This window comes from Nothobranchius furzeri, chromosome 15 (assembly GCF_043380555.1).
Source record: "Nothobranchius furzeri strain GRZ-AD chromosome 15, NfurGRZ-RIMD1, whole genome shotgun sequence".
Lineage (NCBI taxonomy): Eukaryota > Metazoa > Chordata > Actinopteri > Cyprinodontiformes > Nothobranchiidae > Nothobranchius > Nothobranchius furzeri.
Genome location: NC_091755.1, coordinates 58832728 through 59072484, shown reverse-complemented (window position 1 = coordinate 59072484; position 239757 = coordinate 58832728). Strand labels below are relative to the sequence as shown.

Sequence of the window (239757 nt, the reverse complement as noted above, 5' to 3'; positions counted from 1 at the left end):
AGAACAGCCTGCCAGCCCATCCCCATCATCAAGCTGGAGTGGCACTCTCCTTGGGCGGTAATCCCCGTCTTCCTGGCCATGCTTGGCATCATTGCCACCATCTTTGTGATGGCAACCTTTGTTCGCTACAATGACACACCGATAGTGCGTGCATCCGGAAGAGAGCTGAGCTACGTGCTGCTGACTGGTATCTTCCTCTGCTACATCATCACCTTTCTCATGATTGCCAAGCCCGATGTAGCTGTGTGTGCATTCAGGAGAATCTTCCTGGGCCTAGGCATGTGCATCAGCTATGCCGCTCTGCTCACCAAGACCAACCGGATCTATCGGATTTTTGAGCAGGGGAAGCAGACAGTCACAGCACCTCGTTTCATTAGCCCCACTTCCCAGATTGCAATTACGTCCAGTCTAATCTCTGTGCAGCTGCTGGGAGTGCTGGTGTGGTTTGCAGTTGACCCACCAAACACAATCATTGACTATGATGAGCAAAAGACCATAAACCCTAAGTTGGCCCGCGGTGTGCTGAAGTGTGACATCACAGACCTCCAAATAATCTGCTCGCTGGGCTATAGCATCCTGCTGATGGTGACCTGCACCATCTACGCTATCAAGACAAGGGACGTACCAGAAGACTTCAATGAAGCCAAACCCATTGGCTTCACCATGTACACCACCTGTATAGTGTGGCTGGCCTTCATCCCGATTTTCTTTGGCACAGCCCAGTCGGCGGAGAAGGTGAGTCATTTTGTTCTCTTGTGCTTTCTCACTTTGTCACCACCCCTTTCTTTGTCTGCCTCTCTCCTTCCTTTCACAAATTTTCTTTTCAGGTCTACTGCTCCAGTTTTATCTTGTCCAAACACATGAGCACACACAATACAAGAATGGAACACACACACACACACACACATATCAAGTGGCTACCTGAATGATGAGTCTAGATGGGTCTGACCTGCGTAGCAACCTGCCATGGGGTTTGTGACAGTGAGAAATAGGGATGTAAAGGTGGAGGAGGAGTTGTCAAGCAGCAAAAATCCTGAAATGCCCGAGGTGCCATTAGCTTCGCACCCATACCCAGGAGGACTTTATATGTGCCTTTATAACTTTTTTCTTGGAGAGGCAGACAAGCCAGTGGAGATGGAGGGAAAGGGTGATGGGGACCAGGAAGAGACAGAATGGGTGGAGGAAAAGGTGGGGGGTAAACACACTCCATCTTTTGACAACTGCACCCAACGAAGCATTTGACATTTTGTGCTGCTGGAGTTGATTGAGAGAACGACATTCTGACCTTCTGTGTTAGTTACTGCTTATCAGGCCGGCACCGAGCAGAATACAGATGCATTCATTTGACTCGCGTGCTGCTTGGCAGGCCCGTGTGTAGCATGACGGGGCCGAGGGGAAGTTTTCCACTGACAGAACATCAGTGCTGACAGGAAAGTGTTACTTCTAACCTTTTGAGAGACACACCGCTCAATATCCTTCCTGCTAAGCTCTCGCATGAGATAGATCAGAAACTGATTTTCCTCATCTCAATTTGCAGCTGATTTCATAGATGAATTACACCCTCAGCAGCGATTAGGAGTTCATTATGTTACTTGCGGCAACTAGCAAAGCAGTAATCTGTTTATATTTCCCCTTTATGCAGTTAACTCTTTCTCCACACTGGATTCTGCATTACACACTTGTCTCCTTCACACATTGGCATCATAGTTTAATGTCTTCTGCGGATGAGTTTCTGCCTGATCCCTAGACACTGGTAGTGAGAAGTGCCTCAGCGCGTTTTGGTATAACAGCCACTGTAAAAACTACACCAAAGACAAGGTTATTTGAGACCATCTTGCTCGTCAGCTCAATTTTTTCAATGCTTAAATAAATATTCAACATGCATTTCTCAACCAGTATCTGTTCAGTCAATTTCCACTGGTGCAAAAGAAGTGAATTCATTTCAACTCACAAATTACTGTTAGCATAAAGAATTTGTGTTAATTAAAACTGTATTAGATTTCACATGAGCGAGTTAAGATGCAATCTTCATTCACCCCGATGTTCTTAAATGAAAGGAAAACTTTAAAATAGTTCTGCAAATTTCATTCCATGTTTGAGGTGATTGAAAATGAGGTTTTTACATTTTGAGTGTGTAAATATAAAGGTTTAGGACTTAAAATGAGCCTAAACCTGTCTGTGAGGCAAGAACAAAACTACACATTAATATGACATATTTTCAGTTTAAAAAGTGAAAAACTATATTTGAATCTAGCATATTTTTATGCTATCAAATATTTGATCACAATTATAGTTTGAACTGCAGAGAGGAATGGAGAGTGTGACCCCCAAATCACCCCAAAAGTGATAAAAACCAAAAGTCACTCCTGATTTAAATATTTATTTCTCATATTTAAATAGATGAAAACACTGGATATGAATTTAGACCCCGTTTAAGGGGACACAGTCCTAGCTCTGCTGTTACTTTAACCTCCCTCCTTCAGTCAAGATTTGTTGTGATGATAAATGAATCTCCTGAGTTCTTGCTGATGTCAGCCTTCCAGCAGCGAGCCAAGTAGGCACATAGACATTAGTAATTATTACATTTTCTAATGAATTAACTTTTCAGTTTTCCTCCTAAAGCTTTTGGATTCTGTGACATGTCTTAGGGTTGATGCTAATCCTAGTAACATTAGTCTGAAATTACAGTGAACAGATAAATATTTTGACTAATGTTAGAATATGATTAGACAAGTGGGCAGTTGTTGAATAATCTTCTTGCAGACAATGCTGCACTTACTACATTTAAAACTAAAAAATGATTAAGTTCCCACAAAATATTAATTTGCTGCCTCTTTAAACAAAAATTGTATAATTAAAAATAATGTATTACCTTGTATTATTTGTTAAAATTAAAAAATGGGCATCGTTGCTTGAAAAGTGACCAAATTTAAAAAAAATCTTTGTTGTGTTCAGAATTGCAGAAAAGTGGATGAAAATGAAAGAGTTGTTATAAGGAACACCTCCATCCTCTGTAAATATTAGACAACTGAACAAACTCATGTTTGAGCATTTAGCTTTCATTTGGCCTGAGCAGTTTTCTGTCTGGCCCATAGCAGGGCTCTACATTTGTTAGGCAGGCTTAGCACCAGAGATGTGATGGAAGAAAACTACAAAGATGGCATCTGGCTCAGGAACAGCACATGTCATGAAACAACTTTGGTTTCAAATTAGGACAATTTAGACCTGAGCTTTTCTTAAGACATGAGCAGATGGAGGTACTTAAGTCATATTATTATTATTTAAAAAAAGATGCATTTGCTTTGGTGTATGGTGGACTGTGCCGTTTCACGGACATCCATAGTGAAGTATGTCATGTTCTTTGTTGCTCTCATTGGTCCCAGAGCTGTCCAATTGTGTGCAGAGACAGCTTGAAAGAAAACTGTAGATTCTGCCCTATGACTGTGTTGTTTCAATGGCTCATGGCCAGACTATATAATTACATATAGGATGGCTTTCTAAGCTACTATAAATGCTGTTTCTGTAGAAACATTTCGAAACATTTCCCATTTTATCTTATTGATGCTTAGATGCAGAACAGAGTGTAGGTCTTGTTTACTTGGATGTTTAAGCTCGATTTAGCTTGAACGTTGGCTCCAGGGTGTGTCTTTTAATTAGAAGTTAAGTGAATGTGATGGTATGCATTTAATCTGCATCTACAGAATCAATGGCACACATTATAATAATAATGAAGCTAATTTTCATTTTAAAGATCCCACCTGAAGCATGTGCCTCCATTGGTTTTACATGAACACAACCAGATTGCAAGAACCAGTTTACAGAAGGTTTATTAGACATGAGTGAGTGAGTGAGTGAGTGAGTGAGTGAGTGAGTGAGTGAGTGAGTGAGTGAGTGAGTGAGTGAGTGAGTGAGTGAGTGAGTGAGTGAGTGAGTGAGTGAGTGAGTGAGTGAGTGAGTGAGTGAGAGTTAGTTTTATTTAAAGAAGTAGCAGAAAAATAAATTGCAAATTCTACTTAAGTGATCTGTCTGGAAGAATACTCTCCACAATTCAATAAGTGGCATATTTATTATTTAACTCTATTTGGGAGACCAGAAACATAATAAAAACCAGCCCTGAGTTGTTTATGCCCACCTGGCTTTACGTTTGATGACTAGTAATGTTGAGTCTGTGGCTTTATCTTCAATCAATCAATCAATCAATCAATCAATCAATCACTCAGTCAGTCAGTCAGTCAGTCAGTCAGTCAATCAATCAATCAATCAATCAATCAATGCTTTATTAATCCCAGAGGGAAATTAGGGTTTCAGTACACACAATTCAAAGATAAGACATCTGCATTCCTTCGTGGGGGTTTGTTGCTCGCCGGTCAGGACTACCAGGGCGTCAGATTCAGATAACAAGAACGTGTTTGGGTCAGGCTGAGATAATTTTCCTCTCAGCCTTCAGTCTTTATACTGATCATTCCAGTCCTTCAGTGAAGCCAATTTTGAGTTTTTAAACTTGCCCATACAGTCCGGTAACTCTCTCCGAGATGACATCCATTTTGCGCACTAATACTGGTATCGCAGGTAGAACATTGTCCAGCTTACGATTCACCTCAAGTAACGTCCCAGTCTGAGAAGTCTCCACACGGACGATGCTTTCCATGGGTGCGGGTCACCCTCCAATCGCTCCCGTCTTCCCAAATTTCCAGAAAACCAGATATCCTTCCACTCCAATCAGGAGAAATCCAGTGATCATCAGGCCGAATAACCAACACGTCTTCGATATCCTCAATGGACAGCTGGCTGAGGCATATGATCTTCCACTCCTTCCAGGAATCCAGCATATATCCCACCGGGTGTGTCCCCTGTGGACATGTGGGAGCCCCCTGCTCAGTTCTCATTGTTGAAAAAATATTATCAATCGCATTGAATGACCAATTTATCAAATCCATGGTTAGTAAAAATAGGGGTTTTCGGAAGAAATGCAGAGAAGCACTGTGTGGGCAGACGGGACAAAGAGCCTTGGGAAAAAAAGATAAGGGAGCGAAAGAGAGAAGCGTCTGTACTCCGCGAGTGCCTTGAAGAAAGGGATCAGTACCATCTCAAATAGGAATTTTCTGACTTGCATCTAAAATCAAATGATTTTTAACAACTTACTATATCAGCGGTAACTGATGGATCCTGTTTGACCCATCATCATCATCATCATCTCCTTGCAGCAATTAACCACACTGAGTGTGATATATTTTAAACTCAACTCTGTGTAGATATCCTTATGCTCCATGCTTGTGATTTCCTCCCTCTTTTTCCTGGTTGCCTGTTCAGATTCATTTTGAAGAAATTTATGTGAAAACAAGATCACACCGCGGTCCCGCTGTCTCCTGCACACCGGCACAAATTCAATCAGCTCCTCAGAGCATCACCAGCTTCAGCATTACCTGCCACCGATCCCAGAGATTGTCTATCTCCCGGGAACAAATTTTACTTAAGCGTGTGACAGTTTTAAAAGACTGACTTTAACTCCTCTGAATAAACATCAACGTATGCTAATTAGCTCTTAAAGCATCAGTGAAACTGACCACATAACAGTTCTCACTTTTGGGAATAAAGCTAAAATTGAATTGTTTATTAAAACGTTTGTGTGATGCATAAGGAAAAATTATGATTATAATTTAATATATCATTCTTAAAAGTAAAAAAAATCTGAGAAGTTAGCAGACACCATAGTGTAAAAGCATGGGAACGTCTGTCTTTATGCTCAACAACTGTGTTGATGTCCAGTTCTTAATATCCAGGGTGTATTATGGACTTTAACCACCTTCTGCAGATCCAGCCCAGAAGGCTTTCCACAAGGTTTAGTGTGTTTGTGGGAATTTTTGACCATTCTCTCAAAAGTGCAATGGTGAGGTCAGGCATGGACTGAAGGAGAAGTTCTAGCTCAAAGCCTATCCTCTAAACCATCCCATAGGTGTTCTATCAGGTTGAGATCAGGACCCTCTGCAGACCATTCACGTTCCTCAACACTGGACTTGTTTAGTCATTGGAATACCTGAATCAGTAACTTGATGGAATTTCTCATTTTCTGGATTAATAAACATATTTATTTATGTTTAAAACCACTTAATGGATTTTTAGACCATTTGAAGTGTTTTTATGTAACATTTATAAATAATGACTGTTTTACCCATTGCACAGTACATACCTTTCTGAATGCTTCCAGTTTGGAGAAATAGATCAGGAACAGATAAACTGGGCTAGTTCAAGAACATCAAAGACTGTCTGGTGCTGCCACTTTAAAAAGGCTCCAATAGCTAAAATTTCATAATACAGGTAAATCTCCAAAGAATGGAATATGGTGCAAAAGTTCATTTATGTCAGTAATTTCATGGTAAAACTTATACATGAGATATACTTGTGACGTGCAAAGATATGTGAAGCCTTTATTTGTTATAATTGGGATGATTATAGTTTACAGCTTATGAAAACTTCACTTGTATAATCTCAGACCTGTGTTCCTTGTCCCTGCAGTCCATTACATGTTTTCTCCCTCCTACTGGGCCTCCCTGTTCCTTCCATACCCCGTCTCCCTAGTTACGGTATTTATCTAGCCACTTCCCACCCCCTGCCTTAGTGGTGATTTATTTCTCTCTAGGTTTCCCTTCTCATTTTTATTTTACTCTTATTGTCAGGTTCCTGCATTGTGCCCGAATGTGTTCATTGAACGATCATTCGTGAATTTGTTCTTTTTTTTTTTTTTTTTGTGAATGTGAACTGAACTACGAATGTAAAAGTGAGTGCGTTCGTCCTGGCATGCGTGAACGGGTTTGTGAACGCGTTCTTTCGCCATTCTAGCTCCAGATCTCCACAGAGCTTTTCCAGAGCTAAAGTCTAGCTAAAACATCCTGTTAACCATAGAGTTTATAAAAAGTAGAACCCGCAAATGTGGCCAAACATAGGCAGTAGCGGTTGGTGCGGCGTCTACTCTTCTACGTCCATGATGTGTGCAGGAGTCAACGTTGAGTCAAAGTTCATTCAGAAAAATTGAAAAGGGACTTAAGTAAAAGATTATACATTTTTTTATGTTTTGCACTTTTAATATTGCACTTTGAGTTTGCTACCTCAGCCTGCTTCCTAAGATTGTTTAATAATTTCCCATTAAAATTATGTTTTCCTCGTGTTATTGAGAATATACTGTAGGGTAAAAACTGCAGCTGGGTATGAGTGTGGACTGAACAGGTTTTTTAAATAAACTTTCCCAACACTGGGTTCCTGTTTGTTTAGCCTTCTGAGTCTCTCACCTTTGATCCCTGTTGTGCCTCTAGCACCATTTTCTAATTTTATAAGTTTCACCTATAGTTTTACATCTTCTTCACTTGATTATTACAGTTATTTGCATGAAGTTCTGGTTATTCACATGAATCAATATAACTTGGTTCAGAACAAATTATTGGCACTTCTGCTGGCTCCAAGGGTCAAGCCTGGAATTGCAGTTCATGCAGATATTATTTCACCATGGTTAAATTAGTATTTGGTTATTTTGACAGACATTACACCAGGGTGCACTGGAAAAGCTGCATTTTGCTGCTGCTGGTGATTTCCACTATTGTAAACAACCCAAATTGTATAATTGTGGTTAAAAAAAGTTTGAACCACTGATTGTTTTATTGCTAATTAAGAAAGCAGCCATGCACTTTGACCTTGGTTGCACTCACAACCATTTACTGGCTTTTTGTTCTTGTAGGATGTAAAGCTAATTTTCCAAACGGAGTCGGTTCAGAAAGATGTGTAAAGATGCAGATAGCAATTATTTACAACTCTTGCACAGAAACATGCTTCAGAATGACTGAAAAGGCCCTTTAAGTAAGATGTTCCTTGTTCCTGCAAATAGTTCCTAAGGACACATTGTTCTGACAAGTATCGTTAGCAATGACTAACTGAACACTTTTTTACTCAAGCTTTCAGCTCGTGAGATGGAAAGTGCAACTTGTAATCTGTCCATTTCCCCGTAAACAACTGCACTTAACAGGAGCAGGACTTGACACTTATTGAGGAGATGTGGAGTCTTTTAAAACGAATGAGTGAAATTCCCCCATCACTTGTTTTATGCATGAAACCGTGAGCAGACTGCCCCAGCAGCAGGCTGAACAGGTCAAGTGTAATGGAGAAAAAGAAAGGTTGTAGTTGTGATTTCAACCTGGGCCCATATTTATTTATTCAGGAAAGGAAAGTGTGACATCGGTTTTACAGTACTCTGAGCTGCAAAGCTGAAATTCTGATGACCCCACAGTTTTGTTACCGCTCCGTCGTGGTACGAACTAAAATGCAGAGAACAGCAATACTTTTTTAGTCGGTTGTTAAGTATTAGGTAGTAGAAATACCTGATGGTCAGCTCTAAGCATAAACTTTCAAATGTAACTTTTACATTTATTTTATGTATTTATTTTTATACATAAAAATGATGATAATAATAATAATAATAGGTCTAAAATGCTTTTTTCTATAAGGGGGATACTTGAGAAAGGTTTAGATTGATGTTCTTACCTTCTTTTTTGAGATCTTTGCTGCTTGAAATTGATCAAACTGATTGATTGTCCGGGATGTTGGATCCGACACAGTCCTCCGTGCTGGAATGCTGCTCATTTCTCTTTTCAGGTTGAGAGGTGTCTGCAGAGACAAAGTGTCCAAACACAAGACAAAATCAAAAATAGCATAAACATGTTTTGCTTTTCTCCAAATCAGTGTATTTTTAACCAACTAATTGTCTTCAAATATCCACTGCCGTCTCACCCAGACTATCCCTGGTTAGAACACCTCTAACCATTCATTTTCCAGTGTTTTCTTTCATTTTGCTCCAAGTACACAAACTGAGACCCAATCTGTCCATTTAAATTTGTTAAATAAAGATGGGATGCACTAACTAGATTACAACAAAGGCTGTCTTTTTGTATTGTCTTAAGTGCTCAGAGTCAAAAGTGAGTTCCTTAGTTTGTCGGAGAGGTTAGGGAACCACTTCAACATGCAGGGTGAGTTACACAAGTCACAACCTCTCTAATGTGATCCTCCTGTGCTGAGTCAAAAGGCAGGCGGTATGTAAAAGTGCTTCGCAGCACAAAGTCTTCATGACTTGAGCCGGTTTGGAAAAGTAGGCCACCCAAAACACAGAGAGACATCCAGGTAGCTGAGAGGAGAGTGCAAATCCCCTGGATTCATTATTTAAGGTGTGCTCCAGCGGGAGAGAGAGCATCCTAATTGTCACTTACTGAATCAAGTCCTTATCACTGTGTGCCTTTATAGTACTAAACCATACTCTGTTAAATTGCCTTTGCAGTGAGTGTATCCCAGGTGGGTATAATTATGAGAAATGCTCTCATCAGCTTTTTGGAGCAGATTGAAGGAGCTGGTGCTGTTGTGGCTGCTGGTTGGCATTTCATTCATCAATGAGTTGTTAAAATTTTAAAGCAAACTTTTTTTTTCTCTGATGAGGACTTAAATAAATCATAGCCGTGGCTATAAATAGAGAGTTGCTAAGCAGTTGTGAAAATGACTTCATGTAATTATTTATGTTAAAGCAAAAGGAATTAATTATGAATGCCCTGTGACAAGCTAAACATTCGGGTGGTTGCTGAAAGGGGCGATGAATTTGGGTCAAGCTCACAGAGAGGCACAATGAGAGAAAAAAAAAACCTACCCTGTCTCTGTGATTAGAGACGGTGAGGAAAAGGATTCGATGCGGTATGTTTACGTGTGAGTGTTTGTGCGCATGTGTGTCAGTATCACTGGGGTTGGAAGCCCACATACCACCACATACATGGATAACGTGGTCCTCGTGTGAGGATAAGAACATGTTAACTCACATCCTTAATCAACTCACCTCCGTATTCACATACCCAGTTCAGATTTGATCTGCAAGACTGAAAGACTCAACGTATAACAATCTCATCTTCTTTCAGCCGTGTTTAGTTGCTTGCACCAAACTCTGTGGTGTTGCTATGGATACCAGACAGGTTACTAACCACCAAACATGAAAACAGAGCACAGGGGTGAGGATCATCCACAGTCCTTGATTGGAGACTTCAAAAATCTTGCCAAAAAATAAAGCTAGTTCAGCAGCAGGAGGAAACCTTCGCCTAACTGAGAGTGCCACAGAAGAGAGTGCGCTGTGATATTTATACAGTTATTAATGCATGGTGTAGCCGCCAGATCACTGCCTCTGAAGGCTGCTGCACAGCCAAGCAAGAGGCGGTGGAAGGTGATGGGGAGCAATTTATTGCGCTGGCATGTTGATGTCAAGCAACCAAGTGACTTTTATTTTATTTTATTTTACTTGTGTGTGTGTGTGTGTGTGTGTGTGTGTGTGTGTGTGTGTGTGTGTGTGTGTGTGTGTGTGTGTGTGTGTGTGTGTGTGTGTGTGTGTGTGTGTGTGTGTGTGTGTGTGGATGAAAAGACAAAAACATGCCTCAGATGTAAATGAGACTAGTTTAATCGAAATTACCATTAATGATATTTACCAAGAAAGATTGCATGCAAATGGTGATATTTCTTCCCCTCGCTGATTTGATGAGCATCTCTCCCCTCTGCACATACTCTGAGCAGGATAATGTGTTTACAGCTGGCTCCGCACGCCGTCCACATTTAGCTGCTGACTGACGGCGAGGCGGTGAATAAGTGATATTGGACGCCTTCAAGTGCAGTAGATTAGCGAGGAAGCTCTTGAAACAAAAAGGCTCCTTCTCGATTCCATCTCCTTCAGGACACTTAATGAAACAAGAGGCTCTCACATGACTGCTGATTGACTGACTTCACCAGTCTTCTGTGAATTCACTACATTTTAATGAAGCTGATGTTTAACATTCAGAATCCAGCCTCTATCTGCTCACAGTCACAGCTCATCAATGGAAAAAAAAGTGTCATGTAACCACTGAAAATGGATGTTGTGCAGGGAGCATTTCATGTTGCATAAGTGGCAACCTTATAAATAATCTGTTTATGAGTGTGAGAAACAAGAGCTGCTTCCCACTGCAATCAAAGCTGCAGAAAAACCTAACGCTACTCTATTTGCTGCAGACGCACTTTCCTCAGGTTGTGCTTTTGTCTTTTGCTGTACTTTACTAGAACCTACATTAAAATGCAACCTGGAGCAGGAGCTGCTTGTGGAGGGGGAAAAGCACGGATGCTTGAGAGGAGAAAGAAAACATGTACATGGAAACGGGAGAAGAATGTTAGCTTTTTGATCCCTTTCTGACAGTTAAGCCCATCCATCTCTTTTGAAGGAGGGGGTTTGGAGAGGTCATGAGGATGATTCAGCTTTCATCTTTAAAACACCTCTAATGTCTTTGTCTTGCTGCAGGTCAGGCTTTAATAAAGGCTACAGGATTCTGTTACTTTGCCAAGTTCCTCACATGCAAATGCCAACTATGAGAAGTTAATAAAACCTAAAGCTTTATCTGCATAATAGTCATCTGACAAAGAAAAAACAGAGTAATAAGATTAGTAATAGTAATAAGAGCAAAGCAAACCCCTAAGGATTGAAGCTTTTACAGGACATTTTGCTGCAGGACTAAAGAAAAGGACAAAAAGTTAATTTTTTTTTTACTGCAAGCTCATATTTAGTTAGGGGGAAATGCTAATGTTAGAATATGTTTCATCAGCTGGCTCACAAGTATTTCTGCTATTAAACTGGCCAGAAATGCATAGGAATCATTATTTAATTTATTTTAATTCATAAACAGTATTGTTACTCTTGTATTCTATGTATTCTCCTGCAGAAGAATAACGGTGCTTCACCACACAAACAACTTTTCTCTTTACATTTCGCTCCAGTTCCTCTGTATTGAAATACTGTTTTCATTTTTCCTGTGATTCCTTCTAGCTGTATATCCAGACAACCACCCTGACCATCTCCATGAACCTCAGTGCCTCGGTAGCACTGGGCATGCTCTACATGCCCAAGGTGTACATCATTATCTTCCACCCTGAGATGAACGTGCAGAAGAGGAAGCGTAGCTTCAAGGCTGTGGTCACCGCTGCCACAATGTCATCCCGTCTGTCCCAGAAGCCCAGCGAGAGACCCAATGGCGAGGCAAAGACGGAGCTGTGTGAGAACCCTGCTGCTGACCCCATGAGTGAGTGCCACAGTGTGAGAACACGTAATAAAGCTACACACACACACACACACACACACACACACACACACACACACACACACACACACACACACACACACCCTGGACTACTCAGGTTGAAATAGCAACATAAACACAGATATTGTCAAATAAATGTTGATTTATTAGCAAAATAATATGATATTGATTTGAAATTGTACTAATTGTAACATGCAGACATAACTTTTTTAACTGCTTGCTCAAGGGCAGCAGTAGTAGGTTGTCGGATCAATCCCGGCTCCAATGGATGTAGTTTTCACTTTAGAAGTGGGGGGACACAACCGGCATGAGGTGTGTGTGTGTGTGTGTGTGTGTGTGTGTGTGTGTGTGTGTGTGTGTGTGTGTGTGTGTGTGTGTGTGTGTGTGTGTGTGTGTGTGTGTGTGTGTGTGTGTGTGTGTGTGTGTGTGTGTGTCTTTACAGTATGTTCTAATGGGAAACAGGCTTCAACACAAACGGCTGTTATCCACTTGGTCCTAGAGCTCAACCAGTGTCTATTTACCATAGCGTAATATTGTTTTTGGATGGTAAAAAGTGCAGGGGTCAACATTTGACTTTGGAAAAAGTGAAGGGGACATATCCCCCCCATCCCCAAATTACATACATGCCGGCTCCCAACAGAGAATGCTGCTGTTGTGTCCTTGGGAAAGACACGTAACCCACCTTTCCTGCTGGTGGGGGTCAAAGTGACCGATGGCGCTTGTGCTCGGCAGTCTCACTTCTGTCCAAGAAATGACACAAACAGTTCAGATCAGAGTCAAAGATGTGTGTTAGAAGTTCCCATGACTCAAGAATGGATGCCTTTTTATTATTTCTCATATTTCCTTTTTTTACCGGAAAATCAATTTCACTGATTAAACTAGGCAGCTGGAATTATATGTCACATCCTCAGCAGAAGGCCGAGTTATCTTGTGTCCTGATTAGGTGCGACCTTTAGCTCAGGTTCAGGCTCATTTTAGTGAGCTGGAGGGGAAGTGGGGAACTTTCTATGAGGAGAGGGTTTAAGAAGCAGGGCTTTGTTGCAAAGAATTTAGGAAGATAATCTGTCTCTGATGCCGTGTGTGTTACTCATAGCACCCTTCATCTGAAACAGTAAGCATGATCCTGTTAGGAATGATAATACTGGGTATTAGTACGCGTGTGAAGGAGCCCACATATTCCCACAGTTAGAGGATACAGCATTTGTTTTTGTTTCAGGATCAGAAACAAATGCTAGAAAGAGTTTCACCAAGGAAAAACTACAAACTCTGCATTTCAAACGCGCGTAGCCTCGGAAGCTCTTTGCTCATCTTTAACTGTCAGGATGAAGACAGAAAAGATTGACAGTTCATGCAAATCACACATCACAGCTCCCTCACACTCATCTCCCACAACACCTCTAATCATGTTCAGCAATCATCGCACAGGTGCCCCATCCCCTCAAACCTCTCTGAGTTTATGCCTCTGGGGTAACAGATTTCCCAGGGATTTTCTCCCAACACCAAATACACTGAGAAACAGTTGTCACACTCATCTGTCACGGGTGCTAAAAGCTTCTACATGCAACTGTGATTTGTGCGTGCTCCTGGTGAAACTGAATGTGTGAGGTGCACACATGTCAGACTCTGAAAGATGGGGTGAATGTATCCTTGCCCGTCACACATGTGGCTCATTGACTGAACACACACGCTGAATCCAGAGCAAAATCCTAACATATGTTGCAGCAGCACGGAAAAAGATCCCCGAGCAGGAGACCCGACCTCTGGACGGAACTCCCAGTAGTCCACAAAGGCATCTGTTCCATGTGTCTCTCACCTTCTGTCTCTCCCTACATGAATATCTTCTCGCCTCAACCCTCCACAATGCACAGTCTCCTCCTCCTTTAGTCTGGCCCTTCTTTCTTAGCGACAGTGGAAGTGACATTTATTAATGGCGAATTTATGTGCATGACCGCCCTGAAACCTGAACTATGGCTCCACCATCCCTGGAGAATGTCCGTCAATTCGTGTAACCATCAGAGCGCCAACCACCTCCCTTGCAGGGCTCGTCAGCCCTGCGGGAGATGACTGCGAGTGATTTATAGAATTTAGAGCATTAGCATTTCTGCAGATTTACATTAGTTTTGATATGGTGTAATATCTTCATGATTACGCCTCTCAGACAAGAGCGTTTGCCCTGTAATTCTGCAGAATTGATTCAATGTCTGGGACAATTCATCTCAGTGGGCATGTGTGTGGATGCCTTTATTCTTCCAAGATTGAATTTATTTTAATAACCGTCTCGATTGTTGAATGAAAACCTAAGAAACGCCACACATGTGAGGAAAGGTGCTGGGTGAGATTGCATAATCTGTTTCCAGTATGAAATATTTAAAGAATGGTAGAGTTAAATGAATCAGTCTCAGACTGGTAAACACGCACAAAAACACATCTCTCTCAGAAATCTTCCGGAAGACTGTTTCCAGCTAGAATCTGCTGTGCACTTACTGATGTTTTATTCATCGTACTTGTGAGCCGAGACCACAGAATGCAGCTGTAAAGAAATGGTGCGACTTTAATTGCATAGCCCATGGGAGCCGGTTGCCATGGCAACATTAAAGCAGCAGAGTGAGAATTAAGAGCAGCATCTGTGATTAAAAAAGATGTACATCGACCTCGTCCAGTGCACAAACATTACATTACACGGGCAGATACACAAGTCTTCCCACTCTGTGTCAGCGTGTTTCTTCACTCTGACTTTTACAAATGTCACCCCTGTCCAAATACTTATCAGAGCTTTGATATTAACCTTTAACCATGAAATAGTCTTCTTACAACAGTCAAAATGAGCAAAATGACCTGAGTTTGCAAAAATAAAAACGCTTTCACTCAGAAGATTTGAAACTCAAACTGGTTCTCATTATGAAAGCGACACAGCAGGACACACAAACACAAACGCCAGCTAGGCACTCGGCCACATTCTCATACGTTTCCATGGTAATCTAGACCGGGATCACATTGCATGCCCCAGCATTTGTTTGGTGCCTGTTTTTTGTGCTGTTTGTGATTTTTATCACTAGTTAACGTCTGAAAATAGAAACCGAGGCTTTGCACGGTGGCCGTGAAAGCTGAAGTGATACACAAGTTCAGAAAGTATTGCTGCTGATTGCACACAGCTGGTGATAAGAATTCACAGCACAGCAGAAACGACTTTGCCAAAGTGGATGATGTCTATTTACCTCTGCAGGCAGCTTTCTTTTCCACTTTCACTTTGATCTCTGCTCAAACAAAATCATTTTACTTTTTTTACTTTGTTCCACAGGTCAAGCAACCAAGAAAACATATGTGAGCTACAACAATCTCAGGATCTGATGTGCTTGGAAACAAATGCTTTGTTTATCTTTTTTTTTCTTTTTTTTTTTTTTTTTGTGATTGAAAAAGTGAAGGAAGCTGAAGGATCAGACAAAAACAAACAGACAGAAATGCATTCCAGCACCACCTGCAGTATCTATGCACTCCAGGACTGTGGACTGCATCCAGCCCTCATCGAGACATGATGCATGAGTCCTAGCAGATACTAGCAGAGCTCCAGGCCTGTGTGGCTGGGTCGACCCTCAGAAACAAACTGCGGGTCGTAAACTCATGTTGTGGCTCCCTTCATTGCCTCTGACGGAGGACAACTTGCCTGCTAAAAGGGGTCACTGTGAGGATGAACACAAAGCCGGACAGTGGATTTGCTTCAAGATATTTTCTTTTGAAATGCCATTAAAGCCATATTCTCTTGGGGGTGTCCATTATCAGATTTCTGTTCTGTATCGTTTGGGTGATTTTCTTCTGTGCCTCTTTTTCTCTCTTGGACTTGATTTAATTACCTTGAACAGCGACTCTCTGCCACACACAGTATTATTGTTATTTTTTATTTTTCGTTTTTGTTAAGCAAATTCAGATTGGTCCCAGATGACTTTTGCGTTGGAGATGGGCATTGTGAGTATATTTTTTTGTAAATATTTGAGAGTATTTTCATGTTTGGAGAACACAAACTATCCAGTCTTTGTTCAGTTGGATTTGGATGAAAAGCACCACAAAGTGTCCACTTTGCATGTGCCAATGTATGTCTGTTCTATTTGATGTCAACTCAAATAAAAAGAGAAAAAAGAGAAGAAAAATAAATCCAGAAAACGATAATGAGCTTGTGCATCCTTCTGCGGTTTGTTTCCTTTATCAGGTGTGAACTTTGTTAAGTTATGGAATAAGACTCTAAAGTGTATTTGGAAGCATGTTTGTTTTCTATGGTTTTGTACCGGGTCTAAATAAGGGAAGAACTCGCATCAGCAGTCATGCAAGTATGTTGTGATGTCTGTCCAATTATGAAATGTAATAAAAACATTTTGTTATTGTTTATACAATGAAACTGGACACCTTATCATGGTGATTTCTGTGCACAGGTGTTTGTCTGAGTGAGACTGAAGCAGTGTGTGGATACGCGCAATCAAAAGCTGCTGTGTGTGTTGGAAACGGCTTCTGGAGGCTGATGGAAAATGCCGTGTGCTCGCTGGTTTACGGTCTCCTGCCTTGGCGGAGCACATTAATGAGCTCACTGAGCAGTGATGGAGCCTGTGGAGAGGACGAGGTGTCCACCAGCTGAATCCTTCACCCACCCTCTGCTCTTTCGATTTCACCCTTTGTTTCTCTTTCTCACCATTGCTCTTTCCAAGTTTCACCACCAATCACCAGCAAGACTGATACAATATGTCAGGTCGATTTGTAATGCTGATGACCAGGCCGTTACGCGCTAACTGCTCTTTATTCCTCCCCCTGCCTACAAGCATTACGTTAATACTTTCAGTATTGATCGTTATTTAAAATTATGAATCGGCCACGCATGAGAAACTTCAGTGTCTCCAGCATGTAAGCCTCTCCCTCCAGGCTGTTACACGAGTGATATATGACCAACAGATGACAACTCAGTTGTGTGTGTATGTGTGTGTGTGTGTTTGTGTCAAAGGGAATAATCATGGAGGAGGACAGGGGGAATGATGTCCTTCTACACACAGGTTTTCTGTTGTTTCTTTTTCTATTTGTCTGGCATCCCTTTCAGCTCCTGTGGGACCAGATGGTCTTCACTTCTCATACGCGCAGTCTGTCATTTTTTTGTAGCACACAGCCAAGAAAAATCCCACTTATACCCAATTAAGACTAGCCTCTCCCCTGGCAAATTAATTGCCCATGTCAGAGTCTGTGTGCAAGTAATCAGTAGAGGCTGAACAGAGTTTAGATTTGCAGCTCAGCAAAATAATAAAACTAAAAAAAAAAAGAAAAGAAATGTTAAATAGCTCAAGCAGTAGATCTTTGCACCTTAGTGTAATAAAACAAAAGCTGAAGAATCTTTTAAAAGCCAGGCAGAATGGGTTTTATCTGCCTAAAATAGCACGAGGCACGGACTCCTCCTATCTCTCAAGGCTCCTACGTAATGGCCCACCTGCTCAGTGTGCACCTGCTCTGTAGGCAGCAGTTTCCTGAGAGAATCAAACAGGAAATACATCAAAGGAAGGAAACCAATCATAGACGACTGTGGAAGGCAAACTGCTCTGGGAGAACTTGTGTTTCTAACTTAAATAACTGTCAATAATGCCGTTTGCACATTACATACATCCATCTGTGTGTGTGTGTGTGTGTGTGTGTGTGTGTGTGTGTGTGTGTGTGTGTGTGTGTGTGTGTGTGTGTGTGTGTGTGTGTGTGTGTGTGTGTGTGTGTGTGTGTCCTGTTTCAAATCAGGCGTGAGGCATTTGAACCTCAATGGTTTATTTTACAAACTCCTTTAAAAATTTGAGCAGCCTCACCAAAAGTTCTAGCTCCTAAGAGCCGTTGAGTCCCACTGTTGTCAAAAGTGTCCTCGCTGTCAAAAGAATTAGAAGACTGCATGACACAGTTAGGATGACAAGGTGACACTGCTGCTCAGAGAAAAGCACATTTCAGTGAGCGTCTCATGTGACATGTAAAAGTCCCAGCACCAAAAGGCTCGGGCTTTTCTTCTGTCTGAGTTTTTGTGTCACTTTGGTCCAGCTCCGCCTTTGAGGGAAGCCTTCTTTATCTTGTCAGGGCTCCTGATGCGCTCTTTCACAGACAATTTACTGATGCTGAGGCTAGATTAGCTCTGTTTCATGGCTCCTGGGCCTTAGGCTCTCCCATCTCTCCATAAATGTCCAATTATCCAAGTGCAGCCAGAGTGAAACCTTATCTGCTTCCCGTCAGTGACCAAGTGAAGCCTTATATAACACAAGGTGCATAAAGACACTCTTCAGTCTTCTGATTTTCTCCCTGCTGCATCCTCTACTTGACTTTTTGTTCTCACCGCGTGTTTTCTGTTCTTTGGATTTTTTTCTGATTCTAGGACGTCAGATGAGCTAACGTTAGCATCACACACTGGCTTCATGCCTTCATAATTACCGATACAATAGGATAGCCATCAGTTACATGTGACTCACCTAAGTCTCCTTACAGCCCTTAGTTAGCATCTGAAAGAAGCTCAAGAGTAAATTATGTATGATTGTCATGCTGTTTGTTCAAAAGTGCCTGTAGAACTGTTCTGAAATGCTTCTCAATGTGGCAGTCTGGGGTCCAGCTCTCATCAGGTTGTCCACAAAGCTGCACCTCCTTACACGCCTGGGCTTGCACATTACATCCCGTGTGTGTGTGTGTGTGTGTGTGTGTGTGTGTGTGTGTGTGTGTGTGTGCGTGTGGGAGAAAGAAAGAGAGAGTGTGTGTTTCTAATAGTGTTACTGCATTTTTAATCAGCGGAAGAGACCAGGCATCATTCTCGTCACATTAGTGTCTCCTGGTATTTATTCGTATCTCTCACCACGTTCACCCCGGGGGGAGGGAGTCGGGTGGGTGGAGAGAATACATCTGAAATTTGCTCATTTGACAGTCATTAGAGATATGGATTCTGACAGTTCACAATTAGCTCAGTCACCTCCTTTATCTTCACTCATCTGAGGGATCACCGGCTGAGAGACTTTTACTCCTCACTCTGAAAGCCTCTCTGTCTCATTGTCCAATCTCCTTTCCGTCCAGAGTTTTTTTTTACAGTTATTATCAAGAAATCAAAGATCCAGCTTTATGGATTTAATCAACTGCTGTGTAATTAACATGACCGAATGAGATTGATGCTCTTGAGATGGTTTCCAAATTTCCCCTGCCGATGAAAAAAGCTTAATTGTGATTCTGTTAAATATTGGTTTTGACCTGCCTGCATGTAAAATCAGAAACTTGTGTTTGGATTAGATAGAATACCAATTTTTATTGTCTGCCACCTATAGGTGACAGCTGAGTGTGTGAGTTCATGTGTTAGCGTTACCACTGGATGGACTGAAATGAAATTACCAAAATGTAACCTTTGGAAACTGATTAAATTTCAGAGTCATATTTAAGATGGCTAACACAGCTAATCAACCCAAGCCGATGCAAGATTGGCTATAATCAAGGGCGTCAGTTTGTTTTCAGAATTGCTGGGGACAATAAAGTAGGCTAGCACAGGGGTTGGCGGCTCTGTAGCCGCATGCGGCTCTTCCATCCATCTGATGCGGCTCTCTGTGCTTGTAAAATAATGAATGGATATTTAAATAAAATGCTTTATATTTTACTGCATTAATTTTACACCTGTAAGCTAATTCTAAATGTAAAGATTGTCTGCGTAAACCTGAACAGTTCCAACCCGGTCTTACTGTGAGACCGGGTTGACGCGTCACGCTTGTGCGTAATCATAGGCGCTTCTGAGCTGCTTTCTGACCTTCCCCACCTACAAAGTTTAATTACAACAATCAAATGTGACAGAGCCTGGATTTGTATTCTGAACAGTCTAAACATGTTTTAAAAAGAAACGTATGACAAAAGTGGCACCTGCTCAGTAAAACCACCAACAGGGTGAAAAATATCAAAATATTGTAGGCAGAGACAGGCTACAACTTCTGGATCCACTTTATAGAAATCGTTTTATTGATTATCGTCTTATGAAAGATAACTTTGACGTACACGAGCGACCAGGCGCGTTGCAAACTTTTCAAAAATGTGGGGGATGTCGTCTGTGCCTAAAATAAGTTCATGTTATTCATCTTGTTAGTTTAATTTCCATAATAGCAGAGCAGGTGCGAATTTTAGACGTGTCACGCATGTCTCCGTTTTAAACATGTTTAAACTGTTCAGAATACAAATCCAGGCTCTGTCTCGTTAGATTGGTGCAACTAAAGTTTGTACTGAATGAAACTTTACATTAAACCATGTTGAAAAGAAAAGGATCCGATTAAATCGTTTCCCCCTCATTTACAGTGATGCGTGGCTCTGGGGTTAATCAAGTTTAATTGTTTCTCTTTGCAACAATCTTCACAATAAGGCAAAACAGTTAAATGACAGGTTACAGATATTTCCATTTGACTGTTTATTTTGACGGATAAACTCAAGGATGCTGGTTGATTTCCTCCCACTGAAGCGGTCTGGAAACCCGGTCTCTCTGAGGGATGTGTCACTTGGAAAAATGTTATTTTTATGAAATTATGAAACTTTGGCTGAACAGTGCTTGTTCCCGTCTCTAATATGGAGACGCATGACGCATCCAGTCGCCTCTTCAGCTCAGAAAGCACCTGTAGAGACATTTGATCACGCACAAAGTTTATGTGGAGCAGAAGCAGTCGGGCCACGGCAGGTGAAATGTTCCTAGCCTACATGAAGACACACACACACACACACACACACACACCAATTAAAATAATGCTGATAGCGTGGACTAGAAGACAGGTGATGGTTTACGTATTTAAATGATGATCAGGCTGCTGTAAAATGTAATCTCCATCCACATCCAGACAGAATTATCCTCTATTCTTTCTCTGTTTGCTCTGCTCTTGTCTGGGCTGACGTAGCTGACGGTGCGCGCGGCGCGCCTAACTAGCGGCTGATGCACATTTTACGCATTTGGAGAGGTGGGCTGGATGCTCTGCGTTTACTGGAAGATGGTCCACTTAACGCACGGCTGTAGACTACATATGAATGACAAATGAATGAAAATTAAATTGTGAGTTTTTACTTCATATTTTAGAAATAAAAATGACGGGGGAAAACATTTATGACGTCTTTTTAAACGAAATTTTCTAGCACGACCTGCCTGCTTCACTTAAGTCACTGCTTATTAAGGTCTGTCCAGAATTACCGTGGCCCACCCAAAAATGAAAACCTGGCGCTGCGCCTGTTATAACCTCTGCAAATTGTTGTTCTTCACTTTATCAAACTCAGACTTTGTACAGCTAATGTCAAGATGTAAAATTATGAATTCAGTCGAGCTCTTCCGTCCCTCCCTCTCCTGCTCTCCTGGAAACCCGACATCAGCTGTCAGAAGCGGGAAGTGAAGAAGGAGATGAGGCAAACAGAGTGAGTGCGACATAAAGAAACCAGACTGGTGTGGAGGTGAGCAAAACAGCTGGAAAAGTGTGGGTGTTGTATCCCCCACGGGTGTGATGCCCATGCGAGCGACCAGTACCAGCTGCTGTCACCTGGTTGTGAGCAGCTCTCTGCTGTCTGAGGCTAGGCCCCGCCCACAACGCTGCGGCTGCTGCGGTGTTTTCTTTACTGTGGGAAATGGGTAATAATGGCTCTTTGATGGGAACAGGTTGCCGACCCCTGGTATAAGATCTGAGCTGGTAAAACAAAAATCCTCATCAGCAGGCTTTTTTGAAAGTGGGGGGGACACAGCTGTCCCCGGTTAAAATGACGCCTATGGCTATAATATTGCCAGTTCCAATACAAATGTTGCTGAGATTCATTCACAACACAAACTCTATCCCAAAAACATGATTTTACCAGATTTTTGTTCTAAATTTTGTTACTCAAGTGTTTTAGTCAGCCTGTCACTGCAAAATATGTGAATAAACCTCTACAAAACTACTCATTAAATGTATATCTATACCTGTTTACCTTTTAGGGTCAGCCCATTTCAAGATGGCCGCCACAGCCGATCAGCATTACTTACTTACGTAGCTTACTACTGAGCTACAGTTGGCTGAGAGTCTTTGTAACAGATAACACAAAATCCTGCAGTCATGGTGTCCAAATGTTGAGCAGAACAGATTTAACTTTTTTTCATTTTCTGCCTAAAGATGATCTTAGCTTAAAACCAGGATGAATGGTGGCAGACGATGCGCATTCCTGCATAGAACACTAGGTTTTTAATTCTAAACCATCAAATCAAAGAGGACACATACAAAAGCCAACAGTATTTAAACCAAGTGGCAATGACATCTAAGTGGTGGCTGGTTTTGAAATGCAACCCTGGAGCTGAGGTTTTTATTTCAAGCAGCAGCATTAAAAGTGTAATTCCCCATCCAACATCTCTGCTGTTATTTCAAAGCAAAGTTAATTCTTTAGGGGAACAAAATGCAGAGATTTGGCCAAGTGTGACAAAATTACATATCAAACGAGGATCAAACAAAAACAGAGTCTAAAAAAAGACACACTTTCAAGGGAGCAGGTTGCTAAAACACACACGTGTTGATGTAGCATGTGTGTGCTTTACTTTCTTCTAAAATCGATCCCAGTCCGGCTGCATGCTGCAGCTCCTCCACTCAAATCCCCCTTCCAAAGCTGAAATATTGCAAGATTTTCTTTGGACATTATGCAGGAAGTACAAAGTCAAATGATGATAAATCAATTCAAAGTGTGAATTATGGTCTTACCACCCAAAGTACATTGCGGTGGATTGTGGTTCTCATTTTTCAGATGGCGGTGGAGTGTGGAGCACTCTCCATTTGATTAAACTCTACCCAAAGGCTGCATCAATTATGTATCTTCACAATGGAGTTAATGGACTGCAATAGCAGCTGAAGATGACTTGACTAAATTTCCACATGACATGGCAAGAAAAATACCACTTCAATAATGTAACCCTCTCTAACAGCTTGTCTGGAATGATAAAAGATCAGGTCTGCCTGCAGCTTATTAAAGAGATTTACAATAGCTTTTGTTAATTTTCCTGTTAATCGCTAAAGTATCAGGCTGACAGATCTGTCTTCGCCGAATGTAACACATGCAGGTACAGCTCTCTGATGTCATGCATGATTTGGTGCTGAATGAATCTGACATCATGCCTGATTTCTTTGTATTTTGCTTCAAATGAGCCAGACTTTCTTGTATTTTCAAGTTATTTTACATTTTTATGGATTGAGAAATAGTGCTCCAGGCTTTATGAAGGTCTTTGGGTGGTGGTTGCTTTTGGACACATCCAGTCTTTTGTACATGTCTTCTTGTGAGAGCATGCTTTTTCAAGCCACCTTTCACTGTTCTATTACTCATTTAACCATAAAAAGACTTTTTTACTAGCAGCCTGATGCTAAATCTATAGAGTGTTTGACTTATTTGCCACAGAAAACAGTTTGAGCGAGTGGAAATGTCTTTGCTGAATTGAGAGTGCATTTACCATCCTCCTATAGGTGATCAACTAAAAGCTGATGCAACTCTCAGGTCTTGTTTTGGGTCTCTCTTCCGTATTTCTTAAATAAATCTGCTGTAGAAAGTTTTTAGGCCTGAGACTTTTTATTTTGACCTTTACATGTCTTCCTTTCTTGTAGGTTGTCAAAATCCACTAAGTGTTTTTTTTTCTTTTTTGAAAAGGGTAAGGAAAAATGGAAGGAAGCAAGTAAAAAGCTGCAAAAATTGGAGAGAAAAACTTTCGAAGTGTGAGAATGAATCATTCCGACTCAATTGTGAGATGATTTAAAAGACTCAACCCTAGAGCACTCTGCCTGTGTTTGCTCATAGAGCAACTGTGGACACGAGTGAATGTCTGCAATCCGTGCACCTTGTGAAACTGCAGTTTTTATGATTCTCTCTGAGGTTTTAATCCCATGAGTGGGTCACACTGAGAACAGAAGGGGCCCTCCAAGCTGCAACCACACAATCACTGACCCATCTGGTCGTAGGGGCAGCAGGGACAGCGAAGGATGCAGAGACCCAAGCTCTCCACAAACATCCAGCTCTATGAGAGCCTGACAGATCACAGAATGTCTGCTAAAGCCGGAAATGGCATGCAGCAGCATCATATCGGGCAGCCGTCACAATTTATTGTGAGATGTTGTCTTGAATGAACATAATGATAGAGGGCACATGGTCTCCAGCTAAATGCACACACAGAGAGGAGAGTGAGTGGTGGTTTTCCTGCTGCTGTGTTGTACATCATTTAGAGCCTAAACATGTTGATTCAGACATAAGAGTGAGAGGGGAGTTTGTTCAACTTGATATTACAAGTGAAGAAGGGGGTCTGACCCTGGTGTTGCTCTGTCTACTCTGCTCTCACATGCACATCCATGTAAATGCTGCTAATGACCTCTCACATGGCAAGTGTCTGCTGCTGCTGCTGTGGCTGCTCTGAGCCTCAGCTAGAAACGCTGCTCACCCTGTTAATGTCTGCATGAGGCTAAACCTGCCATGTTTTCCTCCTTAGCGTGAAAATTAACTAACTTCTTAGCTTCCTTTGAAGCTCCTCAGCTCCTCACTCCTCAGCTTCCACGTCATCAGGCTCCTTCCTATGTCTGAAGTTTCTGCATCAACTCCAGAGTGGATCTAATTCATGAGATAAGATGCAAAATATATTTATTTTACACTTTCTACATCTGTGACAAACAGAGCATCAGAGTTGTTCTACCTTCTTTCTTTTGTGATTAAATTGTGACCTAGGATGAAAGTGAAGTGATTGAAGATCTCTGCCTTTGACACACAGCCTGACATGCATCAGTGACACCTAGATTGAATCACATGTTATATTCAGATAATCCACACTCTGGAGGCGACGAACTGAAATACACACAAATAAGCAGTAATAAGATCTTGTTAACTCTCCACACAGACTCTGATAAATGATGTTTGCAGTTTTGTATTTTCACCATGACTCAAGGCTATTTATTAATCCTATGATCTCCCGCAAAGGGTATTAATATTGCTTCTGCAGTAGTGTGATTCTACTGCCATCTATTGATAACAACAAAATATCTGCTTTGCGTTCATGTATTCAAGCCATGCACTTCACTGTCCTGTCTCATAATGTTCCACAACCAAAACTGACATTTGACAAAGTGTAACTCTGAATATAGCTCCTGTTTAAATGGTCATCTTTGTTCTAAAACGCTCAGACTGGCTTAGAGGAACCTTCACAAGATGGTGCAGCAGATGTTGTTCCAGGGACACGCTGACTTTCCATTTCTCACATTTATATCAGTTGAACTCTAATAAATTCAAACATCAAACTCTAATTCTTGTTTTCCGATCATTAAAATATGGCATACAGATGCCAGGATCACAAAAGAGGAGCAGTGTGGGACAGCGAGGGCGTTTGTGATGGATGATGTAGGGCGTGCTAAATGCTAAAAAGTTGTCAAAATGTCAACATTAAACTGACAATAAAGGTTTTCTATCAGCCACTGAGCCAAACCTGCATTAATCACGTTCTATGGTTAAGTTTAAAGAGACAATGTGTAGTTTTTAACCATTAATTTCTGGAAATATCCATCAAAATGTTGTTGAAAATAAATGAGTTGATGCCCAGTTATTGAAAAGTATTGGTGGCTTTGTAACATTTAACCATAAAAATAAGGTCTAAAATACACAGGAGCGGGTCTGTCTCTGGGTGTTGCCATATTAGACGCCATGTTTCCTTCTACAGGAGCCCATGAGGACAAAATGCATTGACTGATTTGCAACAAATGGTTGCAAAACTTTCGTCATTCTTAAATGTTGTTGTTTTACACATTTACCTCTTCACTTGTTGCCAGTGATGAAAGGGAGTCTTATGTGTTTGTTATTTTGCTAAAGTTTGCACTCCCCAGCACTTTTTTACCCTAATGGGCATGCATTGGTAAGACCTTGCTCCAACACAAAAACACTGCTTGCTTGCAACTATTTAGGTATCTACTACCTCCTATCGTCAGGAAAAAATACACACTGTCACATTAAAGGTGTGGAACACTGAAAAATCATTTCTTTCTTATTATCATTAGTCATTATGGGTTTTTCATGCAGGCTGAACATAAAAATATTCTTCTACGCATATCTACTGCATTAGCTTCTGATAGAAAAAAGATAATGAAACTCTAGGACTTGAAAAGCGTAATCGCTGTACCCCAAGCGGTCGCTTGGACTCACTCATCTTGGCTCACGACAAGGATAGGCTGTTGTTTTAAACATAAAACATCCGTGTTGCAGAGCAAACTGGGTAAAGGGCAGAGTTGTGTCGTTGTTATCCGATTCAAGGCCAGACCAATCAATCAATCAATCAATCAATCAAACTTTATTTGTATTGCGCCTTCCACTGTCTTTACAGAAGCCCAAGGCGCTTAACATAAAAACAGTAAAAGAGCAAAAAGACAAAAAGACAGATTGAAAACTGCATTTAAAAAATGACTAAAATGATAAGACAGATATGATAAAAGACAGATATGACAAAAGACTAAAAATCTAAAAATCCATATTATATAAAAGCCAAACGATAAAAATGAATCTTCAGTCGACTCTTGTAGGAGCATGTGGGGGCATGCATCTGTAACAACCCAGTCAGATATGGTGGGGCACCACTGTGAAGGGCCCGGAAGACAAACAACAGAACTTTCAACTTTGCCCGGTAAGCCACCGGAAGCCAGTGTAGGGAATCTAGGACAGGAGTAATATGTGTTGTCCAAATACCAGGAAATAAGACTCTGCTGCAGCAGACTTGTCCATGCTGACCATAGACTGTAAATACTGGACAAACGGATTCCATTGGCTTCAATAACACGTTTGTTGTCTATAATGGGAGGTGGCCACCACCGCCATTTTGACCGTGTCACAGGTTCTGTCCAGCCCAGACAATTCCATAAAAGGGAAGAGAGGAGGCGCTGAGGGTGTGGCTGTAAGGCTGGGCTCGAGTGACGACACCCAGGCGAACTAGCTACGAGCTAACCTGAAGCTAACCCTGGCTAACCCAAAGCTAAAGCGGAGGTGGGAGCCGAGCTAACGGATGTAGCCACCTAGCTTCAACCCAACCGGAGCTAACTGGAACACCCATTGACCTGAACCTCACACGGAGTTTAGGTGGAGGTTTTCTGCGCCTGTTCGTGAGAAGTACCTGTATTAAAAAAGTTTTAAATCGGTAAGTTTATAATTTATTTCCGTAATGAATACATTTTGCTTTGAGCAAGTTTTCAGTACAGTTTTTTTCGGCGCTATCACTCCTGAGTCGCACCAGCCATTAAATGTATCATGAAGAAGAGAAAATATATTTAAGTCGTATTTTGGGGGGATATTTTATTATCTTTCTTACAAAATCTGAGACCAAGCGTTTCACATTGCAACACAAGCACCGGTAACCATAACAGAATGAACAGCCAGCAGAGGAGAGGATGGCGGTGTTTGAAACCCTCCCGGCCAGCGTGTAGAGCTCATTCCTGGGCTGGAGCCGGCCCTCAGCACCCCGCCACAGGCTCTAACAGATGCTGGCGGTGTTTCATATATTTCCAAAACGTAATACTTGTTTGTATCTTGTACAGCCAACTAGTCTTTATTCTGGACTCAGTACAATTTACCAAAAGTAAAGAGACATTATACAGATGAAGTAAGCACAAGATAACTTACTGGAAGACAGAGTTATCATCAGAACCAGAACAAGAGAGCCTGATAACAGTCATGTGAAAATAACAGTTAAAAAGTATGTATGTATAATAGAAATAAAAATATATTAGAATTAGTGTAACTCACTGTGATCCAAACAAATCAGCCATAGCTGATTAGTAAATATGACATGAGGTCTGGGAGTTTTTAAGTTTCATTCTTTTATTACATTTTTTTCTTAGATCTATTAAAAGGTCACCATGGCAGCCTGTGTGTCAACGTCAGCTACACAAAGCAGCAAGTGTAAGTACCAAGTACTTGTCTTGACCACTTCATGAATGGTTTTGTACTTTAAACAGCTAGGCCAAACCTGTTATTTTTTCCTCCATAGCCATTTGGATCATTGGAGACAGCTGAGTGAGGCGTGGTGCCCAGAGAGCTGCAGAGACAACCTTGGCCTCCCTGACGTCTGTGTCTCTTGGTTTGGTTGGGGCGGACCATCGACATACATACATGTGCCGACACTTTGCGCCCTGTTTTATAAACTGTAGTGTTAAAAATAAATGTTTTTGCTCAATTACTGGAATTTCTTTGGTTAAGACAAAAGTGAGGAATAATCATTTACAAGTTATTTGTACAACAGGCCCATTTTAAATCCCAACAGTTTCTTAACAGACAATAGAAATGTGTTCTTTACTAACTTTACTTGGTTTGAAAATCTTACTAAAATAAACTTGAGTGCCGTATTGCAAAACCCAATCATACTTGTTATGTAAACATTAGCTTTGTAGATATTTTTTACAGATATATATTTGTGTGCAACAAAAACCAAACTTAAATAATTTGTCATTCTTTATTGAAAAACAAAAAAATACAGGTATACAGAAGTGTGGGAAAATGATAATGTGAAAGTATTGCACTATAAATGAAGTGAGATGAGATGAAGGTGGACGCCAGCGGGCTGGACGCCGGACGAAGAAACCTGGAGACGGATCGCTCAGACCTTCCTCTTACCTTGATGGAATTAAAGTTAGCCGTCGTCTGAACGCCCAACCGTACGGTCTGAGGTCAAAGGTCACAGGAAACACACACCAGTCAGCAGTCATACAGATGCATAAAGATAACTGTAGCCATGGCAACCAGCTGACATGTCCCCACTTTCACCAGCACCTGGTGCCTGCCGGGTCACCTGAATTCCTGTGTGATGTCAGCACGGTCGGCCGTGACTGCTGCCATCAGAGGTGACCTCTGATCAGCTGAATGAACTCACCTTCCAGGGTGACGCCGTGTTAGAGTCGGCTTCATCCTGTAAACAAACAAACAAACAAATGAGTGGTAACATAAACACCACGTCTGGTTCTGGTGGAGGCGGAGGACAACATGCACCTTTCCAGGAGCAGAACCCAGATGTTTTTGTTGCTACAAACAGAGACGAGCAGAGTTAAACCAGGAAGTGAGAGGGACCAGCTGCTGCAGACAGGTGACGCTCACCTGAGCCTGAACCATAGGAGCCTCCTCAGTAGGGCTGCAACAAACGATTATTTGGATAATCGATTAATCGGATGGGGTCTCGACACGATTAATCGATTAATCGGATTACATAGGGACATTTTTAAAAACTGCCAGGGAAACGTTATTTTTCTCCTTCCTTCACTTTATTAAACACAACATTATTAGAAAACTGTTCAATAGCAGAAAAACAACATGCCATCACCTAAATTGTCTTATAAGGTGTATAGACAGAGACCCTAAGCTACATCTATCTGTGACCTAAAATGCTTGGTCCAAATTAAACAGCTTAAAGAGCAAGTCAACCCCTACCAGAGTCTAACTCCACTCCCGCTTCATGTTTGAAAAATGCAACACATGCTGTTGCCTGGCAGACCGAGAGGGCGGAGCCGCTAACAAATACACACACACTCAGGCTCACGACAGCATTGTGACATCATAATGTACCAGTTTACATCATAGCATACTTCTTAGCCAATAGCGGTGGCAGATTTAAATTAAAATACAGTGCAGAGTTTTTACCTGACAACGGCACAACACTGCCAGTTTTAGGCAGAATATTTAAATTTTAACTAAGATGCACTGAAGTGCCAAATTATTGACGACACGTGTCTGCAGCACGATTAGACACTCGTTTATTTAGTTTATCAGCAAAAAAAAGTTTATTTGGGGGTGACTTGCTCTTTAAGGGCAATTCTCATCTGTTTTGTTTGATCTCATCTGTAGACATTTATTATAATTGGGGATGTCAAACAACTAATTTTTAAATGTAATTAAACATAGGCTGTGAATTAATCAAAATTAATCACTATTTCCAAAAATGACTGAAAAATACCAAATAAAACAAAAGTAAAGGAATGCCATCCTCCTTGCGATGATGCCCTGGGCAACTGCCATAAAGTCACATCAAGAGATGCTGCTGATCATTCCAATGATCCCAAATAGACTTACATTAGGCCACATGAAAGCAACTGAACCCAAAAATATATTAACCAGTATATAACTGCACTCTCACACAACACGCCTGCAGCAACAGTTAGGACTCCTCCCTCCCTTTTAAAAGCGTTTTTGCTTCTGAGGACATTGTGGTTGAAAAACCACATGCTAGTAGTCTGGCCCCGGTGTGATCAACCAGTTTCTGCGGGAATGTGACGGCGGAACCGGTTCGCAGCGGCGCGAGTCCCCCCCCCCCCCCCCCCCCCCCCCCGACTATCAAATAGCGTCGCGCTTACAATTTTATAGAGTTTTTTTAAGAGCTTAGGGCATGTCTAGCCTGTGTAATAATCTGGGGCTTGGGTGAATCACTTTTGAAAAGTTTTTAACTTACCCGGACACCGAGCTCTCTCCTTCCTCGCTGATGATTCTGACATGCTTGCGTTTAAGACACTGCATCATCACCGTAGTATCCCCGTGCCATGCTAAGTCTGACCTACAAACGTTGCATGTCTTCGCCTGATTTAACTGAAAATGCTCCCAAACTTTAGAAGTTTTAACTTTTTTGGGGTCTCGCTGCTTCTGCCATGTTCCTCTTACAAACACCTGCCGGCTCTCCACCGATCTGCGCGCAACGGCGGGCGGGAGGGGAGGGGGCTTTTGGAAGAGTTGCGCAACACAACGAATCGATGACGCAATTCGTTGCCAACGCTTTTAGTAATCGATTTTCATCGAATTCATCGATTCGTTGTTGCAGCCCTACTCCTCAGCCATCAGACCTTCTGACTCCAGTTCAGATGCCACCTTGTTGATGTCCCTCAGGCGGGACTCGTTGGCCTTCAGGTCCTGCAGGACAAAAGCACCTGCTGATTACCTTGTTGCGTTCGGGTTAACAGGTCTGGTGTTAGAACGTGGTGGATAAGAATGTTCTGACGGGCCGAGGGTTCTGAACTCACCCTGCAGGACTGGGCCTGCTCCTTCAGGGCCTGGATGCTGCTGCCGTAAGCCGACAGGTCCGACATCAGGGCCTCGTGCTTCTTCAGGAGAGCCTGTGGAGCAGAACATCAGAACCTTCAGCTCGTCTGACACAAGTGGAGCTTTCTCGCAGCGATGGTCCAATCGGATCCGCCACCGTAAAACAAACCCTGCTCAGTTCACTGCAGACGCAGCTCTGCGGGTGTTTAGTGGAAAAGCGTGAGCCTTCTGCCGGCTGCCACGTGTCATGGCTGCTCTGCAGCGGGAACACACATCACAGCTTGTAAACCGTTTGAAATAAGAGCGACGGGAACACGTTTGTCATCACTTCCTGTGCGAGGCCAGCACTTCTACCCCTAACCCATGAGACGCTCAAACGAGCAACGACGTCTGGTTGACAACCGAAGGAAATGACAAATACAGAAACACTAATTATGAAGGACTGGAAAGAGAGCAAAGAAAAGCGATTGGAGTTTCTCAGGAAGGGACTTCCATACCTCGGCCAAGTCCTCGTCTTTCCCTTAGTCTGGACTTCCAACGATGGGCTCCTTCTCCCTCATCCAGGACTCGGCCTCATTAGCATCCGCAAAGTACTGCTGGGCCTGCAGAGAGTCCTCCAGGTCCTGCCTCCTCTGGGACGCCTTGGCCTTCAGCGTGTCCCAACGTCCATGAAGCTCCCACAGTTTAGTCTTCACTTCCTCACCAGCGAAGTGACCTGGACCCAAAAAAAGTGAGCCAGAACCTGCAGACACCTCAGAAACATGTCAGGACCAGACCTGCTCTACCTTCTTCCACCATGGTCTCTCCTTTCTGGGTGACAGCCTTGATGCGAGGTTCATGACCTGTGATCTCAGCCTGCAGAGCCTGGTGCTTCTTCAGCAGGTTCTGGACACCAATCAGGTCCTTCCCTGAGGACACATGTTAGAGTTCAGCATTATGCAGTAGACAGACCAGTTTAACCCAGGGGTTTCTTTCTTCTACAATCTGCTCTTTAACTGTATTATTTCCTGCTATTTCAGCTGTTAACTTTATTTTTTCTCTAAGTGTTTTTCTCCCCAGAAGAAGCTACAACGACGTTCTGCTGAGCTGTGGTGGCCTCATGGAGGGGGCCATCGGCTAGCACACTGCTGCTAACCACTTAAACATTCTCCCTCTCCTGATAGTAACATTTTACTTTCTTTGATGTTGGATGTGGTGCTACTAGTTTACCCGTTTAATTATAGATTCACTAGGATAAATACAATAAAGTTTATCTCTCGCCAAATAGAATATTTACTGTGGCGAGCCCGTGAAGAGGTGTAGGAGAATGCGACAAATTTGTCTGTTAAAAAGTCTGTTATGTACAAAAAACACAATATCATCACACTATTTTGGACCGATACATGACGGTCAGGTCCGGCTTGGGGAGAAAATATGACACGTCTTTCAGGATGGACTTCATCTTTGGAAGCTGGCAAAGCCGGGAAAAGCAGGATCTAACCACCTGGCTAATGTGGGAGTCCATCCGCATCTCTGGGTCCAAAACCACCCCCAGGTTAGTGATGGTTGGCTTCACTAAGCTGCAAAAACAGGGTTGCAGGACAGGACTAACTGCAGTGGGAGAGGGAGGAACAAATATTCCAGTTATAAATATTAAATATTTGAACAAATAAATATTTGTTAAAAGGAAGAAACTGATGATGACTTTAAGATTAGAGGAATGTTCTAGAACGGGTCTGGAACCAACGATGGCCCTTTGGATCAAATTTGGATTAAAAAAATAGCTCATGATTTTATTTATGGATGGAATAAAAATACAGGTTGTAAGCATCTTCTCAGTATCTTCATGTTGCACGACTTTCCACAGCAGAAGGACACAAAAACTGCCAGAATTATGATAAGAAAGATTTACGTTTTAATCTCAGAATCCCAACTTTTCCCAGAATCTTCACATTATTCTATGAATTCAGAGAAAATTTACATTTTTCAGAGGTCTCGCTCCCCTGTTGTGGATATTTCTCAAAATTCAACCATTTTTTCTTTTCAAAAGCTTTAGTAAGAGTTTGGACTCTAAACAAGTTTTACTTTGTAGACTGCTTGTCTACACCTTCATCAGATCTGCTCATAATAAAACATTTGGGTTATATTTAATGTCTAGAGAAGATGCTCTTCCTGGGCATTAAGTTATCAAAAACAGATAAAAGTATTTTTTACCATAATTTTAACTGCTATCAGCTGATAAAAATAATAAAAAACAGCCTGATCATTAAAGGGGTGTAAGTGAAACCGCGCGGATCACACAAACCATCATGCTGTCTATATGACTTTGAAAATATATAGTTTAATTACAGTTTGATTTATTTGACATCTGTATAATGTTTATTATTTTGTTTTTTCCCCCTAAATGCCTAACGTTTTAGTTTTACATGAATATTAGTCATTCATCACAATACATAAAGTTACACATTTTAAATTTTAATAGGGGAAGACTGCAGGAGGGAGCGGTAAAATACAGAAATCCCCAGCAAAAACAAGAAACTTTACGAGTCTGATGAAACCCGCTGGAGTTCCTTCAGCAGGCCTGGTGGCAGCTACAACGGCCCAGTGGCTGTGCTTGGTCAATGTTATCGAGCTCAGTCCGGCTCGGCCGTGAACGAGCCGAGGCGACATCCTGCTCTGCTTAAGAAGAGGTGTTATTTTCCGCTTCAGAAGAAGCATCCGTGTTTTACGCTTTCTCAGAGACATGTCACGTTGCTAAGTTGTTAGCGCCGCGCGCTAACACGTCAATAGTGCAGCATAGCCTGCTGGAGGTTTTAAGGGTTTAGATGAAAACACCCTACCACTCAGGCTGCTTACACATCGATATTAAGTTGTCGCTGTTGCGCTCACGCCGTAACACAGTATTAGATGCGGTTAAAGTCAGACATGAAAAACTCCACGAGCGGTCAGACCGCGCAGCAGCTAGGCGCCGGATCGGTCAGGCTGCCCGGCCTGACCGCTGGGGATTACCGGATGGAAGATTGGACACAGAAGTCTCCCTCTTAGCGCTCCGTCATATTTCAACCCATTTTTATCTTAAATGCACTGGGTTTTACCCTATTACCCATCTAAATATGCCCTATTAATTATTTTACCGTATTTTACATTTAAATTTCATGGTTAAACAGTACATGCTACATGTTAAACTGATAGTTAGCTAGCTACTTCGGTAAACTCAGCTAGTTTAAAGGTGGCAGTGACATAAAATACGAATATAGATTTTAACTTACCGAAAAAAATGAAGTGGAGACTCCTTGGACGCTCTATTAGTGCAATTAATACCACTGCAAGTCATTTTGTCCAACAATTGCACCAATAATATCCAAAGAAGAATACACAAACACAGAGACTCAAAATGCCGGAGCAGTTTCCAAGCCAGACCGAGGCTGTACTGAGGCCTTTCCACGGAGCTAGCTCTGTGGTCACGTGGGTCTGAGGCGGCGGTCACGTGTGTCGGATGCTCATTAATTATACAGAATTTTAGGCTTTCAATACACTTAAACAGAAGAGTGAGAAAAAAATTCACCCCCCTCAGAGTTGTCATGAGTATAAACTAGATAATTTAGACAAAAAACATGTTTTGGTACCAGGCTGTAAACATGTTTATTTCTGCTGTGAAATCGGCATTTTTAACATGGGAGTCAATGAGGATTTGCTCGCTTCTGGCACCAGCCCCCAGCGGATGAGGGTGGAACTGCAATTTTTCTTACTTCCGGGATGGGACCATTTTTAGAGCGGCATTGTGGGGGCTTGATGCTGACCCAGGAGCTTCTGGGCTTTTTTCCCCCTGAGTATGACTTGCAAGGCAATCATGCGCACCAAAGACCACTGCAAATGTATTGATTAAATGAATGATCAACACCTTTAACATTCTGATCTAAATCCAACTATTCCACTAAAACACAAATAAAGGTTATGGAGTTGGGGAGCAGCAAAACTCAAACTAATAAAACTGCCTCTGGTTTCTTCTCTATCACTTCAGAACCAAAGTAGAACCCACCTGACCTCAAAATCCAACGTAAGAAGTCGATGACGTCAAACACTAAACTAATAACACTACACAACAAATAAAGGGCAGGAATTTGTGGGAATCATGTAAAATTTCCAGCTCTGAAATTCTGAAGCACGCTGGAGGCCATGCTGGCTCATGTCAGTACCCTCTCTCTCCTCCACCAGAAAACCAAATCCAACCAAATCACTGATCTCACACCAGAATGTGTTCTTTGTTCAACGTCTCTACATACAGTTTATGTCATCTAGCTAACATCATGTGACCTTAAACAAGATGTTTCATATACAAACAAAAGTTTTTACTAACATCAGTTTTTATATTGACACAGAAAAACTAAGCGCAAACTATTTAGTCAATCAGTCAGCTCGATCATCACTTCCTTTACTTATCTGACTTTGTTCTTGAACATTTGCAGCTTTATCTGCTGCATCAATCACTGTTTTGATATCTTTATGCTTCTGAATGTATCATTTCAGCAGCCAAAGGAAAACAAGGTTGATGTAGTCTTCACTTGTGAAGATATAAAGGTGTTCAGCTTCAGCACATCACTTGGAGATTTTCAAAACAATACGCAGACAGTTTTGATTCTTTTTACAGCTGTTGTTTACACTCCTATTTCCCAGCAGGAGGCATGGTGCTGGAGATGACCTCCCTCAGCTGGAACCAAAAGGAAAAGAGGTAAAAGCAGGAACATCAGGATAGAGTACGCAGAGGAAAGTATTAGGAGATATAGCTGTGTATTTTTTTGTTACAACATGCTGAGAAGTCTCTTTGTCATGTTAATACCGGATGTATCTGGCTGTGTTCCCAGTAGGAATGAACCACAGGTCAGCAGAAAAGAGGAAGAAACAACTCGTGTCTGTAAACGCGCTGAAGAAAATGCTGCAGAAGATGTGCTGTTAAATTCACTCAGCCTGCTAAGCTTCTGAATATATTTCCAAAGAGGATGGAAGAAATTTTCTACAACTAAGTCTGAAGTGAACTCTGCAAACATCTGAGGTCATGTGTTGCATCTACATCTGCAGGGCAGCTCAAACAGGAGGTATTATTGTCCAACAGACATGTTCACTTTAGCAGTTGTACAACACGAAAATGCTCCTGCCCATTTGCATCACAGTGCCAGAGGCTTCGTGTTTCTTTAAACAGTCATCGGTTTGACTTTGTGCATATTTGATTTGCTTTTAATTTTTTATGAAGTTCCCTGATGGATGAGACCAGGCATTAGCTTGGGAATGCAGTCAAAAAGTAGCCCAAACATGTTCAACCTTTTCATTTAGTTTATTTTATGACACATGTTTATGTATATATTATTTTTGAGATATTCTGTGGTGCATTGTTTCCCTGCAGCAGGAAGGTTGCTGGTTCGACTTCAGGCTGGTTCCTGTCTGTGCGAAGTTTGCATGTTTACATTTGGCTTGCATTGTTTTGTTTTTAAGGCTTTCCTCCCACATATGGGCGGATTTAGGACTGAAGAAGATCCGGGGCTTAACACACACACGCACGCACGCACGCGCACACTCACGCGCACACACACGTGACACGCACTAGTCAACATCATATATGTTTGTCTTGTACCACATAATTTTTAATCTGAAGCTACATATTAAGCATTTTCAGGGCAGAGTATTGTTCCTGTTAGTGTTTAGTGTGAGATGATAGTAAATATTCTCTTTCTTTCTCCAACAACTTTACCTGATAGTAAGCTAACTTTAGGCAAACCAGCAGCACAACAAATATTTTCAAATAAGACTCACAAACCTGAGTCAACACCAGTCTCATCAAAGCTGGGGTTCTGTCGTTGTACTTTTTGTCTAAAAAACGTCCTTATGTCCATCTTCACCAGATCTTCACTCATTCGTTTCAGGCAGAGAGTGTAGAAGAAGCCGGCTGCTGAAGGGCTTCTTTTTCAGTGGTGGAGGCTCAGGCAGGCTGTATACAGACTAATGCCAGCTGCTCCCTCTCTGTTGGATTTTGGTACTGCATGTTACTTCCGCGATTTAGATCCGGGGCTTTTCATAAAACATCCGGGGCTTCAGCCCAAGTAGCCGGGCCTAACGCCGCCCCTGCTCCCAGACTAAAAACATGCTTGTCAGGCTAATCAGCAGCTCTGAAATGGCCATGTTCCTTTAGCTGTTGTTTATGGCCCTGTGATGGACCTGTCCAGGGAGTAACCTGCCTCCTGTCATCCTGAACTTAAGTGGATAAAAAATGGATGATTTGTTTTTGTCTCAAATATATTTCTTTTATTTTATCTTTCTGTTTTTAGTTCATAAATTATATTCTTTTTCAATCTTTCATGAGTGCTAAACGTGCATTTACACCTAGTCTCATGCATGAGACTGTGTTTCCCTGAAGTACACTAAAGATCAGCGCACTCATCTCTTCTCTGCACTGGCTGAATGTTTCATCCCTCAAAAGCGCTAACTCACACCTATACTTTGCAGGGGGAGTTATTATGTTCCTGTTTCTTAGACTCTCCAGCTTCACACACACCGATGTTGTCTCCATGCATGTTTTAGTTTTATCTTTTATTTTTATTAGATTTTAGGTTTCCTCTCTAATTTCACTGGGAAATTATGTGAGTTTCTGTTGATAAGTGGGTTTTTTTTACTAACGAGTATCTGTCTCTATGCAGTCTGAAAAAAATGTTGGTTTTCCTCTCTTATACTTGAGCTGTTCCACTTTCTTAAGTCTTCAGTCTATTTTATCTCATCTGAACTGTAAGGCTCTGAGACTCTGTGTACTGTTTAAGGTACAAATACTCATTGGGAGCTGCTGCTACGCCGTGTACAAGAGCAGAAACAACTCGTGCTTTCAGAGCGACCAGGTTTGTTCAAACTGACCCTAATCCTGTCACGTCTCCTCTTCTCTCACATGCAGATACTTGTAAATATTTCTGATGACTTTTTATGTAACAAGTGTCTGCTGCTGTTTTAGCTTCAGTTTAAAATGCTGCTCACACCACCGATGCTGCTGCCAGACTAAATATGCCGCTATTCTTTTTGTCCTTTGTGAAACTCTCTGAATTTCTCAGCGTTGACGTGCAACATACAATCCACGACTTTGACGTTGACAGGTCCCTTCATGACTCAGATGCAGGACTGACAATGGCAACTCTGAAGTGAATCCATTTGTGAGATAAAAATGCAAAATGCATCTATTCTCCTAAATCTGCGAGTGAGGATTTTCAGCTGTTATTACCTATCTCTATCTCTGTTTGATTCAGCTGAGCTGACAGGTTTTATCTTCTAGGGGAATTGAATGGGATCATGTCGCTGCTGTGTTTAATGAATAGCATGACATGCATCAGCGACACTACTGCTGAGTCAGCTTTCCTAGAAGATCAGTAAAATAAAATTACATCTTTTTACCAAAATCATATTATATGTAGATTATTGCTGACACACACACAAACTTCATAACTATTTCAATGGCCTGATGATTATTACACACAGCAGTTACATGAAAGTCTGTATTTGAATCATATCACACTGCCCTCCTCTGTTGATTTAGCAATGTTTAAATTCCTCAGAACCTTATCTCTCATTATCCTGTCCCAGGGTGTCAGGTCAGCCCTATCAGTACTGACATATGACAGAATGTACTTCTGAATACATTTCCTGTTCATCACAGAGAGCTGAAAAAGCTCTCCGTTTGATTTAAAGCAATGCTTTACCTCTTTTCTTCACAAGATGGCGCTGCAAACATTGTTGATTGAGGGATGAGCTGCTGCTTGGGGTGAAATAAGGACTCTTATGATTTTTTTTTCCAATCTTGTGAACTCATGCAGTGTAGACTGATTTTATAAAGCACAAATCATGTTTAATTTATTACATTTTATTCCTAATTGTCTCACATCATATTAAAGTAGTCATGTTGCACATGACATTGCAAAATAAACTATTATCTTTATTATTCACGACTGAAGCTCCACTCCTACCTAGAACCCAATGTTCTAGAAGTGATTCAAATAATAATTCACTCAACCGCAGTGATTAACTGAGCCCTTACCTGGAAGGTAACTACAGCTCAACATTAAATCACAGCATTAGCTAAAAGTTAATGACAAGAGATGTCTCACGTCATTTTCACACTGCTGACTTCTGATAAAGCTGTTTTAAAATATGGGAGCAGTTAGTTGAACTATTTGGTGGTTTAACACCCCAAACCAACCCCTAAAGCAGAGTGCCAAGCAAAGAGCCATTGGTTCCTATTTTTTCTTTGGTATGAACCAATCAGGATTTGAACCCCAGTCACCTGGTCCCAAGGTGGACAATCTACCACAAGGTCACTGAGAAGGTTGTGTTACCTCGTTTATTTTGTACTCTGTTCCTCTTGTGTCCCGTCTCGACCACCAACCAGTGTTTTCACGCTCTGTCCGGGGCGTCGGGGAGGTTCTTATGTTGTTGAAAAGGCCCGTTTTTCATCCAGGAGCAGGGATCGAATTACGGGAGAGCTGGATATCCTACACATCCAGGGAGAGCCGGAAAAAAGGTTTCTACCTATATTACATCATTTATGGACTCAGCGTACCGGGGGTTCTTTTGGGCGGAGAACAGAGAGCGGCAGAGCGCTGACCGTTGGTGCGCTCCAGGCAGCTGCGTCCAGCGCACGGTCCATTCTCAAAGTGGCGCAACCAAATAACTATAATTAACACACGATCGGTCATGTCCGCTCATATTCTCTACTTTCTGTTGTGCCAGAAGAGCTCTGCTACTGCGGAGCTCATCACCTGTGCTGAAGTGATTTCAAGGCCTCAAAGCAGCATGAAACGCGCACTCTGCTTTGCGGTCAGGAGATCCTTTTGAACTGCGTAGTTCAAAAGTAACTGACGAGGTGAAAAAGTAAGAATCCAAGCAGCAGTTTTTTCTGGAGAGTTTAAAGGAGATGAGTGACAGACAGGACAGGAAAATAGTTAAATCAAAACAAGAAAACAAAACAAAGTGTTGAAAAGTAAAATTTAGTGAAAATTGTGAATTTCAACTAGTGAATTTTCAAAAGTAAAATTAGCGTAACGTGATAGACTTTTTTTCTTGGCCGGAAATAATAACTGGTAATATTATGAATGACATGATATTGCCCACCCCTTGATGGAATTTAAAACATTTACATTAATTATAACTAAAAGTTCCTGTGCGGGTGTGGGGCTGGCTGGCTGGCTGTGTGTGTGTGTGTGTGTGTGTGTGTGTGTGTGTGTGTGTGTGTGTGTGTGTGTGTGTGTGTGTGTGTGTGTGTGTGTGTGGCTGGCTGGGTGTGTGTGTGTGTGTGTGTGTGTGTGGCTGGCTGGGTGTGTGTGTGTGTGTGTGTGTGTGTGTGGCTGGCTGGCTGGGTGTGTGTGTGTGTTTGTGTGTCTGTCTGGGTGTGTGTGTGTGGCTCATCACTCTGAAGCATGGTGGAGGTAGCATCATGCTGTAGCTTTTCTACTGTGGCGGATTAGAATTTTCAGCCATAACTGGAAACTCTGGAGGAGCACTTACCACCGGCAGAACTTTTTCAACTGAAAAGAACGGGAATGGACAAAAATCCTCAGCGGGGTTGACGTGTCTAACATAGTGAGAACAAAACCGCTCGGTATAGCTAAAGGACATTCTGTACATGGTAATGAAAATTACTTTAATGGGGTTTCTGTGATATATTTAATATATACTTCATGTTAGCCAGATAATTACCCTCATTATTATTTTTATTATCGTGCTTCAAGCCAAATGGAAGACAAAGTGTCAAATATACATATTAATTTCTTTCTTTGCTTTGAATGAGTCACATTACAAAGAACCCCTCATTATAAGGTGCCCCCCATCATCATTAGATATCTTCTCAATTTCCATTGCTAAGTAGCAGATCACCTTCCTACCTCCTTAAGCACTGAATTACATAGTATGACTGATTAATGTTCTAACTTTAATCAAAGGAGTGTGTGGCAATTAAGGTTGCAATTATTAACCCCCCGTCTGCCATAAGTTTGTTCTGACACTACAGGTCTAATTAGAATGTGTTTGGACCACAGGAAGTACAAACACACTGAGAGGACACTGGTTTTGATTAGTGCTCTGGCATTGTTTGACATTTCAGAAATACTGCTGGTGTTAAATAGAAGCAAAAGCATCACAGATCTTTCTTTTACTTAGTGTGATCTTATTCAATAAATGAGAAGTTCTGTGAAACATACAAGACTGGAGGTTTAGTGCAGCACTGCAAAGCAGGTTTTCAAGTGTGGGGCACCAGCTAAAAGGTCAGGCCTCAGAGGTTTTGCAGGTTCGGAAGGTTGCAAGTTCGATCCTGGCCCCCAACAGGAGCTCTGTCAGTGTGTCCCAGGACAGCTGTGGCAACATGACTCATGAAGCACCAAGGGGGGTTGTAGAACCCTAAAAAGACACTATAAAAATGCAGGCCATTTATCTCCCCAGCAACCTCCGATCCTCTAGGGAGTCCCCGAAGCATCCCCAGGCCCCCTTAGTGACATTCATCCTCCAGCATTTCCAGGTCTTCTGCTGGCAAGACACAACAGAAACTCATCCTCCAAATGTTCTAACCAAATGCCCGATCCAACCCTACCAGGACCACCACAAATCCCACAGACTGAAAGTGATTCCATGCAAGTAGTTAGAAACTCATTGAACAGTGAGTACTCATTAGCAATGATGAACAGTGACAATTTGTTTCAAATGATATTACACAACAATAGTTCATCATTTTAATTAGGTGAAAATCATAATTCACATTTGAAACTAGGAGTATAGCAGTGTAGTAGTTAGTATGTTCATTAACAAAACACATTGGATCTCATCACAGAATCAGTGGGCGACTGATTCGTTTACATAAGTCACTCGCCCACCGGTATTTGCTTGTTAGCCAACTGATAAATTTTTATTGCCTTCAATTTGTAATATACCCCACCTCTTAGTTCAATTATGAGTCGGAGGAGGGTGGCAACTACCACTGCAGCGCTGAGGGAAATCATAAACGTCTCTTCAGTTTTATGGACTGTCTATGTGAACATAGACTTACTGCAAACTCGACGCTGGTATGGAGTGGATAAAGCTATAGGACATGACTCAGCACCGTCGATCTGCAATAATACTGATTTAGGATTATGGCGGCACATTTCATTTCAGTTCACAAGGAAGAATCAACAAAGAATTCTCATTAGCATGCATTAAAGACAAAACAGTTTCTGCAATAGTTTTATTTTTCCATCTGTGCCGTTTTCTCTCCCAACTGATCCCTTTTTCTGTAATCAGAACAGCGTGTCTGAACAAACATGTTTTCTGTCTCTAATCAGCAAAGCACAAAGACTGTGTTCCTTACAATTCCACAACAACAGATGTGCAATTTTCTCAAATATTTAGAATGAGTGCAATCTCTCCAACCTCTGCCCTTAAAGATAACACGAGAACAAGTCTAAACTTGGATAAATATTTTACACACAAGATTTTTTCCTGTTGTTCTGAAACTGAGGAGTTTTAAATACACGACCCAGTTACAACCAGATTTTGGGGTGTATGTAGAACGAGTGGAATATTTAGCAAGATGTATTATTTATAATAAAAGAGAATTATTCAGCAAATGCAAAATTCTTTAAATCAACATTTTTTGAAAAAACGAAACGTTGCCATCATGATCTGAGTTTTTAGTTGTGAATTTAAAATGTTTAAAAGCAGGTGGGCAAGGGACAGGTTAACATAAACCATTTGTTTATTAATCTATTTTTAATGAGTCTTTGCTTAATGGCTTTGTTGACTTGTTTGGGGAAGAAAATATAGGCAAACAGAAGTCTTAGCACAGACTTCCAATCACATGATAAAAAACACCAAGTCTGCTTTATTTATGCTAAAAATGGCTTCAACAAGACCCAGGACACCCTGGAGGGACTATGTGTCTCGGCTGGCCAGGGAACACCTTGGGAATGCCCTGGAGGAGTTGGCTCAAGTGGCTAGGGCGAAGAAAGTCTGGGCCTCTCTGCTTAGGCTGCTGCCCCCAGGACCCGACCCTAGGTAAGCAGCCAAAGATGAATAAATGGATGGATGGAAAAAAAAGGCTTAAGCATAAACAGACACATTTTTATGCATTCTTTTCTTTTTTTTTTTTTTTTTTTTGCACTTCATAATGCTCCCTCAGCAGACTCCATTTAGATACCAAAGTTTTCTGTCCAATTAAGTTCGACTTGATTATTGAAATTAGGCTGTAGGGTTCCCACCTTTCTGCTGGTGTAGGGTGCTCAGGTTTGGGAATCAATTAGAAAGTGTTTATCCTCAAAGTAGAAAAAAGTGTCTTTATTAATTCAATCATGCTAGCTCTCCAACTAGATGGTGTAAGTGAATCTATGCTAATGATATACCAAACTGCAAGCATGAAATTAATAACTCAGGGAATGGAATTGATTTGCAATTCATTCCTAAAGTAAAACTAAGTGCAGGGATTTCTCGGGCCTAAATTTTTGTCTATGCCTAAATCTTGCCAGGTTGTCTAAAGAACTTCATTGTTGACCCGTTACATTTGGTTTGCAGGCAGCTGTGGTCCATGTCAGCGGTTACTAAATATAAAGTTAGTCTCATTAGCCATCATCACACATTGGTTAAATAACATCTCCATACTTGACCCATCCCCGTGGGAAGCTGTTAGCCGCAGCAGTGAACTGCAGTTGTGGCTGCACTCGGGAACCATTTGGTGGTTTAACCCCCCAATGAGCATCAAGCAGAGAACAGGCCCGACCAGCATTTGAACTCCAATCTCCCAGTCCCAGGGTGGACACTGTACCACAAGGCCACAAGAAGATGCAGAAAACATCCTGGAGAAACCGGTCCGATTTTAAATCATTTTGAACCATGTAAGAAAATCAGAAAATCCAGAAGAACCCATCCAGGGATGTCTTCAGAATGTTTAAAAAGTCTGATTTTAGAAATTGTGAAGCCAAGAACAATAATCAGATTTTCAATTTTGGGTGATTGGCTTTCAGAAAAATGTGCTCACTGATGAGATTAGCAGCTTTTAAAACAAGGTTGAAGACCCACTTTTATGGTTTGGCTCTTAACTCTCTGGGTTAGATGTTGCTACTTGTACATGATTTTACTCTATTTTTACTTGCTGGTTTTAATTTGTAACTGTGCAGCATTTTGGTGGCATGCCTCATACCTGTAAGGGGCTCTATAAAAAAAAGATGATGATGATGACATTTTAACTTTTTTAAGTCGACATGATTTGGAAAAGCAGTAAAAATCTGTTTCTGTGGTTTAACAAAACAAAGTAAAATGGCGCATATGATGTCATAACGAATGTCAGAACATGTGCTGTAAACAAGTTATCAACCTCTGTAAATGTTGCTCACCAAACCCAAAATGTTGGTCCAATGCGTTTGTTTTGCTCTGTTGTATTTATGCATCATGGTTACATTTTCTATGAATTTGTGTTGCATGTCAATAGAAAATGAGTTGCTTTGCTGTAAAATTGTGCAATATAAATACATTTATTGACATTTGTCTAAGAGATGTAGTGGCACTGAGCCAGAAAGAATTGATGCCCTTTAGGTGAACACTTAACATATCCGTCTCACTGCAGCTGCCAGTAACATAAGCCGATTTATGATGAGACCACCACTTATGCTTCTGCCAGACCCAACCAACCATTAGGGACAAACATTTTGATCTTAACTGAAAATTATCTGATGGACAGCCAAATATATTCTTTAAGTAAAGTTGCAGCTGGTTTAAAAATGGTGACTGCTTTGAACCATGTAGATGGAATGCCATTTCATTTTATTTGGCTTTATAGGTCTCATCCAAACTACTCTGAATTTTTTCAAAAAGCTGTAACAGCTGCATTTGCACCAGTGGACAATAAGGTATTTTTAAATATCAACTGAATTTTTTTTTTTTTTCAAAATAAGCCGTTTTATACATACCCACCATTTAGTGAGTTTCAAAAACAACCACTACTGTAAAAAATAAAAATTACCTTTTTTGTATCCTACTACTGTTGGAATTGAAAACAAATACTATTTTGAGACCGTTTAGCCAACCTGTGAATCTTTGCTCCTTTATTTTTGCTGCTAAAAATAACTTTACCAGAAATTGATGCAGCTAAATTAAAGGTATTTTTTAAACAAACACTCTAAAAGGATCAGTATTGCAGAAGTGGCCTCAGATTCTTCAGGTTAAACCAGCTTCAGTCCAATAAAAACATGGATTCCCTCACACACCATTAAATTAAAACAGACTACAGACAATATCAGGTTTACAAATAGTATTACATTTTATTAATATATTTTCATAAAACAAGTTTAAGACTGTATCAAAACTCAGTAAAAACATTAGATTTTTTAACCATTTTTTCCTAATGGTGATTTCAGATATGAAATGTACATAATTCACATAATGTTGTGGATCGTTGTTCCCATCACAGATATGCTTTTCTGTGTGTGTGATGGGTACGTAAACAATCTTTTCTACGCTCACAAACTATAAAGTTATATTTTTTTCCCATGGTAGTGATCATAAATCTAGACATACAATTAAAAAATAAAAGCATTTCCCACTCAGGTCCCTCCCTCCAGATTCCCAACTAGATTTACTGATAAAACATCAACATAATGGAGTTGTTTCATTTCACAGGCACACAATTATGTACATCCCCCTTTTACTCAATGCTTCACCCAAACTGACAGCAGGCAGTGCACTAAAACTAGTAGTGCAGGCCAGTGGTAATAGAACACTATACGCCCACCCACCCCTCACACCAATAAAAACTAACTGAACACAAGACAATGGACCCACCTTATTGACAGATTCTCAGCCTGCTGTGAACCACAGCATTCCAATGGCCCCCATGCTATCGTTGTAGCAACCCCATAGTATTCGTCTTGTGACCTTGGCAACTGCAAAACCAGTCATCTCACAGGCAGCTTCAGTGGCACACATTTACAAAGAAAAATATATAAATCATATTTAAGCTACATCTACAACAGGCATGATCAGAGTAATGTCCTTGTGATCACGTACCAGAGAAATGTCAGTGGCATGGCGAGTTCAAGGATATAAAATTAGATGGGTTTTTTTTCTTCTTGTTGGTCTACCAGTCAATGCTTTCAATTTCACGCAAGACACATAGTGCAAGGTTTAACAAGAATTTGCATAAGTGCAAGGACTGCGTGTTATTATCAAGAGGGAGCAAAATAAAAGAACAGAGGTTGATCAATATCTGATAAACGAAACAATTTGAGTAAATTAAACATTTCATGTGTTCAGTTTGCCATTTTGTATTTCATCCCCTCTGGAAATAACAAGTGCAAAATCTTAATAAACCTAGCTGAAGAGCAGAGAAGAATGATTTAGAACTCAAAGATTAACGTTGTGGGAGAGAGCCTCAAGTCTGTTGTCATTTTGACATTTGCACAAAGGCCCAAAGGATCTCAGTCTTTCCTGTTTTTTTTTAATCATTTTCTATACAATAGAAATAGGAGATCATCGCAGATAAAATTGACTCGTCTTGGCAAAAACAGATGAAAAATAAATGTAAGAAGTCAAAAGCAGAAGTGAAGGACGGGAAAAGATGGTGGAATTAAAAATTGTTCTCCATCCATTTGTCCTGTGATAGTTTTAAAGTTTTACGTTACAGAATCTGATCCATGATGGTCAAATATATATGGTTGCTTGCTCCTCTACAAGGCCAAAGCCATTTCATTGATAACAAGTAAAATTATCCTTGTTGTAGTTACTGAGAAGCACCCCTACAGCACACCTGGTGAATCGCAGGTGAGGGTTAAGGAGGCACGTAGGGAGGTGGTGACCTGTATGCCGTCATGTTCTTGGGTCGTGAGCCTTTTCCTTCAATAGGAACTGTGAATGGTGGTGGGGGCTGGTAAGGTGGAGCATTTGGATCATCATCTTGATAAATGGAATACTCCTCCATTAAATCCTGGCTCAGTAGGGTGCAATGGGGGCCAGCCATGTTGGGATACTCTGGAGGAGGAAGTGGAGGCTTTTCTTCCTGAAGGATAAGTGGAATGCTAGATGATGGTGGTGACTTGGAGTCATCCAACTCATCAGCAAATATTATAGGAACTCCCTTCTTGATGAAAGTTGCCTGTTCCTCTATAGTCATTTTCCCTTTACGCTTCTTGCGATAGCAGACCATGGCAATGATCCCAGCTATGAGCAGCAGGGCAGCTACCACTACAGCAGGAATTACAGTGTGCAGGTAGACGTCATCACTGCTCCTACGACCTGTCCCAGGAGACGGCGTGGCGGTAGGTAGAACGGGCATTGGCACCTCACCCGGTGGAACAAATGAGTAGCTCTGGCATACGTTCTTACCACGAACAGAGATGTTAATTGGTTTAAATTCAGGCTCCATGGCTTTGACAAAGGCCGGTTTAGGTGTACCATGGGGATCTGAGATCCTGTCACTGAGAACTTTGATTTGCTCTTTAGGACAAGAACTCTGCTGCAGACTGTTAATGGTCCATTCAACCACAATGGATCCCTTTGTGATGTTCCTCAGGGTCACTGTGCTGCTGTTTCGATCACCGAGGGCATAAGACAACTTCTTAGTCAACAGAATCTTTTTGTGAACATCATTGGTTAAAGTTTGAGGGTCACCGTGAAAACGAGCCGCAAATACAACTGATGGCTTGTCATTGTGAGACCAGCGGTTGACACGAACCTCAAACGCATCCATAATGCTCTTCCCTCCCTTATCAGTGGCCAGCATGAAGTACTCGTGTTTCCCAACATTCTTCTCTTCTGGAAGACCATACAAAAGCTGGATAGTACTATTGAATTGAATCCATGATGTTTCATTTACTGGTTCTTTGGGAGCCCTGTTCAAAGTCAAACGGAGCTTATCAGTAGTGCCATCCTCTTGGTCATAATATGCATCAGAAGCAATTTTGACCTCAAAGTACGTGCCAACCCATGCTGTCACCTGATCAATAGGGTTGTGGATCTTTGGGTTCTCATTTAAATCTGGGGCTAGAGAAAGAGGTGTTGTACGCTTCGGTGGTTTAGCAGTGGTGAATTTTGGTTCCCGGGGAACTGGGGTGGAGCTTTTTGTTTTCTTGGGTTTCCTCGTGGCAGGCGGTTTGGGTTTTTTGGTGGTGCTTGGTGGCGTTGGAATGGCAGTGGGCTCTGGAATTGTAGATCTTGTCATACTGGGCTGAATGGAGATGGTGCTTGTAGTTCCTAGCACTCTGGTAGGTTGTGGAGGTCCAAAGACAGGTGTATGGGCTATTTGATCTCTGATTCTCATTGTAGGCTTGACTGGTAGAGGCAAAGGGCCTCTGACTGGTGAAACAGAATTGTCTGTTGCTGGAGCAATAGATGGTGAAGTTGGGGTAGGAACAACACGTGAAAAGGGTTCTTGGTGAATAGTAGGAGGAAGCAAAGATGGCACTGGAGTTGGAGTATTGTACAACTGCCTCCTGACTCGTTTCACACCAAGGGGCTTTTTATTCACAATGTGCCAGCCAACCACTGGATAACCCAGCCTGGCTGACATTGTCCCCTCTTTTGCTGAGGACTGGACACTGCTAATGTCAGGGACACTGCCCTGATCAAGGGCACATCCGACTTTCCACGATAGCAGAGCCCCATTCTCAACCACTTTCTTAGCATTTCCTGGTCCAGCCATGAAAGCAGACATGTCAAATAAGCGGTTGTTGACAACAGGGACCACTCGCATGTGCTCCAAAGGCACATGAGAAAATTTCCTCATAACTTCCATTAAAATCACCCTCTGTTCAGCAAACATCTTTGTCAAGTCGGCATCCAAAATGACAGTGAGGACTGTAACAGGCTCTTCAGAGCCACAGGTGAAAGGCTGGAGGCCACTGATTTCAGACTGGAGAGTGAGCAGGGCAGGTTCAGTGTCTGCTCGTTCTTCTGGGTATACTTCAATAGTAAATACTGTACTGAGGTGTTCTGGGCTGCTTGTTTTTCCACTTATCTGCTCCCCTGACACTAAGATATGATAAACACCTTTATCTTGTTCCAGAGCCAAACCTCTCAGAGTGCAGCTTTCTTTGTCCCAGTATAGCCAAGAGGGTAAGGTCTTTTTACCCATTTCTGTGAGCTTCAGGACAGAAGGGAAGAAAAACAATTAGTATTTTGTACAACATGGACATTACAGAGGTCAAAAACTAAATGAAAGGTCACTGTTAACTTTTGATACATACTTTATCTATGTCAAAAAATGTTGCACAAAGAATTATTAAATAAAAATAAATATGAAGAGCATTTTAATGTTGCATCAGATGTTCATGTTTTCCTTTAACTTTACTAAATTCTAATACATTTAACACTGTATTTAACCATTGTTAAAAAAGAAAGTAGAGCTAGACAACCCGGAAAGTCACGCTGCATTGAAATGAATGTATAGTATTATGGAATAAATACTCTGAATCTCTTCCAAAAACCTGCTTGCTGATTTCATTCAGTTTATCAAATCCTGGCAAATATGAACAGGAAGCAGAGTGAGCTTCTATTCATAATAACCATGTGAGTCATTGCTCATTATTTTGAGTTATTACCCTGTGACAGGATATCATTCTGTAACGGCATTCAGACCAATAATAATCTCATCTCACTCATATGTCTAACTGGAACAAATTGCTACACAGTGAGCTTCAATCAGCACAGATACAGTGATCATAACTGAAAGGATAAATATTATATAGTACATTACATGTTTCAGTGATGATGATAAATTCTGGTCACTGTGCCAACTGTAGCTCAGAGAGAAAATATAATAATAATAATAATAATAATAATAATTTTACACTACCAGCCAGATTAAAGAACACATTTATTGTTTTTTTATAATGAAACCTCTTTCACACAAATTTATTCCCATAAAAAAATGCTTTTCCTAAAGTAAATATTAAAGTGTTATCCTCTAGTAGCTTCCGTAATAAATTCTATACACTGCATATTTGTTAATTTATAAATTGATTTAGTCTCATCAAGTCTTACATCACTTACATGGACACTGCAGCTTTCATGAGTAGGTCTTAGAGGAACCTTTAACTGGAACACCTGGCCCACGATCGCTGAAGAATCGGGGATATTTGTGTGCACTTCACTGTTCTTTGCAGGAGAATCAGGGATAGCTGTTGGCGGAACTTCACCTACAGAAGATGCTACAGCCTGGAGCTCAGAGAGCACAGAGGACTGCATAGAGGCCTCTAGTTCCACAGATATCATGTCCACCAATGTGTCTTGCTGCTCTGGCAGAGAGCCATGGGCCAGGGTTGCCAGAAGTCCTATTACAAGAGGGAGAGTCCTACACCAAAGAAACGTACTCCTCCTTGCAATCCCACAGCTCATGGCTCTCAGTGTATAGTGCATAGTAATAGGCCTTTGGGCTGCCCAGCAGATGTCCATGAACAACTGAAAAGGCCACATGCACTTAAGTCACTGTGATGATATGCTTGTGGGTCAGAATCTCTAGTGATTGGTTATGCTCACAAATGCAGCGGTTTCTCTTTCTTGTCCTCTACGATCCATGAAGAGATCTTTGACAGCCTGTCAGATGGCCATGTCAGTCCGCTATGGGAGATAAAAAAAATAAAACAAACATGAAAATGAAGCAGCAAACACATAAACCACCAAAATAGCAGAATTCTTACAGCTCAACAGTGATGTGTCGGTCGCGAACGAACCGGCTCTAAGAGCCGGCTCTTTGAAGTGAGCGACGGGAGCCGGCTCGTCATTGGGTGCCGTCCCCTCCCCTCCCCCCTCCCTTCTTGCTTTGGTGAAAGCTACAGGTTACTGGTCAACATGTGTAACTGAGTGTCCAGACTGTCCACACACAGAGCAGTAGGGGCAGGGAAGAGGGAGGATCAGACTCAGACACACAGCAGAGCACATGCAGGTGGAGGGAGACAAGAGGGAATGAGGAAGAGGAAAAAGGCAAGCGAGAGAGAGGAGAGTGCGACGAAGACGGTGAGAAAATGAGCGCCAGCAGTCGGAAAGTGGAGATTTCTTAAAGTGTTCAGTTATTAAATCCATAGAAATGATAAATATTTGATATATTGCATTTTTTTGCATTAGTAAATCAAATAGTTTTGCACTATTTTGGTTTTAAATGTACTCTACGCAACAGAAAGCCACTTGAGAGCCGAAAGAGCTGGCTCTTTTTGGTGAGCTGAGCCAAAAGAACCGGTTCTCAAAAAAGAGTCGGAATTCCTATCACTAGTAGTGATTCACTACAGCTCAAAGGGTAATTTTTAGGAACCTATTCTACATATTAATTGCATAAAATAAAAGTTGTTGGAATAAAACATGTATTTTGTTTCAAGCAACATTTCATAAACATAACAATCATAAAAAAAGCTAAACTAATACATTAACAACTGTTTCACGTTGCATAATTCCTGTATACGAGTACAGAACAGATTCAAGTTTGTACGCACCATACCTGAAGAAATAATACACCATATTGTGAACGAGTAAACATTTTAAACACAAGAGAGATGACTGAGACTGGTGTGTAAAAAAGCCACGTGAGGGAGTCTGTGTGAATCTCTCGCTCAGTCCGACTTTCTCTCTCCTCTGCTGCTTTACCCCCAAATTCCACTACCTCCGCTCCGCTCCGGTCCGCCCCCGCCTTCCGCAGCCGCTCGCTTCCAAACTCAATTTTTACTGGTACCCACTCTACAACGGCTCCGCTCCGGTGCGGAGACCTGAGGGGGGCAAACAAGCATGCGCGGGATTTTCGAGATCTTGCGATACAGTCCGAGCAATAAACGCAGAAGTTAGATCCAAACACCCGTTGTGTGGGAGAAGCATCGGCATGAACTGTTTAATCTGCCCATCATTTGTGTTGAGAGATCAGCAGTGTTTGGATCAACAAAGTGTGACTACTTTGATAGTAGAAACTGTATTTATGGCTTACTTTTGTGCATTTAAACTTCAGCTGCCATTGATAGTTGTTAAACCTGTGCATATGAAACAAAAAACGCCTTTTGTTTATCGATTTATTGTGAAAAACGGAAATTGTGCTTGCTCCTTTTCCTGTTGGGCCGTTGTGATTTTTGTCCATTGACTGCGGAGGTGCTCCGGCGTCCGGCAAAAATAGGATCGATTCTATTTTTGCCGGACGCCGGAACAGAGGGCGGCGCACGGCACCGCACTGCCGGAGCACGGCCGCAGTAGTGGAATTGCTCTGATTGACTACAACGGGACCGATTTTGCTCCGGCGTTCGTGTTGGAGCGAAGCGGAGCGGAGGTAGTGGAATTTGGGGGTTAGTTTGGTGACTAGAGTCATTTTAAGGTCAGAATGTACAGATTAGCCTAGCCGAGGCTAGCAATGGCCTATTTACTTCTGAAAAAGGAAAATTGTTCAAATTACTCTAAATATGCCAATATTTATTTAATGATGATAAATTATTGGAAGCTTAGAAATTTTGGGTCATTCCGTTATTTTCCTTTATATATAATAAAACTGCAGATTGCCAGACTCTAATTTCTTTCTCGTGGCATTTTGAGTTACAGCTATTCTCCTGAGATGCAGCCATGTCAAAGGCTGTTTCTCTTGGTTGTAAATTGTAATTAGGGAAACCTGGGGGTTGGAATTAGCTTTCACTGTACTGACCCAGCCAACTTGAATTCTGCAGCACTCAACGGGATGGAGGAGGGTCAGCCATTTGCCTGGAATCCCCATGCCTGCGTGGCACAAGACTGTGACATCAACTAATGCTCTTAATTCCTTTTCTTCACAAAACCGTAACAAAATACCTGCAGTTCATTGTGCTTACTAGTATAGAACGAACCTGGCAAATAAAACCTGAATCTTTGTTCGAAAACAGTCTGTCCTAAGAATGCCCTCTTCCATTTTAGTTAGCCCTCATTATTTTTTAAAGGGGTTCATTAGGAGAGATAATTAAATGGCAGGAAGATGCCTAATGTATTTACTCTACATAGGTAGAAGAACACTCAGCTTGGAATGAGCTATTAAGTGTGTTAAACATCAAGTGAAGGAGTAATTACTGAAAACAACCATGCATGAAAATGGGGGGTTGGGATAAAAAATAAAAACGGTTGGGGTAAAAAATAAAAACGGTGAGACCCCAAATGCAACATATGTCTCAGATAAGGTTGTTGTCTCTTTTACCAACACATTTTACACAAACATCTATGCTGCAGTCTCTCAAAACACATCCACCCCAGAAGACATGGTTCAAAATATTATCCACATCCCGCCTGCTCTCCGCCACATGGCTGCTTTACTCGTGCATATATTTATGCCTCATACTCGGTTTTTTATCATCACTGAATTTATCAAAAGTAATTTTAGAGACATTTTCTGCTTCTGTTATCAGTCAACACAACAAGTCTAAAATACAGTTATGAGAGACAACAGATTAACCAGCCATCACTGATTTCTCAAGCGTGACTTTGTCAAATAAAATCATTACAGAGAATAGCTATGCTTCGATTTAGGCTGCATTAAAATAATCTGTCAACGTTAGTCTGCGTGCACAAGAGAACAAACTAACTGGGGTAGGAGGTGAGAGATAAAGCAGGGCTTCAAACTCGTGTTTTGATAACAAAGAGAAGTAGCAGCCTTCCAAAGAGTTGCTAGTTTTATTATAAAAATGATACTGACAGATAATAACAAGGGAATTTCAAACTTGCATATATTGCAACTGCTTCATTTACAAACGTGCAGCTCCTTTCATTTCTACAAATGTTCGCGATTTTTCTGCGACGCATTTTATCTACAAGGACGTTTACACATGAATGTATTTTCTATAATTTGGCGTGATGGTTCTGAAATGCAGCAGAGCACGTTTGCTACAAAAGTTGGACCAAAATTCAAAACAAGCGCCAACATGTTTTACATAAAGTATTAAAAATGAGGTAAATGCATCTGAGTCCTGGGGCCTAAAGAGCCCCGTCTGTACTTGGACTAGTTCCTTCAAAACAATGAAATCATCTTTTTAACACGTTGATTTGTGCTTTAGTTATAACTTCAAGGCTTGAAGTATGAAGATGGTCAGATTTGGAATATTGAAACTTAAAGATCAAGCTGACAGGAAAACTGTTTACTTGTAATTTAGTAAATATGATCGGTTGCTCAGAGTTTCAGGTGTAGGCTGAACGTAAAAACTGTCTTCTACCCCTATTTCCTGCACCAGCCATCGATAGGAAATAGACGGGGAAACGCTCGGATTAGAAAAAACAGTGACAATTGCACATCACATTGTGAGCCAATCAGAGGAGAGTTGTCAGATTACATAAGACTCACAATCCTGCTGTCTTCTGCTCACTTCTAATGTGGCTCACTTCTAGTTCCTGAAACAGGAGCCCCAGAGCTTTTCCCCAACAGAGATTGACTCAAGGCATTCATTTATACTATGGCCACTGCACATGGTCTTTTATCATCAGGGTTCCCCTACCCCATTGTTCATGTAGCTTTAAAAAAGAATATGGACAAAAAAAACTTTTTAAATGTATGTGACTCAAAACAAAGAAATCAGCATCAAACTAACAAGGAGCGATCCATTTGCCGCCTACTCACAGATACAAAGAGGTAAGACTGAGTCACAACTCGTCTAACTCACTGACCAAGCTGAAACAAGCACTTTATCCCAGATTTTCATCTTTGGAAAGTTCAGTGCTCTCAACCCCCACCTCTCCTGCATCCCAAACACCATGTCCTAGTATTATCTTTACAGCAAAAGAGCCACAGACTGCTATTAGCAAGCTGAACAAAACACACAATCCACAATTAATTCATTGCTTTAATAGTGACAAATACCAAAAATATAAAACTACACAAAATATTTCAGAGTATGCATGACACGCCACCCTCGGGCTGCTGCCACGCAGAATAGTGGGGTGAGGGGCGGATAATGGGGGAGGAGGGAGCTACTTCTGAGCTTCAAAGATCGCTTTCCCCAATGTGGCCTAGATTTGATCCCGTTCAAGTTTCACAGAGTGTGAGTAATTCAGAAGCTAAAATCAAACATCTTATTACAAGACAGGAAATGTTTTAACACAACAGAGGGAAGTGTTCAAATGCATTGCTCAAAGGTACTATGTCAATGACCAGACATGAGCTCAGCTGCATCTTTTAACCTCAAAGATAATTAGATTTCATTTGAGGAAACACCGAACAATCAAAATGTGGCTCAACTAACTAGTGCAAAGCTTGGTGTCTTTACATAAGTGGTTATTATGCCTTGAATTTCATTTTTGGGAACAAAAGAAATTTATTTTCAATTCATCAGACTTGTCGTTTTGCATTTAGCCTAATAAATCAAACATACTTTCCTCAACGTCAGGTATTTTTAAAATGTGTAAACTGTACATTAAAACCTTTTAATTTTGTAGCTCACAATAAACAAAAACTTAAGACAAAACAATTTGAGAGAGCGATGTGTTTTAAGATATTAGAGTTTTAGAAGTCATTTAAAGGGGTCCTAGAAATATAAATCCCATTTACCCTGTTGTTGTACAGTATAAGCAGTCTGGAGTTCCTAATGTCCCACACCAAAAAGTCTGTACTGTCTCCGATCTGCTTTCTAAGCAACTAAGTAGTTTTTAATTAGCCTGGCCTGCCAGACTCCTCCTCTGTTTAATTCTGCACAGAGAAAGGGTCTGGGAACTCTCCTATTCAAATAACCCCACGCCCTAAGAATTTTAACTGAGCCAATCAGCGCTGAGTAGCGTACGTCACACACCACAACGCCGAGTTTGTCATAAACATGGCGACTGAAGCTGCAGCTCCTTCCTCTGTTCTAATTGACTTGGACACATCTTTAAAACAAGTAGAAGCGCTAAAAGCATTTCTTCTAAAAAAAAAAAAAAAAAAGATGTTTGCGCCGTTGCCAGTCGCCTTTTTTTTACTACAGCATCGCGCGGTACAGTCAGCATTTCCGTCTTTTTTCTGATTGGTTATTTTTGAGCTGCCTAGTCCCGCCCCTCTGCCTGTGAGTTTCCAGACGCTTTCTCTGTGCAGAATTAAACAGAGGACGAGTCTGGCAGGCCAGGCTAGTTTTAATGGCAAAGGAGAAATGTTTCATTCTGAGAAAAGCTGGTTTACCACATCATATCCTCAGACATCACTTTAACTTTCCATGTTCCAACCCGCTTCAACTAGCCTAGAAGCTAGAAAATAATTTTCCGAAGCAAAATGATTTTGCTACGCATGTCGGTCTAGTCATGTTGCATTGGAACCTCCGCAGCCCCAGCCAGTATTGTGGATGGCCAATCACAGCGAGTTTACGTAGAAAAACAATGTATGTGTTATATGTTTCTTTGTGTTATATTTTTTCCAATGATATAACAGCAGACTGTTCTACTGACTCACATCTGTAGCAGTCCAATCACAGCACTCCATTGGTTTGCTGGGTGAATCACAGTGCTCCATCAGCCACATGGGCGAGATGTTACTGCAACTGAGTGAAACTAAGATGACGACGGTTCCGTATTGGTCCAATCACAACGCTCTATTGGTTTAGTGGGCCTGACATCTATAGCGGCAAGTTGTTTGTTATCCAATAGCAAGCGGAGACAGTTTGAAAGACAATCACAGATCCCACCCCACAACTGACAGCCATCAATGGACTGTGGCCAGAATATATATTCACATATTTAGGATGAATTGGCAGGCTACGCTACAACAGCAGCAATATTCAAATGGTGGTAGTAGAGATGATAACCACAGAACAACTCTAACCAGAGCTGCTGCTAGCCTGAGTCACCGTGAACGTCCTTGATGGATGAGAGGAAAACAAGAATGTCGGAGCACATCTGTAATATTCCAGGATGTACTGGGAATATGGAGACCATGAATGACTCCTGGTTATCATAGCTTCTCTACTGAGTTATCCAGATACTTAACAAGGCTCTACACAGAAATTCAAGCATCAGGCTGATTCATAGACTCATCGTGGTAAACCGGCCAATCAGCATGCAGTTTATTTTTTATTCATGTCCAAGCTGAGTAGGAGAGGTCTTTTTATTTTAAGGCTTTATTATGGGGTTGTGGTTGACCATTTATCAAGGCTCCTAGGACATTTTGAGACCCAACCAAGTTTCCTAAGCTAAATAGAAAATAAAACAACAGTTTATAGCTTTAATACTAGGACCCCTTTAAAGGAATACTCATGGAAAAACAAGTTTTAAAAGTAAAAGTTCACTTTTGCCACACTAAGCTTAAAGTCTCTTTCCGGAGTATTTCTCTTATCCGATGGCACCATCTAGTGGCTGACAAGCATATCACACAAAAACTCTTGTCGCTCCATTTTTTTAAGATGGCGACTTCACGTTTCTTGTTTATAAATGTGCTTCTGTAGCCGACAAACAGAGGTAGAACACGCTGTTTTACAAGTATTCTCATGTCATGCTGTGTTTTCATACGTTTATATTTTAAAGACTTTCTTGTCCATGAAAAGTTCATCAACTCTGCATCAGCCGAGGTATTCCTTAAATATGAAGCATCCAAGCGGTAGTTTAACACTAATGGTTGGTTCTGGTCGGCGCTCAGTTTCCTACTGCTCTGCGGGACAGGGGGTGTGCTTAGAAAAACAAATTAAATGTATTGCTTACATTATATCACAGTACATACGATGATCACTTTTACGTATTTCTGAAAAACCATGCACAATTTCTGAAAGTATAAAACTCCGGAAAGCTACTTTAAGTGAATTAAAATATGGACGAGCAGTGTTTTTGCATCAGATTCCAACCAAATCAATGTCACAAATGTTTATTAGGACACATTTAACAAAATCCTGGATAACAGGAATATAAACATCTTGTTTACATCAAGTCTTCATACACGTGAAAATAATCCACGGCTGAATAGAAGTCAAACCTCCTGCTGTATGAAACAAAGTCTAAATATTAATGAAATAATGACGCCTCTTGAAGTTTCATCCAGCTAAGTTAGAGGCAGCAGTTGTAACAATTATATAAAATGACAGCAGTCAACTCTAATAATCAAGAGCAACCCAGTGGGTATGAGTGTGACGGGCCCATACAGCTCTCTGGTGAAATATTTAAGAAATATACTTTTAACAAAGCCACGGGAATAAATGGGCTTCTCTAATATGAGCACTTACAAAGAACACAAGCTGTTCCTTTAGCCGGAATTACAGATTTTACACTCAAGTCTTTCTACGCATGGGGAGCTGTGCAATGATACAGGTTTTGGTGTTCAAGAGACCATCGTATTGGATGGAACAAAAACGTTTTATAACTATCCACACAGCCTGCAGTTCTACAGTAGTTAAAACTTGGAAAACATCAAAAATAATTAGGTCTCCGTACACAGTGGCACTCAGGGCCAATTGAATTGACGTAGCACATGCAGCAGCATCTAGATAGAGCATGAGCTGAATAACAAACATATTCACAAGACAAGGTTGCTTTGCAGTCGGATGTTTCCCTTGTGTTGCCCTCTACTTCATTCAACAAAGTAATGAAATATGTGGTGGGCACAACAACCGTTCCCCCTCCTCCAAGGAAAAATCTGCCTGAGTGAAAGTTTAACACAGCATGGTGATCTCAGAGCTACTCGCTCCACACTGCAGGAAGATTCCTGTGTGCTTTCAAACCCCCAGGGCCGCAAGTAAACAAATCATCTATAATTTATTTTTATATAAATTCTGAGTTTTCTAATGGAAAAAGCAGAGCTAAATAACGACAGCACTCTGAATTTCCTATCAGAAAATTAACGAGCATGCTGTGGGTTTTAGGTCCTATTTTGTGAATTTCCAAAACAACTGCAACCAGTAATGATGATGATGAAAAACCATGAAGGTTTTAAGTGAACATATAATAAATAGCTGCATATTCAATTCAGTAGGAATAAATAGGTCAAAGGATTGCTACTATAGACGCCATGAAGGACTTGACATTTCTTACCAAACAAAATGTCACAAAACTAACACAATAGGAAAATTACTTGCAAAGGGTTTATGAAAATTAAAAGCAGCAACAACTAGATTACAGATGTATAATAAAAATCTATATTAAGAGAGCTATAAAACTCATAATAAAACAATCAAAACAACTTCAAAACGTCAGTGGATTTGTATAAACCACTGCAAAACATGTGAGTGTGTCTTGAGTGTTTTTGCCTCAGTAGGACTGTGTGGGAGGCTTTTTTTTTCCTTTTACAAGACTGTGCGTCTCAATTATAACCTCAGCTAATCAATCCTTCCCACTGACGGTGGCAACATCCGCAGCGACACCGCTTCTCCGGTTCGTGACAACAAATGTCGTCCCAGGCATGTGATAAAACAAAAGCACCGGATTGAACACAATAAGCAGGTGTTTTAGTGTTTGTTGCATTAAAAGCCGGTTAGTGTGTTAAAGCTGCACACCGAGGCTACAGGGCCCGTTTATACTAGACTCGGTGGAGAGGAGGCCTAATAAATCACAACGCCGCCTACAACGTTCAACCTTGATTCATCATTTTGCAGCCTACACCTAGGTAGACTCGCTGTTAGCAGAAAACTACTATCCAGATCGGTGCAAAACCGAAAAAGGCTGCAGATTCTGCTCGTGGTTTGATGCGATCTCTTTTTGTTTATTCCAGGCGCAAAGGTGCACCTGTTTTATTCTAGGCGGAAACGAGTTGCTGCTGCTGCTGGGACATTTCGCCACATAAATGAAAAGCTCACTCTCTAAACACTGCAACTCTCCTTAAACGAGTTCGAGTTCACAGCGAGGACAGCTACTGGCTAATACTGGCCTCGTTAATACAGCGTTAAAGAGAGCCAGCTTACTTTTAAACACTAAAGTCGGATAAGAAGCCACCGACCGAGGAGAGCTAACAAGCTAACGCAGAGAGAGTAGGAGCAGCTTTTCGTGTGCCTTCTCAGCGGACTGGAGACCGCTTTAGTTTAGCACAGCAGTTCAGCGTGTTAGCATAAAGAGTGTGGCATCTTAAATAACGACACACGGACAAAAGCAAACAAAACCTCAAACCCAAACTGACCTTGTTAGCGAGCTAACGTCAGCTAACTCGCACCGTGATGTCTCCTCTGCGCGAGAGCGGCGAAGACTTCTCAAATGCCATTAAACATCAGCTCCCCCCGAACGCCTCACGGAAACAGCCTAGCATTTACTATGCAGATGAAAAGCACGGTTGTCCCTCCGACTGGCTCGGTCTCCAGCGCGTCCCCAGCTCTAATGTTGTGGTGCTGACGGTAGCTACCCCGCCCTTTGCTCCGCTCCGCGCCGACGCCGCCTCACATCCAGGTTTACAGGTTGAAGCCAGTCCTGATCCCGGAGTGTCCCACTGGGAAATCTAGAGACAAGCAGGTAAAAACATAAACTCGGAAGTATTTTCTTAATTACATGTCACTTGATGACCTAATTAAGGTCGTCCCGCATCGTAGAATGAGGCATTTACACTGAAGCCTTGAAAAGAAAGAAGTCCTGAAAAGCCAAAACTCCTCCCTAGAGAGCTTCACACATCAAACTTTCAAACTAAAAGCTGTATATTCAGATGGCAGGAGTATAATAGTTGAGAATGCACACATATGCAACTTTTTTACGTTTACTTGTTTTAAAAACTGAGCCCTCATGAGTCTTGTCTGTCGGCGACGTAAAGAAAATGGATTAAAATTGAATACAACATTGAAGACATGTTGTGTTAGAAGAATAAAAGTTGTTGCATCAAAATCCTACAGATTGTCTTGCAAATACTAAAGCCAGTGGAGATAGGAACATGTGGTGCTGACTTAAAACGCAAGACAGAAACACTGGTGTTCTCATAATATAGTGGCAACATGGGAAATTCCTGCAGGGATTTTCCTTATCCTCTATTTGTGCTTCTTAACATTCCCACAGGACGCATTATAACAAATTACAACGTCTAGGTTTATGTGTTGCATGTTCACTAAGTCCAAGAAACGTTTTTCAGAATGGTAGAGGATCGCTCACAGTCTAAAGGCTGTATTTGTTTAAGGAGGGGTAGTGAAAAAGGTAAACACAGCTGAATCATTTGTTATTCACACATAAAAGTATGTCTCATCTGACCTCCAACCTACACCCACAGAAACAGGGTGATCAAAAGAAATAGATTTGTCAATTATACGGATTTAGGTTTCTGCATCATGCCTGAGGCAAACATTTCTGAGATCAGCAGCTTGATGGAGGATGTTGCACTCGACTTGCAGCAATGTGCATGTGCATCAGTGCCTTACTTCAATGAAAACCACCTGTTTGAGAAGCGAGGGAGTCATGAGGTGAAACGTTTGTTTAAGGGTTTCAAATGCTAAAAGATGAGGTCATGTCAGGTGACTTGTTTTAGGTAAAGTCACCATAGAGTCCTCATGTGACTTGCAGCTATTTGCTGATGATGTTATCCAGTTGTGCTAAAGTCAGTACTGGTTTCTGTGCATGAATATGTTGCAGACCTTCAAGCAGCAAAAGATTCCTTGTCATTCCTTTTCCCTCCTTTGACAACTTTCTACGTTCGCCTTTAAAGCTGGAACACAAAGAAGGTAGCTTGTCTTTGAGCCAGTATGAACAATTGGTGACATTAGCCTGCAGTATTATGGTTTTAAATAGGGCACAAGCTCTTCTGGGAAATTTACTTGAAAGAAAAAGAGACAGTTTATGCAGAGCATCTTTCAGACAGACAGCCACTGACAGGCAGCCAGCGTTAAAGTAAAATCTAGCAGCACAGTTAAAAAAAAGTCTGAGTAATTCAGCCATCACAGATGTATACTGAATGATGAAATTGGTAAATAAAAATCTGTAAATTGGCATCCTTCTCATTGTCTTTGCCAGCTAATAAAGTTGTTTCTATCTTTGCAAGCCACCAAAGAGAAATATATGGTGCCAATTATAAAATGCATCATCATACATAAACATAAACAATGCACTTTGTAAATACATTGTAGGAAAGAATGGACCCGATGTTGGTGCCAGACGAAAAAAAGGCTCTCATATTCTAATAACGGGCTTGGCAGGCATGAGTGGGATTTTAAGATATAGAAATCGAGCCTGTCAGTAATAGTTCACAAAGCTGTCAATCACTGAATCCCTCTGACTCTGTTCACCCCTGCGGGGTATCGATGTGAAATAAAAAAGGACATTCGTGGCAAATGTTTATGTAGAACAAATCAGTTCCAAATATCTTCAAAGATTTTATTTTAAAATCAATATAAAATTCATATGTACATCAAAAACATTTAAATATTTTTTAAAACAAATGTCATTGTATATATAAATTCTATATAATTTTAATATGTTTTTCTAATAACTTTAAACTTGATTTATCTCTAAATCGAACAAGCCGTCATATATAAATTGTATCAGTACCAGCAGTTGTTGCACTCTCATCCTGTTGTTTACACTGAAGACAGATGATGGATTTCCGTCGCAAATGCATCTCTCAACTCCTGTTTTACTAAAGCGCTCACACACTCACACACACAACACTTGAAGGCCTACTAGACCATGATCGCCCCACCACAGAGGGGCTTTCATGTGATTGCACATATCAGTCTGACTCTTGATGTGTGAGCACAGAGAAAGGGAGAGGATTAGGAATCAGCTGACTCCCCACATTTTCTTCCAAGTGACTTATTATGAGGGTTATTCTGAGCGGTGTGCTGAACCGAGGAGGGGGTTGTACGAGTTGCGAGAACCTCAATGGAGCCAATTTCTTCCACAATAGTAGATTATTTAGACGATCCTTCTTAGCCTTCCTGCATAACAAATGGAAGATTCTTCTCCAGTTTGTTGTTTGGGACTTATTCGTTTATTTGCACCAAGATCAACACTGAAATCCTTGCATGAATGTTATAGGAACATATGTAAGCACAGTAAACTTTTGTCTGGGTCTCCATCACTTATTTGGCAGAGATTAAAATGTTTCTTCTACCACATCTCTTTGTGTCTCCCTGGTTATCAATCCTCAGTGCTGAGAACAAACAGAACATTTCAAAAAGCACCGCTGCCTTTTGTGTGTTTACACTAAAACAGATTGTTTGTGAGCTGCTGCTCTGTGAAAACACCCTTTTTACATGTAAAAGTAAGAACGGATGTTTTAGTAAATAGTTTGTCTTGTTCAAAAGCAATTAGGGACTTGTAGTTTCAGCTTGTCATATTTACACGTATCTCAGTGATAATTAATCCCATCCCTGCTTCGCTGAGGCAAGTTAGATGATAATTTGCAAATCACACTGCATAGTTAATCCACCGTCAGAGACCCCAAAGGCAATTACAAGATATTGGACAGTTCTCTACGTTTGACCAGTAGAAAATCAGTCTGCTCCTTAAAATCCTATACAGCTCTGGAAGGGACTAGATGCTTAGTGAGCTTCTGAGAAAAAGCCCCTAATGACCAGTGTGACAGAGGTAATAGTGTTGTTATTAGCGACAAAAAAGGCTAATTTGGCTCTGAAACACATCAACAGGACATCAGCACCCACACAAGTCACCAAATGAAGTGGCCACAGGGTGACCCCAATAAAGAGCCCAAGACAAATGGAAACCAAACGACTGAATGGGTCTTCAATGGACCATTATTGCACTGAAACCAGCATTTGACTGAAAGGACCTTACTGCGATCCAACATTGCTGGAACAAGATTTCTTCGCTCCACACAGGAAGCTTAAACACTGTATGAGCACACTGAGTAGATTATAATTATGATGACGCAGTCACCCACAAAGTCTTGTTTGTTTCTTTGTGTACTAGTTTAGCAATTAAAGAGGTCAATAAGAAAACACCAAGTTTATTTAAGTATTTATTCTAGTGATTTGCTCCATGACTTCAAACCTAACAATCCTCTTAACCCTCCCAGTCCTAATGGGTGTGACCCCATGAGGAAAGTTGACCATTGAGCAGGATGGATGGTTTATCCCTTGGGTCCACTTGGCAGGGGTGAGGAGTGAGCACCACCTCAAACCCTGCCACATGGACCTCAAGGGATAAACCATCAATCCTGCTCAATGGTCAACTTTCCTCACAGGGTCACCCATAAAGACAGTGGGAGGGTTAAAACAAAGTCATGAGATCTGTATCATGACCAAAACAAAGAGATCCTGCAGCATCATAATGTCTGAAATAAGTTTTTCAATAGGGTAGCTGGGCTCAGCCTTGGAGACATGTTTAGAGGTTCTATCGTGCAGTGGAAGCATGGCGTGGAGCCACTGCACCGTACCATTTAAATGAATTGTCTGGGGTGGTTCAGGCATAATAGGATGCCTCTCAGTCAACTCTGTCCAAGGATATTCCATCATGCATATCCCACTAGAAGGACCAAGGCAGAGGAGAACTTGAGGAATTTTTTATCCTCTCTGGTTCAAGAACGTTTTGGGATCCCCCAAAAGGACCTGGAAATCCTGGATCTGCTACCTCAACACCCTACCCTAGAAAAACTGCAAAAATGAATGGATGGTCTGATTGGCAGATATTTGTTTATTTTTTAAAAGATATTCATCACTTAAAATCACAACATCATGCCATCAGTAATCTTGACATACATATAGAGTAGATGAACTCCTTATGAAGGCTGCAAGGTAAAGCAGTGATTTGCACTGTCCAGATTTAGCCATTGGTTATCAGTTTGTAGTTTAGGGCTTCACTCCTGGTCCGCTATCAGTTCTCCAGATATACGGTTACTGTTAGCACCTGCTAAATAAAACACTTGGATAAAAACTGGCCATGAGCATGTTTGTTTCCAGATCATGCCAGCATGGTTTCATCTCAGACATATCTAAGAAGATACAAGAAGGTCACTTTTAAATGATTGTATTGGTACCATTGTTCAGTCTAAGACACTGTTTATATTTACGTTTTTAGGGAACATTCTTGCACCTTTATTTCTTTGTTTGTGTAAACATGAGAGAGAGCCTTTATTTTGTGAGTGTGACAAGCCTCAATTCTGTAACCTGACTGCATGCTCTCCCCTGTTACTTCTGTGCTTTAGATAATCATCAACCCCTTGCTTTTCCTGTTCTCAGTGGACTAAGAGATTTATTAACTATAGTGAAAACATGTAAGGTCTCAGGAATGTACTCTGAATTTGTCCATTGGACCTGACGGTGACTGGCACACACACCTAGCGTGGCAGGCAGCTATGTCTCAGTAATTCAACACGAGCTGCCAAGTGTGCTGCAGTCCTGCCTAATATGTTTCTGAGGCCCTGAGCTTAGAGGGGGAAGGGAATGGGGGGAAAGTAAGGATTTGGGTCTCAGGTGTGAACTTAATGCCACCCATCATCTAAGGCTCTGGGTTAGAGGGAGACTACAAACCAGATCAAATCATGAGTCAGAGTTGGGGGATGCGTTTCAGCCAGCCCTTTTGCCTCCTAGTCACATGGAAACCACTTAGTCTGAGATGGAATGAGTCAAAGGCTACAAGAAACAAAGTCACAGATACACCCAGGTGATGCAGTGGGAGAGTGAGAATTGAATAGTCTCTCTGGAGTATTCCTCTAAATGCCATGTAGTAGTCATGCTCACACACACACACACATATATACAGTGTGTGTGTGTGTGTGTGTGTGTGTGTGTGTGTGTGTGTGTGTGTGTGTGTGTGTGTGTGTGTGTGTGTGTGTGTGTGTGTGTGTGTGTGTGTGTGTGTGTGTGTGTGTGTGTGTGTGTGTATGTGTGTGTGCGTGTGTGTGTGTGTGTATTAGGTATGCTCGATATTGGCTTTTTTGCCGATATCCGATATTGTCTAACTCCTAATTTCTAATACAGATATAAACCGATACCAGTATATGCGAGGTCCCCCCAATAAAAAAATAAATAACTACATAATTCACTGAGGTTGCTATCATCACATATCTCTTATCATGCTTAAGCTTTAAAAATTATCTGTGCAAAATGACATCTACTTCAGTTTAAGTTAGCATTCTGAAAAGGTGTTATGTTTTACGTTTCTCCAAAAGCATCTAAATAACATTCTCCTCTAGATAAACCTGACTAGTGCTCTGTGACGCTTTTAGGCCAAAGATAATTATTAAGTGCATGATAGGAAACAGTTTGATTAATAAGTTAATAATTAGTACAGGTGAATTAATGATAAAAAGGTTAAAATGTTTTATGTTTTGAAAATGGATCAAAGTGGAACATCAGTTTTACCAACAATCTTTGTTATGTTTCTGTGCAAAAAGCAACAGAGTGAGCATTCACAACGCAGACCTATCACTGACGTAGGTTCCCGGTGTTTACATGAAGCGAGAATATAAATGGCTCACGAACACAGTAATTGTGCTTTATACGTTTGTGCCTCATAAAACGTCTGTGTAACTATCAATGTGTTTATTGAATGTTTGGGCGTGTGTTAAAGAGCAAGTCACCTCCTACCAGAGTTTAACTCCACTCCCATTTTCTATTTGAAAAATACGCCACAAGGAGGCATTGTAGGGCAGACTGAGAGGGCGGAGCCACTAACAAATATACACACACAGGTTTACAGCGACATTGTGACATCATATGGTACCAGCTAACGTCATAGGGTACCTCTTACCCAATAGCGATGGCAGATTTAAATTAAATTCATGTAGTGCAGAGTTTTTACCAGAAGAGGGCTTAGCACTGACAATTTTAGGCAGAATGTTTAAATTTAAAGGTGCACTAAGTCCCAAATCATTGACTACATGTGTCTACAGCACGATTAGACACTCATTTATTTAGTTTAAAGTTGATTTGGGGGTGACTTGCTCTTTAAAGTTACTTATTTGATCAAATGTAAGCAGCGTGAGTGTGCACATGCAAAGCAAGGCTAATTGCTAGGTGTGACGCTAAGATGTGTGCAATAGTCAGTAATGTATTTCTTTCTTTTTCAGTATTTTTTGGTTAAAGTGATAAAACATTTATAAAGATCTTCATTTAAGAAAAGCAAGCCTTGGGTGAAGATTATTGTGTTTGTTTTAGTGGCTCGCTAGCAACACATAAATACATGTAGTTAGGGACAGCAGGTCCTCACTACATAGAGCAAATTCCTAATTATTCACACGTTATGCCAAATTAAACTAAAATATCTGAAAATCTAAACCTCAGATCTGTTTTATTTTGACATTTTGAGAAAGAGGAGATAAAGCCGAAGAGGTTGATGCATAATATGTGCATGGTTTGTAAAAGGTGGGTCATTAAAGAAGTAAAAACCGATATAATATATTCCGATATTACATTTTAAGAGCAGCATCGGCTGATAATATCGACATATCAGACATCCCTAGAGTATATCCATCCTTCTGATCATCCTTAAGACAGGATGTTTTGTAGGAGGAAAAAGTAAACACAGCCCTCTCAGCAAAAACTTTGAAAGTTATCCTCTTTTCATATCATGATTGCACTTTTACTTTTTGCTATAAACACAGATAAAGTTGGGGTATCCTGTCAAGTTAAAAGTTAATAAGCCATTCGGAAGACATCGCAGCTTTCTACTTTCCTCTCGAGTTATAAATCTTCACCCACGCTATCTTACAGATAACTTCAGCAAATATTTTTAGACTGTCTTCCAGGTACTGTATGTTTTGTGTGTGTGTGTGTGTGTGTGTGTGTGTGTGTGTGTGTGTGTGTGTGTGTGTGTGTGTGTGTGTGTGTGTGTGTGTGTGTGTGTGTGTGTGTGTGTGTGTGTGTGTGTGTGTGTGTGTTTGATCTGCCCACAGATTTTCTGTGATGCTCATGTCAGCTAAATATGAGCCTCTCTCTGCTTCCTGTTGCTTGACTGACTGCATCACAAGTATAGCTGCAATTTGACAATTTAGTTTTTTATGGAATCTTTTCTTCCCTTCCTTCAAACATCCTCCCTTTGGATGCCACTCCTGCAGCAAAGTGGTAACATTTTACTCTGTATTTTTAAGAAGCACCTTTTTTAAATGAAAATTTACGTCATTTGTCTCTTTGCACTTTGGTGAAAACATTCCTTTTGACAAAATTTGTTAAAAAATTGGTGCTTTGCCAGTTTTTTAAATGGAACTTAGAAGAAGACGAGTTGCACATCCTCTGGTTATTTGCTTAGACCGTTAAAATTAAGACAATGTGGGGTTTTTTTTGTTATATTTTTTTATAAAAGATTTAGTGTAGCTTTCCTGACCGACATACTTTTTTCACTTGAGCTTTATGGTCTTGTACTGGCATTGTAAGATAAGTTAACAAAGATCTTTAGATATTCAACAAGTTAATCATTGTTAGATGTTAACATCTTGTGAATAATGTTCAGCAGTTTCTTAAACTGCTGACCTGTTTTCAGCTGAGGAATTAGTGATAAGGCAATGGATTTTGTTCTTGTTAGGAAAATATTGAAGAGCACAAAAACTTTGCTCTCTTACTGGTCAAACACGAGCCAGGAATGTCTCTGAGTTCTCTCTGAAAGTCCTATGGAAATAATAATAATAATAATAATAATAATAATAATAATAATAATAATAATAATAATAATAATAATAAACAGTAAGAAATCATTTGCTCTAACTAAATGAGCCCTCAAGAGAAAAATGAAGGATGTTTTTTTATTATTATTTTTATATCTCTTAGTAACTGAGATATTTTATCAGATGTGGAAAATTCTGTAACACTTGTTTACTTTTTCTTTTTGGCTTTAGTTTATACTATTGGGATTGTTTCTGATTTTCTTTGTTTTTGTGGAAAATATGGATTTGAATTCCCTCGTGCTTTTAGTTCAGAGCTCCATATATAATATTGATGCAAAGGATACAGACTTATTCAGAACCGTCATCAAACTTGTGCTGAAACCATTTGTGTGGATTCTGATTGGGTCAAAACTACATTTTCCATTTGAAAGCACTGTTTCTGAAATAAAAACAATCCAATTTGAATCTTCTTCACTTAAACAGCAATCTGTTGCTTCTCTCATCCGCCTTCCTTTACTTTTTGCAATCAGAGTTTCTATGAATATATGAAATAAGCATTCCCTTGTGTGATTGTGCTGCAGCTGCTCTGGTGTTTTCACTTAGTATCGACGGGTTTGAAAGGATTTTTGAGCCTACCGATAAATTACAAGGTGAAAAATACATAAATTCTACCTTAAGCCCTGCTGTTGAAGATAAAGAATTGATTCAATGGTTTTTTTTTTGTTTGTTTGTTTTTTGTTGCACTATTTCTTTAAGTTTGCATAAAACAGGATCAAATTAGGATAAACTGCCCATAGTGCTGAAGCGGGAGAAATGGCAGCATCTGAAGCTGCCTATTACACATCTCATATCCACCCACCGCTTGGTCCAAGGCTGTCTGTGCTGCTGTGCTGTTGCACAGGGACTCTCCAAGATGCAGCAGAGCTCTCAGTGCAGGGGAGCATGGTGCTGATGCCAAAGTCCCATTCTCCAAATCCGTCTGCACCATCTCATTTAACAGATAAGAAGCTAATCTACTGGTTGGGCAGTAGATAGAAAAATACAAAGCTCCTCTTGTCACTTGCTTGCCATTCTCCACATTCTTGGAATCTGTATAAACGTGCAGGCAAACAAAACCTTGCTTGAGGATCTTTTTAGTTTATCCCCTCCAGGCTCAGACAGGCTGTGTAAATCCCAATATGCTCCACTTTTCTGTCTGAATTCTGTTTTTGTTGAATTCTCTTGGAGCTGTCAGAGTGGTTTTCTTTTCTATAGCAGTATCTTGGAGAGCGTATAATACTGGTTCATAGATTAAACCTAATGTGACCTAATTATGACCGAAGATGGCTGAGCTGTAGAGAAATTCAGTCTGTGTGATAAATTAGTGCTCTTTCATGACTCAGCAGCCTCTACTATTGTACTGTTTTAAGGTTTTGTCTATAGACTCCCTAAAATGTTCCATTTTTTTCTTAAATAAAGATGCAAGTTCTGACATTTTTGATATGAGGTGGTCTTGTGGGTTTATACTTAACCATTACCAGGAACCCCTTTGTGCTGTGCCACTTAGCTCCATGTGAGAATGTCTTCAACTGAGTATGTGCTTTGTTAAAAACTGATGAATAAACAAAAATTTACAACTTCATTATTTTTGGGATACTTTACAACTTTTTCATTGTTTTTAAATAATATTCTTGCTAAAACAACCAGTTACAGGGTTAATGAAAGGCCACCCAGCCCCTATCGCCCCCTGGGGCCAGAATATTCCACTTGCAACTTCAGACTGGCGTGCCACTCTTTTGGGACTTTAAAATTTTTGAGTTGACCTACCTGGCGCTGCAGCCTAATTTAAGCGCTTTTCCTGCTTGTTTTAGACATTTTAGCTATTAGATTAAGGTGTTAAAAGACAAACGCACAGTGGGTTGATAGATTTTGCTTTCGGTTCTACAAACGGACACTGGGGGTGCTAAAAGTGAGCCAAAACTGCCTAGTTCCCCTAGTAGCACAGAAACTACTAGGGAAACACAGAAGTAGCACAGAAACAGGCACCAACTGGCACACTAAACAGACTTTCAACAGTTTCCCTCCAGGTTGATTTTTTATTTGCTAGATTCTCACTTGCAAAAGTTTAAACTTATTTTAATTCATCAGACCTTTATCTCTAGAATATATCTTCCCAAAAAAAAAGGAATTGCATGGAGAAATAACTTTAGACCATCAGTAAATATGAGACTAATGTGTGCTTTTGTTGTGCAGCATCCTGTGGGGGCAGACACAACAGTCATTACATGCCGGTGTGCATATCCTCATAATAACAGCGTGTCACAGTCTTAGATGATGACTTTCACAATAGTGGGTGCTGCCACTCTGCTGTGGCATGGTGTCTCATTACCAGCTTCTCTACCTTGGTGCAATTTAAAGATCAAAAGCTGCTTGAAGGTGCTCAGCTCATGTGACATGTGGCTTTCTCTGTGAAGTCATTGTTGAACGGTTTGGGCCATGAAACTGGTAGAAAGCTGTGTGAAATCTTTTCTTCACGCTTTGCTTCAAAGGAAATAAAAGAAACAACATTTAATAAATAGCCTGTTTAATTTATTGTAAAATATTTTAGAAATTCATTACATTTCTTCAAAATTTGCACGCTCTAAATTTGCTTCCCTCGTTTGCATCGGTTTGAAACGAGCCCCAGACCTTCCTACATACTTATCAGATCAAGTTCCTGCCTACAGGCTGTTTCCAACCACAACACTGGAAACTGTACCATCACAACGTTGCCTACATAGCACATTTGTGCACCTGCGGATGACACTTTGGTCTGTTTGAGACGGTGCCTGGAGGGACATTTCCTCTCACATCTGCCATGATGTCATCTTACTTTCTTTGATTTTCTTTACAGATGCTAAATTAGGAAGCATGTGACCCAGGGCTTTGTCTCTGATCTAATGGCATTAAAACATTTTTTTAAATCCTGGAAGCAATATTCATCAGCCACCACCTTTCACAACAGAGTTTTAGTCTAAGATACTTTTTTGTTGAAAAATGATGGAGTCATAGATTTGTACATGATTTTATGCTATATGGCTCTCATAGATGGCTCTCTTTACCTCTCTCTCAAACCATCTATCTTCTCTGTCCAAATCTTCACTGACAAAGTAGACATTCTGGACAGAGAAGATAGAAGGTAAAAGACACTATCTATGTTAAACATGAAAAACCTACTTTAAATAGGGTAGGAGGGCTTAGGTTTCAGCTTTCCAGTACCTTTAATGCAGCTTTGAATCTCATTCTTAAGCAGTTTCAGCCTAGGTCACACCTTCCTGCATGAAAGCAACCAGTCCAACACAATAGGGCCTGACGACACCAATGACTCCCCTGGGAGTAGGGGTATTCATAGGTAGGTTCTGCTCATTAAGCAACAACAGACAGTCACCGTTTATAAGCTTGACTCTTCTATTTTCTTGTCAGAATTGACAAAACGTCTTCAAGAAACCAAAGTAGTCCAGTTGCCTTCATTTGAACCTTTTTGGATTACCATGACCTGGATGACTGAGAACCTTCACCCGCATGTTCACTGACCACCGTCTGAGAGTTTCCATAAAACCAGTTTGCTTCATGAGATAGTATGCAAACGCTAAGAATAGATCACATTTACTGATACTGGAACATTTTCATTTATGACATTTTTACAGAATGATAAATGACCCACACTTGTATAGCACCTTTCAGAGTCAGAGGACTCCAAAGCACTTTGCACTACAGTGTACCATTCATCCATTCACACACTGGTGGTGATGAGTTACGAGGTAGCCACAGCTGCCCTGGGGCGCACTGACAGAGGCGAGGCAGCTAAACGCAGGCGCCACCGGTTCCTCCGACCACCACCAGCAGACTAGGTGGGTTAAGTGTCTTGCCCAAGAACACAACAGCAGATTTCTCTGTCTGGAGCCAGGATCAAACCTGCAACCTTCTGATATCTGGACAACCCGCTCAACCTCTTGAGCTACTGCTGCCCCATAAAAGTAGCTACTCTCCATTGTTGCATTCATTTGGACATTTTTGCATCAACAAAGCACTGAAACAGTCTCTGCAAGTCCCTCTTTAAATCTGTTTTTGGACAAAGTGGTGTCATGGTAAACTACCGTATTCATTTTCTTTACCAGATTTTACTAAGATTTTGGCTGTGTTTTTTTCTCCTGTTTACAAGTTTATTTTGCTTGTCAGGTCACATCTTTCGGCTTGTCATTTACCTTGTGCTTAAAGTAAATAGCAGGGTTTCTTTGTGCCGAGTGGTGTAGATACACCTTTAAGCTGCCTGCATACACTCACAGGCTTTATTCAAGGACACAGAGATGATGACGAGCTGAGGTTAAATCCTGCACGCGACCTGCATAACTGCCAAAGTCACAGCAAAATAATATATAATGCTGCTCTGAAAATAGATACTGTTAATATTAAAGGAGATGAACACATTTTTATTTCGGTTTTCAATAGTAAAACTAATAGTTTGGTTTCCACTCAGCAGCCTTTTAGCTCAGATCAACACGTTAAACAGCCTCTCATCACAGCTACATTTTTATTCATTTGTGTCAAATAAGTCTGACGTTCAGTGTTTTTCTCTGACAGCTCCTGTGGAAAATAACTGGATATTTAGCTGATGAACGCTCCCTCTGCTTACCAGTGAGTCTCTGACTCTGTGTACTTGTTGTCATGACAGCTAAAATAAAGCCTGTCACTCCAGCTGCTGATTCACTGATTCATCTTGTTACTTTATTTCACATGAGATCTAAAAAGCATTGGTGCTGAAAAATGTTTTATTTAGTTTGACTGTTGTTTTTATTGGGCTGTGCAGTGGCGCAGTGGTTAGAGCTGTTGCCTTGCAGCGAGAAGGTCCTGGGTTTGCCTCCCGGCCTGGGATCTTTCTGCTTGGAGTTTGCATGTTCTCCCTGTGCATGCATGGGTCCCCCCTCCCCACACACACACACACACACACACACACACACACCCAACCCTACATGGACAAGTGGGTTCAGTAAATGGATGGATGTTGTTTTTTGTCTAGCAAATAAAATCATGAATCAGCTGGAACGTTGTTTTAAAACATTTCCCTAAAAGCTGCATTCATTTTTTATTTGAGCTCATTAGTCTTTTCATTATTTTATCTTTTAATTCTGCCCAGCTTTTGCAACTTTATTCCTTTTCGTGTTTTCTCTCTAACTTTGGATTTTAGTTGTATATGGATGATATGTAAAAATTAGGTCATTAATAAAACAGACGTAGCACACGTGATGAATGGTGTCACATCATTGACCTTCACACAAAGTAAACATCAATATGGAAACATGCTTTTAAATGCAAAACAGCTTTTTCCTGTTTTTGTATATCAGCGGTGCCCTTTTGGATCACTATCCTGCATGCTTTAGTGGATTTCTTTTCTCTAACACAACTGATTTGATGCTTAAATAACCTCGTTGGGAAGCTCTCAAATTCTGCAGAAGCCTGTTAGCCACCTGCTGATTCAAATTAGATGTGTTGAAGCAGAGAAATGTTGAAAACATGCAGGATAGTGGCCCTTGAAAATCAGGGAACATCACTGGTGTTGATAAAAACAAGCAAAAAAACAAATACTTGTGGGTAACAGCAGTGATGTAAGCCTGTATATCATTTCTGTTGGTTATACATGTTGCCTAATGCCTTTCTTGCAGGAATTGTGGCCTGAGATCATCTTATGTTGAGAAACTATGGAGTTATAGATAGATATAGATAATTAATGGTGAGATGGACACAAGATTGCAGGTGGTTTAGAGCAGCAAGCAGGCATAATCCAAACAAAGTGGGGAAGATGGTTACTGAATGAAAGCAGTTGAGATAGTTAGATACAGATTTTGGGTATTATCTACAGCCTAAAACAAGTTTTCTGATATTTTTTCAAAGTATTTTCCAACATCGATTGGCCAGACTAGTCCTGAGTGTCTCCTGTGAAAAAACTCAAGGAATCAGCGATCTGTACATCTGTGACTTAACAGATTCCAACCACATTCAGATCATCATTTTACTTTTTATACTTTATTTTATTGTTTATTAAGGGACAAATGATGCAGTTTATCAGCAATCTAAAACGCTGCTTGGAATCAGACGCATACGAAATTTTCTTTTGGCTTTCATCTGTCCCACCAGCCCTGATGCAGAACATTCAAAACCCCCTAACTGTGAAAAAAGCTGTTTACCCCTCCCACTTTGCAAGGACATTAATATGCTAATAAGCTGCTTGCTGATAGGTTGGTTTAAACCAGAAGGCCTCAGACACTGGAAACTGCAGATTGGAGGAGGAAGGGCTCCACATTGTGACGTTTTTATGAGAGGTTTCTTAGAAAATGTTTTTCTTTTGCATTTTTAAACTTTCTAATTTACATAAAAAGTAGGTCACACACGGTTTTGACTTTTTGGCATGCTACGTTTGACCACCCAAGCTGTCTTTATTCACAAACAATAAGAAAATGTGGGATTAGATTATTTGTCCCCTTTAAATGCAATCATTTATATGACTTTTTTCACCCTAAAGAACTTGCGACTGACTCAGACTAATTATTGCTAATGCAATTAAAGGAATTAACACTGTAAACACTGTAGGAATTTTTTATTTTTATGCATGCATGTGTGTGTGTGTGTGTGTGTGTGTGTGTGTGTGTGTGTGTGTGTGTGTGTGTATGCATGGATGCATGCATGCATGTCTACATGAATTTGTGTGTCTGTGTGTGTGTAAGCATGCAAGCGTGGATGAATGCATGCATGTGTGTGTGTGCATGCATGACAGAGCAGTCACAATGAAACTGAGGGAACATAATTGCTATGCAGAGGGGATGCAAACATGACTAAAACCAGTAACTGAGACAGCTCGTCAAACCTTGTGCAAACAACAGTGAAGTCAACTTCTAGTGACATCGCCAGAGATTGTGTGATTTGTTAATTCTAAGAGTTTGTGTTGAGAAAGACTCAGCAAGAGGCCAACCACATCAGATTTAACTTCAGTAGCTATAAAACTGAGTTAAAGCCACATTTTTTATAATGTTAATCAGCTGTGGGCAACTTTAAATCAGGTTGCCTTCTAAAGTTAATGAGTTTAAATGTACTTTAAGCTAATATTTTCTCAGGGTCTTCGGCCAGTTAATGGGATGTTTAGCTAATGAACTTATAAATGCATTCACACAGACAAACATTATCACCCAAACGTTAAAATCTGTTACATGTCTGCTTTGCCTGTAATGTACAAATCATAACATGTCCTGTGGAGTAAAGCAATGCACTTTCAAAGAAACCTAAATAAATGAATGTATTGTGAAATGCATCGTATCTGTGCATCTAGAAGTTGATGCTGTGCATATAACTACTTATGCATGTGCAGCTGTGTGCAATTTAACCCTCTCAGGCTCAAAATAAATTTGGATGAAAGGATGAACAACTAAGTCCTTCAGGGGTACTTATGGGTTAAAAAATGCTCATGCAATGTGTATGTAGAGTAACCAGGTAGGTAGGTTTTAACTGTTGCAAATCTGCAACACCTGCCTCCAGAGTGTTAAAAAGACACGATCAGGCCTGCATCAATTTGCATTGTTGCGTTATCATAACGGTTTGTCCATGTCCATTCCAGGGACACACGGGGACCGTCCAGTCACAAATTCACACACCTAAGGACAAGAGCCTTCAGTTAACGTAACAGGCATGTTGAACCGAAGTACCCAGAGGAAACCCATGCAACAGTGCCACCATGCAGCTCCAGTCTCTTCATATTGAAATAATAAATGTGTGCTGTGTGATGAGACAAAGGTGAGGAAACGCTGATCAATTCAGTGCACAGATTGTTTGCACCCCAGAAAAGAGGAAGAGATGTTGCACAGCTGTGAGATGGTGGTTGTTGCCCTCTTGACACCTCTTGTTGTTTTACCACCTTTCTTCCCCGAGTAGTTTTTGTTAAGCCTGAATGCTTTCACACAAGCAGGAAAGATGCACACTGTGCTCTGCAAAGCAAATGGGTGTCTGTATACCAGGCCTGATCACAGCTCGAGCAGAGCTTTTGTGAATTGTGATTACCGTCTCATTTCCAGCTCGACTCGATTACAGATATTATGATGTAACAAAGAAAGCACATGTGAGCCGTTCAGCCTTAACCAATGCTAATTAGAAAGCATCCAAAACAAAGATGTGTATCTCCTGAGTGTTAGGCTGAATGTCTAAAAATAAAACCAGTAGCTAGGAAATTCTATTAAATTCGACTCAAAAACTCTCCTTCCTCCCCACGATGAACTCTAGCAGAAATCCACCTACACACACACACACACACACACACACACAGAGGGTATTTTGATTCATTCTTGGGGCAGCTGGCTGTGTTCATACCACTGGATTGTTTGTGACACTTGTATTAAGGCAATCAGGCTTCCTTCAGCTCTGATGGTGCTGTCATTTCCTACAGTGCACCTCAGCTTCATCAGGTTGACTGATGGCTGGCAGTGGTCCGACCCACACACAGCTACAGGCAGTTCAAACTCCCTAAACAAGATGGATTTGGAATCACGCAGCACCTCCTGCTGTTTGACAAATAACATCTGACCTGTTCAGACGGACTGCAGCGAGTTTTCTGCTAAGCTTTTATACGGATAAGTGCTTGTTTTAAATGGTGTAACTGTGAACAAACCTCTTTGGTGTTCCTTTGTGAGGCATTCTGTTTTCCTGTTTATAGCTTTTTAGAAATAATTCAACATGTCTTTATTTTTCCAAAGTCTGAAATGGATTCACTTGCTCGGGTGCACTACACCGATTGTTTTCTTTATGTCCTTTTTGTCTTGTTATTCTTGTCAAAATAAAATTCAGGCCCTGAAGTTTCTATGCTTGCATTGTTCAATAAAACAGTGTAATGAGAACATGAACAAATTTGAGGTCGGAAAAGATCCTGGCACCATGCTCTGCAGGTGGAGAGCTGAACATGTGCACTGACTCAATGAATGCAAAACAGGAGCATTATGGGAAATCTGAAGCAGAAAATGTCATGGTCTGTGTCTGCATCTCCCCTCATGTGTCTCCTTGTGTCCTCCATTCGTTCTCTAGGTGCTCCTTTTGTGTCCTAGTGCCCTCATGTGTCATGTCTGCGTCTTCCTCATGTGTCTTCTGGTTTTCCCCATTTGCCCCTAGATCTCCAGCTCTCTAGGTTTCTCAAGTCATTTCCTTTCGTTACAGCCTTTCATGATTTAGTATGTTTTTTCCCATCAGTGTTTATTATTTTTCTCCCCCCTCCCTTTGAATTGGAGTTATGTTTCCTGCTCTTTTGAATTAGGTTTTATTCTTAGATCAAGTTAGTTTCTCCCCTGATTAGTCATTGCCTTCACCTGGTCCTCCTCCCACACCCCACACACCTGCAGCTCATCTCCCTCTCATCCTCCCTGTGTATTTAAGCCCTGTCTTGTCTCAGGCCCTGTCCACACGTAGCCGGGGATCTGCCAAAACGTAGATATTTTTCTACGTTTTGGCCTGTCATCCACACGAAAACAGAGTTTTTTCACACGAAAACGGATCTTTTTAAAAACTCCGGCCAAAGTGAAGATCTGCGTTTTCTCCGTTTTGGGTGTCTGCGTGTGGACAGACAAAACCGGAGTTTTAAGGTCCGCAACATCACTTTCCGCGACAAAAAAATGCTGACATCACATGTGCGACCTGTGTTTACACTAGCCAACAGAATGGATGCCCTCAGAGCTGCGCTCACTTGATCAATTGTCCAAGCGCTTTTTGCTTGTTTGTTTTTTGCAAGTGGAATTACTGCTCCTTGCGGAAGACCACAGACGAAGGACGAGGTTAAGAACGGGGGAAGTACTGCTGCCTACAGGTCTGGCATGTCCTTAACAACATATTTATCTGGGTACGTGTGGACAGTTTTTTTTTTTTAAGCGAGATGGAGTGGATGCAAGTTTTTGGAGGGGCGGATATTCCCCCGGCTACGTGTGGACTAGGCCTCAGTGTCTTGTCGGTCCATTGTTTGTATTCTGTCTGCGTTTGTTCATGCTCTTTATGAGCTTTTTGTCTCGTCCCCAGACTGTGTGCTCTAGGTGAGCTTCTGTTTCAAAGTCTTTGGTCTGCGTGCTCTTTGAGAGCTGTGTCCTGTGCTCCAGGACTTTGGACTTTAGGCTCGTTGCCTTGGATTTATTTTTGTTCATCCTCTAATAAAAGGATTTTTTCCTTTATATCTACTCCTGCCTCGTGTCCTCCTGGGTATCTGCATATTTGGGTCCTAAACATCCCCGAAACGTGACAGAAAATGGATTATGAAAGGATCCGTCTCATTAATGAAACGGGGACTATTTTCAGTAACGTACCTTAATTAACTTGTTTCAGGAGGATATTTAGATTTGTATGTGAAAACGTGTCTTGATGAGTGATGTGTTTCTTTTCTTGCTCACGTTTTAAGATCATTTGACTGAAACTATGATTAATGGAGGCATTTTATTTGTTGTCTTCACCCCAGTGAGTTTTATTGAATAATCACAAACACGTTTCTCTCAAAAGGATTGATCCTACCAAAGATGGTTGAAGCATTAATGATAAAGTGGAATATAACAGAAGTGTGCAACGTTTTTATTTTTGATTTCTCCCTTCTGTCATTTTTTTAAACACGCCACATTCTTCTGACTTTCCACACCATGTCTCACTCATCCACCTACTCACCTGGAATCTATTCCCTAAGTGTAGGAGGGATTCATATTCCCTACCCTAATAAAAACACCAGAATCACACTGTGAAGGATATTTACTAGTATTGCTAAAAATAAAATCCTCATTAGAATAAGATAAAATTTAGAAATCGTTCCCAGCTTCACCATATTTTATGTGTGAAAACAGAATTTTCCATGGATTTCTTTGGCAGTTACTCTCTGATTTTGATTATTTATTTGAAATTTATCACAAAACTGAAATGACATGCTAGCTGTAAAATTCCTATCAGATGACTTACGTGGGAAACGCGCAGCATGTCTGTGTGCAAAAGGCAAAAAATGTAAATGTAGATTGTTTACGAAGTATAGGTATTATTATAAGAGTTCCACCATCACACAGGAGCACTGGAGATGCCAGTGTTTAGAGAAATAAGACATTCAGTGACATTTAGAAATTGTTCCCTGCTTCACCATATTTTATTATGTGTGAAAACAGACATTCAGTGAACAAATAAGAATAATAACAATTATATATATATTGGGGGTAAAAAAATTACTATTTAAGTTGTACACTAATAAATGCACATATGGTGCTCATTCTAAAATTAAATACCACATAGGCTAAATGTGACAAAAAGGCTACAAACAAGAAAGCAAAAAAAAAAACATCTTGTAAATTTAAATTGTTGAGTGATAAGAGTTTATGTGCTGATTTAAATTACATTTAAAATGTATTCAACTTCACATTCAGTTTTTATAGAAAAACTAATATTATGGGTGTTTTTTCAGCAACATTGATAAAGAACTGACTCAATTTTTTCCCATTTGAACATTTGCCTGATTTTGACTTTTTAATGGAAAATTGCAATATGTTGTGATGAACACAAGATGGCACCATGTGCAAGTCAGTCAGTGATCAAACAAGCCATAAACCTCTAAGGAAAAGATACAGACCTATTTGCTCCACTCACATTTATTGTGTATCTGCATTCTGCATACTTATTAATAATAATAATAATAATGACGATGATGATGATGGTTGGAAAATGGTGGTTTAACTTGACATTTGTATCTCTTTGATAGAAAACTGACAACCTTGTAAAGATACAGACGTTATTTGCGCATTTCTGATTTAGTTGATTGACTGATCAGATGTATAAATCCTCCCTGTAATGCTCTTAATTACTGACAGTTCCTTTCTGTCAGGATTTCACGCCGAGATTATGGATGCTATGAGATCCTGCGCGGAGCGACGTTGCGACGAAGCGCGTCGCTCCCCGCTGGTGTTCCTGCACGAACTGGAGGAGTCACAACTCAGATACAAACACGCAAAGCAGCTAAGCCCAGAAACCTGAGTTTATTTTTATTTTTCGGCTAAAGTTGGTGTGAGCGGCGCAGTCACCGCCTGCATCGTTCATTGTGTACGTGAGTCCGTGCGTCCGTGCGTCCGTGCGTGTGTGTGTGTGTGTGTGTGTGTGTGTGTGTGTGTGTGTGTGTGTGTGTGTGTGTGTGTGTGTGTGTGTGTGTGTGTGTGTGTGTGTGTGTGTGTCTCAGCGCACAGCCGCTCTGCACTCCAGTCTGCTGACACCCCGGGAGGACAGTCCGCTCTACACCTCCAACTCACAGGACTATATGTGGACACAAGAACCGGTGAACGCACATCCATGGAGCTGGTTTAGAGGAAACTAAAGCCTGAGACGTTTTACATGAAAAAAGGTAAGTGTCCGAGGCTGCTCTTTTTTCTTCTTTCTGCAATTATTATATCAACAACTTCTATCATTATTATTCAATTAACACTTTCTCTGTTTGCACAAAACAAAGGTGACATTTTTTAGCAATTTAGTAAATGTACTCGTCTTAATCCTGGAGTTAAACCTGGTTTACCAGACAAATGTTTATTTGTTCCTGTAATCACGTCACTGATGTTTTTACATTGACGCAGTCTTACAAAATACATTTTTTCTCTCTGTGTGTGTGTGTGTGTGTGTGTGTGTGTGTGTGTGTGTGTGTGTGTGTGTGTGTGTGTGTGTGTGTGTGTGTGTGTGTGTGTGTTGATGAAGCCATAAACTGTGTGGGTCATTAAATCCAGCATAAATGGCTCAACGTGTCCAGATGGGACAAGGGACACCAGTGTGAAGACAATTGATCTTTTGTGTGTGTGTGTGTGTGTGTGTGTGTGTGTGTGTGTGTTTGTGTGTGTGTGGCTTTATGGTAATAAAAGTGGACCCCGCTGAGGACAAGCCCGTCCTGAACACAGAGATTCTTTCTCAACAAGTCCAGTACAGTGGGCGCCTGCCTGGTGCTGAGGCAGCGAGTCTGGGTGACAGCACCATTATTCACCAGGACGCCTAATTGCACCAGCATTTCACTGGACAGGGACAAAAAAAAGTCCGTCTCGATAAGGAGAAAAGAATTAAAGCCAGAATTATGTCATCTAGTGGTACACCTGTTTTTTAAATTTAGTTTCAGACCGAAGATTCATGTGAGGAGATGTGGAGCTGTCGAGTTCATTAGCAGAACAATAGATTCTTCCCACTCAGATTTTGTTAGTTTAGATGAAATATCCTAATCTGGTCCTTTAACAACCCGACAGGCTCGTGTTTTCTCCAGTCAAGTCAGAGAAAACAATAAAAACATCAGAGCTGTGAGTGAATCTGGGTTTGTTGGGTCTCTTTCCCTTAAATGTTTGATGAATTTTTGCCATACAGGGTCATGCTAAATCCTCAGTTACAGTGTCTTAAAACAATTTCAATCAATCTACGCTAATTTATAACATTCATTTATAACATCATATTAACACATTTTACACTTAGAATAATTCTGGGAGAATAATTATGAAATCTCGGCCAGGCGTGCTACAGCTGCTAGCTCCACAGTCACTTCCTACCACAGAAGTCTTTGTGATCATGTAATGGAACGTGTTAATAAGTCATGGTTTACCAGCAAAAGTCATCTGATCAGAATCATCCATTCTGCCTGATTGTTTCAATCGGAAATCGGCCAGTTTTTAGCTAAAAAAATAGTTTGTAATGAATGCACTCTGGTCTAATAAAAATATGTTCAAATACTATCAACACTGCTGCATCTTTATTAAAACTGAAAAAACCCACATATCCATGTGGAGATTTTTTTTTTGTAACTCGTAGTCAGAGCTAGAGCTCTCTGTTTCCTCAAACTGAGGTTGTTCCTAATGCAGTATTGACTGGCCATATATATTTATTTTTATTTTTTCAAAGAATCAGAGTTGAAAATAATCAAAACCAATTTTCATTGACATTGATGACATTTTAGACAACAAAAATTGATTTTAACTTAAGCAAGAAAGCTCTAATATGTATTAATCTGGATTATCAAAGAGCCTACATTATGATCTATGGTCACTTGAACAAAACTAAAAACATTTACAAATTGCATCAAGGTGTTGTTTAGAGGAGAAATTAGTCAAATGAATCTGATTTTGTGCAGACTCTTCCCAAAGACGATGATTTAGATTCATCTTTCATAGCAGGGACAGAATTATTATTTGTTATTCATTTTTCTCTGTGTGTGTGTGTGTGTGTGTGTGTGTGTGTGTGCGTGCGTGCGTGCGTGCGTGTGTGTGTGTGTGTGTGTGTGTGTGTGTGTGTGTGTGTGTGTGTGTGTGTGTGTGTGTGGTTATGGGGGCGTGAGTGCAAACACACGCCATAGCCTATTCCTGGAAGCTGAATAGAACAAACAATTTGGTTGATGTGATGCAGACCTATATTTCAGAGCAACTCCAGGGGGTAGAATGTCAGGCCATCATGTGCTGCTGTTGCTTTGTCCAGATTTAATTCCTTAATGCACTCTGAGAGTCAGAGATCTAATAAGAATTGGAAGAACATCTTCAATAATGAAAGCCCACCTGCATCTGTGCTGCTGAGTGGAGGGCTGGGCCTGAGAGGCTTCATAAATAACAGAAGCCAGACCTGACATGTGCTGCTCCAACGTCTGCCAATAATCCCTCTCATCTGGTGAGATGCAGCTCTCACAGAGTAAAAGGAGAAACTGTTTCAGTTTGCAGCAATAAAGCAAACACAGCCCAAAACAGAGTTTGTTCACGGAAAGGTCACAGAGATGGAGTCATCTTTACAAGAGGAGACCCAGAGGGGCGTTCTTTGATTAAAATAAAACAGAGATATTTTTCTGAAAGAATTTTTTCTGATTAATTTTTCTTGCAAAATAATGGCTGCAGAAAATTCCTTTTTTTTAAACATGCTGTTGAGCCGTACCTTGTTGTTGTTGTTGTAAACCCAGACCTTGATTTCTATGCTGTTGCCACACGAGCGTTGTTGCGATACAAATTAATTTCCTCTACAGGATTTCAGCTTAATCTCCTGTTTCTATCAGCCTGCTTTGGAACAATTAACTTGTGCGTGTCACTACCTAGACCCTCGAGGCTCATCTACACCTTTTCTCTGCGTTATTAGTTCTGCTTTGGGTTCATTTCAACAACATTTCACTGTGACAACTTGTTGATGTGTCAAGCCAGTGTTGATTGTTTTGCTGTTGTTCCTGTAGAAAGAGATCCTTTTTCCCTGGAAACATAGCGTGACCCCCGTCCAAAGATGAACCCAGTAGCTGACAAAGCCTCAGACTGTCCCCGCTATGAAAAGACGGCACTGTTTTGGGCTCTGCGGATTGATTAAGCAACGCCTCGTGACTCCCCCATCGTGTCTTGCATCTAGTCTCATGAGCACGATTTATTTAGTTCAGAAGTTTCCAGCATAGAGATGCTTTCTTTCCATCTGTTCTACACTGAGAATGAACAAGGAAGCATCGGTAGGTGTACACTAAGTACACCACTCTGCGAGCAAGTCCTTTACATCAAGTGAGAAAGCTAAAAGACTGCCTTGGTGACAGTAATCCACTTTGCTCTGCAGTGCACTAAATGGAGGGTTTTTTCTTTCATTTGGCCATCTGCATGTCTCTGTGTGTGTTTTTCTGTTGCAACTGAGAGGGAATAAGGGCTTTTTATCCCCCTTCAGCTGGTGAGCGCCTGAAATATTTAACAGGGGCTGCACTATTTTTGGGTTTGTGCTCAGTTTGTTGTGGAGCTTATGTAATATGTAGTTTCAGCTCAGCACGCTTGGTGTTGTTTTATACCAAGCAACACGCCATCAACTCTGCCTCTTAAGCATAATAATGCTTGAAATAGTCACATTCTGATGCCAAATAAAGAACAATGTACAGCTGAGATTTGTGATTAAAAAGGGGGAGGACTCCAGCGCCATCTGTTCTCTGACAAATTCAATTGCCACGTTTGATACTGTATCTTCCATGTCAAAGGAAGCAGAGCCAGACCGGATCGTCTTGGGTTCCTTGTTTCTAAGAGATATCGATCAGTTCGTCCATCCCTCCCACTTTGCCTCTCAATTTGCCTCCCTTCTCCCCCGATACTGCGCTCCTCCATCTCCTCTGAGGTGTCAGATTCTCTGACTCATGCCCTGCTGTGGAGGATGGGAGAAGAGCAGGATGAAAGGGAGGAGAGAAAAGTCATTTTGCAGATATCGGGAGTGACCTTCATCTAGTAAGAGGGATGGGATAAAAGCTTGAGTTAATACCCTGCCAACGAGTATTCTTCAATGTGTAGGAAAAACACATTGAGCGTGATGTGAAGCTAATCGAGGCTCTCTCATAAAAAGAGGCGTGCCTTTATGAGGAAAATGCAAATGATCTGAAAATTCCAGAAAAGTTGGACCAACACTGGAGCGTCAGAGGTTTTCACACGTTTGCAGATAAATTGTTAGCTGGGCTAATTGAGAGCTGCACATCGTATAGAGCAGGTCTCATTCCACCTACGCTTTACTAAAACTAGAGTAAACAACAGCTCAGATGGAGCCACAGCATATCTGGACCCAACAACCTGGAAAAACTAGCCTAGCGAACACGGCCAAATTCTTGCTTTGCTAACTTTGGTCTATTGACGCTCCACTGGAACCTCTGCGGCCCCTGTAGCATTCTGGCTGGCCAATCACAGCTCTCTATCTGGGTTTCAAACCAATGGAGTGCTGTGTTTGGTCCAATGGTGAGCCACAAAGGTGTCACAGTGCTCTATCAGCTTTGTGGGCCAGTCAAGGCGCTCTATTGATTTGGTAGGCAGGATGATGCGACTGAGTGGAACAAGATGGCGACAGCTTGTCTGAAACGGCTTTCATATAAATTCTGGACTATTTGGACTTTGGCTTTATTTGAACCAGGAGCAGATAGATGTAATTAGGTCCTTTATTCTGAAAAAGGATATTTGTTCGCCTTCTTCAACTGTGAACTGCCTCATTGACTGACATCCATTGCGGTGAGTACGTCACATTTGTTGTCCAGTAGCATGCGGAGATTGTTTGAAAGACAACAGCAGAACCCGCCCCACGAACGAGAACCGTCAATGGAGTGTTGCCAGACTAAACAATACATTTATTCAGTCTGGCTTGGTGGGCTACGGAAATACATCTCTGTAGGACTCTTTAACTGTTTGTGTTATTTTTCTGCTTTTGAGAAGATGGAAACACCACAGACTAATGCTCTTGAATGCTCTTAAAGTTGTGTTTGACTTCCTGTCTGGCCTGATCTAAACTGCAGAGTTTGACGTGTTTTGGAAGTGTAGCAAAATAGACTTCATACGTAATGATAGTGTTCCTTTGCTCATGGGGCACGTCCAAACGCCACACTTGGCTGCAATATAATGGCGGCTGATTGCCATAGTACGCTTTGCCGTGGTTTTGCAATGCTTTCACATGGAAAGAAGTAGAAGGTCTCTGGGCTACACTACATACTGTCTTTAAAATGCATTTACTGGTTTTAACAAGCTTTCTCCATTCATAAACGTTGTTTTACACATTTACCTCTTCACTCGTTGCCAGTGATGGAAAGGAGACTGGTGTGCTTGTTGTTTTGCTGGAGGATGAACAATCTGACCAAGTACTTCTATGAAAATTGCCCTCCCAGGGATTTTTGACCCTAATGGCCATCCATCGGTAAGGTCTTACACAAAAATACTGCTTGCTTGCATTGATTTAGGTACGTGCTGCCTCCTATCGGCGGGGAAAATACACACCGTCTCTTTAAGGGGAAGTTAGCTAAAACTGTCCTGATGTCATCCGCATCCCGCCCGAAGCTGCAGGGGGTCTGTGTTCACGTTACAGGCACCTTGGCACGACTTTAACCTGCTAGGACAAGGAGTCTCAACTATTGATTCCAGCCACTTTAACGTTTTAAGGACTTTGCAATTGAAGCCTTTTCTGAAGTCAATATGTCTTTCCAAGTTACTGTAGCTCTGGGACCTCGTGTCTGTAGGAGGAAGTCGACCAGGAGAAATAAAAGGTTGTGCTGGGTGGTAAAAGAAACAATTAGCTTAGGAAACTGATTACTATTTTTAAAATGAGATTTTTCACGAGGGAAGTTTGAAATTTAAATTAAACTAATGTAAAAAAAGTTGGTTTTTAAACACAAAAAAATCTCCTTTTATCAGGAATTATTAATACAGCTTATTTATTAAATAAATAAATAATATTTTTATACTTGCTCGTACATTTTTGGCAGGTAGTAATGAAGTCTGGAATTTTACAACCAATGATGAGTTTTCTTATGTGTGATGAAATCTTATGCACCAGTAGTTTTTATTTGCTGTGGGTCCTTTTAGAGGCTTTTTTATGACGATGAATATAAAGCCAGTTTTTTTCTATTTATTTGTTTAACTTATAGGCCAATAACTGTAACAGTTTGTAATTTACACCAGCTACAGTCAATTAGGTTTTAAAAAATAAAACTGGGCAAATGTTTACGTTAGAGGTAGAAGCAGTTTAATGCAGAGCTCAAAGTCTACTTTTACCAACATCTGGGATGATTTTAAATGAAATCATTAGCATATAACTGTTTCTGTGAAGGATTCTCTTAATATTCCAATCGAAAACTTCTGGGAGTCTGCAGGAGAGGTGTCAGAAATCACCGGGTGGTACAATATTTGGCTTTTAAGTTTAATTTGAGTGTTTTGTGGGTTTTTATTCATGTAAATATTTAAGTTCTTGTTATAATAAAGCTGGATTTTTCTGTTCTATATTACTTTTGTTGTTTTTTTTACTTTACCACACCTGCATTCATTTAGTCGGAATCTCCCTCCGTTCCTCCGACTTTCTGCCTGTTTAAGTTTAGGTTCTGAGCCAGTTCTAGTTGTTAACCTCTTGTATTGATGTTTGTTGTTTCTGTCCTGCAGAAACATTTGAACTAGCATGAAGAGATAAACACATGTGCCCATTTACAGTCAGACTTACGGTAGGTGGCTTTTATTGATGACTTCATGGAGAAAGAAGCTGCTGCAGAACCAATGGGACCCGTTTTTACTTTCAACCTATCAGAGATTAGAAAAACTGCAACATTAATCTTAAAAATGTTGGTGAATATAAACTTTCCGTCTGATCTAATTTTCTTCTCTTCATTCTTAATTCCCCTCCAAAGCATTACAACTCTTGGGTTAAAAACTCCTGATGCAGATCAGCTTTGTCAGCGTAAACCCACGTTTAGATGCAGCTGCAGCTGTGAACACAAGGGTGGAGCCGGAGAAGCTGATCCTGCTCCAGGAGCAGAAGGCATAGGGGTCTGACTGCCCTCTCTGGGGCCTTGTGGCTGACAGGCGACTCGGACTGCAGGCTGACATGGTTATGCTTTAACAACAGATGAAGCCGAGGGCTGATAGCAGAGCACAGTCCCCTCTGTGCCGAGGGCCGACCCGTCTCATTATACGTGACAGAGCTGAGACAGACACGCCGAGAGATGAAACACTGCTCTTTAATTTCAAGCCTCTCCTGTTTCACAACTTCAGCCTTCTTCTTCTGTCCACTTCTCTTTGTCTCTTCTCCGTAGAAACAAGAAATCACAGCCACATCCTAGTAAGTGGTTCGTGGTTAAATCAAGCACTCAGTAGTAGTAAAGTTGTAATTTTGTCATAACTGATATCTACTGAATAGAAGCCATATTTTTGAAGACAGGTGTTTTTTTGAAGGGTTTATGCTTCACGTTTCCTCTCACCAATCAGATTAAAGCAACATTTGAGTGAAAACTAAAACTGAGAATTGAATTCTGTTGAGATGTGGTTTCTTATTCCGCTTCATTTTTCTGTGTTGACATCACTCTGTGGCACAGCTCATAAAGTTATATTAGAGATGACTTCCCGTATGTCCCGTGGTTGTGATGCGATGGGAACATACAGCCTCTCCTATAAATATTGTATTCACAAGGTTGTTATTTAATCAGAAAGCAAGAGGATGTACCTCAGCAGAAATGTGATCTATCATGTAGTGGGTTTGCTATTAAGAGTTTGGTGTGAGTTCAGAGTCACGGATAGAAACAACAACTGGTTGTGTTTTGTTTTTTCTTTTATTCCAGCATCTAGTTTACGTTTGGGAGAAACTGTCTAATGTGAGGATTCGATTTTTCTCCTCTTGTATTTTTCATGACTGTGTGAGGATATATTACTTCTTCTATGTGTCATCTCCTGCTCTCGAGCTTTGCTGCAGTTTGAATTGGTTCATGACAGATTGGTGCAAAAAGTCTTCCTGTGGAACTTCTCAGCAGATCAAAGCCGCTTGTGTTTCAGCTTGACATTTTGCCTGTGTGTGTGTGTGTGTGTGTGTGTGTGCGTGTGCGTGTGCGTGTGCGTGTGCGTGTGTGTGTGTGTGTGTGTGTGTGTGTGTGTGTGTGCGTGTGTGTGTGTGTGCGTGCGTGTGTGTGTGTGTGTGTGTGTGTGTGTGTAAATGGATGGCTCCTCTTATCCCAGCAGCTGTATGTGAGTTTATTTACGTTTTGTTTTGCTGCACACGGCCTCATGAATGTTGTGGTTTGTATATATGATGGTATGGAGTAAGGGGGGTGAATAGTGTCGACCCTCCCCCTGCATCCTCTCTGTGCGTGCGTACACACATTGACACCCTCTCACTTATTGCTCTGTGTGAGTGGGGGGGACACCCTATCCTCTCTGACTGTGTACCATCACTCATGTACTGAATGCAGACAGGAAACCCTGTTTCTGTCGTGCACCATGGAGACGAGGCGTGTCCTCGTGCCTTCTGCGTGCCTTGATCCGTCTGTGAGAGGGGACGTGATTGTCTCTGAACAGGTGTCCAGTTCTCCAGACGAGGATAAGTAGGATGGGCAACCTCCTTTTAATCTCAACAGTCACTCTGGAAGTTTTTATGGCAAATGAATCTTGCTGGTGGCTGTAGAGAGATGCTAGTTGCTTTTATCCGTGACGTCTTTGAAGTACGGCGGCTGGAGACAGAAATAGCAGCTCTGCTTTCTTTGACTGATGGCAGGAGAGGAGATTATTTTTAGATGTGGCTGTTTGTTTGGTGTTTGTTTAGCATTTGTTTCATTTATGGTACCACGATGTCATGACTCCCAGGCTGACACCCTCCTCTGCCTCTGCTGCCTCCTCAATCAAGCCCTCAGCCACTTAATTACCATCACCTGCACCCTGTCATCAGCTCATCTCACTCACCTGCTCCCCCTGCTATATAACACCCAGCCTGCCAGAGTATTGAACACTTTTGCTAGTAGATCTTCCAGCCTGCCTGCCAGCCAGCCAGATCACAGTCCCTTGACATCGTTTTCCATGCCTGACCATCTCCAAGGACTCGTCCTGTCACCACGACCCTTGCCTGTCTACTACCACGTCTCCAGCCTGCTCCCTGTACCTGCTTAGTCCCGATCTGGCTTCGACCCGCGCATGTCTTTGTCTCTGCTCTTACCTGAGTATTTTCCCCGGAAACACCTCCACATCTTAGCTCCAAAGTGCTTACTGTGTTTGGTGTCATCACGGATCCTCCAAGTTCTGAACGTGACACACAAATTACACTCACAGGCCACTTATTGGGTACACCTTCCTAGTGCTAACCCCTTTCATTGAACCACCTTAGATCTTTGTGGAATAGATTCAAGAGAGTTAAACAATCCTTAGAGCTTTTTGGTGCATGTTGACATGATGCAGTTGTTAGTGATGTTATGAGTCTGGTCAAGTCAGAACTCAAATGGTCTGAGCTTTGTGACATGGTGCATTATCCTGCTGCGTTCAGAAGATGGGTCCACTGTGGTCATTAAATGGTGAAGGTCTGCAACAAATCTCAGGTAGGCTGTGGTGGTTAAATGATCCTTAATTGGTGCTAAGGGGTCCAAAATTGGACAAGACCACACCGTTAAACCACCAGCAGCAGGCTGAAACAATACAAGGCAGGATGGATCCATGCCTTCTGAATGTTGCAGCTGAAATCCAGGCTCATCTGGTCAGGAAAGGTTTTTCCAGCCTCTTCTGGTTCAGTTCTGGTGATCCTCTGTGGTTTATAGTCTCAGTTTCCTGTTCTAAGCAGATAGACACCTGGTGTGTTGTTCTGCTGCTGGAGCCCATCTGCTTCAACATGCTGTGGTTCTCCTCTGACCTCCGACAACAACAAAACACGCTCATCCATTGATAGATGTCATTCTTTCAGCTTCAGTTGTGAACTCTCTACACTCTGTGAACTGTATGTAATATTCCTTTGCTTCAAACAGCAAAATCAAATCATTGAAAAAACAGCGCTAACAAAATAATGACATAACACAGAGTCCACTCATTACACCAGAGGGAGCGTTCTCCCTGAAAAAGATTGGCATGTTGAATCATGAACATCTGTCTCTTCCTCAGACTCTCCAAATGTTCCTGATAATTAGTTCTGTGCCTACGGATTTGTGGAGTGTGATCTCCACCCGAAAATCTCTAACAAATCTCCCAAACTGAGGAATGTTTAGGAAAATATTTTCATTAGTCTTTTTACAAACATTCTTTTGAGATTTTTGAAAAGAAAGATCTTTACAGATGTGACCTAAGCCTTTGTTTTGGTTTGTGCCATTTTACATTTTCTTTTAATTTGTCACCTTTTTTTTTTTTTTTTTTGAATGAATAAGTGGATTGGCTTTGTTGTATTTAATGTATAGTCTATTGCAGGGGTCACCAACCTGAGGCCCATGGGAACCATATAAGGTGCTCACAGGAACCATATAAGGTGCTCACAGGCCATTCTCCAAATTGCACAAAGCTCTAAAATAAAATTAAATTAAAAACCCTGGTGCCACCTTTTTACAAATGCATTCATTTGTATAGAAAAAAACTACTAATTCATTTTAAAAACATTAAAATGTGTTTATTACACTTGAGGTTAGTTTAACTTTGATCAATTCCAGTTCAAAGGTCAGTATTGTGTCATCCTGGTTGTCCTTCATGTGGCTCAGTACCGGTGAAGTAGCTTTCAGCTTCACACAGTTTGATGAACTCTGGTCTAACATGTTGGTTCATCTTCCATCCTGACATATCTACACACTAATATCTATGTCATGTCTTACATTCAACTTATACCCTACTATTCTAAAGGCCTTTTGTCCAATATTAGACTCCTTTTGTGTCAAAATAGTGAAAATGAGGTCCAGTTAGCAGCAAATAGAAATGCTGCATTGATGTCATATAAAGTTTCAGTCCAGCGGTGTTAATCCCCTAAAACCCCAACTAGGTTTCTCACAGTTTTACGTTTAAAGGTTTTTGCCGCAAGAAACAATCTCAAGGTCTCATTCAGCCTATGTGACTCCATGAATATGCTAATGTATTTCTGCCCACATCTTTGCCTACCAGCAGATCTGCATTCTTGGTCCAGCAGTTATTTATTTTATACAACTTTAGTATTTGGGTAAATAAAACTTGAATGTTTGAATAATATTGATTCTCATTGAGAACGTTACATTGCACACAGTGCTACATGATAGGGAAAAAATCAGAAAACCAATGACTTCACTTCCTATTGCTTTTTCGACTGCAGGTCTGAAAACACAACAGATGCATCAGCCACTCAGTAAGGGCAGATTAACTCCATAATGTTATAAGGATGATTCAGGCAACCTGTAATTCATTGAAAAATCCCTCTTTGCTATAAAAATAAACTTAATCCTAAAAAGTTTATCCAGTTGCAGATTTGGGGCGCCACCAGTGACAGACCAGTGCATCTGTACACACGATGAAGAAAATACTTTCGGAGCTTTGGTCTGGTGTTTAGAAGGGCAGCAAAGAAGCCCATTCTCTACGACAAAAGCATCAAAGACAGGTTAATATTCTGCTGAAACAGGGGTTGAAGAGCTGTTTCTGTTTCTGTGATGAGATTTGGTGCATCCTCCTTAAAGGTTGTCACTAGAATAAAATGTGAGCTCTATGTGTGGAGCTGCTTCTCAGACAATTCTCGTAACGTCTCATCCCAACCACCTTCTTTGGTGACAAACGTGACTTTTCCAGCAGGAGCATTGTACCAAAAGGATACCAAAACACCAAGCATCACCTCAATAATCAGGAGATTCCCCGGGCTTTAGTAACATTGGGAACATGTGATTAATCCTCATCAGGTGAATGAATAAACATATTCCTACACATTTTTACAAACTCCCACCATTTATTATACAAGAAGGGATGCAATCAGTCAGGATTTGGCTCACAAACGGATTGACAGCATGCCAGACAGAGACAGAGAGATGTGAATATTGACTCTTTGCATAAACTTAATGTAATTGTCAATGAAGCAGTTAAAACTTGTAATTATACTTCAGCAACCATAGAAACAGATAACAAAAATAGCTAAAAACAGCAAACCGAGTGAAAACCAGTATGCTTCCCCCTCAAAACATTTGACCATGACTGTGCAAGCTCGGTAACCAAGAGCTAGTGATGGAGCAGCAAAAAGTTCAACCTGGAAGAGCCTGTGGAAGGTTGCAGACTTCCTACAGGGAGGAAGAGCAGCAGCAAACTGCTGAAGAAGCAGCCATCTGATCAGGCAGTTTGCTAGGAGAAGGAACTGGGACAAAAGAGTCATTAGCCATGCACGGTTTAAAGCTAATCAGCACAGAACAACTGCACCATCACCTTTCAGCGCCATTTTCTCTGTTGAAGGCAGTTTTGTTTCAATACATTGTTAATATATAGAAATGACAAATAAAATGACTTGTAACAAGAAATGGTGAGATTAAAAAAAACTAGCAGACATAGCTGTTCTGGGCCTGCCAGACATTCTTAGCTATCAGAATATCAGAGGTGCATTTCCGATTTTCCTGGGAGCAATAGAAAGTGAATGCATTACCAGTTGTCTAAAACTTTCATTGCTGTAGCAGCTGCAGCTTCATCATTTCCACCTAGCTCATGCATTTTTAGCAGTGAAGTTTTACCCAAAGGCAGACTAAATTTGTTTCTTCAACACTTGATGATGTCTGACCGCGACTTTCTGATGCTGTTAGAAACTGTCACTGCAGGTCTGTCAAACTGACACATTTAAAGCAGAAATCTAGAGTCAGAGTATTGATTTATGCTTTTTCTCTGAAAATGTTTTGTAACACATAAAAATCATTGAGGTTTCAAGCGTAATATTTAGCCAAGAGTGTTTCTTAGTCAGCAGAAGATTGAATGAGTTCTACTTGTGATGATTTGTTGTGCAGCCTGTCATTTAAGTTCCCAGTTCAGTGTACTGAAGATGGCTACAAGCAGTGAGTCATCTGGATATGTTCAGTCAGACAGAACGAGACCAAGTGTGTGTAGTCGGTGACAGAGGTGCAGGACCGTGGCTCTCTGACCCTTTCTCCTTGTCCGTCTGGGTTGTAGCAGCCCGGTTTTGCGGTCTGATTTTTGCTAATTCTCTGTTCTGAGTTACCGGGTCTAATTTAGAACAGAGGAGCTCTGTTCATCCTGGAACGCTGCTGCTTGGGATTCTGGAAATGAGGAGTTCAGAGGCCCACCACCCTCTTAGAGACACAAAGCACATGCCTTGTTATCAACCCACAGAGAAGAACATAATGATCCCTCCAACCATTAACTCCTAATGCAATAAAGCGCTAACATTTTAGCCATGCCTTTCAGTGTCTAGTGTAATCTAGTTAGACCGTGGGCTGCGCAGATCTGCTCTGTAATAACACGAGTTCAGGGGGCATCGATCAAGCTTAAGCATGGTCGCCCAGACCTGCATCGACCCCATGTAGAACACGTTCCAGTTGTTGTCTCTCTTCATTCTCCAGGAGGATTGTATGATATTTATAGAGATGTGTTTCAAATTGATACTTCGTAAAACAAACCAAAGGGCATCGCCTTCGACAAAGCAGTGCAACATTTATTCACTGCAATTTCTCTGAGTGAGATTACAGCAAAGAAATGTGCTGTGGAGCCACATTTGGACGGGGCTGGCAGCACGTCTCTCTGCATCACAGCCGTGGTGGGAATATAAAACTCATAGAATATGTCAAGCTTGGTGACGTCTTAAGAAATATGCTTGTACATAAAATAAATAAATCAGCCAAGCGGTGTTGGCCTTGTGCACTAAGTAAAAACAATAAACCTGCCTACACAGGTCTCTTAGGAACTGGATCTCATATCTACAATAACAGCTTTCAATGAAAACGATGTGAGTTACCAGACAGCACACAGGTTTATATAAAAACACATTCATCAAGCTGTGGTAGTAGGTTGTTGCTCTATCTGCTGAACTGAAAGCTGGTCGGAATGCACTCAGCAGACAGTGGTCTCAATAACACTGAGAGAAACCAATTATTTGTTAGTGTTGAGTACAATAAGACAGCATCATCAGAAAGATTACTATTGTGAGCTCCCGCAGGGGTGTGGTTATGGGAGGGCTATATTGCTCACTCCTTGATAAGATTCTAGAGGTTTATATATATATATATATATATAACCTCCAGAATATTATTATTCTCTATTATATATATATATATATATATATATATATATATATATATATATATATATAACCTCCAGAATATTATTATTCTCTATTATATATATATATATATATATTTATTTATTTATTTATTTATTTATTTATTTATTTATTCTTTTTAGGTGATAAAATACAATTTTATGTATCAGTTTTTTCTTTATCTTTTTCAAAAATTCAGCCAACAAGAGGAGGGGAAATTGGTTCTTTGAAATGGTATGATGAAATTATAAAATTTATATTTATTTATTTATTTATTTATTTATTTATTTATTTATTTATTTATTTATTATATAACTACGGGGAATTTTGTTTAACAAACAACAGATATGTTTATATTTTTGTATATTGTTTATATTTTACAGACCATGACTGGATGGTTCCATTTTTAGGTGCATCAGTGATAGCCTAACTCAAGATTTAATCTACCAAGGCTTCTTGTTGCACCTTGATTTTAATTTGAAGTCTGAATTAATAGGTTACAAGTCAGAAAACAATCAATTCAAAATCGGAATTCCAACTTGAAAGTCCGATATTCCCGACCAACCCTGAAAAATCCAGTATTGCGACCTCATGCATGAAGAGCTGTGAAAGCTGCAAGAATAAACGTAAATTTCACTGCTGTTGGTTTGTATCTCATGAAATTAGTTGCATGAAATGCAGAGAAATGCATGGTCATCAGCTTGTGTTTCTGCTGGTGGTGAGCCTGGTCACAACAATCAGTGAAGTCTACTGATATTCTGACTAGCTGATTGAAGACAGCATGACATATAAATCCTGTCTGACACCTCAAGCTACAAGGGAAGACTGACATCACTAACAACAAATGAAAGACACTGTTTACACTAGTTGATTAGTCGAATCCCGCTCTTTGTTTTACTGATTAGCTGTTGGCAGTCAATTAGCAGATAAATGTTACAATGAGATGACTAATTGGCTGGCATTTGCATCAATATAGGTTAAAAAACTTGAATAAATTACCTCCTTCATACAAATTAGTTAGCTTTACAACCCTTTCACGTGCACAGAAAATCATTAGACAGCAGTGTCAGTCATGGTTTGTGTTTTTACCTATTGGACAAAAATAATAAAATGTGTTACCATCAGTCAAATCGGTCTCAAACTCAGATTAGGTAATGGTAGGGTCCCAGGGCTGCTGTGGCCACATTGTGGCTCATCACCACCAGCATGTGAATGCGTGGGTAACGTAGTGAATGACAGGTGTGCTGTAAAGTGCTTTGGGGGTTCAGGGACCCTAGAGGGCACTAAATAAATACAGGCAGTTTGCCATTTATTTTTATGAATAAACACCAACGGAGCAGGCTCAGAATGCATCACATTTAAACTAATCAGATAGAAACGAACAATTATGTCATTGCTTTGCTTTGGTAGATTGGTTTTCTGAAAGTTTTCCAAACATTTTCATTTGAACGTTTACTTTTGTTTATTATATTTACACATTTTCAGCTTAGAGCCAAATACATTCCAGGCTATTGCTTTTATTTGTCAACTTTTGCAACTGAAAAAGTCTTCTAAACAGCAAATCATACAGCTTGGCAAGTTTTAAATCATCATACCATTTCAAAGAACCAACTTCCCTCCTCTTGTTGGCTGAATTTATGAAAAAGATAAAGAAAAAACTGACACATAAACTTGTATTTTATCACCGAAAAATAAATAAAATCAACAACAAGTCATTGAGATGATCAGCTGGAAAATAATGTTCTCTGGGGTCCTGTTCTAGTTCCTAATGGATGTTTTTGTCTCTATTTATTAAAGAAGACTTTCAGTTTCTGTTTTTTTCTGCAGTGAATTTTTTCTGTTGTAAAAACCCTAAAAAAAAATTTTTTTTTGTAGGACAGCAAAGTGATTTCTTTAGCTGCAGAAGAGACGAATCATATTTCCGTAACTGGATCTATTTTTTATGTTTTAACTTTAAAGTGTATATATATGCATACAGAACGATTTTTGTGGGGACATGACTGCAAAAGGAAATGTTTGGTTCATAGCATGCTGATTAGTAGAATTACAACAATATGAAGTCTGGAGATTCTTTGGTTTCAGTTGTTGCTGCAGCACTCATCCTACAGTTACGTCCCACATTACTGTTGACAAATGTAAGCAAATATAAATCAAGTGGAACATGAGTGATTCTTTGAACTAATTATACGCATCACGCTGAGGCTGCGAGCAGCCAGGTGACTCTCACATTAATCATCTGAGTGTCACGTGGCTGACATGAACGAAGCGGCTGCTACATTGTCTTTCTGGGATCAGTACAGATGCTTCTCATTTGGTGCCTGCATATACAGTCAGCTCCATCGTCTCATCATTTTGTCTTTTCCCCCTCTCTGGCTGACTTAGATGAAGCAGATAACACAATATCTCCAATGAAACTGTTACAAATTGAATTCGATTAGCTTTGCATGCTTTTCATGTCACTTTTGTCTTAGAGGGAAACAAGATTTTTTTTAATGTTCTATTCAATTTTCTAAAGTCGCCACTCCCACTTTGAGAGAAACTGCTCTGCAGGTAATGAAGACACAGAAAGCATGTTAGTCGTCACAGCCGCCCACAGCCGGTTTGGATCCCAATGCTCTGATGAGATGCAACACTGCTGACTCTGCTGGTGCCTCTGGTCAATATCCCTCACACGCAATACTGTTCATTAGGATTTGACTGCGAATATCACCATTATTATTACATCGACTTCAGCTAATGAATATGTTCCACGTAGAGATACTCCAAACTCCTGCCTGAAAACCATTTTTTTAGTTTTGAGTTGCTCTCTGTAAATCTTAGAGGGTTGTTTCTGTGTAAAAGTTATAATTAATAAATGATAACTGTACTCAACATTATGGACAACATCCAAATATTTACATTATTTAGAATGGATGAGCTAATGGCTAGTCATAGTGCAGCCAGGATTAAAACAGCTAAAAAAAACAAATGAATAGCAGCCCATGCAACTTTGCTTTCTAAACTTTTCTTACACCATCGGTTTAACATTATGTGGTTATTCACGGGGTCTCCTAAAGGTGTAAATGTCACAAGCAGCAGCAAATATTCTACTTCTGGTGCATCCAGGGGTCTATGCTGGGAAGATTCTCAGTCATCCAGAGCGTGGTAATCCAAAGGAGTTTGGATGAAGGCAACTGGACTTCTTTTGTTTCTTGAAGACATTTTGCATCTTATCCAAGGGTCTTTGTCAATTCTGACTGAATATGGGACTATGTCTGTTGTTGCTTAACAAGCAGAAACTACATATGAATACCCCTCCTCCCTACTCCCTATAGTCATTGATGTTGTTAGACCCTATTGTGTTGGACTGGTTGTTTACATGCAAGAGGATGTGACCTAGACCGAAGCTGTTTTGGAATTAGGTTTAGGAGTGGCTTTGTTCATCTAGTTAAGCAACAACAGTTGGTTAAAGTATATAAGCTTGAATATTTCAGTCAGAATTGACAAAAGTTGTTGAATGAGAAGTAAAACGTCTCCAAAAAATCCAAAGGAAGTCTTGTTGCCTTCATTCAAACTCCTTTAGACGGTCAGGGGTCAAGTCTGGGGAAACGTTTAAAAAATTTTAATTTCTTTCTTTATTGAACATGTAAATCAATAGACAAATTAAAGTATTCAAAGAGAAACCCATACATATGTATATGCACATATATATGTATACGTAGAACATGTTCAATAGGAAGGGAAAGAAGCACTGGTAGTCCCCCCCCCCCCCCCCCCCCCCATCAAATTTCAAGGAAGATAAAAACAAAAAAATCCTTTTCCCTACATTGAGTGTCATAACCATTTTCTTATAACATGTTTTATCCTCAATCAGACAAACAACATTTCTTCTTAAATTGCCACAAAATGCCAACTTGACAGCCATGTAAAGGTTTACAGTGGTCCCTCGTTAATCTAGGGAGTTGTAGAACCCATGATAGGCTAAGTCTGTGATGTGGTCAGCTTCATTTTTTTACAATTATTATAGATGCTTGTAGCATTTGCAGCTGCCATTGGGGTCGCACACACACACACGTAAACACACCAGGATGACTGTTTCTCAACAGTTTTATTTCCTTTATGCGTGCATGGGCAAATAGTTTATTTGCACAGACTCACTCCGGTGTTTCAGTCTCTTGTCATCACGTTGTAGATACTCACGTCTCCTCCTGTATTTTAAGACGTGGGAGCGCTGATTACTAATGCGCTCCCGCTGACACAGAAACTCTCCTCTCCTCCGTAGACGTGCTCACACAACCTCAAAGTTTTAAGGCTGCAAAACCCCTCTCCACACTTTATTCTCCTTTCTCAGACAGACATTAACATTTTCCTCTGTTGAACACTCTCAAAGTTCAAACCTTTGTACCTTTGGACAATAACAAAGTGCTGTAAAAAATAATAAAAAAGTGTACAAAACATCACACAAAAATCTGTTAAACTGCAAGATTACAAAAGGTGAACCGTGTTATAGAGAGGGACCACAGTACAGAATAGCATCTGCTTCGACCACTGTAACTCTTCTGGAGGCTGAAGCTCTTTCGAGGTGTTAGCAATCCACTTTGATCTGGGCTGTACTCAGACTGTCAGCTCATCTGTTCTGAAAAACTGCATTTCTCTGAACAGAGGCCATTCAGGAAGCTATGCAACAGGTGAGATAACTATTTATAACGTTTACACAGAAACAAACTCCAAATGTCCCTTTAACTCCTCTAATCCCCCTGACATTATGGCTCACCCACAGACGCAGCACATGGGCATGCAACTTTTAGATTTAACAGTGTGCCCTCTATTCAAGAATTGATAATCTAAACATTTATGAATCCTAAGGTTGATTTCTGGAGTGTATATGTGAGCATACTAAGCACAAGAGCCTGTTGGTTCCATGTTTTTCTTTTTCTCTCTTTCAGATCAGCACTGAAGGACCTTGGAGAGCCAAAGAACGAGTCCTGGCCTTGGCTCACCAGCGTGACCAGCGAATGAGCCTTGTTCATGCGTCTCCCTGCGTGCCACTCCCACACCACTATGAACTGTGAGCAGGACTTTGGAGACGGGGGCTTGGGAGTGACCCTCACACTGCGACTGCTCATGCATGGAAAGGTTGTTTATGAAAACATGTGCATGCATGCCCCAGGGCATTTTTTAAGCAAAAGATTCCAGGATTCACAGCATTGGGTTGTTTTACTGCTTTTCCTGTTTTATTAAAGTAATCATCTTTTTCTCATTGCATACAGGAAGTTGGCAGCATCATAGGAAAGGTGAGAATGGTTCTGTTTAATATTTAAAAAAAGTTTTTTACTACATATTTATTTAATGACAATCACATATTAAAAGGCCACAATTGTGACAAATCAGAAGTGAAAATGAGTTTTGAAAATGTCTTAAAATATTTGTAAGACTTCTCAATTTTCTTTCATGCACTGCCGTGCCTTGTCGTCCTACTGTTAGAATTTTATATAAAAAAAACAATTTCCTTACGAATGAGCAGCAGGAAACCAGTTCATGATTTCAATTTTATGAGGCTGCAAAATCAAACAACTTTGGGAAGGGTTGGAGACCAAATTGCGACTCAAATGAGGGTATATGTATCGATGGGGTCAACTGAGAAGCTGTGACTAAATTGGGTCATTTGCAGGACAATCACATTTGGTTTTCTATTGTTACTTGCCCCCTGTTGCCCAGCTACACATGAAACCTGTCCCGTGTGTCATAAATTCCAATTCAGCGTGATTCCGATTGTAAATGTGCAGATTTTGTGTCTCCCACTAGTCACCAACAATCATGATCCTGTGAGAAGCTGACTTTACTCACAGCTTCAGTTCAGTGTGGATTCATAAATCATGGCAGGGAAATATTCCTCTCCGTCTCAATTTATTTTCACTATTTATCAGAACCCAATCACATCAAACAAACCGCACTTATTTTGAATACCCCCCTCCAATATATAATTGCCCCAAACCAACCCTCTTGAGGTCTCAGCACCACCCCCACCTGCCATAAAGCAGCATGGTCATCCATCAAACAAAACCATTAGTGCATTGACTGCAAACCTCTTGTTGAAATCGAGCTCCAAAGACATATTACCGTCAGCCCCTTGTGGGCACTTTTAGTGTCTGCTAGGAAAGGTAGCCCGTTGCTTCAGCAGCCTCAGCGATCAAACCTAAAAGACCTCGGTGGGAGGGAAAAGACAAATAAATGATTTCACATCATTGGAAAGAAAGATGTGCGGTGCACAGCAGAATCCAGTAAATTTCATACAGCGTAGGACGAAAGGAAAAAAAGATGAAGAGTTAAAGAGAGGTGCCTGCATCAGTTAATAACTTATTGTTCCATCTTTCCTGTTAGTTGGGTAAATCACTAACCTCCTCTCCATCAACACCAGAACCATAATGGACCAAAATATTGGATTTTCCAGCAAAACAACAAAGCATCAGCAGTAAAATGATGATTCACCCTCTTGCAAGAAAGTGTCAGAGTGTTCATGAGAGTGTGAAGAGCTCAGAAGAACTTCAGCCCAAATTAAATGGAGAAAGTCACCAGAAAGCTGCGGGAGGATGTGTGGCAAACGATTATTGTTCACACTCTTTCTGCAGTGTGCAACTTTTACGTCAGACATGAACCTCCTTATATTTCTGAGATATATAAGTTCAGAGGACGCCACCAGGATGCATTTCAGACTGAAACTCTAGATGATTTATTTTTTACTTTTCTGCTGAGTTTCAATGTTTAAAACGGCAAGCTCACTTAGAGGTCGAGGATCTGTGTAAACGTAACCTTCTTCTTGTCTTTTCCAGAAAGGGGAGACTGTGAAACGAATACGAGAAGAGGTACTGTGTCTGAGATTTAATTCAGGCTTTTCATCATGTCTGCAGCATGTGTTCACAACCTGCAGGTCTGAGTGATTTTGCCATGTTGGGTTTGCAGGATGCATGTGTGTTTAGATGACTAACTGTTACAGAAACTGGCTTTTCTACATCTTTATTCAGTGGCAGTCTAGAGTTAATCTCATGGGGTCCTCATGCTGAGCCGGGTTTCTGGCAGGTGTGTGTTTTACTAAAACAAATGTCTTCTCTCTGGCTTTGAAAGCCTTTCACCTTAAAATCAAATCCATTGTCAAAATTACCTTGTGAATAATAAAAGTTGCTTTTTAATTTAGAACCCCTTCCGCTGTTCTCTATTCCACCTCCTCAAGCGGCTCTCACCAAATCTCCTTTCTCTATCTTTTTCCCAATTAAAACAACCTTCTTTTTCCGTTCCCTCAGTTCCCTCTTTATGAATCTCAAGAGTGCAGCCCAACTAATCCCGCTTGGTTAACTCTTGGTATTAAAAAGTAATTAGTCTGACACTGGTGGCGGCACATTTGATTCTTTCACCGCTGAAAAGGTTTTAATGTTTTACTTTATGAGGCGGAGGACAAACAGAGGAATGGTGAGGCTGTGAGACAATGCAAGGCTGCAGAATGGAGCAGTCACCCATCCAGTCATCCATTCACAGGAAGTTTTGACCTTTGGTGCTTCACTATAAATGCTCCCCTCCACCAAAGTTGCAGGAGGGAGAATGGCTCATTGGACTGACAGGAGAAATCATCAGCATCAGGAGCATTTTCCTGTCTCAGACAGCTGGTGATAAATGAAGTTATCATCGGTGTTCATGTTTAAGTGTAGTCTGTGTTTAGCCTCTTTAAAAACTTTATCAGTTTGAATAATAAAGGTGGAACAGTTTGAGTTTTTTTGGGAACAGGGCATAAATTTTCTGATTTGATAAGTTTTTAAGAATGAATTCCTCTTTCAAGGCTGAGACAAGGTGCGTTCATTTACATTCTGCAGTTCAAGCACAAAGAGAATCCACAGTGCTTTACATAATGCATTAAAACGAAGAAGAAAAAGATCAAAGGAGGAGAAAATGCCCAAGACAGAACTGCACAAAACACGAAAATGCAAATTAAAATCAATGAAATAAAAGCTTTTATTCTAAGACATTTAGTCAGTTTATGAGCCAATCCTTCAGTTCTTATAGTTAAATGTTGATGTATAAGAATCAAGTGGAAGGCTTTCACACTACTGATGTGTTTTACTGCAACAAACAAGGTAAAACTTACTTTAAAGCACAAATACAGTAACAGGGAAAGTGTTTGTTTACCTACAGATTTCTTCTGTTTTTGCTTCTTTGTCACAATCAAATATTTGAGCTCAAACACATTTCACTTTCAAACATTACCTGAGTAAATACAAAATGCATTTTTCTGATTATTTATTACTAAATCTATTTATTTATTACTAAATACCTAAATGGTTTATCCCTTCAGGTCCACGTGGCAGGGGTGAGGAGTGAGCACCACCTCACCCCTGCCACGTAGACCTCAAGGGATAAACCATCAACCTTGCTCAATGGTCAACTTTCTTGGCGGGGCCACCCATGAAGACAGTGGGAGGGTTAAAGAGCAGAATTCATGGTTCCATCTATTACAAGCTATCTAGGTTGGGTGATGCAGCACAGCAACCCTAGACCATCATACTACCACCACCATGTTTAAATGTTTAATGGAACACACTTTGTCCAGAAAGTTAAGTTGTTTTGGGCAAATGTGTTATTTTTGGTCAGCAGAGGATTTGGCCGTGGTGCTCTACCATCGATGTTATTCGTGCTCTACCATCAATGTTATTGGTGCTCTACCATCAGTGTTATTGGTGCTCTACCATCGATGTTATTGGTGCTCTACCATCAATGTTATTGGTGCTCTACCATCAATGTTATTGGTGCTCTACCATCAATGTTATTGGTGCTCTACCATCAATGTTATTGGTGCTCTACCATCAGTGTTATTGGTGCTCTACCATCGATTTTATTTTTTAACTTTGAACTCAAACATAACCAAATGAGGTTTTCTTGGGTCTTTGGGGCATGATGTGACACTTTTTGAGGTCATTAAGTTTACTCAGTGTGGTCAGATGGCTTCTGTTGAGGTGCTATCTTAGTTCCAAAGGTCTGGTAGTTCTCAAGTTTGGGTGTGGCAAGTGAAACTAAACTCTATTTTATAAATAATGAGGTCAATCTCAGTTAACTCATGATTTAACAAACTTTTCACATAGGGCCAGGTTGGTTTGCATACAGATCTTTCTTTTAATTAATAAAATCGTAATTCAAGCCCTACGATTTGTATTTACTCAGGTTATGAAGTTTGTTTGTTTGTCAGAAGCATTTAGTATGACAACAAAGTCAAACTGAACCAAATCTGTAAGAAGGCACTAAGTAAACGCAAGTCTAAAACTAATGTTTTAATCTGAATTGATGACGTTTCAGTTCAGGACGAATTTAATGGAAATTATACACAGTTTGAACATTACATTTATAAAAAGCGAATGGTTCGGTCGATGTCAGCTTCTTAGGAGTCTCATTCAAAGGGAGTGAGCACAAAAACTAAAGGCATCTTTACTTTCTCTGTTCTGAAAACGTCTCAGATGACCCCTGAAGCCTGAATGCTTCGTAACTTAAAAGAAAAGCTCTGAGGCCCGAGGAAAAGTTAAATAAGCAGGAAGGTACAGTCAGCAGACTGTAATCGGGGCTCAGTTTCAACACTGGAAATGGAGAAATTTTATTGGACCTGATTCGTCTAAGGAAAGAAAAAGAGATTCCCCTGAAGCAGCTTTCCCCTCTCTGTCAGCGTCTCACCAATCTCTGAGCGAGATTACAAAGTAAAAGTGTTGTTTTTGACCTCTGATGTCTGCTCTTACAGAGCGGCGCACGGGTCAACATCTCAGAGGGCTCGTGTCCAGAGAGGATCATCACCATCACGGGCTCCACAGAGAGCGTCTTCCGAGCTTTCACCATGATCACATTCAAACTGGAGGAGGTAAATCAGTTTCTTTACAGGAAACATAAACATCAGGTCAAAGTTATTTGTGGGGTACGAGCAGCAACTTTTGGAGACAGACCTTCAAAAGTTGTCCAAGCCATAATAGAAGTAAAATAAATAATCAGTTCTGGAAAAAGAAGGCTTTTAGCACATTATTACAAGACATCACCTCTTGAGCTTTATCTCAAAGTTATCACTAATGTGCTTTTAAATCTATTGATTACATTCTGCAGTGATGGGAAAAAAAGCATTGGTATTTCAAAGCACTTAATGTGCTTACAGACCGATTTCTCTGCTGATTTTAGGATGTGTTGCTGATGCAAAAGCATTTTCTTTTTCAGAAAACGCTGTTTTTCTGTGATTACAGATCATATCTGTTGTTTTCCTGCCATTTAAAGGTTGAGACATGTTCAGTATTCACTAAAAAAAGGGCAGCTGTAACTAATTAGTGCCTTCTAATATGAGTTAATTACACACAAATTACTTAAGTTTTAGATGAAAGTTTGCTCATGCTGGCAACAGCGACTGTCCATCATGGTGTTAATTAACATGGTGGACGTTTCTCCCAGTTTGGACGTCACAGCAGATTTCTGATGAGGAAACAGGGACTTGGCTCACAGCGTTCAATAAAAAATACACAAGCTGCAGGAGCACAGCGCAGTTTTCATTAAACATCTTTCACATTCACCTCTTCTCAACCCTGAAACTCCTGCGTTTCCATGGCAACATGCTCACTGACCTGCTGTGTGTCGTTTCCAACGTATAGTTGTGTTATTGAATGTCTGACACCTTTAATTACAAACAAAGGGAATAATCAGATTTTGGTCTGCTGAGTCTTCGTTCCTGCATTTGTTTTTGTCTCCACAGTTTAGGATTACGCAGCAGCAGGGGATCATTTGTTTCTTCCATTTTGCTGCTGATCTGTAGTTCTACGGGTCGCTGCCAGCGTATTTATGCAAAGGTTTATGTGAAAATCTGAAGCACCATACCTGTGCCACTATGAAGCGCTCATAAAAGCTGGATGAAGCCAGTGTGGCTCAGCTTAGTGTTTGATGCTTGACAGGATGCGAGCCGTGCTTGCGTGAAACGCCTTCTTATTTCCGGCTTTTCATGTTGAGAGCTACTTTTTTGCTGTGGCATCGGAATATTTAGAGTTGTGAGATTTTAGCTAATATTTTTAGATCAAATCGGGAGATCCATGCCCAGTGTCTTGAGATCCTACGTTTGAGCTGCGTGTTCCTCTTCTTAATGAGACGAGACGTCAAAACAGCCTGATCTGCCTCACTAAAAATAGACAGAGAAGCAGGAGAGGCTCGTCCAAATATGCTTTTAAATTTAAAGTTCACAGTTATTGGAGGCATTATGCATTTTCTTTCATCAGTATAATCCCCCGAGGCGGCGCGTTGTTCACGCCGTCTCCTCATAAGCCAAACTCTGGTAAATTGACTGCAAACTGGCCTTCATGTGAAATGGTCACAAAGAAGCAGAGTGTTTTGCATTCTGTCTTCTATTTTTGCTGCTGGTGTGAGGAACAGAGACACGTACAGGTATTTACATCTCAGAGCTTCACAGAGATCCTACTCATTAGTTAAAGGCTCCACACGGTGTAATAATAAAAGTGTTCATCAAGTAGTTCTTTATTTGTCCAAGGACTTTATCTAACAGCTTCATGAACCTTTCTTGTGGTTTATCTGAGATTTTTCATGATTTCATGGGTTTTGTGAGTAATTCAAAGAAAATGTTTGAAGTTTTGTTCTGTGGCAATGAACCCTTTTTGAGAGTTCAAGATTTTCTGTAAAAATAAAGGTATTCTGAGTTTCTTTGTCTCCATCACTTGCAGGGACATTTTCTTTATTCTTGTTTTTTTTTCTGCTTATTGTTTTGAGGTTAGCAGAGGTTTCGTCCAAGGCCAGCTGAGAGTATTCACAGAGCTGGAGGTAGATCGTATGTCTTCTGTCATATTTCCAAGAACATGGACATGGAGGGATAAAACCTTGGTAGACGTGTTGAGTCTGATTGAAGCATTGTTGTTTGACTTGGGTCACTTATTTGTGCTCTGAATAGCTCTGGTTAGAAAAATATCTCAAACATTAATGACACTCAAACAATCATCATTAGAGTTACACATTTGAGTCGACGCATTTCAAGTTGGTCTGAACCAGCTCAGTATGTGCAGACAGATACTGAGCTAAGATTTTATGTAGAAGTAACTTAGCTTCACAATAAGTCTGATGTGTGAGATCAAGGGTGCCCCCAAGGGGTGGCCAGGGGTGGCCTTGGCCACTGCAAAAAAATTGCTGCCCCTCCTCCCAGGAAAAGCCATTGTTAATAAATCATATTAATGTTCAGTCAAAATATATATTGATCTTGTTTATTCAAGACATAATTGTAAAAATAAAAAAAATATATAATTAATGGGTAAAGAAATAATCAAAATAAAAAAACATATGTTTCTGCTGCTCACCGTTTTAAAAAAGTTTTTATCTCCATAGTTTTTTTAACACAGCAACACAGGTGAATTAACCTAAAAAATACATTTTTAATATAAATTTGGATTAACATTTTAAATAACTGAAATGCATTTTTCTAAAATGTTTGTGTTTGGGAAATTTAAGTTAAATGTTTTGGATACGTACAGTATTATTATTATTACTATTATTATTATTTTATTTTTATTAAAACGAATGAATGAGCAATGCAATACATTGCCACAGGCGAAATTCTCCCAGAGTTACCACAAGGACCAATCGGGTGTGCCACCCCAAACATTTCTTTGGCCCCATCTGGCCACCCCATCAAAATTTTCTGGAGGCGCCCCTGTGTGAGATCATGCATATCAAACTGAGATTTGACCAAAACAGCTTTACTTCCACCATTTCTCAACATAAATTAATCTTAGTTTGAAAGTTAATTCCTGATTGTGTTTGATGCAGATGTAGCAGATTCTATTATAGAAAGGTTTTAATTAAAAATGAAACATCTGGTTCTAACTGGAACCTTTTAATCTGGATACAATAAATTCCCATGGATGTTGAACTTTAAAAATTAAAGACTAGATTAGAAAAGCAGGAATTAAAGGAAAAACTCTGAATTTCTTTGAGAACCCTGAAAAAAACGATGTTAATGAGAAACTCATTTATTCAGCTCTTTTCAAAAGGCGTCCCTGGGAGTTCATGTTCAGCATGATGAAAGGTTGGAGACATATGGACAAAGTCGTCTAACTCTAACTGTGAACGCTTGAAACACAGTTTTCCTAACAATCTGCCACACATCCAGGGTTTTCACTGAGCATCCAACAGCCTCTTAATGATTAAACAGCCTTTTAAGACTTAGTGGCACGCACTGCACCGAGGAACATGGACCACTTTACTGTCCATCCTTGAGTGGACGTTTCACTCAGAAATTCAGCAACAAGCACAATCAGAAGTTAATTAGGTGCAGGGTTGATCTCTGCTCTTTCAGCTTCTCCACAAATGTGATACTTGACTCCTTTAGCAGCAGCTTTTATCTTTGTTGGAGTATGAAACTCAGCTTGACTTCTCTGCTGAATGCATCTGCCGCGTCAAACCTTGATGCTTCTGCAGTCAAACGTTCAGTCACTGTTTCATCTGCTCATGAAGCAGTCTTGTTATTTTTTGGAAGGTTTTATTGTCTGTTATTATTTTATTTCATTAAATCCCTTTTTCAAAACACAAATCGTCTACACACTAATGAGAATTTCAAAACCCAGTAGGTGTCCTTCACAGCTTCTTTTGCCCTCATCTCCCTCCAGGATCTGACAGCGCTGGTGGCCAACGGCACCATCAGCTCCAAGCCTCCGGTCACTCTGCGGCTCGTCATCCCTGCCAGCCAGTGTGGCTCGCTCATCGGGAAAGGTGGTGCCAAAATTAAGGAGATCAGAGAGGTGAGCAGACAGAAAACAAATCTGCTGTGATTCATTTACTAAAGAGGTGTAAGAGTTCCCGAATTCAGGAAGAAAAGGACTCAAAAGCCAGTGTTGGTACCAGATCTGCTCGGGCAGCCAAATCAGCTCGAGGTCCTGCATCTGCCAAATATATCACAGTAGATGATTGGCGGAACGAAAGACTTACAGAAGTTACGATACCACGTTCGTAAAAGTTACGTTGACAATGAAGATTTTGATTGGTCAGAAGGAATTTACGGCTGTAGTTTCAGTGGCTGTCGTCCTTAGTCCAAAAATCAACACTTTTTGGAGAAAATATGTTTGAATTTCCAAAGGAAATGTAAAATAAAAGCAGATCAACTGATAAAATGTGACCCTCAAAAGCTCTTGATTTTGATGAAATGGGATGAAAGAAAATATAAGAACTTTATTGAAAAGACACCAAGCAACATTTTGAATGAATGAATGAATGAATTTACATAACAACTAAAGAAATTTACAGACAAATTCCACATTAATACAAACATATATGGCTTCACATATAAGAAATGTTATTTTTTTGGCAGATGTTGGTTTTATGCAGTTTCACATTCGTTACAAAACAAAGACAATATGGTGTTTTATTAACAAATTACAATTATAAAGAAAACATTTAGGTATAACAAACAAGAATTTATTAACAAAACTGCTGATGTCTTTTCAAAACGTATGTGTGAAAGCCGAGTGAATTTTCCACAATGTGACGTCATCGGCAGCCGCAGGAGCCCAAGCCGATCTGGTACCGGCAAAAATGGAGGTCTGGACTAAAACTTGAAAACATCTTACTCAAAACAAACAAAACAAGTGACAAACAAGAGCAGGCATGGTGATAATTAGTGAGACAAGGTGTGAGTGAAGGGATGAAACCAAACAACACAAATAAAAACCAAACAAACCAGAGTAACAGAAACAAGAGCTCACTACAAAAATAGAACACTTCAAGTGACTTTTTCGTCTTGTTTGAGTCCCTCGGTTGCTTTGGTTGTAGATTGTTTTTTGTGCTTTTTCCAAAAGGCACATGTTTTGTTTCAGTATATCGAGACAGATGCACTGGTGTTCCGCTGGATTTGCTCTGGCTGTCAGGGAAATACGTCATAAAATAGCTCATTACATTGCAATAAATCCAAAATAAAATTACTGTATGAAACACAACAAAATAAAAAGTATAATTTTACACAAAACAGTAGTGGACAATCAATTTCATCATGATTTTTTTTTAAATACCTGAAACTTGTGAGGTCAGCAAACCCATTTGGGTCATAAGAAGTCATGTCTGTGTAATCACAAAGGCCTTATCTACAGAATCAAGCTAATCTTCTACTAAACCTCTGTCGTTTGCAGAGCACGGGAGCTCAAATACAGGTGGCAGGGGATTTGCTACCCAACTCCACTGAGCGAGGGGTAACGATATCTGGGAATCAGGACTCTGTAATCCAGTGTGTCAAGCTCATCTGCACAGTAATCCTGGAGGTAGGAAGAGCACTGTTCCTCTCTTTATGCCATGCTGCCACACCTTGCTGACATTTGTCAAAGCTTTGCTGCTCTGCATCAGTGAGAAGGAAATAATTACTGTCGACGTGCAGTTTTAATCTCACCATGGAGCTGTTCCTTCCACTGCAGCCAGACTTTGTGCATTTCTCATAAGCTGCATGTTGTCTTTGGTATCATTTAATGATTCCTATGAGAGTGCTGCGTAGACGCTCTCTACATAAACTCAGTGTGAGTCCTTGTGTGTGACCCATATGGTGTTGCAAATAAAAAGAGCCAGCCGTTTGTCCCTTCATGTTGAAAGCCAGACGTTACACGGAGGTAGGGGAGGCCTCACTCTAGTGCCACTCAGAGGTCAAGCTTTCTAAAAGACAGGAAGCTGCTCACAGAGGTGGCCAGCAGCAAAATCTATCCACCTCTAGACAATGGCTCTCTTGAGCATATCAAGCAGGAGATGAGAAGAAAAACAACCCCAAGCGTGCGTTGGTGGAAGTGCACAAGCGCCTTTTTGTTTTAGCGTTGCAGCTGGACCTGACTAATTGCTAGTTTGATCCAGTTTTCCAGAGGCTTTCTTCAAAGGCTTGCAAGTTTCATTAGGATTCTGTACCAGCGGCATCTCGCTTTCAGCTCCGAGATTTAAATTATGCAAAGTTATACAGAGAATTTGCTGTGACTGCTCCACATGTTGAACCGCAAACAGTATCACCAACACTGCAGTGACTTGATAAGATATACGGTCCCATGCTCACTCTATAATCTCTTACTGGTGTTGGAAGAATTTAATCTACAAATGTCTGATTAAAGCAGGGGGCAAGCTGCACTGTGCCAAATAAAGCTCAGATATTATCCTCATCATGCAACATTCACCGCTTTTTGCTCATTTAATGTTAATGTTGAGCAGATGTTGCTAGAAGCAGCTGTAACCAGGTGAAATCTATAAATGATAGATGTTTATGTGACCATGTCTGATGTGTTTTAACTCCCTTAGTCTCCACCAAAAGGTGCCACCATCCCCTACCGGCCGAGCCCCTCACCAGCTGCTCTCCTCATAGCAGGGAACCAGGTGAGAAAATGAGATTTTACCACACACAACGGGAAGTTATTCAATCACACAGTAGCACTCAAGGTGAATGTGTGTGTGTGTGTGTGTGTGTGTGTGTGTGTGTGTGTGTGTGTGTGTGTGTGTGTGTGTGTGTGTGTGTGTGTGTGTTACTGTATGTGGGTCCTGAATGAGGGGAAGTTGAATAAATCTGTTTGATGTCTAAACAGTGGAAGTACCATAATTCTGGGTTGCATTATTTAACATGGCTGAGCTGAGGGCTCCGAGTAAAAAAGTAAAAAGTGAAGAATCGGTGTGGTACCTTCGATATGAGGATGAAACTCAGACATGTTTTAAAAATTTAAAGTTCAGAAAAACACTCCCACACAAACAGAAGGAAACAGCTGGAGCTGTCAGAGATGAGCTGCTTTTGTTGTGTATCGAGAACGGGGACAAAAATCTACACGACTCGTCTCCGCTGGCTGAGTGGGCATTGATAAAAGTACGAAATCCCGCTCTGCTCTGACATGCTGCACCTTCCTCATCACAGAGACGACCTTTGATCATTTGAAGAGATGGATTTAAAAGTTAGAAGTGTGGGTTTAGAAATCGAGGAAAGACTAGCTGTATCCTCAAAGTGGTCACTTGTTCATGAGCACAGACGATCAGAGTTCCAGACATTTCTATGCGTTCTAATCTCGGCTGGTTCGGGCAGCCATCTTGAATTTGATAAACTCCAGTTGCTAACCAGTTGTGGATGTGAGCAAAGAAAATATTTCTTTAGAATGAAAAAGACAAAAATGGTACAGCAGTGATTTGGATGTCTTGTTTTAATCTGATTACTGGTTTGAAAATGTTACTGTGTTAGATTTCTCGTTACTGTCATATTGGTGTAACTGGCATTATTGTACTGAGGTGGGCTGAAAACGGTTAACTCCATCAACAGAATATTTTTCTGCCTTCTCTTCTCTTCTCAACTTTGGTGTAATAATAAAATTAAACGAGCTGAGTTTTGGCCTCTGGGGTCCAGTCTGCATGAAGACCACTATCACCTCTGAGTAGAGGGGAATGTTTGCATCAGGTTAAATATTCGTCCTCACGTTCTTCTCTGCCTTCTGTGTTGTGATAAAGCTCACTCGAGAGCCGTCAGTGGGGGGTGGAGGGGATTTTCTGAACTCATAAGGGTGGGTTTGAGCCATAGATGCTGCTGAGGGGGCAGATATCCACCCTCTCATGGAGCGAGTCACGAGATTAGCAAGTGAGGCTGGAGACCTGGCGTCTCCTCCGGCTGCAGCAGCAGCCACATATTCTACATAGCTGTCAGCAGTTCTGACACTGTTTGGGCTGCTTCAGACTGGAGTCAATTTATGGAACGGCTTTGTGTTGTTGATATTCCTCATAAAGGAAATGAAATTAAACCCAGGGCACAGTGCTGATCACAGTTGGAAGACTGTAATGAAGGCTGCGCGGTGATAAGGATGTATAAGTCTCTGGGAAATGAAGTGGGGTGGGGAAGGGTCAGTGGATGAGTCAGAGCCTTTAAGCCTGTTAGCTGTGCTAAAAGTGTCAGAACTGCAGACTCGAGAGGCTATCGCTGGCCAAATTTGGTCTGCAGAAACAGCCTGACATGAACCAAAAAACGGGAAGTTTCTGTTTATTATTTTCACGTCAAAACTGAAAGTTTCTGGCTGGTGGGCACAAATTTACTCCCACTTATCTGCCTTCTCAGTAGAAGAATAACAGCTGAGCTCATAAGCGTGGCAACAGTTTGGTGACACATTTTTATTGTGTGTTTCTTTTCAGATTTTTGAGGCGTCAGAATTTGCACCCCACCCTCTGTACTCAATCACCCAGGGTGGCCTGGATCTCCAGCAGGTAAATGAGCAGCTCTAACTCTGCTGATTATTCTGATGTCTGTATGAGACTGTTGTCTAACCTCCTCTGAGAGAATGAGAGGTGAGTGTGAGCAGGGGTTGTGTGGTATGTGCACAGTAACACAGTCCAACATGCGGTATGAGGCATTAAAACCAACAGCTGAGCGTAAGCTGCAGCTATTGTTCTAGCCTTTCATAAGAGCTATAAGCAGTCATGAAACCTGATGCCATCACACACACACACACACACACACACACACACACACACACACACACACACACACACCACCATGACAATCTGTCATTCCTTTTTTTGTCCTGCCACGCGCTGCACCACAAACAATTCAACTTTAGGGAAATGTCTCCTGTTACAGAAGAAACAACTTCTGTCTTTAAATCAGGATGGAACAATAACTATTAACTGTAGATCACACACACACACACACACACACACACACACACACACACACACACACACGCACGCACGCACGCACGCACGCACGCACACACACACACACACACACACACACACACACACACACACACACACATTAGATTCAGTGGGGTTCACGCTATGATATACACAATGACTGTATAAATAATGGACAAACCCTCCATGCTGTCACTCATAAGTGTCTGAAATAGCTGAATTGAAGCCCAGTGGGCGGTTCCCACCACCGCCATCTTGGTCGCATCATACATCTCGCCACTCCCAGAAAACACAAAAATTGAGCTGAGAGCAGGGCTGCGAGTGTGTGGGCACATGATTGACACTAGGGATGTGTATTGGTGAAATTCTGGCGATACAATAAGTATCACGATACAGGGGAGACAATACAATGTATCACGATATATTGCAATACATTCAGTCAGTTATTAGTGATTTTTATTTACTGAATGTATTGTATGAATATTCCATAAACAGTCCAAACGGATATGTAAAATGTATAACATGAGGTATCTGAACCATAATAGATAGATTTACATGTCAATAGTGGAAACAAAACCTATTACACACTGCTGCCAACTAGCGGTCGGCATTTGAATTGCTCCAAAAGAAAAGAAAAAACACAAATGTTTGCATGTAAATTCTTCCAAAAATTAGATACACAGCTTTTGAATATCGATGCAATATCACTGGAAGAAACATCACGATATATTGCCTTATCGATATTTTCTTACATCCCTAATTAACACCCAACAAACTGATTCGATGTAGCTACGAGATAACTGAGATAACTGAGCTAACCAAAGATGACAGAGGTTGGCAGTCACTTTTAGCCAGAACATAACGATTGAGTGACTCTGCTACCTTCTGCTTTCTAGGCTATACCACTTTAAAAGGAATACTTTTCAACTTGGGCTGCATGGTGGCGCAGTGGTTAGCACTGTTGCCTCACAGCACGAAGGTCGCAGGTTCAAAACTCGCCTTTCTGCGTGGAGTTGCGTGTTCTCCCCATGCATGCGTGGGTTTCCTCCGGGTACTCCGGTTTCCCCCACAGATCACAACATGCCCTACAGGTTATTAAAAAAAATTTGTACGTCGCTTTGGATAAAAGCGTCTGCGAAATGAATAAACATAAACATAAACATAAACTTCAACACTGATGAATCAGATTAAGGTGACAAAAAGATGAACGCACGGCGAGGAAATACGTTTTGCTTTCAGTTCTACTAAATGGACACTAGGAGGAGCTAAAAGCAATCCAAAACTGCCAAGTTCCCTTTGTAACATGAGGTTAAGTCTGAGGCCTTCTCTGAAGAAAGCAGGACGCAAGCCACTAGTGCTGACAGCTTATCTCCTTTCTGTCAATGAAATGGACACGCCCTATTCATAATTTCAAGCTTTAATTACATACAATAAAAACAAAAACAAAAAAATACAAATATAAAAAATCACACCGCTTAGAGTTGTCAGTGCACGCCTCATAATCGAAAGGTTGCAAGTTCGAGCCCTGCTCAGACTTTCACTGCCGTTGTGTCCTTGGGCAAAGTGTTCCAAGGGACTTGTGGTGCCTGTGTACAGCAGACTTGCCTCTGTCAGTGTGCCCCAGGGCAGCTGTCGCTATAGTGTAGCTCATCACCACCAAGGTGTGAATGTGTGTGTGAATGGGTGAATGACTGATTGTGTTGTGAAGCGACTTGGGGGGTTTCAGGACTCTAGAAGGTGCTATATCAAATACAGGCCATTTTGTCATTAACTTGATCTAGAAATGTTTTTGCACCAGGCTGTAAACATGTTTATCTCATCTGTAGAGTTGGCATTTTAAACCAGGGATTCAATGCGGATTTGCTCCTTTCTGAAGCCAGCCCCTAGTGGATGAACAGGGAAATGCAATTTTGCCACTTCTCAGTTGGGTTCATTTTTACGTGGTGGAGTTTGCCCCGTGATATAGATTAGAATTTTTAGTGTCTAACTTCCTCCTGTGTATTGATGCAGTGTGAGAGTGGGCTCTCTTTTCCAGTTTATGAGCTTTACAGGACAGACTGGTACCAGCAGGCAGACTGCTGGCATCAGGCAGAATCGAGTTAAGCTAAGTGCTGTCTGGTAGGGCCATCAGTGTAATGAGATGGGCAATGAAGATGAATCACTGTCATAGCCAGATAGATAGATAGATAGATAGATAGATAGATAGATAGATAGATGATAGATAGATAGATAGATAGATAGATAGATAGATAGATAGATAGATAGATAGATAGATAGATAGATAGATAGATAGATAGATAGATAGATAGATAGATAGATAGATAGATAGATAGATAGATAGATAGATCAGAAAACAACTGATCATGTGTGTTATCACAGGATGATCAGATAGTTCTTTAATCTGGAGACAATATTAAATTAATTTCCAAAGTGTGTCATTTCTTGACTTTAAACCTTTTTGTTGACAGTTTGTGTCACTCTATTCCCTTGCACTTAAATTCTTATTTTAACTTCTGTTTTTTTTTCTAGCCACTGTTCTGGTCATTGTTCTCTAAGTCTTGTTTCCTGTCAGAGTCCCATAGCTTTCAGAATGTCACAACCACACAGTCAGATCGAACCCGTGTCATGTTTTAATATGGAGGGTTTTTTGTTTCAAGAATAAAAGCCTTTAAATAGACCTCTCCAGTACATCACACAGGAGTTGTTTTCTGCAGTAGAACACAGACTGTAACATTACTCTCTGCATTTTTACTAACATTTGTCTTTTTATGACGTTCTTTAACCTTGCTCTCCTCCCTGCTCTTGACAAATGGGGGTTTTCTCGATCCAGTGAACTGACTGAGCTCCACACAGAAATTACAGCCGATTTCTCCAGGTCCAACTTTACACCAGACTTCATTCCTAACAGTTTTATGACTGGAACCTACTGGTGCTGAATCAGAAGGGCGTTTGATGGTCCTTCAGCTCTCAGAAATGTTATTCATGTTCACAATATGAGCATTTCAGTTTTCTTTTATTTAGAAAACGAGTCAGCCTCTGTGCAGCATAAGCACTTATTTATTATTAGAAATTATTTGTTTATTGAGTCAGTATGAGCTAAAATGACCCTCCTATCGCCCCCTGTGGCCAGATTATTCCACTTGCAACTTCAGACTGGCGGCCGCTCTGATGTGACTTAGAAAAAATGGGGCTGACATACCTGGCGCTGCAGTCTGCTTCCAGCACGTTTCGTACATGTTTTAGGTCATGAACACAGCTGATTTGTTTAATTTAGTGATTAATCATTCCTGTAGACACTAATGAAGGCTGGGGAGACGTTTCAGCTGTTAAAGTGTTGAAACGAGGAACGTACAGCAAGGAGATAGGTTTTGCTTTTAGTTCCACAAACTGACACTAGGGGTGCTAAAAGCAAGCCAAAACTGCCTAGTTACCCTATAAATACAAGGTGACCGTTCTGAATGTGTATATAGTATTTGATGAGGCTACTTTGTTTCACAACTAATGCTCAAATATTTGCCTTTGTTTTCAAAGAATGCATGTCTTGAAATAATAACTTCAAACTTGCAATCCTCTTAAATTAATGCAAAAAGACAATAAGTTGAGACAAAATAGTTTTCTATGAGTTCTTTTACATTTTTAAGGTAGCTAAAAACTATTCAGAAGAATGTTTGTGTTGCTTCAAGCTCTGAAAATTCTCCTGATCATTAATATCATTTTATTTTCCTAGATAATTTCTAATTTTGTGTGAACAGCTGATAATTAATTTTAAATAATCACAAACAGGGCAGCTGGATAAAAGTATTTGTTGCCTCAGTCTAAGGTCTGGGAGAGTAAACAAGTTCAATTTGTAGCTTTTGTTTATATAAAAGCTCTGTCACGATGTGAGCTAGGAGGAGGTTTGGACCCAAAATGCAGAGAACCCAGACAACACGAGGCAGGAGCGAGTTAAAGTAAAATCCCTTCATTTTGATGGGAACAAAATAATCCAAAGGGGCAGGAAGCCAAAAACCAATGTCCTGAGATCCTGGAGACCAAAACTCAAAATCCAAAAGGGTAGGAAGCCAGAAACAAAATTCCAAAATCCTAATAAGTAAATTCTTTGAGACCTAGAGACTTAGAGCTCCTTTAAAGAGCAGACCTGGAGATATCAAAGCCTAGAGTCAAGAGAGGGAACGAGACAACACAGAGACACAGACAGGGTTTTATACACTGGGGAGGATGAGAGGGAGATGAGCTGCAGGTGTGTGGGGAGAGAGAGACCAGGTGAACTCACTTAACTAACCAGGGAGGAAACTAACATGACCTAAGAGTAAAACCTAAAGACAAGGAGTGCAGCAAACATAACTAATATTCAAAGGGGGTGGGGTGGGGTGGGGGGAACCACAAACACCGGTGGGAAAAACACACTAAAGAGACTAAAAATATGAACAGCTGAAACTAATGGACAATGACCTAAGAGTAAAACCTAAAGACCAGAAGAGCAGCAAACATAACTAAGGCCTAGTCCACACGTAGCCGGGGTTTTTTAAAAATGAATATCCGCCCCTCCAAAAACTTGCATCCACACCACCGCGTTTTAAAAACAAACTCTGTCCACACGTACCCGGATAAATACATTGTTAAGGACATGCCAGACCTGTAGGTGGCAGTACTTCCCCCGTTCTTAACCTCGTCCTTCGTCTGTGGTCTTCCGCAAGGAGCAGTAATTCCTCTTGCAAAAACAAACAAGCAGAAAGCGCTTGGACAATTGATGGATCGGGTAGTGACAGAGTGCAGCTCTGAAGGCTTCCATGATGCCGGCTAGCGTAAACACAGGTCGCACACGTGATGTCAGCATTTTTTTGTCGCGGAAAGTGACGTTGCGGACCTTAAAACTCCGGTTTTGTCCGTCCACACGCAGACACCCAAAACGGAGAAAACGCAGATCTTCACTTTGGCCGGAGTTTTTAAAAAGATCCGTTTTCGTGTGAAAAAACTCCGTTTTTGTGTGGATGACAGGCCAAAACGTAGGAAAATATCTACGTTTTGGCAGATCCCCGGCTACGTGTGGACAGGGCCTAATATTCTAAGGGGGGAGCTGAAACTAAAGGAAAACACTACAGAAAGAAAAACTACAGGGGGGTGACTAAAGGGGACCACGGGAGCATAGGACCTGGGGAGGGCAACCTAGAGGGCTGAAGATCTGGGGACAATCAGAGCTCCACAAGCCAACAGCCCGCGCAGCAGACAGAGGCCGCGATCAGACAGAGATGCGCCGAGCTGCGGGGAGGCGAGAACGGTGGAAAACAGAGGTCTCCCTAGAGCTCCACAAGCCGATAGTCGGAACCCAGCTCCACCAACATGTTATATTTCAACCCATTTTCTAAAGTGCAGCATTATGTTAAATGCACTGGGTTTTACCCAATTAAATTTAAATTTCATGTTTAAACAGTACATGTTAAAATCTAAGCTCAGCTAGCGCAAGAGCGGCAGTGACCTAAAATACATAAATATAATTTTACTTACCGAAAAAAATGAAGTGGAGACTCCTTGGACGCTCTGTTAGTGCAATTAATGCCACAGCAAGTCATTTTGTCCAACAATTGCACAAATAATATCCAAAAAAGAATGCACAAACGCTACAACTAATGGTTTAAGTTGAGAGACTGAAAATGACTGAACAGTTTTCAGGCCAGACCGAGGCTCAGATTGAGGCCTTTCCCCGGAGCTAGCTCTGCGGTCACGTGGGTCTGAGGCGGCGGTCACGTGGGTCTGATGCTCATTAATTTTACAGAATTTTAGGCTTTTAATACACTTAAACAGAAGAGTGAGAAAAAAAATCACCCCCTCAGAGTTGTCTTGAGTGTAAACTAGATAATTTAAACCAAAAACATGTTTTGGTACCAGGCTGTAAACATGTTTATTTCTGCTGTGAAATTGGTATTTTTAACATGGGAGTCAATGAGGATTTGCTCGCTTCTGACACCAGCCCCCAGAGGATGAGGGTGGAAGTGCAATTTTTAGTACTTCTGGGATTGCTTCAATTTTTCACCTGCATTGTGGGAGCTTGAGAGGGATGGAGAACACAGGGAGACACATGAGGGGAGACGCAGACCATGACAAGCTCAGCTTAGATAACAAAGGCTGTCCGGCCATTGTAACCAGTCTACTTTAGTGTCTTTATTGTGTCATTTGTTTTGAATATGGGGCTGTGAAAATTCAGTGAGTGACATATTAGACAAGAATTTATTTACAGCATATTTTACATTTTTGTTAATGCAGCCATAATAAATGAATTTGTGTGCATGTCTGTAAAATGGCCTGTGTATAGCACTTTCAAGGCCTCTACGACCCCCCAAGGCACTTCGCAGCACAATCAGCCATCCACCCATCCACACACACATGCACATGCTGTGATGATGAGCTACAATGAAGCCACAGCTGCCCTGGGCGCTCTGACAGATTTAAACTCTTTTGTTCCCTTTTAAAACAAGCTTGTCTTGTCTTATTTTTCACCACAGACAGCTCTGTCAGCTGAAAGTTAGTTTAATACACTCCAGTTGTCCATGCCGAGGAGCAGAAATAGCTCAGAGGAACAGACAAAGAGGCTCATGATGAAAGTTTTATAAGCCATTTTTAATGCTGCGAGCCCCACAAGCAAAACATTATTGGCCTCTTTTGGGGTGAAAGATTTGAAAAATATCAGGATTTGATGTCGGTTCTTCAGGTTAAACCAAACCTGAACGTTTGTGTCTGCTGCAGTTACTGGAAGCAACCAAGTTTTTTTTTACCTTCTGTTGATTTTCCAGACAAAAAAAATTAGCTTCAGTCATTTTAATTAGATGTTTTTTAGGAAATCTAGCATGTACTGACAGAGAAGCACTTTCATTGGAAGCTGTGTGTGTACGTGTGTGTGTGTGTGTCTGTGTGTGTTTATTGCTCTCATTTACCTAATGCATGATGATCTCTTTCAGGCTTACACCTTGCAAAATCAATATGGCATTCCACACTCAGAGGTATACGGCTTTTTGTGGAAGTATCATAATTCAGTTTGACCGGAGAAGTTTATGGTTTAGTGTTTCGCTGAATCGAGTTTTCCCTCTTTTGTTTTACAGCTGGCCAAGCTGCACCAGCTGTCAGTGCAGCAAGGCCTGAGTCCCATCGCCCAGCCTGCCTCGACAATCATGCCCGGTATGTGCTCCAGTAACACGAGTCAGTGTTTTCCTCCATTATTGCTCCATCCTTTCTTTTTTTGCCCTCTGTCTGTAACAATTCAGATCTTTTTAACCTCCCTACAGGTGTTAGAGGTTATTATCTGTGCTGATTACAAGTCTTTATCAGTTAGTGGGGAGGGGACGAGGTTTCATGGCCCGTCTGAGAGTGAAACTATTATGTGCAATGATGTGTTTTGCAGAGTCAGAGAACTGGCAGAAAAGAATGAGACCTGTGTTAAACACCAGCCCATTAAAATGGAAATGAACAGTTTTACTATATTTGGCAGTTTTCAGCTGAAATGATGTTTCCAGCCGGGTTGTGCAATTTGTCTGACTAAAAAGACTCAAATTAATATTTAAAATGTCTGATGTGTCAATTGTTATTTACTTGATGCTTGTTATTTTCTCATCAGGGATGGACTCAACTTCTCAGACGTCTCAGGAGCTGCTTATTCCCAATGATGTAAGGCAGATCTGCATAGCCTTCCCCATTTCTTTGTCTCGTTTTTTCACTGCAGCAGGTGAACAAAGACGTTGCAGTGCACCTTTAAAAGAGATGAAAGCCTATGCCGGCAACTGACTAATCATCCTCATTGTCCTAACCTCAGAGTAAACCAAGGTTAAAGGGATCTTGAGCTGATATGGATCCTTTCACATATTGTGTGGGCTGCAGTTGCAGTGCCTTAGAGTGACTCCCATGAGTGATGAGTAAATCCTCTCATGTTTCCTGACCTACTTAGACGCTGTCTGCTGTCAAAACAGCCAATAAGAAAACAGAGAAGGATCCGTCACTAAAGCCTGATTCATGCTTAAGCAAAGGCACATTTGCGCCCCGCTGCTGCAGCATCGTATCTCCTCTGTATTTATACTGGCTCGACGCTGTTGTAAAGAAATTCTCCGCCAAAACAACAGAGGGCACGCTCCTATGCAGGTGTGCACTACTCTCGTAGTGACATGTCTGCCCTACTACTACTTACTATCTGCAACGCACATACACTTGTGAAAAGATGGACGACACAGACACAGAGCGAATTCTTTTATTGAGCAGGAGCTGCTTGAGCTAGAGGAACAACAACTGTTATTAGAAAGAGCACAGCGAGAACGACGAAGGAAGAGGCATCGGTGGAGTGTCCATCCATTGTCAACACTCGCGCTGTTTAAATTTTTTAAGGGAAGCTACGTCGTGCCAGAAATGACGTTGAGTTGTTTGGCTGACCAAGAACAGATGTCCAGCATACAATGTGGCCGTCGGATATTTAGAGAATAGAGCTCGACTTCAACCGACGATCCAACAGTGTTTGATCGCCCATACGACGTTGCTTCATGGCAATCCAACAGATCCGACATGCTGGAGCAGTGTCAGCCTTTAGCCTCCGCCAGGGTTTGATGAGCAGACTCTGTGGTCTGAGAGCAGAAATCACAATGAGACAACCAGAGAAGCGTTCAGTTTGACTGCTTTGGTCAGAGAATTGTGAAGCACAAACCCAGAGGAGTCAACTTTTTAATAGAATGTTCACAAGATTAAGACATCAAAAAATATCAAGTGATAGGTCTTTTTTTTTTTTACTTAATCCCAGCTCCAATCTGTGGTGGTACACCCCTTTCTCAAAAATATGTTCATCTTCTTATCCTAATTAATTATCTGTTGGCAAGATAAAAATATCTACATTTGGTGATGATGCTAATAAATTGGTTTTATTAGCATTTTAGGGCCACCAGAAAGAAAAACTATTCATCTGGAGGAGCGTATGCAGCCAAGTGCAGAAAGGCGATAATGTTTTTGCCTGAGTTTGGGCATCTATAATAATCCACTGAACAGAAACTTCCAGAAAGAAATGAATGGATGCTCGTCTACAACTGATTCACTTTTGGAGTCACGCTGCTGGACGTTAGCCAACACAGAGCAGCTATAACAGTCAGTTTAACAGATACTGAGCTACAGTAAGGTGTGATAGAAGCTGAGAGTCATTCACACATTCTCTGGGTGTTAACTGATTGTGGAAGAGATCGTACACGATCTTTAAACCTTGACCAAAACTATTTTTATGCACTCTATTATTTTCTGTCTAGATTTTTAAAAATCATGTCAAAAGTTTGATTTCATTTTGTAACTATTTGTATCCATTTTCTTTTCCTTACTGTCAGTTTTTACTGAGGACAGCAAAGGGATTTATTTAGCTACAGAACAATTTTTAAAAAGAAGAAACATATTTTCTTAGCTGGATCTATTTTTTAAGTTTTAACCTCAAAGTGTATGTATGTTTACATATGTGTGTGTGTGTGTGTGTGTGTGTGTGTGTGTGTGTGTGTGTGTGTGTGTGTGTGTGCGCGCGTGCGTGCGTGCGCGCGTGCGTGCGTGCGTGTGTGTGTGTGTGTGTGTGTGTGTGTGTGTGTGTGTGTGTGTGTGTGTATTTCCCGATGCCTCAGTCATTTCTAAATAGCCTGAAGGTCCCCCCACCCCCATAGCACAACCCACACATGGCATGCAGCACAATGTATCATAGGAATGAAGGTGTCCAGAGCCGTACGTGACAGGGACAGCTGTGAGCTCCAGCCATTGTTCCAGAAGAGGGGACAGAGCCTCCTCTGCTCTCAGTCCACCCTCACCCCTTAAACTCCCCCTTAAACCCAACAACACAACCCCACTCTGTCCTCACACACCATGCTCTAAAGAAGGCTTGCATGCACAGATGCTTTCAGAAACTGCTTACTTCTAGTCAGCTGGGTGCTGCATCTCTGTAGAAGATGGAAGTTGCGTCAGAAAGAAAAATGGCTGCACTTGCTACTGTCTCACCCCACTTCCTGTGTCTTCTTAAAGCATTGCCTCAGCAGGAACTCATCAGTATAATATAGATATATGTATAGATATAGATAAATGTGTATAAGTAGGCCACATGGAGCTGAGGACCAGGTCATTCTGAGTATTCAGAAAACAACAGTGAAATCTCTCGTATTTTTACTTGTAGTTTGTTTATTCAGCAGTTTTGGGATTTTATGAGGGTTTTTTTTACAGAAATTACAACTTTAATCTGGCGCCATGTAAAGTGGATGAGCTGCTGACAACTGATACCTATTGATAGCTGCTGGAGTTTTTTTCTCTCAGCTGGGAGGAGGCTCTGTCTCTGTCTGGTTTGTAGTGGCCATTGTCTCTGGAGTTGTGTGTGCGTGTGTGTGTGTGTGTGTGTGTGTGTGTGCGCGTGTGTGTGTGTGTGTGTGTGTGTGTGTGTGTGTGTGTGTGTGTGTGTGTGTGTGTGTGTGGCTCTTTAAAAAACTCCTCAGTCAATAATAACTGGGCCGACCAACCAGCTCACTGTGACGAATCAGACGCTGAAACAGGACTGCTCCCTTGTCAAAATCAGAATATACATTTCAGAGAAGACGACCCCGGTTGTACGTCAGCGTACGACTGCCACTGTTAAACTCTCTGCTCACTCACATACTACGAGCACTTCATCACTGCCTGGCGTGCCCGCTATATATTTGACAGCACAACCCTGTCGCTCCAGCCCTGACACTGGGCACTTGAGTTGATATGTGGCTCTGAGGTCTGATTCTGCTAAATATCCATCGTCACTAGCAGGCAAGGGTCCAAGCTGGGTAACCAAAGCAGATCAAAGCTATAGTAATAATATAGTTTGGGTTGCAATAAAAACCTTGCCATTGTCTTATCTGCTCTCAGCAGAGAGCGTACTCAGGCCGATGGGAACGTACATTATGTATTTGAGTTATTTTCCCATTATGTTTTCCATTAGCGCAGAGATGCATCTAGCTGGTGTGTGTTTGGGAAGTGATTTGTTTGGAAGGCCGTCACCACTCCAAGGAATCAATAACCTTTTAGCTACTCAGATTAATGAGAGCCAAATGTGCCTTCTCTCCCCCCTTTTACTGGTACCAACACAGTAGCAATTAAAGGAAACTTGGGGGGTAAAAAAATGCACTTGACACAGATGATGGATGACCAAACTACAGAAGACAAGCTATGTAATTGCAATATTTGAAGTGGTGTGCATTAGGTCAGCTAAACAGCAGCGCAGGATTTGCCTTCTTCACCTTTATTTTTGTAAGTCTTTTCCATCAGCACTAAAAAGCTCTCTCTGTGAGAAACGGCCTTTTTTTATTGTTCATCAAACTCAGTGACCTTTCACCTCTGTTCCTCCATAGCTGATTGGCTCAATCATCGGCCGTCAGGGAACGAAGATCAACGAGATCCGGCAGGTGTCGGGAGCGCAGATCAAAATTGGTAGCCAGCTGGACGGGACGAGTGACCGCCATGTCACTATCACAGGAACACCAGTCAGCATCAACTTGGCCCAGTACCTCATTACCTCCTGGTAGGACTCGGTGACAGCAACAGCCATCTAATGAATCACTCTGTGAGCCCGTCTTGGAGAATCTGTTTAAAAGGGTCAAAGGTCAACCTTACAGTGATAATGAGGTCTGGTTGCCTGCAGCTCGTAATCATCCTTGGAGAAGAGCAGCATTATGTTGTAGAGCAGAACATTTTGGCATCTGTTCATAAAACATCCTATTGAGAAAAAATTATTTACGCAAAGAAAAAGTAAAATAACAGCTGTGCAGTTTTAGGTGGTTTTAGTTGAATATTTAGATGACGAGCATTCGTGGCTGTTTACAGCAGCTAGGGTCCATCACTCTTTGTGTCTGTGATGTAAGCTCCAGACTAGCTGCTAGAGAAATAGGTTTTAAATCCAAAAATATTCACTAAACATGAACAAATGAATAGGCAGATCAATCAAGATCATTATTTGTTGTCTGTAAACATTTAAATTTACTTCAGCATTAATTTGCATAACCAATAGCTCTATATTTGAAATAATTTACTTCTCTTTTTCTTTTGTTTTTGCATTTGCTCTTTAATATTTCAAGCCCAGAATACAGAAATCTTAGCCTGGCCTGCCAGACTCATCCTCATAATCATTTATTTATTTGCTGAAGATTTCTGGCTTCCAGCTACTCCAGCAGCATCTCCTTGAAGGTTTTATCAGACTCCTCACAGCGTTTTCCTCACTTGTACTCCCAAAACCTGTAAACAGAATTTGATACCAGTGAAATCCCTCCTTAATCATTTTAAAACTGTCTCCATGTCTCTGCATTCTTTCCTTCCATCACTGCCCTCACAGTTTAGAAACAGCCAAATCCACGGCCCAGGCAGCCACCATGGCGTCTCCAGTCGACCTCAACATGGCCTTCACCCAGCCCACCTCCCCAGCTGCCTCTCCTGCACCCACCCTGGCCACCATGGGCACGTTGACCCCTACTCACATGCTCGGCGCTCCCTACGGAGCCATGCCGCTCTCCGGGCTGCTGGGGATGAAGTCCGTCCCCTTCCTGACTCTGTCCAGCCCGGCTCCATCGGTGGCCGTCACCGCTGCGCCCTCCCACACCACCCTGGCCGCTTACACCGCCAAGATATCTTCAGCAAACTGCATCAAAAAGCCAGAAAGACAGAAGTTTGCTCCCTACTGATGAGTCCTCCGTGCATCCAGGAGGACAGCTGCAGTGTTCTTTAAAGAGAGAAAAAAAAACGCCTGATGTAGCCATATTCGCCAGAAGAGATGCTCCTGACTTTAGTTCTTCGATGCACCAACAGAGACCAACGGGTGGCACCATTAAAGGTTATTTACACTTATAGATAATTTGTCAGTTTCCCATGAATTGATAGACTGCCTTCATCTTCACTTCATCACTGTTATCAACCGTTTAAAAGAGGAAAAGGTGTGAATCTCACCTGAGAGGTATACGTTTAGGAGTTTTCACATCTAAAGTTCAGCTAAGTATTTATCCTTCAATAAATTTGTAAATTGTAATCAGATTACTCTACTGTATGATGCTTTTATACAATGTCTGTTTGCCTCTTGAAGTTTTTAAGAAAATTTGTAAATGTCCCAGGGGTGATTTTTCTTCTTCTTTTGTTTTTTTTAAAATCTCTGCTATGGTACTGTACTTTACTTCAGTGTTACATCTTGTTTTGTTGGATTTTATTTTGAATGTGAAACCTGGTTAATCTTTATTTATTAGTATTGTTTCATTTATTAAAAGTCTTTTTGTTCCTGATGTGGCAGCTGTAGCCGAGTCCGTTCAGTTGTTTGAAAGATAATTCACACGAAGGATTACGCATTCAAACCCGATCAGGGTCAAACTAAAGCAGCAGAAGCAGTTTCAGTGAGAAAGCTTCCCCTCAAATGAGGAGCTTTTACTCATTGTGCTCTTGCACCCAGAACAGTAACAACAGGGGCGAGCCTAGAGGGGGTCCTGGGGTCCACAGGCCCCCCTGTATAAAGCTAGCCGCCCCAAGCTAAGACATCCAGAACATATAATCAATAAAAACAAAACATCTATAACATATAAACAATAAAATATCAAATGTAAGATGACAATTGGAAGTTTTTTTTATTTTTTCATGTTTTAGTATTTTCAGCATTAAACTGAGCTTGGTTCATGCTCCAAAACATTTCTGAAATTCAGATAATGAGACTCTTGGGTTCAAAGAAAACAAATGATAATGTTAAATGACCCGCACTTGCATAGCGCCTTTCAGAGTCAGAGGACTCCAAAGCGCTTTACACTACAGTGTAGCATTCATCCACTCACACACACACATTCACATTCTGATGGTGATGAGCCACAATGTAGCTACAGCTGCCCTGGGGTGCACTGACAGAGGTGAGGCAACAAACCAGCAACAACAAAAAACCAGGCCAGACATTTTATTTCTTGTTGATGTTATTTCATATATATATTTCTTTATTTTTCATTGATATTAGGTTTTAAAACTCACCTATTTCTGTTATTAGTTGAAAAAAATTAAAAAATTAAAAATTACCAAAAAGTTTAATGCTACTTCACCCAAAACGAAGCCTACTCTCTTTTCTAAAAGAATCTTGACTTTACAATGTCAGAGAAAGTCCCAATTTTATTAAAATTAATTAATGCATTTATTCACAGAAAAATGCTTATTATTGATACAAGTGCACCATTGGTATTGTGCTTTGACTTTGTTTCGGCTTATAGCAGCCAATTAGATTATGGTTAATGTTTTGTTATTTAAAAAAAAAGTTATTATAAAAATAAATTTTTTTTTTTCAAATTTATGAGCTGTTAACATGTGCCTCCCTTGTCCAAATTTGTTTCTCTACCTGGCCACCTCAAAAATATTTTCTAGACATGCCACTGAGCAATGGCAGAATGAGAAAAGCAAACCACGAAGTGAAAAGATCTCATCCTCCGTGTACGGGTGCACATGTGGAGACAAATACAGAATCATGCTGATGTGTGCAGATACGCTCACTTCAAGTCCCTCAGGACACAACACTGAGAGACTCCAAGGCATGGGAGCTTGTCAGAAAGAAAAAATAATACAAACAGAGGGGGAAACGTAAACATGAAATATGTGCTGCTGCTGCAGCAGCCTCAGGAGGGCCAGCTGTGGTTGTTTCATCCTAACACTCCACCTTTTCCTCATTTCTTCTTTTTTACCATTGGTGTCTGCATAAGGGATGTTCTATCTATCTATCATCCATCGATCTATCTATCTATCTATCTATCTATCTATCTATCTATCTATCTATCTATCTATCTATCTATCTATCATCCATCTATCTATCTATCTATCTATCTATCTATCATCTATCTATCATCTATCTATCTACGTATTTATTGTGTTTAACAGACAAACTGGTTCAGTTTATACTTAAATAATAAAAGCTAGAACCATGAAGCATCATTAAAGATGAAAGTGGGGTGTTATAGTGGCAGAGAAGAAGAGATTAGAGGCATTCACTGTCATTTTGTTTTCAGTTGTTGTTTTGGAACCAAGGGTTGTCTGTCATGCCTGCTCTCTCTCTCACACACACACTTCAAACACCAACAGTGTGTCACAGATCAGAGAAAATAGCACAACCATTCACGTTTGCCACTTACAGGCTGCCATTTGGCGCCCCCTACAGGTTTAAAAATGAGCATCGCCCACAAAGGCTTCAAAGAAAAGCTGACAAGGAGGAGCTGGAGCTGATAAAAGATTGTCTTTAATGTTTGGCATTGTTGATGAACTCCATACCACAGCATTTATGGGAGTAGGAAAACCACTTTTACAACCACTTTTTGATCATGCTAACACCATATGTACAGGAAAGCACATTGAAAAGTGTATAAAGTATTTGTATGAGAAGAATGGTGGAGACAGCCAAAAGTCTAGTGAATTTGTTGTTTCCCAAACACTGATTATAGATATTTATCAATTACATTGATCTCTTGGGTACATGTATATACACAAAACAACAATAAACCTTTTTGTAAGGGCTTCTGCAATAATTCTCAAAAATATTTCACAATACTGCTGTATGTACAATAACAGAATTTACATTGAAAAATTCTATTGTACTTATAGTTTGAGTATCGCTTCAGTCGCCGGTTGTCCTCTAGCTCGTGAGAGATACTCACACACTGTTTATCTACTAACCTCGACTCCATACAAGGTACAGCAGCCTACGCAGTGCCTGGGCCTTCAATACACACACATCTCATGATCTCACATACAAAAATAGATCTTGTCTAGTCAGCTGACAACTTGATGTACAGCAACACAGAGCAGCCACCTGCAAAAGAAGAAAAACAACCGGGAAAACAGGGATTTGTGAAAGTATTAGCTATATCCTTCCAACCGACAACAGGACGATAAACAGCGCTTTTTTTCTACTCATCGAAATAAAAAGGAGAGCTGTCGGTCTGTTCCACGTTCTCCTGAAACATCATCAGCTTCAAACAACTGAAGGTGAACGAGAAAGAGTCAGAAGCATCAGCGCTACAAAAACAAACACCGGGTTTGAAACCAAAGCAGGATGAAACCATACAAACATCCTTGTTAGGTAGATACTTGTGTGTGTGTGTGTGTGTGTGTGTGTGTGTGTGTGTGTGTGTGTGCGTGCGTGCGTGCGTGCGTGTGTGTGGACAGAGAAAATGGCTGTTTCTGAATGAGAGTCCAGATGAGAGGTCAAACTGCATTTGAGTGCACTTAAGGCAGGAAGGCGAATCCAACCCTGTCTGTGTGGGCCCAGCTGTCCAGGTCAGGTCCTCGTCGCTGAACCTGAAGCCACACAGAGAAGGAAAACAGATGGAGGCAGACGGGAGGAGGGAGTGGCGTTGGTTCTGAGAGTCCAGCAGTAGAGCTGAGGCGTGAAGTGAACGATGCTTTTTACTTTTTTGTTGTTCTTTATTCACCGTGAAAATGAAAGCTGACAGGTTTTGCGACATGTTAGTTATCATCTTCAGCCCCCCCTCCGCTCCAGTTCTGCGCTCGTTCGTCTTGAGTTTATCCTCACCACACAAACCAGACAGATGGAGACTGTAAAGCACTTCAACAAATTCAAAAACCAAAGAAAGAACCTGGGAAAGCAGCTTGTGCAGCACAAGTAGAACATCTCATCTGAATACATTCACGTAGGTGTCCAAACGCATGGTGCGGATGGGAAATAGGGACTTTCATGTCCAAGAAGAGAGCTGCAGGTTGGACCTTACAGACCTATGGTTAGTGACAGCCCAGCAGCAATACCATTTGATATGGTTCACCATTAAGGAGCACTTAACAGTGTTTTTGAAAAACATAATGGGCTCAAGCCTTTGAATACACTAGAATGTAGCAAATTTATCAAAATAATTATTCATATATATGAAGCATTTCAACAAGAGAAGTCACTTCACTGTGAGTAACAACCTTCTGTAGTTTCTTTGTTGTGAAAACATGAAAAGCAAAAGAAGAGAGTTCAGAGCGCTTCTGGGATCACGTTGGCTATGATCATGGTTCTACTGTTCCACAAAACTGTTGTCATATTACTCTCAAACAAACAAAAAAACATGCTCACAGACGAGTTGTACAGTCGTGTACAATCAATATCGATTTTGGATCAGTTTGTCTTATTGTTCGATGGATATTTTATTTGTGATCACATCTAAAAAAGCCGTGTGGAGCTGTGAGGGTGGGCTGTGCCTCCAGCTGAAGCTTTGTGGAGGTCCACCCCATTTTCTTTCCTTCATGTGCACTGACAACCAAACACACAACAGGAAGGGTCACCGCTGCTTCACATGCGCTCCTAACTCAGTGCAAATGAGGGGGGAAAAGTTGAGCTCAGATTGAAGTGAGGCCGGAGTCATCCCGTCACTGATTCTCCTCATGCTCCTCGCTGATGCACTGCTCCCAGGCGTGTTTGCTCGGGTCCTCCCTGTGGCCGTGAGGGGAGTGGAAGATCCTACGGGGCAGCGGGATGGGCTGAGGCTGCAGGTCCTCCTCAGGGATGCAGCCCTCTCTCAGGTAGGGTTTGGGGGGCACGGCTGGAGGCTGTGGCCTGCGGTAAGGGATGTGATGAGGGCCGTGAGTGGGAATGTGGTGGTGGGGGGGCGGACCATGAGAGTGGATTTCAAGCCCAGAGTGGGTGTGAGCATGAGGGTGAGTGTGTGGGTGGGTGTGAGGGTGAGACGCAGGGTTGCGGTAATGGAAGGGTCGAACTGGGTCCATGGAGTCGATTTCTGTCCCACCGTAGTGCATGTGCAGGTAGGGGGAGGTCAGGTACTCTTCAGGGGGGGACCACAGGTGACTGGGAAGAGGCTCCAAGGCGTCGTTTCTGATGGGTCCGGGGTCGGGGTACTGACCTCCAAAGTTGCTCTCACTCATGGAGGAAACGCCGCTGCTGGCGCTGCCTGACAGGGTGGAGTTGCTGCCTCCTAAAGCTGACTGAGGACTGGTGGGAGAGCCGGGGATCGGGTGGAGGGGAGACTGGAGAGGCAAAGACAGGAAGAATCAGTGGGGAGGTTCTGTGTATCGGGCACTCACGTCACATTTGTAATGTGGGTGTGTGCATGTGTGTGTGTGTGTGTGTGTGTGTGTGTTTGTGCTTGAGTTATTGAAAAGATTTCTTCAGAGCTGCTAAAGCTCTAAACCATCCCCAGTTATATTCTGCTTTCTTCCTGGAAGCCAGACATGCTTGTGATTCTTTTTAAAAGGTCTTGATCAACAGGGCTTTGGACAAATGCTAATTTTTGGTGCAAGTCCTTTTTCCTAAACGTGACATTAATTGTGCAGTTTGAGCTTAAACATGAGGAAAGACACAATTCTGCACTGAAAAGGAGAGAAAAATCCTGAAGGTCAAAAAAGTTTTTAATCTTCATGAGGAGCGACTGATTAAATCCACCTCAAACCATTTGGTGTAACAAAAACATATCAATACTCTTTATCAGCAGATTCTTAACTGGATTTTTAACTCACACACCTGGTGATACAAAAAAAATTATATTTTCTTTTAACATTTGACAAAAAATGTAAGGATGAATAAATGATTTTAAACACAGCTTAATTACATCTCATCAGTCCCATATATGCTGACCTGGAGGACAATAAAACTTACTAGTTGAAGTTAAAATGTTAAAATTATTTTTGTTATTTCTTCTTAAATAACAACTGACTCTTTCTGATCTAAAAGCAGCAGGTTGTACCTTTCGAAGAGATCGAACAGGCAGGGCAGGAGGAGGGTCGCTGTTCTGATGGTGAAATGCATCACAATGCATCATAAAGTGTCCTGCAGAGATAAAGTGTAGTTGACCTTTTTTTAATCACATTTTATGTTTTTTAGTTCTTTAACCAACTGTCTAACCCTAACAACTATGAGGGGAGATGAGGAAGTACCCGATGGGAAGGACCTGGGTGGGGCAGGAGGCATGATGACTCCTCCAGTAGAAGACGGCAGGTAGGACACCTGCTCCCGGTTGTCTCCGTCCAGACTCCAGCTGCTGGAAGCATTGGGAAAGACTAGAAACAAACCGAACGTTCACATTATTCCACACGTGAGCACGTAAACATCACATTCGTGGAAAAGTGTCACCCAGTTTGAATCTGACCTTTCTCTGGTAGATTCACGTGAGCATCAGTGCAAGGCTTACAGGGGCTGACTTGCTGAAGTAAGGCACGCTGCATGTGGTTATTCTGACATGAAGGATGAAAGAAATCATAAAATGCTGCATTTTGTATTGAATGAATCCTGATTCTCTAATTTGACATCAATACAGTTGTGGTGCCACTGCCGTACCTGTCCGTTCTCGGCCACATTGTAGTACATGTTGTTGTTGGCCCTCTCGCGGTGAGACGGCAAAAGCATCATCACTTCTCGGTTATGTTTGGCCTTATCAGGCAGAGACGGAGAGCCTGTGGACACAAAGATAAAAGTAAACTTATCATCTCATAGGGATGTCTTCTACTGTATGTGAGTTCTGTGATCATTGACAGCACATCCAGTGTCTGAACTTCACCTCTGGCACTTGACGGAGCTGAGTTGATAATCTGAGAGGAGTTAGAGCGGATTGAGCTCAAACTGGAGGAAGAGGGGCTTGGCTGAAAAACAGGGTACATTCAGTTGTTTCAAAAGCTAAACAAAGCTTAAGGCCGTTATGGTTTTAACAATCACAGCTGAGCTCAGCTGTCGTGGAGTCCTACCTGCATGTGTAACGCCTCCTCAGGGTGTTCCCCCATCAGACCGTCGGTCATGATGACCAGGTTTCCAGCTTCGCTCGACGTGTGAGACGACAGGGAGGAAGAGGAGTGGCGGATCGAACCTTGCAGGTTCAGAGGGCTGCAGAACAAAGATGATGACATCATCATCTGTGTATTTCTCGTAAGTTTTGGACAATGATCAACTTCAACTTCCTTTCATGATTGTGTTTCTGTATTTTTCAGGCTACGTTGTTTTCTCTCTTTCTTTATTCTCATTTTTAATCTTAATTCTTAGGGATACTAGCTTTTTTACCACAATCCGATACACCGATATTATCGACTCCTAATTTCTGATGCTGATGTATGCTGTGTTTAGATTACTAACATCACATATGTCCCATCACGTACGCTTAAGTTTTAAACATTTTCTGTGCAAAAAGACAAATACTTCTGACTAAGTTAGTAATAGGAAATGCACCACATTTATTTTGTCTCCAGCAGCAACTGAATCTCATTTTCCCTAGGCGTGACACTGAGATGTGTTCATTTATGAACGTATTTTTATTTTTGTATATTATTGTTACAGTGACTGTTATAACGATCTTCAGATAAGAAAAGCAATCCTTGGGTGAAGATTTGTGTTTCTGTTTTAGTCGTTGGTTAGCTGTTAGCTACATGTAGCTACGTGCTGTGAGGACAGCATATTTTCACTGCGCAGAGCTAATTTTCTACTTTGTTGTGTCAAATAAGCTAAAATATCTAAAAAAAATAAACCTCAGATCTGTCATATTTTGACGTTTTCAGAGAGAGAAGTAGCTGAAGAGTTTGTTGTATAATATGTGAATGGTATGTAAAGGTTATGTCGTTAAAAGATTGAAAACCGATATTTACCAATATTCTGGTATCGGCTGATATTAATAGTAGACAAATATTATCGAACATCCCTTTTAATTTAGTATTTTTCTCTTTTTTAACCATTTCTAAACTTTTTATTGTCCTTGTGAAGTGCCATGTGATTTTTATCCAGAAAAGTGATAAATAAAAAGAACTTTCCTCTTCATTCTAAGCAAAAATCTGTTTTAGCCGAAGGTTTAGTTTATAATGCAGCTAAGAAAAGTTACGTGCACATTGAAATCTGTCTACTTTTGTTGTTAATTCTGGGTAAGGTTTCTTTCTACATGTTTCAGTGACCTACCTGTGTCTGTGTATGATGCGCACACTCTCAGGGCTCATGTGGTTGTGAGAGGAGAGGATTCCTCTGGGTGAGTTGACCCCAATGCAGCCAGCCGGGCCGAACCGATCCATGCTGGGCACACACTGCTGGGACCCAACCAAATACTACTCTGAATATTTACACTGCTTATGCAAGCAAAAATACATTTACTTGTTCTTTTTTTAAAGCACACAGCCTATTCATGGTGGCACAATGACACGCTTCTAGGTGACAAAATAAGATAACAGCACAGACCTCACACCGCCTTAATTTTTAACACACTGAGAGGAATTGGTGTCATTTCCAGCCTGCTTATATGCCATAAACATGAAGAACAATGAGAAACTTGAAAGTCACAGACAGGTCCACTCACATGGTGCAAACCCGTCCTCATCACGTGGAACTGATCAACAAGCTTTTTGTGCAGAGGACGCATTTCGGGGTGCACCAGTTTCTCGTGAACAGCCAGTCCCACTCCCAGAATGTGCACCTGTTGTTGGCAAAAGAAAAGTCATCAGAAAAAATGCTTTTGTGGTTGTGGAGACGTGTTTCCTAAGAAGTAAGACGCTGAACTGAGTCGGACCTGCTCCTGCATCAGATCCTTCAGATGTGTGATCCTCTCCGTGTCCTCTGGATGACTGCTGATGTAGTCCTTATCAAAAAAGGCCTGTTGCAGAGGATCAAACAAAAGATAACAATATCCATTAGAAAGTGATTTTTTTTCCACCCTTGCCTGTGCGGTTCTGCCCTGCAGCAGTACCTCCTGATATCTGGCGATGCCTCCATTAACAGCAGCATCGATGACGCCATTGAGGCACATGCTGAGGGGGTTGATGTTGCCATGATGCTGCCTGTGTTGATACTGGCTGATCAAAGTCCGCAGCTCCTGGGTCTTATTCTCCACCACATAAATAGCATTCTCAAGAGGGCTCACCTCCACCTGAAATTTAAATGATCAGTGATTGGAATCTGAGTCAAGGAGAGAAAAAATGAATTCATTTCAATTCAATTCAAGTTTATTTATATAGCGCCAAATCCCGACAAGAGTCGTCTCAAGGCACTTCACATAATAAACATTCCAATTCAGGTCAGTTCATTAAGCCAATCAGAAATAAAGTTTCCTATATAAGGAAACCAGCAAATTGCATCAAGTCACTGACTAGTGTCAGCGACTATACAGCAATCCTCATACTAAGCAAGCATAGAGCGACAGTGGAGAGGAAAACTCCCTTTTAACAGGAAGAAACCTCCAGAGGATCCTGGCTCAGTATAAGCAGCCATCCTCCACGACTCACTGGGGATCGAGAAGACAGAGCAGACACACACACATACACACACACGCACCCACGCACGCACGCACACACACCAAGCAATGTGTCTATGGTTACATTGTGATTTCTTAGTAAATATTCTATTTGGCGAGAATTAAACTTTATTGTATTTATCCTAGTGAATCTATAATTAAACAGGTGAAGGTTTGAGCTCCTCACCACTTCTCTCCTCTCCACCTCTGCCCAGCGAGCGATCCCAGGGAGAGGTCGGGACAGGATCAGAGTTGTCCTCTCGATCCACAGACTCTGCAAAACATGCAGAAAAATATCTGAGATTATTCTACCAGCTTTATCTGGTCAAACCGACACAATCTAAACGGGCTGCCTATTCTATTACATATCAGAAAATAAACAATCAGGAAGGAACTAGTTGTGGACCAGTGACCTACATGTTTTCTCCAACACTAGCCTGATCCCACATTTGGGTTACTGTGTCAAAGAATACTACTGTAACAAGCATCCAAGTCCCTAAAGCCTTAGAGGCTGCAAAAAGACTTCAGTTCTGCTTAAAACAACAAGCAGAGATGAAATGAGATAGGATAAACTATCAGCTGATTAAATATTTAAGCTAGCTGCAAAAACGGTCTGCCTTCCTGGTGAATGTGTCTGTTATATTCTAGTTATGAGTCAGAATAGGGAGTTTTCTGGCTGTCTTAACCTTTTACCATCAACCTACCAGAGTCTGCAGATTAACACAAGGCACACTTTGACGTATTATTTTTGCTGATGATTACCAATCAATGTTAGATGCATTTAATAATGACAGCTATGAGAAACCTGACAGTTGTATAAAAAAACAGACATGTCCGGTTCTATCTGACGCCTCCTGGTGTTTTAATCCAGCTTCAGAATTATTTTGTGTTTTCTTATCTCATGAAAAGGCTGTACATTTACATGGTTTCAGTTTCCCAACTCCAGATTTCGTTGTCATGACACCTTAAACTTGATTATTAATAGAATCATTCTATTGTTTAAAAATGAATGGGATTCATTTGTTCAAAGCAGAATTGAAAGATGTTTTGCAAAACAGAATTAACTTTTAAACGAGTGATGCACTGATATGACATTTTTGGACACATCACTCCCCTAACCCTCTGAAACAGATAAACAAACAGAAACAAGATGGAAAAAATATTGGTTGTAATTATCGGACCAGTTTTATTTGTCAAACCGATTCCGATACAGTAGAAAATGACTAACTTTTGCCGATACCAGTATTGATGCCGATATACTGTGCATCCCTAATTTTAAAAGATGTGATGTTCACTAAACATCAAATCAAATCATGATTCATGCTCTAGTCAATATTTTACTGCCAAGCAAAATGAGAAGTTTAGAGAAACAGATCTAAAAAGATTAATAAATAAAATGAACATGTTTAATATATACCTTAAATTTGTTGGTATTATTGCAGAGAAGTTGGTCAAATTATTATTATTATTATTATTATTTTATAGAATTTTAAAATGTAGACTTTTTTATTATTTGATTTTTATTATTTTATCATCATTATTATTTTTATTATTATTATTATTATTATTATTATTATTATTATTATTATTACAGCTAATATTATTATCATCATTAATATTATTTATATTAATTTATTATTATTATTATTATTATTATTATTATTATTATTATTATTATTATTATTATTATTACACTGATCCTAGGCTGTGGTCACTTTAAATCCTAATAGCAGTAGATACTGTTATGTGGCCACCAGGGGGCAGCATAACAACATCCATCAGCTGAGAGATTTGCTCCTTCTAAATCACAGGCGATGTTAATTATTTGAATTCTTTGTCAAAGTTATTGTTCTTAAAGTTTTCTTTCTAACTAAAATATAGAAATGTGAGAACGCCACTGCTGACTCTTCATACCCTGAACTCGTTCTCTCGGTCTTTGGGCCCCTTGTGAAAAGGCCTGTCGTAGTGGAAGCGGCTAACGTTGTTAATGCGGTAGAAACTTTTGATCCTCTCAGGCACGCGCTCCAACTGAGGCACGTCGGAGATGTCTGATACCGGAGTCACGGCGTAGATCTGCAGGTCTGCAGGTCAAGGGTCAAGGAAAACACAGACAAGTCAGACAGAGAGAGGACAGTTGAAGAAGGGATTACAGACCGTGTTTACTTTCACTGGCTGCCTCTAGAAAATAATGTCAACCCTGTTTAAAGTCAGTAATGAGCCAAGCATCCTCATTTTAAATTATCAGAAGGAATCCATTTGTTTTCATAGAAATATCTCTTCTATGCGAAAAGCCTGTGGAAGAGGGGAAGCTATCAGGATACACTGTGCGTCACTCTGCAGGATGGTGTCATCTGGTTGGTTGGTGTGCTGCATGGCAATGGCTTGAGGAAATTCCCCCAGCATCCTTTGCTGGAAGTCTTCAAGCCGCTCATAGTCGTAACCACGGCAGACAAACTCTTTGTTCTGCAGAGAGAAGAGGAAAATAGTTGTTGCCTTATCTCCTCTTTCGCTCTGACTGCATTCATCAAACTTTGTATTTTCTTCAACATTTACACAGAGCCCAACTGAACAATCCTGCATTTTAGCTGCTAATGTCCCTTTTTGTTCACCTGATTCTGTATCTGACTGTTTAGAGTAGAGCAGGTAAAGTCAACCATTAAAACAGCTGAATTTAGCACCCTAAAGCTAGATGGAGCCTTTCTGCTGCTGCGGCTGCAAACTAAAGCTTCATGATGACGAAAAGGGGAAGTAAATGTGAATTTACACATGTGAGTCAGAGAGCTGCACAATAAAACTGAAGAACTGGATACAAATGTGACGCACATAAAATACCCCTCAGGACCCAATTGGAAATTCCTACGTCTAGAACCATCCGCGTGACCCTCAGCCGTGGAACGGAGGTACGGTTTGGAGTCTTACCCTAAGGAAGAACGGAAACTTCCTGCCGTAGAAGCCCATTCTGAAGAACTCGGGTTCAATCCTCTGTTGTTCGATGATGTTGTCATAATAGGCTGCCTCCATTTTCTGTGACCCAAAGATAACACACCCCGACAGTCATGATGATGAATAATAATCTAATGGCACGTATTCCTGGATCCTCTGCATGAACCCATGAGTGTGGGCGTCCACAGGTAATCAGGACATTGTGTTTGATGCTGTTTACTCTTCACACCTCACCGCGGTAACAGAGAGGGAGCTGAAAATCTCACCTCCCATCACCACAGAGGATGTTTGTTCGATAAGAGAGGCAGAAACTGGGACTCTTTACTTACCCGTATCCAGCTGAGACTCTGATAATCATATAAAGTCTCATATTGGAACGCCAGCTCCCGGCACAGAGAGATCCCGTATTCCCAACACTGTAAAATCACAGAGAGAAAGGAAGAATGTGGCGCAGATATTAATCCTGATTAATCACTTATAATCCAAAGTAATGATGAAAAAGGTCTGATTGTTTTGTTGTAAGACTTACAGAAAGGAGTTTGATGGATGGAAACAAATATTTTGTCGTTTGCATTTTTTCATTGAAAATTTCCCAAAGGAATCATTTTTTTCCCGCCGAGTTGTATTTAAAATGACTAAATCACTAATGTCATGGTAGGAGAACAGCAGGGATCACAACAAAAAGGTGGATTTTTTTCTGTGCAAAAATGTAAAAAGTGCATGCTTAAATGTAAATGAACAAAATAGAATAATTAGTTTTTTTCACTTTATGATTTTTTAAATACTTTATAATTATAATAGGTATGAATGCAGATATGTTGACTCTAAATTACACCAAATGTGAATATTTATAGAAGAACATCATTTATTTTCATTTCATCGATCTGTGGTTTTAATGTTGAGGCTCATGGAAGGATGCAGATTTGTTTCAGACACTGTAAAGTCCCTGTGGCCACCAATCTGCCAGGCACTTTTAACTCAAAACTTTATTCGCAGCCTAAACGTTGACAGATGCAGCAGAAGGAAACTGCAGGAACAAAACAGTAACATTTCTTACCTCTCATAGCGACGGGGTTAGTGACAACCAGAGAAAACAAAAAAGATGGCAATTGTATTTCTTCTCAGCTGCTACCAGGGTCCAGCGGGGATTTTCCTCCAAAGCACAAAGACCGGTCAACTAATTCAATGTGGACAATGAATACTGGCCAGGGAGGAGTGATTTGGGAAAGAAAATCTAATTTGAACAGATAGCTGATCCTCAAGGAGAAAGAAGTGTTGCAGCCTGTGCAAAGGCTCAAGTTCTGCTTAGGTATTATTGTGATGCTCATGAGCGCTGATTTGATTTAGGAGACAGTTCAGATGTCCACCCATCCATTCTCCATACCCGCTTGTCCATGCAGGGTCGCGGGGGGCTGGTGCCTATCTCCAGCAGCGTTTGAACAAGCAGGCGGGGTACACCCTGGACAGGTTGCTAGTCCATCGCAGGGCAACAGAGAGATGCACACACCTAAGAACAATTTAGAAAAACCAACCAACCTGACAGTCATGTTTCTGGCCTGTGAGAGGAAGCCTGGAGAGAACCATTACATGCACAAGGAGAACATGCATCTCCATGCAGAAAGACCCCAGGTTGGACCTTTTTGCTGCAAGGCAACAGCACTAACCACCGCGCCACTGTTCAGATGGTTGAGATGTTATCTGTGTTTTTGTGTTCTTGTGTGGATTTCATCCTTTGACTTTTAATGGTTTAGCCATATCTCCTAATTTATGTTGCTTTCTGTGAAACATGTTCAGTTTGTTTCTCCTCTCATGTTCAGAAACCTCATATTTATAAAACTTCATGGGCCGTTAACTTCACCAGTGGACGTCTATAAAAGCAGGACGTACAGCTAAAAGAGATAACGTGCACTTGCCTTCCCCTTGTTGAAGTAGTGGAGGATTTTCCGACTCAGGTTTTCCTTGCGCTGCCACTCACTCTGACAGGGGTAGTGGAGGAAATCCCTCAGAGGCCGGTCCTCCCACTGCAGCAGCTCCCAGTACAGCAGCAGGGTGAACGCTGCCTCTGTTGTAGCAGCAGGACAGAAGCAATGATATATGATTATCTGCTTTAGAACGAAGCAGCAGATGTCGAACACGTTCTTCAATCTGCCATCAGAGAAACACGACTCCCTACTCAGATTCAGGGTCCATTTCTCAGGAACAGATGGTGGACACCAAGAACAGTTGGTGGCAGAGAAAGTCTGGAGCATGGTGACTGGATTTTGGCTAAATGGTGACTAAAGGTTAAAGGAGCGTGTTCTCTGTCCAGATCGTACCCCTCCCACTCTCAGTGATCCAGGAACAATGCTCAAAATTAATAGAAAATAATCCCCGAATAAAATCGCCATGCTGTACATCGCTGCCAAGCTGTGTGAAGACGCTCAGAATCCTGCTAATCTGTGCAGATTGAGACAGAATATGCAAACAGAACCCAGAGAAGCTCCAGCTCTGATTTCAATCAGAAGCCTTCCTGCTGTGAAGCGACTCTGCAAACCAGACACCCCCGTGCATCAGATCTGGCTCATCAAGGGTTCAGCCTGCTAACATGCAAATGCCTTAAAGGTCATTAAATGTAAAATTGTGTATTCTTAGCTGTCAGGGAAGACTTTATAATCCTGAAATCATAGATGCTGCATATGCTGACTGCTACTTTTCGAATAACAGCCCCTTTGGGTAAAGAAATAAAACCCTTTTTTCTTTGTGCACAGCTTAAATGGTACTCTACAGCTTTGTCTCATTTAGTATTTGAGAATTTATGAATAAATAAGCCTATTTCCCCATCCGGCACTCGCTCGCCTCTCTCCCCCGGGTGTGAGGAAGTGTGCTCTGCTGTTTCAGCAAAAGCTCCCTTCAACAAAGAGGTGCTGCCTATTTTTAAGCACAGGAGGAAAGCAGACAGCTTATCTCTTTCCAAGGAGGTGCTGGAATTCGGTGATGCACAAGTCAAGTTTATAATGTGATTCTGATTTTTTGTGGGTTATCTGGTGAGCTGCCAGTAGCTGAATGCTTTGTTGTTTTGTTGTTGTGTCATGCATGGGTTTGTGCGTTTGGTATAAAAACCTAGGAGTCATATTTAGGTCATTTGAGCTTCACAAGACAAATAAACTAAATAGAAAGACGATAATTTACTCGTTTTTCCAGCTAATTGGTTTCCTGCAGAAATGGATGGCATCACCAGATTCAAAAAGTGCTGTAAACCGTTTTCAAAGCAGAAACACTAAATAATAAATCCCAGAGTGAAACACCAAATGTCAGCGGCGCATAATTACCTCTACCTGACATTTAATCTGTCTGTTTATCCAAGAGCGTCAGAGCTCCTGTGTGATGTTAGCGTATCCTACTCATCACCGTTTCATCGGTGCGTGAACAAATAATAAAATCTGGGTTGAAGCTTGACACAAGAATCTACAAAAATATATTTTTTACGCAGAAAAACCCACAGAGCTTTTTCCTGCTGTGAGGTGAGCGTGCTGCTGACCACGTTTCTAAAAGAATATTTAAATATTCAGTAAATTATATACACAGGTAACTTTAAAAGGTGTCCGCAGAAAAACAAGAGCAGAGCAAACCCAGTTATTGAATGGACTAAAGTTTAAAGTCCAGTAAATGAATAAAAGCATTTTTAAAAGTGACTCCAGCTGTGGGAGTTTCACCAGGAACAGCAATAATAAAACTTTATTCTCTATTTTCAAGCCAGAGAAATTTTCATCTCCTGTCTGTAATTATTTTCTGTTTGTGCACAAACATGAATTTTTGTTTCTTTGTGGGTGGCGTGTTTCTCCAAACTTTTCAGCTTCTGACACAAAAAATAATACCTTGTGAATCCAGCTTTTGCTGGTTTGACTACAAGCAAATAATATTTAACTTGTTATAATTATTTCTCACAATTACATTTAGATTTAATGTTAATTACAGTAAATATGAATTACTTGTCAGCTTAATTTGATTTGTACAGATAATAATAATAATAATTATTATTATTATTATTATTATCATTATTAGAAGAAGAAGAAGAAGAAGAAGGAAAGAAAGAAAGAAAGAAAGAAAGAAAGAAAGAAAGAAAGAAAGAAAGAAAGAAAGAAAAACAATCTTTTATAAAGCACCTCTCAAGATAAAAATCTCAAGGTGCTTCACAAAAAAATTAAAAAATTAAAAATTCAAGTATAAAAAGATTTTAAAAATTATTACAAATAAGTTTAAAAGGAGAATAAATGTGATTAAAAATGTAAGGACAGTGAGAGAGAAAATGAATAGGAAAGAGGGAAATCAGTGGATCCAGGGAAAGGCGGAATAAGAACAGAATGAGAGGGTGGTGACAAAGGTCACACCAAAGCCAGCTTGAACAGGTGAGTCTTCAGCTGCTTTTTAAAGGAGACCACTGAGTCCACTGATCTCAGGCTCAGGGGGAGAGAGTTCCAGAGTCTGGGGGCCACAGCAGCAAATGATCTGTCACCTTTGGTCTTTAGTCTGGTGCTGCACAACCAGTAGGCTTTGATCACTGAACTAATAATAATAATAATAATAATATAAACTTTATTTGTATAGCGCTTTCAGACAAATTGCTGCACATCGAAGAGCAACAGACGTAACTACATAGAGTAAAACTGCAGACGTTAGGCCTAAAATGAGCTTTGATATTATAATAAAACAAATGAAAATCCAACAACAGATAAAAAGGATCAAAATCACTAAATCAGGATAAACAGAGTCTCCAGGAAAAGCAGGACTACCAGATTTTAACCAAGTGACACTAGTCCGGAGAGGATGCTATAAAAAGGTGACTCTTGGAGATCCCAGCAGAGGTAGCCTGCCTCACATCTGGAGGAAGCGTATTGCAGAGAAGCGGCGCATGATAAGCAAAAGCACTACTTTGTGCTTTACCTTGGAAACACATTGGAGCCCCACATTACACAAGTGCATTTTCCTATTTGGAACATCTGGCTTCAGAAGCTCAGCGACTTAGAGCAGCGCTACATTGTTTAGCGCTGCTCTAAGTCAACACCCAATAGTCTGCCTGGGCAGAACATGGAAGCCAATGGAGGGATTTCAGATCAGACGCGATAAGATCAAACGTGCTGCAGCATTCTGGGCCAGTTGAAGGCTGCGAATATTTTCATCATTTAAAGACCCCCAGATGTGTTCATCATAACCCTTTATCGAGTTGGGACCAGGGGTGTAGCACCAAATTCTGGGCCCTAGGTACAAGTCTTCTAGGTGGGCCCCCATGCTCAATTACTTAATATCTCTCTTACACATTTTTTGTCATGCTATAAGACAAGATAATAAATATGATCTTAGTTTAACCTCTATATTGAGCAAATACAAATGCCAGCATAATAAAAGTGAAATGCCCAGACTTCACATATTATTTTTATTTGCCAACAATGTGTTCAAACAAAAATCCTGGAATTTATTTTCCAGTAAATGCCCACTGACGGGTCTTCATGTTAGCAAAATCACTTATGAGATCTTTAAAGTCCAATCCTTTGGCTAATTGGCTTTCAATAGAAAGAAGAGCTAGGCTGTTCAGTCCATCCTGGGACATTGTTGATCTCAAATAATTTTTCACCAGTTTCAGTTTGCTAAAAGCCTGTTCACCCCCCAGCAACAGTCACAGGTAGTGTGCAAAATATCCTCAGTCCAATACAAACTTCTCCAAAAATGCTCTGTAATTGCATCCTAGATGGCATTAAGCAGCTCAAGAGGAGACCGAATGTGTGGAAATGTGGCACCATATATTGTTCTCAGGTGTAGCATCTCATTCTCAAATTCAGCTGTGAGATCCTTGTAATATTTTCTCATCAGTGCCTGGCATGATATCTTCATCTGCTCTTCGGTCATGTCTGTCATGTTCATGATGTTAAGCTTTGCTAATACTGATATATATTGATATATTAAATACATATGACATGAAATAAACCAGGTTCTCTCTGTGAATGTAATGTACTCTAAATTTTATAATCCCTGCATTATCGGCCAAATTATAAGATTGTCCGTTTTCAAGATCAAATATAAAGAAATTTAAAATAGGCTTAAAATATCTAACCAAGTCAATAACAATCCTCTAACACCAGTGTCATCATGCTATACGAAAAACAGTGGCAGCTTCACATTCCTGAGATTACCACGAATCCATCGATACCAAGTTTGTCCTGGTCCATGACTGGAGCTGAAATATCCACACAGAGTGAACCTGTTTTTACTGCGAGGTCCGCGAATTAATTGGCGGCGGCCGCCCGCGATAATAATTCTGATTAATATATATATATATTAATTAGTGTTTTCACTGATAACATTAATTAATTTATATTTGATCTTGATGGTGAAACTAAAGGCGTTTAACACTGAACACCTAACATGAATGCAGCTTCTGAGAGCTAGCTAATATCAGCTAAAACTGTGTTCTGCTGCTCACCGTCCTTCTATTTGCTTCTGTTCAATTAACTTTTCCTCCTTGTTTTCTTTTCTTTTCTTTTCTGGAAGCCAGATTTCCCTTTCTTGGGAAAAGACATGACTAACTCTCCTGCCTCCAGCTCTGGCTGTCGGCATCTGCGATGTCTCATTAGCACATGCAGCCCCTGGCCGCTGGTGTGGACTAAACCACTTTGCACATTTTTAAGGGGTGACAGATGCCTCAGAGATTTTTCAGTTATTATTTTTAAGGCGAAATTCTGTTTCTTAACCTCTTTATCCAGGTAAAGGGAAGTTTATTAAGACATTAAGTAAGTTGGGTGGAAAAACAACAACAATAAAACATTTTTATTCAAAGCTGTCTCAGGGCCCCTCCCTGCAGTGGGCCCTGGGTAAACGGTACCCTCCCCCCCCCCCCCCCCCCCCAGTCCGACGCCCCTGGTTGGGACCCTATGAAAAAAACTAAAGTATTCTTACCTTGAGTTAGAAGTCAGCTTCCTGTTTATTTGTTTGTTTTTTTAAGTTACATTCACATGAGAATAAAAACGTTGCGCGTGAGAGTCGGGGAGAGTTGGTGGCATCACATTTACATCAGTGAAAAAAGACTCACTCGTGTCTCCGTTACCTGTAAAGTCTTCTGCCTGGAGATGCAGGTCACACAGTTTGTGGATGTAACGGATGTACATGTCCTCCTTGTTCACCTCTGACTTGTAGAAGTTCTGGAGTTTAATCACATAGAAACAAACATGTCAAGTTTTTATTTTCCACAAATGAAAATCGTCTTTAACGTGTTTAACGTCTTCTGAGCGTCTCACCATGAGGTTGACAGAACCAGCAGTTTTCTTGCTCTCCATCTCATCCCCTTTCATGCAATCCCTGAACACAATTCACATTATTACTCTGCAGCTCATTGATGTAGGACGCCAGACTCTGAATGTGCAACCTAGATTTTTTTTTTAAGATCACCTGTAATCAAGTATCCGCTCAACAAGTCTTGTGACTGAGGTGACAAAGGATATTCCAGTTTCCCTCCAGGTCTCCTGTTCAATCTTCTCCAACAAGCTGGAAAAAAATACGTGTTACCTCCAACTGGAGGGGGAGAGATGCGTAAATCGTTTGGATCAAAGAGATTATTTCTCACCTTGGGTAAGGACCAAACAGTTGGGTTCTGAGGTGTGAAAAGCAGACAAGCAGAGAGTTATTTTAGAGAGAACCACTAAAGCAAAGTCTTACTTCACAGACTGAATAAAAACATGTTTTATTGATACTCACAGCAGGCTGAAGAGCTCTCTGTGGTTATCATCGCCTTTCCCATCTGACACCATGCTGTCCAGCTTATCCATCAGCTCTGCCTCCACCTACAAGCACAAAGTTTCATCGTGGCATTTATAAAAAGATGGAATCACAACGTTCCATTTGTATTTTATAGCATCAGAATTTTCTGATGACCTGTTTGAAATTTCCATTTTTCCTTTGTTCCCAGTCCATCATGTCGTGAAAGATCGGGATCATGATATTCCGAACTTCAGTCTGAGGCACCAAGGTGACACCAAGGAAGGGTCCCATCATTCCTGGGATAAAGTGGGGCTTGTTGTCACCTGCAGAATGTGGATTCGTGAACACAAACATGTTAGTATAACTTCATTAAATATTCAAGAGAATGAAGGAAACGGGGAGGGGACACACCTAGCTTTTGCCACATGCTGAAGAGCTCGTACGCCATGATTACTCTCATATCACCATGTCTAGAAAAACGGACAAATGGATGTGTAAACGCGATTGGTTTCCCCCATACTAAGTACAAGAACACATATAAAATTGTACGGTATTGTCTTACTTGTCAAGAGTTTTCTTTCTTTTAGCAGAAACAAGTGCTTCCAGCTGCAGACTGGGCTGATTGATGTAGAGGACAGCAAGGCTGAAGAAGGAGTTCCACACCTGAGAAAGAGAAAATAACACATTTAATTAAACGCTATTCTGACAAGAAATTCAACAAAAACAGGAAAAAAATCTTCAAACATTTACTTTAAAATCAAAATCTCCCTCGGAGAAGTTCTTGTGCAACGCCGGAGACAGAAACTGTGTCGTCACAACAATGATGCTGCAGAAATAAATAAATAAATAAAAAACGTCAAGCTTCAGAAAAACAAACTTGGTGCCAAAAACAGATTAAAGAATTTGCAAGACAAGCATCGCCCTCAGGATTAGGATTATCCAGAGCTCCCGATCTGAAAGGTTGGCTGTGTTCCCTCACCGTCCCTCCGTGGAACAAAAAGTGTGGGACAGAAATGAGAACACACTTACTGACTAGTCAGAAGCCGCATGACGCTCCAGTCCCGGGGAAAGATGGTCAGCTTCATTAGATTGCGAAATACGCAGAAAATCTTCAGCAGGAACTCCTGCAAGAAAGTTTGTGACCAAATTCTGATCCGAGCTCAGATGCAACAGATCAGAACTGAGATTGTGCTCCCTTCAAAAATGACGTGAGACTTGTTTTACCTTCAGCTCCTCCTTGCTGTGGAAGCTGTTGAGTAGATGGTGAAAGTGGATCTCTGACATTTGTCGGAGCAGAGAGAGAAGGCAGGAAACATACTCCCCCTGCACAGGAGAAAATAACAGCTTCAAACCCACAAAACACAAAGGTTGTTCAGCTCCAAATAATACCTGAGTTCTCTTATTATCCATCAAAGCTTTGAGCAGAAGCTTACCGTTATCTCTGCAGTGCACTGGGGACAGCGTTGTCCTCTGGACGTCTCCACAGAATGAGATTTGCTCATGATGGACAGCAGAGTCTGCAGCAGCACATCCAGTAAGCTCTCCACCATCATTTCCACCTCCTCCTGAACAGAAGACTCCTAAAGAGGAAAACAAGGTAAACGAATCGGAGAAATGCTTCCGACTTTCAGCTAGTGTGCTGAAAACGTGAATTTTAGTGTTGAATAGGCGACTTTACCATTGAGCTTGTTTTAATTATGGAAAAGATGCTTCCCAGGATCCCAGAACAAATGAGCAGCTCCCTCTGCTGGCGAAGATGCAGATGGATGTGATGCAGAACAACCGGCAGCAAAATACTACGAGACTCTGAGGCAAGAACAAAGTGATGAATTAGACGCTCTGTGCAAATCTGAGTTACACATCAAAGCATAAATTTGATTAAACCACGTCTGGATAAATCCTAAATCATCGAAGTGTGCCTCACCGGGGAAAAAGAAGAGGCGGCTCTCCACTGTTCGAGCGATGGATTGCAGTTTGACCACATCCATGGACTGACCTATGTCCACTGTGCTGGGCATGCTCCCCAGGGTGCCCCTGACATACTCAGCTACCTCCTGAACGGTGAACATCTGCAGAAGCTCGTCAAAGATATCTGGAAAGCTGTTCAACAGCGCCGCCTGGAAGGGAAACGAACGAATACAGAAAACTACTCTGTAGTTTACTCACTGGATAAAAATAAAACTGAAATATCTACAGTGACTTAAACATGCTAGAATAGATATGAATTATACATATTTAAGTAAAACTAATTTAGCTGCATATCTTATCTCCATATTTGGCTATAAATAAGCACCAAAAAGCAAATATCTTGTTTGAGCAGGCTGATGGTAGCACAGCATCTGCTGCATCAGGGAACCAACACAGGGGGCGCTGTGACTTACTGAGAAGGATGAGAGCAAAGAAAGTCATGCAGTTGATCACACCCCTAAAGTGTCCAAGTTCAAGCCATGGATGGAGCAACGGTAACATAAAATACAAAAGAAAACAAGCACCGATGGAAAAAAGATAAAACAATGATCAGAGACATGAATGCAAACATTAAATAAAAGTCATTAAGAAAACGATTATGACTAAAAGATGAAAATGACTCAAGCATGTTGGAGAGCTTCTGAGCAGCAGACGGTGAAAGCGCTGTGACCCGTCTGACCTGTGTGAACACCAGGTTCTCTGAGCTGCGACTGTCTAAACTCAGGACGAAGCGGATGGACTGGAAAAGCTCCTGGATGCTGGCTATGAACTGCTCCTCCTCCATCCCGCAGGTGGCTCTCGCGTACAGGATGCGAGACTGGACGATGAACTTGAATAGATACTCCAACGCCTGAGAAGGAAGTCAGAAGCAAACGGATGAAGACATTCAAACTGAGAGCAGGTCATCTCTTACCCTCAGTTTAACTTAGCACTTAATGCTTAAAAGAAACCATTGCAGCACAGTAAAGCATCTCTTCCTATTACCCCCAACGGAAAGGCCACAGGAAAATGCCACACACCACACGTCAATATCTGCAGAGTTTTCTAATGACTTCCCTTCATAAAATTCAGCAGGGAGTTCCCTTCCCGAGTCCCGATCTGGAGTCACATTACTCCTTATCAGCTCTGTTTGACCGTTTCCTCTATCGAGGTTAATTAAACCCCACAGAAGGAGCCAGAAAAGCACCAGAAAGAAGTGAGTCCGATACTTTACCCTCATGGCTTCCTGGATGTGATCCTGCCGGACGACCTCAGCTGAGCGGTCCATGTACCACTTCAGACATCGAATCAGTTCTCTGCAGACAAATTAGGCTTGGGTTAAGAAACTTTTCAGGCACAAAAAATTTGCAATTTGTAAGTTTTAAACCAGCAAATGTTTTGTTTTACTTGTACGCTAATGCTCCAGCAAAGTGGTTCTGGATGTAGGAGTCCATGACAGGTCTGAAGTGGTAGAAGCGGCTGTCCCTGAGCAGGTTAATGATGAACACCTGAGCACACGGACACATGGGTTATAATTTATCTTCACAGCTTTAAGGTCACCACGCGTGATTTAATATGAGTGCAGCTGCGATCCTACCAGAGACTGGAAAACCAGTGGTCCATATTTATCCGTGTTTTCATCTAAAAGACAGAAAAGCGTATCCAGGACATCTCTCAGGAACTGTGAGAGAAAATAAAGAGCAGCTCTCAGAACAACCCATCACATAAGAGGCAGCGTTAACAGGAATAGAACCAAAGGAAATTGAAAAGGGGGAGAGCCTGTGATCTATGAGCAGAGAACTATTATAGGATGTTTATTTTTTCTAAATGATGTGACCATGTTTATGACTGGACACTTGTGTGAAATCTAATTTGACTAGATGAGTCGAGTGTCTAAAAACATAAGAAGTACCACACGGGGAGACATCATGTCAACATCATAATATAAAGTGTTTTTTAATCTATTATGAAGTCATTCCAGAAAGCTGAAAATGTTTTCCATCTAGAACTACAATAAAGTGCTTTTAAACAGCAATCCCTCATAAAATGTGGAAATACATTTTCCTTTTCGTCTTTATTTAAACATCTCATAATGACCTTTACGATCTCCTCTCCGCTGATTTGACGAAGTCGGCCTAGGATGTCCAACACCCTGTCTGGATGGGCCTTCCAGTTCAGAAGAGCCAGAAGATCAACTACAAACAGAGTCCTGTCACAATTAGCTGGACTGAATCAAGCTGGTTTAAATAAGGATTCGTCTGCGAGGTGTCAGATTACCGTTTTGTGTGAGTTTTGTGGAGCAGAGTATCGTGGAGACCCAGAAGGTTTCTTTAGGACTCCTCTGGAAAGGCAGGTTGGCGGGCAGGTTGGGGCAGCTGTTGAAGTCCTCCTTACAGCAGGGAAGGCTCAGATACAGACCCTGGTTACTGAAGGTGGCATTTTCATCACACTGAAGAGATGAAGCAGGAGGGTTTGGAGGAGCGTTTGATTAAATGGACCTTTTTCTCAACGAGTCTGAGAGCGCAGAAGCATTTAGTGTGTCTACAGAGGAAATGGCCAATTGCTGCAGACTGTTGGACCTCTGCTGACAAACTGGATGTCCAAGCAAGCCTAACAACAGCAGCAATATGCTAACGGTTTTCTGTAGAGAAAATATGAACAATTATTATCCCACCTGTAGTAGATAGCTCTGAGAGCAACCTGAGTTTGGAGAAATGGAGATTTAACAAGCTAGTCAGGCTGGGCATCTTAAAACCACTTTAATCTTTGTGGTCCACATAAAACTTTATCTTTGTTTCTTTGAACTGATGTAAATAAAAAAGAGGTTTACAACAGGTAAGGTATTAATAGTTCATAACATCCATCCATTCATTATCTGAGCTGCCGCATCCTCACGAGGGTCACGAGGAGCTGGTGACCGAGTTCAGGAGTCATCGGTCGAGAAGTCAGGGACACCCTGGACAGGTCAGTCATCGTGCAGCCCTAAGTCATGACCTCTCTACGCAAATCCATTTGAAAAAACCTAAACTATCATTTTAAAACTCTAGGTGTAATGATATCGTAACAATGCTATGCTAGCATGCACTTAAAACAGAAAAGCAGATCTGAATGGTTGCAAATGAAGAGGGAGTTTGCAGTATGCCGGTTGTCTGGTTCTCTAAATGTGGATCTGCTTTTTTTGTGTTTCTGAATGCAGTAAAGGTGCCGTAATGTACCACTTTCCTGTTTCTGAGCTGTACATGATGTCCAGAGCAGTAAAAATCTAATCACAAAGGGCTGGAAAAGCTAAAAAGATCATTAATGAAAGGTGATGGGCTAATTCATTGTGAAGACGTTTGTATCCGTCACACTGAGATGTGCAGTTCAAAATAGGCAAGAGCAGAAAAAAATGATGCATTTTATAATAAAATCAATTTAAAAAATGCCTCAAATGCTAATTCTGACTCCACGCTGGTCTCCACTGACTCTCGAAACTCAGAACAGTGTGTCCTGTTGTCGTACGTTTTGTGTGTGCGTGCATGTGTGTGTGTACCTTGTACACATAAAGCTCGTGGATCTCATCTGAGAGTGTGGTCCCGTCCTCTCTCATCAAAGGGGTGAAGGCATATCCAAAAAGTTTTTTCTCCCCTTTGTCTTTAGCTGAAAAGAATCACATCATCTTGTCATTCATCACATCCACACAGAACAGACCACACACGCTCGACTAGCTGATTAACAGAGGCTGCGACTCCCACTGAGCTGCAGCGCTGACTCACTGGAGCAGTGTCTAAACTCAAAACGTAGATGGGACCCTCTGAAACGGTCGATGGGAATGGGCAGCTTGACCATCTCACTCCAGCGAGGACTGTTGTTGTGGTACAGGACGAAGGAGCGGTACTCTGTGGAGTTGGGCTCTCCGGTGCCCAAACTGATGCAGTCCTGTGAAGAAAACAAAGTCACGTTCACCCTCCACCATCTACTGATGACCTGCCACACACTGAGCAACGTGCGTGTGTGTGTGTGTGTGTGTGTGTGTGTGTGTGTGTGTGTGTGTGTGTGTGTGTGTGTGTGTGTGTGTGTGTGTGTGTGTGTGTGTGTGTGTGTGTGTGTGTGTGTGTGTGTGTGTGTGTCATACCTTGAGTGTGTCCCCATCGGCATACAGCACATAGAGCGTGACTTCGATGTTCTTCTGGACGCTCTTGCCACCCCTCTCAAACTCTCCACGCTCCAGAGTCAGGTACAGGTCATTGCGTGTGTCACCTAGAACAGTAAAAAAGAAAAAAGGGGGACTTCGCTAATTTCACACGTTCATCTTGGACAACATGGCTGCTTTTGTGTGTGTGTGTGGGGGGGGGGAAGTAATAACATGTTATTGAGCTCCAGAGGGAGCTGAATGAAACTGCCAGGTGGAAATTGTACATAAACAGGAAAACCTGGAGTAAGCAGAGGCAACTTGGAGAAACAAGCATCCCTGTGTAGCTCGGGCGATGAATTATAAAGTCATCGTTTGTTCCACAGATGAACTCAGCGTGGTCAACATGAATTAGAATTTTTTGCGTCTTATGCTACATGTCACTGTTCTCTTCCATTTAAAACAACCCCGATGAGCCGAGGCACGCATGGCCTCAGCTAGTTTGGTGAGGTCAGGGTTCTTTTAGAAGAAACATGCGAGGCAACACTAGAGGAAGATGCTGCGGCTATTTATAAAATCAGATCTTAGCTATTTATATCCATGTCATTTCCTTTGGTACAGATGACTCACAAGGAGCGATACCGGGAGGTATTTCGAGCTAAGTAGAGAGAACAGGAGCGAATGATGTTTTCAGGAGGTTTGTGAGCTTCTCAAAGAAAAACACGTCTCTCCTCTACCAAACTACAGTCTGAATCTGTGACTGTTTCCTTGTTTGAGCAACTTTTTACTACAGTTTTCTTCTCATATTCTGTCTTTTCCCATTTTACATCTATCTTGTTCAGTCCACCCTCTCATTCATCTTCACCAGCATCTGTGACCTCCCCTCCTTTTATTCCTGTGAGCCATCTGGCCCCTAGTCTCCACCCCCTCTCAGTGCCCATGACCGCCCGCTGCTCTTTGCCTCTCTCACCTGGCAGGATGACATCTGGGAAACCCAGCTTGCGTGTGAGTGCCAGGGCCCTGTTGAACACGGCCTGGTTCTCCCGTCTGATCTGCTCCAGCTCTCCTCTCAGCAGCTGGAGAGAAATGATGAGGCCTGGAGGCAGTGGCAACAGGGGAGGTGGGTGAATGTGAAAATAGATTTTTTTTAAAGGGGGCAAATAAAGAATTATGGAGTTGGGGGAGGATGGTGAAATTGAAGGAAAAAGAACAGTGAGAGAAGCAGAAAGATGAGGCGCAAATAAAGGACATTAGTCAGAATGTGGGGGACGAGAAGACAGACAGGATGATCCGAGCCAGAACAGAGGGAGGAAGGAGCGTTTAATTTGTGTGAAAAACAAAGAAACAAAGAGAGGATTCTGCAGAAAACTGGTGGCATAGTTCTGTAAAGTATGAGTCACAAGTTTTAACTGTGACATGTTCATAAAAAGCCACTGTGAGTTGTAAAAGTCTCCCCGCCCCATTGTGTTAATATTTCATGCTAGAAAATCGACTCCAAATCACGTAAATGTGTTTCACTATCAAAGCTTCAGCTGGTAAAAAAAAAATTAATAAGCTTTGAAAAAGTCAGACAAAATCAGAACTGTGTTCAGTCACTGATTATTGGGATCTGATTCAATAAACTAAAGCTAATCAAATATAGTCCAGGTGTAAAGGAAAAACATTAGGCATCCATCCATTATCGTTCGCTTATCCAGGGTCGGGTCGCGGGCGCAGCAGCAAAAATAATTTCTTAGAAAGATGAAAAATTCAAATTTTTAGACATTTTATCTCATTTTTAGTCTAAAAAGAAAGTAAGTTCTTCTCTAGTTACTTAAAATGAGGTAAATATTCTTCAATATGAAAAATATGTGCTTGGCTACAAATCTTAAAACTAGTTTATTTGCTAGTTTTAAGATTTCTAACCAAGCAAACTTTGTTTACCCCGTTGGCAGATTTTTTTTATTACTCAAAACAAGGAAATCTGGATCATGTTTAGGAATATTTACCTTATTTTACTTTCTTTTATTTTTTTTAGAGAATAATTTATTTTCTATTTAAACTAAAACTGCTACACACTCTGTTCCTTCATCACCTAATATTGTTGCACCCACCCCTAATAAAGTACTTATTTTAGATCAAAACAGAAACTAAGATTATTGGTCATAACCAACATTTTTGTTTTCAGCTAGATGTCCTTGAATAAAAAATGCTAAGCCATCACTTATTCATGTGTCGTCTGTCATGCAGCCAACACAGAACTATTCTTGGTTTCCTGGTAATAAACAGGTGGCAGATCTTACTGTAAACCCTCGGAAACCACATATGTTCACGTAACAACAACTTCCTCACCACAGTGTAGCAACACCTTCAAAAGTCCCTCCTTAATCTCAAGTTTGGCTCTGAACAGTTAACGCCTCTAAAGACAAAATTAAATCTAAACAGATTACCATAGTTGGTGCTGGGGGCGGAGTACTTGGTGTTGGACTTGCGGATGATGTTCTCATGAACCTGGTACCACTCGTTCTCATTGTTACATCTGAGGGAAAAGCAGAGGAGTTGGGTTGGGCCGTTAACAACACACACACACACACACACACACTTTTTGGTAGCAGATGGAGGGTTCAGGACTGTGTGCATGGGGGACCACATGAGCAGCACACGTCCCAGAGCCGATTTCCTCCTGGAGAAAACATAGCAGCAGGGGGAGTTGCTATCAAGCAGCACATTAGCCCAAACGCACAGCACACTAAGCAAAGCTGACAGCCAGCTCTCTACCAGTCTTCTTCATTACTGTGGGCCCAAAGGCCCCTGGGAAAGGCACGAGGAAACGCACAGACTGGAGCGTTATCGGAGCCGACAGTTTGGAGGCAGCTCAGCAGTGAATCACTGCTTATTTTTAAAAGGAAGAAGCCTTGACATTGGAAGAGAAATCTAATAAAACCTTCAGATTTATGTTATAAAAACCTTTAATTCACACTTAGCTGTCCTTTTAGCGTTACTCAACAAACATCATATAACGAGTTGGCAAAGAGCGTGAATGACCTCTGACCCAGAGAGGACACTGAGCGGCAGAGCACAAGCAGACGCTCGCTGTTGACTGACAAGCAAATATGCTGAGCTTGGAGTTATTTTGCTTTGTCCTCGACTTTGCTCAATTATCTCAGTGTCATCCCTCTCAGTGTCTTCTCCTCCTCTTCCTCTCTCTTGGCTGGTGTTCAGGGTGAAGCCTAGCACCAGGAGCTCTATCTCAAACCCGGGTGAGGAACTATTGATTTTCCAAAGAACACTTCACTGCCATTCAGGTCAAAATGCAGAGGGGCGCCAGGTTGCCATGCGCTAAATGTTCCTCGGCAACACCACAGAAACGATAAGGAAGCAAACATGTTTGGTTGATTGGTCAAAAAATGCTGAGAGCAAGAATATTTTCTTCTTTCTTACAATGGAAGAGAAACCAGGTGGTATACTGACGTGTAAACTTTGAGAACAAAGTCCTTCTCCTCCTTGAGGTCCGTGATAGTGTGAAAAACATCGCTCATGGCGAGTACAGCGCATCCATAAGGTCGTCTGTACTGAACGTGAGGCGGGCCTTTCTTCGAGTCGTTCAGCAGCATCCGACCTACAAACAAAACACGCGAACAAGTTTTAAAAAAGGCAGAAAAAGTAATAATTCACCAAGAACTCGTTTGTGTTTGCTCTATTTACCAGTTCTGATGACTTGTGCAACAATATACAGGTCTCTTTTCAAGTCCTTACTGCTCAAGTCCTGTGGAGAAGTGACATAAATAAGAAAAGCAAGACATTCAGACTATTGTCATTTGAATCCAGATTGGGGGAAGGAATCTCACCGTGAAGAGAGCACACAGACGATCAACTTTCTCTGGATTCTTTGGTCCTCCATTTTTGTTCAGTTTCACCATGAACTTCTCACTGCAAGAGAAGCCAGTTCACAGTTTCAGAGAGTCTGCCAACCACAGAACGCTGAAGTCAGTCTGCTAGACTAGTGGCATGTCGACACGCTTCTGTGTTTGTTTGTGTCTGTCAGCTCACGCTCGCATTCAATATGTACAGCTGCCACGTTCCAGGCAGCTGAGATTACCCGGCATACCTGATCTGTTTGGCCTCGCGTGTGTCGTACAGAGAGAAGAAGACATCTGCATCTTCACTGATGCTGTTGTAAGTAAAGCTCTTCAGGTTGATGAAGAGGTGGTGCGACACTGGGACACGGCAACCATCGCCATGGCGTTGTCTGATGCTATCACCCTAGAAAGAAAGTGATCATCACTAAGATGAGTCTTAACGGGGCCAAATGCCCACCACCCTTTATAAATCTGTTTGTTTTGCAATATAGGTCTGATTTGTTCTGTTGCAAATGTACAGAATTATGAACTTAATGGATGTTTATAAAATGGATATGTGCAACAATTTTGGTGGTTTGGCAAATCATGATGTGAATTTTTAAACGATAAGAAAGTTAGCTAATGAAACACGGTTCCTATTTTTAAATGGATTTTTGAAACAAAGCAAACGTATGATTTACAGATGCTCGGCTAAACCTCACTGATTAACATGGAACACTTGCTAAAGGGTGTAAACAAAACGTTTTAGTTATTTAGTGAAATTAAAGGGGAAAATGAACCAGACAAACTTTTCTGGGTACCGTTTGTGCAACCATCGGGGCATCTGTGATCCCAGTGTGAACCAGTGTTCCCACCCTGGCAGTGCTGGTAAGAACGTCTTTTGGAGCATGAAACGAACTCGTTTGCCACTGACATTACAATAAAGGTGACTGTCTCATTGGAACATGAGTGCCCTGACTTATTTCTTAGCGTGTTTAAGGAAAGAAGTGAAAAATGAATCTGAACAGAGAGGCAGCAAATAAAAAGGTGTGATGATCTCATGAACAAACAGCTTTGAAATGACGGTACCTGGTTTGTGCTTTGCTGACCACAGTGTCTGCTGGATACGTGCTAAAAAAAATAAAAAATAAACCACAAGTGAAATTCAAGAGAAAGACGTCGGATCACCCTACCCAGGCTTTACACACCCCACACAGCATTGTATTTACATTGCAGGAGCTTCAGAAACACTGACGCCTCACTAGATTCTCCAGATCTGACAGCATTGCACCTACGTGTGCTGCAGATCGGCTACTCTACTGTTCCTGCAGTGCAAAGAGAAGCCCACATGAGGCGAAACGTGAGTATGTACACTGTTAGACGCGGCTGTAATTTCTACAGTAATTTACCACATATCTTACAGTACTAAACTGTAAAACAATTTCTACAGTTAGTAACTGTAATTTGCATTGCACCATGGGAGTTTGAAGTCACGTGGTAATTAGTTTACAGTTTGCTACTGTAGTTTATGAAAATACAGTAAGGTACTATAAACTGAAAGTTATTTCAATATTTTTACTGTAATTTATCAATACGAAGCTGTAAAGTTATTTACGTCACCTGACAAGGAACGATTGCATCAGCCGAGTTACCAGATTTACAATTTAGTACTGTAAAATTACAGTTATTATAAAATTACAGTAAGTAGCTGTTATTAACGGTCATTTTTGCATTTAATAATTTAGTTTGTTAAATCCTTCAAGACGGAGAACCGCCATTTTGTCGTAAAGAGCAGTCATTGTAACCACAGTTCACCGGCACACGAGCAAGTGTGGGACATACACGGAAAAGACTACACCTGCAGCGCTTATAATTTCTCCAGCGAAAAGACCAAGTTCCACCAAGTACCGACTATCCAAGGTAAACTTTTCATTTAAGCATTTCAATGTGCTATCTTTTTAGTGGAGTTTTGCTGCGGGTCTCTGTGTTAGCTTTTATGATTTCAGAGCTTTATTTCAAAGAGAACGGGACTTTGAGGATTTTTCTCATCGCTTTTTTTCTTAGTTTTTTCTTCACACGATAGTAAAAGCTGACATTGTGTAAAACAATTTGGGGTCTTAACGTTTGACTCTGTGTAGCGTAGAAAACAATTCGAAAAAATAAAGAAATAACTCGGATGAGCTTGGGCACAACGCCACACTAACCGGAGTTTTTTTCCTTCACATAACTGAAGTCTTATCTATATTTTTAGTAATTGTTTGAGGACTTCAACTATGTTTAGGTGTAAAGTTTGTAGCCATGGCAGTGAAAGTTACAAAAGCTTTTTTGTTCATGCAAAAAGTCACAGAAATCTGGCTAACCACCGGTTTTCATGTGGCATAGAAACATGTTCTGCCATTTTTAGAACATTTTCTGCATTTAAGTCACACACACACAGGAATCATACATCTACAGTGTCACAAAAAATCCAGACTTATCAGCCAGGTGGCATTCGTGAATGTAGTGTTCAAGGATGTGATTTTGCAGCAGATAATATTTCCTTGCTGTGCATTCATTTAAGAGTACACATACGTAATGGCAAAAAAATCACTTGTCCATTTGAGGGTTGCTCAAAATATTTCAGAGTGAGGTCATCTTTTGCCACACACATCTCAAGAAAACACAGGCAACAATTTGTTCCAAAGCCAGAAGAACCAAAGAATGCAGATGTACAAACCTACGATGTTACCGGTGAACACACCCAGGTCCATCATGATGATATTTTGTCTCCTCTTGAAAGTCATGAAAACAACTCAGAGTCTAACCCTGACACATTTCTAAAGAACTTAGCACTATTTTACTTAAAACTACAAGCCAAACTTCTTTTACCAGCAACAACAGTACAGTGCATAGTTCAGGAATTTCAACAAATCCACTCCACCGGAATGAGCCAAGTAATTAAAAAAGTGGAGGAGAAGCTGGAACAGAATAACTTAAATGAAACTGAAATACTGAATATTGTTAAAGAACTTGAACAAGAGGATCTATTGACATTTTCAAACTATGATTATGGTTAGTGGAAGTGCACAAATATAGGCTATATATATCTAAATCTCACATACTTTACATAATTATAACATATAAAAACTACAATAAATTAATTATGCAGGCCAGGCGTCTTATTTTGCATTTAGCGAAACACTGTTGTTGCAAAGATTGGTATGTTCGATTTTGAAGTGTATATGTTTTGTCTCATAGGAACCACATACCTTGAGGCAACCAAGTGGATGGTGAGCATCGAGGGAAAGGTGGCCTACATTTTAGATGAGGACCTGGGTTTTGCGGATGCACTTTCTGTGTTGATGGCAAGCTTCTATGCTTTCAATGTGGAATACCAGGAGCCTGCATGTGCAACACTGGAGTTCATTCAACGGTAGGAATCTTTTTTTTAAAGGCACTGAGAAATCACAAAAACCAGTAATATATCATACATGCATATTGAGTGTGTGTGTGTGTGTGTGTGGGGGGGGGGGGGGGGGGGGTCTTCAGTCAGGTCTATGTCGCTCTTTCTAAGAATCAATTTTCAGAGAAAGGAGGTGAATTAATCTTGTTCATAAACTATCTTTGTTGTAGCTTGTTACATCATTATTTGGATCACAGTCATGGAGACAGCAAAAACTGTCAGGATGCTGCAGAACGCTGCTCACAGCACGTATAGCTGTTATTTCAAGGTTGCAACTTAATGTTTGTCAAATCAAGCAAAATCACCACTGACCATGCTGAAACAAACAGCATAAACCAGCATTGCTGGTTACCAGTATATGTTGCAAGGTATGCTTGTCATGGAATGATAGACCAGCATCCCATCCTGGACCAGCATGCTAGACTAGCATATAATACTGGTTCACCAGCTAAACCAGCACCAAAACATCATATGCTGGGAACATCTATGCTGGTCTGATTTTAGTTCTCAGATTTTTTACATCTTCTGAGTTCGCAGGGATGTAATATATTGTAATCCTTTAGCAAATTAACAGAAATAGTGGAATCATACCCCGATTTTGTTAAATCACTCTTCCAGACTGCATTTATCTTAACTAAAATTGCACTTAATATTTTTGTTGTTGTTTTTCTTTCTCATTTTTATGCAGATTCTTCTTGAGAATCAATCCTGAAGATGGGAGCAAATGCACGACACGGACTGGAGTTAGTCGCAAGACCGGACAGTTGGTCAAAAGAAAATCAGCCACCATGAACCCCAGAGTGCTGTCCTTCCTTTGCCACCTAACAGAGTTTGAGTGGAAGAACATGGAATAGGTGCGTATTTTTAGGGTATGCTGATATACATAAACAGTGTTTGGCAAGTGACTTCAAAACTGTAATGCATTATTTATTACTTGTTACCCTCATTTTAAAGTAATTCATTACATTACAATATCACTGATTTTAAAATGTAAGGCATTACACTACTTTTGCATTACTTTGAACCGTTTCAGTTCGGTCCACTAGCGTATCGTTTTGGTCAATTTTTTCTGCTAAAATATCGTGTTTTTATTTGCGTTATTTGCAGCGGAAAAAAGTTCCTCTGAGTTTCTGCACGGACGCTAAATTGAGTGATGCATCAGGGTTTCCGCTATGTGTATTTTGTCGTGGCGCGCCGCCATGCCGTCAGAAGGATAAAAAAAAATTAAAACAATGTACCATCAGAATACATTTTTTGGATATACATTAAAACAATGTAAATACGAGACATATACAGTCTATATTTGTGCATGTATACTAACTATAATCAGCTGTAAATCATTATCATCACTAATATAACAAATAAGGGCTGAAATATTTGGAATAAGTCTGTCTCATATATTAGTTTCCCCTTTAAGTTGAACAGTTTACACCAAATTCTAAGTTTTCAAGTTTCACCTGTACATTTAAATGTTCCTTATCCTTTTTAGGACCACTGGGGCAACAGACGAGGGGACAACATTCTGGCCAGGTTCTTCACCCATCAGAATCAGTAAAAAAAACAAGCACTATTTCATTCTGTTCTTGAGAACTACAGTTCTGCAGGTTTTGTATGTTTCCTGATGCAGCATATGCTCATAGATTGCACTATCCATTGCACTGTTATTACTTAGTTTATTAATTCATTTATTAATTTGTTATTGTAATATTTTTCAATGCAGATTTCTAACAGCAAATGTTGCACTGTTACATTGTTAACAAATGTTTTTGTATTGTGAAAAGCAATGTATTCTACTCTTTCAATTGCTGATCCATTGAAATTTTTTTCTGTTAAATCAGTGAGGAAAAACATTTTGTAACCAGCCCAATTGCTCCCCTGTTCTGGTAGTATTTTGTTTTCTTTAGCTTACCATAAACAATGTAAGTGAATGTTAATGGCTAGCATTTAGTGTAATAAATATTAACAGCAAATTAAAATAATAACACAAAGGAATAATAGGAGCCTGTTTAGACCTCGTGCTACATCACAACACAGCATCGCTGTAAGTCGATGTTAAAAGGCACAGTAACATATTGCAGTGACCATAAAGCTCCTAGTTTGCTGTCTTAAAGTTTACTCTTATAACATTTACAACATTTCACCCCGTGAATTATGAGAACAATGAGTTTTGGGCTGCAGTATCATTATCTTATGCCTTTCTGCGCTAGCTGACAGCACAACTATAAATAGACTCCTGTAATCCCTTTGTGTTCTTTATTATTGTCAGTTGAAGTCATTATGATTATTGAGGTCTCCAAGAAAAATTAGGATTATTATTGAGTAATATTCATGACTTTTGTCACAGTAAATGCTAGCTGTTAACATTCACTTACATTGTGTATGCTAAGCTAAAGCTAACACTGCCAGAAATGGATGACTGAGCTGGTTACAAAATATTTTTCCCTACTGATCTAACTCTGGGGAATACAACAAAAGACTACAGTTCATTTATGGGTGGAATATCCCTTCAAAGAAACTTTGTTCGTGTACTGAACAATTACTCGTGTTAGTTACTGTTTACAAACTATAAACTAATCAATACACTATATGTCTTATAATAGTAATACTTCAAAGTTAATGAGTAAAGGTTAGTTTGCCTGTTTCTGATGTTCTATAAGCTGTAAAATGTTTTATTTTTTCCAGTAATGATTTGAGGTGAATTTCTAATATTTTGAATGAGATTTTTTTTCTACATAAGATAACCTCTAATGTTTTTTATGTTTCAGGTGTTCGAAATAAAGAATCCTATGTTTTGTAAGAGAAGTTTGTTTTGATTTAATATAACTGTTTAAGTCAATTTAGGAAAACTTTAAGATCATTCATTAAACTTTTAAATTATTTTATTACAATTTTAATTATTATTAAACAGTCTACAAGTATGAACAAAAAAATGGTACAACACTACTGTAAGAAACACTTTTTTTACAGTAGTGGTCCTATACCTCATTTTAATATATACAGTACCATAACTGTTATTTTACAGTTCTATTACTGTTATTTTACAGTATGGTCTCAGTTACTGTAAAACTGAAATACAGTGCCAGTACTGGTACTGTATTTCAGTTTTACAGTAACTGAGACCATACTGTAGTAATAGAACTGTAAAATAACAGTGATAGAACTGTAAAACACAAATGCAGTACCACTACTGTAATTTCAATTTACAGTAACTTACTGGCAACACTGTTTCCAGTAAGTTACTGTAAATGGAAATTACAGTACCTTACTGGCAACAGTGTTGCCAGTAAGGTACTGTAAAAAACCCAATGAAATGTCTAACAGTGTAGGAGGGGAGAGGACAAAGCTGCCATCGCCCCCTCATGCACACGCACACACCACTCTGCGCGGCAGCCTAATAGAGCTGCCATACCTGAAGGGGCGCCAAGGCCTTATGCCCTGCCAAAGACAAGCTCGATTTCATCGACAGAGTCAGGAGGCTTTTTGGCAAGGAGGAGCTACACTGCTGTTTCTGCACGGAGCATTTAGTGGACAAACATTCAGTGTGTAAAGCTGAGAAACGTGGCAATGGGATAATAGGAGGCTGCAGGGCGATTGGAGAATGTTTTCATCAGCATATGAAGCTGCATCTACTGACCAGAAAGGATCTCCCTGCTAGATAGTCTGCAGCAGCATTACATTATGTTTCATAACAGCTGTGCTGTAATAGTATATTTCTAAAAGTGGGTCTGCTTCAGAAAGTCTTCTCTCTCCCGTTTCTCTGTGTGTTGGTGTTTAGGTTTGGAAGTCCCACATGACCACAACCAAAACACGTTTGAGCCATTATTTATTTATGGAAACGTGCCTTCTGACCGGCTTATGGTTTAGAGCTAGGAAGACTTAAAATATGCAACTTATACAAACAAAAAGAAGAGCAAAACATTCATTTGTGTGTGCTTTCCCATAGCTCCACCTGGGGCTGTCACTTTACAATACGTTTGCATGACAATCGCACTTGTGAGCGTCACATGCATGCAGGAAAAGGGACACACTGAATGTGGCAGACAGATAAGCATAAAGAACATCTCATACAGCTGAATCGGGCACACACACACACACACCTTCTCTCTCTCTCTCTCTCTCTCTCTCTCTCTCTCTCTCTCTCTCTCTCTCTCTCTCTCTCTCTCTCTCTCTTGAATCACCTTCTTCTGGGTGATTTGATAATCAGTACATTCACACATCTCTACACATCTAACAACACGCTCTTATATCTTGATGATGCAACACAATTATATATTTATATAGACAGTAAAAGCTTCAGTCAGTCGGTCGTATGCTGATTGTGTGCTGCAGGGAGAAAATAACCACATTTTTGTCCAGGAAATATTTCTCTTTGCAAACATTTTTTACGCGTACGAATTGGAGGTTTTTGGACAATAATTTAAGTTGACATACCAGTTTGTATAGCTCCGATACACTGATCTGATCTGGATCCACCATTTCAAACTCTTTTCTGGGAACAAGGTCCAGGCCAAGGTGCCTAGAGAAGGAGGGAAGACGGGTGTTTATTTAAAAGGAGGATGAGAAAGTGGATTCAGTGCTGCAAAAGCTTGAGTGTGTTGAGATTGTTTTAAAATTCATTTAAAAGGAGTACTGCAAGCAGGTTCCCTTCTAAAAGGCTACAGAACTTTACCACACTTGGATTTAGGTCTACATTTATCTGGCAACCCAAGAGTCCTTCTGATCACAACGTCATGGTTTCGTTTTCTTTAATTAGGCCGGATATTTTAGCATTTCTTTCCAAACTCTATAAAAGTAAACTCAAAATTTAAAGTAGCTTAATTTTACAAAGAAAAAAAACACACATCTGCACAAAATCCTTCAACATAATCAGTGAAAACACTCTGATAACCCCCCCCCCCCCCCCCCCCCAAATCCAAATTTTAGAAGCAACTATCTGCATTTCATGCCACAGTGACTTCCCGCGTGTCCGTCGGTTGCCTGGCAACCACTCAGGACTGAAAGACAGCAGACAGTTGTGTTACATGCAAAACATGGGATGACTTATCATAGCAACGCATTTAGTGGCTGATTTCTCCAACATCAGTCTTGAAACCATAAGCCAGAAAATAGACATGATGAATATGAAATGTCAAGATTATTTATGTAACTCTGATGTGTTGACGAGCAAAAATATTCCATTAAATAAACATAAATGATCTGTACCAGCTGTGCTTTTGCTCATAGAGACATTCTGCATCAGTGGTGATTTAAACGTTACTGTAAACCCAGGACATGCTGGAGGGACTTTGTTTCTCGGCTGGCCAGGGAACGCCTTGGGGTTCCCCCAGGAGGATAAATGATAAATGACCCGCACTTGTATAGCACCTCTCAGAGTAAGGACTCCAAAGCGCTTTACACTACAGTGTATCATTCATCCATTCATACACACATTCACACACTGGTGGTGATGAGCTACGATGTAGCCACAGCTGCCCTGGGGCGCACTGACAGAGGCGAGGCTGCCGAGCACTGGCGCCACCGGTCCCTCCGACCACCACCAGCAGGCAAGGTGGATTAAGTGTCTTGCCCAACGACACAACAGCAGAATTCTCTGTCCGGAGCCGGGATCAAACCTGCAACCTTCCGATAACTGGACAACCCGCTCAACCTGTTGAGCTACTGCTGCCCCAGGAGCTGGCCCAAGTAGCTGGGAGAGGGAAGTCTTGGCCTCCCTGCTTAGGCTACTGCCCCCGTGACCCGACCCCAGATAAGCAATCGAAAATAGATGGAAGGCATCTTATGAAGAAAGGATAAATGTTATGAAAATGTTTTGATTTTTATCACTAAAACCTTCCTGCTGTCTCCAGTGGGATCACACTTAATGCTACAGGTGCTGCAGTCTTCTGCAGCTCATTCAAGTACAAATGATGACCAACTGAGAAAGGTGCTCTGCTGCTGAGATGGAATCTTTATATTTTTTCCACAGGCTCGGTACAAATCAGGCAGGACGACAAAAAGGATTTTAAAGTTCCTCCAGGCAGATTTACATCGACTCTAAGCAGCTTCAGCTTCCTGACTCACTCGTCTTCTACATGACCATAAAAATCCCTTCCTAGAGATCCTGTTGAACGCCCACTCATCCTGCACCGTAGATGCCAAGTTAATGTCTTCTTTAGTGGCCAGCAATTAGAAACAACTATTTATTGTAGGTGTTGCCTTTGCTTTGCTGCTCGGGTGATGTAATAGACTTGTTACTACTCACTCGTTGCCCCAGTCAAGTCGCACGGTGATGTGCCGCTTGATCTCACGAGTCTGGTCCTGAGAGAGGTGGCCTTGGATCAGCTGCCGGCGCAGGTCGATGAGCTCGTTCATCACGTGGCGGAGTTTGTGAAACAAATCCACCTTGTGTTTCTAATGAAATAGTAAAAACAAACTGTGTTGATACACGTGATCCCCTTCTACGTTTGCACCCATGCATCACAGTCAGCCACAGCAGACAGGATTTAAGCAGGGAGTGTCCGTATGGGAAACCCCGACTCCTGCTTCAACGTCAACCACCAGACAAAACACTACTGCAGCCTTAGACACATAAATCAATTCCACGTTATTTTTAGCCACTATTATAAATAAAAGTCTGTATTTTAGAAGGTCAATTTTCTATTCAGGCCAGCACATAATATTGCTCCTATTAGGGGGATCTTATTAACCCTCCGACAGCCTGCAGACAGTAGAACTGGCTGAGTTTTCCACCCATTAGTTTCATTTACGAAACAAACAATAAGGGGGGGGGAAGCTTTTAACTAGCAGGTCTGCTTGACCTCCCCGTATTAATGAATTTCATCAGCGTTTCTCTTGTAGAATCAAGGACAACACTTTCATTTCAAGCCCTTTCTGTCTCCCCTAATGGTATGACAAGCCCACATTAAGCATCCAGGTTTGTTTACATAAATGCAAAGATTAAGTGCACCACAATGGCCATGTAGGTTTAATGAGGATGAACACCGTGTGTTCTAAAAGGCTGAAAACAAAGAGTTTTGTCAGGGCTGATGAGTCCTTGGACCTCGCTTCTGCAGGGCTAATTACGAGCACTGTAATAAATACACAGTTGTGCTTAGGCCACTGCTCCCTGAAGTAACACCCTGAAATCTAACAGGCAACAGTAAACTGAAGTGTATAAATATCCAGTCAGTGCTGCATCCTATTATTATGGATGCAACTGTGGCAACATGGCTCCTTCCACACAGGGGGTGAGGACAAAACCAGCACTGTTAAACCAAGGCTTCACATTAGTCAGGCTTCAGTGGAGGTTACATCATCAAACCGATGCCTCAGGACGCTTAGTTGCTGAGAGCATGAGCAGTCCACAGTAAAAGGTTATGTAAAAACTCACAGCCAGCTCTGCAACATACCCACTCATCTCCAACTCTACACCACACCAACCATGTGTGCCTGCCCCCCTTGACGCTCAGCGGGATTAAAGATGCTTTAAATTTTCAGTTATCACTTAATATTACAGCAAGTGAAAACTGACTGCAGGCGGTGGATCTTAAGAGGATTTTGGACCTATGAGGGACAGGCTAAGATCAGCCAATCAATTCTTTAGAAGGTAATATCTGTGTCCAGCTACAGTTTCTGTTATTCTCTAGAAAACAAAGTTGAGTCAGAGTAACCTTTACTGTAGCGTTGCACCATGTTTCTGGTAAATTCTTAAAGGATACGTGGCAGTGTGGCTTGCTTTTAGCACCCCCTAGTGTCTATTAGTCAACCCAAAGTGAAACATATCTCCTTGCTGTACAGTTGTATTTTTTTTTTTAACCGTGTCCTGTCTGGCTGTGAAGCAAACAGAATTGATGTCTGAATGCTGGTGACAAGCCTTACAGATTTACTCTCAGGTGGAGCATCAAAGCGTCTGCTTTTAATGTCACGCCTGATACTTAAAACTTTATTGTTATTGTTTTTGAATGCTTTGTAATTCCGACCAGACACGGAGTCAGAGGTGAAAGAGAAAGGAAAAGACAAAAGGTGGGGAGAGGGGGGAAGGGGGTGGGGGGTTCCACAAAAATAAATAATGAACAAGAGTCTGCTTCTAGACCTGCAGAAAGAGACAAGAAAAAAAAAGCAAAAGAACAAAAAAATGGGACACAACAACAATACAACAAGATCAAGCTATCACTGCGTCAACTTGATGAAGAAATATATAATCAACATTGCTTAACTGAACAATCACATGATAATAAATCACAGTGCATTAAGTGCCCACCGTAGTCTTAAGACCTGTGTTGAACGTGCCCAAGCCCATACTTATGAGAGCACCATGTGAGCACCTGTGTGTGTACACGTGCTTGTTTATGTAAGGTTTCTCTATAGGAGCGTCCAATAGAGAGTGTGAGGGACCACAGATCTGCCCCCCAGAGATCCCAAAGATCCCAGAGATCCAGGCGCTGCCCCAGAACACAGGAACCCCAAGGAGACTGCAACCAGAAAGGCCCCCGCCCCCCTCGAGAGGCACAGAGGATCGCCCCGGGGGGCCACCTATATGTATGTTGATGGGGGCCACAACCAGCAGCTGGCAGAGTCCCGGGAGATATCAGCGGCAAGCCCAGTACAGTTGTATTTTTAACACATTAATTAAATCTAACAGCTTAAACGTCTCCTCAGCCTTCATTAGTGTCTACAGGACTGGTTCATCATTAAATCTAACAAATCAGCTGTGCTCACGATCTAAACCCTGCAGGAAACGTGCTGGATGCAGACTCCAGCGCTGGCATGTAAGCTCCACTTTACTAAGGCCAGCAGGTACCGGATCGACAACTCTGAAGTTGCAAGTGTGGTATTCTGGCCACAGAGGGTGGTGAGGTCTGGGTGACCCCATTAGATTTTAACCCTGGGTCATTTTAGCACATACTGGCTCAAGAAAATTAAAGTTAAGGTCCTATTAGTCATCATCACACACTGGTGAAATTACATCTCTGCATGTGACCCATTCCCGTGGTGAGCGGTGAGCTGCAGCTGTGACTGCACTCGGGAACCATTTGGTGATTTAACCCCCCAATCAAACCCCTTAATGCTGAGTGTCAAGCAGGGAGGCATTTGGTCCCATTTCTAGAGTCTTTGGTATGACCCAACCGTGGACTTGAACCCCGCTTTCAGTCCCAGGGCGGACACTCATACTGCTTCAAAAATATGAAGAAGTTGCATAGTATGCCTTTAATCTTACAGCTAAACCGTTTCGGTGACTTTGAAGTGTGTTTTTGTGTGAAACTTATAAACCATTGTAGAGTTTCCAGGTCTAAGTTTCTTAATATTTCTGCAAAGATAATCAGAGGAACCTAGTTCAACCTGAAAGAATGGAAGCAACCTCTTCACACACACTACTGCGGGTTTTAAGAGTTTTTTAGTTGTTTTTCTTTTACTTATTTTGACTTCTTGGAAGTGTCTGATCCACCCCCACATTTATTAATCAGTGATCTGTTTTGCACGGAGCCAGAAGTGCCACAACATGTAGCTACTGACCACATAGAGCTGCTTCCACAGGACGCCCCATTCCTGCAGCGTGGAGGTGGTCTCCGTGATGATCGGGTCCTCCAGAGGTACCACTGTCTCACACAAACTGATGCAAAGGGAGAAAAAAAACAAGAATTGGAGATCAAACTTAAGTGATCATTGAAATAAACAAAATGTCATGAATACTGAAAATAAAAGAATGCTTTTTTTGACAAATTATGCAAAAAAGGTTACAAATGCTCAACAGAAATCATTAAACATGTTTTAATAGTAATGTTTGCAGATAGCATTTAGACCAGTAGATCTCTTGGTGCATTTTATTGGCTGTATTAAGTCTGTTTGCTATAATGAACACACAGAAAATAAAAAATGGGTTTAGGGTTAAGTTTAATTCATTTCATTGCTCCTAGATGCTGTTCTTGTTCCACAGCTATAGCTTGTCTGGAATTTCCAGATAACTTTTCAACAACTAAATTCATAACAACACAAATGTAAACCGCTGATGCGAAATGGCATTTTTAAATGGTTGAAGTACATTTGTTTAAGATCTGCAGTGAAGCTCTGAAGTGAAACGAGACCACACATCCGTCCCATGACCACACTCATCAGGAAGCATAAAAGCAAAGGTTAGATCTCTTGTGGAGCTTTGCTCTTTCTTCACAAAAGAGAATTAAATGTAGCACTGGATAGTGTTCATGGAACAAGGCAAGCCTCGCGATCTGAGACACAAAAATGGTGATGGAGGTAGGGTGGGGGTTGGATGCTTTGGGAGATCTGCACAGGTGTGTCAGCTCATTAACTCCATTAAACAAAGCAGATTTCCTAAAGTGCCGCTTCTGCACTGAAGAAGTTTGATGTAATCCGTTTGTAAGCACCTATCTGCTTTTAATTGCTGTTAAAAAAAAGAAGTCTTGCTTTGTGGAAGCTCAGCTGAAGGATATTATTTTAACTTCCACAGCATTCGAGCTTGAAGTTCAGAGTGAGCCTCGGATCCCGGTCTGCAATTAAATTCTAGGCTGATAAAGAGCTCCGCTGCCTGTTTTTGTTTTCACCTTTATTCTAGGCTCGTTGTGACAAGATGACTGCACATTATGCATGCTCGTGTCTCAAAATGCGCATGCATGTCAGCAGCTGTCAGGTGCTAATTGTCTTAACATTATGTAGCAGAAAGACGGAGGGACGCACATCCTCTGATACTGAGAAAATCTGGAGTCAAAGGACCCAAACAGTAAAAAGCATCAATTTTATCTGGACGTTTTCTTCTAATATATCTTTAAAATCAGATCATGGGGGACGTAACTGCTGCAGAGTTGCCAAACAGTAGGTGTGACACTCCTGAGCTGCATTAAATCTGGACAACCATAATCCAGGAACACGTGCTGGATGACATATCTGAGCTGAATGGTTGGACTAGTCAGGATTACATACCAACAAAAACCTTTGAGCGTGCGCAAACCCCCTTCACTAAACAATTTTACCAACCTTGGAGAGTTTGACTGATTAAGAGAAAGACTTTTGTCTAATAGAGACGATAGTGCCAACATTTAGCAATAGAAACAGAAATAATTAGGCAATAAAAATCCATTTTAAAAATGTCGGTTCTATAGTTTGGGGAAGTAGCTCTTGTGTTTTCTACAGAGAAATAAAAAGATGTACACTTTTATAAAGTGCCAGCACTCAGAAAAATAATTGTTTCAAGGTGCTTTGCATAACAAAATGCAGCAGTTACCACCAGGCAATCACTTAGCAACTGCGTGAATAGACAAGGTCATTTTACAGGTTTTATTGAGATTTGGTGCATTTAACAGAAAGTTGCACTGTGTATTTTTTGTCAATTCAATTTCAAGTAAGTCCAGAAATGGAGAAAAGTTTAAAAGCCACATGTTCAAACTAATACCAGCTTTTATTTACATTAACACCGCTTTTATGCTAACTGAAGCAATAAAAGGTCCAGTTAATCCAACTGTCCAGGATTGAGCTGTTCAGTGCTTCATTTGTTTTTATGTCCATGTTGGGTTTGTAAGGAGAATCAGAACGTTTAAACAGGGACAGACGCACACGCATTGACAGGTACGTTTCGATCTCGGACTTGTCTGTTACCTGGGGAGTGTTGCAAAGCAAACCCCCACCTGGACAACAGAGGGCATAGCCATTTTTATGGTAAGATGCCACTTTTACACTCCTGTATCCAGCCCATGATAGCATATTTGCTGATGTGTTTATATATTTCAGAGACTTTTTAACACAGACAAATGTGTCCTTCATTCTCCTCCACCTCTTCATGTAGGCGCCACCTCTAAACCCACGTTTCCCATCATTTCCGTCCATGTTTGCTCTGTAATTTGTACTCCGTCAGTCACGGGTGAATAAACGTTCATATTTTCGGACTTGTCCCCCCATGCTTCTTCAGTCTTTTCTGGGTCTGCTGCTAAATATCTTTTTACTTTTTAACGGGGCAACGGCGGTGCTGGTGACGAATATACAGGAAGCAGCATCCTGACCAATCACAAGCTGCGGCCTACGTCACTTTCAACGGATGTTTAAAATTTTGGGCATGCCTCCATCACCCTCTGTGAGCCCGTCGGAGAGCTCTTGTGCCGACGCATAATGGCGTTGCGTGACTCTGCACCGCCGCGGACGGAGAGGAAATGATCAGGCTACAGACAACAATTTGACCTTCTATGAAGTGTTTTATAATTGCATCATGGGGACACGGACACTTTAAAGGGGAACTGGGCAGTTTTGGCTTGCTTTTAGCATCCCCTGGTGTTCGCTTGTAGAACCAAAAGCTGTTTAAATCAATGTCATTACATCCATCCAGTTTCTATACCGGCTACAGTGGTCACTGGTTGAGAGGCGGAGTACACTGCACAGATGCTTACTGGTACATCACAGAGCAACACAAAACAATCATTTATGCTTTCACACTTTGGGTCAATTTAGACTCTCCAGTTAATTTATCATTCATGTTTTTTGGATTATGGCAGGAATAAGAAACTCCTGAAGAAAAATTTTAAAGGGATACTTGGTAGTTTAGCTTGTTTTAGCACCCCCTAGTGTCCGTTATTAATTCTCTGTGGTCAAAATGAAAATGAAACTTATCTCCTTGCTGTGCATTTGTCTTTTACCGCTGAAACGTCTGCTCAGCCTTCCTTAATGTCAGCTGTGTTCATGATCTAAAACATGCACAAAACGTGCTGAAGCAGACTGCAGCGTCAGGTATGTCAGGACATTTTAGCACATCCTAGCTCAAAAAAATTATTTCAAGGTATGAAAAACGCTGCAAAGTATGGCTTTAAACCTCTCTGGTATCTTTCGTAGACTTCTCTTGTCATAAATGCATCAGTTATTTGAATTTAAAGAACATTTATAGCCAAACAACATTTTCATCTCTGTATCTCTATTCATGACGCTGCACGTGCTCAAACCAAGAGCTTACCCTCTGTTTGTCACTGTAGATTTCTTCAAGTGGACATAGCTGACAGGAAAAATACCCTGTGGATGTGCAAAAGAGCAGAGATGTTAGAGAGACGGCCTCACACCACATGAACAGAGTTTTTTACTAGTGAATAATGTATTTGCAGAAACAACAGAGGCTGAAAAGAGTGCAGGTTCGTGGTTTCACGTTGCAGATCAGGAATATCGAGGTCCAGTGAACCCTCTCTGGAACCGAGCCGATAGGAAAAGCCGCGGTTCTGATCAAACCCGTCTTGAGTTACTTCCGGGCACACGACACGTTTATTGGAGTCTGGTCAGACCCAAGCCTGGGTCCGAAAGGTGGAGCTCTTGTTCTGAAAGGAGCTGTTGTCGCTGGTTGTTATAGCGACTGGATTTTTCAGCTTGTCATTGGTTCATTCGGTTAAAGAGTTTAGATCAGGTTTGGCCACTCCGTCACTTTCTCTGGAACGCTTTGAACTGGCGTTAGAGCTGACGTGGCATAGTTTTATACTTTGGATGTTATGGTTTATTGTCGAATGAAAATGGTCCGTCAGATCTGTAAGATTCTGATTGGATCAGTGAAAGGAATGTGTTATGTCTTTTCAACACTACGTGAAATGAGTCCTGTTGGAACACTTAAAGTCACAGTACTTATTATATTCTATAGGATCATAATAAAGTAATTAATATTTTGATTTCACAGGTCCGTCACATCTTATTTATTGACTAACACTTTGATGGATTAGCTTTATTAAAATAGAGTTCTTTGATTAATTAAAAGAAAAGAGCTCATTCTTCGTTCTTCTGTTGAGCTGAAAATAAGCAGGTTAGAAGGAATGCATGAGACCTTGAGACCATATCTCATGCAGACTAGTCCTGAGCAAAGAAGGGAAAAAACACAGTCTTCCGTTCCGTTACAATGTGCAAAAACCAACAAAAAGAAAAGCATGAATAAAAACTAGCGATGCCGACGATATGCAGGAGTTCCTCGGTCCTATAACAGCATTAACCCTTTTTCATCTTTTTTTTATCCTAATCCACCAGATGCAAAGAATTGTCCAACGTGAACACAACTATTTCTTCCAGCACATAGAGAGCGGGGGCGATTTAATGTGGGCAGAGCACATAACAAAATGGAGGGGTGTTGGTGAGAACCGTAAATAGCTGATGAGAGTGGAGGACAGCATGTGGCTGCTAACACCTACATTTACCAGGACTCGACAGCCTTTATGCTTTCTTTACAACGTTCCCACCATATCACAAAAGTCTGACAACTCTTAAAGTGGAGCAGAAAGCAACGTTTCTAAAGGATATCAGTTACAAACTGGATGTGACATTTATGGTTGTGATTATCTGGATTTGTCATTTCTGACATCAAGTTAAAAAAGCTTTCACCTTTGATGGTTTTGTTAAGGTTATATATATATATATATAAATATATATATATATATATATATATATATATATATATATATATATATATATATATACACACATGCTTGGATAGACTCAATATTGACGGACTTGCATCGTGCGTCTAAACTTTCCTGCTGCCTAATCAAAGACAAAAGAGATGTTGTTGCATTCGTCCTGCAGCAATCATGAAGCATTCAGTCATTCACTCTGATGCATGATTTTCCATATGAAAATAACTTGTATTTAGGGTCTAGTGAAGGTTTCTGCTTCTAGCTGAACTAAAGTTAGTGTTAGTGTTTTAAATACCTTCACAGATGGCTTCTTGGTGGAAAAGCCTCGGTACCAACCTGAGGAAAGAGCAAAAAAACAAAATGAGACAAAAAACAAATGATAGTGGTCTAAAGTAGATTAAGAATGTAGGAATACAACAGCAACAGAGCTAAATAAATGTTTAAAATGAGATTAAGTGTCATTGCATTTATCACACCAGTTCAAATACCACACTGATCTACTTATCTGTCTATTTACTTACATGCTGTTTTTGAGCCTCTGACTTTTTCATCTGAAATCAGCAGTAGCTCTGATTAGTTTAGGTTAAAGGTGTGGAACACTGCATTGGCAGTGAGAATTAATGCGTTGTAAGTCGTACTCAGGGGAAAACCACACTGGTGCACCATTGTCAGGATCTAAAAGTTTCCCACATCACAGCTGAGCTTCAGACGGCATATTTTAGAGTCTTATTTCATTTTTGGACATCTCACTTTGGATTGGATAACAGTGACATGACCCAATAGGGAGTCGAGATGGATGAGTCCATGAATGCTAATTCACAGTGTGACGTCGATCTGTGAGGATTTTCTAACCCTAGAGTCTATTTTCTATCAGAAGCTAAAGCAGGAAATAGGTGTAGGAGACAATTTTCATGTTCAGCCTTCATTAAAAAAAACTCAAAGTGACTGATTAAATACAGAAATATGATTTTTTAATGGTTTTTCCGTGTTCTACACCTTTAAAGTAGGCTATGAGCTACTTACTCGGTTTACCAATAAGTGCAAAGTACTGTTTTTTATTTACTTTTGTTAGTTCTAGAAATTTTATTTTTTATTTCACATTTTATTTAAGCTCTGCAGTCGTTTGTTTGGATGGAGTAACTGTCATATATCAAAGAGCCTAATTTTTAAAGGAATTGTATTTATTCATTCATTCATTCATTCATTCGTTCATTCATTCAGACAGACAAACAAACACAGACAGACAGAGTAAAGTCTAAATCAGATTGGTGTGCATTTATTTTTTTATGTAACGTATATTTTTCCAGGAGGAGAAACTGCTTGAGATACAACTTCTTATTTTCAAGCAGGTCCTCCTACAGCACAGCAGATAAAGAGTAAGACAGCAGAGTTAATAACCGTAATAAACTTTAAGTAACAAAAGAATTGATACATTTTTCTGTGGCTGTATGTGACGCCGCATTGTGGACTGCTTTGTGGTGAGACTCTGAGGCGCTGGCTGTAGTTGTGGCTGTTTGAGTGGGTTAGGGTTTTACCTTCATATTTCTCCAGTATCTGTACAGTTTCTCCGATCTCCAGGACCAGCGCCTGACAAACTGGCGACCGGAAGTTGCAGATGACTGTTACAGGAAAAAAAGGGAAAAAAGACAAGAAACAAGATCCATGAAAAAACGTTTAACTTGTGTAGGTGTTTATAATCACAGAAAATAAATGTTAAAGGGGAAATAGCCTGCATTTGTATAGCGCCTTCTTAGGGTTCTACAACCCCCCAAGGCGCTTCACAACACAGTCAGTCATTCACCCATTCACATGCTGGTGATGATGAGCTACCATGTAGCCACAGCTGCCCTGGGGCGCATCGACAGGTGAGGTTTGCTGTACACTGGTGCCACTGGTCCCTCCAACCACCACCAGCAGGCAAGGCGGGTTCGGTGTCTTGCTTAAGGACACAACAGCAGCATTCAGTGGTGGAGGCCTGCGATTAAACCTGCAACCTTCCAATCACTGGGCAACCCACTCCGCCTCCTGAGCTACTGCTGCCCCATAAAATAAATACTTAACATCAAGGTATTTGTCATGACCTTTGACTCTGGAAGGTTCATGAAGCTGATTTCCACTGCATCTCTTAAGAGTCATTTCAGGACTTGTGCCACTGCAACAAGAGCAGCTGTTTAATAGGTTGATTTGTGTACAGATATAAACACAACATGGCATTGAAACTACAACATCATTTACTGTAAATAAGCTCCCACCCTGCAGTATGTCATCTAGCAAAATATTAAATGACCTGATCTTGTGCAACATTTCCATAATTTACCCATCTCTCTGGGTAGAGTGCTCACAAACTTCTACGTTTTACAGTTTCTAATGATTGCTCACGTGTAGGATTTAGGAGAAAACTCCCATCACCACATTATTTTGAAACATTAAGCACTTTTTGACCATCCACAGGAACATCTTGTGACTCAAACACTGATGGCATGATTATTCTTTAGAGGGCAGATGCCACAGCGGGGCCTTGACAACTGCATCGCCTCTGGAGCCTGACTTCCTACGTGCAGCTCAGAAACACGAGCCATGCAGCGAACGGAGTAAAGCAGCCTCGGTGAAGACGGTCGCATTAGCAAAGGATGGTGCGCCGCTGATGATGATTTTAAAAACCTACAAATTGAGCCCTTCAAGGAGAGTTTGTTGTGAATCATTATGCTAATGAATTAGCCAGGGGGCCCAGTGAGGGGGAGGAAGAGAAGGAGGGGCTTGTGCTCAGCTCGGCTGTTTGTTTCAGGGTAACAAGTGCTCAGTTCCTGTGCTCGGGTAGCTATGGCAACCGATCATCCACAAACTGGAGGGCTTTCTTCACTGTAACTGCTGCAGGGATCTGGACATTTTACAAAGTAGAACAGCAAGCTAATAAATGCTGCATGTTACTTGAGTTCAGATGGGACGTGTACTAAAGGACAGGAGATTTATCATCTTAAGGAATGTTTTGTCACCTTTTACTGTCTGCCTCAGGGTAGGTTCCAGCCTGCATGAAGTATTATGCTCTTTAATAGCCTTTATTGCATTTCAATTGCAAAAACCTCCAAACACATTGGCTAAGCACTCTGCAGCAGGCTGCATCAGAGCAAGAGGAGACTGCCATGTTTAACAGATCTGCGAAGAACAGATGAGCTCATATTATCCAGCGAAACCCCTCCAAGCTGTGGATAAGCCCACCGGCACGCAGTCGTTTCATTTTGCCTTTAGATCGGTACCGTATCTCGAGAACATAACCAACGGTTTCATCTTTAGACTCCAGCATGTTGAACGTAGGATGCTGGAAGGACTGGCAGGACAGGGAGTTAAAAATCTTGCCAAACATTTCTACTAACCAACAGCATATCAGACCAGACGGTTCCTCTTTTTAGTTCAATTCAGCATCCATCGGGGATCCAATGACTACGATCATGTTAGGTAATGATGGATCACTCACACTGGAAGGTTTATTCTCTGTTTAATTGAACGTTTGTTAGTTCATGTGGAGATGTGTGACTATGTTAGATTGTGAAGGACTAAAAGATGTTGATGATCTGCCAAAGCAAAGCTACTGAACTAACGTTATCCATTACAGGATTGTCCTAACAGACTGAAATCTGTGACATGTTATTTGGGATTTGTTTTCTGTGAGATTTATTTTTTTAGGTTTGTGATTTAACTTTGAAAGATTATTTGTCTGCAACGTTTGGTGTCTTGCAAAACTACTAAAAGTCCAAAGTAAAAAATGTGCATAAATTATTATAGATTTGTGATCGTAATCTTTCATAGCAATGAGACGTTTGGCCGTATTACCCGCCCCTAATAGCAATATTACAAAAATCATCATTTGCATGATTTAATTTTCTTGTCAAACACATTTAATTAATTCATGTTTTAACATGTTTTAGAATGAAAACGTGTTGCCATCATCTAGAATGATGATAAAGGCATAAAACAATTAGATTATAAATAGATAAAATTATACCTAAATACATTTTATAAATCTGCAAAACCTACAGGATTAAACATTTTTATGTTTAATATTTTGAGTATCTGATAAGAAGTGTGTACGGCATTGAAACAACAAATTCAGGGTTCAGAATCTCTGTTTTTAACAAAATCTCAGTTTTTCAGCTGATAAATGACGCATTTACACACCTTAGCTATTTTATCAAATATTGCATAAATGTTTTAAATACGTGCAAGAATGAGTTCAACAAAAACACAATAATGCTGAACTTTGAAATCATTTCAACAACACAAAGATGAATTCCTCACGCTTTTTCTCTGTTGTGTCTTCCACTGTTCTTCACCAACAGTGCTGCCACCCATGGTGTGTTTTTTACAGAAAGCTAAGGAGTGAACAATAAGTTCCCCCTGCAATGACCCTTCAGGTAAAAAGGTGTTCATTTAAAAACTGCAGGAAATAAAGAACTACATTTCGCAAATCCATGCCATGTTTTACAAGAGATCCATAGTTTCACAATAAATGTATTTGTATGAAACTATTTTCATGCATCATTTAGATCTGACTGTGTAACACCAAAAGCCAGGGACAAAATCTGCAGTCAGTCCTGGAGAACATCTCACTGCTGTGCTTCGCATTTGACTCGCTTGTTTTCATGTTTCCTGTCCCTCTCATCCACTGCTTAGCTTAACCCTCTGGAGACAGGCGTTGCAGATCAGTTAAAACCTACCTACCTGGTTACTCAACATACATGTTTCATGACCATTTTTTAACTCAGAAGTACCCCTGAAGGACTTAGTTGTTTGTTCTTTTATCAGAACTTATTTTGAGCCTGAGAGAGTTAAAAGAAAAAAGTCAATACTGATACATTTACTTGCTAAATAAAATTGAGCTTTCGTCTGTGCAACGCGGCCCGGAGACATTTTTATTGCAGTGCTCTGTAAATACTGACGATTTCATAGCAAAGTTACCAAAATGTAATAAAGTAAACAGCTTTGTGGCGTTCTTTTAGATTTAGTGATCTGCACACACGTCATCTGACATTGTAATGATCCACCAAGGAGGAATAGACCGAAGGGGAATAGGAAACAAAATAACGCTCGCTGATTAATACGATTATAGATGATAAACAGAGAGCTTTATTATCAATAAATCAGAATCTAACGCTACTACTGTACTGAGCAAACATCAAAGAGGAAGTTAGCTCATCAAAGCTGAAGCAATAAGTCTGAAACATGTTCTTCCTTTTCTCATTAGTTTCAGATTCTCCCACAAAGAGGCAAATGAAGCTAAAATGAACACTACTGATGTTGCATGAGCAACTAAACCATAGAGGTCCAGTTTCTCAACATGAGTGGTTCTGTTCCAGATCTCGCTTAAAGTTACACAATGGTGCTTGAGCTTCACTCACAGAGTCAGAGACTTCACAACTACTTGAAATCCAACTACAGAGAGGGTATTTAAAGTTTTTATTGCCAAGCCAGTGTCCAGAAATCTTGTTTCCTAACTGATGGAAAGTCTGTGTTCACCATATCTTCAGAATAATCAGTAAAAGCAAATAAACTCTAAAGTGGGTGGTAACTGAATCATGGTCATGGTGATATTTATACTGAAAAGAAGCACAAGTTTTTGTTTACTTTATCGATCTACACTTACCAGCCACTTTATTGGGTACACTTGTGCAATTGCTCATTAACAGAAATTACTAATGAGCCAATTACATGATGGCACCACAGAGCAATTAGGCATGTTGACATGCTTTGAACGTGGCATGGCTGTTGATGCCAGATGGGCTGATCTGAGTATTTCAGAAACTGCTGATCTTCTGTGATTGTCACGCACAACCATCTCTAGGGTTTACAGAGAATGGTCAGAAAAAGGGAAAACATCCGGTGAGTGGCAGTTCTGTGGGCAAAAATGCCTTGTTGATGCCAGAGGTCAGAGGAGAATGGCCAGACTGGTTCAAGCTAATGGAAAGGCAACAGTAATTCAAATAATCACTTGTTACAACCAAAGAATGCCGCAGAGAATCTCTGAACCCACAACTCATCAAACCTTGAGGCAGATGGTCTACAGCAGCAGAAGACCACACCAGGTGTTGCTCCTGTCAGCTAAGAACAGGAAACTGAGGCTACAATTCACACAGGCTCACCAACATTGGACAATAGAAGATTGGAAAAATGTTGCCTGCTCTGATGAGTCTCAATTTCTGCTGCAACATTCGGATGGAAGGGACAGAATTTGGCATCAGCAACATGAAAGCATGGATCCATCCTGCCTTGTATCAATGGTTCAGGTTGGTGGTGGTGGTGTAATGGTGTGGGGGACATTTTCTTGGCACACGTTGGGCCCCCTAGTACTAATTGATTATCATTGCAACACCACAGCCTACCTGAGTATTGTTGCTGATCATGTCGTTCGCTTCATGACTACAGTGTACCCATCTTCTGATGGCTACTTCCAGCAGGACAATCCACTACATCATAAAGCTCGAGTCATCTCAGACTGGTTTCTTGAACATTACAATGAGTTCAATGCACTCAAATGGTCTCCACAGTCACCGGATCTCAATCCAATAGAGCACCTTTAGGATGTGGTGGAACAGGAGATTCACATCATGGATGTGCAGCCGGAAAATCTGCAGCAACTACTGATGCTGTCATATCAATATGGACCAAAATCTGTGAGAAATGATTCCAGTACCTTGCTGAATCTATGCCATGAAGGATTAAGGCAGTTCTGAAGGCAAAAGGGGGTCCAACCCGATACTAGCTAGGTGTACCCAATAAAGTGGCCGGTAAGTGTATTTCTAGTCTTGTTTGGGGTGCACTAAAATATACTTCTGTAGCAACGTAATCATGAAGTGAACAGTACTAGATTTCATGCTTTCTCTAATAATTTTATTTACCAGGGATTTCACATTCCTTATGATGATCAAAGAAAGGATTTATTTAAACATCCGTCTCTTTGTCCTCTGTTTTGCTCCTGCTCTACATCAGAATGCATGTTCCTTAAACTTCCACGGATATCAGGTCCTCTTCTGGGCATCAGCTAGGTTTGGGAAAGCTCAGCAGGCTGCTAACACACATTAATCACTAGTTTTACAGCTGATTCAATTCAATTCAATTCAAGTTTATTTATATAGCGCCAAATCACGACAAGAGTCGTCTCAAGGCACTTCACATAATAAACATTCCAATTCATAGTTCATTAAGCCAATCAGAAATAATGTTTCCTATATAAGGAACCCAGCAAATTGCATCAAGTCACTGACTAGTGTCAGTGACTATACAGCAATCCTCATACTAAGCAAGCATGCAGCGACAGTGGAGAGGAAAACTCCCTTTTAACAGGAAGAAACCTCCAGAGAATCCTGGCTCAGTATAAGCAGCCATCCTCCACGACTCACTGGGGATCGAGAAGACAGAGCACGCACACACACACACACACACACACACACACACACACACACACACACACACACACACACACACAAGTAATGTGTCTATAGTTATATTGTGATGTCTTAGTAAATATTGTATTTGGTGAAAGATAAACTTTATTGTATTAATCCTAGTGGATCTATATAAGATGTTTAAAAATTTCAAATTCCATGAAGTAAATTAACCAGCATAATTTCCACACCTGAATGGAAATGTATCCCTAAAATAATTCTTAATTATAGTGGATAAAAAAACAATTACATTTAAAAACAAAAACACCCAATAAAGCTGCAATGGGAGCTTCGTACAATCAGAGAACTACTTAATAAGCATTTGGGACCTTAAGTGATACATGATTTTAAAACAACAATAGAGAGTTTTACTTGTTAAAGTGACAGTGTGTATTTTACCTGGCAATAGGGGGCAGCACATACCTAAATCATTGCAAGCAAGCAGTATTTTTATGTCTGAGTAAGACCTTACCAACAAATGGCCATTACGGTCAAATTTTTTCAAATGAGTACTTTGTCAGATTGTTGAACCTCCAGCAAAATGACAAGGACATCAGACTCCCTTTCATCACTGGCAACAAGCGAAGAAATAAATATGTAAAATGTTTTGAATGGTGAAGTTTTCTTACCGCTTGTTACAAATCAGTAAATGTGTTTTGTCCTCGCAGGATCACGTTGAAGTAAACATGGCGTCTAATATGGCATTGCCCAAAGATTTAGACCCGCTCCCATGTACTTTAGACACGATTTTTATGGTTTTGTTATGAAAATGCCAATATTTTTCAACAACTGGACACTGGTTAATTCATTTTCAATGAATTTTCATTGGATATTTTCAGAGATCAATGGTAAAAAAAACTACACATTGTCTCAAAGTAAAAAATGTTAAGGTCCCAGATACATGTATGTATGACTGATGTTACAAGATGTTTCACTTCATTTATTTAGACCAGTTCAATTACAGGGGTGTATCATTTTTAAAAAGAAATGCTCCATTATGTGGCTGTTCACTCTCAAACACGCATGTCTACATTGACACCATTTCATGAGGTTGAACATAAACAGGTTTTCAGATTTGTAAAAAATTTATTTGATGCAAAGGATTGTGTAAAGTTAATTTAGATGAAGAAGTAAGAGAATCAGAAACTCCTGACCAACCAGTATGTCGTAAAGACTCATGTAGACCAAATTTAACACTGAGCATCCTGTTTATCTGTAAAGGAATGTAACAAACATAAAACCAAAGAAGTGTTTTAAATGCAGCACTAGAGCAACTACACTTTGCTGTCTCTACTCACTGATTTCAGGTGTGGACCTCTTTTGCTGTTAAGGTTGCTAAAGCTAAAGCTGCTGCAGTTTGTGCCTGAATGACATCCATGTGGCTCCAGACCAAGACCTCTGATTCACTCTCCCTGATGTGGGCAGAAACTGACTGACTGTCGGAGCTTGCTTTGATCCAACAGTGGGAAAACATTTCTCCTTTACATGTGATAAGTCCTTATATCAGTGTCCATATCTACAAACGTGACATTATAACTTGTTGCACCAAAATTGGAACAAGTTACTGTTTTCATGAAGTTTGTTTTTGTCTTATAAGTAATGTGTTAATACAATAGTAATAACCAGATCAGTGAGGCTAAAACTGTTTTCTATGTAAACAACAAGCAAAATAATAAACTGTGATCCAAAGAACTGGTGGTGATTTTTGTGCTTTCCTTTAAAGCTGAGTCTACAGAAGGAGTGAAAATAAAAAGGCCCAGTTGGCTGTCGACAGACCCCAGCTCTGTGTGTTATATCTGTAAGGTGTTACATGCGAGAGACTATTTGAACACTAGGGCAAAGGGGAAAGATGGAGAATGGTGCTAACAGTGTCACAGTAGAAGATAGGGCCCCATTCACTCCTGAGCTTCATCCACAAGAGCAGCGCAGACCCCGGACGTGTTATCTGATGAGAAAAGATAGATCCACCGCTGATTTGTGCCGCCTTTACAACGTACATTGTGTACTTCCCCGCATTTCAGCACCGTGGACAGCGTCATCTCCACATTTCAGCACCACGGAGAGCGCCAGGTCACTCCGCACAGACCGGTGGAGGCTGCGCCGAACTGTTGCTTCCCCGCACACAGATCGGATCAGATAGCTACCTCCAGCCCTCCACCTCCTCTTAAAACATAAAACACACATATATGTGTGTGTTTAGAAAAAAGAGGAGGGATACTGCAGTGTGACAGATGGGTGAGCACACCAATGCGAGACACAAGCAGGGATATATTAATATATTTACTTGGCTCTCAGCAGCAGCCTTAAGGAAGACGATCATGACCGAAGAAAAAGTATGCATATGTGGGCGTGTGCGTGTCGGGGAGGAGTGTCGTGTGCGAGTCAGCGTGAGTAGCCCTAACAAGCTGTAGAGCATCTGGACATGACTCATTCCCCTGATGAAAACCCTCTGATGGTTTTAAGATCTGCTCTTTTCACCTTAAATCATTCATGTTAATTAGGTGCTTTGTTCTCTTTGTGTGGAGCATGTTAGGATACAGTGTCGCAGCAGCCGCAGAAGCTTTTTTTTTGTCTACAGGTAGATTCTAGCTACTCCAGCCTACACCTGTTGTTAGAGGGACGCAGTCACGATGCCCCCTGGTGGTTTCAACACGAATCACCTCCCCCCCATCCTCCTCATATCATCTAGATACTGTACACACATAAGACTAAAAACACACTAAGGGTTTAATTTACACCCTAAAACCATGAAGCCTGAGAAAATGGAGAGGGAATGAACGCCCCACCTGAGGCAGTCTGCAGCCTGCGAAGGCATCTTTAAGGTGGTGGGCTTTTTCATCCCACGCAATTTCTCTTCTCTATGCAGTCACCGCCGTCTATATCAGCCATTATGAGTGTTTTTTCACTGGATGTAATGGGCTTACCAACGGGGGGGCTCAGCTGTATAGCCAGTGCGGGGTGACAATTAGTATTTTTTTAAATCACCGTCAAATGCAACAAACCCTGACGTCGCTGTCCAGAAATAAAACGATCAAATAAACTCACCAACGCCGATCTTCTCCTCTTCTGTTGGTATCCACATATTTGGTTATTTCCCCTCCGGTAGAGCCGGCCACATTATGTCGCTATTGATGATGATGCTAAAAAAAATACGCGCGCTAGACAACTGAAGTCTGCAAATGATCTACATGTTCCCACCGAAATCTGTATCCCGACGTGCGTGTGCGGGAAGGGAAAAGGGGGGGCATCAAGTATCTCTGCTCCGTTATGTCCCCCGGCGTGTGTCTCCAGTCTGATGCAGTCTCTCTGTCCACCTAACGCACACATACACACGCAGGAGCGCGCACGCACGGGGAGCGGATTTCTCCTCTCTAAAAAAACGAGTTATTGCCGCTGAAACAGGGTTTCTGCCTTTCCAAGCTTCTCTATTTCATGTCCTTGGTATAATCTTGTTTCTCCCCGTTTCCCCTCCTGAGTCAGTCGCGCAGAGCTCCACCAGATCCCACCCGGACGGCATGAAGCATCAGTCAGGGTAATTAGAGGAGGTAAAACGTCGCGGGTTTCCTCAGCGGTCCGAGATGGTGCGAGAAAATACTGAGAAAACTGCAACATAACATAAGCTGCGCCATCTTCATGGTCGTCACATGACTTGTTTTGTCAACACTGATGTGTCAAGCGTTTGCAAAGATCATGCGCCTCCTCGTTCCATCCCCGCGCGCCGCTTCCATCCATCACAAACGGACTGCTGGGATGCTCTATGGCGGCTGGACTGGTTACTTGAGGCGGCTTCGGGCCATAAAGTCGCTCCCGGTGTTCCACATCAGGCCAGACCACCGTGTGGGGAAGCACCTCCTGGTTGAGTCATTTCCTAGAAGCAGAGCCACTCCACACGAGCCACGCTTTGTCATAGTGCGGTCATGCCCCCAGATGAGATGCATCTAAATCCTGCAGGAAGATTCCCCCTTAGAGACGGACTGGCAGGTTAGCTGGTTTATTTAGATTGGGAATAAAAATAATTAGGAGAAATTGAAGGTTATTTATGTTGTTTTGTCACTGAATCATGACATATCAGAAAATATGGGAAAATGATTTTGTTACCGCAGTTTTGAGTTATCTTCTTTTTGTGCAGATCCAGTCATCCACCTTTCATCATCTAAAGCTTTCAGCACTGTTGAACCGTTGTAATGAGCTTGTACTTTCCGTATTTCTAAAATGTAGTTTTTATACTTTTAATTCAAGAAATGAACTAGACCTAATAGCACAAACAATTATTAGCATAAAAGTCAAGGATTGCTGCTGGTTTATTATTATTATTATTGTTGTTGTTGTTGTTGTATTAAGACAACAAAGAATATATCATTTTAAAATTCTGTTTGGCTGGTCACTTATTAAACCAATCAAGCTGAATATTAGCCAATTCCAATCATCAGCTGATTTTATTGCATCCGCCATGCTGAACTTGCAAACTCAAAAAGTGAATAAAATACTTAAGGGGGGCAGCAGAAGCTCAGGAGGTAGGGTGGGTTGCCTCATGATCAGATGGTAATGGGTATGATTCCAGCTCCCGCCATGGGTATTCTGCTGTTGTGTCCCTGGGCCAACTTGCCAGCCTTGGTGGTGGTCAGAGGGGCCGACTGTGCCAAATGGCAGCCTCGCCTCTGTCAGACCACCCCAGGCGGCTGTGGCCACAAAGTAGCTTACCATCACTAGCAGTGTATGAATGTGACAGTGCAAGAAAGCGTCTTTGAGTGTCCTAAAAAATGCTATATAAGTTTAATGTATTATTATTATTATTAAGGACCAATTTGCTCTCCACTGTCTCTACATGCTTGCTAGGGTGGCTGTAAAGTCAATCTGCTGGGTTCCTTAACTTTAACTGGCACAATGAACTTAAGTCAATTGGAATGTTTACTTTGTGAAGTGCCTTACTGTTGTAGTGATTTCGCTATTTAAATAAACTGAACTGAATTGAGTGAATTTTCACGTCAAGGGAAGTAAAATTTGAATAAACACTTGTTAGTTTTTGTTTTTTGTCCTGACATCATCTTAAATATGGTAGAACTGCTGCTGACAGCTTCAGACGGCTGCTTTAGTCCATTCATTGAACTTATTTGAGATGGTTCTTTTAATTTTTTTAAATGTGTCCTGAAGGTGTTAATTTTGCAAATACATAAATCTTTATGGGTTGGGTAAACAATTGCCTGGTTGTTCCGAGAAGTCGTGACTCAAAAAGGTGAAATGCGCTGCACCCCTTTCCTATAGACAAGGCAGCAAAATGGTGTGATTTGGTGAACATTAAGCAGCCCAGTGAGTTTGATGTAGTGTGGGAGGGAGGGCAGATTCAGCTGGGTAATTTCTCTCCATCATAGCGCTGCTGTGACTGACTCCCATCTGTCTAATACTTCAAGTGGAACATGGTGGGCGGTGTTCCAATCACATGCATAAAGCAGGGAGAGAATGGGGCGTTTTATAAGCTAAATATGCATCCCAGATAATAAACATTTTTGAAAAATACATTATGTAACAAATTACAAGCCTCCATCATGATGGAAGAAAATGTGCTCAAGTGAAACTGCTGCTTGCAAATGGTAAATCTGTGGCACAAAGAAGATAATTATAGCGTGTTATCTTCCTGACAGTATGTTTTTAAAAAGCTGATGCTATTCAGCTTCTTTTCAGAATATCCACAAAAAACATGGATTACAATCCCTATGCTCACCAGGAGCAGTGAACAGCAAGCTGCATGTTGTACCACCTCATCTACTGCAGCCACTTTAAAATAAACCATGCTGCATGAGCCAACGGTGTACCATACTGTTTCAGGAAATGTATTTTATCTATATTAATTTTTTGATTATTAACCGTCTGCAGATTATGAAGGTCTCCATAAGTCTCCTTACTGAGGCATTTTGATGAAAGAAGTTCAAATCATCGTAGAGGAAATACACCTGCAGACATCTCCTCAGAAATGAAAAGCTCACGTGTTTCAGTTCTGAATAATTTGCTTTGTATTGAGAAGTATTTATCCAATTTAAATGTAAGATGTGTCAAAACTGAGACAATTCTAAGAGATTTCCTGCTGCTACAGCAGCGGGAGTCGTAGTATGGGGGTGTACATGTTAAATCAAAGAAAGTGAATATATAACTTTGTGCTTGTTTTTACCAGTCAGTTGTTAGCCCAAAGGCTAAAATAGTTCAGTTGACTTCCTTTCACCAGACATAGCGATGCAAACCAGGTTAAAGCAAAAAACAATGGGCCGCTTACACAACCCTGAGATACCCCAATCTGTTTGCTCAAATTAAAAAATTTTACCTGTTGAAAAATTCTATCAACTATAGTCTTTACAGAGTGACCTGAAAAACAAACGAAACTTCCCCGTCTTGATGTTATTTCTCTTCTTTTTGACAACAAACACAGTCATTGAAACTCTTTCATGCTTCCTAAACACTGATGTGATCACTTAAGTGCTAAAACAAGATAACCTAACTAAACAAGTTACTTAAAATATGACTATGTATTAGGGCTGGACACTACAGAAAAAATGTATATCGATAACATTTTGTAATACTGATCTACATCGATAATTATTGAAATATATTTTACGAGCAACCCTGGCCATTTTATTTTTGCCATCTTTATTTTTTCTCCGCCTCTTCTGGCAGAGACATCTTGCTCATGCTGTTTTGGCTTGAGAAGAGGAGGGCCTGGTGAAGTAGAGAGTCTGTGATTTTGATTGGTTAGGAGTAAGTAGTGAGTCCCGATAGGTTATAATGAAAAAAGGAAACTTTTTTTTAATCTATCACACCACATGTCTATCAATAGATATATTGAATTATTGAACTAACATCCACTATGTAAACCTTAAAAACAAACCTCAGCTCTAAATGTTCTTTAAGGTCCCTTCTGTTGTATTTTTATTTGAAAACAGGTTTATGTGTGGTATTTGTCATTTTCCTTTAAAGACTTAAAAGCACTTTATTTACCAGCAGACACAGCAAACACATTTAATTAAAAAAAAAACACTGAAAACAAAGTTTCCAACTTTTATTTATAGTAAAAATACTTTCAATACATACAACCTGTACATAAACTTTTTCCAAAAATTCTACATAAATTGTTTTATAAATGGGAAAGGAACAAAGCCATTCCATGGACTAAAGTCAAAAACAGGAATATTCTTGACATTTTAATTGCACAAAAGGTGTGCGTGTGCAGGCTCTTGTTTTCACAACAACAATCTTGGGTTTCCCATCAGTGGAAATGCACACTTACCTTTCTTTCCTGAATTTGACCAGACTTTTGTTTTTGATTTTTTAAACGTAACAAGAAAAGTTTAAATCAGTCTTTAAACGAACTAGTGACTGAGATGAAATGCACAGCTTTAAAAGAGGAACAAAGAGGCTGTTGAGGCTGCTGTATGTGAGCTGGGCGACTGTGGGCTCACATTTTTTGTTCGTTTCCATAAGAGTTATTTTTATGTAACCATGACGTTGAAATGGTGCTTTTGCAAGCTGAGCTTTGGTCAACAATTTATGTTAAAAGAATAACTAAAAGGTGGGCTTAGAAACCTGACAAACCATCAGCAATGTGCTGGTGCATTACCGTAGCTGCTGGACCAACACTTGAGTCCTTTTGGGGAATATTTAGCATTTAGGAGCCTTGTTTTCTCAGCAACACTAACAATCCTCAGAATGAAAATCTTTTCTCTAACAAAGGGTAATCTGACTGGACAAAGGCTTTTCAAGAAAGTCAATCTTAAATGAAACGATTCTTTAAGGAGAAAAAACTAAAAGAAAATGTTTTTTTCATCATATCTACACACAACTTATCTCACTCAAACTCACATTTCTTTTATAAAATTATACCTCATACAATCTTTTTATTTTTACACTCACTCACTGTCACTAAAAGTTCAGACACCTACTGTTTCAAAATGGCAGTACTCCAAGGCTCCTTCAGCATACTTTCCTTGTCGCTCCTGTTCCTCTGCAGCTTTAACATCTGTGAGGCAGGAGTCGTGACCAGTTGTCTGAATCCTGAGTCCTAGATGCTGGCAGCCTGCCCCCCCCACCTCCTCACTCATTCAGGGATAAGATGATGTCATCCTCAAGGTCAGAGTTGTCCGAGCTGTCTGTTTGGGTGAAAGATGAACAGATTCAGAAGTTTGGGAATTTAGATTTTCTGCTGAGTGGGTCAGAGGGAGAGGAGAGAAAGTGCCAAAATGGCAAAAACAGGAAGCCCTAGTTGCTACACACACACACACACACACACACACACACACACACACACACACACACACACACACACACACACACACACACACACACACACACCCTTCACAAATTTTGGTTTTATATGTCAGCTCCTAAAATAAACTTGCACAGCAGTTTTTTAAATGCCTAAGTGACTAAAACAAGCATGAAAATACGGAAAAGGCACATTTGTACCACATAAAACATCTTATCCATTAATTACAGATTTATGTATCGTTAGGGTGAACTGACCTTGTAAAAAGGATCAGCCTCATTCAGCCAAGGTTATTTAAACTCTGATCTATGGCGTTATATAAAATAAACACCTGCAATCAATACATTTCAGCAAAATATAATCTTTTATAATTAGACATTTAAATCTTTACATTAGTCTCATCTATATTACAAATGGCTATTTTGGACAGATTTCTGTAGGTTTAGACAAACAGTAGGAGCCGTTTGCTGTAACCTGCAGACTGAACAACACGTCCCATTAAGGAGATGTTTTAGGGTTAACTAGAGTTGCATGACCAACGAGTCATGATAATTCAGAGGTTTAGAGAGGTGGGAGTTGTGATGGGCTGGTTCAGTTTTAACCAGTAATAAAATTCAGCAACGCAACACTGGCAGCCTACAGATGTGGTCGTTCAGCAGACAACAGGACAGCTAAACTAATTATATTCTGTATTCTTTTGAGCTTTCAGCCTTTATGCTTTTATTTTGAAATGTTAGCTGCCTGTTGGAAAACTCTGAGGCAAGTTTATTTTTGTGTGCTTTGTTTGGAAAGACAAGCGCAGGCTGCTGTTAGATTGATGCCAAACAGCTCTTACTGCCAAGAAAACATGTTAATATGTTGGTTAGGTCAAATGCATTTGGATGAAAATATTTCTGGTCAGCAGATACCTAAAGTCAGATATCAACATCTCAAAAGGAATAAGTCGACATATACCTAAAGCTGTTCTGGGGTCAGGAATAAATGGTTTCTCCACATTGATCCACCAAAGTCACACCTCTGCAACACCTCATGTGTAGCATCAAAGCGTGATGGGCGGGTTTCCTTTTACCCTTAATTGTTGAAATAACCCAATAAAAATGCAGAGAGGTAATCTTTAAGCCACCAAGGCTTCCTCGGGCTCCTCTGGACCCAACGCTGAGAAGTTCTTTTGACAACTTTTAAATGAATCCTGTTCTCAACCATCACACCGGCAGCAGAAAGCAGGAATGAAAAAGTGGATTATCCGCCCCCACTCCAGCTGAAACTGAAGAGTAACGGGGTGTGGGGTTTCTGCATACCTCTCATTCCCATTATTTCAAGTATGAAACGACTCAAATTCAGCTGCAGGTTTTACATTTCTGCACTTTTTATTTTCTTTCCCCGATTAGGAAATAATTTGAAGTAATTTTCCAGATTTTAAATCTTTTAAATTTGCAAGTAAATTTTATAGAAATGTTTAAATGTCAGTTTCTGCTGCCCAAATAATAAGAATGGAGTTACCAAAAACGGAGGAAGCATTGGTGGGAAATGGAGATTCTGAGTGACGACATTGTGAAAGTTATTACTTAACAGCTGGTCTGGTTACCCTGGCAACGGATCCTCTCCATCAGGGACAAACAAACTAAACGTGCATAAACAAACTCCAGCCTCCTCACCATTGTCGCCTTCCAGATCCACATCCTCATTATCAGAATCATCATCATCGTTGTCGTCATCATCGTCTTCGTCGTCATCATCCCCAGCGTCCCCGTCATCTTCCAGGAGACGAGCCACTTCCTCATCGGAGGGGGGGAATTCTTCAACACCATCGTCTTCATCTTCGTCATCTTCATCCTCGCCGCCGTTCTCGTTTTCAAGTTCAGCAATAAGAGGATCTGTGTCAATGTCATCATCAGAATCATCGTCATCATCGTCATCTTCCTCCTGCTCGTCATCCTCCTGCAACACACACAAAACATTTAATACAAAACGTCTCGGTTCTGCAAACCGAAGCCCAAAAGTTGATCATTTATCCGAATAAAAAAGAGAAAAAAAAGTGAAGACCTGATCCTCTTCATCTTCCTCCTCTTCCTCTGCCAGTCTCTGTCGGCCAACTTCATAGAGCCGACACACGGTGTCTGTGTTGGCCGAGTCTTGGTTCTACAGGACGAATAAGGAAAAGATTTTAAACTAGACCCGAGTATCTTATGCATGTAGAGTGATTAATGAGAATTCACCTCGATGACAGCCAGGTAGCAGTCTTTAGTGTCTGTGCAAAGGTCAAAAATATTCCTCTTGACATCGATCGTAGCTGTAAAAGGGAAAAAAAACCCATCATGATTTATTAAAACGTGATAACAAGGTGATTATGTACGATTACATCTTAAAATATAAAAATACTTCTTCAAGCGTTTGATTATTAAACCCCTTAGGAGCAATCAGCCAAAGCCAGTTGAACATAAAAAGCCTTACCGATGGGTTTATAATCGGTGGCATTGAAGGTCCTAAAGGATGAACCAAACGGACTCTTCATCTGCATTTCCATCATGTTGTCTTCGTCATCAGCTTGCAGCATTGCTGCAAAAACAGCCAAGAGGAACAAGTAAATGACAGCTGAGCACAGCAGAATGGAGAAGGTGGTTCTGCTTTTGAGTGGCTGAAAGGTTCAACCACTCCATCGCCCGTGAGTGTGAGTGTGCGTGTGTGTGTGTGTGTGTGTGTGTGAGTGAGTGAGTGAGTGAGTGAGTGAGTGAGTGAGTGAGTGAGTGAGTGAGTGAGTGTGTGTGTGTGTGTGTGTGTGTGTGTGTGTGTGTGTGTGTGTGTGTGTGTGTGTGTGTGTGTGTGAGTGAGTGTGTGTGTGAGTGAGTGAGTGAGTGTGTGTGTGTGAGTGAGTGTCCAACATGCAGCCTTCTGTCCTTTTGGCCCTAGCTCTGGTGCCAGGGGCATGCAAACACACCTCTACAGGCTCTGTTCACACCTATCTATAAATAAACACACGCTCACTTTGCTTGATAATTACCAGCCTTTCATTAAAACACACTATTCACACACTCGGGTTGACCGAATCGAGTTGTGGGCTGGAGGCCAAGTGCACTCAACCCCCCACGATCCAGCGACTCGTGTGTTTACCTCCGTAGATGACGGTGCCGCTGTTGTTGAACACTATTCTGCACTGGTCCAGAGCGGGGACCGTGTGGAGGAGGTGGAAGGTCCGAAGATCCCACTGAGATTTACAGTTAAGCAACAAAACATCCGCTTCCAGTTCAACTCCACTAAACAACAATCACAAGACTCCTCTGGGGAATAAACCGATTTTCAGTGGAATAAATATTTAATGTTTACAAGTGAAGCAGAACACCTAATTGGTTATCTCACCACTGGAGCAACTTTAAAGCTGATTAATATACGTCTCCACTGGCAAACGGGCACCCATAAGCATCATTATGCAGTTTTAAATGGCCCTTTAAACTTTCTTCAACAAATGGTCAAGTACACACGTCCAGCTACTCTGCTCAAAATAATTCAGCATGTGTGCAAAGTCAAAATGTGGGTTTTTCACCACGAGTCGAGAAGCTAAAAAATAAAGTGGGGAATTTCAAAAGGATACGATTTCTGTGTTGATGATGACCTCCAGGCCGTTGGGGTGAAAGACCCCGCTGATGTTCATGTTGAACTTGTCGAACTTGTGGATGGCCTGAGCCGTGCGAACGTCCCACAGCACGCCGTCGTTCAGCACCAGGTCGTCTGTTGGGTTGAAGGTGGCACAGTTCCTCTTGTAGTTGTTAGCCAGGTCTGGGTTGTTGAGGGTCAGAGTAACCTGACCCGTCTGGATATCATAAATCTGACAAAGAGAAGCAGGAAGCTTCAGCATCATTATCCTACAACGTTAGCAAACATAAACAAATCATACACACCCGTGCCAAGTGTTCCTTAGTGCCAATGACGCGGTCTTGTGAAAGCTTACTGAACTCCACATAATGGTCACCCAGAAAGGAATGCCTGAAAACAACAAGTGCAACATGGAGAAGCTAAGAACGATAAAACAGGGACCTTTAGGTCACGCAGCACCATGAAAACATCTGTGGCTCTTCATAATTCTGACAAAGATGGACCTGAGTGATGCTTATTTTTACATTTAAGTTAATAGGAGAGGATACTGGCACCTTAAACTTCAAACTCAACTGAGATAAAAACTATTTTATTTTTCTAAGCTTGTTACATGTAGTTGATAAAAACATCACTCACTTCATGATGAACACGGATTTCATGCCCCACAGAGCAGACAGGGGGTAACTCCAGGAGGCTGACGTTAAAAGCAGGGAACCATCCTAAAAACATAAATGAGAGGAATATTTTTAGTACAAAAAAATGTGATTCGTGATGTTTTATAGAAAACAACTCATCACACGTCACTCTACAGACCCGCGAGGGCTCCAGGTGAGTGATTGCTGAGGTGTGACAGCTGTAGCTGGCCTCCTCCTGGCCTGTGAACACATTGTAGAGCTTCAGCTGCCCCGTACACGTTCCGAGCATCAGGAAGCGTTCGCGAGCCGAGAAGGCACAACACATGAATCCGCTCTCGTCCTCTTCGGGCTGCCTGAACACAGAGATGGGACGAAACCTGGACAGAGAAATGGTTGGAAAATTTAAAAATGAAAAAGGCTGATGGAAAGAAAACATAAAAGAAATAAAATTGCCAACCTGCTGAAGATTAAGTGTCTGTCAAAGCATCCCCCATCCACGCCACCATATTTTGGATAAATGACTCTTCGTGAATGCCGGGATGTAAAATTGATGGGTGCCTGCCGTCTCTGTTTGGGTTCGGGACATTGATGAGGGGTGAAGAGAGAGAAGGGGGGGCAGGTTGCGACTGGGTTCTTACAGCGAGCGTGCTGCTCCCTTAGGTACTCTGTGATGATGCTGTCTAGTGCAGGCGGGGAAGGCAAATGTCTGTCAAACTGCTTCTTCATGGCTGGACTCTGGCTGAAAGCCCCGTGGTCAGACTTCTGTCGGAGCACGCGGGACTTCTTGCAGTGAGCTGTACTGCACTCCATTTGTCGCTCACGAGAGAAAACGATGCGTCCGATCAATGGAGAGCCGCTGTTACAATGGGGGACAGATGTTGATGGGGTCGCGCTGGTAGCAGCAGCAGCAGCTGGCTGTGACGTGGAGGGGCGAGGTTGCAGATGGCCGAGTCCTGAGGTGGATGAGTGAGAGGGATGACTACCAAGTCTTGATGCTACACCACTGGCCAGCCGTGGAGTGCGAGGAAGTGTGGCAACAGAAGAAGCGGAAGGGGGCGGAGCAACAGAAGGGAAGGCTGTAGGTAAATGTGAAGAATGGGACAGGCACGCCATGGGGAGATCGGCCTCTTTGGTGAGAGTCACTGCCGTGTCATGCAGGCCTTTGGCCACAAGGTGGTTCCTAATGAGCAGCAGCAGCTCCTTCTCAGGGAAGGTGATCTTTGACTGAGCAACCACACTGGCCCGTTGCAGCCACGCCAGAGACACGTCTGTACCAATCAGCAACGGCTTCCCAGAGATCCTTTCCATCAGCTCGGCAGCAAACTTACAGAACTTGACATGCTCGCTGCGTTTGTCCTGGAGCACAGGCTCCTTCATGAGCTGCTGGATGTGTCCGCTGCTGAACAACGGCAGCTTGCTGATGATTTGTCTGACAGAGCTGGAGCGAGACAGACCCACCAGAGCTTTACAGGCAAGAGCCCGGATCTGATCTGCATCTGTAATGGGCATCTTCACAGTCAGCAGGGAGAGCAGCACCTGGAGGACAGTTTAAAACAAAGACTCAGAAAACTGAGAGCATTTCTGGGGGGAAAAGCAGCTTTTCAATGAGGATGAATTCCAGACAAGTTAAAAGAGTCAAAAGTGTCAGAATCGTGTGTAAGGAGTCAAAGCCGATCAGCACATTTAGCCTCTATGAACATGTGAGTCAGCATGTGCTCCAACTAAACACCCAGGAAGACCAGAAACAGGAGATTATTACCTTCTATTGTAATTACATCAACAGTTTAATGAGCTGAGTGGTTTGCGTTAGAACTACCTTGATGCCGTTGTTCGACTGCACTACGTTCCACATCTTGGTGAGCACACTCTCATTGGCTTTGGTTTGCTGTGGCAGGCGCCGGCGGGGGGTCCCTGCAGTAAACTTGCCAATGCTGGACATGCGCTTGTCTGGCGCGCAAACGCAGTTAATAACAACTTGCAGAGCTGACTTCTGAATCTCAGCATCATTCACAAACACCTCTCCCTCTGCCACAGCCAGCACTATGCTCATCCCTGAAAGAAAAGGAGAAGAGTCAACTAATCCACACAAATCCTAAACAATAATAACGGGACAAACGGCATGAATTACAGTTAGATGAAATACGAAGACTGTGCTTGTTGCTCTGTGAGAAGACCCACCAACAGTGGAGACAGTGGATCCTCCCTCGTCGAGCACAGCGACCGGTTCAGACAACAACAATTGTGTCTTTGGAACGACCGTCAGGATACTCAGTATGTCAAGGGCGTAACGGACCGTGTCGCCCCTGCAGGAAGCAAAGATGCTCATCACAATGCCACAGACCACTCTACATCTAAACACGGAAACTCAGTCAGTACCTGCCATAGTAGGTTCTCCAGTCACAGGCAATAGAGATGAGCTGCAGGAGCAGCTGGACACAAGACAACTTGTGGAAAAGCTCTGCTGGTTCCCAATAAAGCCTCAGACCGTACGCTATCAGAAACTCCATCATCTCCACCACCTGCTCACGACTAAAGCTGACAGCCTGATCAGGAAGACCAGGGCAAAGAAGAAATAACGCATGAAGGCTAATGCAACTAAATAAACATGAATCTTCAATGATGCAAGTCCATCTTTAAACATCTGTGCACCTTGTAGTATGGCTGTGAGTGAATGGGAGCACCCCCCTCTGTGCGCTGCAGTGACTGCTTCACCTGCTCCACCTTGATTGCCAGATGGGCCTCAAAATATCTACGCAGAGCCATGCAGGTGTGCTTGGCTCTCTGCCTGCTGGAGAAAATCTCATCATCACTCAGCAGTGCTCCCTGGTCCTCAGGATTCAGGATCTCCAGTGTGCTGATCTGAGAACAGCCAGTTCATAAGAAACCATCAACATGAAGTAGTTTGAAGAGATTCTGATCTGTTTTGGAGGACTTTCTAGATTTGATTAGTTTAACACAGCCAGGATGGCTCGCCTTACCAGATTGACGAGCCGCCGGAGACCGTCCTGCTTGTCGAAAAGCTCCAGAATGACCCGAAAGGAAAACGAGATGGAGAAGAACATGGTGGCATGGCAGCAGCCCGACGCGTGTGAGCACTCCAGCAACCACAGTGTGTAACCAACCACATCTGACAGCACAGAGTGGGGCAACATACACACCTTCAGAAAATAGAAAAGAATAAACACAAGCAAGAGTAACTGGGTAAGTAGTCTAACATCATTTATGTCTCATAGCTGGTTTTAGAATAATTAAGAGGTATGTTTCTCATCAAGAACATGAACTCATTCACAGAATTCAATAAACAACTCAAAACTCACCTCTTCATAACCACATATCAGCTTTGAATTTTAGAGTGCCTTGTTTGTTCATGTTTACGTATGTTTACTTACTGAATGATTTGTGTTTTTATTCTGTACAGTGTCCTTGAGTGACCAGAAAGGCACTTTTAAATAAAATATGTTATTATTATTATTATTATTGCTGCTCAGCTGTAACAAAACAATCTCATTTACAATGCAACATTCGGTCTGCAATCCTGCATCCTAGCATGCACACGACTGTTATTTTAACACCCCCCTGCCTGCCTAAAAATGTCTGCAGAGCAGTTACACCCCCACATGGCAACAGCGCTTTCCTACAGCAGCCTGCTTCCACCAGGACAGCAGTGGGCTCTGCAGAGACTGACAAGAGATGACTCAAAGAAGACGAGCATCAGAAAATGTCCAGTTGGCCTCAAAACCCACCAGAGCCCTGTGTGATAAAGTCTGACAGCATCTGTGGGAAGTAGCTCAACCTACAGAGGTGACATCCCATAATGAGGGAAAGGATGAATCTATTGCTCCAGAAAACATTTAGGTGTTATTTGTTATCAGAAACCTTTCTAAAGGCAAAGGAGGGATCTGTCGTACCCTTTCCATGGCGTCCTGGTTATAGGCAAGGTAATAGAGGCACAGTGACACTCCAGTAGCCGCCATTGAAGGCCTTGGGATTTCCAGCAGCTTCTGAACTCCTCCATGAGCAACAAACTCTGCAGCAAACTTCTTGTGCAAAAGCAGTGAAGCCAAATACTGTAAAGAAAAAAGGAAAAGAAAAACAAACATGAGGATGTTTTTTTTACTGTTTTTAGCATAAGGAGAGAAACGTGGGTTTACCTTAAGAGCCTCAAACGTCAGCTGTACATCATTGGTCCGCTTTAGATCCATATAGTGCATGAGTAGCTCACGAGCTCCCATTTGCATAAACACAGCAAGTAGCTGTAGACAGCAACAGGAAGAGAGGAGGAACAAATGTTTGTTTTAAAAATTTCTGGGTGGCTAAATGTGAGGATTTATGAACGACACGTCACGACTGGCTTTGCAAATTAAGCATCCTTCAAAAGAGTTTAAAAGCTTTCTTTACGTAGTCTTCACTATAGAATACTGACACCCACTGGTAGGTTTGCAGCATCACGTGGAGCGAAGGGCTGAACAATAATATTATACTCTACAGCAACAATCACATCTATAAATCCTTAAGTTTGGCTGTTTAAGCCTTAAACTTACACTGAAAGGGTCAAAAAAGCTGCAGAATGAATATTTTGCTTTTTGATAATTATGATTTAAAGGGACCAACCTCCTGATACTCCCCCAGTGGGGTGAGATACTGCAGAATGAGTCTCTGCTCTATCTCTGGGGTCAAAGGGTACAGATGATAGTTGTTGCCGATCACCCAGGGGCTCATCTCTGACCAGCTGCTGTTGGAAAGCTCACTAAAGGTCCTCTCTGGTTCAGGCAAAGAAAAATTCAGCTTCTGTTTTGAAATCCTGGCAATATCCCTCTCTACCCTCCTCCTCAGGTAGCTGCTACCATCAGACAGGCCCGGATGGGTAAGCGACCCTGGGGCAGACATGGGCTTCATCATGGTTTTAACACCCGAGTTGGCACGACTGCTCGTCTTGTCAGGCGAGCTGAAACGGAACGAGAGCTCGTTCTCAGGCTCAATGGAGGAGAAGGGAATTTCAGCATCGTCCTGCTGACTCGTTGCTTCTTTTTCAGTCCCAAGTCTGCTCGGTGTGAAGGGTTTCTCTTCAAAGCCTCCATCAATAGTCTCTTCATCTAAAGGTAACAGAGGCTCACTCGGAGTCTTTCTGGGGCTCGGTCGTTTGGTCTCCCTTTTGTTCTCGGCGTCTTTATCCTGAAGCTCACGCAACCGATGCAGCATCAAAGGCACCTGTCAAAGTTAGACAAGGAAAACTAAGCTTGCATCACTTGCTGCTTTTGGAAACACCAGATATAACCAGTAAAGCTTTTTTCTACCATTATAAACTTCTGTGGTCTTCACCGATACAAATTAATATCAGAATAAAATACAACTACAGACCAGAACTGAGTTTTCTTCTCTGTAGTTCGCAGCAATGTCCTGGTTCTCCATGGCGCCTGCCAACAAGCCGGTGGCATAGATTCTCAGAGGCTGCTCAGCCTCCTGCGCCCACTTAAACAGCCTTTCAACTATTCCCTCCTGAGAAGAGCAAATCAGAGTGGTGAAGAATATATAAACATGATGAGAACATCAGCAATTTATAAATCATCACAAAGAAAAAAGCACTTTGTCTGATCAGAGTTGGTCATTTGATCTACTTAAATGAATAAAAGTTAAAGGCAACACCTTTTTAAGCAAGTGTGTCACTTTAAAGCTAAAAAATATACAGAATAATCTGCGTTTTTTAAATCAATCTTAATACTGACACTGTGATATTTGATAACTAAGGTTACTGACATGGTAAAATAACAAGTTGAATGTAGGAAATGCATCATGGAGATTAGGACTAACAACCTACTTTTTCTTGAAAAACCACAGCCGTCTCCAATCCAGGCATGATGTTCTGCAGCAAACGACAAGCTGCTGCGTTTAAGGAGAATTCTCTGCTGGTCATCACATAGCTGTTCACCAACTACAACAGAAAAAAAAGATGTATTCATTTTCACGATTTTCTGACTAAACTGTATTTTTAGTTGTTTTTTTCTAAATCAGTCTTTTTATTTTTACTGTGTTCATGAAGTCATCATTTTTGAACAAGATCTTCAGGAGATGCCCCAACACACACTCTGGATCAGCTCTCCCTAGTGGTCAGGAAGGAAACATCAAGCATTATAATAAGAAATCTGCTACAGGATGAAATTAAGCTGCTTGTGTTTTTTTTCTACCAGGATGTCGATCATCAAAAGGGTCGGGGTCTGCTTTGTGGTACTCCTCGGTCTCCTTTTCAACCAACTCTGAGATTCTGAAACACATCAACATATTAAACCCTTCTGCACTCCTGGAATGATCTGAAACCCAGTAATCCGTTAGCATGCCTTCTTACTTTGTGAGGATGTTGACCAGCTCCTGTGTGTTGCTTTGCTGCTCTTTCTCCCATTGTTCCAGCAGAGAAGTCAGCTCTGCCTTTGAGTCTACAGTGGCAGATGCTGATGCCATGGCACGGGCTGACAGGATGACAGGGTTAGGTTTTTTAGGGTTATCACATTTAGTTGCTTATAGGCAAGTGTTCCATACAGCATGCCTAAACAGTAGATGCCAGTTTCTTCCATCAGCTTTTTTCCTGACTCTGGTTTTCAGTCAGAGGTTTGATGTCTTTGTTGTTTCTATGCTTCAAACGTTTATCTTTTAACATCAAAAGAAACTAAAACTACCACAACGTTAAACTGGTAATCACCTAGGTAGGACCTCCCATTACACATTGAGCTTGCCTAATTTACTTTCCTCTATAAAGATTTCAATTACAGTTTAGCATAATTCAGTTTTTATTCCTTGCTTGTAGCTTCTGCTCTCTAGGACTTTAAGTATCCCTGGCTCTGGAGACAACACAGGTTAGTGTGATTTCTAGGATGTTCAGTTGGTTCTTACAATTCTGCATCTGTAGGCCTGGGACGATAACAAATTTTGCTCGATGGTTTATTGTCCAACAAATTATTGACGATAAACGATATTATTGTCGACATTATTGAGACCAAAATGACCACATACGTAATGTTAACATATCATAATAATGCAAGTACACCATTTAAAATGCCAAAAGTAAACTTTTAACATTGGAATGTCACGAACCAGAACTTCAAATAAATAAAACAAAAACATTTTTAAGGGACTCTCACTCGGTTAGAAAAGCTTGCACCAAAAATAAAATAAACCTCATCTTTCCAAAACAATAAATACAATATCCAGTGTCATCAACAACCAATACTGCATTTCAATAATGATAAATATTAATAGTAGAGTTGAACATATCTTATCCTCGATATACTGAGGCTGGAAAAATTATTGAGTTCCTTTTCATCTATCATGATTTATTGATTTATTAATTATCGTCACAGCTGTTTTGTTGCGTTCCACGATAGCTCATATGGATATTAACTAAATTAGATTAACTGGGAAAGGGCTGTGATGGGTGGAATGTGCGTTGTCGTGGGTTAATGATAAAAATAACAAAAACAATTGAGCGGAAATCGTTTCCAGTTTTGTAGCCCTGATGAGAAGCTTATTGACTCAAACCGCTGCAGGTGCAGATGTTCTCTGGGGAACTCAACTGTCAAAGTTACGCTCAAGTTAGCGCACTGGATAAACTATTTTTGCATAACGCTTGGTTTATTTAATCGTACCGAAAAGCTAAATAAACATGATTATCACAAATAATCAGGTAGTAATAGTTGATATTTAGTTGCAACAGGAAAACTCCGCTAGCTGATGCTTTCTGCCTGTTGCGATGTTTTTCTTGCTGAGTGGCTAAACAAGAAGCTAGCCTCACTATTGCACACACACTACTCCTTAAAGTCGCCACTTTTAGCTTCAAGTGCAGTTGTTTACCTTAGCTCAGAATTATTCTGCAGTTTAAAACTTAGTGTGCAGTTTCGGCTCAGTAAACCTGCCTGCACATAGAACACGGCTCTGAAAACTAGCTAGAAACTGCTCGGGTGAGCCTAGCTAGTTAGTCAGCATGCTAACTTTACCTCGTTTTCCTCTTAGGTCTTGCTTCCTTTTCTCAGATAAACTGAGATTTCAGTCCAGCCAGACGAGTCCTGACTTGAATGACGTTTGGTAAATATCAGCGCATCTATTACCGTTTCACAGGAACCATTTAATGGGCCTTCTTGTAGCTTTGTGTTCACGGTTTATTATCATTATGGCGAACACGTTCTACTCGTCAATTCACCAGCGACAGTCGCGGTTAATGACGTCACATCTCAATGGCAAATTGGGCTTGTTCGAGTTGAGCAGCGCCTCGCCTGGAAAACAGACGAGAGCCGACGGACGCAGCAGGGGGAGAGGCTGAAAGTCGGCGTTTAAGCATAAACCAACCTAGTCGGACAGATTTCCCTACATGTGTAGCTCGCGGATGACGATGAATGAAGATGTCGCGTTAGAGTTCATAATTGTTTAATTATTCATTTTAATTCTGGTGCCTGTTAGCAACCGAAACACAACCTTACGCGCTTGTGGATATCATATATTGTATATGGAGACCTGACTGTAATAATAAGTAAAGGTTCTCAGCTGTAGCTTTAGTGTGCTCATAGGAAACGTGACAAAAGAACACAAATCACATTTCTCTTTATGGCCCATATAGTTATCATCATCAACGTTGCATGATTTACAGAATACATGTGACCAACATTTTGCATTCAACCACAGGATGCTTGGATCAAAATGTGAACCAATCAGATCTTAGATCAGGTGAGAGCCAGGCGTTTCCCGCCATGCCCTAGGTTTTGCAGCCGGTGGAGAGCAACTGCAGCGCCTTGCTCCAAAATCTTCGGTCGCCTTGTTGTTGTTGCCTACGTATAAATGACGTCAGAGCATGTCGGCCACAAAGCTAACCGGCAAGCACTGCGCGCCGATCACCGGTGATCTAATCAGCGCAGAACCAGCTCATCTCCAACATGGCCATTGCTGCGTGTTGCTTTTTTTTTCCTCCTTAGGGTTTGTTAATTGTGCGTGGAATGATTTTATGAAATGTTGGTGAATGTATATGTTTGAAATAAAGTGAACTGAACTGAACTGAACTGAACTTCGTGATATTATTGTACTATTGTAAAAAAAACTATTTTAATAAATGATCAGAAAGGAAACTGAATGTTTTGCGTTCGAGTCTATATATATATATATATATATATATATATATATATATATATATACATGGACTGAGTTCTGAGTCTTTGTTTTATCACAGTTTATTTTGTTTATTTTCCTTATATACAGAGAGAGAGAGAGAGAGAGAGAGAGAGAGAGAGAGAGAGAGAGAGAGAGAGAGATTTTGTTACCTTGAAAATAACTAGGAATTTGCACCCTCCACTGGCATGAAATAGAACGACACTCTGATTTCCAACAGCATTTAGAAAAGAAGCGAAGATGGGTAGTTGCTGCCTTCTGGTGTCTGAAAGCAGGTACTACTTTTTTGTTTTTTTAAGCTTATTAGAACAGAATAGTTTAGCCTCCTTATCTTTATGAAGCCTTAGAAACATCCTAATATTTCTTGTCCTCTTGGGAATATTTATATTATGGAAGAGAAGGAGGAGGAATAAAACAAGTAGATGCTGGATTTATAAAGTTAAAATAAGATCTTTAGTAGAGACACTTCCTTTAAATTCTACCAAACATATGGCCCAATCCCAATACTCGCACTGCACCCTGCAGACTTGAGCAAAGTGCACAGTAAGGCTTCGAGTGCGTGTTACACAAGTGAGCAAATAATTGTTGAATTGAGACTGTCATGTTGAGTGGAGGTGATGGACCATGTGTGGTGGAGGGTTCAGGAGAGAGCAGGCACGGATGAAAAAATAAAAATGGATTTAATGGTAGCAGCACAGCCACGAACACAACGAAGACAACGCAATGATCCGACCACGACAAGAACAAAGAGGGAGGTATAAATACACAGAACAATCAGGGAACACATGGGCAGGTTAACGGAGTAGCCCCTGGCTGCACACCGGAGATCGGGGCGGGGCTAAATGTGGGCGGGGTTAAACGTTTAGAGGTGGGTGGCGACAACTATTTGACTCCTGCCCCTCTCTCAATGGAACCAGGAAACTGCCAGTAGCCCCTTTCTAAAGATTAGAAAGCCCTAAAAACCCACAAAACCCATGTAAAGCATAACATTGGTAATCAAATGACTTGTTTGCTAGATGTCATGATAATTTTAAAGAGCAGATAATTACAGGCGCCATTTTTGATCCAATCTGTTCTGATATTTTTATTCTTTTCTACTTTTGTATGGTATGTGTATTTATAGCACATAGGTATTTGTGTCTTTTAGCTATACTTTTGGTACCTATATAAAAGGTTCAGGCATTTGATAGACTATTCTTTAAACCTGTCAAAACCATTTTAATAGTTGATTTTATCAATGCTGCCTTTATTTTAATAGTCATTTCCCAAGTGAGTGTAAAACAGTATAGACAGACACGGGTAAATTTGTTGTACACTCAGTTATATCAGCTACATTAAGAGGAACAGAGACTTAAATTGAGCTGATACTTCTTAAAACATGCCAGGGTTTGAGGCGGGGTGGTGAGACATTGTGTGAGACACCCAAGAATGCAGACTACATTTTTCAAAAAAGGTAAATTTAATAGAGCAAACAGCCAACACAGGAATAAAAAAAAAAGTACAAATGAACCAAAAAGCACACACAAAAAAAAAAACAAGAGAACCTCCAAAAAAACAATGTGAGGAGGAAAAAGAATGCAAAAACTGTGACACCGCTGTACTATGGCAGTTCAAAACCAGAAAACATCTTCATCTTCCTTTTTTCCTCAATTTCTCTGCAGAACTCCTCATAGTCTGACTGAAAACTAAACATGAACAGGAACGGTTCCCTGCAATCGTTCATCTCCTCTTCATCCAGGCCATCACAGAAGCCTAACCTCTCCACTGCCCTCCGGCAAGCTTCCCTGGTGATGACCTGGGGAAGGGAAAGGCTTCCTTTGAAGGACCTTGTGGTACACCACCTTGCTGCCTCAAAGGTGTCCTCAAGCAGAGAATTCTCCTAATCAAAAATAAAGACAATATTAAAATTACTGCTGTCAAGAGATTAAAAACATATTTTACATTAATTATGTATGATCTGCAAGTAATCTAATCTTTTAATTTCATCTAATAACTGTACATAATATAAGCCTTATTTTCAATGCTAACAGCTAGCCAAACAGCTGATGCTGTGGTCTTTCCAAACTGCAGCACGGATGTGCGTCTGATACAGGAGAGAAGCTGTCAGCAGCCTTGATGCTCAGTGACACACCCATTACATCCAAATGGTAACAATAACTTTGGAAAAAGTTGCAAGAAGGGTGAAAAAAACGGAGTAAAGATAACAAGGTCGCTGAAGTAAACACTGCTGCAGCTAATCTCTCACCGGTCTTGTCACTGTAACGTCAACCATTCAACTTATGAGTTTACATCAACCCTTCAAGAACAAGAAAAGTAATTGGTTTATTTAAAAGTCCCATAAAGAAGCAGTAGATTAAAAATGATTAACATAATTAAAATATATAACACGTTAATCATGGCTGTAAAAAATTAATTGCAAGTAATGGAATTATTTGACACCTCTAATTAAAATAAAGGTTGGAGAAGAAACAATGACACAAGAAAAGCCGACAATATAAAACATACTCTGTTCCCGGTGTCCAGTTCCAGCAAGTTCTCAGCCTCTGCTAGAAAGGAAATGATTGTGGTTCATAAAAAGCATATTAACAGTGCAAGTTGTAAAAAAGATCAGTTGCTTAGTATTCTGGTTTAATGAAAATAGAGAAATGACTGAAAAACTTGCTTTGAAAAAAAAATTGCTCTGTCTGGAACGGTCTTGATTTTCTAATCTTGGCAAAGTAAGAATTTCATTGTGCAGAAAGCGCGTTTTTCTAGCTGTGCATATGACAAAAGGTTGAATCTTGAATCTTCCCACATCCCATTTCGACAACCTAGGGGGTTGTGTACAATAATACTTGTTTGAACAATACCTGATGCTGCACAGACTCATTAAGTATGGCAGGACTTCTTAGGAGGGACCACTTCCAGGCCCTGAAATAAGTGAAGGAATTATGCTTCAGTCTGCAAGCAACAGTTAAACTACAAGAATTAATCAAATTGTCTCTCACCTGTTTTACTCTTTCCTCTCTCCATCTTTTTCGTGCCTGTACTCTGTCTTCCTCAGACCCTGGTGATACAATGACAACATTCATTCACTATGAAAACATTCATGTTATTCTGTTGACACTTGACTGAGCAAAACGTTTATATAATTACACATATCAGATTAGCACTCTAACCATAATAATAAAGCCCATCAGGTGTAGAACTCAGATACGAACATAAAAAGCTTAAAAAACTAACATTTCCCCCTGTAAAATATATTTTCCACCAAAAAGTAATCATGACCACACAACATATCTCCCCAAAGCTATAAAAGTGTTCCTACAGGTTTCTTCAACTTAAATTTAAGTCTGTTTAAGATCTTTCTAAAGCCATATAGAAAATTAATACCTATTTCACGGCACTATCAGCAAAAAAGTAAATAAATAAAATAAAATTATTGAACTAGTTTTCATTCATTTATCTATACAACTTTACCAATATATTTTGACAAAACACTGGGTGGGCACTTGGTAGAAGATCGGTTATATTTTTAAACAAATGGTTAAAAATATAACCGATCTGGTTTGAACCTTAACAATAATTTTTATTGCCTATATTTTAGTTTAATTTTAAGACGTTTTTTTATTATTGTTAATTTTATTACCCTAATTTCTTGCAGTATCTCTATTGTATAAAAGCAACAGTGCAAACAGTAAAGACACAAAATTGAAATAAATGTCTAAAAATAGCCTTTATTAATACTAGTGCTTCTTTTCATGTCACCACTTGTTTGGAATATTTTGATGAACTTCAGAAGAAAAATGCAGTACAGAAAACTTACATCCAACACAAATTTTAAGACCCAGATGCCAAAATTGAAGGGTTTCTCCAGTCATTTAAAGGTATTACTTTCAAATTCATAAATTCAATGCTTTTAAGACTCAGCAGGAACCCTGTAAACATTTCTCCTCAAAAGTAAGTCGCCCCGCATGTGTAAAATAGTCTATATGTATCATCTAAAACTCATAATGGGGAAAAAAAACCTTTAATTTCCAAGTTTATAAAACATTCGCCCAACATTGGTCCTCGATATTGTTAAAACAGAGAAAGAAAATCCTAGCTTACCTCCTCCATTTTGGCAGCTACTTCCCTCTGTCCCGGCTACAGCATTGCACACACACATAGCATAGCGGTTTCCTGGTTTCATTGAGAGAGGGGCAGGACGCAGGAGTCAAATAGTTGTCTCCGCCCACCTCTAAACGTTTGACCCCGCCCACATTTAGCCCTGCCCCGATCTCCGGGATGCAGTCAGGGGTAGTTGGGTTAACGAGGGGCAGGTGAGAACAATAAGGCAAATCACGGAAGGAGCGACGCAGTCAGGGAGGCCGGGGCGAATCATGACAGACAGAGACAGGGAGCATTGCGTCATAGATGGCAATGCATGCCAGGATGCTGATCGCTGTAATACTTTCTTTTTAAAACTTTAACAACTTTCAAACAATTATTTGAAAGAACTTTATATTGGTTGCTGCTTTGGCTAAAAGTTTTAGAGCATTAACTAATCGTCCTAAAATTAACAACTTTCATTAGAGAAAATAAATATGTTCAGAAAATGAACTTCAGTCTGTTCTCCCGCAGCAATGGGTGAGTTATACATGTCACCCACAGTGCTGGACTGACCATAGGGCATAGCGGGCAACTGCCCGCTGGGCCGACCCTTTCATCTTTTATGGGCCGGTGTCTGTTTTTTTTTTTTTTTTTTTTTTTTTTCCTGGCCTCTAGTTGTTGCGGACAACTTTTTTTTTTTTTTTTTTTTTATTGTACAGATTCACAAATACAGCGCATATCTTACAACTCAACAAGGTATGAATAAGTACAGTTGGTTAAGAACAAAGCAGCCATCCAAACAAAGAACAACAGCAACAAAAAAAAAAAAAAAAAAAAGGAACATTATAGGTCAGAGATAACAAAACAGCATACCCGTGCATTAAATGACCTTCCATATGAAGTAAAGAAAACAAAGAAAACTAAACAAAAACATAAGTACGCACATACATTCTAGCTACATCAGTTGAAAAGCAACATCAAAAAATCAAGTAAGATCTTAGCCTTCTTTAATTTACACTTATCTAATGAAGCCTTCAACAGAAGGACTTCATTTTTAAAACCAGCAAAATTCGGAGTAATTTTTAAGAAGCGACATTTATGAATAAAAAATTTTGCAAGTATACATAAGTTGTTAATCCCAAATTCTAATTTCTTATTTTCTGTTTGTAGGCCAAATCTTATTACTTGAAAGGTTAGAGAAGGGCAATCAATACTTTTAGAGGTTAACCAGTACTGAAAATCATTCCAAAAAGATCTGGAACTGTCACATGAATAAAAAAGGTGCTCTGTAGTCTCAATATCAGTTTTGCAAAAAGTGCATGTGTTCGTATCTATATTGAATTTCTTATGAAGATAGTCCTTGGACGGGTAAATGGCATTTAAAATTTTAAAGTGATTTTCTTTTGCTTTTGGTGGAATTGGAAAAGAGAGATATTTAGTCAAGAACCTAAAATTATAATCTTTAAACAAATATTTTCTTTTTAATTGAGAAGGAAAAAGTTGTTTGGTTAGAATCGTCCTTAAGAATTTATTATTGCATGACTTTCCATTAAATTGACAATCATCAATAACTAAGGATGGTTCACGAATTATAGAGGAAGAATAGGTTAAACTGGCTTTAGCCATCTGAATCATTGCAGGGGGAATGGCTTTCACAACTTTAATGAATTTACTTTGAGTACATGATACGCCATAATTATCTATGAATTTATTGTACGATAATACATTGCCATCATTGTCTAACAAGTGTAAAACTGTCCAAATTCCATGATCCATCCAATCCTTATAAAAAATGGATTTTCGGTTTATCAATATACATCTGTTGTTCCAAATTGAATTTGTATGTGGAGAAAAATTATGCTTGTAAATCATTTTCCAGTACTGAAGAACCTGTTTATGAAAATTAGATAATTTAATAGGTATTTTGGAAATTTCAAAATCACATTTTAAGAGAAATTCAATGCCACCAATCTTCTCGAAAATTATTTTAGGGAAATAAAACCAAATACTGTTTGAGTTATTTATGAAAGACTGCAACCATTTGAGTTTGATGGAACCATCCATTGCTTCAAAATCAATCGCATTCAAACCTCCTTCTTCAAACGATTTCACTACATCATTCTTCCTAATATAATGTTGTTTGTTTCTCCAAATGTAATTAAAGTTAATTTGATTTATATTAGAGATTAGTCTATTGGAAACATATAAGCACTGTGATGGATAAATCAGTCGAGAAATACCTTCTGTTTTGGTAAGTAAGACGCGTCCAAAGATGGAGAGGTCTCTTTGTAACCAGCTGAATAGGATCTTTTCAGATTTCTGGGTAATATGCTCAAAATTTAGATTTTCTCTATTGTTTGTATTCTTTGATATTATAATGCCCAAATATTTAATTTCAGTTTTAATAGCTATGTTAAGAGAGATACTGGGTTCACAGTCATGAATATTTAATAATTCACATTTTCTGATATTCAGGTACAAACCAGAGGCCTTTGAAAATAGTGAAATTTCATTTAGTGCAAGAGGAACCTGTGTCATGTTCTTTAAAAATAGTGTCGTATCATCTGCTAATTGACTTATGATTAATGGGGCTCCCATCAAGTTCAGTGGTTGAATATTTGGATTGTGTTTCATGAAAATAGCTAAAAGTTCTGTTACAATAATGAAAAGTAACGGAGAAGCTGGACACCCCTGGCGGATTCCTCGACTGACGTTAAATCGTTTAGACGTTCCAAAAGTTAGAGAAATAGAACTATTGATATCGGAGTATAACAAAGAAATTAAATCTATGAATTTTTTACCAAAACCAAAATACTGTAAAGCTTTCAAAATAAAAGGATGTTCGACCGTATCAAATGCTTTATAAAAGTCTAAAAAAAGAATCACTCCAACATCTTCAATTAAGTGATTATAATCCAGTAGATCTAAAACTAGTCTAATATTATTATGGATAGAACGATTCTTAAGGAACCCAGATTGTGTTTCACTAATAATCTGATCTAAGCCGTCCTTTAATCTGTTTGCAATAACATGAGCCAGAATTTTATAATCTGTATTCAATAGAGTAATTGGTCGTAGATTATCGATTAATCTTTTATCTTTACCAGGTTTGGGGATAAGGGAAATAAGACCCTGTTTCATTGTCGTTGCTAATGTTTCATTACTAATGATTTCTCTAATAGTTTTGAAGAAAAATTCTTTCATTTCTTTCCAGAAGAATTTATAAAAGATGGCAGTCAAGCCATCCTGACCAGGAGCTTTGTCCATTTTCAGTTTGTTTAAGGCTTGATCTAAATCATCTAGTGATATGTCAGAATCACAAATTTCTCTGAATACAGAATCGATTTTTGGAATATAAGGTTCAATCTGATCAAAAAATGTAATTGAATCAGTAATTAAGTATTTAGATGAGTATAAATTTCAATAAAACTTATGTATTTCTTCTGCTATAGTCTTGTGATTTGTGCATTCTTCCCCATTTATAAGTAATGTATTAATACATTTCTTCTCTTGCCTCCGTTTCTCCAGATTGTAGAAATATGAAGTACTTTTTTCACCTTCTTCTATCCATTTTGCACGAGCTCTAATGTATGCTCCATGAGCCTTTTTCTTGTATAAATCATCTAATTGAGCTTGTAAAGACAAAAAGGATTTCTTATCAGCCTCTGACATAAACTGTCTATTACAATAATTATTTAAATTGTAAAGTAGTTGACTTTCAAACTCCTTTTGTTGTCTACTTTTCATTTTACTAAACGTAATTGAAAATTCTCTAACTTTAAATTTAAAAAATTCCCATCTGTGTGTGTAAGTACCAATTGTTCCATCATTGTAGATTTTATGCAGGAGTTCTTTAACCATTTTAACATACCCATCATCAATTAACAGATCTGCATTAAATTTCCAGTAATCCTTTTTAAACTGTGTTTTATTTTCAGGGTTAAGTTTAAGAGTAGTAATACTATGATCTGTCAACGGGGCTGCTGAGATGGAAACATGTGAAACATATCTATATAGTACAGACGAGCCCAACCACAGATCTAATCTGGACATATTATTACCGTTTGGTTTAATCCAAGAGAACTGAGTAACTCCAGGGTTTCTCTCTCTCCATATGTCACTTAAATTGTTTGAAGCAATGAATTTTGTTAGAGTTGGATTCCACTGATTAATACTGTATCTAGGAGGGTGTCTATCCTGCCATTCATTTGGAACAAGATTAAAATCACCGCCTAGTAACACATGGTCTGTGTGGTATAAAAGTTTATATTCAGAGAGGACATCTGTTATTTTTTCCAGCATGAGCTTATTTAGAGTTACAGAGGAGTACCCATAAACATTTACTAGGATCACAAATGAACCATCAATACTCAATACAACTGCCAGCCAGTGTCCTGAAATATCAGCCTGAAAAGTCACGACCTTCCCTGGACATCGGTAGAAACAGAGAGCAACTCCAGCAGAGTGGTTTGATCCATGGCTGAAGAGGATTTTTTCACCCCACTGATTTGACCAGAAGGTGGCGTCAGCGTCACTTGAATGAGTTTCTTGCAGTAAGGCACAATTTGCTTTTAGCCCTTTGATAAACATAAACATTGCTTTTCTTTTAACATTATCCCTGAGACCTCTAACATTCAATGACACAAAGGATAAACACGTGCGTAGCATTAAAATAAACAAAAATAGAGTTCAAAATATTGAGAATATCAAACTTGAAGATAAAAGAAAAATGTAGTTTACTTTCCTGTTTAGTGAAAGGTGAAAGAACAGTGGTGTCGGCACCTCCCATCCCATTCATAACTGTCAAACGTCCCTCTTATGTAGAGTTCGGAGAACAAGTAAAGGTGAACATCTTTCAGTCATCTGCCAGAACGCGACGGCCGTTGATATAACCAACAGCTCCCCTGTAGTACGCCTTCTCTCCCGCATTTCTGGCTTGTAGAATTTTCGGCCAAACCTTCTCCCTCTCCATACGATCCTCCTTCGTCAAATCCTCGGCAAAACGGATTTTTTCACTCTCACAAATCTGAGCCTTTTTGGACTTCTTCCATATTCCATCTCTATATAGGCGCTGTGTGAATTGAATTATGACTTGGCGATTTCTGCCCTCTTCTTTCCTTCCAATCCGGTGCACAGTGTCGACGATGTACTCCAAATTATCCGACCATTCTGGGGCAATCTTGGCGAGAATTTTAATCACCTCTTTTCTGATATCTTCATCCATGCGTTCTTTCATTCCTTTAATCCTTAGATTCCATCTTCGTGAGTACCGGTCTCGTTCTCTTGCCTTTTCTTTGAGGTCATCAACTTCTCTCCGTAAGGTTGAGGCTTCCTTCTCCAAGCCCGCAATTTTATGTTTACAATCACGGACTTCCGCTGCATTGAACTCAATGGACTCAGCAAGACTGGCAATCAACGAGGCATTCTCAGATAACTTGTTGTTAATGTCCGCCATTTTGTCATCTTGTTTATCAAATCGCACGTGGAGAGCTTGAATAGCTACCAGGATGTCGCTCGCTGTGGGACTGGGTCTAGCAATCTTTCTCGGATGGTCACCTTTAGACGGAGTCGAGAGAAGCAAATCATTCATTTCCTCCAGATTTCTTTTTTCCCCGCCGCCACTTTCAAGCTCCATGTCTGAAAGGCAGTAGTCGTGGTCATCCGCAGCTGAAGCCAAGTCTTTTATATTATCATTCTGGGAAGACTTGCTTTCCTTTTTGTCCTTCTTCTGTTCTTTCGGCATCTTTGTGAAGTCCGCGTAAGGTTTTTGAGGGAACAAAGCACCAAAAAAGGAGGGATAAAAGGTACCTTGCACCAGAGCTAAGTTAAGGACAGCCGCTTAGTTCGCCATCTTGCCGTCACTCTGTTGCGGACAACTTGTCCGCGCCGCCCCACGCTATGCCTCGTAAAAGTTGGTGGATTGACCAATTGGTAATAATACACTCTGGGCTGGACCAATAGCCAGAGGTCTGATGCACCCGCCAGTTGTTTGTGAATCTCAGTAAACAGACAGACGAGCTTAACAAAATGGAGAACAAAAAACGGAAAGGAGGAGCGGAGAAAATTCGACTAAAAAAGAAACTGGCCCTTCAGGCTGATGCTGGCACGTGTTAAAATCTCACAGTTGTTTGGTAGTGAAGGTTCAAGTAAAATCAATTTAGGAAGTGATGGAGCCTCAGGCCCAGCGACAGGTTGGAGAAGAAAAGAGGGAGGAGGAGGAGAAACCCGAGCCGGTGTTGTGCCATAAATTGACTCGCTGCCAAAAAATGATTAGCCACCGCGGGATCGCGCACGGTTAGGTAATTGCATTTCTAGACAAAATTCCCCAGGATTTCGCCCTAAAACTCAGCATATCTAGCAATATGGACATTCAGAAAGCAAAGATAACCTCTTCCGGTACTTAAATAGATGTTTATCGCGGATATTAGTGTGGCAGTGTTTGTGGCAGCCTGCGCGGGAGCACGAGGACATGCTTGTGGAAAGAGGGAGGAAGATGTGGCAGTCTGAGCATCCACAATGTCCCGATAGATTGTGCGCCCTGGCTACTTGGCCAAAAAGATGTCCTTTTGGCTGACTGGTTAGAGCGTATGACTTTCACCCGGGAGTCTGGGGATCGAATCCCGCCCGGGCACTCCTTTCTGCACCTTGCCACATTAGTTTTTCCAGTTCGGAAGTTGTTTTAAGTGTTGCTATTTATCTTAAACGTTCACAATGAGGATATATTAATCCTTTTTGCAATATTTGCGATTGAAAGATGGTTTGTGCCACAAACTTTGTGGTAAGAACTGGCTTTCTTTATGTTACAGCCTTGATACTAAAAAAATAAATAAACAATGTAAAATGGTACCCTGTATTGAATGTAAACGTTGTATAAATGGAAATAAACAATTCTCCAGCGATTTCATTTTTTCCCCTTCCTTTCTTTAGTCCACTTGACATGGAGCCACGGTTAACTAGTTTGGGGCACATTTTTACTTGAAAAAAAGTATTTAAAATGATCAAGCTTTGGCTTTAATGACACTGTGTAGGTTGCTATCTATACATTACGTTGCTCTATTTAAAAGTAACAAGATAAAAGCACTTCAGCACATAAAATTAAGATTGTCACGTGCCAAATAGACTACACCCTCCCGTTTACCTATAAGAAATGCCTCAAAATATCTTTAAATTCTTTATTGATGATTTAATTGTAGACAACTAAAATGGCATTTTACTTGCCAAAAAGTGATTGAATCACTAAGATTTTCATGGAGGCTAAAATTGACCAAATAAGGGTTTTTTGTATTATCTGTTGATGTTACTGTACTCATACTGCCTACTGTGTCATCAAAAACACCCCAAAAATGACACACAAAAAAAAAAAAAGAAAGAAAAGAAGATAATTTCCCTTGCCAAAAATTGATTACAGTGTCCTGGTCACCTGTAAAGGGTTACATTTACCTAAATATTACTTTATTTATTATTTCTTGATGTTATTAGTGCCATCACAGGATGCTGGGTGTCTTTCACATTCATAAACACTTCAAAAATGGCAACAAATGATCATTTCCCTTGCCAAAAATTGATTACAGTGTCCTGGTCACGTGTAAAGGGTTAAATTGACCTAAATATTACCTTATTTATTATCTCTTGATGTTATTAGTGTCATCACAGGATGCTGGGTGTCTTCCACATTCATAAACACAGAGTCCTGGTCACCCATAAAGGCTTAAATTGGCATAAATATTACTTCATTTATTATGATGCTGGGTGTGTTCCACAATCATATTCGAATAAACGTGAAAATATTCTGTCCGAATATCTGTTTCTTGTTATAAATATAACAGCTAGAAGGATTTACAGTTAAAATAGGAGAAACACGTGACTCCCCAGGAAGGGTCGTAACACCACTTGCCTCATGCACATAAGTGAACAAATCAAAGCAGCATGGAGACACGCCATCTCCAACCACCTCTCAGGCAGCAGCCTGCACTCCCAAGTTCTACACGTCACCAGAACATAAACAACCGCAACACAATAAAAGCAGTGTTATACAAAATGGAAGGCCTGTAGTGTTTATTCTCTAACAGTAACGACTTATCAATTTTTGGAGGAATTTATTTGAGAATTTTTTGGTTTTTATTAATTGTGCAATAGAAAAGTAATCGCTAGATTAATCATCTAAATAGTCATTAGAATAGTCGACTATTCGATAAAATAATCGTCAGAATAATCATTTTAAAAATAATCAGTTACCCCCAACCCTACTTTTTAGAATACCAGGATAGGAAGGATGGTGTAGGTTTACGTTTATTAGATTGATACATAAATATTACCAATAAGAAAGTGTACGTTGGTGTGTGTCAGAAACAGCGTAAGGCTTAATGTCTTTTCCAAAAAAAAAAACAGGTGATGGGCCGGTCTCCAGTCAAAATGCCCGGGCTGAATTTTTGTCCCAGTCCAGCCCTGGTCACCCAAGTCTCACAAGTCTGCATCGATGCAGACTTGGGTGACGTGTGGATCAAGGGCGCGATTAACTTCCGCACTCGAGAATCGGGACATCCTACGCACTCGCACCCCTGGTCGGGATCGCGCAATTGAAGGGTGCTGGTGTAGAAGTGTTGGGATTAGAACTGTTTTCTTGCCTTGAAATGGTGAATTAGCGCCCTCTCGTGGCATGAAACAGCGCAGCAAGTGGGGAACATGAGTAGCTGCCCTCCAGCGTCTGAAAACTGGTACTACAGTTCTGTTCTTTTTAATCATTTTTATAAATATTTAGCCTCCTTGTCTTAATAAAGCTTCTAAAAATAAATCTGTTTTGTATCTAGCTGCTAATAGCTCCAGCTGTAGCTTGTTGGTTTCATCTGGATGAATACAGATAATTAAAGGAGATTTGTTTAGTTTTAGTAGTTAAGTAGTTAGAAGACTGTGGAGAGGCTGAGGTGTGTGATTCTTCTATAATTATAACTGACTTTATGGTTATAAAACATCCTCTGGTCGACCTTTCCTAAACATCTGGACCATTATCCCAGTCTAGCTCCATCCTCTATGCAATGCTGAAAGACCTGAACTACCCATAATTGACAGATGACTTCACAACTCTGTTTTAAAACAGCTTTTAATGCATTATCACAAAGCTAATAAAACGTTTGTGTTAGACTCAAATATAAAATTGTATTTTACAAATAGACTGAGTTACAATACATGAGTGTCTATTGATCCAATGTAATTTTATTGTAGAAAAAAGTAACCATTACTGTCATATAAAGCAGAAGTCTGGATTCTGTGCATACAATACAGTAATGTATTATCATATTATAGATTTTTAAGTTGAGTCAGTTACAGTCTTTCTAAGACAGAGATAGATTCTTGTAACAGTTAAAACTACGTAGTCAAAGGAAGACTGGATCCACAAGATGCTGATTAAATGATAAAAATGGCTGCAACACATTACCACCTATAGATAAACATGAAAATAGAGTAAGAAACATATCTAATGTCAAATGATGTGCTATTTAAGAAAAAAAAAAGGTCATTTCCTTCAAATAATTGGCTTTTTTAAATGTCAATAGGGACATAACATTTTAAAAAAGAGGGCTCTGAGGGCGGGTACGCGACACCCAACACCGTCCCACTGGAGGAGGCCATGGACTTTTGTTGACGCCAGTCTGGAACCAGCTGGACCCGCGCTAGCTAGCTGCCCTGACACGGAGCAGCTTAGCTGCGCGGGATCCTCACACTTGTCCTTGGAGGCTGCAGACCTTCAGGCTCCCGAACGGGACCTGAACCTACACCTCCAGGACACCCACACACCGCTCCCTCCCATCCGAGCGTTGCTCCAGGAGCTGCCCGCCGTCATCTCGGCAGCAGCGAGCTTCAAAGGACTGACGGTTCCCGCTCCAGACCCTGCTTAGTCGGACGTCTTGGTGGGCAGGTTTGGCGCAAAACCGACTCGCTGCCCTGACCCAGTGTTCACGCCGTTCCCAGCAGCCATGGAGTACTGGAACGGCTCCAGAGCCGAGCCCACCCGGCTCAGGGCTCCTGTGTCCTCCTACAAGTCGATCACTAAGGTGGAGAAACTCACCGAGCATGGCTTCAAGGTGGTTCCGGGGTGCTCCAAGTGCCTGACGACGGCGCTGCAGCCGTTACGCACAGCGGGCTTGAGGATCCTGTTCTATTTAGACGACCTGCTCCTCCTGGCCCATTCTCAGACGGAAACGGAGTCGCAAACGAGGACGCTGGCACTGCATCTGATCACTCTGGGCTTCTCCATAAACTGGGAGAAGAGCTCCGTGTTCCCATTCCAGTCCATCGTGTTCCTGGGCGTGGCCCTGGACTCTGGCTCCATGACAGCCTGTCTCTCCCGGGAGAGAGCAACGGACTTGAATGCCCTGACCCACCGTGTACGACCACAGTGCACAGTCACGGTGCTGTCGGTAAGGAGACTTCTGGGCATGATGGCGGCGGCCCACGTTGTGGTGCCGCTCGGTTTATTACACGAGGCACATTCAACACTGGTTCAATCACCTCAAGGTGGACCCCATATGCCACAAAAGGCGCATGACACTCGTCCCTTCTTCAGTGAAGGGAGACCTGCAGCACTGGTCAAACCCCGACACCCTGCAGCAGGGGGTTCCTCTCGGGCAAGTGACGTCACACGTGTCTGTGTTCATGGATGCATCCCTGTCGGGGAGGGGGGGCACGTGCTTATCCCATTCTGTGGGCGATCAGTGGCCGCCCCAAACGAAAGTCCACATAAACCTTCTGGAGCTCATGTCAGTGCAGAATGTGACCCTACATTTCGCCCCCCTCCTCCGGGACTAGCATGTCCTGATCCACACGGACAACCAAGTCGCTGCAGCCTACATAAATCGCTAGGGTGGGACTCGATCAGCCTCACTCCTGAGCGTGGCCAGGGAGTTATTGTGCTGGGCTCAAGCCAACCTCATGTCAATCAGAGCTGTGTACATTCCGGGAATCCTGAATGTAGGTGCGGACATCATGTCCTGGGGGGGGTGGGGGTCCACGTCACTCGGGAGTGGCGGCTCCATCCCGACCTGATATCTCAGGTCTGGACCAAGTTCGGATGTGTGGCTGTGGACCTGTTTGCATCTCGCGAGAACACACAATGCCCCCTGAGATTTTCTCTCAGACCACAAGATCTTCCACCACTGGGGGTGGACACCTTTGCTCACAAACCCTGGCCCGAACTCTTACTCTACGCTTTTCCTCCAGCCCCTCTGATCCCCCAGCTTCTGGACCGGATCAGATCGGAAAAACTCTCGAAAATCTTGGTGGCTCCCCGTCGCACCTCAGCGTCCTGGTTTCTAGATTTGCAGACGCTGTTGGCGGCGCGTCCTTGGAAGATCCCATGGAGGGTCGACGCGCTCTTGCAGGCGGGGGGGTAGATAACGTACCCCCCGGTCCTGGGCCTGCACCTGTGGGTTTGACCGCTGAACGGTCTCATCTGGAAGCATTGGGATTAACATCCGATGTGGTTCAAACCATTTAATCTTCTCGCGCCCCCTCCACTGTAGCTTCTTATTCTGCAAAGTGGGATGCTTTTCAGCGTGGGTGCCAGGACCAACAGGATGACCCGCTGCCGTGTCCCTTGGCCAGCGTGTTGTCATTTTTACAGATGTTGATGGACAAGGACCTGGCCTTCAGCACTGTAAAATCCTACGCGGCTGCTGTTTCTTCTTGCCACCAAGGGTTCGGGGATAGGTCTGTTTTCAGCCACCCCCTAAAGCCTGATTCATGTTGTTTACAGCGCCGACTCCGACACCGGCCAAAATATGATACCCGGCTGTTAAGTGAATACAGGCCAATATTAGAGGATTTATGGTATGTAAGGTTTTACCATCTTCCTATCTCAGACATTTATGTACACATACAGTCAGAAATCTGCACACTTTTAATCAGTTTTTCCCACATTTTCCACCGTCTTCATTCAATCAGCAGAAGAAACAGAAAAGAAAGGAAATCTGACTGTTCGGTGACATAGAATGCAAAAGTCAAGGTCCCCAACTGTAATCACATTACAGAGCAGCAACAAGTAGCAGGATAGTCGTCTGTGTGAACCTTGAACTCGTTTCCATAAACAAAGTAAATGTGTGTTTGTTCTTTCCACAAGTAGGTGACCTTTGTGACTGGGATCAGCTCGATGGTTTGACGCTGCAGACAAAAAAGTTAAATGAGAATTTTATATCTTTAAAAAGCTTTTGATCAGCATAGTGTGGTATTAAAAGAACATAAAAACCTGTTGCAGAATGCGTGATGTCTGGGAGTATTTGCCCTGGTGTTCACTGACAAGGCGCTGTGAAGCCTGCATTATTGCAGAGTCTGGAAAGCCCAACACTGGACACACCTGCCAGCCGCAGAAATGTTTGGATTAATCATAATCACTGTTTTAAACTATAACTTAGTTCACTTTGAGTGAAGTAATAGCATGTAACTTTAACAGGTCAGTACTCATAGCAACGGCTGCTTTTACTCTCCATTTAATTTACAGGTCCTTCTCAAAAATTAACATATTGTGATAAAGTTCATAATTTCTGTAATGTACTGATAAACATTAGACGTTCATATGTATTAGATGCATTACACACAACTGAAGTAGCTCAAGCCTTTTATTGTTTCTAATATTGATGATTTTGGCATACAGCTCAGGGCTGCGCAGTGACGCAGTGGTTAGAGCTGTTGCCTTACAGCAAGAAGGTCCTGGGTTTGCTTCCTAGCCTGGGATCTTTCTGCATGGAGTTTGCATGTTCTCCCTGTGCGTGCGTGGGTTCTCTCCGGGTACTCCGGCATCCTCCCACCGTCCAAAAACATGACTGTTAGGTTGATTGGTCTGTCTAAATTGTCCTTAGGTGTGAGTGTGTGTGTGCATGGTTGTTTGTCCTGTGTGTCTCTGTGTTGCCCTGCGATGGACTGGCTCTCTGTCCAGGGTATACCCCACCTACTTGCCTGTTGACTGCTGGAGATAGACACCAGCTCCCCTGCGACCCTACGTGGACTAAGCAGGTTCAGAAGATGGATGGATGGATGATGGCATACAGCTCATGAAAACCCAAAATTCCTATCTCAAAAAATTTGCATATCATGAAAAGGTTCTCTAAATGAGCTATTAACCTAATCATCTGAATCAACTCATTCACTCTAAACACCAGCAAAAGATTCCTGAGGCTTTTAAAAACTCCCAGCCTGGTTCATTACTCAAAACCGCAATCATGGGTAAGACTGCTGACCTGACTGCTGTCCAGAAGGCCATCATTGACACCCTCAAGCAAGAGGGTAAGACACAGAAAGAAATTTCTGAAGGAATAGGCTGTTTCCAGAGTGCTGTATCAAGGCACCTCATTGGGAAGTCTGTGGGAAGGAAAGTGTGGCAGAAAAACCTGCACAACGAGAAGAGGTGACCAGACCCTGAGGAAGATTGTGGAGAAGGACCGATTCCAGACCTTGGAGGACCTGTGGAAGCAGTGGACAGAGTCTGGAGTAGAAACATCCAGAGCCACCGTGTACAGGCGTGTGCAGGAAATGGGCTACAGGTGCCGCATTCCCCAGGTCAAGCCACTTTTGAACCAGAAACAGCGGCAGAAGCGCCTGACCTGGGCTACAGAGAAGCAGCACTGGACTGTTGCTCAGTGGTCCAAAGTATTTTTTTTTTATTAAAGCTAATTTTGCATGTCATTCGGAAATCAGAGTCTGGAGGAAGACTGGTCAGAGGGAAATGCCTAAATGCCTGAAGTCCAGTGTCAAGTACCCACAGTCAGTGATGATCTGGGGTGCCATGTCAGCTGCTGGTGTTGGTCCACTGTTTTATCAAGGGCAGGGTCAATGCAGCTAGCTATTAGATTTTGGAGCACTTCATGCTTCCATCTGCTGAAAAGCTTTATGGAGATGAAGAATTCATTTTTCAGCACGACCTGGCACCTGCTCACAGTGCCAAAACCACCGGTAAATGGTTTACTGACCATGGTACTACTGTGCTCAATGGGCCGACCAACTGTCCTGACCTGAACCCCATAGAGAATCTGTGGGATATTGTGAAGAGAAGGTTGAGAGATGCAAGACCCAACACTCTGGTTGAGCTTAAGGCTGCTATCGAAGCATCCTGGGCCTCCATAACACCTTAGCAGTGCCAAATGGGCTAGGACTGCCCCTGTTTGGCTGTTTACCTTTAGAGTATAAAACAAGGAGTTTGACGCAGCAGTTTTATCGATCACCTTTGTACGTTTTAAACTACAATCAAACTGGAATTAGTTTATTTGGTAACATCTTAAAAATAACATACTCAGTGTGGCATGATGTCTCAAGATATTTCCGATATGTAAATGACTCTTAGCTATATTTAACTTACTTTAGCTTGGCGACCCTTAACCTTCTGTTTATAACCTGGCTGTCATTCCAGACCAGGACGTGTCCTTTAACTCTCAAATAAAACATTACTAGAACTTCCTTCGGTCATCTGTGTAATACCGCTAAAATAAGGAACACCCTGACCCAAAGGGATGCAGAAAAACTAGTGCACACAAGAATTACTTCCAGACTCGATCGTTTAAATTCTCCACTATCCAAATTATTATTATTTTTTTTTTTTGCTAGCGATCATCTCTCCTAATTTTTTAGCTTTTACTTCTTTGAAATAAAAAAAACGCTTGACCTCATAGGTGGAGCGTTACAAATAGGTAGGGACTGTTTTTATCTAAATATTCAAACATTTATGTGTATATTTTCTCACCTCTCCCACATTAAAGAAACAACATCTCAGACCCTTGAAATAAGGTTTATGTACTTCTCCAGCATCGTAAGACTTTAACGTTGAACAATCGTGGGTGCCCGGCCCGTTGCAAGACAAGTACTGTAATTTCGTTCCTCTGTCCTTCTATGTTTGTCTCTGTCCCTTTCCAGTCCTCTCAGATCCTAGTCTGGTTCCTTTATATGAGAAAATTTTGCCTAAATGTCACTGTGATTATTTTAATAGTAAAAGTTTGTTTTACCATGAACTGAGAGTCTCTGAAAAGCATTTTGCCAGACACCTCGCTGAAGTTGTCTACGTGAAGTCCACTTGACTGTTCTACAACATGAGCATCTGTGTTGTTAGTCCTGCAAAATAAAAACAAAACTACTTCCAGCTGTCAAGAAATAATTAACAAAAGCTCACCGACTGAAATGTTGATTACTTTAATAGCAGACTATTCTCGTAAGGTTTTGATTAAATAATTTAAAAGATGGGTACCATTTGACTGTGAGTTTAATGAAGACCAGTAGCTGCTGTTTTCCATGGCACACATCACAGCTCTTCAATCCTCGTCCTTGACAATGACTGCAACTGTGAGAGATGTTTTACAATCGATCAGCTTATTGGGATGTAAGATATCAATATGGCAACATATCGTGATATTTTTTCCAGCGATACATCAAAATTGAAAAGCCATGTATCAAATTTTTGGGAAGAATTTACATGCAAACATTTGTGTATTTTCTTTTCTTTTGGTGCAATTCAAACGCCGACCACTAGTTTGCAGCAGTGTGCAATCCACCATTGAAATGTAAATCCCTCTATGATAGTTCAGACACCTCATGTTAAACATATTAAGTATCAGTTTGGACTATTTATTGAATTTTCCTATGATAAATTTAGTCTAAAAAAATCACCAATGTCGTCTGACTGAATGTATCGTGATTTATTCTATCGTCTCCCAAGCATCGTGATACTTATCGTATCACCATAATTTCACCAATACACATCCCTATCAACTTATAAACATGACAGTCTGCACTGTTATTATGTTTCTCTGTTATTGAGGTCTATGGATGCTTGCACACAGGACGCTGTATGCACTGTGGTCACGACAAGAAATAAACCCTGAGTACAGAAATGTGACAATACAGTACCAATGGGCTCAATATTTTTGGCTGGAAAACAGGATAAAATCCATGAAGTAGCTTTTAGGTTTATCAGTTCCAGCTTAAAGTTGTATCTATCAGATTGTGAGAGAAAAGCTCTGCATTACTGCCTCCATCATGTTCATCACACACAGAGCAATTTAACTTCCTGTTGCCATGCTATACAAGACTTTTTGAATAAGGTAATGATGTAATACTAAGTCCTGTGCACCACACCACTACTGCTTCATATGAAAATAACGCCTAATGCATACTTTTCTCTCCCTCTCCCACTACAGTGATGGCATTGCTCATTCCCATGACGGTAACCACATCCATTGCACACCCAACAAACTTTCTGTGGAGGAAAAAAAAAACACTGATGCCATTTCAGTTTAAAAAAACGTGTAATTTAACTCAGTGAGCACTGTGGAAAAATACTTACATTACCAGCACCTGTACAGTCTTTGCAGGGTTTGTGCCCAGTTCCAAGACAGTTGTGGCAGGCCTGCAGATTAAGTCACTTATCAGAGAAAATGTCTTGCAGGTGTTTCATTTTTATTTGGTAACCATCCCCCCATAAAACATCATCGTTGAGGTGATTTACCTTCACGGAAGATGTGTAGGGAACTTTGATTTGCTGCTTGCCTTCAGCAAAAAAGGTAGGTGTTTTTGAAGGAATGTCCCAAGCTCCTGGAGGTGGCTGGGTAAAGGCATCAACAGGCTGACCTGATCCAGATGTAATGTTATCAAAGAGGAACTTTGACATTTTAAAAACTGAAGCAGCCTTATGACATCACAAGTCCACATTAGCCTTGCTTGCTCAGTTCTGAGTAGTTTTATAAAAGTATTTTCACAGAACTATTATTTATGTGTTCAATTTAATTGTGATACCGTCTTGCTTTATACTTTATATTCAAAAATTCTAATAATAGTAATTCTGGGTTACAGACCACAAACAGAAAATGCAAAGAATAAGTGAACATACCATTGTATGGTTCATGGCTCCACTCCGTGGACCTTGATTCAGTAAATGTTTCCAGGGTGTACTAAAATATAAAAGAACAAACTAAAATAAAATATATGTGCTCTATGCAGGTAAAACGACTCAAAACCCAAGGATACGAGGCATGAATTTGAACTGAATTTGAATTATTGTTTGATTCTTCCGGCTCTTGGAGAGTTCAGACGCTTTTTTCCTCCTCTCCTCTCTATCTTATCCCAAGTCTCTGTGTCTGTGTTTGGGTGTACGGAGCTTCTGCATTTTTTCTGGAAACTGGAAATTATTAAAAATGGATCTGGTCAGTTGGTCTCTCAACGCGATTGACAAAATTTTTTCAACGATGAGAACAGGAGAAGGGGCTCCCGGATGCCCCTCTGGGACAGAGCCAGCTGGGCATATCATGGACTCCTGGAAACAGTGGAACCTGGTCTGCCTCTCTCAGCTGTCTGTAGAGGATTCTGGAGACGTCTGGATATTCGCGGTGTTGGTGTCAGGTTTCTTGCTGTTTGGCCTGAGCGGTTACCTGGCTTACCGGAAAATTAATGAACTTTCGAGGAATATTGACTCAATCCCAGAGCTCAGGGATGGATTACACCGCACTGTGAATGCACAAACTCATATAATTGTCGAGATTAGGGATGCACCGATCAGGTTTTTTGCTGCCGATCACCGATACCGAAATCAAAGAATGCTGATTACCGATACCGATCACCGATACCGATCACGTGGATTGGCCAGAAAATTTCTACAACATTATAATGAGTGCTACAAACAACATAATATGGGAATCAAGGAAATGTAACCTAATCTAAAATGGTCTGTATTAGGATTGTCACGGTGTGAAAATTTGACCTCACGGTTATTGTGACCAAAATTACCACGGTTTTCGGTATTATCGCGGTATTTTTTTTTACGTGCTAATTTTCACACAATTAAATAAACCCTGTATGTCAGGAAATATTGTCCTCAGTTTGTGTCTAAATTTTGCCTAAAATGTGTTATTTTGTAATTATGTTGTTTATTTGTTTACATTTTTTCCCCTTTAGTCTTTAAAATACCAATATTTGCCCATAACTTCTTATTTTATGTCTGTTTGATGTCATCATTTTAAAAATATTAGATCAGATGATACTCAGTACTCAAGTAGCCTTCTAATCAGATACTTTTTACCCTTACTTGAGTAATAAACCCTATATCAGGAAAATATTGTCCTCGGTTTGTGTCCTTCCAGTGAGCTTTGCAGATGTGGGGAAAATGTCATCAGGCAGTAATCATTGTTAAATTCATAATTATTCTCGGAGAGAGACCAACTCTTGTCTGCCCCTGGGAGCCCCGTAATGCATAGCGTCATTTCAACATGGGGGTGTCCGTGTCACAGTTTATATGCAGGTAGCGGCACTGCGGCTGCTTTATATAGCGACTCGCTGCATTCTCCCTCAACCCAAATCCTCGGATCACGCATTTTAGCTAAAACGCTAACGTTAACTAGCCTTGCGTTGACTGTAGAGTTGTGGGTGATGGTCACGCAGATGTGTCATGAGATTTGAAGCGTTGCTGCCTTTCACAGACACTTTTTCTACACGTGCTGCAAACAGGATAGCCGTCTTCTATAAACTCCCTCGGCATTCTTCAAATATCTAAAATATGCCCGTACTTCCTACTTTGTCTTCTTTGAGGGATAATGAATGTCCTCCTGAGCGCTGCTGTCTCCTCCTTTGACCATTATTTCAGCTTTAGCTTCAAGAAAGTTTTGGTTGTAAACAACAAAGCGCGCATGTGCCGCCGGCAACTTCAGCAGATGATACGGTGGCTGGTAAGGGTCACCCCGCCTACACCACAGCCACGGTAAACCCACCAAGATAATATAGTTTTTAAAAAACAAGACAGTTATTATTATTGTCAACTTTTTTTTGCACCGGGGTTTACCGCTACACTGGTTACCGTGACAACCCTACCTGATCGGTCTGCTTTGATCTATTTTGAAAACTCCGATCAAAACCGATAGGGGCGCTATCGGCCGATTACGATCAAATGCCAATCCATCGGTGCATCCCTAGTCGAGATGAGTCGTAAGCTTGGAACTTTGGCCGAGATTCAGGCTCTGGCACAGAAGGTGGACTTGATCAAGGAGAAAGTGGATGGATCAGCACGGTTGGGAATAGATTAATTTACGCCATTATTGGATTTAGAGGGGTTGAGGAACAACAGAACTTTAAGACAGAGAGGAAATTATCTCTGTCTGGCCCAAAACAAGTTCTTATCTGAATCTGGTGTCCTTGAGCCTGTGAGGCGGAAGTGATTACTCCCCCTCAGAAGAAATGTGGAATGCTGCTGTTGCCATGAAAACTCTGTCTCCCTATCCCAGCCTGGGCCGGACTGAGATCGGTGAAGGCCGTGGAACCGTTTCCAAGAGTCACTGTGCTTTCTAACCCAATTACCTCCCTCCCCTGTCCAAACGGAGGTGACGAGCGCTGCTCATCACAGCTGCATGCACTGATGTGAGGAGAGTCCTCAACCCTACCTCCCCACCTAGTGGACACTTATGTTGTGTAATGTCTGAAGTATGTTTCATTTCTGTCCGAGGTGTTTTTTGCATAGCAAAGCTGCCCTCCCTGTGGAGGGTAACTCTGAAGTAGGGTTGTCACGATACTAAAATTTCAAACTCGATTCGATACTTGAAAAAAAACTCGGTGCTCGATTTCGATACTATTTAAAAACACCAATTTATTGAACAAGTTTATTCAAAAAATAACATTCCTCAATTTATATTGCAAAAATTAAATGTTAAGAATTAAGTGTATAAAGTGCTTAAACCTTTCAAGTATCAGCATTTTTTAAAATGTGCATACAAAAACTGGCGAAAGTTAACACTTTAAATCATGAATTGTCTCACTATATATACACTATTTGCAGAGTGATGTTTTGCTGCTTAAACTCTGTTTAAGTTGCATTTTTGTCATAAGCTGTAATACCATATGTTTTGTTCTGTACTTTTGAACAACTCTGTTGGTCAATAAAGGGAGAAAATGAATTTCTCCACAGTAGGACAAAGGTACATCTAATCTTAATAAAAACAGATTGGCGCACGGCAGTGACGTCATTAAAAGCGCCGGTTAGATTAGCCGTGGCTAGTCTGTTCACGCCTAGAAATCCCAGACTCACTCCAAACGAACAGGGGAATCATGTTAATGATTCCTAACAAAACCTTTCGACATTGAGATATTTTGGTGCAGATAATGTCTTATTTCGAGGCTGCACCATGGGTGCCTGTCCGCACCTGTTATATGGATATACACTGATGGCGATTCGCCGATGGATCTAAATACCCCGGGGAATCCAAGTAGCACCAATGTTGTCAGCGTGAGTAAACAAACGTACTGCATGCTAGAAATTAAGTCCGGGTTGCAATAAACGGGAGTTTTCCTTTAAGCACATAAGCGTGAATATACAACTACGTGTCGGACTTTGTATGCTAATTAAGTTGGGCTGTGAAGCGGCTCGCAAATTTGCTGTTTATGTTTTTGTTTATTTATTTGGCAGACAAAACTTGGATCGAAGACAACTCGCGTGGGAAATTGTAATGTAGCCATGCGGCGTCTTCTTCTTCTGTTTGGCTGGGAGGCGGAGGCCGCTTTACGGCATCTGGCTGTCGTGCGTGTCGGTGTACTTGAAGAATGCTGTGTATAATAGTCCATAATATCGATACCACAGGGATGGAATATCTAATTTAGATCCCACTTTTAGCATCGATTTATATCTAGGTATCAATTTTTTTGACAACACTACTCTGAAGTGCCTTTTTTTCCTCCACCTGACTCAGTCCTCATATAAACCCTCTCATCTCTATTAAGGTAGCGCGACTCGGGTTGCAAATGACCACAGTCACCAATTCTTGTCATGTGTCTATGTCTAAGTATGTCTGATCTCAGAATTGTGTGTACTGAAACTCTAATTTCCCTCTGGGATTAACAAAGTATCTTTGAATTTGAATTGAATTGAATTAAAAGTGCTGAACAGAAAATAGACAAACCCTGTATGTATTGAATGCCTCCATTCCGGTGATAACACAATCCTTTGCTGGAGCAGGACTGTAACAGCATTTACTGGAAGCATAGAGAACAAAGGCTTCCCGGGCCGTGTCTTCACTTATAGATGGGATACTGCCAGGAGCGAAGAGACGTTAAACAGTTTATTGCATAAAGGCATTAAGCTGAATAACTGAAACTGCTTAAAATTAAAAGTTGTTTTTGTAATATCCACAGCTTCCATGTTAGAAGAGACAACAAAAAAGAGTGATTACTTCCAGTGTGGCTGTTCAGGTCCGGGCATAGGCTGAGGAGCCGGGAAAGCAGGCATAGGAGGTGGCAGGAATCCACCTAAAGACAGTAAAAGTCTGTTTGTGGCAGGTTGATTTTTTTTTTTTTTGTGCTTCAGCAGTTAATCCTAATTTATAAATCCATCCATCCATTCTCATCTGCTTAGATGGGGTTAGGTCGAAGATGCAGCAGCCTAAGCTGAGCGGCCCAGACTTCCCTTTCCCCAGCCACTTGGGCTAGCTCTTCCAGGTGAATCCCAAGGCATTCCCTGGCCAGCTGAGAGACGTAGTTCCTCCAACATGTCCTGGGTCTTCCTTTAGGCCTCCTTCTGGTTGGACGGTCCCGGAAAACCTCACCAGGGAGGCGTCCAGAATGCATCCTAATCAGATGCCCGAGCCACCTCAACAGGTTCCTCACAATGTGGAGGAACAGCGGATCTACTCCAAGCCCCTCACTGATGACTGAGCTTCTCACCCAATCTCTAAGGGAGTGCCCAGACACCTTGTAGACAAAACTAATTTCAGCCACTTGTATTCACAATCTCAATCTTCTGGTCATTTCCCAAAGCTCATGACCATAGGTGAGAGTTGGAATGTAGATCAACCAGTAAGTCAAGAGCTTCACCGTCTGGCTCAGCTCTCTCATCACCACAAAAGACTGGTCAGCCTGTCGATCTTGTGCTCCAGCTTTCCCTCACTCATGAACAAGACTAGCCTGACCAGCCAGCCCCATATTTTAACTCATTCACTGCTAGCCGTTTCCTGATTGCTAAAGGCCTTCGCTGCCAGCATTTCTCACGGTTTTTACTGTTTTTTTAGTCACAGAATGTTGCACGCTAGGATGATGTTGATGCAAAAACAACCAAAACAAAGAGAAGACACCTTTATCATCAGGAAGAATCCGCGTGTTTCGAGTATTATCCATTCTTTCATAATACGTTGTTGAATTTTGATCGGCAGACGCTTTTCCGGTTCGCGCCTCACCTTTTTTTACAGGAACGGCCCAAAACGATCTCCTAACACATGGATTTTCTGCTTCCTGATCATGTGACGTGTGACGTATGCGGATGAAGATCGGCTTCAGAGCTGAGATGTTTGTTCTCTTTGCGCGGGGGCTCGTTCCTATGCCCAAACAGTAAAAAAAATGCAAATGACGACAGTCGTCATTGGCAGTGAACGGTTGGATCTAAAATGACGACTTTAGTCGTCAATGGCAGTGAATGAGTTAATAACCCCACCCCCTGAGAATTCTACGGTCTTGGATTTAGAGGAGCTGATTCTCATTCCAGCTGCAAACCGCTCCAACGAAAGCTGGAGATCATGGTTTGATGATAAACACCTTAGCTGTGCTTGTAAATCCTGTCTATAAAAGTTATGAATCAAATTGGTGACAAAGGACCCGCAGAGTCCACCTCTCAACAGAAACGAGCTCGACTTACTGCCGGCAATGCGGACCAAGCTCTGACACCGGTTGTAAAGGGCCTGTGATAACAGCCTGTACCAAGGGGCCTGGTACCCAATACTCCCAGAGTACTCTCCACAGCCCCCCCCCCCCCCCCCCCCGAGAGACATGGTTGGTTGGGCCAACTCCCACACACCCTCCAGGACCCTCCTAAGGGTAACTATTTATAAATGATAATGATAATCATAGACTTTAACTATAGCGCTGAAGTGATGATTTAAATTATATAGTAAAATACAAATGTTAAGTATATATTCTCATATAAATACAAAAAAAAACTATTTATAAATACTAAGTCAACAACAGTCACGTTAACCCTTCTGAGAGTAAATACATGACAGAGCTTTTGCATTGGGTTAAATTATATTTTAGAAGTTTATCTATCAAAATTGTGTTTAACGTGGAGAACGGAGTATTGCAAAATAATCCATGACAACACATCGATTTCAAATGAAATAGTTTTTGAGTGCACCAAACAACAGCTGAGCTAACCTAAGTGAAATCCTGTTTGAGTCATAACATGGGAAACTCATTGTAAAACAATTACTTCACTCATCAATTCCTGTAGTATAAAAGCTCTGTTGAGCAACAGAGACCCACATTCAGTTGACAAGCTCTAAGACAGCCATTCCTCACGTTCCTCATTTTCCTCCTCCTGCTCCTTCACATCACCACACAAACATGCAAATTAGGCCTTGTGAGGGGGTGTGGGGGGGGGGGGCATGTCTCAGCCTCACCCCGAGTGCCGGTGCCCACTTCCAATTTTAAGCTGCACCTAGACACTGAGGGTTCTGGGGTAAGCTGGGTCATGTGGTGGTGTCAGTTGGCCTAGGCCAGATGATATCAGATGATCGCTCTCCCAAAACATCTCTCAAGTGGACATGGTCTAGTCTACATGGAAAAACATGTAGACTATGACAATCTGCATATTCCTGTTAGAAAAGACAAAGCTCCTCAAACTGAACAAGTTCAGTTTCCTTCCTGTGAACCTACTGGATGACTGAGAACCTGCAACAAAAATCTCCACTGATTTTGTTGTTTTATTTCTTTAAATTAGAAAAACATTATTTGATATTTGTGGTGAATTGTGAAGACTTTTGGTTATTGCGTTTCTGATGCATAATGAAGCATGTCTGTTTTTACTGTACCTCCTCCTGCCATAGTCCCTTCATACCCAGGCATGTTGTCAAACATGCTGGCAGGAGGTGCGCTCGGGCCATAGGGCTCTACCGCGGGTGGGGCCATCATTGCTACAAGAAAACAAATCTAGTTCAGACACACATAGACAAACACTCAAATCTTGTAAATATATCAAAATTATCAAGCATAATAAGGTGCATGTGTAAAGAAAAGCAAATAACCCGCCTCAAATGCCCCCAGTTTTAAATCAAACTGATACCTCTAATAGTGTGTTCGATTTGTCCTCGGAACTTGGAAATCCCCACCTCCGAGTAGGAAAAATCAAATGAAACGCCCCGCCGCGTCGGATCTCCCAGTCAGAAACTCGGAAATGTTTCACAACCCCGACTTCGAGATCCAAAATGGCAGCTCTCCGTATCAACAACAGTAGTTTTGATTGAAATGTGTTTATTTTACAAGACGCACTTATAAGAGTGTGCCTAATTCAATGTTATACAGTGGGGCAAAAAAGTATTTAGTCAGCCACCGATTGTGCAAGTTCTCCCACTTAAAATGATGACAGAGGTCAGTAATTTACATCATATGTACACTTCAACTGTGAGAGACAGAATGTGAAAAAAAAATCCATGAATTCACATGGCAGGATTTTTAAAGAATTTATTTGTAAATCAGGGTGGAAAATAAGTATTTGGTCACTTCAAACAAGGAAAATCTCTGGCTCTCACAGACCTGTAACGTCTTCTTTAAGAAGCTTTTCTGTCCTCCACTCGTTACCTGTATTAATGGCACCTGTTTGAACTCATTATCTGTATAAAAGACACCTGTCCACAGCCTCAAACAGTCAGATTCCAAACTCCACTATGGCCAAGACCAAAGAGCTTTCGAAGGACACCAGGAAAAGAATTGTAGACCTGCACCAGACTGGGAAGAGTGAATCTACAATAGGCAAGCAGCTTGGTGTGAAAAAATCAACTGTGGGAGCAATTATCAGAAAATGGAAGACATACAAGGCCACTGATAATCTCCCTCGATCTGGGGCTCCACGCAAGATCTCATCCCGTGGGGTCAAAATGATCATGAGAACGGTGAGCAAGAATCCCAGAACCACACGGGAGGACCTGGTGAATGACCTGCAGAGAGCTGGGACCACAGTAACAAAGGTCACCATCAGTAACACACTACAATGGCAGGGAATCAAATCCTGCAGTGCCAGACGTGTTCCGCTGCTGAAGCCAGTGCATGTCCAGGCCCGTCTGAAGTTTGCCAGAGAGCACATGGATGATACAGCAGAGGATTGGGAGAATGTCGTGTGGTCAGATGAAACCAAAGTAGAACTTTTTGGTATAAATTCAACTCGTCGTGTTTGGAGGAAGAAGAATACTGAGTTGCATCCCAAGAACACCATACCTACTGTGAAGCATGGGGGTGGGAACATCATGCTTTGGGGCTGTTTTTCTGCTAAGGGGACAGGACGACTGATCCGTGTTAAGGACAGAATGAATGGGGCCATGTATCGTGAGATTCTGAGCCTAAACCTCCTCCCATCAGTGAGAGCTTTGAAGATGAAACGTGGCTGGGTTTTCCAACACGACAATGATCCCAAACACACCGCCCGGGCAACAAAGGAGTTGCTCCGTAAGAAGCATTTGAAAGTCCTGGAGTGGCCTAGCCAGTCTCCAGACCTCAACCCCGTAGAAAATCTGTGGAGGGAGTTGAAAGTCCGTGTTGCTCGGCGACAGCCCCAAATCATCACTGCTCTTGAGAAGATCTGCATGGAGGAATGGGCCAAAATACCAGCTACTGTGTGTGCAAACCTGGTAAAGACCTATAGTAATCATTTGACCTCTGTTATTGCCAACAAAGGTTTTGTTACTAAGTACTCAGTTGAATTTTTGTTATTGACCAAATACTTATTTTCCACCCTGATTTACAAATAAATTCTTTAAAAATCCTGCCATGTGAATTCATGATTTTTTTCACATTCTGTCACTCACAGTTGAAGTGTAGCTATGATGAAAATTAATGACCTCTGTCATCATTTTAAGTGGGAGAACTTGCACAATCGGTGGCTGACTAAATACTTTTTTGCCCCACTGTATGTCGCCTGCAACTCCAAGCTGAACAATTTAAAAGTGTTGTTTTAGATCGTCTTTGTCTCTCTTCGAATGTTTCTTGAAGATGAGCTTTAAGTGTGTGTATGAGTCGTCTGTTTGTTTTCGAGGGTGTCGCCTTATTGGAATCCCGACTTCTCCGTCTCCAGCAATCAGGACGCTGTTAACTCGGGTGTGACGTCATTCCTAGTTCTGAGTTTCGACTTCCAAGGAAAATCGAACGCACCGTTATTCTCAGGACACAGAAATTAGGATAGTAAAGTAACGAGAGGAACTCAACTTGCCCCTCCGTGAACATCCTGCCAGTTTCTAGTCAGCTATGGTAGTTAAAACTATTACATCCGTATGGAGCCATTAACTCAAATATACAATTAGGAATGCCGCGGGCGTCTGCGTGACGTCATCAACACACGGAAAACAAGTCATTAAGTAAAAAAGAAAAGCTCATCTATCATTTTGTGCAAATCGCTGTAAATATCGTTTATTCATCTTACCAGGGGCTCCCGTTGCTGCTGGTGCGTAACCCGCGTTCACAATCCCATAGTTTCGGGTATCACTGGAAATCACGGAAAACGAAAGTTAGACAGAAGGTTAAATTAATGAAGATTAAATAAAAGAAACCGTCTCTCACTCTAATAAGGGCTGATAATCCATGTCACACCGACTTGAGGTCGCTAACAGCAAACTGAATCCGTGCTCTCTTCTAACGACACTGAGGAAATGAATATCTGACGCTCACGAGGCTGAAGTTGGCTTCCGATTACAGCTTCCACATCTTGAAAATATGATTGTAGAATAATCATAAACAGGTCTGAATAGTCTAGGGGCTGTACTTCTTGAGCTACGGCTGTTCCAGTGTTGGCCAGATGCTGAAAAAACTCATAAATCTGTCTTTGTTGAAGTTTCACAAATCAGAGAAAGGTTTCACAAGTCCCAAACAAGGTTGAGTGCAATCTGCTATTATTGTAGAATAATCTAGAACAGGTTTGAACAGTGTGGCTGTTGTAGTTTTTGAGCTACAGCTGTTCCATCGTTGGTCAGATGCTGAAAAAACGCATAAATATGGCTTTGTTGAAGTTTCACAAATCAGGGAAAGGTTTCAAAAATCCCACACTGTGTTTTTTATCTGCTTTTATAGTAGAATAATCTAGAACAGGTGTGAACAGTGTGGGTGTTGTAGTTTTTGAGCTAGAACAGATTAAAGATGGTCATAGTAGAGAAAAATTGGGTGTAATGGTCTAGCCGTTTCCCGAATCGGAAGGTGGAATCGTAAACTAACTTCAGCCTCGTATGATGCTCGTCATGTGACCAAAAAGTTATTTTACCATTAACCACGTGTTCATGAACTTCCACCCTTCTCTGACAGGAATTAATTAATTATTTTACTTATTTGGGTTACTCGTTGGATTTAATTGGAAACTCAAACTTAGAACATCTGTTCATGAAGTGCGCAGCAATGCCAAAGAAGTGGATTTGAAACCGTCTCCGTTTTTGTGCACATAAACGCAATAAAACGTGCTCGATGAGGAACTGTAACACAGCTCAACTTTAAAATAAAACAGTTCCGATAAGACTATCTACTGTTTTTTGAACAATCTTTATTGACACATATGCAGCATACAAGACATAACATATTGGCAAAACAACATCGATGTACACGGTGTGATGCATGAGATACACACTGGCAAACAGAGAAGAAAGAGAGAAAAAAAATGTAATGAAAATAAAAATAAACAATTATACACCAATAAATAAAATTCCACTTATAAGTTACCTTGTAATATGGGGCATAATAGAATTCATCAAATTGGATATTTTCACAGCTTTCTTGTTTTTACTAATTCTACGTACAGAGTCATAAAAAAATTAAGATCAATATAAAATAAAGTTGCATTTGGTATAGCCTGGAGAAATCTGACTTTATGAATGTGAAATTTACCCAACGGACATATAATATGGCTATAATATGGCCAATATTCAAAGTAACTTGTACCAAGTTTTGTAACTTAACATGTTTCATGACACATAACTTTGGATTTCTAACTTGTAACTTTAGTTTTCTAACTTGTAATTCTCAACTTGTACTTGTATTTCTTGTTTTGTAACAGGAACATTTCATTTTGTACATGTATTTTTTATTTTGTAAAATCAAACTTTTATTTTGTATATTTACTACTCATTTTGTAACATCAAACATTCATTTCAGAAACATGAAACTTTCGGTTTTTACCTAGCAGACTTCCAAAAAAAAAAAAACAATGTAAAAGTTTGAAATCAAAACTCTCAAAACACATTTCATTCTACAGGTCGTCGTCGTCGTCTTCCTCCGCTTATCCGGGTCCGGGTCGCGGGGGCAGCATCCCAACTAGGGAGCTCCAGGCCGTCCTCTCCCCGGCCTTGTCCACCAGCTCCTCCGGCAGGACCCCAAGGCGTTCCCGGACCAGATTGGAGATGTAACCTCTCCAACGTGTCCTGGGTCGCCCCGGGGGCCTTCTGCCGGCAGGACATGCCCGAAACACCTCCCCGGGGAGGCGTCCAGGAGGCATCCTGACCAGATGCCCAAACCACCTCAACTGGCTCCTTTCGATCCGGAGGAGCAGCGGTTCTACTCCGAGTCCCTCCCGAATGTCCGAGCTCCTCACCCTATCTCTAAGGCTGAGCCCGGCCACCCTACGGAGGAAACTCATTTCGGCCGCTTGTATCCGCGATCTCGTTCTTTCGGTCATTACCCAAAGCTCATGACCATAGGTGAGGATTGGGACGTAGATCGACCGGTAGATCGAGAGCCTGGCTTTCTGGCTCAGCTCCCTCTTCCCCACGACAGATCGGCTCAGCGTCCGCATCACTGCAGACGCCGAACCAATCCGCCTGTCGATCTCCCGATCCCTCCTACCCTCACTCGTGAACAAGACCCCGAGATACTTAAACTCCTCCACTTGAGGTAGGACCACTCCCCCGACCCGGAGTTGGCAAGCCACCCTTTCCCGGTCGAGAACCATGGTCTCAGATTTGGAGGTGCTGATCCTCATCCCAGCCGCTTCACACTCGGCCGCGAACCTACCCAGCAAGAGCTGAAGGTCGGAGCTGGATGAAGCTAGGAGGACCACATCATCCGCAAAAAGCAGAGACGAGATTCTCCTGCCACCAAACTCGACACACTCCACACCACGGCTGCGTCTAGAAATTCTGTCCATAAAAGTGATGAACAGAACCAGTGACAAAGGGCAGCCCTGGCGGAGTCCAACCCTCACTGGGAACAGGTCCGACTTACTACCGGCTATGCGGACCAAACTCACACTCCTCTGGTAAAGGGACTGAATGGCCCTTAACAGAAAGCCACCCACCCCATACTCCTGGAGCGTCCCCCACAGGGTGCCCCTGGGGACACGGTCATAAGCCTTCTCCAAATCCACAAAACACATGTGGATTGGTTGGGCAAACTCCCATGCCCCCTCCATCACCCTTGCAAGGGTATAGAGCTGGTCCACAGTTCCACGGCCAGGACGAAAACCACATTGCTCCTCCTCTATCTGAGATTCAACTATCGATCGGACCCTCCTCTCCAGTACCTTGGAGTAGACCTTTCCAGGGAGGCTGAGGAGTGTGATCCCCATATAGTTGGAACACACCCTCAGGTCACCCTTCTTAAAGATGGATACCACCACCCCGGTCTGCCACTCCCTAGGAACTGCCCCCGATGACCACGCAATGTTGTAGAGACGTGTCAACCATGACATCCCTACAACATCCATAGCCTTGAGATACCCAGGACGAACCTCATCCGCCCCCGGGGCTCCGCCGCTGTGTAGTTGTTTGACTACCTCAGCAACTTCTGCCCCCGAGATCGGACAGTCCATCCCCAGGCCTCCCAGCTCTGGTTCCTCCTCGGAATGCGCATTGGTGGGATTGAGGAGCTCCTCAAAGTATTCCTTCCACCGTCCGACTATAGCCTCAGTTGACGTCAGCAGCTCCCCATCCCCACTGTAAACAGTGTGAGCGAGTTGCTGCCTTCCTCTCCTGAGGCGCCGGACAGTTTGCCAGAACCTCTTTGGAGCCGATCGATAGTCTTTCTCCATGGCCTCACCAAACTCCTCCCACGCCCGAGATTTTGCCTCGGCAACTGCCACTGCTGCACCCCGCTTGGCTATCCGGTACCTGTCTGCTGCCTCCGGAGACCCACAGACCAGCCACGCCCTGTAGGCCTCCTTCTTCAGCCTGACGGCTCCCCGAACCTCTGGTGTCCACCAGCGGGTACGGGGGTTGCCACCACGACTGGCGCCGGCCACCTTACGACCACAGCTAGCAACAGCCGCCTCGACAATCGCAGAGTGGAACAAGGCCCACTCGGACTCAATGTCCCCCACTGCTCTCGGGACGTGGTCAAAACTCTGCCGGAGGTGGGAGTTGAAGACCGTCTTGACAGGTTCTTCTGCCAGGCGTTCCCAGCAGACCCTCACTATGCGTTTGGGTCTGCCAGGTCTACGCGGCATGTTCCCTTGCCATCTGATCCAACTCACCAGCAGGTGGTGATCAGTTGACAGCTCCGCCCCTCTCTTCACTCGGGTGTCCAAAACATATGGCCGCAGGTCAGATGATACGACTACAAAATCTATCATCGACCTGTGACCTAGGCTGCCCTGGTACCAAGTGTACCGGTGGGCCTCCTTATGTTCGAACATGGTGTTCGTTATGGCCAAACTGCGGCTTGCACAGAAGTCCAATAACAAAACACCGCTCAAGTTCAGATTAGGTGGGCCGTTCCTCCCAATCACACCCCTCCAGGTCAAGCTGTCATTGCCCACGTGAGCATTGAAGTCCCCCAGCAGGACAATGGAGTCCCCTGATGGAGCACTATCTAGCACTCGTCCCAGGGACTCCAAAAAGGGTGGGTACTCTGAACTGATGTTTGGCCCATAAGCACAAACAACAGTCAGGACCCGTTCCCCGACCCGAAGGCGCAAGGAAGCTACCCTCTTGTCCCCCGGGGTAAACCCCAACACACAGGCAGAGAGTCTCGGGGCTAACAAAAAGCCAACCCCAGCCCTCCGCCTCTCACCCGGAGCAACTCCAGCAAAGTAGAGTGTCCAACCCCTCTCCAGGTCTCGGGTTCCAGAGCCAATGCAATGTGTCGAGGTGAGTCCGACTATATCTAGCCGGTACCGCTCAACCTCTGCCACAAGCTCCGGCTCCTTCCCCGCCAGCGAGGTGACGTTCCATGTCCCAAAAACTAGTTTTCTTGTCCGGGGATTGGACCGCCAAGGCTCCCGCCTTGGTCTGCCACCCGATTCGCATTGCACCGGACCCTTCATGTTCCTCCTGCGGGTGGTGGGTCCACAGTTGGACGAGCCCATGTATCCGGTTCGGGCTGGGCCTTGCCAGGCCCCATGGGCGAAAGCCCGGCCACCAGGCGCTCGCTCACGGGCCCCAACCCCAGGCCTGGCTCCAGGGTGGGACCCCGGTAACCCTCCGGGCCGGGTACTCCGACTCTTCGTTTTAACCTCCATGAAAGATCCTTCGAACCGTTCTTTGTCTCACCCTTCACCTAAGACCAATTTGTCATGGGAGACCCTACCAGGGGCACTAAGTACCCCAGACAACATAGCTCCTAGGATCATTAGGGCACTCAAACTCCTCCACCACGATAAAGTGACGGTTCAAGGAGGAGCATTCTACAGGTACAAACCTCAAATCTACAGGGCTACCGATCTTTTTTGTCTCAATTCTAGCGTCAGTGGGAGGAACTTGGGTGGAACCAATGAAAGCACGAGTCTTAGCTAACAAACACGTTTCTCGAATTCCTGTCCAATCATTGGGAGAGGAGGGCAGGGTGGTTCTCAGAGCTGTAGAAAGAGAGAGTTATGACACTCTTTGAACTCGCCGACTCGCGGTCACGTGGTTCATGGAGCTCTCAGTTCCAAATATTTCTATGTCGATGTTGCAAACATACCAGCGCCGTAAGTCAGTTTGAACGGCATATGGTGGGACAAATCACAAAAATTTAATATAAGTACATTTCCCCTGGCGATTTGTGGTAATTATTGAATAATATTATATTATGTCCTAACTCCTTCACAAAGTAGCCAAATGAGCGCTCTTCAAGAAGCTTTCCGCCAAGACACAGTGCAGGAAACCTTCCTGTGTAAGGTGTATACTGAACAGGAGCTCTGACAAGAGACAATAAATGAACAGGAATACTTTGGAGAATTCTAGAGTGCATAGCGAGAAATGTGTTTAACCCCTTTCGTTGGATGCATAGGCGTCATTTTAACCGGGGACGCCGGGGACATGTCCCCGGCAAAATTTGTGATTGGCAGCTGTGTCCCCCCCACTTTCAAAAAAGCCTGCTGATGAGGATTTTTGTTTTACCAGCTCAGATCTTATACCAGGGGTCGGCAACCTGTTCCCATCAAAGAGCCATTATTACCTATTTCCCACAGTAATTTTGGACGGACCTTAATAAGCAGTGACTTAAGTGAAGCAGGCAGGTCGCGCTAGAAAATTTCGTTTAAAAAGACGTCATAAATGTTTTCCCCCGTCATTTTTATTTCTAAAATATGAAGTAAAAACTCACAATTTAATTTTCATTCATTTGTCATTCATATGTAGTCTACAACCGTGCGTTAAGTGGACCATCTTCCAGTAAAAGCAAAGCATCCAGCCCACCTC

At 41.3% G+C, this 239757-nt stretch overlaps 7 protein-coding genes and 4 long non-coding RNA genes across 12 annotated transcripts in view; 4 read left to right on the top strand and 7 right to left on the bottom strand.

The window, feature by feature from the left end:
- Positions 1–16517, top strand: part of LOC107390975 (metabotropic glutamate receptor 7) — a 109641-nt gene extending 93124 nt beyond the window's left edge. The window contains exons 8-10 of the mRNA XM_070545061.1: positions 1–735; positions 11855–12107; positions 15424–16517. The exon at positions 1–735 is cut by the window's left edge and continues 201 nt beyond it. Of these exons, the coding sequence (XP_070401162.1) occupies positions 1–735; positions 11855–12107; positions 15424–15473 (1038 nt within the window). The 3' untranslated portion in view covers positions 15474–16517. The remainder of the gene's footprint in view (positions 736–11854; positions 12108–15423) is intronic.
- Positions 16518–26363: 9846 nt separating this feature from the next.
- LOC139063349 (uncharacterized) lies at positions 26364–28293 on the top strand. The gene is made up of 2 exons (XR_011516728.1): positions 26364–27258; positions 27959–28293. It is a non-coding gene; the product is annotated as an uncharacterized lncRNA (long non-coding RNA).
- A 128-nt stretch (positions 28294–28421) lies between these two features.
- LOC139063348 (spectrin alpha chain, non-erythrocytic 1-like) lies at positions 28422–29753 on the bottom strand. The gene is made up of 4 exons (XM_070545065.1): positions 29208–29753; positions 29103–29135; positions 28987–29022; positions 28422–28778 (listed from the first exon to the last, which is right to left on the bottom strand). The coding sequence occupies exons 1-4, from the start codon at positions 29220–29222 to the stop codon at positions 28563–28565; spliced, it is 300 nt and encodes a 99-aa protein (XP_070401166.1). The 5' UTR covers positions 29223–29753; the 3' UTR covers positions 28422–28562.
- Positions 29754–30452: 699 nt separating this feature from the next.
- Positions 30453–34362, bottom strand: LOC139063347 (uncharacterized). Its single transcript, XR_011516727.1, has 4 exons — positions 31919–34362; positions 31631–31848; positions 31115–31207; positions 30453–31004 (listed from the first exon to the last, which is right to left on the bottom strand). It is a non-coding gene; the product is annotated as an uncharacterized lncRNA (long non-coding RNA).
- An 11025-nt stretch (positions 34363–45387) lies between these two features.
- LOC107391059 (dystroglycan 1) lies at positions 45388–60648 on the bottom strand. Its single transcript, XM_015968106.3, has 4 exons — positions 60112–60648; positions 50622–50702; positions 50136–50543; positions 45388–49227 (listed from the first exon to the last, which is right to left on the bottom strand). The coding sequence occupies exons 2-4, from the start codon at positions 50658–50660 to the stop codon at positions 46918–46920; spliced, it is 2757 nt and encodes a 918-aa protein (XP_015823592.3). The 5' UTR covers positions 50661–50702; positions 60112–60648; the 3' UTR covers positions 45388–46917.
- LOC129164774 (uncharacterized) lies at positions 60350–77307 on the top strand. Its single transcript, XR_008564295.2, has 3 exons — positions 60350–60437; positions 76082–76257; positions 76904–77307. It is a non-coding gene; the product is annotated as an uncharacterized lncRNA (long non-coding RNA).
- A 3390-nt stretch (positions 77308–80697) lies between these two features.
- On the top strand, positions 80698–126438 carry LOC107391061 (poly(rC)-binding protein 4). The gene is made up of 14 exons (XM_015968109.3): positions 80698–80845; positions 99822–100011; positions 100146–100169; positions 101706–101738; positions 104645–104761; positions 108537–108668; positions 110049–110177; positions 111184–111258; positions 113038–113109; positions 120492–120533; positions 120633–120708; positions 121145–121194; positions 124893–125062; positions 125870–126438. The coding sequence occupies exons 2-14, from the start codon at positions 99904–99906 to the stop codon at positions 126213–126215; spliced, it is 1374 nt and encodes a 457-aa protein (XP_015823595.1). The 5' UTR covers positions 80698–80845; positions 99822–99903; the 3' UTR covers positions 126216–126438.
- Positions 126439–130761: 4323 nt separating this feature from the next.
- On the bottom strand, positions 130762–184726 carry LOC107391060 (dedicator of cytokinesis protein 3). 2 transcript variants are annotated; one of them, XM_015968107.3, is made up of 54 exons: positions 184553–184726; positions 175607–175690; positions 174367–174407; positions 172646–172701; positions 169216–169312; positions 165965–166113; positions 164155–164239; positions 157371–157412; positions 156551–156705; positions 156291–156372; positions 156148–156208; positions 155914–156061; positions 154893–154981; positions 153434–153559; positions 152467–152591; positions 152108–152270; positions 151885–151991; positions 150630–150801; positions 150450–150547; positions 149950–150033; positions 149760–149860; positions 149587–149668; positions 149053–149223; positions 148330–148522; positions 148084–148211; positions 147839–147985; positions 147630–147728; positions 147435–147529; positions 147156–147231; positions 146968–147068; positions 146817–146875; positions 146580–146728; positions 146403–146488; positions 146272–146298; positions 146097–146192; positions 145946–146006; positions 145756–145849; positions 140594–140742; positions 139010–139096; positions 138657–138761; positions 138059–138200; positions 137652–137818; positions 135925–136011; positions 135195–135374; positions 135018–135101; positions 134808–134924; positions 134417–134559; positions 133225–133360; positions 133041–133122; positions 132821–132936; positions 132633–132717; positions 132421–132543; positions 132231–132313; positions 130762–131514 (listed from the first exon to the last, which is right to left on the bottom strand). In XM_015968107.3, the coding sequence occupies exons 1-54, from the start codon at positions 184587–184589 to the stop codon at positions 130900–130902; spliced, it is 6267 nt and encodes a 2088-aa protein (XP_015823593.1). In that variant the 5' UTR covers positions 184590–184726; the 3' UTR covers positions 130762–130899. The 2 variants fall into 2 exon arrangements, with proteins under 2 accessions (XP_015823593.1, XP_015823594.1); XM_015968108.3 differs by having other exon boundaries at positions 134417–134541.
- A 4650-nt stretch (positions 184727–189376) lies between these two features.
- Positions 189377–202152, bottom strand: LOC107391062 (DDB1- and CUL4-associated factor 1). The gene is made up of 25 exons (XM_015968110.3): positions 201961–202152; positions 200319–200439; positions 200161–200237; positions 200003–200076; positions 199794–199907; positions 199337–199474; positions 198590–199186; positions 198130–198231; positions 197887–198045; positions 196957–197136; positions 196628–196837; positions 196355–196521; positions 196157–196281; positions 195795–196030; positions 194436–195514; positions 194157–194355; positions 193980–194062; positions 193649–193733; positions 193342–193575; positions 192864–192957; positions 192207–192311; positions 191972–192045; positions 191799–191894; positions 191411–191693; positions 189377–189639 (listed from the first exon to the last, which is right to left on the bottom strand). Exons 2-25 carry the CDS (start codon positions 200429–200431, stop codon positions 189584–189586), a joined length of 4680 nt encoding a protein of 1559 aa, XP_015823596.3. The 5' UTR covers positions 200432–200439; positions 201961–202152; the 3' UTR covers positions 189377–189583.
- A 2707-nt stretch (positions 202153–204859) lies between these two features.
- Positions 204860–207345, bottom strand: LOC139063406 (uncharacterized). Its single transcript, XR_011516769.1, has 5 exons — positions 207209–207345; positions 206107–206165; positions 205969–206029; positions 205625–205665; positions 204860–204998 (listed from the first exon to the last, which is right to left on the bottom strand). It is a non-coding gene; the product is annotated as an uncharacterized lncRNA (long non-coding RNA).
- An 11720-nt stretch (positions 207346–219065) lies between these two features.
- Positions 219066–233858, bottom strand: ssuh2rs1 (ssu-2 homolog, related sequence 1). The gene is made up of 13 exons (XM_015968111.3): positions 233723–233858; positions 233586–233647; positions 230989–231090; positions 228364–228439; positions 228094–228223; positions 224049–224109; positions 223668–223789; positions 223506–223568; positions 223336–223418; positions 222411–222503; positions 222172–222277; positions 219429–219536; positions 219066–219343 (listed from the first exon to the last, which is right to left on the bottom strand). Exons 1-13 carry the CDS (start codon positions 233743–233745, stop codon positions 219203–219205), a joined length of 1170 nt encoding a protein of 389 aa, XP_015823597.3. The 5' UTR covers positions 233746–233858; the 3' UTR covers positions 219066–219202.
- Between the last annotated feature and the right edge of the window lie 5899 nt (positions 233859–239757).

Coding starts and splice junctions, on each gene's coding strand:
- LOC139063348 (XM_070545065.1), bottom strand. Junction 29,023..29,102: donor TGGGTTCTGCTCCTGGAAAG/GTGCATGTTGTC, acceptor GTTTGTTTACAG/GATGAAGCCGACTCTAACAC. Junction 28,779..28,986: donor ACACGGCGTCACCCTGGAAG/GTGAGTTCATTC, acceptor CTTTGACCTCAG/ACCGTACGGTTGGGCGTTCA.
- LOC107391059 (XM_015968106.3), bottom strand. CDS start 50,660: ATGGATCGTAGAGGACAAGAAAGAGAAACCGCTGCATTT. Junction 50,544..50,621: donor AAAGAGAAACCGCTGCATTT/GTGAGCATAACC, acceptor TGGCCTTTTCAG/TTGTTCATGGACATCTGCTG. Junction 49,228..50,135: donor ATGAAAGCTGCAGTGTCCAT/GTAAGTGATGTA, acceptor TCTGTCCTGAAG/CTCACAGAAATGGGTAAAAA.
- LOC107391061 (XM_015968109.3), top strand. CDS start 99,904: ATGCGTCTCCCTGCGTGCCACTCCCACACCACTATGAACTGTGAGCAG. Junction 100,170..101,705: donor TTGGCAGCATCATAGGAAAG/GTGAGAATGGTT, acceptor TGTCTTTTCCAG/AAAGGGGAGACTGTGAAACG. Junction 113,110..120,491: donor GTGGCCTGGATCTCCAGCAG/GTAAATGAGCAG, acceptor GATCTCTTTCAG/GCTTACACCTTGCAAAATCA.
- LOC107391060 (XM_015968107.3), bottom strand. CDS start 184,589: ATGTGGATACCAACAGAAGAGGAGAAGATCGGCGTTG. Junction 174,408..175,606: donor GATACTGGAGAAATATGAAG/GTAAAACCCTAA, acceptor CTCTTTCCTCAG/GTTGGTACCGAGGCTTTTCC. Junction 156,062..156,147: donor TGCACAAGTCATCAGAACTG/GTAAATAGAGCA, acceptor TTTTGTTTGTAG/GTCGGATGCTGCTGAACGAC.
- LOC107391062 (XM_015968110.3), bottom strand. CDS start 200,431: ATGGCATCAGCATCTGCCACTGTAGACTCAAAGGCAGAGCTGACTTCT. Junction 200,077..200,160: donor TTTTGATGATCGACATCCTG/GTAGAAAAAAAA, acceptor CCTGACCACTAG/GGAGAGCTGATCCAGAGTGT. Junction 194,063..194,156: donor CTCACCTGGAGCCCTCGCGG/GTCTGTAGAGTG, acceptor TTATGTTTTTAG/GATGGTTCCCTGCTTTTAAC.
- ssuh2rs1 (XM_015968111.3), bottom strand. CDS start 233,745: ATGGATTATCAGCCCTTATTAGA. Junction 223,790..224,048: donor GAGCCATGAACCATACAATG/GTATGTTCACTT, acceptor CATCTGGATCAG/GTCAGCCTGTTGATGCCTTT. Junction 223,419..223,505: donor ACTGTACAGGTGCTGGTAAT/GTAAGTATTTTT, acceptor TTTCCTCCACAG/AAAGTTTGTTGGGTGTGCAA.